Source organism: Larus michahellis, chromosome 2 (assembly GCF_964199755.1).
Source record: "Larus michahellis chromosome 2, bLarMic1.1, whole genome shotgun sequence".
Lineage (NCBI taxonomy): Eukaryota > Metazoa > Chordata > Aves > Charadriiformes > Laridae > Larus > Larus michahellis.
Genome location: NC_133897.1, coordinates 2,501 through 213,069, shown reverse-complemented (window position 1 = coordinate 213,069; position 210,569 = coordinate 2,501). Strand labels below are relative to the sequence as shown.

The window sequence follows — 210,569 nt, the reverse complement described above, 5'->3', positions numbered from 1 at the left end:
GCGCCGCTCAGCACAAGCCCGTGCCCGCGAGGTAGTTCATTCGAAGAGGCACAGGGGTCCCGGTTCACTCCACCGCGGGCACACGCGGGCCACCGGTTCGCCCCCGAGGGCTCCCTGCCGAGGCCTCACGGGGACGAGTCGGGCGCCCGCCGGCGCTGTGGGACCGGTCTCACGGCGGGGCCGCCTCTCACCTGGCAGCGACGTTCCGTTGGCCTCCGGGGGCCGGACCTCCTGCGGCTCCGTCCCGGCATCGCCGTTCTCCTCCGGGGCCCGGCGCGGCCGCTGCCGGGCCTTGGCCGCCTCCTTCTTCTTGGCCGCCTTCTTCTTGGCCAGGTCCGAGGGCATGGCGCGGCTGAGGGGCTGCGGCGGAGGAGCGACAGGCGCCGTTAGGCCGCGCCGATCCCGCCCGCCCCGGGCCGCCCCGCCCCGGCGGCCCCGCGCGCCGCCCGCCCCGGCCCGCAGCACGCGGCGCCGCCGGGCCCGCCCGAGGGCCGCCCGCCCGGCTGCCCGCGCCGTGCTACCCACCCCGGCCCGCCCCGCTCCGCCTCCCTCCCCACTGCCGCCCGTCCCGCACCGTCCCGGCCCGTCCCGCACCGGCGGCTCCGCGCTTTCCTTCTGTCGCAACAGGACAGCTGCTACCGCGTGCGCACGCCCCGCCCCCCGGCAGCCGCGGCCAATCGGGGCGCGTAACGTCACGGGCGCCGGGCGCCCGCGCCATCCTGGGAACTGGAGTCCGCGCTCGCGCCGCTGCCGGCCGGGCCGCCGCGCGCTGCCGCGAGCCAGGCACTGCCCGTCCCGGCGTGCAGCGCGCCGCTCGCGCCAGCGCCGGCCCCGCGCCCCGCCCCCGGCGCGCCCCGCCCCCGGCGCCGGCGCGCGACGTGAGCGCGCGGGGGGTACCATAGAGGCGGCGGCGCCGGCGGGCAGACTGGCCGCCGGGGTATCATAGAGAGGAAGCGGAAGCGCGCGAGGGCGGCGATGCGGTGGCTGAGGTGGCAGCGGCGGGAGCGCAGCCGGGCGGGGGCCGCTGTCTGCCCCCGCGCCCCCGGCCCCGAGCTCTGGGCCGCCGCCGGCCCGCAGGTGAGAGAGTCCCGCGGCCGCTGACCCGCCGGGCCCGCCGCCGCCCCAGTGCCCCGCGCCGGCGATGTCCCGCGGCCGCCGGCCCCCCGAGCGCCTGCACGGCCCCGTGAGCCCGCCCCGGGCCTAGCGGGCCTGCGGCCGCACCCCCCCTCCCCCTTGCACACCGCACGGCGGCGGGAGGCCGCCCCGCCGTCCCCGGCGTCGCCATGCGCCTGGCTGCGCTGCTGGCCGCTCTGCGGCCCGTCCTGCCGCTCGTCCTGGGCCTCTCCCTCGGCTGCAGCCTGAGCCTGCTGCGCGCCTCCTGGAGCCAGGGCGGGGGCGAGGAGCAGTGCCCGGGGGCGGTGGGGCCTCCCGGGGCCCGCGGCGGCGGAGCGCGGCCGGAGGCGGCGGATGGACGGCCGGTCCCGGGCCACGAGGACTTCAAGCCCAGGATTGTTCCGTACTACAGGGACCCTAGCAAGCCTTACAAAAAAGTGCTCAGGTAAAATTCCTTTTTTCGGCCGGGCTTGCCTTCTAGGAAGGTAGTCATATGTGTACGGTGTTTGGGGTTCTGAGTCATCCAGTGAGTTAACGAGTTCTAGGGGGAACGTTCAGTTTGAAATTCTTTATGGGGTAACAGCGTGATGCAGCAAGGTGATGGCTAAGATTCTTACCTTTAGAGGGATGCAAGAGAAGCATATAAGAAGTTAGTTTTTAAAAAAAAAAAAGGTAACAGAAGTGCCGAAGAAGATTGACAGTATTTTTTCTTTTATTGCTTGTGTCTAACAGGACATGTTAAATTATTCTTCAGAACTTTTTTAGCCAGTCTATTGATCAGGAAAACTTTGAGCAATTGATAATAACGTATGTAATGTGCAAGTGGTTAGCTCTGTATTTTTATCTTTTTTTTACACATGCTAGCACAGTTTCCTAGCTCAAATAAATCATGTGAGATTGTAGTTTTCTTGAAGGAAGCAAGTGCTTTTACAAAATGGGGTTTTTACTAGTGAGTCTTCTCTTAAAGTTCTACTTTTAGGCTTAACTGTTTCATTATTGGTAGACTCCAGCAGATAAAGACTTATCCCAAGTTGCGATAATACTTTGATTTTTGTCATCCAGCTGTTTGTCATGTAGGTATGTCCTTCCTTTATAGAACTCGCTACATCCAGACAGAATTGGGATTCCATGAGAGACTGTTTGTGGCTGTGCTGACCTCCAAGGCTACCCTGAATACATTGGCAGTGGCAGTGAACAAGACGGTAGCCCATCACTTTCCACGCCTGCTGTACTTTACAGGGTTGCGCAGTGCCAAGGTGCCTCATGGCATGGTACTGGTGGCCCATGGGGACGAGCGTCCCATTTGGCTCATGTACGAGACCATGCACTATATCCATCAGCATTTTGGCTCTGACTATGACTGGTTCTACATCATGCAGGATGACACCTATGCACAGGCTGAACAGGTCAAGGCCCTGGTGACACACCTGAGTATTAACCAAGATGTCTACCTAGGACGAGCAGAGGAGTTTATTGGGGGAGATGAGCAGGCCCGCTATTGTCATGGCGGCTTTGGCTATCTGATATCCCGCAGCCTGCTGCTTAAGCTCCATCCGCACCTGGACAGCTGTCGCAATGAGATCCTCAGTGTGCGGCCCGATGAGTGGCTGGGACGTTGCATCATTGATTTCCTTGGCATCGCTTGTGTTTCCCAGCTCCAGGTACTACCTCCCTTCTCCAGGTTTTGTGTTAGCTAAGCCTGACAGAACCCATGCTCTTACTAGTTCTGTGTGGCATAGCAAAGGGGGTTTTTTGTGAGCCTCTGCTGTGAGTTACAGAGGAGGGGAAGGGCTGTGTGGTGTGGCAGGCAGCACTGGGGAGAAGCCCATAGTCAAAGCTGAGACATTGGGGGAGAGAGAGGACATAGAGTATTTAATTTTCAGCCTACTCGCAGATGCTGATGCAGAGGTTTTGGAGGTCAGATAAAGGGCACGTTGGTACCAAGAAGCAAGTGGGCAAGTAGTGTCCCTCAGGGGTCCGTATCGGGACAAGCACTGCTTAATATTTTCATTAATAACATAGACATGGGATCGAGGGCACCCTCATCAGGTTTGCAGATGACACCAAGCTGAGTGGTGCAGTGACATGCCTGAGGGACGGGATGCCGTCCAGAGGGACCTGGACCAGAGAGGCTCTCAGCAACCTGATGTAGTTGAAGACATCCCTGCTCATGGCAATGGGTTGGACTAGATGGCCTTTAAAGATCCCTTCCCACCCAAACTATTCTATGATTCTATGTAGTATGAGGGGTAGCGTGTGTGGGGACTATTTTCATCTGTGGGTACCGCAGTCAGCGTGGACGGAGGGGCAAATGGATGTCTGGGGTGAGGGAAGGCTTCTCTGTGAACTTGAGTTCTGTGCTAGACTTTCTGGCTCTTATCCACTTCAGGGCCAGCATTATCACACCTATGAATTGGCCAAAAATACTGAGCCAGAGAAGGAGGAAGAAGAGGAGTTCCAAGCAGCTCTTGCTGTGCACCCCGTTTCCGACATGACCATGATGTACCGGCTGCACAAGCACTTCAGCAGGATCCAGCTTGACAGAGCCTACCAGGAGATCCAGGACCTCCAGGTATGTGGTGAGGGATGTCTTTAAAAACTCCTTGACCAAGCAGGTTTCTTTTTCTTTCAAGACAGTGGAGGAATATTATTGCTTCTGCTTGTAGATGACCATCAGCTAGAAATAGCACTTCTGACACCACGTTATCCAAAAACGCTGGTGTGATACTACCAAGATACAGTTCTGGGTGGTGAGGGAGGGCTGGGTGGGAGATGGACTGGACCTCTTGGAGGAAGTGGTGGGGATCAGTATCCATTCTCTCTTTGCCCAGATGCAGATCAGGAACCTGACGTCATTGACCCCTGCAGGTGAGGGAGGCTTGACGTGGCCTGTGGGCATTAACGCCCCGTTTCTTCCAAAGTCACGTTTTGAGGTAATCAGCTGGGACTACTTCACTGAGCAGCACCTCTTCTCCTGTCCTGATGGCTCCCCCAAGTGTGAGCTCTCTGGAGCCAGCAAAGCAGATGTCAGTGAAATCATTGAGTCAGCACTTGAGCAGCTTAACAGTCGCTACCAGCCTCTGCTCCGCTTCAGCAAGCGGCAGTTGCTGAACGGCTACCGGCGTTTTGACCCCACGCGGGGCATGGAGTATACACTGGACCTATTGCTGGAGGCAGTCACCCAAAAGGGCCACAGTCATGTTCTGGCCAAACGAGTGAGCCTGGTGCGGCCCTTAAGCAAGGTGGAAATTATTCCCATGCCGTATGTGACAGAGGCCACACGGGTGCAACTGGTGCTTCCTTTGACGGTGCAGGACCTGGATTTTGTGGCGAACTTCCTGGATATGTTTGCTATGAACACACTGGACACACATGATAATGCCTTGCTGACTTTGCTGTTCATCTACCATCCCTATGATGCCCAGCGAGTCAGTCAGGTGGATGTTTTTGCTGGAGTCAAAGCCATGGTAGGAGAGCTGGAGAAACGCTATGCAGAAGTTAAAATTCCCTGGATTAGTGTTAAAACTGAGGTGCCATCGCAAGTGAAACTCATGGATATAGTCTCAAAGAAGCACCCTGTGGATACACTATTTTTCTTGGCCAGTGTCTGGACAGAAATCAACATGGAGTTCCTGAACCGCTGCCGCATGAATACTATCAGTAATTGGCAGGTCTTTTTCCCGGTGCATTTCCAAGAGTTCAACCCCGCATTGGTGTACCGTGGTGAGCAGACTGCTTCCTCCAGTACCGACTTCCTGAGGGATGGGCACTTTGACAGGCATTCCTTTGCTGAGGCCTGCTTTTATAACTCTGACTATATGACAGCACGTACCAAGCTAGCAGCTGATATCCTAGACCGAGATGAGGTGCTGGAGAGCATGGAGGTATTTGATGTCTTCCTCCACTATTCCGGTCTGCACCTATTTAGGGCTGTGGAGCCAGGGTTAGTGCAGAAATATGCACTTAGGAGCTGCAACCCCCGGCTTAGTGAGGAGTTATACCACCGCTGTGTGCTTAGCAACTTGGAAGGACTTGCATCACGCTCTCATTTAGCCATGGCCCTTTTTGAGCAGGAACAGGCCAACAGCACTTGAGAGACTAGAAACATCAAGAGCTTCTCAGCACCTTAACACTTGGCACTTTCCATCCCCTTCCCAGCCTTGCCATGGGTGAAGGGCGTGTGAGGTCAAGGGAGGAGGAAGACTTTCCTAGCCCTGCTCTGCGGCACAGGCATGGGCTATGGAGAGAGGCTGTTTCTGTGGGGTTTTTGTGGGGGTTTTTTGTTTGTTTTTTAAATAATTAAAAGTTTCTTTCCAGGCAGACTTGTGCTTATTTGTAAACTTTATATGCTCTGGGATGAGGGACGTAAAACAAGCAGTAGAGTTGACCTTACTTTAAGCCACACGATTCTGCTGAGCAGGGCAGAGAGAGTGAGTGAGAGCTATGTACTGGAACAAAATTACCTTGACTATGCTACTCTCAGTGCTGCTCTTGCAGCCTCCTGTATGTTTGTGTCTTCATGCATTCAAGGAGACATAAACACAGCTTGTCTAGTTTGCTGCTGGACAAAGCTATTCAGTGCACTTTCACTTTGCTGTTTGGCTCCTCCACAGCTGCAGAACATCATTTTGTTGTGTAATATGGTAATGCAAAGGAATTCAAAATTCCCTTTGACATCCACCATGGTTGCTTCGTAGAATCAAAGACTGGTTAGAGTTGGAAGGGACCTTAAAGACTGCAGGGACACCTCCCACCAGCCCAGGTTGCTCCAAGCCCCGTCCAACCTGGCCTTGAACCCCTCCAGGGATGGGGCAGCCACAGCTTCCCTGGGCAACCTGGGCCAGGGGCTCACCCCCCTCACAGCCAACAATTTCTGCCTCACATCTCATCTCAATCTCCCCTCTGTCAGTGGAAAACCCTTCCCCCTCGTCCCATGGCTCCCCTCCCTGATTCTGGAGCCCATTGAGGTGCTGGAAGGTCTCCCCGGAGCCTTCTCTTCTCCTGGCTGAACCCCCCCAGCTCTCCCAGCCTGTCCCCACAGCAGAGGGTCTCCAGCCCTCCCAGCATCTCCGGGGCCTCCTCTGGCCCCACTCCAACAGCTCTGTGTCCTTTTGATGTTGGCTCTGGAGATGGAGGCAGTACTCCAGGTGGGCTGAGCACTGTGGTATGACACAGGGTTGCTGTAGGCCCTAGAGAGGAACCAGGAACTGTCTGAAGGTCCCCAACAGCTGCCTTTCAGTTCTGCGGGTTGAGTATTATCCCTGAAAATAACAGATATGTCACTTCCCATCACAGCAGGGCAGGTGGCACAGCTTGCTGATTAAACAGTTCAGCTTCAATTTGGTTACCTGGTAAGTCCTACACCTATTAAAGCGGTGAGCCCGTGCAATTGTTCTAAGGGACAGAAAATTCCTCAGTTACACTGTATTTTTTGATTGTGCTCCTGCCGCTACACAACTTCAATACTCACAGTTTTGGGACCTCGTTTCCATCAGGAATATCAGCCTGGTGCCACATGCATCTCAGTGTAAGCAGGTGACAGCTCCCAAGGGCTGTTATTTGCAACTGAAAAGTACATGTTTTCATTAACGTAAAAGGATGAAAAGGTGTCTTTTAAGGACTAGGTATGGGTTTTCAGTGTGCTTCTATGGGAACAGGCTTTTGGATAAATGTCACTCATTGTATTTGATTATTTGAGGAAAAAAAAAAAAGTTTGCAGATAACAAAGGTTAACCAGATGGGAGAAAACAAGGACAGGTCTGTTTTACAGAATGATTCAGATATAAGATGTACTTACACATACAAGAGGTAACTGCAAAATCATTTATCTAGAAATTAAGTAAACAGGTTTTGGTTTAGATTTCCCTGTTGTGTATGACAGAGAAGGAACCTCTGGAGTTCATCTCGTTCAACCCACCCCTGCACAGTGGGTCAGCGAGAGCAGGTTGCTCAGGACTGTCCAGTTGCATTTTAAAAATCTCCAGGGGTGGAGACTCCACAGTCTCTCCTGGCAATCTGTTCCAGTGTGTAATAACTTACAGTTAAAAAGTTCTTTCTCGTGTTTGAATGGAATTACTTGCATTTCAGTTTGTGCCCATTGCCTCTTGTCACGTCACTGGGCACCACTGGGGAGTGTCTGTTTCTGTCTTCCTTACACTCTCCCAGCAATTACTTAGATGCGCGGATAACACGCTGAGGCTGTTCTTCTCCAGGATAAACAATTCCAGCTCTCACAGCCTCACCTGCAATGACAGACAGACACTCCCAATTACTTACCCATCTTCATAGCCCCTCGCTGGACTCGCTCCAGTATGTCCCTGTGTTTCTTGTACTGGGGAGCCCAGAACTGGACCCAGCGCTCCAGGCGTGTCCCACCACTGCTGAGCAGAGGAGATGGGTCACTGCCTCTAACCTGCTGGCAACGATCCTAACACAGCCCAGGATGCTGTTGGCCGCTTTTGCTCCAAGGGAACACCGCTGGCTTATGTTTATTTTGTTATCCATCAAGAACCCACCAATCTTTTTACTGCAAAGCTTTCAGCTTTCCAGCATCTTCTTTCTAGCCAGAAATCAAAGGCCAGAGCCCTGGTGTGAACTTGTGAGTTTCAGTGCGATGAACCAGTGAGTGTGACTAACCCCACTCATGGCTGCATCAGCATCGTTTGAAGAAAAAGCCTGTATTTGCTACACTCTTCAGGAGTATGAGGTGGAGGTCTGGTGTCAGCATCAAAAGAGCTGCAGAAAGATTAGAAAAGCTTCAGAGGAAGTATTCAAAATCTGTAACGTTGCTTCAAATTGGATAGAAATCTCAGATTTGTTTATTTAAAAAGCAAGAGGTGTCATGATTATATTTACATGGGAAGAAGTCAGATCTCTACTGAACGTCTTACTGGGATGCACGTTTGTTGCTAAGCAAACCTTCAAAGAGTGAGAACGAGAGAAGTTAACTGGGAAACTTTTTCTTGTTACGAGTGGTTGTTTTGCGTCAGGAGGTGCTGATCCACGATGGTCCCAGTACGAAAGGCGCTCCGACTGTGTAAGGTATCATTTAAAATATGACGTATTAGAGCTAACGCTATATAGAAAGAATAGTATAGATAATCTTACATCCTTTAGATGCGGGGAGCCCCCACTGGTGCAGCACTGACGGGGCCGCTGATGCCCACACAGTGCGCCATGCGGACCCTGCCTGCAGAGCAGATTCTCCCATTTTGGCCATTAGAGCTATTATAGGATTACAAGGAAACAACTCTGTTCATCCTTTCTACTGTCAGACAGAAAGTGTGTTTGCATTAGAATCTCTTGCCTCACACTTGGACAAAGGCAAGGCCGCAGAGGTGGAAAATGGCCGGTGTGGACTGAGAGCTGCCTGTGGGCTCGTCCGCTGCCATCAGCATCCCGCGGGCAGGGGTTTTGTGCAGCAGACACAGGGCTGAACGTGGCACCGCGCAAGCAGCACTGTGTGGGACAGCGCACGCTCGGGTTAACTGTCATGTGGGACGTCGGCGCCTCCACGTGCCGTGACTCTCCCAGCCGGGATGGCGACAGCGAAGACGGGCCCTGTAAGAACCCCTGGCGCTGCATGTGCAGTCGTGGCAAGTTTGTCTTTGTGGGAAAGTAACAGAAGATCAGCAGGGAGGATTGTAAACGTGCTCAAGTGACTTGCACCTGGGGTGCTGGGAAACATATCACCCTAATTGTTGTTCAGTCTTGTGCGCTTGCAAGTAGAACATCTGCGCTTCGATAACGTAAGTCTGCAATGGACTCAGGGACACTTGCTCTATCCGCCTGAGAATCCTGCCCTGTTGTTGAAGATCAAAGCACAGTGTGAAAACTATGCCTGCTTGAACTCTTGGAATACTGGCCAGAACAGGGAGTCTGCGCGCTCTCGCTTGTTCCCTCTTTTGCTAACAAGGACTCTCTCTCGCTCCACGGTGCCCGCGTCCCCTGCTTGTGTGTCCCTGCCTGGGTGCTGCTTCAGAGACTCCCCGGTCTGCGACGCATCGAGACTAAACTTGTTCTTTGCTTTTCATCCATGGTTTTGTAGCTGTTCCTGTGTCCTGCCTGCATTGGCTCACACAGTCTTTCTGAATCATAGAATCATAGAATCAATCATAGGGTTGGAAGGGCCCTCTGGAGATCACCCAGTCCAACCCCCTGCCAGAGCAGGGTCACCCACAGCAGGTGGCACAGGAACGCGTCCAGGCGGGGTTGGGATGTCCCCAGAGACGGAGACTCCCCCACCTCTCTGGGCAGCCTGTGCCAGGGCTCTGCCACCCTCAGGGGAAAGAAGTTCCTCCTCGTGTTGAGATGCAACTTCCCATGGTCAAGTTTGTGCCCGTTACCTCTTGTCCTGTCGCTGGGCACCACTGAGAAGAGCCTGCCCCTCCCCCCCTTTCAGTATTTGTAAGTGTTGATAAGGTCCCCCCTCAGTCGTCTTTTTTCCAGCCTGAAGAGACCCAAATCCCTCAGTCTTTCTTCATAAGAGAGGTGTTCTAGTCCCCTAATCATCTCGGTAGCCCTTTGCTGTCCCCTCTCCAGCAGTTCCCTGTCCCTCTTGAACCGGGGAGCCCAGAATTGGACCCAGTGCTCCAGGTGCGGCCTCACCAAGGCAGAGTAGAGGCGGAGGATGACCTCCCTCCACCTGCTGGCCACACTCTTCTTGATGCCCCCCAGGATGCCATTGGCCTTTTTGGCCACAGGGGCCCATTGCTGGCTCATGGGCATCCTGTTGTCCCCCAGGACTCCCAGGTCTCTTTCCACCGAGCTGCTCTCCAGCAGGTCAGCCCCCAACCTGTACTGGTGCAGGGGGTTATTCCTCCCCATGTGCAGCACCCTACGCTTGCCCTGGTTGAATGTCATAAGGTTCCTCTTTGCCCAAATCTCATACAGTCTCTCTGTATGGTGGCACGGCCTTCCGGTGCATCAGCCACCCCCCACCAGCTTTGTGTCATCGGCGAACTTGCTGAGGGTGCGCTCTATCCCCTCATCCAGGTCATTGATGAATATATTGAAGAGGACTGGACCCTGTACTGACCCCTGGGGAACACCACTTGTCACTGACCTCCAACTAGACTCTGTGCCCCTAATCACGACCCTCTGAGCTCTGTCTTTCAACCAGTTATCTATCCACTGTACTATCCATTCATCTAACCCACTCTTCATAAGCTTCCCTATGAGGATGCTGTGGGAGATCGTGTCGAACGCCTTGCTGAAGTCAAGGTAGACCACATCTACCGCCCTCCTCTCATCTATCCGTCCAGTCATGCCATCATAGAAGGCTATCAGATTAGTCAGACATGATTTCCCCTTGGTGAATCCATGTTGAGTACTTCTGATAGCTTTCTTTTCCTCCACATGCCTTGAGATGACGCCCAGAATGAGCTGCTCCATCATCTTTCCAGGGATGGAGGTGAGGCTGACTGGCCTGTAGTTCCCCAGATCCTCCTTCTTCCCTTTTTTGAAGACTGGAGTGATGTTGGCTTTCCTCCAGTCCTCAGTCACCTTGCCTGTTCTCCAGGACCTTTCAAAGATGATGGAGAGTGGCCCAGCAATGACTTCCGCCAGCTCCCTCAGCACTCTCGGGTGCATCCCATTGGGGCCCCTGGACTTGTGAATATCTAAATGATCTAATTGATCCCTCACTCGATCCTCCTCAACCCAAGGGAAGTCTTCTTCTTTCCCTGTTACTTTCCGCAAGGTCTGGGACTCCTGAGGGCTCGGCCGAGCAGTAAAGACCGAAGCAAAAGAAGGCATTCAGTAACTCTGCCTTCTCCGCATCCTCTGTCACCATGGCTCCTGTCTCATTCAACAGTGGGCCCACAACTTCTCCGGTCTTCCTTTTGTTTCCAATATACTTGTAGAAGCCCTTCCTGTTGAGCTTGACATCCCTAGCCAGGTTTAATTCCAAGGCGGCCTTGTCTTTCCTTGTTTCATCCCTGCACGGTCTGCAGACAAAAGAGATTCTGACACGTGAAATACAACCTCATGATGCTGGAGAAGATACATAGCTTGTAAATGCAAGTTTCTCTATGGTGTAATATCCAAGGAGAATTCCCCGAACCATTGCTCTAGGTCACACGTCTGGGAGGACTGGTGATCGGCACTGGATGCTGTAGAAAACTATGTCAGCAAAGCCAGGAGTCTGATATGACATGTGAGGGTGAAACAGGTGTCATGCAACCAAGTTGAAAGAATAAACATTGAAAAAGATGCAGTAATTCAACTGTCGGGAAATCTCTGTGGTAAAGAAACTGAAAGCTGCAGGGGATGTAGCAGTTGGGGATATCTGTGATTAAAACAAGCTGCTACAGAGAAGGTTTTAAAACAACATAGGGCAAGCTAGAATTATTAGTGAGTCCTCATTAGAGAAGAAAGAGAATCATGGGAAACGGGATACTGAGATTTGACGGACTGTCATTTAAACAAAACAAGGATGTAAACCAAAAAGTCAGAATGGATGATTGTTTGGTAAGTCACCACCCATGTCAGTGCATATCAGACAATGATGCGATTCTACATAGAACTTTAAACTCTTAAGAACATCTAGTATCTTGGGAGAAAACTGAGGAAAGCGGAAAGCTGATTTTTTTTAATTTATTTTTTAATCCGGCTCTGCAGGAAAGGCAAGGCAGACAATACTGCCAGCAAACTGATGAGTCCTAAACTGAAGATTCTGTTTTACTGAGCAAAACTCTGTATTCCAAGGTGAATTAGGGTATATGAAAGGAACAACTTGCATCTTACAGGCAGACAGGTTAACTCTCAGTTATGTTCCAGCTGGAATAGCCTGGGAATTTCTAGTAAACTAAAAATGCAATAAGACAAGTGCTGTAAAGAGGAAAGTAAAAAATTAAATTAAATTTTGAACTAATTGATTCAGGGTTACAGCAAACAAGAAAAATGTTATTTTTTCTTTATAGATGCCTAACACTAGACTATAAGCAATTGAAACCAGAAGTGCTATCTGGTAGGAATTTGGTGGAGCTGGCATTACTGTGTAACTAATACTAGTCAAGGTTATTGTACAGCAGGTAAGACTTGGCGAAAAGCTTGACTGAAGTCTTTGAAGTTACATGTGAGTTAAAGACAATCAGACAGCCACTACAGAGCTGAGAATCCATTTGATTTAACGCAATGCCTTAACTATTAAACAGAAGGTTACACAGCAAACAAATCACGCGAGTTAAAAACTGGTTGGCATATAAAATAAGAGCCAATTGTTGGATTTGGGCACTTCCACTTGGGTCCTGGGGGGACAGTTCTCCAGCCAGCGTTGTTTGACACTAACTTTAAGATTTGGCAGCTAATGTAAGATCTCTACTGATAAAGTCTGCAGATGATGTAAAAAAATCTGCAAAAGACAGTCATAAAGGTAGGATAACAATGGAGAAGAGTGTGTAGCAGAGTAAGGCTATTCACACAGGTTTTGTCTTAATGCAGTCGAGTGCAAACTTATGTGCTTGGGGAAAAGAAAGGCAAGTCACACCTCCAGAGATGACTGTATTGAAAAAAAACCCAAAACAACAAGTTAAGTCAGGAAAGAAATTGACTGTATTAATGTGCAAGCAGCTTAATTTGACCAGGACCCACTATTTTACACAATAAAATACAGAGCTATCCCAGCCCTGTATAGTTTACATTTTAAGACTAAGACATGATGCAACAGATCTATACAGGTAGAGAGACAATCTGGGGGAAACTGATTCTGTTGATGTGAAAGGCAGCAATAAGGCCCCTGGTGGCATAGCCCTTTCTTTTTGAAGGCTTGAAATTAATAGAGAGAAAAAAAAAGAATGTAGAAGTGGTTCACAAATTTCATCTGAAGATTGGAAGAAATATTTTACAATGAGAGATGCGGAACTCCTGTAGCGATAACACTAGATAATAAGATAATGGCTTTAAAGTGTTTTTAATGGTTTCAAACTAAAGGAGGGTAGATTCAGATTACATATAAGGAAGACATTTTTTACTCTGGGGGTGGTGAGCCCCTGGCCCGGGTTGCCCAGAGAAGCTGTGGCTGCCCCATCCCTGGAGGGGTTCAAGGCCAGGTTGGACGGGGCTTGGAGCAGCCTGGGCTGGTGGGAGGTGTCCCTGCCCAGGGCAGAGGTGGCACTGGGTGGGCTTTAAGGTCCCTTCCAGACCAAACCAGTCTGTGATTCTATGATTCTATGAACTCTAATTACTTAGAAGGTTGTGAGGTGATCTAATTAGGCTGTATCTTTTACTGAGTAAAAATACTGAATACTAAAGAGATTTTGAATTGTCTAGGGGTAAGGCACAAGAGCAACACCAAAGCTGACAGCTTTAAACTGCAACAGATAATTCCAGCTGAAAATTGTCATATGCTTCTAGTGATGGAAGTGATTAGCTAGTGAAATTACAGAGTGGTAGCTTTTCCAGTATGTTACAATTGACTTGGTTTGTGTAACAGAGATCACTGGAGCCCATGTGAAACTTCTTGTCATATGTAAGCGGGCAGAATTAACGGTTCTTCATGGCCTTAAATTTCATGACTGTGAATATATAGTCGGTGAAAGTTGCAAAAGAGAAATCCATCAAAGGCTATTAAAAACAAAGCCAACACCTCTGTCACGGCAGGTCTCCAAGTCACAAATCACTCTGAGCTGGGAGAGCGTTTGGGGAGGCATCACTCTGTCTGCCCTATTTTTATGGTCTTTTCTAGGCATTCAGTGTTGGCCACTATCAGGAACAGGGTAAATCAGTCAGGTGAACTTATGATTTGACCCTGTACCCCCATTTTTGTGTCATTATCTGCAAAAAAAGGACTAGATATTTTTTAAGGACACACTTTAGTTCAGTCAGAAATGATAAACTCTGTGAGGATCATGATACAGAATTCAGGGACTACAGTGGGATCATGGAGTGGCCAGGAAGACAAATTACCATCACTGTCATCTTTGACCTTGTAAAACTGAGAAAATATGTACCCTCAATCGGTGCCTGTTGTGCCTCCAGCTGTGCCTACCCTGCCATTCTCCAGGTGCGTGTACTTTTGTGTGTACTTCACTTTGTTTGGCTCTATGTCCTTGGATAGTTTTCTTCCTTGTCTTCAGTTGTTGTATGGGTAACTTGCTCTGTCAGATGTCCTAGACAGGCTTGCTTACCCTGTTGGAACAGTCTTTGCCCATCCCAGAGAAAAATGTACAGTATATATTACAAACACAGGAAGCTTGTGTCCCAGCTGCATTTTTAACTTCAAGAAATGGGTGAAAATAGACTCACCGTCCTCTCACTTATGAAAGAGATGCTGCTCTATCCCTAACTAAAAGGTATACTTTAAAAAAAAAATACAGGTGTTGTGAACTCAGATATTGTATCTGATTATGGTGTCCATCAATCTTCTCCAAGACTGGAATATAAATGGTGTGACTCTTCCATGCAAGGGGGACGTGCAGCCCATCTCACCTGGGCAACCTGCTCAGGGTGGCGTCGTGCCTGCGCAGTCCCTGGGACGGCCACACTCACCCTGGTCACAGCTGACAGAACGCTCAATTTTCTCACTACAAAGTGGTTCACAGCTAATGGCACTCTGGAGAGTGCGAGTCAATCACTTACAGATGGTCTAGGCTGCTCCACAGAGAAGTTTTTGGGGTTGCTGTTGGTCAGATCAGATGACCAGATACAGAGGATGATATAATCTCATCAAAAGGTGCGTGTTTCCCCAGCAAAAGAAAGGTATTCTTGCTCAGGAGACTCCTCCATTCTTAACTCCAGCAAGAAGAATTCTTTTCTGAGGAACTTGCTCTCTTCTATTTGGCCTTAAGCACTACCTTGTCACACATCCATCGTGAAACACACTTTACAGAGCTGCAAAACATGTGCAGGCTGCCTGCCTCGTCTCCTGACAGGGGTCCGGGCCCGAGCCGTGCGCAACGTGCTGTCTTACAACGGTATCTCAGGGCTTCCCCCTCCTGAGTCGTGTACCTTAGACAAGACAGCCACACTCTCTTGCATTCCTCCTTCAGATTGTCCTTCCTGGATGTGCCTGGCACTTACACGATCTTCTCCACACAGACGCTAAACTGTTTCTTCCAGGATGGTCAAAGGTGGCAGTTTCCAGATTACAGTTAACACAAAAACTCATTTTCCATTTCCAAGTGTTTTTCTAGTGCAAATAGCTGTGGCAAAAAGCTTGAAAATGTGACACACATGAAAAAATGCAGACTGAAAAAGCTGAAGGCACACAAATATATAGCCCCATTCAAAAATACTGCGAGAGACATAAATCCACCTAATAATCTTTACAAGATTTTATTTAATCTTTTAGACTTACACACTTTTTGAGCGCTCAGAGTTGGCAGAATTTCTTGGCTTCTGCTCACCTAATACTCCTTTTAAACTGAGTTGTTTCCTTTCACCCCTTTCTCAGATCCTCGGAGCATCACGCAAAGTTACTCACTTTCAGCACTCAGCCCGTACGAACTCCCTTCCTCATCCCTCTTGGCTTGCTGTGCTTCTTCCACTTCACTCAAACTCTCTTCAGTACTTCTTCAAATCAATCTTTGAAAGTGTACGCCATAAATATCTTCCACTGGATATTCACAAAATATTTTTCCTTTTCTTTTCCCGTGACGATTGTCACAGTACAGCAGACTCGTGGTCCACCAAACCCAGCGTCCACGTCCCCCCAGGAGTTACTTGGCTCCTTCAGAGAGCACACAGATATGCAAATACAGGATAACAGCGCTTGGTACAGGCCAGTTTGGAGTTTGAAATATCACACACGCTGCAAAGCTCCCCCCAGGCCCGCTCCCGACACCCGCTAGTGCTGTTCATGTCACCGCACAGATCCCAGGCCCGGGCAGCGCCCGCCGCCCCGCCCGGCACCGCCCGGCGACGCTCCCGCACCCGGCCCCGGGCTCTGCCGCGGCCGGGCGGCCCCGGGGGCGGCCGCACCCTCCCACCGGCACCGGCACCGGCCCCGCCGCCAGGTGGGTCCGCGGGGCGGAGCGGGCGGCCGCCGCCACCGCTGCCAGATGGGCCGGGGCTTTGTGGCGGAGCCCGACCCGCCTGACGGCCGGGGCCGGACAGAGCGGGGCCGGGGCCGCTCCTGCCGCTGCCGGGCGGGCGGGCGGAGGCGCTGTGGCGGCGGGTTAGGGCGCTGCGATAGTAACGGGGGCTGTGGCGGCGGGTGAGGGGCGCGGTGGCGGCAGGGGGCGGTGGCGAGTGAGGGGCGCTACGGCAGCGGGAGGGCGACGCGCTGGGTGAGGGCCGCTGTGGCGGCGGGGGCTGCGGCGGGTGAGGGGCGCTCTGGAGGCGGGTTGGGGAGCTATGACGGGGGGCTCTGGCGGCGGGTGAGGGGCGCCGGGTGGCGCGGGGGGCTCTGTCGGCGAGTTGGAGCGCTGTGGCAGTGAGGGGGCTGTGGCGGGCGAGGGGAGCCGTGGCGGTGAGGGGGGCTGTGAAGGGGCTGTGGCGGAGAGGGGAACTGTGAGGGGGGACTATGGCGCCGGGGCTTGGTGGTGGCAGGGGGCTGGGGCACGCTGTGGCGGCGGACCCGCATCCCGTCCGACTCTCTCCCGAGCCCGCCCCGGACGCCGCCGGCGGGCGGGAGCGAGCTTTCCAGAGGCGGCAGGGTCGGGAAAGGTGCGGACACTGCCCCCGCCCGGCCGCGGGAGGAGCTCCACGCCGCGCCGCCCCCGCAGGGCTGGGAAGCGGGCGCAGTGGCCGTGGCTACGCCGTGCTCTCGTCGCCGAAGCGGCGTTAAAACGGGGTCGGTGGGAGCGCGGCGGAGACGGAGGAGCGATCGTTCTCGCACCGAGACGCTCTGCCCCGGCGCTGCGGGCAGCCCGTCCCGGCACCGCGCTGCCGCTCCTGCGCGGGCGGCGAGCGACGCGCTCTTTGCAGACGGTCCCTGCGCCGCTCTCTGCAGCGCCGCGCAGGCGCCCGGCACTGGGTCGGCGGCCCCGGCGCGAGCGGGAGAGCGGCGCGGCGGGGAGGAGCATGGACGGGACGGTGAGCCTTGCCCCGAGTCCCGCCGCCCCGGGCTGCCGCCCGCTCGGCCCCGCGGCGGCACTTGCCGTGGCCTTGCTGCGGGCAACCTGCGGGAGCTCTGGCTGCGGGACACCTGCGCCCGGGCACTGCACCCCGCCAGCGGCACCTCCGGGCTGGGCGCGGACCCCGGGCACTGGCGCTGCCGCCGCCCCGGACCCCGGGAAACGGGCAGAGTCCGGGAAGCGGGCCCAGCGCCCCCGCTGTGCCGCCCGGCCGTGCCCCCTCCCGTGTCCCCTTCCGCGGCGCTCCGCTGCCGCCGCTCGGCTCCCCACGGAGCCGGGGGCTGGAACCCCCCGACGGCTGGCGCGCCGCTCTCCCCCTTCTTCCCGTCGGACTCGGCCCCCGCCGGTTGTCCCAGCGTGTGCTCCCGAATCGGCCCAGCAGTGGTGGCTTTGCTGCCGTGCAGGGACTCAGCTGGCCCGGAGAGGCAGGCAGAGAGGGGAAGCCCAGTACTCATTTACCACTCCAAAAAGTGGACTGCAGGCCCTCTCGGGCTGAATTTCCTGGGGGAGACACCAGCCCTCGTCTGGAGTGGCCCAGCCTACCCTGGCATGGTCCTCTGGAGAGGAGGGTCCTCTTCTTAACGCCCTGTCCCTGGAGACACTCCACGCCCCACTACTGTCCTGCGACTAACTGACAGCAGTCTCCAGTGCTCCAGGAAAAAAATAACCTTCATGCAGGCAATAGCACCTTTTGAGAGAGAGTATTTGTCTTGCTCCCTCTAAGCTGCCCCTCATCTTTGTTTTCAGAGGGAGATGCATAGTCCCAGATACTCTCTCAGGACACACTGATCCGTATCTGTAGGAGACTAATGCTCTGCATCGCCTTCCAGAAGATCTTGACTTCGCATACAGGCAGACCATCTCAATTGGGCACCACAAGCTTGTTGCTGGAGATTGCTGCTTCCTCCCTCCTGGTACCTGAGGCCTGAACTCTTCCGTTTCCTCTATCAGCATGGCCTGTGGAGAGACCCTGTCTGCAAGTTGCTGCTGGGAAAGACTGAGGTAGAAATTGAACGGAGGACTGAGGAGAAAGCAGGATTACTCAGCAGTTAGCATGATCTGGGGGTGTATTTGTGCGCTACCCTGGTCTAGTGGTGTCAGTACTACCCTTCTTGGAGGGACTGACTTCGTACTACTGCCCATCCAGGGGAGTCTTGCAGCTTCTGAAAAGAACCAGTTCCTTGGCGCTGCATCAGGCGCAATCAACAGCCTACTGTTTACCATGGGGACACCACCATGAGAAACCAGCCCTTCTTCCCTGGCAGAATCCCCTGCCCTCTCTGTGAGGAAGAAACTCCCAGCCTGGCCTTGCCCCTGAGGCAGGGTGAGGGTGAGATTCATTGTCAGCCTGCGGTTGCCTCCTTTTCCACAGTGCTGTAGTGATGTTTCTTTCTGTACCTCATGCACTCTCCTGGCCCAGCCCTTCTCACTTGCACTGCCTCCGTTGCTGTGTTTTGCCTCAGCCACTGCTTTCCCGGAGTCTGTCCTTCCTTGACTTTAGCTCTATTTTAGCATAATTCACCATGATCTTCTTTCTGCCCTTTGTTCTTCCCTTGTTTTGACCCTGCGAGACTTCAAGCCTTGTTACTGTCCCCAATGGAGTTGTCCGCTCTTGTGCGGACCAGAACTGCCTAGACTGGTGCGGTCATGCTCATATTTCCCTGTCTTGCCTGTCCATTCTTTGAGCAGTTGCTTCTAACTGCGTGACTAGGTATGAACTTACACCTGTGAGTGCTGGTGTTCACATCTGTTCTTTACTTCATCAGCTACAGTAGAGAGCTGTTCAGAAGCAGCAGTGCTTTGTATACACAGGTGCAGCTGGCTTAGCTCTTCCCAAGGAGCAGCTCCCTTTCCCTTCTTACCCCGGCTCATCTCTGGGACCTGCCGTGCATATGCAGACACTGAAGCTGCTTGATGATACTGTAAATCTGTGGGATCATTAGTTCTCCCAGTCTGCAACACTCTCGCCATCCTACCAGGACAGCTAACAATTCCTGATGAAATGCTAGAGTATTCTGATAGCCTTTAAGGATTTGATTTTTTTAAGAATGAAAGCAAGCTCACTTGGTTAAAGTGTCTGAACTGGCCTTCTTTCCCAAGGGTTACCAGAGACATCTGATGGTAGAAGCATCTATGCAAGAACATCTGTGTAAGAAGATACTATTGCTTCTTGGTTAGGCCAGGCAAATTCCAGGGATCCCTTCCAATCTTAACCACCCTATGCCTCAATGTGTTGACAGGTTATAGGCAAGTGGTGTACTTTCTTCATTTTTTTTCTCCAGTCTCCCCACATACAAGCTGGCTCCCTTCTGTAAGTTGAATAGCCTGTAAGGATGGCCTAGTGCCTGGGCAAAAGTACTGTCTTGGCAACATGGACATACATCTGTGTGCAGTTGTCTGTAGAGAAGTCCCTAATCACTATGTCAGTTGCATCTTTTCTTTCTTGCTTTTTGCCTCTTTTTTTGTTTATTTTGGGTTTTTTTTTAAGTTGTGCTGCTTATGAAGTGCCACATGGGTTGGTGCTGTTTTAGGAAATTTTAATTTATATTGTATATTACTTCCGTTTCACTCACTACATACTTATTCTTTTCAGAGCTGGATCCAAATGCATCCTCAGCCTGCTGTCTTTGACCTGAAGCAGGAACAGCTCTATGAGAATATCTGCTACTAATTCATCATGACGTAATACCTGGTCTCCTGCCCCATCCTGTTTCTTCTTGGTCTATACACATGAGACTCTGCGTGTTCATCAGCCACCTAGTCTGGTACAGGTAGGTTTTATCCCTTCGAAAAATGACCTGTTCTAGGTGGGAAGAATGTGTCTGTGACTTGTATTGGGACTGGAAAACGTTTGCCTTTGGTCATATGGGAAATGTTATTTTGTGAAATAAGCCCTGAACTGGCTGCTTGCTATTGCGTGCCTAAGCTCATCCTTTTACTAGCCAACTACTTCTGTGATCGTTTCTGCTAGTGCTGGCAGGCGGGTGCTGATTAGGCAGAGTAGACTGGCTCAGAGCAATTAATGTTAGAGAATGCAGTTGCGAAGGGCAGGCCTAATAGAGGAAAGAATGAAGAGGAGTAGTAGTAGCAGGTATTCTTTGTGGTAATTCATTGCTCCATTAGCTACAAGTAAATGTGATTAGTTCTTGTCAGATGGTTATTGATTTGTAGGGTTACCATGCTTCTCACAGCAGGTTTAAATTAGCATGGTAAACTTCCCAGCTGGTAGACTTCTCCAGTACCTGCTGCTGTTGGATATGCATTGGTCATCTTCACGATAAGGGACTAAAATCTGCCACTCAGGTCTTTATTTTCTACCATTAGTTCTGTTCTTCTTGTTGCTTCTACTGGTGAATATCCACCTGTTTCCATCTGTCTTTTTTCCCAGTCAGTACACACTATGCCTGTAAGGGACTTTGTTTTTCCCACAACTGGATCAGTGCCTTTTCACCTCTTACAGCCTGCACAGGTCACTTCACTGGTAGCGCAAATTGTCTGGTAGAAGAATACATTCCATTTTGCGTTGGAAATAAATAGCCTAGGTTATAACTTTTGTAATATTTTAAAACAAATTAGGCTTGTTACTGTCATCTGATTTTAACAACTGTATTGCCTAGCCTGGTGCAGCGCAGTTATGTACTTTGCCCAGTGCCTGCTACGAAAAGCCAGTGCTGGCATTTTGCTTGCGGCTGAGCTAGGGAAGGTCTGTTACAGAGACATACCAGTACTTGTCTACCAATCATAACTTACATGAATTTAAGAACTGTGTTGCACTGAGTCAGACCAAAGTATCCTGTCTCTGACTAGTAATGGATATGTGGAAAAGGAATAGGAAAATGAGGCAAATGCTGAGTCTTTTTTTTTTTCCTTCCACATACCTTTTAAGTTTTTGCAGCCATGTAATTATGGAGTCAGCAGTTTGGAGTAAACAGCGTTTGAAAATCCCCCAGATTCTTAGATCTGCCGTTTCAATGTTGGAAGGAGTTGTTCCAGTTTTCTGTGATTGGCTTTTCCGTGATTATGTTTTCTGTCACTCTTCTGTCCTTTTCTGTTTGGTTAAATTTTCTCTTGGACTTTGACTACAGGGAGGACTATAGGACCATTCACTTTGGCATATTCCTAAAGGTAGTGGGTACCTGTATCCAGCTCGCAGCTGTTGCTGAGTAAGGGTCTGTCTTTTAGAAAGGCAGTTTGGTAGTTCTCCTCATTCAGGTTCCACATGACAGAAGACATAGAGGTATTTGGCAGAGGGAGAGATCAGACAAAAAGGGGGTGACTGCAGATGCTTGGCAAAAGAAATTGGAAGTAAGGACAACGAGAATAATAACCTGCTAAGCAGGATGCTTTTGTGATTTTTTTTTTTTTTTTTTTTTTTACTTGTTTTTGCACTTGTGGATGATGTTGGGTTCAAGATGACCACGGGATGCCAGGAAGCAAATGTGGCAAAAGGCTTTTTCTAGTTGACATCTAAGAAAGTTTCTTTCTTCTTCAGTTCTGACACCCCATTCCATTTCCTTCCGTTCATGTGACTATCACATGCCATGTTCTGTATGCTAACTTGTTAAGAACCCGTTGATGTTAACGTGGAATATGTTTGCTAACGTATGTTACTAACCCTTGCTAGAATCAGAAGAGTGTATGTATTAAAACTGCTTTAACTTTTTGATGAAAGGTAAGGTGTTGACTTTAACCTTCAGTACTCTTAATCACTTGGAGCTCACTCTTCTTTCAGTGCAATATTGTCACAGTGGTTTCCAAACAGAACGCTTGGGCTAAAACCTGGAGTTTGCTGGTCTCTCCTTAAATTGAATAGCATTCCAGAATGCTTCTCTGTAAAGGTGTAGTTTGAGGAATTGAATGGTTCTAAATTTAAAACGTAAAGGATTAAGAGTTCTGGTATGATACCACAGGAGTTATGCAATTTTTTCATTTATACAGAAGTGTCCTAAGGGCATAGAAACAAGCAAACAACTACAACTTGCATGCTTTTTCTTCTGCCCCACGGAGTTATTGCTGTGTTCTCCATACTGCTTTCATAATGTAGACAATGGCTAGTAGGTCTTGTTGAGGAAATGTTACTCGGAGGTCATCAAGTGAGGTATGTCTGATTTTCATGAATTGAAAGCCTGAGATGCCCTGTCCAATGTTTCTGATAATCACTGAGTAAACATGAAAGTAACGGTGATATGGTCATTCTTGTACCTGGATATATTGATAGCACTAGCACTACAATGCTGGAAAGGGTCCCATGAATTTTATGGAAAGCTGTTTTGATCTTCTTTCCATTTTTTTAAAAATCTCTTTATTCATTGGTTCCAGTGTTGGAGAGACAAACTCCCCATCTTTTCCTCTATGGCCTCTGATAGTCCAATAGCCTTTACTATTTTGTACTCTTGTCGTAATGATGATGTCTGTATTTGTCTATGGTAGTTTTCCAAAGCTAGGGGTAGAAACCGTTCTCTTTGAACATAACCACCACCATGGCTTAAATGAAGCCCTTAGCTAGACTGAAGAGTTTGCCTGGTCCAAGAATGTCAGTTTCAGAGTCTAATCAACATTGTGTATCTTACTTTTTACCCTGAAATTTGGCACACTTATTCTCTGCCTGTGAATGAATTTTAAAAGGATTTGTTTAAAGGCAGTTCAGCTCCTTTCAAGATCCTAAACTGCAGAGAAGAAAATACAATTTACCAATCATATTTTTTTTAATTTTATAGCCACAGCTATTGCACTGAAGTGGGAAATCGTATAAACTTAACTTTTGATAAGCATGTGGCCTTTGATTTGCAAACGTGTTTTTGATGATGTGAAAGAAATTAGACTTCATTTGGTGAAATTGCAAGGCCTAACAAGGTCTGACATTCAAAATTTATAAATCCATGATTTTTAAAATTTTAAACCAGTCATTTTTCCCTGGCAGAATATGTCTGAATCATGGCAACTGCAGAATTTACAGTTAAAAGGTGATGTCTGTATGGAGAGCAAGAGCTGCGTTTGCAGCTGTTAGGTCAGTGAGGAATGATTTTTAAATGTAACTTGTAGATAATTTTTTAAAGCTTTCCATTTCCATGGTAGAGAAGGGACTTACTGTAAGGTTACTTAAGGTTTTTTTAATTCTTTTTTTTTTTCTTCTTTGAGATCATAAGGATAACCACACAGTAACTGAGCTGGCTGGTATGCTGATCAGGCTCTATGTGGACAGTGGCCGGTACGAGTAGATGCAGGAAAAGGTGCAAAGCTCAGTCAGTGTGTGGTTCATAGAACGATAGAATGGTTTGAGTGGGACCTTCAAAGATTATAGGGTCTCACCACCCTCATCATAAAAAAAACATGTTCCTTATGTCCAGTCTAAACCTACCCTCTTTCAGTGTAAAACTGTTGCCCCTCGACCTATCCCTGCAGGCCTTGATAAAAAGTCTCTCTCCATCTTTCTTATAAGCCCCCTTTAAGTACTGAAAGGCTGCAATAAAATTTCCTCAGAGTGTGAAGAACCCCAACTCTCTCAGCCTTTCTTCGTAGCAGAGGTGTTACAGCCCTTTGATAATTTTCATGGCCCTCCTCTGGACCTGCTTCAGCAGGTCCATGTCTGTCTTGTACGGTGGACTGCAGAGCTGGATACAGGTGGTGTCTCACCAGAGCAGAGTAGGGAAGAATCGTCTCGCTTGACCTGCTTGCCATGCTTCTTCTGATGCGATTGGCTTTCTGGGCTGCTAGCACACACTGCTGGCTTATGTGTAATTTTTCATCTACCAATATCCCCAAGTTCTTCTCTGCAGAGCTGCTCTCAATCAATTAATCCCCCAGCCTGTACTGGTTGGTAATGGTGATCACCCTGACCCAGGTGCAGGACCTTGCACTTGGCCTTGTTGAACTTTATGAGGTTCACATAGGTCCCTTCTCTCTAGCCTATCAACTGCACCACTCAGCATGGTGTCACCTGCAAACATGCTAAGGGTGCCCTCAATACCACTGTCTATTTATTTATCTATCTACTCTGAGGGTGGCTAGACACTGGAACAAGTTGCTGAGAGAAGCTGTGGATGCCTCATCCCTGGAGGTGTTCAAGGCCAGGTTGGATGGGGCTTGGAGCAACCTGGGCTGGTGGGAGGTGTCCCTGCCCAGGGCAGGGGGTGGCACTGGGTGGGCTTTAAGGTCCCTTCCAACCCAAACCATTCTGTGATTCTATGATTCTGTGTCATTAATAAAGATATTGAACAGTACCGGTCTTGATATGGACCCCTGGGGGACACCATTTGATACTCATCTCCATTTGGACATGGAGGTAGCAGCTGTTTAAAGACGTTTTTCTTAGAGCACAAGAACTATTAATTCCCATGTGCAAGAAATCATGTGAGGAAGGTGGGAAACCAGCACGGCTAAGCAATGACCTCCTGGTCAAACCGAAACTCAAGAGGGAAATGCATAGGCAGTGGAAGCAGGAACACGCATCCTGGGAATAATATAGGGATACTGCCCAGGAATGTGGCAATGGGATCAGGAAGGCTAAGGCACAACTGAAGTTAAATTTGGCAAGGGATGTGAAGAATAGTAATAAGGGTTTCTACAGGTACACTAGTCAGACAAGGAAGACAAAATAAATTGTACCCTCCAATAAATGTGGTGAGGAATCTGGTGACAACAGACGTGGGGAAGGCTGAAGTACTCAACAACTTCCCCCCCCTCAGTTTTCACTAGCAATCGCTCTTCCCAAATCTCTTGAGTCCCTGAATCTCAAGGCAGGGACTGGGGGGAATGAAGTCCCACCCATCGTAGGAGAAGATCAGGTTCTAGGCCATCTGAGGAACAGAAGTCCATGGGACCTGATTAAATGCATGCCAGGGTCCTGAGGGAACTGGCCGATGGTGAATCCTATCTCTCCCCAGTAATCTGTATTCATCAAGAACATCCTGCGATTGTAGAAGCCAAAGTCCTGGTGTCAGCAGCAGCCATGAAGCCAGATGTTGATCTGTGTGATCATAGTTGTTTACAGATTAATGGATCTTATGGCTAAAAGAGACTTGTGGATCACCTGACACCTGTATTTTACTGAGCACTAACGGACTTCCATCTGTCCTTACTGTGGGCTGTATACCTTCCAGAAAGACAAACCGCAGTTTGGTTAGCTATTGTAAATTAAAAATGGAATACAGTGCCTGTAGAGCCTCTATCAGTGGAGGGTTAAGAACTTAGACAAATATCTGTTAAGAAGGGTTTTGGGTGGTCAATACTGACTTGGGGCAAGGAAGGATTTGAAGATCTTCTAATGGCCATGCTAGCCCCTCTACTTTGATTCTGTAAATATCTTGTTTGTGACAGCTAGACTATCCTGAGGGCAGGGGGTGGAGGTTTTAGCAGCGTGAGCTGTGCCTATGTAGGAGAGTCACTGTAACTGCCTGTTAGGAGTGGGATTCCCCCCACCCCTCCCCGCTCCATGCTCCTAACTGACATGTGCTGTGTGGTGACGATTTGTGGCGTAGTTTGTCTCATGACGGCTTTTCTCCACTGGCTCTTGTTCTGTCTTTTTTCTATTTAATTTAAAAGCTTTTATCAATTGGGATTTTGTGAATGTTTGTACTTACATTGAATGTACTTAAATGTCATCATCACGTTTATCTCTCAACTTTGTTTAGTTCATTAAACATGTTGTATTATTTAAATCTTTCACGGACAACATTTTTCAAACTTCTGAATTGTTTTTGGCGCTACTTTATTCAGTGTTCTGACATGGACTTCTCTAGTGATTGAAGTACATAGAGAAAATCATCCTACTATCCTTGCTTCCCCCTTCATAAATCCAAGGGTTCCTTTGGCTCTCTTTGCCACAGTGTGGCACAGGTAGTTCAGTTTGAGTTGTTTACCCATTGTGGTCCCTACCTCCTTTTCAGATTTTCCACTCTCCAACCAAGACATTGCTTTAGGGGGATGTTTTCCATTCTTCATTCTTAGATCGGTCCTTGCCTTTAAACACACACTTTGAATGAATCCATCTTAATAAGATGTCTTGATCCAACAGTTCAGTCCTGCACTCCAGTTCATTAGAGGTGACTTTTTATTAATTTCCATGTGCTGAATGACACTGTTGAATGTTGTCTGACGAGTTACTAACCCTCCCTGTAAAGGTACCTTCACTTTTGATTACATTTACTGTTTAATTTGTGCCAGCAAATTGGGGACATTATTGATATTTCATAGCGCTTATTTGTAATCAGAAAAAAAAAATCTAATAATACCCAGTCATCTCTCTAGAATGGTCTTTCAAATCCCTCATGATTAATGCTAGGCAATAAGCTGCCCCTCACAGAAGGATCCTGTTAGTTTCCAGTAGTGCCTGGCTTTTGTTCTGTGGGCTTTGTTCGTTATAAACTTTCTCATTGTTCTCTTAATATTTAACATTACAGCTCTGGATATTCTTGTATGAATGAAAGAATCTAGTCCTGGGGTCTCTGTATATAGTTTATAAGTAATTCTGGTGCCATTTTTGTGCTTGGTAGTCCAGATCTAGCTTTGGAAGGAAGCAAACCAGTGGGCACTGCCAAGAATGCTATCACTAGGTCTCCCTGGGATCCACTGGTATGCATAGACCAGCTAGGGCCCAAGGCAGTGTGGTGGAACATGTGAGACATCTGCTGTCATAACTTTTCTGTGGCCTATCTGGTACTTCTTCGCTCTGCCATCCTCTGAAGCATACAGTGGTATGTGGCCATTTGACATGTAAAGATTTTGCTGTGTGGCTTACAAGGTCAAGAAAAACTTAAGGTCTTCTTTCTTAAGGATGCTCCTTACCTAGTTGACCCCTTTCTACATCTTCAGTGTCTCTCGGCAAGTCCTATGCCAGTTAGTGCCCCAGGCTGACTATTCTGCATGAAAAAGCTTTTGTTGATTTTGAGTTTGTTGCCCTCTGGTCCTCTAGCTCTTCTGTTACAAGATAACGTGCTCCTGGTTTTGTCTCAGTGCTAATCTTAATTCTGTACGTTTTCCTACCCCCCTGCAATTCTGCACATTTTTCTACCCCCCACCAAGCACTCTTTTTTTGCGGTTCCTCTTCATAAGAGAATTCTTTTGTACCTAGTCTTTCCATGTGTGTGTCTTTATTAATTCTGCTGTATACTTTTTGGAGATGTGACCAGCACTGGCTGCAATATGATAAAAGCAGGAGAGAACTGATGACTGATACCATGTTCTGTAATATCTTCTGTCAGGCTCTTCATAACTCCTTCAAATTTTATTTTCAGAGTGAATGCTTCTGGCAAGCACTGCAGCCATCCTCATCTGTTAGTATATTTAACACTGTCAATTGCACGTGAAGTTGTAATTAGTGGAGTCCTGTCTCTTGTTCAAACATTGGCATCTAAGCATGACATTGCAGATAAGGAGTCAGCATTTCTTCTGTAGAGGCAAATGGTACCCCATGGGTCTGTTAGGTTCCTATTCTATTATCTGTTATCTGTTGTGCCCCTTTTTTATTAGGATTAAAATTCTTTGACGGGTCATGTCAGTAAGAGTGGGCCTGTCAGTGTATTGTACTTAAGTGTTTTGAAAATGCTCTCAGGAAGGTTTCTAAAGAATGTAAAAGCATAAAAACACAAAAGGGAAGCATATAGTCAATAAGGAAAATTCCTCATAAGCAGTAAGGGAAAGTAGGAAGGCACAGAATGGTTGGGGTTGGAAGGGACCTGTGGAGGTCATCTTGTCCAACTCCCCTGCTCAGGCAGAGCTGGATGCCCAGGACCATGTTCAGGCAGCCACTGAACATCTCCAAGCTGGGAGACTCCACAACCTGTCTGGGCAACCTATTCTAGTGCTCAGTCACCCTCACTGTAAAATAGTGTTTGCTGATGTGCCAAGGGAACCTCCTGTGTTGCGGCCCACTGCCTCTGGTCCTGTCACTGGGCACCACTGAAAAGAGCCTGGCTGCATCCTCTTTGCGCTCTCCCTTCAGGTATTTATATACATTAATAAGATCCCCTCCAAGCCTTCTCCTCTCAAGGCTAAACAGTCCCAGCATTCTTGGCCCTTCCGCATAGGGGATATGCTCCAGTCCCTTCATCATCTTTGTGGCCCTTTATTGGACTCTCCTCCAGTATGTCCGTGTCTCTCTTGCGCTGGACAAGCGCAGCCCTGGGCACAGTATTCCAGCTGTGGTCTCGCTAGTGCTGAGCAGAGGGGAAGGATCACCTCCTTTGACCTGCTGGCAGTACTTTATCTCATGCAGCCCAGAATACCACGCACCTTCTTTGCAGCAAGGGCATGCTGCTGGCTGGTCTTCAACTTGGTGTCCATGAGGACCCTCATGTCCTTTTCTGACAAGCTGTTCCAGCTGAGTGGCCCCCAGCATATACTGGTGCCTGGGGTTGTTCCTTCCCAAGTGCAGGATTTTGCACTTCCCTTTCTTGAACTTCATGAGGAAATCTTAAGCGTATGCAGAAAGTGAGAGTACACCTCTTCTTCATTAAGTTTATGCCGGCAGGACGTTTTCAGTGCAAAGGGGATAATAAGTAAATGGAGGAAGTGCTAAAGAAAACCACACAGAGACACAAACCTGCTAGTCAAGGGATAATGGATACAAAAACCAAAAGTATACTTTCACTAATTGACGAGCCATTAAGAAACTACAGGCATAACTTTGGAGGCGACTAACCTGAACTAGTGGAATCCCTGGTCCCTGGAGCTGCTGGAGGTGGTGGCTGCAGAAAACAAATAAATGTTCAGTTTCTGTAATGGAAGGAGTGCCTTTTTGGTTCCCCGTTGGTGATCAGTGTATGATGAATGATTTCTAAACAGGTAAATAATGAAGCAACATAATTAGCCGATAATGTGACATTATTCAGTGCAGTAGAACCTAAACCTGTCTCTTAAGATTGGGGAAGAGTGTTTCAAAACTGGATAATAACATGGCAGAATAAATTTAAGGTTGATGAATTCATAGGTAAAGTGGGTAGAGAAAATAAGCCCAGCAATACAGCAACATTGTTGTCAAAATTATCTCTTTTGGCTCAGGAAAGAAATCTTAGCATCTTTATAGATAGTTCTCTGCAAACATGAGCTTAGCAGAAGTGATTCAAATGGAAAATTCGATACTAGATATTACAGGAAAAGAATTAACAAAACTGAAGTTATTGGTATAATAATGTATAAATCCATGGTTCAGCTATGTCCTGAAAAGTGAATGCAGTTCTGTGTCCCTTAAGATAAGTAATACTAGAAGAATTCTAGAAAAAGTGATAAGGATAGTGAGAGGTGGAGAGGTTTCCATCAGAGGAGGTATGTGAGAATTCTTTACAAAAATGATAGATGGAGGTGACCAGTCACCATGGAGGAAAGGCAGGTTGCTATTTATAGAACATACGGACATAGGATGAAATTATCAGACAACAGTCTTAAAACAAACACAAAGGTTTGGTGGTTTTTTTTCAGCTCATACCAAATTAGACTGTAGCATTTATTACTAAAAGATGTTTCAGCTGTCTATGGCGTAGAGGGGTTCAAACACAGGTATTAGAGAAGTCCATTGCTCGCTATTAAATGTGGTAGTTCAGGCTCAGGATGTTAGTAAACCACAGCTGTTAGAAACTGGAAGGCCTTACAAGGGGAATACATATGTCTTGTTTTTTGCAATAATAGTGTTGTGGGTATGGTGCTCTACCCATATCGTAAAAAAGTTTTAATGTACAGGGTATGTTTATTACAATACCTGATATAGTTGTAAAAAAGAAAATCACAAGATTTTATTTTTTTAATTTTATTTCTTATAGTCTTTTTTTGAGCATCTGGTACTAACTGTTGGCTAAGTGGAGCTGATGGTGTGAGAAATGTGAATTTTTCCACAGTTTTGTTTTGCTTTTTTTCCACAGTTTTGTTTTGTTGAGGATAATAAATGATAAAAGCTTCTTTTATTCCAGGTGTCAGTCATTGTTGTTAAAAAACTTTAAAGGAAAAAAAGAAAGAGGTTAAATAGTTCAGCTGAAACTCCTTTCCCCATCTTTGACTTTGCTATTTCTTTCGTGTATTAGCCCTCTGAACTATATAGGCTTCCTGTGCCTGTATGAGTCTTTTGTACTGATTTAAAATTGAATATAAACATACTTTGTTTATATTTATAGAGTATACTTTGGATGGGAAGAAAAGTGAAGATAGAACTTTTTTTGAAAATAGATTTTCACCAAAAGGACGTAAAACTTCAGAAGCCCAATTATGTTTTTCTTAGTAAGTCATGTAGTGGGTGTTCTGCATGGTGTGGGTAGATGGGGTCCTTGGAAGCAGGTGGTAAATTCAGGGTTTTCTTTGAGTTTCCTGCAAGGATGAAGGTGCCTTGGAAAGAAGCAGAACACAGATGTCTCAGATTATACCATCCAGTAGGCCTGGGTGGTATGGGGTGGGAGAGTTCCCGTTCTGGATTCACAGAATTAAGAGAAAAGTTTAATGGGAGAGTTATGCTGCTGTGTTGGGAGTGTTGTGCGTAGCAGAGTCCCCTCACTTTTAATTTGAAAAACAAACCTAGCAAGTACCAACCAAAACCACTACTTAAAAGAGAAAATTGAAATGAAACCCTCTGAAAATCTATCGCTCAATTCAGATGAAAAGAGTGGGAAATTCTCAAGTATTTTAGCAAGGATCTATCAGCACTTAATGCTACTCTGACGACTTACTTGCTGTTTAGATTGCACTGTCATGTGTGACTTCTTGTCTTTTCTTTCCTCTGCTTTCCCTCCTTGGGCTGCTCTGTGGAGGCCTGTTCCACACAGCACACTTGGACTCTCCTGTGCTCCATTTCTACTGCACAGGGTGTTGTTCCTGTGCAGCACTGCTCCTTGCTGGAGCTGAGAGCTAAATATTTCTTTGCATCAGCATAGTAAAGACATTTGAGCGCATGCTGAAGCACTCAGCTTAGGGAAGAGTCAAAAGGCAGAGGAGCAGTGGTGGGCTGGGAAGCGGTGCTGTGAAAATGGTAGGAAAATTAGGAAAAGAATAAATGATCGAGGAAGGATTAGGGAGCTCTGGTGCATGACCAGAGTTCTGGAGGTGGGCTTCAGGGTTGTTTTGAGATGAAATGCAGATTAGGAAATGAAAAACAGCTAGCTGCAGAATATGCAAAAAGTATTGGGGAAAAGAGCTGTACATATGGAGAGCTTTCGTTATCCAGGACAGCTTATCCTCTTTTGCCTGTCTGCCACCCACTCTTGCTCCCACTGGGGGAGGTGGGGGGGGGGGAAGGTAGGAAAAGGAAATGGTGGGAAGTGGTTTCAGTTTCTTTGCGGAGAACATTTTGGCTTCGGGAAGGGAGCTGTATGTGGTGGCTGGTCAGGAGGAACCTGCCTTGACCCTGAGAACTTGGCTTTTGGAGATCCTCACTTTTTTTATTGTCATGGTATCAGAACTTGCAATTGTGGAGAGACATACTGTTATGCAAATTAGAACACACATTAATATTATGCATTGTCTTTTTGAAAGACATTTAATCCCTCAATAAAAGTATTACAAATTACGGTGGGTAATAATCTTACAGTTATGATTATATTATGAAGTACTTGCTTATTTTCTCTGTAAGTACTTCAGGTCACGTCTTATTTACAGACTTGCAGTCTAGTTCCTTCAAGCACCTGTAGGTTATTGCTGAATTTCCCCAGCTCTCCGGGCATGAGTAGAATGGACGGTGGTTCTCCAGCAAAACTGGCAGGAGCCACTTGGTCGTGCTGACATAGCTCGGCCTTGAGCAGCACGCTTGTGAAGGCACCATGCCTCGACTGTACTGCCGTCTCTCACTTCTTTCTCCTGCTCAGCCAAGCGTCCTCAGTGGCTCCTTGTTTGAATGCTGAGCCTGTGTGGACAACACTCATGTGGACATGTCTTCCCTGAGAGGCTGTTGGCACCCCACAGTTTCTCCCTTGCGTTCTGCCATTCAGCAGGGGAATAGCTCCTAGGAACCTCGTACATGGCAGAGGCTGTATGAGACTCTGACCGAATATCCTCTCACCCCATCACATAGCGTTGTTACCATCTAATATAACTTGGCTCGTAACTCTCTGTCCTGCAACTGTTTTTCCTTCTCCTTAATCACTGACAGTGCTGATGTAGATTTTTTTTTTTTTTTGTCTTGCCAGATCTGTGCTCCATCTTAAGTTCTTTCTTGTCCCAATAATTTCTTTGTACATTGTTTATGGGCCTCCTATGTCACTTTCTATTAAATGCTTTCTACGCATCTTTAACTCTTTCCTTGATTGCTTTTCCTTATCCTGGTCTTACTGTGCTTTTCTCCCCATCTTCATGTTTCTGATGACTCTGTTCTTTCTAAAGTTACCCTGACACCTGTGTTTTGGCTTTCTTCTTCATGGCTGTTTCAGGGTACCATCATCAAGTGCCACCTTGCTGCTGCAATAGCATGCATCAGTGGTGCCAGGTTGTCCCTGGCTCATTCACCTGCTTTAGCTCCTGCTTGGTGTGGACAGTCTATGCGCGTTGTTTCTTCCATGTTTCTGAAGACCTTTTTAGGTTTCTTGCTTCCCAAGAGTGTACATCCCATGCAACAAGTGGTCTGCCTGCTCTGCTTTCTAGCTCTCTGAACGCATATTTATTTATATATAATTTTTTGTTCCCAGATCACCAAATAACTTGGATAAAAGCATAGATGACTTGTCCCATCTCCTTGTGACTTATGCAAGCTTAATTAATATTCATTTCCATTTCATACTTTCTCCTGAGTCACTGACAAATATATTACATGATGTTAAGCAGACAGCAGCTCCTATCTGATGATGATTCTTTATTTAGTTGTTATGATTTAGGATTTTATCTCTTTTGACATATATGAAGTATGTGCTGTATTGATTTTTGTGGAGAGTTGAGTATTTTATTCAAAATGTTCCAGGGTACAGCAGATACCCCAACAACGTATACTTCAGTCAGAATCTAGGGTTTCGTTTAACCTGTTGAAATCCCAAGACTGTCCCTTGGGCTTTCTTGATCTTTTTTTTTTTTTTCTACAAAACGCACTCTTCCTAAAGGTCCAGCACTGAGCCAGCATCGTGTAGCAATCTTGCTTTTATTCTTTTTCTGATTATACTGCATTAATCCAAATTAGTTTGTTTCAAATGCCTACAAACACAGGTATTTACAAGTGAATTTTATTGTGAATTTTCTTCAGCTTTCCCGCTTCCTGTTGTAAACATGCTTCCAATTTCTCTGCTTCTTTCTTATCTTTGAAAATATTTAAGTCATGGTTTGACATAAAAGGAATTTATTGATAAAGCTGATTAGGAGGTTCCGACTCTGCCTTGGCTGCTTATTCCTGTTTCTTGTGGTGGTGTTTTTTTTTTTTTTTTTTTTTGCTCCCCTGCATTGTTTTGCTGTAGCAACTTGTGAGACCTGTAAATGAGGCTCACGTTGGTTCTTAACCTGAACAGTATTCTTCACGGAATCACAGAAATTCAGAGCTGGAAGGGACCTCTAGAGATCATCTAGTCCAACTCCCCTGCTAAAGCAGGATTGTGCAGAGCACATCACTCAGGACTGTGTCCAGGCGGGGCTTGAAAGTCTCCAGAGAAGGGGACTCCACAACCTCCCTGGGCAGCCTGTTCCAGTGCTCTGTCACCCTCACTGTAAAGAAGTTTCTTTTCTCATATTTGATCGGAACTTCCTATGTTCCAGCTTGTGCCCATTACCCCTTGTCCTGTCACTGGGAACCACCGAAAAGAGTCTGGCACCATCCTCCTTCAACCCACCCTTTAGATACTTGTCAACGTTAATAAGGTCTCCCCTCAGCCTTCTCTTCTCCAGGCTGAAGAGTCCCAGCTCTCTCAGCCTTCCCTCATCAGGGAGGTGCTCCAATCCCTCCATCATCTTTGTTGCCCTCCGCTGGACTCTCTCCAGTAGTTCCCTGTCTCTCTTGAACTGGGGAGCCCAGAACTGGACACAGTATTCCAGTTGTGGCCTCACCAGTGCAGAGTAGAGGGGCAGAATGACCTCCCTTGACCTGCTGCCCACACTCTTCCCTGTGCAGCCCAGAATTCCGTTGGCTGCCTTGGCGACAAGGGCACATTGCTCGCTCATGGGTAATTTACTGTCTACCAAGACCCCCAGATCCTTTTCTTCAGAGCCGCTTTCCAGCAGGTCCGCCCCTAACCTATACTGGTGCCTGACATTCTTCCTCCCCAGGTGCAGGACCCTGTGCTTGTCCCTGTTGAACTTCCTGAGGTTCTTCTCTGCCCAGCTTTCCAGCCTGTCCAGGTCACGCTGGATGGCAGCACGGCCCTCTGGGGTGTCAGCCACCCCACCCAGTTTGGTATCATCAGCGAACTTGCTGAGCGTACACTCTGTCCCCTCGTCCAGGTCGTTGATGAATACGTTAAACAATACTGGTCCAAGTATTGACCCCTGGGGGACACCACTGGTTACAGGCCTCCAACTCGACCCTGCTCCATTAATCACAACCCTCTGAGTCCTGTCACACAGCCAGCTCTCAACCCACCTCACTGTCCCCTCATCTAGTCCACACTTCCTCAGTTTCCGAAGGAGGATGTTATGAGAGACAGTGTTGAAAGCCTTGCTGAGGTCAAGGTAGATGACATCTGCTACTCTGCCCTCATCCAGCCAACCTGTTATAACATCATAGAAGGCTATGAGATTGGTCAAGCATGATTTACCCTTGGTAAATCCATGTTGACCACTTCCAATAACTTCCTGCTCTTGAATGTGATTGGATATGACATCCAGAACGAGTCGCTCCATTACCTTCCCAGGGATGGAGGTGAGACTAACCGGTTTGTAGTTCCCTGGGCCCTCCTTCCTGCCCTTTTTGAAGACTGGAGTGATATTGGCCTTCCTCCAGTCCTCAGGCACCTCTCCTGTTCCCCATGACCTTTCGAAGATGATGGAGAGTGGCCAAGCAATAACATCTGCCAGCTCTCTCAGCACTTGCAGGTGCATCTTGTCAGGGCCCATGGGCTTATGGATGTCCAGTTTGGCCAAGTGGTCTCTAACCTTCCTCTACTGGGGAAAACTCTTCCTCTCTCTAGACCTTCCCCCTTGCCTCCAGGGTCTGGGATTCATGAGGGACAGCAGCTCTGTCCCAGTATTGCTCTGTCACTTCTAACTTGTCCAGAAATTCTTGAAATGTGAGTAAAACAAGGACTGTGGCCCAGCCAAATACAATGAGACAGTGTTCTTCAGCTGATGCTGCTCTGGGCATAATTGTTGTTCCTGGAGTTTGCTCCGCAGTTTTTTATCACAGCAACTAATTGAAGAGCAGCAGTTTACAAACACCGGTCACTTTGCAACTGTCCATCTCAGTACTTGTTAAATAGTTATGTTATTCAAAATGCTTTTGTGATGTTATGAAGTGATTTCTTGGTTTAAGTTCTGGCACCCTGCATTACAAGTGCATGAAGATGATGTGGTTTATTTGATTAACTGTAGGTGTCTACAGCTGAACTAGTTGTCATAGGTACCTTTTACAGTGAGTAGAGGGTTTGACTCAGCACACTGTAACATAAAGACCTAAACAGATCATACTGTAATCTCCTGAAACATCCCTAAAAGTGCCTCTTTCTCTCCATTGACTGTCAAGGGTGGTCATCTCATAAATATTGCACGCTCCGGCACTGCGTTGAGGTGAAGTCTGCCAATGTCTGTTGTTACCATCTGGCCAGGTTAGAGCCTCGGATCTAACCTCAGTTAAACAAACATACTCACATGGTCAATGGTTTATGGAAGGTTGTATGAACAAACTGGCAAGTTTTTATAAACAGCCTTATGAAAATATTCATATGAAAATATATCAGCTTAGTTTGGCAAGCTATGTTTTTCCATACAATCATTTTGATTAGTGTTAACTATAAAACATTCTTTAGTAGTAGTAATATTTCCTGAGTACTATGGCAGCAGTACTGTTAGACTGTCAGACTTACTGGCTTATAATCAGTTATGTCATTCAGTTCAGTATTCTTAATTATCTGATAGAGCATTAACTTTCTTCCATTCTCTTTTAGTGTTTCAAGATTTCTTAAGTCAATGATAATGGTCTAAGAAATGCACAAATGTTGAATGACAGTATCCAGCTAATAATTTTAACATCTAACTTTAGCACCCTTGTGTAGGAATGGTTGTAGTAATAAGGATTTTGTTACTTTGTCAGCAACATCAACGGTGAGCATCTCCACTCACTTCTTTCTAAATACTTAACAGAATGCTTATTGTCAACCGTTTTGTAAATTCTCTTGATAGTGCATCAATCATTAATTATTTCTAGGAGGACATTTTTGTTATTGAAATACTATTTAAAAATCTTTTTGTATCATCATGGATTTTGGGTCAATTACATTAAGTTCTCTAATTGAATGTTATAGCAGAGACTGCAATGTAAAAGTTGTCAGTATCACTTTTACTATTTATTTTATTGCCTCTTTTCTTATTCTATTGTTACTCTCCCGTATAAAGGAGAATCTTTTTAATTACATTGTTGTTATTTGGGAATATTGTTTTTTTGAGTTTTCAATAAAGTGCTCTTAAATGAAGAGCTCCCCAGTATTGCTCCTTTTTTCTTAAAACATAAGTAACTGAAATTCAGAGGTTTTTTTAATACTTACTATTCAGTATTTTCTGTTTGGAGCAATTTGCTCTTTAAGAAAGTACATGTATTTTCGTGATGACTGTACATATTTTTAAGATATATGAGTGCATGAAAGGCATGTTACTTCATGTCAGTGACAGTGTACGCACAGGTACCACAGTCTATATTCATTCTGTGGATAAGAAGAGTGCTCGTTCCCTTTTGGCTAGCCCCTATTTCTTCAGAAAAGCAGTGTTGCTTAGCAGAAAGCCCGTGGATCAGGCTCATTCTTGTTCCTGCCACCATGCAATGCAAGGGTTCGTCTGGCTTTTGGGTGCAGTCTTTTCATTAAGAAATCATTAAGAAACCCTGCCATCATCTTCTGATATCTGCTGCCCCAGAAAAAGTTCCTTCACTTTGAACTTCATAGGAAGGACAGATAAATAATAAGACATCTGTGCACAATGTACGTCACATCACACAGACTTAGTGTGAGTGAAGACACAAACAGGGCTTTGGGTTCATTTTGATAATTTTTGCCCCTCTACTCCGCTCTGGTGAGACCCCACCTGGAGTCCTGCGTCCAGCTCTGGAGTCCTTAGCACAAGAAGGACATGGACCTGTTGTAACCAGTCCAGCAGAGGGACATGAAGATGAATAGAGGGCTGGAGCCCCTCTGCTGTGAGGACAGGCTGAGAGCGTTGGGGGCGTTCAGCCTGGAGAAGAGAAGGCTCCAGAGAAACCTTATAGCCCCTTCCAGTCCCTAAAGGGGGCTTGCAGGAAGTATGGGGAGGGACTCTGGACCAGGGAGTGTAATGATAGGATGAGGGGTAATGGTTTCAAACTGAAGGAGGGTAGATTTAGGTTGGATATTAGGAAGAAACTCTTTACTGTGAGGGTGGTTAGGCAGTGGAACAGCTTGCCCAGGGAAGTTGTCGATGCCCCATCCCTGGAGGTGTTCAAGGCCAGGCTGGATGAGGCGTTGAGCAGCCTGATCTGGTGTGAGGTGCCTCTGCCTATGGCAGGGGGCTTGGAACTAGATGATCTCAGCAAGTTCACTGATGACACAAAGCTGTCGGGGGGTGGCTGACACACCGGAAGGCCGTGCCACCATACAGAGAGACTTGGACAAGTTGGAGATTTGGGCAAAGAGGAACCTTATGAAATTCAATAAGGGCAAGCATAGGGTGCTGCACATGGGGAGGAATAACCCCATGCACCAGTACAGGTTGGGTGCTGACCTGCTGGAGAGCAGCTCGGTGGAAAGAGACCTGGGAGTCCTGGGGGACAACAGGATGCCCATGAGCCAGCAATGGGCCCCTGTGGCCAAAAAGGCCAATGGCATCCTGGGGGGCATCAAGAAGAGTGTGGCCAGCAGGTGGAGGGAGGTCATCCTCCCCCTCTGCTCTGCCTTGGTGAGGCCGCACCTGGAGCACTGGGTCCAGTTCTGGGCTCCCCGGTTCAAGAGGGACAGGGAACTGCTGGAGAGGGGACAGCAAAGGGCTACCGAGATGATTAGGGGACTAGAACACCTCTCTTATGAAGAAAGACTGAGGGATTTGGGTCTCTTCAGGCTGGAAAAAAGACGACTGAGGGGGGACCTTATCAACACTTACAAATACTGAAAGGGGGGGAGGGGCCAGGCTCTTCTCAGTGGTGCCCAGCAACAGGACAAGAGGTAACGGGCACAAACTTGACCATGGGAAGTTGCATCTCAACACGAGGAGGAACTTCTTTCCCCTGAGGGTGGCAGAGCCCTGGCACAGGCTGCCCAGAGAGGTGGGGGAGTCTCCAACTCTGGAGACATCCCAAACTCGCCTGGACGCGTTCCTGTGCCACCTGCTCTGGGTGACCCTGCTCTGGCAGGGGGTTGGACTGGGTGATCTCCAGAGGGCCCTTCCAACCCTACGATTCTATGATCTTTAAGGTCCCTTCCAACCTGAAACATTCTATGATAAGCGCAGTTCCATTGGCCCGGCGCAGACATCTATCCCCTCACCTTTGCTTTTCCTCTTTGCAGTGAAGGTAAATAATATTGTCTTCACTTTGAGAGTAGAGACATTCAGGCGCCCAGGAATGGAGTAATAGTTAATGATATTATGTTCCATGATTTTTGACTGTAGAAGCATTATTCAGACGCAATGCATGTCTAGCATTAGCTTTTGTCTTCCTAGTAATTTCTTTTTTTTTTCAGATACAAATCAGAGGAAGTAGAGATAGTTAAGCCGAACGTTTCGTTACAGTGTTACATATAAGTTAAAGATGTACATATAGTTAAAAGATGTCCCTCCTTATTGCAGGGGGGACCTTTAAAGGTCCCTTCCAACCCAACATATTCTATGATTCCATGATAAGTACCACCTAGCGACAGCACCGTTCACAGATTTGCACTTTGTGGTAGCTTTCACTTATTTTCCTACCCACTTCTGTATTATTTATCTCTCTGTATAAAACCAGTGGGAATGGTAAGATTTCTTTGATATCATAGATTCATGTACTACTTCTTCTGGGGCTCAAAGCTCTCTCTGAGGAAAGCTGCTGTTTGTGTACAGTCACCAAAGACCTCAAGAGGTCACGTAATGCAGAGGTGGCCAGTATGTATTTCTTGACCAGTTCAGGCTCCTGAGACAGGCTACATCACTTGGTCAGCAGTAGAGCTGTGCTGTCACTGAGGCTACAGAGTAATCTGAATCCTTGGATGCAGGAGGAAATACATGGAAGGAGATATCAGATGACAGAATCAGTGCAGTGATGAATAATGGGGAAGGTTATATATACCAGCCAATTTGGACTATTTATGTAGTTGATTTATATGTTAGGTTTCTTTTATACCCCCAGTTTTTTGGTGGAGTAATACACGAGGATCATATATTGAGAAACAAACACAGGTGAATTTGTACAGAAAGAGTAGTTGTAAATGGGCTTTGGGATTGTGGTGGTAAAGGAATAAAAACAGGGTCCTAGAACGACGCCATTCTACGGAGACTACTGCATATTACTGTAATACAGGTTCCATTTCAAGTATCTGTACTTCAAGAAGGCTGATGGAATATGAAAAAGTGTTCAGAAAAGATGTATGAAGAAATTAAAGATGTAGTTAATAGAATTTGTAGTGAGCAACCACAAGGACTCACTGTATTTCATTGACTCAGGAGAGGTTGACAGAGGGATTTTGTTCTGATCTTAAGGAATCTAAATGGGGAAGATAGTTTGCAAGGCCATTTTATAGGAAGACATGGATTTCTAGTCTGATATGCGTGACACAGGTAAGCATTGTCTCTTGCTTTATGTGACTTTAGGAATTATTGCTGCTGCTGCCATTAGTTGAAGTATGTGGCCACACACAGCCCAGGAAGTCTTGGTAAGGTGAAAAAGTCCTGTCTGGGAGCTATATACTACACTATGTAGTACAGTAGTGAAATTCAAACAGGAAGTAAGGCATAGTTTTACAAGGACAATTAAACAGTGGAAGAAAAGATGTCAGGACACAGTAGATCCTAGATCGTTGTGATTCCTTAAATCAGGATTGCATGACTTTCCAGCATCTTTATACCTTTTAAGTTACAGTAAATTCTGTGAAGAATCTGTTGAGTGAGGGATTGTTGGTTGGTGCTCTGGGGGCAGCTGTCCCGGATCACATCATGGGTATCACACAATATTTTGATAGTGGCTGAGAGTAACTTTAAGGAGGAGTATGAAAACAGGGGAGGAATATGATGGTACTCAGCCCTAGATACTCTCCTGGGGTGAGCCAGAGGTATAGCATAGAAATGGTGCCACTGTATATAAGATAACTGTTGTAAGAGGCCTTCTCCCCTGAGAGTCTGTGTGAGCATTTCCTTCAGATAATTAGTATCTCTGGGAGTTTCTGAAGTACAAAAATTTAAATGTATGCTTGGAATAATTTATTGGACTTCATGTTTCGCAGGCTGAGTGTTTGTGTGCAGGCACTTAAAGTGGGTCCCTTTTGATCTGTTTTATCCTTCCCAAGGGCGCTCTGCACCACGTACTTCCCCCCGCAGTCTCCATTCCCTCGCTTACTTGCAAGCTGTTACCACCTCTTGTAACATACGGGGCTGTTATCCTTCCCCACCAGGTTGGCAAGCCTGTGGCCAAAGATGCTCCTGCACCATGTTGTCAAATGAATCCTGTCTCGTGCTAGCAGTTCTCATTCCTCAAAGAGAACCATGGTCACACAAACCAAAGCTCTGTCTGTGACATAGTCACACAGCTAGTTGTTAACTTGCAGGATAAATCTGCTCCTGCTCGAGCCTTCCCCTGCACCTGTAAGGTCAGGAAGATTACCTGGGGTGCCATGTCCTTCACCTTTCCCCCAGGTCTCTGTTGTCCCTCTTGATTTGCTCCTGGACTCCCTAGGCAGTGTTGTCATTCACATGTGGATAAGCAGCAAGGGGTGATGGTTCAAGGCCTGGACAAGCCTCGTTAGTCTCCCTACAACAACCTGGATCAGGGTCCCTAGTTAAGAACAAACCTTCTGTGACAACATGTCTGGCTGGCAGATGATTGCCTCCATCCCCTGCAGAAGAGAAGCCACTTGCCATTTTCTGTGGTTGTTAATGCATGGTTTAGCCCAGGTGGCTCTAAAGCCTCCCTTAGGCTTACAGCTCTTACACCCGTACTGGAGGGCAGTAGTGAACACAGCTGTGGGAGGTGCACACAGGTAGAGGAACTCCTCTGCCTGGTTGCAGAGCTCTGAGAGGGGGTGAGTAGGTTGAGGAGTATCAGGGAATCTGAGAGAGCCAGACTGCTGGAATTGTACCCTACCTTAGAATCATAGCATAGTTTGGGTTGGAAGGGACCTCTAAAGTCCAACCACCCTGCTATAAGCAAGGACATCTTCAACTAGATCAGGTTGCTCAGAGCCCCATCCCTCCTGACCTTGAATGTTTCCAGTGACGGGGCATCTACCACCTCCCTGGGCAACCTGGGCCAGGGTTTCACCACCCTCTTTTAGATTAAAACCATTAGCCCTTGTTTTACTGCAACAGACCCTTCTAAAAAGTTTGTGCTCATCTTTCTTATAAGCCCCATTTAAGTACTGAAAGGCCCCAATAAAGTCTCCCCAGAGCCTTCTCTTCTCCAGGCTGAACACCCCCAACTCTCTCTGCCTGTCCTCACAGCAGAGGGGCTCCAGCCCTCAGATCATTTTTGTGGCCCTCCTCTGGACGTAATCCAACAGGTCTGTGTCTCTCCTGCGCTAAGGGCTCCAGAGCTGGATGCAGTAACTGGACTGCCTTCCTTGGGACAGGCTTGCCAGGCAGACAGTTTAGTTCCACCTAAACATGAGGAGGAACTTCTTTGCCCTGAGAGTGACAGAGCCCTGGCACGGGCTGCCCAGAGAGGTGGTGGAGTCTCCGCCTCTGGAGACATCCCAAACCTGCCTGGACGGTTCCTGTGCCACCTGCTGTGGGTGACCCTGCTCTGGCAGGGGGTGGGACTGGATGATCTCCAGAGGGCCCTTCCAACTCTATGATACGGAGGATTGCCTGTCCTCTCTCTACCTGGCTAAACTTAAGGGATCACCTGGCAGTGACTTCAGGGATAGGGGCAACGGTGACAAGTTCCTGCCTGGCACAGCAGGCATGTCTCCTCAGTGACTACCCCACCTTCCCAGGTCCCCTTGCATGGTAGGTACAAGGCTCTGCAGGTGGAACGGAGGAATGGTGAGCATGATGGTTCATCTGGGTTGGAGGTGTCACTGAGGTTAAGTCGGTCTCTGCCCTGCATCAAAACTGCTTCTATAGAAAAAAAAAGACGGTCTGTTGTCATATCTCCTCCACGGCAGCCTGAGGAAGGTTTCTCTAGGCCTGTGGGGCTGCTGCGGCATGGCGGCGGTGCCGACCCGGCGAGATCCCGCTCCGCGGAGCTCCCCAGCGGTGAGATCCCGCACTGCGGAGCCCCCGTCAGCGGCCCGGCGCGGCCGCCGCCGAGGGGCGGTAGGGAACCGCCGGGCGCGGCGGCGGCGGTGCCGTGAGGGCCCAGCTCGGAAGCAGGGCGGGAAGCCGCCGCCCTGTGCCTACGCCGCCGTCCCGCGCTGCCGCCCCAGGCCTCGGCTGCGCAGAGCCCTTTCGCTTCACAAACGTGTGTTCTGTTTAGAAATAGTGGGAGAAGACGGAGGAGAGATGGACGCTGGCTTTGGCAGCCAGCTTTTCTCGAAGTACAGATCAATACCACAGGAAACCCATGGAGAGGAAGGAATTTGTTTTACTGCAGCTTAGGTCAGTGAGAGTGAATGGGAAGACTTCCAGGCATACAGAGGTGTTTAGGTTGGTCATTATTGTTGATATCAAACCCAGATATTAGGAATAATCTGACATATCAAAATGCTTAAAACAGGTTCTGAAAAATAGGAATGAGGAGAATGATTGACATTCTTGGGGGGGTGGGTGATTATGCCTATGTAAAGCTCCTTATGATATTAAAGATGCTGAAATGCTTTGGGCACAATGTTCACCAGCCTCAAAAAGCAGTGACTGTCTCCTCGGCAACAGGAAAGGCATATGTCTGTTCCCATGGAGATGTACTGTGAATGCTTCACAGGGAAGATTCTGTTCAGAGCTCAACAGCGCAGGCTCCAAGCTCTTTGTTGCTCGTACCTGAAGCGGAGGCTGTCGGCATGTTCAGGTGCTCTGATCCCACAGCTGACGAGGGGTGAGCTGCGAATAGTGTGGTGCTGTTCTGGCTCCCTGTATAAAACAGATTAACTGTGCGCTATTGTTCCCATTTTAGGAGTTCCTTCCTCAGTCACTAATTGCCAGCATTGAAGACTTCTTTGCAGCTCTTCGTTAGGAAAGCAGTATTCTTGCTAGCCAGAGAGGCATCAGAGAGTTTTTGATACTAATTCTTTCACAGGAGTGGACAGAGAAATCTGAAAAACAGAAATCTCAGCAGTCCTTTTTGATGTCTAAAAGGAGAACTGTATAGAAGCACTGACAGGTCTACCTGCACTAGATCCACCAAATAAGAAACCGCTAATACAGTAAACAAATTATATATAATAGGCACCACTTCTTTTAAACCCATTGCGATGCTATTCTAAGAAAGCAAACGTCTATTTATCAGGGACCAGAAGTAGGATCCGAGCATGGTTTGATCTTTTTCTTTTAAAATATGAGGTGTGGGATGCAGAAGCGCTAGTGGAACAGTAATCATTTCAAAGTGATGGACTGGAAAAATTATTTTAGAACCAGCATTTTGTATGCATTCTGTGATTTCTTATGTATCTATTGTGTATAGGTATTACTAAGCAGTGTGTTTGTTCTTTTGTTCTGAAGTTTTTTCATCAACAGCCTCCTTTTCATTACAGTAGCTTCTTCATAGACCTGCATTAAGGGACAGTAAAAAGAAGTGCACTATTTACCTTCATTATCATACTGGTTTGCGCCCAATACCTGCCTTCTAAGGTTAAAAAAAAAAAAAAGGCATTTTCAGTCACTACTCCCAAACTGGCCTCTCTGATCCTTGATTCTTCTCCCTGTCTCTGCACCCTATAATTTTGCTCTGCTTGCAAAGAAAGAGCAGCTAGGTCTGCATGTATGTTTCCAGGTAAGGGCATTCCAGGTGTTTTATCATTGCCTTTCTGCTGTCAGTCTCCATTCCATGGTTCCTCATGTGAATCTACTGCATGTTAATTGGGCCTGTATTTCAGTTACTTACAATGCTTAAATCTTTCCTGAATAGAATCATAAAATCTTAGAATGGTTGAGGTTGAGAGGAACCTTTGGCAGTCGTGTGGTCCAGCCTCCCTCCTGGAAGTCGGGTCAGCTACAGCAACTTGCTGAGTACCAAGGTCCGTGAAGTTTTGAATATCTTTAGGGATGGAGTTAAGTTGCTCTCTGGGCAACCTGTTCTAAGTAAAAAAACTGTTCACCTGTTCACAGTAAAAAAACTTTTCTTGTGTGTAAATGACATTTCCTGTATTTCATTTTGTGCTAATTGCCTCTAGTCATGTCAGTAGGTGCCATTGAGAATAGTCTGGCTCTGTCTTATCTATACCCTGCCATCAGGTATTTACACACATTGACAAGATACCCCCTGAGCCTTCTCATCTCCATGCTAAAAAAATCCCATCTCTCTCAGCCTTGCCTTATTATGATAGATGCTTCCGTCCCTTAACCATCCTTGTGAGCACTCGCTCCAGTACTTCCATCCATCTTGTACTGGAGAGCCCAGAACTGGACACAGCACTCCAGATGCGGTATCACCAGTGGCAAGTAGAGGAGAAGGATCACCTCCCTTGACCTGCTGGTAATGTTCTTCCTAGTGCAGCTCAGGATGTTGCTGGCCTCCTTTGCTGCAAGGGAACGTTGCTGGATGATCTTCAATTTACTGCTCACCAGGACCCCCTGTTCTTTTTCTGCAAAGCTGACTTCCAGCCAGTCATCCCTTGGCCTGTCCTGGTGCACGAGTACAATTTCTCCTTTGCAAATTCATGCTGAATACTCTCAGTCATCTTGTGCTTCATGTGTTGGAAATGGTTTCCAGGAGGATGTGCTTCATTCCCCTCCCTAGAATTGAGGTGAGGCTGAACGACCTGTTTTTTTCCCAGTTCCTTCTTCTTCCTCTTCTTGAAGATAGAAGTGACCTTTGCTTTCTTCTGGTCCTCAGGAACTCTCCCAGTCTCCGTGAGTGTTCAAAGCTAATTGAGAGGTGTCTCACAATAACATTGGCTAACTCCTGTAGCACTTGTGGGTACATTCTGCCAGGTCCTATGGACTACTCTGTGTCCAGTTCGTTTAATTTTTCCCTAACCATGTCTTCCTCCGCTGAGGGCAAGTCTTCCTTGCTCCAGACTTTCTTACTGCCCTCAGGAGCCTGGGATTCCTGATGGTTGATCTTGCCAGTAAAGGAGGAGGCAAAAAAGGCATTCAGTACTTCAAAATTATCTATGTTCTTTCTCAGCAAGTCCCCTTCCCCATTGAGCAGTAAGCCCACATTTTCCCATGTCTTTCTTTTGCTGCTGAGGTACTTGTAAAAGCCTTTCTATCTGCCCTTCCTGTTCCTCGTCAGATTAAACACCAGGTGGGCTTTTGTTATCCTAACCACATCCCTGCATGCTTGGACAGTGTCTGCATTCCTTCTGGGTCACCTGTCCCTGCTTCCATCTCTTGTATGCTTTCTTGTAATGCTTGAGCTCAGTCAGGAGCTCCTAGTTCATACATGCAGGCCTCCTGCTGCTTTTGCTTGATATCCTGCCTGTTGGCATGAACCAGTCTTGAATTTGGAGTAGGTGAACTTTGAAAATCAACCAGCTGTCCTGGAACCCTCTTCTTTCCAAGGCCGTAACTCATAGGATTCTTCCAAACAGATCCTTGAACAGGCCAAAGTCTGCTCTTCTGAAATCTTGGGCTGTGATCCTGTTTTCTGCAGTGCTCCATCCTTTCATGTTCCTGAACTCCTCCATGTCATGGTCCAGTCAAGGCTGCCCTGACCTTCACGTTCCTGACCAATTCTTCCTCGTTTATAAGAATCAGGTCCAGCAGAGCACCTCTCCATGTCTGCTCCTCGGTCGCCTGTGTTAGGAATGAATCTTCAATGTGCCCCAGAAGCTTCCTGGATTGCTTGTGCCCTGTTCTGTTATCCCTTCAGCAGATTGGGATCGTTAAAGTCTTCCATGAGGACCAGAGCCTGTGAACGTGAAGGTTATTCCTGCTGTCTGAGGTCTCTACATCTCCTAAGCAGGTGGTGGGGAGGAGACACCAACCATGACGCTACCCGTGTTGGTCTGCCTGCTAGTTTTGACCCATAAGCTCTCAGCGGATTCCCTGTTCATCCCAAGGTGGAGCTCCCCACACTCCAGCTGCACTCTCAGCTAAAGGGCAGCTCCCCCTCCTAAAGAGCTTGTGTCCATCCATCACAGCGCTCCAGTCGTGCAAGTTGTCAGCTACCTTAGAATTCAGTGCATGTTTAGGATGGGAAAGGAAACAGAGTGGCACTAACAGTGTGTAGATGATGGTGCAGCTTTCTGTGAGGGGAGGGCGGTGGCCTATCAGTCTAGGAGCAGGTACTGCACCGTTGCTATAGGAATCAAGAGAATACGTCACATCTTCGTTAGTCTTAAGAGAGTGTCTCCTGTCCTCTAGGCAAGAGCAAAGGACTGAAAGAGCATTTGACTGATTCCTGCTCTCTTGCATGCTTTGCTGCAGGAAGGATCCTAACCATTTTTATTTTGTGAGACTGCAACAGGATCAGAAGCTGAAAGACTATTGTGTTAGTTATATGTGGTCTGTTCTTCACCAACTGCCAGACAGAATGGTCATTTTCTGAAGGTATTCTTCAGGGCTTTGTCTGGTTGGAAATGCCAGAGAGCTGTGTGCCATAAGCATGCAAGAGGGTTCACAGAACTGGTCCTTTGGTACAGAAATGGAGTTAACGTACAAAGGGGGAAATAGGCAAGAGCAATGGTAAGGTTTAAAATTAGGCCATAACAAGGAGAGGGGCGTAGGCCTGCACCTGATTCTTGATTAAATTATTTGTCATGAGGAATTGTGATTGTTGACTTCTTGCAGCGCTGTGGAAGAGGCGAGGCATCCTGGAGCACAGTGGCATGACAAATGTGTGGCAAAGCTGTCATAGGGTGGGGTAAAATCAGCAAATGGGTAAGACCAGTGGGATGCAGAAGTGGCACTTTCTTACTTCTGTGTTTGGCATTGCAGACAGTTTCAGCGCAAATTTTTGCCATCAGCATTCTGGATTTAATCAGAATTAAAGTATTTGCCAAGTTCAGAAAAGACAGAATTGCGGTGTTGAGACATGCAATGGCAGGAGTTCGGGGAAAGGAAGGATTGACTCAAATAGCAGGAGGAGGAGGAGAAACTGGAAAAAAAAAAGGTAACTGTTAAGACAAAATCAGCTAGGTGGGAGAGTTGTTATAGATCAGATGGAGTAGGAAAATAATCAGTTACAGACAAAAGAAGCTTTTCTCAAGAGCAGAAATAGGACAAGCTTTTTTTTTTTGTGTTGGAATTTTTTTTCCCCTGAGTATTCTGCTCCCTGTATTTCTTATGGTCGGAATATTAGGGGTTGAGCTTCCATTACATAAACTTTTCACTAATGTTTTGTTTTGTGCTTATTGAGACTAGGTGAAGATCCTACTCCAGATGAATATCCAAGATCTTAACTAAAGGAATTTAAGGAAGTAATGTCTAATTTTCTTGGTATCTCAGACTTATAACTAACAATTTAGAAAGCCTTTTTCTCTATAACCATAGCAGAGATTTTTGTCTTATTATTTGGCATCATATTTATAATTAACATTCAGTGTTGCGGTATCATATGTACATGTACTAGCTTGGTTGTAGCATCTGAGCGCTAGGGAATGTCTTTGAAGCATACTTACTTCCCAAGGGAGAACAGGGTAGTCAAAATCCTCCTCCAGTACGTTGTTTCTATGGTTTCAAGTTGCAGGCTGGGTATAAATTGATCCGAAAACAGGTGCCAGGGATGGGGTGCAGAGAGTAGGAATTTGGTGGCTATTCAAAACACGCGTAGCTAGACAGCTGGTGTGCCAGGTCCACTGCCTGTCAGGATGGCTCGCGCGCTCCATTCCACTGCGCTCTTTCCATTTCCATCTGTTAACTTCATTTGTAAACTGCAAAGGCCAGAGACTACATTGTTTTTATCTGCACCTCCGAGTACTCTCAGGCCCTAGGAACAACTGAGTACCAAGAACGGCAAGAACTGTGACTGTGACAGATAATACGGCAGAGGGTACAACACGTAACTCCTCTCTCTCACAGTTAGCAGCCACACACAAACAGACCCCCCTGCTATTTCAGTTTTACCACTGTAAATTCTGTTTATTTTGCAAGGCGCTGAATGCCATAATGATCCAGCTTATATTTCTTCTGCCTGTGTTTCTTCTACATATGTTTTGAAGACCATTTAACAACTTGTGCCACCATTGACATGCCTTGTCGTTTAGACATGTTTTTTTTCTGGGAGCATACGCAGTGTGTTACTGTGCACACTTTACGACTTCATGACCCCATTGCCAAGTGCAGCTTGTTGCTCTAAGCTGTAGTCTGCCAGCCTGGTGTGCCTGTGCTCTGGTGAGACAGGCAAGGAGACAAGCCACTGTATTGTGCTGGAGCCAGGCATTTTCCACTTTTGCAACACTCAGTTGCTCAAAAAGAGCCTCAGTTGAAAGCCCATTGTCCAGCTGAACCCCGAGTACCGTAATCGCATCTCTGTGTCATGAGCTGGAGTGCCTGGCATTTCCTTATTTCTGTGATTTCATAAATGTATTTAGGTACTAGGTGAACGTAACGCTGAAAAGATAAGAAAACCATCTTACCTGCTGCTGCAGACACAGCACAGTTCTTTCACTACAGGATTTATCTTCTACCACCTGCTGGAGTTTTTCCAGCCTAAATCTTCTGTCTAACATTTTAGGCCTGTTTGATTGCTTTTTAATTATTTTTTTGTTTTTATCCTCTGTTCTGACTGGCTGTGAAGCTTTTCCAAAATCTTCTCATTTGAGGATTTAATCTACATGTCTTTTACTTCCATCTTTTAGATCTTTGAAGATGGTAAAACAATCTGGATATTGCAGCCATCCTTGGAGTCCTTAGTTGTCACTTCCCTTCCACTTGCTTTTATCATTTGTTTATAACCTTTCAGTAATTTTTATTTTTCCCGGCAATTCCGTACAAATTATGTTCACGTTAAGAATTTCAGGCATATGATCATGTTTTACTACATTGCATTTAAGTTACATTTGCCATTTCCCACTGACTGCCATTTTCCAAAGTCATTGATGTTTGCTGTAATGATGTACCATTTGAGATTAACTTTGACTTTTTGGGGGGGTAATCTGTTTGTAATTGTTGTAATTATTCTGCCAAATAAAATAATTTAAAAAGACACTTGGGCTTGTCTGGCAATGCAGTTTTCTTATGATCCCCAATATTATTTGTTGCTCTCAGTTCTTCCATTGCGCTCTAAGGCTGATGTGGTTGTAGTCACCTATTAATTGTTCTGCTAGTTTAGTTGAAATGGGAGGTGGATTTATTAGGCAGTCTGTGCCAAGATTGCTTTGTTTTCCTTCTTTGGTTATGTGCTTTCTGCAGTCTCCTAGTGCTTCCTAAGGCTGTTTCTCAGTTCTTATGTAGCTTTGCATATTAATACATCCTTTAATCAGTATTTACTTATTGATTTGCTTAAACTATAAAGACTTTTCAAATGATTTTCAGTGAGAACAGGATATAATTCCTAGCATTATTAATATTGATCAAAATGGACTTTAAAAAATATTTTTTTCCTGATAAAGAGAGAGGAAATCCTGTTGGTTTTCCTATAATACAGAAGGGCAAGAATACTCTAGGCAGTTGCATTAGTCTGAACCCAAGTCCATGCAAGGCTCAAGAATGGTTTTTGAAAGAGAAAATAACTGAGCATGAGGAGGGAGTAGATGGGATAAAAAAAGCAGTGTAAGTTTACTAACCTACTCTTTCTCAGATAGCTAATTTTCTACACAAAGGAAACAGTGTACATCTTATTTATCTAGACTTTAGTGAAGCCTTTGATATGGTGCTATCTGAAAATTTAGTTGGGACTGAGGAGACAGACAATAGAAGAACTGCAGGGTAGGTAAGGAGTTCAGTAGAGAAGACACAGAAGACACTGCATTTTCTTCAGGATTTGCCTTGGGATTGATGTCATTTAGTATTTTCAGTAATGCCCATGGCGCAAAAATAGGAACGGGAGTAATTAAATTTGTTGATGATACAAAATAGACAGGTATCGTTGAAGCAGAAGATAATAAGTTATATGGAAAGAACTGGATGATTCTGAAGACTATGCCAATAGAAATCAGATGATACCTGATGACAGTACAGTACATAGTCACGCATTTAAAGACTTGTAACAGGAATCAGCGCTCGGTTCTGTTTGCCCTCATTCTAGACTGGTTCACTGTGACTGACATGGAAAGGGCTGATAGAATGATGGGATGTAGGCACTCGGTTTTAAGAGACCAAATAACAGCTTCATTTGTTTAGTCTCACAAAAAAGGAGTGAGTGTGGGTAGGACTGCTATGTATAAATGCTTCAAAGCATAAACATTAGACACAGGTTCTTCTTTAACCGTTAAGGGCAATGATGGTAAGAGAATACACGGGAATAGCCAGATATACTAAAAGAACATCCTTAGCCATTCAAAGAGCTCAGTTTTTTAGCAGCCGTCCCAAAGGAATACCAAGGTTTAAAGTGCTATGCAATAAATTTATGTCTGAAAGGGTTACATATGACATGGTTGCTATTGATGATACAACAGTGGACTTGCTGACCCAGTGGTTCCCCAATCTGTGTTGTCAATTAGTGATAGCAGGTGAATCCTTTATGATGCTCTCACGAAACACACCCCAAAGCCATTGTTCTAATCACCAAATATCATGAAGATACTTATGCTTTTTGGACTACGGGGCAGTAGGGTTGGGGGTAGTTGTTGGTAGGTCGCCTTCTCTATTCCCCCAGGATTCCCCACCAAGAATTCCTCTATTTCCTTCATTTTTTAAAAAAACAGAAATCCATACTCCCAACACAATCTGGCATCTTCTTTATTCTCCTTCCAGGACCAAAGTCTTCCTACAAACTTCTCATACTTTGCAGCTCTGCTTTGGCCCGTGGCTAGAAAATGAGTGTTGTGGACTGCTGCCTGCACTGCTTCGTTGCTAAGACGATGTGAGAAGCCACACACAGGTGTCACGGCCCAAGCTGCGGGAAGTGGGTTTGGTGAGGATGGAAAAGTGGAGGCAGAGGCAGAGGCAGAGTAGGGCTAGACAGGGACAGGGTGTGTGATTATGTCACGCAGAATTGTGCAGAGCTGGGTAAAATATAGGTATGGTTGATATGGATGACTCATTGTTTTGTATCCTATAGTGTTACATGTATTTTTCTCCATCTTTTGACATCACTGCTGTTGCCTTTGATTGCTTTTAAAATAATCAGGAGGTAAGTTTGTCATTATCTCTCTACCTCTGCAGAATAACGTTTGGAACCTCTGCAGAGACAACACTTTTCTTTGCCTTCATTTCCTCTTTTTTGCCTTTATTTCAAGTCGTCTTTCTTTCTTTATGCGTGCTACAAATTGCTTATGGTATTTCTTCATTGCAGATAGATTTTAAAAACAGCTAGTGGAAAGGCCAAATGCAAAAACGTACGTCTATGAGACAGTGATGCAAGATGGTAGTTGAAGATAGGTGAGTCAAGGAGAGAGCAAAAAGCCACAGTTTAAAAGCTGTATGATACTTAGGAAGTCTTAAAGGATACCTGACAGCAATCTGCGTATGCAGAGTACTTATTCTTACACTGTTGTAGCAATCAGACCTGTATTTTTTCCAAAATAAAAAAAAATAAGGGACCCTTTTTGATCGGCTTAAACTTGTTTGCATCATATCGGTGGAATCCATCAGGGGAAACCTTTGTCTTAGGAAATTCCATACAGTTTCCATAGGGAAATAAGGCAAAAGGAACCTCTGGGAATCAGCTAGTTCCTTGTCCTGACCAAGTCAGAATCTACACCACCTACGTCACTCTGACAGATGCTTCTCTAACCTGTTCTTGGAAGGCAATGGAGATTCCCACCCAGCTGGACAAACTATCCCAGAACATCTCTACTTCTGCTGCTCTGCTCTTCTTTAATAGCTAATGTAAATCTTCCTGTGAGAAATTTCAGTCCATTATTTCTTACATTGTATGGGGAGCAGCTCTTCCCAGTATTTGCAGCAGCCTTTTGGATATCTGAACACTGTTATTTTTCTCTTTTTGGGCTTTACAGTTCTCGTCACGCTTACTGTTCTCCCTTGAACCATCTTGAATTCTCCCACACATATTTTCTCTGATGCACAGAGCCCCAAACTGCAAAGGACAGTCTGGTTGAGACATTAACGATTCATACCACAACAGAAGGATTACTTTGGAAGGGTTCCACAGCAATACGGGCAAAATTTAATTTTGCAGCCTCAAGGAAATGGTGAGCTGGGACTGCTTGTGCCCTGGAGAGGACAAGGGAAGGGGAAGAAGCAGAGACAAAATGCAGAGGAGAAAAAGAAGAATCTAGAGTGTTGTCGTCACTGCTTATGCTGCCACCAAGGGGATGAGAGAAGTGGGGCACCATTCAGTTACTGCTCTTCTGGGGGGGTTGTCTGCTTATTTTGTGTCAGTGTAGTACTGTTAACTCACATTCAGTTCATGATCTACTATATCCCCAAATATTTTTTCCAGAAAAAAACCCTACCTCTTCAGCCAGTTGATCTCCATCTTTTGATTATATAGTTGTTGATTTCTATCTTGATGTGGAACCTTGCACTATTTCCGATTAAATCATGTCCTGTTTTTTTCAAACCGTATCTCCAGCTTCAGGCGATTTTAATTTTAATCATGTCTCCTAGCCTACCTGTAACCCCTCCAAACCATATGTTGCTAGGAAATTTAATAAGCATGTTCTCTAGTTCATTATCCATATTGTTAATGAGAATATTGAGTAATTCTGAACTCAGGAACAAGTGGTCATTTCTTTAGATTAAGCAGAGCCTCAATCTTGGGATATTTGCTGCCTGTTTTTCAGTACCTTTTCTATGCCATATCGCATCAATTTCCAAAGCTGTTGAGAATATTTTACGTTTCGGTGAACAGAGTGCTGCTGACAAATGAAAATTGGCTGAGAGAAACCATGCCTCTTTAAGGCAACCAGTACCTTCATGTACTTCTCTAATTACCTGCAGATCAAAAAATCGAAAGCAGCTGCAAACATCTCCCCAAAACAACATCTTGATTCATATCTTTTCTAATGTGACCATCTTAGTTTAACAATCTTAAAAGCTTCAATAATAGCACAGAAGTAAAAACGAAACACATGAACTTTTGGGAGAAAAGGTGGCCTCTCAGAGCCCCAAGAGGAAGAATGTCAGCCTTTCCTGGAAATAAAGTGGGCTCGGAATATTGCGTAAAGTGAGAGGGAAGGGGAGCAGTGGAGGCATGAAGCCTTCAAGACCTGGTAGAGGAACAAAAGCGTTATGGAGCAAGTCCCGCACCACCAGCGTCTCCTGGACCGGCAATGGCCGGGAGATGCCAGGACACTGGGAGCAGCTGGGGAAGGCTTGCCTTGAGCCAGGCGCTTTTGAAAAGAACACAGGTGCTTATTTTCTACACTTTCATGAAAAAACATGTAGGGAAAATAGAAAAAAAGAAACATTTTCAAATAAAATTATATGATTTTTCTCTTAATTACATTCTGGCACTGTAACCTCCGCCCGTTTGTGCTCAGGCATCACACAGTCGCTTTGTGGCGAGCGGGAGAATCGCAGGAAGCGGGTTTCATTGTCAGCCAGGTGATGCTGGGCAAGGCACTTCCATCCAATTGTGCCTTAGTTTCCATTTGCAAAACGAAGAGCTACTTCTGCTGATTTATTTTCTAAAGTTCTTGGAGAACTACAGTCATACTAAGAGCTGAGTTTTATTATTACATGATTCTTTTTTTTTACTTTCACTCATTCAGTCTGTGGCTACAGTGAGTCTGCCGTTCCTTAGTTTTCAAGTGGCTGACCTTGTAATTTGATGTTCTTTTGAGGAAATCTCTTTATATAATGCCTATTAAGAACATCCAGATAGAATACAATACATATTGTAAGGTATTAAATTGAAATTCAGTAACACTTTGTAATACATCCTCCTGCTCCAGAAGGCAATAAAGCAGCCAGCTATTGATGGAGATGGGACCAACTGTAGCTCATTACTTTACCTATAACTCATTAGAAAAATAAAGAAGCGCCTTCCTGGCTGCCCGGCACCGACGGGGTCACCGGGGGCGAGGCGTGTCCCGCCGCCCTAGGCGAGTGCGGGCCCGGCGCCGCTTGCCGCGTCCCCTGGCTGCCGCCGGCAACTGAACGTGCTGCCGCGGGAGTCGCGGCACCTCTGCGCGGGGCCCGATTCTGCCTTGTCCTCCGCCTCCGACCCAGGGAGCCCAGCGGCCGCGGCCACCAGTCCCGCGGCCCGCCCGGCGGCACTGCGCTCCGTCCCCGGCGGGGGCGCGGGCAGCTGGAACGCCCACCGCCTGCCCCGTCCGCGGCCCCGGCTCGCCGCGCGGCCCCGCACCTCTCCCTGCCATCGGCCTCCCCAGGGCGGCGGCCCGGCCCCGGCGGCGGCGCGGAAGGGGTTAAGGCCGCTCCCTCAGGCGCGTCCGGCCATCTCCGCCCGCGCGTCCCCGCTAGGCCACGGCTGACCTTCACGGGAGCCGCGCCGGGCATGCGCCGCCGAGCCCGGGGCCGCGGGGACCAGTGGTCCGCTGCGGTTCGGCCCGGCCCAGCCCGGCCCGGCCCGGCCCGGCCCGGGGCCCGCGGCACCGCCCGGCCGCCGCCCGCCTGCGGCGCGGCCGGGACCGCGGCTGGCGCACGCCCTGCCCGTGCCGGGCGCGCCGTTGCCATTCGGTGCTGATGGTGCTGGCGGAGGAGCGCGGGGGGACACGAGGGGGGACTGCGCGCCGCGCCGCCGCCTGCAGCCGCGCCCCGCCGCCACGGGCCTGCCCGCGCCGCCGCGCCTCGGCGGGGCAGGGCCGGCGGGAGCATCCCGGCGCCGGGGCCGAGCCGGGGCTCGGAGGCCGCAGGGCGGCTCTGCCCGGAGCCCCGAGGGCTTGTCCGGTGCGGTGCGGGCGTCCGCACGCTCCTTGCGGGCAGTGGGAGCAGCGGCGCCTGCCCAGCCCCTTGTCGGTTGCCCCGCTGCGGGCAGAGCTGGCCCGGCCCCGGCAGCCGCAGGAGACCGCGGTCAGTGCAGTCCCAAAAGAAAACGCGTGTTGTCCTGCCGGGAGCAGGGGAAAGGGCTCGCAAGATGGGAGCCAACATTTCTGTGTGCTTCTGGCATCGAAAAAAAATAATTGCAGATGCAGGCCCAGTGCCACTTTGCCAGACATGCTGACACGTTGAGTCATGGAATCGTTTAGGTTGGAAAAGACCCTTAACGTCAAGTCCAACGGCTAGCCTAAGCCTACCAAGCCCACGTAGTAGTTTCATTCCAGATTACACGTGCTTTTAGAGCAAGTCAGCTAGAACCTCAGGAATAGCTCAGGCACTGAATAAGGCCACACTTGTATGGCATATTCCTTCTGAGGGACTGAGAGGGAGAGGGGGGACTGATAACAATGCCCACCCTCCCAAAATTTCTGTGATTCCCGTGGCTACTGCCACACAGCAGAGCTTGGATTGAGGTCACCCTAAATACTGGTGGAGGTTGTTGCCTTCATCCCCATGTGCAAAAGGCATTATCATCTTTGTGGCTTGCTCTTTGCTGCTGGCTAATGCAGTATCTCTTCTGTGCTTGTTTTTATTACTGGTTGAGGGCAGAAATGTATTTATTTGTTTCGGATCTGATTCTCTTCTGTTTGCAGTCTTGCCAGAAAATTCATAGCCCCTAGACAAGAATTTCAAGCAGAGGAATAGAATAAGTCCCTCTCGTAACCTGGCAACATCTCGTCTATTGCTGCGTCAGGCAGACGGGGAAGCATCATCCCCTTGCAGGCAGCAGACAGGCGCGGAGCTGTGGGTGAGCAGGTCGGTGCCCCAGGCCGGCGCTGCCTGCGCTGCCATCATGGAGGAGGCAGCGTTGCTGCTCGCAGAATGGCCACCGTGCTGCCAGCACTGGGTGTTGTGCTGGCCAGTGGCCACCTAGAGCTGCTGCAGCAGCTGGCGGTGGCGGAGGAGAGCAGAGGTCTCCACTCTCTGCCCCCTTCCCGGGGTGGCAGGTGGGCCCCGAGTGCCCCGCAGTGTCCTGGGGTGACACACGTTGTCACAGGGCTTTGTGTGGCGACCAGCGAGCTGTGGATGTGCCGCGGCAGCTGTGGTGTTAATAATTTGTCTGCGCCTGTCAGTCACCAGGGGTCTCTAATGGATCCGCTGCGGTGGTACCAGAGCGTCCTGCAGGCGGTCACCCCGAGGGGCGGAGGGCGGCCTGGAGCGTGGAAGCCATCGGGTGCTGTGCTGCCGCCATGCTGCCCCCCGCCCCCTTCCTCCCACTGCTCTCACACTCTTTCTTTCCCCTTGCTCTCACGCGCCGTCCCTCCCTGTTCCCAGCTCCCTGCCTCCCGCTGTTCCTCTCCCGTGTCCAGAGGGGTTCGTTCTCCGTCTCGCACGCTGGAAATGCTGCCAGCGAATGTTTCTGTGTGCTGCCTGCCAGCTCCCTGGGGAAAAGGCCTGGAAACGCAGCGCGGGAGGAGCAGTGGGAGCGAGGGAAAACCATTGTTTCTCACTGCTTGCCTGCTGCATTTCCTAATGGGAAAACACTCTCTGTGAGTTTCATGTCGCTGCTGAAGTTGCCCCCTCCCCCTTCCCCTTGCCCCAGAATTCACCATCCCCGCTGCAGAGGAGGAGAGGCTGCAGCGCTGCCACCAAAGAGCTGAGGCGTGTTTTCAATTTGCCTCCCGCTTATCTCTGCTGTTTGGACAGAGAGGTTTAAAAAGCTGGATTTTCTGTCCCTGCAGAGTAAACACACAGAACCCGGCAGCACAAACTATTTCTGGCTTATCAGTGTAGGAATGCAGCAGCTGAGGCTGGGCGCGAGTGGGCCGTCAGCAAGGCCCTGAAGGGGCCCCCTCCCCACTCCGCGCTATTAGAAGTGTGAGAGCCCAGCAGGACTCAGAGGGGAGAGTTGGAGAAAAAGGCAGAAAAGGGAAAGAAAGAGGAAGAGAGAGAGTGAGAGAGGCTGAGCAGACCCTGATGGCTACAGACGAAGTTACAGGAGGGGCTCGCAAAGCTACGAAAAGCAAACTTTTTGAGTTTCTGGTCCATGGGGTGGTGAGTCGGGAAAGTTAGTGAGCTGGCTGGCTCTGAATAGAGGGATGAGTGGAAACTGGAGGCTCTGTGCTGGGCTGGATCGGCTCCTGCAGCGTGCTGCTGGGGCGCTGGTGACTGCCTTGCCAGGAGAGCACCGGGGTCTGCAAAGCCCCCAGAATATGCACTGATTCATTGATAATAACAGGCTTGTGTCTGGGGGGATGTGTGCTGTGATTTTTTTGCTTTGATTCTCCATGAATGGTGAATAGCGTGCTTTTGAGCCTGATCATGGTGCAGAATCTGCGCTGGATCTGACCCAAATGGGCTTGTAGGACACTTTGTTCTGTAATCAAACTTGTGTTTTGAAAAACAATTCTGATGAAAGCTTGATGAAGCCTTGTGGTACTGCCTCTGGTTCTTGTCTCCAGTCTTGGCTCTTGTGTATCCTCTGGCTACTTAACAGGTGACTTTCAGGGGCTTGAGGAGATTAGCTCTGCAGATCTGTAACAGTCTATGGGAACTCACCCACGAGAGAATTTCAGGGTGTCATGCTTAATTGAAGCGATCCTTCAGGTCTTTAAAAATTTTCCAGCTTTTGTTTGAGAATTGGGTCTTCGATCTCCATTTAAGGGGAAATGCTAACCCTGTTTTGCTGCCATTGGAAACGATGTTCTTTAAACGAATCTCTAGTGATTGAGAGCAGTCACCATTTATGACATTTGGATTTCCTGTATTGATACACATTTAACAAAAATAAGACTTAAAGAGCTCTTAAGGAATGCAGATGTTGTTTGGATACTGATAGTCCTGAGGGTTTTCTCTCTCGAGGATTCTGGCACCTCCTGTGGCACCTTTTTGAAGACATCAGGTGGGGACTCTGGTGCAAAGATCACAGAAATCCGTGGCGCTCGCAGCAGGCTCCTAAGTTGTCTCCGTTATTGAGGCTTACTGCAGATGAGTAGGATCTAGCGTGTGTCCTGCAGATCCTGGATGTGGTGGGACTTGCAGGGCAATGGACTTTGAGGTGTCATTCTGTGCTTGTGCGACAGTGAGCAGGCGACGCGGTGGCAGCATACAGGAGTCTGTGGCGAGGATGGCGGACGTGCAGGGACGGCTCAGGAGCGGGCATGCGGGTCTGTGGCGGTGGCTCTGTTGTGGACAGTGGGCTCATTGGGGTGGTCTGGCTCAGGAGGGCTGGAGCTGGGCAGAGCCATAGGCGAGTTGGGTGGGGTGAGCATGTGGGATGCTTTTGCCTTTTCCCAGGTTTCTGTTGGCATTTGCACAGCAGTGGTCTTCCTTTAGTATCAAGAAGAATGGCAAAAATAGTAATGTGAATTTGCTTCTTCCACACCTAGATGGACTTCATGTGAAAGGAGCACGCTAGCCCCTTAAGCATGGGAATTTTTAATTTATACCAGAATGAATATAGCAGTACTCATTTCCATTACTTATTTGGATGCTAGGAAAGTCTGCCTTTTCTGCCCCGGGAGTTCTGCCACTGGTGGCATCTCACTTGAATATTTGTGTTTGCCTGGAATATCTGCATTTCTTCCTGCTACTTGTTAGTGAGGCTGAGGCTTCTTGTCTGTTATTCTGTTGCCTGAACACCTCATGTATGACCCTCTCCTTTCCCCCACGTTGATCTCCTTTAGTTCTGCTTTTGTTTGTTCTTTCCTTTAGTTTTTTCCTTATCTCAGGTTCATTTTGATCAAAACACAGGTTGGGGTAGTCAGTCTTCCATTACTTAAAAAGGATTTTAAAAGTTATAACTTCATTTTATCTCTTCAGGTCCTGTATCCTACCAAATAAGAGCATATTGACATATTGATATATTATCTTAAGTTTACGAATTGCTGGCTATTGAATTTTATTACCATCCACGATGTGTCAGCATCAGAATTAATTCATTGAAAAATCAAGTTACATAGCAAACTTTACTGGGATTTCTTGGAGTCACGTTCTGCTCTAATTTCAGGGGAAAACCTCCTCTTCAGATTACTTTTTTTTTTTATTTTATTACAGGCTCCCCGCCCCCCCCCCCCCCCCCCAAAATGGGGAGAGGTAAATAGGGGTAGAATGTTGTGAGAAAATTTTTTGCTATGTGAACACTTAAGTGAACGGGATAATTTTGCAGTATTTCCTAAGGGCAGTTAGCTTTTGGATTCACTTGAGCTTTCTGGAAACATATGTTCCTTTGCTAAGGTCACTTCGCCCTTTGCTCTTGTGCACTTGATCTTGCCTTTGTTCTTTTCCATATTGCCAGCTTAGAAGATGTCCCTTGTTTGTCCCAGTCAAATAGGATACCTCTGAAAGGGGAAATTTCTTAATGGTTAAAAATCTCAAGTGCAATACTTCATTCTCATCCTGCTTGAGTTCTTGATAGTTTGTTACACCTCTGGTAAGCAGTTCTTCTTTTAAAAAGGTTAGATTTCTTTCAGCTATTTATTTTTACAGTTCTTTTACTCCTGTTCCGTTTCATCAGGGTCTTGCACATTGTTTTTGTGGGAAAAGAGTTGGTTTTTTTCCCAAAGGCTTCATCCTTTACTTTGTCCTTTTCTTTCGTTCCTCTCTGCTCTATTTCTAGTGCTTTTATGGATAAATATGGCTTTAATCACCACATTTATGTTGATTTATCTCTTTATCGATGCATTTTCTACTGTCCAGTTGTACATTTCAGGCTGTTTTTATGACATCCCCCTCTGTGTGTCCAGCTGTTGCCTTAAATTCTGTTGACCCAAACCAAGTTATTAATCTTGCTGCAGTTTCTTCTATCCTCCAGACCCTATCATAGGCTTCCCTGATGGCTGGGTCATTTCAATGGATGTTACCGTTGTCTCCCTTTTTTTTTCTTTTTTTTTTCTTTCCCTTTTTCTTACTCAAACAGGTGTCTTCCCATATAGCCTTGAGAAGGTCTATGGTGCAGATCTTGTCAAAGCTCTTGTCCAGACATCTGTCCTCTTGTGACTCGATTGCAGCAATCCTCTCTTTGGTGCCTTGCACCGCCGACCTTGCCTGTGTCATCTTCACACAAGAAGCTGCTGAGAGGTTCGTTTTCTTGTCCTGTTGTTCTGACCTTTTTAATCTGCTTCTCTGTCCTTTTTCTGTTCCCACTTTATCTTCCTTCCAAAACCAATCTTCTTGCCTTTTATACACAAGATACACCTATAAAGGTCTATGTCCCTTTCTTAACTACCAAGTCATATGTGTATTTGCAATACACTTGCTGTCAGTTCAAATCACCTTCTTTTTCCCATGGTGATCTTGTTCTTTGTCCTCTTTGCTGCGCTTAGGAAGCTCTTCCTTTTAATATAAGTCCTTATCCATATTTATTTTCTGCTAGTAGGTGTTTTTTCATAGTTCCTGCTAATCTCTACAGTTTAATATTAGTTACATATCAAGACCGCTAATTATACAAACCCGTGTATCACTTATGTGACTCCTTTGCTTATCCTCAGTCTTCTTTTTGTCTGGTTGTCTATGTCTCAAATACAGTCATGGCATCTTATAGTAAGTACAGAAACAGTGTTATATGAAACGGCATTTAGTACGGTGAAAGAAGGGTCTCAAAGCGTGCCATCATGTAAAAAAATATTTAATGCAGTGATAAATAACTCACTGACAATGTTAAAACAGACAAAAAGGCAGGTCTGGTCCCCCAAAGATGTGTATGGTGTCTAATAGATTTATCAGTGATTTGGAAAAGGGGTGAGCAATGAATTTCATAAGCCAGTTTTGCATCTCCTCATACATTGCTGGGTTTTCAATGAAGTGTAACCGTTTGGGAGGAAGGGTTGGGTGTCACTGTGAGCTGCCTAGTGTGTAGGAGCAGCCACTGCTACCGAGAAAGCAAGTAAACTGTTAGCCTGATTAAGAAATGGGGCAGAGAATAATACAGAAGCAATTGTAAATCTGTGGCATATACTTACAAGAATATTTTTTTATTTTATTTTGGTCATCTGCATGACTAACAAGCAAAAAAAGGGGTAGTTCAGAGGGCAGTAGTAGTGGGAGGCCTGTGAAGACTTCATCAGTAGGAGAATGGTTTGGTTTATTTTTTTTATTTATAGTATCTAAGGATGCAGACTGATTAGGAAAGTTGTAAAATCTCTGTCACTGGAGGATCTTAGCCACTGGTTAAATCAGTAAACATCTATCAACGATGATTTAGATATGGGTGATAGTTCTTTGAGACAAGGAAGGACTGGATGACCTCAGGGTCTTAATATTTCAGTATATTATAAAAATAGTATTTGTTTTATTAGAATGGGAAGAACTAAGGATATTCTCCCCAAATTGAATGGTGATCTGTTCTAAGTGGATAAAAGTGATTGTTTCTTCCATTCAGTCATGAGTTTGTAGACATCATTACTAGAATTAGTGAGGTGAAGAGAATATTAGGTTTGAAAAAAGTAATATCCCACTAATTTATATGTTATCATGGATATAAATACTGTCTTGTCAGACCATAAGTCAACTAACTCTAGAAAGGCTAGAAAAGAGCCTCACGATCTGTCATTTTTGGGCAGTTTGTTCCACTAAGACAGGGCTGGCTGCGCAGTTCTCTGCCAGGACGTGGTCAGAGAACAGGTCCTGGGATGGAGTCACTGATTTGCTGCGTATGTATTCCCTGTCTTCTTAAACAAGGAGGTGTTTGGGATATGTGGAGGGCAGCCCGGGGAAATCAAGGGATCTCACTGCAGTGAAGAAATTTGATTGGGAAGGTACTTGGAGAAAACTGGTAGAGTGAAAACATCGAACAGCATTCAACCTTGCAAGCAAGCTGCCAGTAGAAGATCATGGTTTGTCCTTTCCTAGCCCTGGACTAATTGCAGGCGAATGAATACAGAAAAGTTTACACATAATTGAGAAAAGAAAATCGTATTAATTCTAGCTTGGGCTTTAATAGAGATCAACGTGATTTTATGCAGTATAGGCTTGTTAAAAAAAAATTTAGTTGCTCATTGAGAAAACTTTGATTTATGAAGAAAGGCTGAGGGATTTGGGGCTCTTCAGTCTGGAAAGAAGACGGCTGAGGGGGATCTTGTCAACACTTATAAATACTGAAAGGTGGGGTGTCAGGAGGATGGGGCCAGGCTCTTTTCAATGGTGCCCGGCAACAGGACAAGGGGTAATGGGCACAAACTTGACCATGGGAAGTTCCACCTCAACACGAGGAGGAACTTCTTTCCCCTGAAGGTGGCAGAGCCCTGGCACAGGCTGCCCAGAGAGGTGGTGGAGTCTCCATCTCTGGAGACATCCCAACCCCGCCTGGACGCGTTCCTGTGCCACCTGCTGTGGGTGACCCTGCTCTGGCCGGGGGTGGGACGGGATGGGCTCCAGAGGGCCCTCCAACCCTACCATTCTGCGATTCTGTGATTTGCTGATGAATATAGGTGCACAGATGTAATTGGTCTGTGAGATGTTTGAATTGCTCTTCTGTTTTTTAAAAAAGAAAGACCGTAGGAATATGGAAACAGTCGCACTGGATCATTTAGCCCAGCGTCCCTGGTGGCAGGGAGCAGCAGAAGACTGCGGGGAAATACGGGAACAAGGCAAAAACCTGGTGATGCTTCATCCAAACACTCAGTGCTTCGTAGCTCTGGAGTTTTCTGACCCAAATCTGCCCACTATGCATAGTACCTCTATATGGATTTTATTTATGTAGGTTAGTCTGCTGATGTCTTCCTGAACGCATATAAACGCTTAGCATTCACAGTGTTTTGTGTCAGGAATTTTTGCAGCTTATCTTACATAAAGAAGTACGTGGTCCTGCTGACTGCTCGCTGTTGACTAATTCTTGTAAGGGAAGAGACAGTGAGCTCCTGATCAGCCTCCTCCCGTGCTAGTCATGGCGTTGCAGAGCTCTCTTACCTCTCCCCTCCCAAAACTATCCTTTTTACAGAGTCAAGAGCTTCATTCTGGTAGTTCTTCACACAAAATCCATTCCATACATTATATCACAGCAGTGGATGTGATCACATCTATTAAAACGAGCAAGCTAATGGAACTCAAAGATGGTATATTGGGTTTGTTAGTTTCAATGCCAAAGACGTTTGGGGTTTCGGTTTTGGTGTTTTGGTTTTTTTTTTTCCGTGGTTGCATCCAAGTGCTTTGTTTCAGGTTTGGTGTCTGGTTATTCTGAGCTGTGAATAGACACGCATGAAATAGAAGAATGGTCCCTGAACTTTGTCTCAAGTTACAATTCACAGTCATGTGAATGTGATGTTTTCTGAGTTAAAGATTTTTGGATTGTTGTGAACGTTATTTAAAAACGGGTGGAACCTGCAACACTTGATTCTAGGATGTGAGAGTTTTTGGGAAACAGAGGAAGCAAAAATTGCAATACTGATGTTTCTGCTTACTAAATATCTAAAAGGTTCATAGCCATTAAAAAAAAGAATCTCATGTGAGGTAACATCTATAGTTATATGAGAGGAGAGAAGCTGTCTGCAACTTTTTTTCTTGTGCTTCTAAGAGTCCATTTTGAAGTGCAGATTCAGTTGGGAAACATATGTGCAGTCCGAAGCCTGTTGCCATCAGACATATCAATCTAGTATAAATTTCTTAGCTGTTCCAGATACTCGTAGTGACCCATTCTCACCTCCAGACAGCATCTGGCATCTCCTCCTGCTAATGTTTGTGCCTCATAGAAGTCAGTAGCTGCTGTAATGCCTTGACACAATATGTTGTCTAGCCAAGGTAGCTTCTATTTTTAGTTAAAAAAATACACTGTTTGTATACTTGGTAATTGTTGTTCTCAAAATCTGTGGGTTTTTCAGTTAACAAGAAGCCCGTGGCTGTCACTGCATGCTGTCGGAGTCCTGTAGGTGCCTTGGTGGATGGAGCCTGTGTCTTTCAGAGCAGGGAATTGCCATGGGTGCAGCTCAGTGCTATACTGTGTTGCAGTGACTCCCTGCTCTCTCTTCAGTCCTTTTCTAAGGCTCTTGCAGGTGTTTTTGCTTTTGATTTCTTGACACTTTCTTTTCCTTTTACCTATTGGTTCTCCAGGTTATTTTCTTCTATCCAGTATGTCCAGACAGGAACCCTCCCTTTCTCTGCTTCAGCATTTTGGCTGCTATGATGTTGATGTCCCTTGAGAAAAGACTCTGCAGTAGAAATGTCTAGAAAAGGACCGCTCCAGTGTTGTCTCAGGCAGGAGAATCATAGAATCATAGAAGCATAGAATCGCTAAGGTTGGAAGGGACCTTTAAGATCATCGAGTCCAACCTTTAACCTACCCTGACAAAAGCCACTTCTAAACCATGTCCCTAAGTGCCCCATCTACCCTTTTTTTAAACACCTCCAGGGATGGTGAATCCACCACCTCCCTGGGCAGCCTATTCCAATGTTTAATAACCCTTTCAGTGAACAAATGTTTCCTAACATCCAATCTAAACCTCCCCTGACATAACTTGAACCCGTTTCCTCTCATCCTATCACTTGTCACCAGGGAGAAGAGGTCAGCCCCCATCTCTCTGCAACCTCCTTTCAGGTAGTTGTAGAGGGTGATAAGGTCTCCCCTCAGCCTCCTCTTCTCCAAGCTAAACAACCCCAGCTCCCTCAATCGTTCTTCATAAGGTTTGTCCTCCAGACCCCTCACCAGCTTTGTAGCCCTTCTCTGGACATGCTCCAACACCTCAATGTCCTGCTGTAGCGAGGGGCCCAAAACTGAACGCAGTACTCACGGTGGGGCCTCACCAGTGCCGAGTACAGGGGGATGATCACTTCCCTAGTCCGGCTCACCACACTATTGCTGATACAGGCTAGGATGCTGTTGGCCTTCTTGGCCACCTGAGAAGTTCACTTCGAGAAGTTCACTTTAAGAAGTTCAAGACAGAGGGGAAGAGGCAGGCATCAGATGTGACAGGAGGGAAGAAAGTAGAAAAGCCAACTGCGTAGCTTGGGAAAGCGGGCAGCGGAAGGCAGCGACAGGGGACGGCAACAGTCGCTGGGGGCTGGTCTGCTTACTGCACTGATGGTGTGCTCAGCTTTGGAAGGGTGTAGCCAGGGCAGGGATGGACCACAGGAACGCAGGCCATCAGCAGAGTTCTTGGGGACCAGTACGCATGTGTGAAATATTGGCGGTGTGCCTTTCTCCGCGTGCCGCACTGTGTGGCCATGCCTAGCTGCTCTGCTCTGCTCCGCTCCATCTCCTCAGAGCTGTGAGAGTGGTCCCTTCCGCTGGGGACGTGCTGTGGTCTTCCTTATTCCCTACAGCCCACGGTGGTTTCGCCCTCTGTCCAGTGAAGTGTTTGAAGCAGTGCAGAGTAGTACATGTAGGTGGATCAATGGAGGAAGAAAGGGGGTGGGTCTGTGGGTAAGAGCAGGGTTGGGTCGGGTAGAGGGGTGTAGGGTAGGTGATTTCCCAGGAAGGAGGATGTGTCGGTGCTGTTTGCCCTGCAGCCTTCACCGTGGATGGTGTTGTTCAGGACAGGTTCCATCCCTCTGAGGACGAGGGGAGAGACAGATCCTAACCCACAGGAAGGTGCACCTCCAAGATCTATTTCAAAAGACATAACAGCATTGTACCACATCAAAAGAAGTTATATGTCTTTAGTATCAAGACTTTTTTTTTAATGTCAGTATTGTGAAAAATTCAACATATTTCACTGTCTTGTCTTACACGTGTTTGAGAGCAAAATAAGCTTTTAGATAAGGTGAGGTCCTGCTTGTGTGTTCTCCTTTTATAAAAGTTTAGATTGAGCATTTCTGTATCTTGGGAGTCTTGTGGGCTCACAGCAGGGAGACGGCAGTTGCGTAGTGAATAATATTTTATCTACGGGTGATACTGGAGATAGGAACATGAGAAGGGAGGGGAAGGAATGAGGCAGGGCAAGGGGTGAGACTGAATATGCCTTTGCTAGAGCTGCCCCCTTTTTGTCAGTTTTGCCCTTTCTCTAGTTTTCTCTATTTTGATGCTTAACAAAGGGAACTGAAGGAAGTTCAAAGATGTCAGATTGAGATCGAGAGTAGATTTGGCTCGCTGACCTTTTTCTCCAGGCCTTAAGTTGTCCACTGTAGAAGCAGAGAAGTGGGCCTGCATCCTGACCCCCGCGGCCAGGCAGCCTCCGGGAGGGACAAGTGCGGGATGGCCATGCCGGGACCTCGTCTCCTCCGAGTCACTGTCAAATGTCCCCGGCTGACTGACAGGCGACAGCAGGCCCAACGGTCTGCTCTTTGCTGGAGGAGGGCCACGGTGTGGACTGACAGACAACAGAGAGATCTGAAATACAAGCTCGGGAGAGAAGCATTTCCTGGGCCGTTTTTGTCTGCTGGCTCCGGCTGGGCTGGAGGGTGGGGGTGAGTACGTGGGAAGGGAGGGAGCCGCTCCGCTACGGCAGTTTCCGTAGCACGCTGTTTATGGGAGAAGATGTTTCCAGCTCTGCACAGAGCCTCAGTTTTGCCTCTTTGCTGCCTCCTGCTGCTTCTCTGCTCGGTGGCCATCCCCACCATCGGTTTCCGACACGAACACTTGCTGGATTCACCTCCTTGGCTCCCTGTGCTGGTCTCTTTCCTACCTCAGCCTTCCTTCCCTGTCTGTACCAATTAGAGACACTGGTTCTTTGCTGATCGTTCATTCACCTTCTTCCTTTCTCCAGTTTCCTTCATGCATACAAGTGCAAGGAATATCTAAGACTTGTGGTGATCAGGGAGAGCACTGAGCTGCGACTTTGGGGACTACAGTGGATTTGGAGATACAGGTCCAAATTAGATTTAGAATTATATATTAAAATTAGATTTAGAATTATATATTATTATGATACATATTATAATTATATATTTAGAAATTATAAAAGCATGAAATAAGGATTAAATAAACGATTTTTAAAATTTTTCTTTTATTTATTAATGGTACAAAAAAAGTTTTCTTCCCACCCCACAATGGGCTGTCCTGCATACCCTCTTGGTGCACGCCTCTCCCGTTGGAGACCACTGGTGTGCTTCTCCCTAGTACTTTCTCAGTCTTTAGCTGTTGGTAACTCAGAGAAGTTTCTGAACCAAATATGTTTTCCATGTCATTTGGAAAGGGGTGACTACCCACTGTGTGGCAAACTACCCTCTTTTGGTTGCGTTTGAGCCTGACTCCTCCTGGCCTCCTCTGAGGGCCGTAGTTTATTATACTGGAGGGGGCAGTGAACAGTCAATCCCCAACTGCCCTCTCTAGGCCACTCGTGATTTTGCAGAGCTGTAGCAAATGCCTGCTTAGATTACCTTGGATCACCTCTTTCCAGATGGAAAACCATAGTATATTTACTTTTACTTGGGTGAGTGCAGTTCTGTATCTTAATCATACCTTAATCTTAATCCCTGGAAGTGTTCAAGGCCAGGCTGGACGGGGCTTTGAGCAGCCTGGTCTAGTGGATGATCTTTATGGTCCCTTCTAACCCGAACCATTCTATGATTCCATTATTCTGTTTCCGTGCCATTCTTTTTCCAGATCAGGAACCAGAACTGCACACAGCATTCGACATGTGGGCAAACCACGGACAGTGGCACAGTGATGTTCGCTGTTCTCTTCCTTGTCATTTCTTTTGTTTAATGGCTTTCTTTTGACTTCTAGCAAACAGTGAATTGATTTTTTTATTTTATTTTGGAAGTGTCTGTTTAAACTCCAAGATCTTGCTTCTGTTGGGCAACAGTCAGCTCAGAGCCCATTGTTTTGTATGTGATGATTGTATCGGTTTTCCCCATGTAATTCACTTAAATATGGACTGAAATCCATTTTCATCTTCCTTTTAAGTGTTCATTCTGTCTCATAAAGTCCTTCTGCAGTTCTTTGAAGCTGGCCTTCATCTTTGCCAGCTTGAATAACTTGGCATTACCAACAAACTTGGTCACTTCCTTGCTCTTTCTCTGTTTTTTTCGTTCTTTTTTCAGGTTGCTTATGAATATGCTGAAAAGCATGAGTCTCAGAAAAAATCTGCCTGTGCCTTCGTTTTATTTTCAGAACCAGTTACTTTGACCTCATTTCTATCCTTTAAACAATTATTTATCTATAATGGATACCACTGGCTCTTGATTTCCTTGAAAGACACTGTAGAGGGACTTGACCTTTAAAAAAATTTTGTGTATGATTATTCTTATTCACATACTGGTTCAAATGCCTATAGAGTGTGTGTGTATTTGTCTGTATTTTCACATATACGTAGACATATAATAAACATCTTGATAATTCTTAGAATGAAGCTAAGCTCTTCTCTGTTTTAAATTGCATTTTACAGTGGTAATTATTTTACTGGTGGTTTTCCTTGATGACTATAAACTTTTAGGATTCAGCACTGAGTTTACTGTGTGTCTTCTACAGCATTAAGTTTGTGATTTGGCCCAAAGTGTCTCTCCAGAGCACACTGAAATCAACATAAATGTCAGGACTTTAGCCTACACAGGCTGCTGACAAACTACCACATTCCTTTTATTTTCTGTTTAATTTTAGAGGCTTGATCAGAGACGTGACCTTTTCTTTAAGGGTTATTGTCACTTTCTGAACTTACGCTGCTCTCCAGTGTAGGTGAAGGAGAGGGCTCTTAATGGAGGATGTTTTATCACAGTGTTTTCATGGTTCACCTTTGCTCGTTACAGTCTCCCTACTGGTGAAAGCCGCCTGCTAGTCAGTGATAATCTGAAGCACTGTAGATGTGAGCTTGCTTGCAGCTTTGATTAGCGTGTGAACTGCACCAATTTGGACTGCGTGTAGCTGCCATGGAGTTTTCCCTTGGGTCTGAAGGTAGAGCTTTTGGCTGTAAGCTGGCCTGGATATGTTTTGACCACTGAGCGTTTCCCAAGCCTAGTATTTTTCATCCCTGTTTCCTGACTACTTTATCACTGGATTCCTCTTTACGATGTCTGGGAAATACCAGCCCAGAGCTCATGTGCTCTGTGTTTCTGCTTAGTGCTTATTGGGGTGGTCAAAATGGGGAGCTTGCTGGAGCCAGTGTCTGATTATGTACAAATATATTTGCAGCTGAAGAAACAGGGGCCAAACTGGCTCTTCTTTCTGTTTCGCTTCTTCTCTAGCGACCTGGGATGCCATCAGGAGCTCGAATGCCCCATCAGGGGGCTCCCATGGGTCCCCCAGGCCCCCCGTACGTTGGAAGCCCCTCAGTGCGACCTGGGATGCCCCAGACTGTGATGGAAACAACAAGGAAACGCACTGCACCACAGCAGGTCCAGCAGCAGCAGGTCCAGCAGCAAGTGCAGCAGCAGCAGCAAGCCACGCAGAACCGAACTAGGAGGTGAGTGTTCCAGAAAGAAAACGTGGGAGGATAATTTGAAGAAGAAAAAAATGCATCTTTTTAGCAATAGGTAAGACCTTTAAGATCGAATGAGACAGACTAGAAGATTTATGTATTATCAGTTTCTTAAAGGAGGAAAAACATTGGTAAATTTTACTCTTTACTTTGTGCATGGTCTTGAACAAACTGACCTTTACTAATGTCTGGTTTTGCAGTTATAATGCTTTTTCCTCGCAGGTTTATCAGGCTATAAATCTGGCTGTTATATTTAGCCTTTAAAGTTAATGAACAGTTCTCCTTCTAATATAGTACAATTATTGTATTATTTGTTGTCTGTTCTGCATAGTTTCTCTGATTTCCGACTGGCTAACAAAATGGTTTGTAAATGAGACAAGTGGAAAAAATTTTTGGTTGGTCCTGTGAATGCTTGTACTATGGTCACTCATGAGAGTGGTCATGAAACTTGCAATTGTCACAGGCATTCCTATGTATAAAATAGAGAGATATGCATAGGAAATAATTTCATAGAATTAGAGGGATTATTTTAAATGAGCTTTCCTTTTTAAATATGCCTGCTTTGTACAGTGCTGAATGCATTCTCTCTTAAATAACAGTTTGCTAATTTCTTTTTGCAACTTGTTAGATCTCAGCAGCCTTGAGGTCCAAGTGTGAGCCAGTTCCTGATAAATCCATAGGGTGCAGGCATCTGTGTGGTCTGCCTTTTGCAAAATCATTATAGGTGTATATATAGATTCGGACAGAGTTCTGGCGGTGTCATCATATCTAGTTGTAGGTAAAAGGTGACTCTCTGAGATCAGTGCTTCAGGAGCCCTGCTCTGTCCAGGTTATATGCCTTTGATCAGCAAGCCAGACTTGTGAATGCTTATATCTGGGATGCATCTGGAAAGGACACCAATCCTGAGAGTATTAATGCATTACGATTGAATACAGAAGGAATGCGTGTGAGTGCAGCATGTGAGCGCAAGAGATGCATGTGCGTCATGGAGGCCTTGCCCAGCACTAGCCAAAATGCGTATTTCACAGCACCTCCCAGGAGGAACTCCACGAAACTGCACAAAATAATGCCCAGTCTTCAAATACACAGGGTAGATACAGCCTGAAAAAAATTGCCACTACTGGATAATTAAGGTAAACTTTAGTCACTACCTAGTTTCCAGGTCATTAAAAAAGAATATTTTCTAAAAGTTGATGGCCTAATTCACAGAAGGAGGCAGTTCCCTCTCCCTAGTTCTTAATTTCAATGCTTCTAGTTTGGAACCCAGCAGGAGTCGCTACTGCAGGGAGTCCAGCTCACACCGGTGCCTCCTAGGTACTCGGGAAAGTTCCTCTGTTTCTTCTGCCATGCCTTCCCTCCAGATAATGTGTTGAATGTTTTCCCCTTGTTCATTTCCACCTCCCTGTCGTTTCCCGCTGAAATTTTTCTGTGTTTTCAGGCAAACTTTCTGGCATCTTGGGTCCACTTCTGGGAGTAATTCAGTCCTATGTTTTATGGCACAAACAGGCCAAGAAGGTGTAGTTATCCTTTCTTGGCAGGTTTGGTGGAGACAGAAATCTCATTTCTATAACAGACTCTTGGAGAACTGGTTGAGGCAGAAGCTGTTGGGGGTTTTTGGGTTGTTTGTTAATTGCTTTTTAATTGCAAGCCTTTGGGGTTGTTGCAGGTGCATGCATATCCCGTTTCCCTTTGGGAGGATGGAGCTTGCTCAGGCATTACTTCCAGATTTGGTGAAGTGTTTCCATGCAGATTTGATTTTGTGAGCTGTGGAAGGTGTTGGAGGTTCGCACCGCGTAACATTCCAGTCCCATTGTTCCTATGCTTTTAAAAAGGGATGTTGTTCACCCACAGAGTTGGTTGTAACTGTGTGGGTGAACTTTCTGCCCCCAAGGAAGGATGTAGTTTGCACCTCCGTGCACAAAGAGTTCCTCAGGCTTGGTTTATACGGAGATGGGGAAGAATCTAAGACTGTGGTATTTCAGGCCAGGCTTATTATTAGCATATGTAGGAAGGGAGTGTGCCACATTGTTGTGTGTGGAAACAGCTTTTACATGGACGTGGCTGATGACAGACTTCCTGTATGAAAACAGTAAGGAGGGGCATCCTTGACATGGCAGACGGTAGCAGGCGGTTCAGTTTCTCCCATTTGTCGGTCGCAGATGGAGTGATTCATCTCCTGCTTAAGATAAAGGCCTCACAAATCGTAGAGGTGAAGAATGAGGCCTGAATTCCCTCTTGTCCTGTTAGAGAAAGCTAGGTGACAGGTTTGGTGGGCACAAACAGTTCTTAGAATCTGAAGAACTCGAAAGACAATGTGTTTGGCAATCTTCCTGACAGTAGCATTTCTTAGGCACACATACATTTGTGTGTATGTACACAAACACACGTATTTTTTCAAAAGCATACCTATACAATTGGGCTTATGTATGGGTACGGACACATTATGTATATGTACTGCAGGGACACATATGTCTTCCCACATGTGCGTTCATAAAGATGATCAAACATGGACATGTAAGCCCGCTGACCTTTGTATATCACTGAGGCAAAGGTATTGTTACAATAAAACAAGCGTATATATGTAGGGAAGGGCGTGTGTATATGTGTGTTTTCATACATCATATGAAATGCACGTACATATGTGTGTTTTCATCAGCACTCAGTTTTGGGCATGAATGAATGAATGCATGTCATCTGTTCGAACAAGTTCACATTCTGTTTACAGGCGCTCAGCCACTTCCATGTGCATATGCATAGCTGCATCTATGCCCGCTGCCACACCTGCACGCTGTCCTCCGACGTGCTTTTTCTGTATCTGTAGAGAGCATGTGCACATGCACTTGCATACATTGCCGCCCTGCACCATAGAAGATGCTGTGATCAAAGAACTTGCACACTTCTTTCCAAGATGCATAACAGACAGCCCTGATTTGTTCTTAGCTAACTGCCTCCCCAGGCTGCTGAGAGAAGGGGTCCTAGGTCCTGGGCATGGGTGAGACCCTTTTGCTGATGCATGCACAGCTGTGCACCAGCATGTGGAGATGTCAGGATAATTTAGCAGGTGGCCTCGTTACTCCTAGATCTGTCACCATGGTAACGTGTTTTTTTCTTTAAAAAATGTACAGTGCCAAGAGGAGGAAGATGGCTGACAAAATTCTCCCTCAGAGGGTGAGTCGCTTTCATTTCCTATTCCCTTCACAATCAGTTCAGCATCTTATTGTAATTAGAGGGATTTTAGAAAATACTTTCACTTTTTGTTTAAAAATCTAATTAAAAAGTAAGTAGGCAGTGGGTGAAAGTCTAGAGAGCCAGGCTGGGGCTGGGGCTGGGGGCTGGGAGTGTGGAGCAGCCTGGCCCGTGTCCTCCTCCAGCGCTGGGTTCGCCGAGCCAGCACTGCCACTTGCTGGATGGACAGTGGTGCTGGGCTGCGAAGTACTCCACTTGACGCTGGGGCCCTCTGGGTCTTAAGGATGTTTTTGATCAATTTTTGAGGCTGGCCAAAAGCTGGTTCAGGGCACAGCTGTGCCTGTAGGAGACGGGCTCGTTCTCAGGTCTCTCTGGCCCAGTAGAGCTGCCAGGTTCTAATTTTCCTGGTTGTGTCCTCGTAGGGCTGAAGCGAACCCATGTAAACAACAGAGTTCAAGGGGCCTGCATTGTCCAGAGAGTTATTTGTTCTCTTGTGCCTGGGGATATGTCTAGCGTTTAGTGTCTGCCTATGCCTAATCCTCAATGCTTAAATCTTCTACTTCCTTTTTAAACACTGGAATTTCTCTCTGCTCCCCTTCTCCATTATTCCCAAACTTTTCCTTTCCTGTGCCCTCTTCAGTACAGTTCCCCCAAAACCTACTTGGTCCCAAAAGGCAAGCTTCCTTAGTCTTCAGATCACACACCCTCGTCACATCCTAGTCCCAGTTTCTTTGGCTTCTGGTGCTTTTTCTGGGCTCAGAATCCCTTTGACAGGTGTGTAGATCTCCACGTCCTTTTCAAGTCTACCTCTCCACTGCTAGTGTGAACTCAAACTTGTTGGCAGCCCCCGGATTCTCTTCTGTGACATTCCACAAGTACCTAGTGCCAGTCACCTGAGGAGGTGAGCCCAATTTGGTACTCCTGATGCCATATTATCACTTCTTTTCATGTAATTCCTGCCACCCTCTGAAAGCACAACTTCTCATAGGTTAGCCACTCGTTCTCTCGTGCTGCTGGCTTGAAAGGACTAAGCTACCATTAAATCCAGACCTTTGAACTACTTGCAGCCTCCATCGTGTTTGTGTTAAAACTTCATTCCTGCTCTGCTTGGAGCCTGTGCTTTCCTAGAATGAAAGCTACGTTTCTTGTGCTGTCAGTTATGTCTGTCCCACACAAATTGTTTTCACAGACAATTATACATCCTGTATGGTGAGGCTATCGCTTTAAATATATGTCCGTTTCAAGGCTTGTTGTTGTTGTTTGTTTGTTTTTTTCCTGGTGCCTTTATAAGATAAAAAGGTCTCAGAACAGAGCTAACCAAACTTTTTTGGCAACAGAAGGCTTGTGCCTCTGTTTATCAAATCCATGATAATCCTTTAATAGGTAGAGCCTTATTCAAGTATGTCAAAAAGCTATACAGATGTAGCACCTTTGAGAACCATGCCTGGTTCCGAAAAGTCACCAAGTCTTCTTGCCTTTCAGTATCTTTGTTGCTGTCAGCAATAATTTTAATTGCTTGAGTGATAAGGCATCACAAATTGCTAGAGTTCTATGTGCAATGGAGTTTTTATCAGTGCAGCTGGAGTGCTGGTATCGATGATTGGACATTGTGTCTGGATTAAGATATTCCATTAGGCTGCAGTCAGTGTATCGGAACCTCCTTAAGCTCCCCATTCATGGGATGGGAAAATGCTGTGTGCATCGGTGTCCTGTCAACTGGAAGATTTGCACAGGTGGCTGTGGAACGCACGCAAAACTCAGGGTAAAACTTCCAACTTCCTGGAGCTGCTTCTGGAGTATTTTCCAGCCAATCAGCTTGTGCTTCCCACAGACTTTTTGCAGACTCTTGCTTGTCTTTTCTCTTTTCTGGGAACTGTGAAGGGGAGAGGGAAAGATATTAAATACATTCTACTCTTGAAAACCATCTTATGTAATAGTGGAAAAGCAAGTGGGTTCTTAGTGTTACCTGCTGTGATAGTAAGTCAGACAGTTGACACAGATAACCTGCTGTTGGACTTCCAGGCTCTCTGACCAAGCCTGTGCTGTAGTTCTGGAGCATATTGCTAGTTGGGTAGGGTCGCTCAACTGCTACATTTCAGCTATTTGAGAAGGATTTCATTTTGCATTAATATAACCATATGAGAAAGTTCAACATAGCAAACTATTACATGTAGGAAGATAGGATTATGCAAGGCATTTGACAGTGTCCCACACGACATCCTTGGCTCTAAATTGGAGAGACATGGATTTGACGGAGGGACCCCTGGGTGAATAAGGAATTTGCTGGATGGCCCCACTTAAAGAGTTGCGGCCAATGGCTCGATGTCCAAGTGGCAAGCAGTGACGAGTGGTGTTCCCCAAGTGTCAGTACTGGGACTGGTGCTGTTTAACATCTTTGTTGGCGACATGGACAGCAGGATTGAGTGCACCCTCAGCAAGTTTGCGGACGACACCAAGCTGTGTGGAGCGGTCGACATGCTGAAGGGAAGGGATGCCATCCAGAGGGACCTGGACCAGCTTGAGAGGTGGGCCTGTGCGAACCTCATGAACTACAGCAAGGCCAAATGCAAGGACCTGCACGTGCATTGGGGTAATCTGAAGCACAAATACAGGCTGGGCAGAGAACGGATGGAGAGCAGCCCTGAGGAGAAGGACTTGGGGATGTTGGTGAATGGGAAGCTCAACATGAGCCAGCAATGTGCCCTGGCAGCCCAGAAGGCCAACCACATCCTGGGCTGCATCAAAACAACCATGACCAGCAGGCGAGCGAGGTGGTTCTGACCCTCTGCTCTGCTCTGGTGAGACCCCACCTGGAGTACTGTGTCCAGCTGTGGGACCACCAACATAAGAAGGATGTGGACCTATTGGAGCAAGTCCAGAGTAGGGCCATGAAGATGATCCAAGGGCTGGAGCACCTAAGCTATGAGGACAGTCTGAGAGAGTTGGAGTTGTTCATCCTGGAGAAGAGAAGGCTCCAGGGAGACCTTGGAGCCCCTTCCAGTCCCTCAAGGGGCTCCAGGAAAGCTGGGGAGGGACTCTGGATCAGGGAGGGGAGCCATTGGACAAGGGGGAAGGGTTTTCCACTGACAGAGGGGAGATTTAGATGAGATATTGTGAAGAAATTCTTTCTTGTGAGGGGGGTGAGCCCCTGGCCCAGGTTGCCCAGAGAAGCTGTGGCTGCCCCATCCCTGGAGGGGTTCAAGGCCAGGTTGGCCGGGGCTTGGAGCAACCTGGGCTGGTGGGAGGTGTCCCTGTCCAGGGCAGGGGTTTGGAACTAGATGATCTTTAAGGTCCCTTCCAACTTTAACCAGTCTATGAGTCTATGATTATGGAACTGCGCGGGACCTCTTGGCACATCCAGTCTGCTTCCCTCTGTCACGGAAGCCATGACAATGGGTGCCTCAAGACTAGTTAGGTTCCTTACTTCTGAGATACTTTAGATTCGGCAGCTTTTTTTTTTTTTCTTCTTCTTGCTAGCCTCAGCAAATCAAGTGCTTTTAGTTTGACAAGTAAAAGGGGTTCCCCACAATTCTAATCCTCACAATCTTTCATTATATCTATTCAGGTTAAATTTACCTCTTTTGAACCTCTTTAAACCTACCTCTCAGGAGACCGGAACTATAGAGAGTATTACAGATTACCAGTATCACCAGCGCTTGGATGTCACTAATGCATTTTTATCTCTACTGGAAACAGGTAGTGATACAGATTGGGATCACATTTTATTTTTTGTGGCCTTACCACATTGGTACAGCATATGGTCATTCTGTGATTGACTAATATAAGTATTTCAACTTTCTGTTGTTTGCAACTGATGAATTCCCATATTAGAACAGGAATTACGGGTATAGACTCTGAGGAACATGATTCTGTGCTTTGTAATGCTATATTTCATCCCATTTCTGTTATACAGTTCTCATCTTCCTTCCGTTCTCTGTACTATCCTCTGCCTTGTATTGAAGATGCCACCCAAATTTGTCATTATCAGGTTTTGTTAGCGTACTTCTCCTTTTTGTGCTGGAGCTGTTAATGAAAATAAATAAAATCAGTTTCAAAAATCTTCCATTGGGTACTTCCTGCTTAATACTTTTTTTTCTATGCCAGTTATTTACCACATTTTGGTTTTGTTCTAATCCCCATTTTTCAGTCTTCAGCAGTGGTTCCCTTTATGACTGTATGTCAAATGCTTTATTTAAATGCAAGTTGATTTGATCTACTCATATGTTTTGTCTAAAATGCAATTTTAAGGAAAATAAAAACTTGATTAAGCCCAGGCTGACATACTGTAACATAGCAAGGCTTGGCATTTTTTATAGTGTATTCAACATTAACTCCAGTTCTGTGCAGCAGGCCATACTCCACCCCATTTTCCTTACGCCTGGATCCTTCCCTTGTTCTGAAACCCTCATCCAATTGTGGAGAAGTTCATAGGCATCTTCATTCATAGCTGGGGACCTAGATCTCTGGAGCTGCTGTGGTCTTTGTGAACCAAGTCTAGCAGTCGTGCCACAAACTGTGGAGGAACATGACTGCACATTAGACTGCGCTTCTTCTTTCTCCAGGACTTGTCTCCTCATTACTTCTGGTCAGTGTCTTATTTTCTCTTAGTTCTGAGTCATTACATTTTTTCCCAGACACCGTGAGTGTGATTCACCATTCTGTTTCTTCAGATTGCTTGCCTATCCATGCTAATGCAGGAATCTCAGCTGAAAATTGTTCTGACTCCATAGCTCTATGTGTCTCTGCTTTTCCCCATTTAACTTGCAGAGTGGAGTGCAACTTTGAAACAGCAAACTGCTTCTCCTTCAATGGCATGCTTGTCTCTTAGTATTGTCTACTGTTCTCACGGGGCCCCAGATTCCTGTGAGAACTTGTCTAGCTGTGCTGATAGGTTTTTGTCCAGCTGTCATCTCCTTTTTGTCCTCTCTACTTCATTCTCCTTTACACAAATATTCAGTCAACTCCTGCTGTTGTTCACTGGCCACCAAATGGGATTCTCTGCACAGATCCCATACCATAATAGCTGTCCTGTTGTTTGGTCACTGCATGGCTGTTGTCCACCTCTTTCTCCATCTGAGCCGACCAGAGGTGAGGAACACCTGGATCTGCTATTCACTCGTAAGAAAGAAATTATTAGGGATGTGATAATGCAAAGTTCTTTCTTGGGAATGTGGGGGGCAGTGAGCTCTTGCTGGGGAGCAGCACTGTTGGAAAGGCCCTGGAGGCCCTGGTGGACAGTGAGCTGAGTGGGAGCGAGAAGTGTGCCCTAGCAGCAAAGATAACTGTATGAACAGCCAAGAGCTTGAGGGACTAGATTAGCCCTCTGCTCAGTACTCCTTAGCTCACAGCTAGAGCACTGTGTCCAGTTTTGGGACCTCCCAATTCAAGAAAGACATTAGCACACTGGAATGATTTCAGCAGAGGGTCGTCAGGTTGGTCAGAGGGCTGGATCAGCACATGAGGAAAGACTGAGAGAACTGGACTTGTTCAGCCTGGAGAAAGGATGGCTCTGAGGGGACCTAATAGCAGCTTTCCGGTTCCTAAGAGAGGATGGTTAAGAAGATGGAGCCAGGCTTTCCAGTGGAGCATGGCAGGAGAATGAGAGCCAGTGAGCATAAGTTGAAACAGGAGAGGAGCTGGCTATATGTAAGGAGAAACTTTTTCTCAACAGGACAGTCAAGTGTTGGAACCCAGAGGGGTTGTGGGATCTCCACCCTTGGGAGTTTTCAAACCCCAGCGTAGAATCATAGAATGGTTTGGGTTGGAAGGGACCTTAAAGATAATCTACTTCTAACCCCCCTGCCGTGGGCAGGGACACCTCCCACTAGACTAGGTTACTCAAAGCCCCATCTGACCTGGCCTTGAACACCTCCAGCATCCACAGCTTTTCTGGGCACCGTGCAGTGCCTCACCACCCTCACAGTAAAGAGTTCTTTCCTAATATCTCATCTAAATCTACCTTGTTGTTGACCCTGCTTTGAGCAGGAAGGTGGAGGAGGCCAATGGTATGAGGTTCAACAAGGCCAAGTGCTGGGTCCTGCTCTTGGGTCACAACACCACCATGCAGCGCTACAGGCTTGAGGGAGAGGGACTGGAAAGCTGCCTGTAGGAAAAGGACCTGGGTGTGTTGATCGACAGCCAGCTGAATATGAGCCAGCAGTGTGACCAGGTGGCCAAGAAGACCAACAGCATCCTGGCTTTTATCAGGAATTGTGTGGCCAGCAGGACTGGGGCAGTGATCCTCCCCCTGTATTCGGCACTGATGAGACCCCACCTTGAATACTGTGTTCAGTTTTGGGCCCCTCATGACAAGAAAGACATTGAGGTGCTGGAGTGTATCCAGAGAAGGGTAATTGAGCTGGTGAGGGGTCTGGAGCACAAGTCCTGTGAGGAGCAGCTGAGGGAGCTGGGGGTGTTCAGCCTGAAGAAAAGGAGGCTGAGGGGAGACCTCGCTCTCTACAACTCCCTGAAAGGAGGGTGTAGCAAGGGGTTGTCGGTCTCTTCTCCCAAGTAACAGGCGATAGGACAAGAGGGAACGGCCTCAAGTTGTGCCAGGGGAGGTTTAGGATGGATATTAGGAAAAATTTCTTCACTGAAAGGTTTATCAAGCGTTGGAACAGGCTGCCCAGGGAAGTGGTGGAATCAACCATCCCTGGAGGCATTTAAAAGACAGGTAGACATGGTGCTGAGGGACATGGTTTAGTGGTGGTCTTGGCAGTGTTAGGTTAATGGTTGGACTCAAATATCTGACAGGTCCCTTCCAACCCAGAGGATTCTATGATTCCTCTTGGAGGTGCACAACAACAGGATGAGAGGCAACAGAAACTCACTGCAACACAGGCAATTGACTCAATATAAGGAACTTTTTCTTTAAAAAAACCCACCCAAACCATGACGCTACCAAAACTTTAGAACAGGCTGCCAGAAGATGCTATGGGATGTCCATCCTTGTTTGGAGGTATTCAGAACCTGACTGCACAAGGTCCTGAGCAACTTGATGTAATTTGAACCTGGTTTGTGCAACAGTTGGTCTGCGTGACTTCAGAAGGTCCTTCTGATCCACATGATTCTGTGATTACTGAGGCTTAAACACTTGTCTATACAAATCATGGTTTACCCAGATATTCAGTGAATCCTTTGCGTGTTTGATGACTGTTCATCAGCATAACCCCAGAAGTTCAAACATCGCTTCAGTGATGTGGGTGACTTTGGTGGTTGTCTTCTGTTGGAAGCAACTGCAGTAGGTGCTTCCAATACGCCTTGACTAGCAAAGAAGTGCTGACTGCCTCAACACTGAAAGCTTGTGGAGATCAAGGAAGGCTGGATATAGACTTTTTTGTAGCCAGCACTAGCCTATCAGGGCTCCACTTGAAGAAACGCAAATTCTTTCAGAATTCAACATCCTGCAATGTTAAGTTTATGGCAGAATGGGTTATACTGTGTCAGCAGGAGAGATTTTATACATACAGTCACTCCGGAGGTCGATGAGGCTGACAGAGATATATGTCTTAGGTTTTCTGGTCTCCACACTTTGCCTAAGGATGCTAATGAAGACCCAAACAACCCCCTTTAGAAAACCGTCTATGCCAAAAATGCACTTCCCAGATACTGTTTTCTGATGGCAGAAGTAGCAGAAATGATTACTATAAGTTTTTTTCAAAAGAGAGGAATCAAGAGCTAACCTGTTTGCAATAGGAGGATATTGGAGACCTATGTTTTGTAGTCTATTTGCGTAGAGCTAAGCATGTGTGAGATGGCTTTGTTCTTTGCAGAAATGGGAAATTCTTCTGATGTCTCTGATCTTGAATGTGTCAGTGCCAGAGTGCAACTCAAGAAAACCTGTGTCTCCAGCTTAAGCTCAGGTTTTCCGTGACTGACACTGACTTTTTGCTGTCATTTCCTCTCAGTATTCTGTCTGCATGCCTGTATATCGACTCCTAATAGTTGTATTGAGAGGTCTGTTTAATTTTACTAGAGAGTGGCAAGCCTTCTTATGGAAGACTTTGAAAAGAAGGAGCACATATTTGATCTTCTGGAAGAAGAAAAAAAAGTACTAATTTAATTTTAGTGTCATACAACTAGACAATCTGAAGTCTGACCCTATCACGAGAAGTTAGTGGTACTTTGTTTTGGTTTTGTTTAACTTCTTTAAGACAGAGCTGAGGATTTACTTGTAAGTGAGAGCATAGGTATTTAAAATATGATGAAATATTCCCTGCAGTCATTGTCGAATTTTTTCAGTGTTTGGCTACACTCACTCCTAAGAATTTTCACTTTATTTCTAATCTGAACTTAAACAATTTCAAGTTAATTGTATTGTCACTTCGATAAGCAGAGGAACTTCTTTTTCTGTTTGTGTAGATTGATACATACTCATAAGCGAACCTAAATTAATTGGCTTCATGGAACCTTGTATTATAGAGGATGTTTTCCTGTCTGCTAATGATCTCAATAGCTTTTTGCAGAATTTCTTGAGTTTGTCGGTAGATTTCTTCATTTCTGACTCTGGTGTTCTTTTAGTGATTATGCTGTTGCCAAGCATGGCAGTAATTGTAAAATCCTTAATCTTGCTCCATGTCTTCCCGCTCATGTATTTAAGAACTGCAGTGGCCTGTTCAGCACCAGTGGTGTTCTGGGATATTGTTTCCTCCCCTACCATTTCCTAAATCCTTTTAAGATTTTCCTGGGAAGCATTGAGAGGCCTCATGTTGTAGCTGTGTCCTACATTCTTTGCTTCTAGGTGTTTTGGTTGTACGAATACCTTTAATAATTTGTATTATTTTCTTTCTCCCAGTTCACCATGGTATGGATCCCTATCTCTGTCCTCTTCTTTATTTCTGCTTTCTCCATCCTGTGTCACTTGTAGATTCTGTTCTTAATGTTCAGGTTAAATTCTAAAAGCTCCAGAACCGTTCCTCTTCTTTATACCTTGCATCTTTTCTGTTTGTTGCTGCTCATGCAGATGACTTCATTAACTGATCCACAGTGAGTTTCGGTCGCTTTTGTCAGTAGCCAGGGTCTCAGTAGTACCCACCAGTACAGGTAAATTTCTTGCTTTATTGTGTGTTCCATTGTGTTTGTTCAGTATCTGCCGCCGTGCAGCTCAGTCAGCAAACTCCGAAAAAGCCTTTTCTGAAGTGTCTTACAGTCTTTTCAGGTCATGATTAACTAAAAATGTTACAGCTTTGAATGCATCTATGGCTCTTTTGTCCTCTGCTGGATCATTTTAATAAAAAAGCCAAGTCAAAGTTGTTGAAAGATGTAAGGTTTCCTATATCGCTCGGCCATGATGAAAACCGAATCTTTGTCTTGCTGCTTTTTTTCAGCTTTCTTGGGCAACATGTGGCCAGTATTTGCTTCTTATCTAAGTGTCACTGTGAATTCCTCAAAAAGTTCTTGTGAAGTATTGTATCCCTAAGGACCACTTGAAAGTCTAAAATATCCGTTTTCCTTTATTTTTTCCATTATTTGTGACATCCTAATGAGTGGATGGGACATAATTTTCTTGCAGAAGTGATACAGCTAGGTCTCTTGATATTTAGAAGAATTAATTTGGAATTCACGGGATGCTTCCTAGTACTCTTCCAGCACAGCAGTAATTAGCTTGGAATGGACACATTAGATCAGTTTTGACATAATGTGTATCTTTCTCTGTAGCCTTAGAAACCAAAGCAGAGTTGTTTCTTTGGTGTTCTTCTCTGGAGACATCCCAAACCCGCCTGGACGCGTTCCTGTGCCACCTGCTCTGGGTGACCCTGCTCTGGCAGGGGGTTGGACTGGATGATCTCCAGAGGTCCCTTCCAACCCTACCATTCTGCGATTCTGTGATTCTGTGTACTTGAGAGAGTTTAGTCTGGATTTAAATGTCCGTGACTCTGTATTTCATAACTGAGAAATATTTATGACATTCTGCTTAAAACATTGTAGGGAAATCAGAGTAAATCTCTCTAAATCTTGCTTGTGTCTTTTAGCTGCACGTAACAGGCTTATCTGTCCCAGTTCCACATTTCTTCTCTGCTTTAAATCAAAATATGACGTAACTCTTTGTTTTCTTCCCGTAACTCTGTGACTATAAACAGATAAATATTTTCTCTCATGAAAATCTTTTTCCTCTGCTAGTATTTATTTGATAATGAGATAGCCAGAATAAAGATAGCATTCCAACTAAATTTACAAATGCACCATTCCCCAGCACAATGGCATTGCTAGGATGATGATGGTTATGATGGAGTTGGGGTAAGTGAGGGACAGGACTCGGAGTTAGTGCAATGTCAAAGTAAAAATAGAGGGAAAAGTTTTTGAATTAGAACACGATTTTTTGAGGGTTAGGAAGTGAAGACTAGGATTCTGCCTCTGTGCTAAGGATTGCTGGATTAGATTGCTCTCTGCTGCAGGTGCAGAGAAGGAGGGGAGAATGCACTTCTGCTGTTTAAACAGTATTTTTCTTATGTTCTCTCTGCTTGACAGCTGCCAAGTCCAGTCAGGGTTCACTCAGAGCCCTTCCTTTTCTTGGTGACAGGCAGACAGCAAGACACAAATTCAGAGTTGGGGAATCTCTCTTCCCCTCTGGATGGTTTTCCTGCTCTCTAGATGAGGAACGATCTTTTTGGTCTGTGCTTCTCTTGATTTCTCTGTTAAGTTTTACATTATTTGAGGAGATCTTTGTGCCTCTGCCTGAAGGAAGACATCTGAGCACTTCGGTGCTTCATAGAGCTACGTGCAGCTTTTTGGGGAAACTAGATCTTGTTCAACAGGTCTGTCTTTTTCTGAGGAGATCCCGGGATTCTTTGATAACAGAAATTGTGTTGATGCTATTGGATTTCTTCAAGCCATTTGACGTGTTATCAATAACATCTCAATGAGAAGTCTTACAGTATAAGTAAGCTTCTTGGTTACCTTAAATTAAAAAGTCCCTCACTGTCAATTTGAAGACATATCAGCAAGTGGGTCGTTTCTAGTGGGACCAAAAAGGTCAGTTCTTGGCCCAGTGCAATGTAGCTTTTTTTTTTCCCCCAGTGTCATGCATAATATGTGAAATTTGATGTTAAAATTTATGGGTAAGATTAACGGAACAGTAAATAAACACAGGGAGAAGGACAGTTATTGCTACAAAGTATTATCTGAATTGCTCAATAAAGTGGTCATAATACAGCAAAATTAGTTTTTCTGTAAATAAGTGCAGTACGTCTCTAACCCAGGAACCTGGCAGTACAAGAGTCTGTCTTGGAAAGCTGTGATTCAGACATGCTTGCAGCAGATGAAGTTGACAGACCACAAGCAGCAGTTTGTTCTTAGTTCTGCCTCTCTCATACTCTTATATACAAGTTGTTAAGACCAGGAGGAGCTGGTTCATGTCCTGTATAGTGCGTGCCAGACAGCCTCAACCTATTACTTTGGTACGTAATTCAGCAGAGGCACAGGCATTATGGAACTCCTGTTTCCATCTCCTATTAGCAGTGTGCCTCAAGGTTTCCGTTTCACCAGAACAACAAACAGTCACCTCTTTCCTTACTAATATTACTTCTGCTTCATAGGTAGTGACCATAGTTTCCTGTATGTATGTGTTCTGAAGATTGACACTTGTGTTTCACACCAGTGTTTAATGATAAGTTAAATGTTGCTTTCAGCTGCAAATACAGAACCAAAAATGTAATGGGCATATATCAGAGCTAGCATTATCTCCCTGTGACAATTCAAATATATTATTAAGTTTTACTAGTTTCACTTTGTACCACCAGACCTTACAAGTGGCTTACAGTCAGCATACTTTCTACACCAGGTACTCTAGCCATTTTGACAGAAACCTGCAGCTGATCTTGGTAAATGTTTTGAGTGGAATCTGCTACTCTCAGGTCTGAAATGGTAGCCTGAAATGTGAAGGAAGGACGTCTATTGGAAAGTTGTTCTTCTCCAGCCGTGCTATTGTCCAAGCAAAAGATTTCCCTGTCTCTCAACCTTATGTCTCCTGTAGCCTTAGATATCTGTTAGAATACTACTGTTAACTACTGTTAACCATTGTCCCATAGGATCCTTCTGGGCAGATCCCCAAACAAGCCCAAACCTGCTCTCCTGAAGTCAAGGTCTTGCTCGCTTCTCTCAGGATCGCAAACTCTGCCATCGCGTGGTTGCTGCAGCCAGGGCTGCCTTTAACCTTCACATCCCCAACCACTTCTTCCTTCTTTGTGGGTCACAGGTCCAGCAGAGCACCTCCCCTTGTTGGCTGGTTGATCACCTGTGTCAAGAAATTGTCATCAGTCCAGTCCAGGAATTTTCTGTAGTGCTTGTGCCCATTGCTCCTGCCGTCAAAGTGGATGTCAGGGTTGTTAAAGTTCCCCTGTGAGTATGAGGGGTTCCTCCAGATGTCTACGAAAGGCTTTGTCTCCTTCTTGATCAGGTGGTTTGTCGGTGATGCCCCTCACGGTATCATATTCCAGAGATTGTAGTGTCTCAGGTGTTCACTGGTGTCTGATTCTGCCTCTTTCGCAAGCTTTGCACGTTTGTTTACGGGGACGAGTCTTGGGGCCCCCACATTGTGCTGCTTTTACAAGAACGTTGTGAGAGCCTCCCCCATCATGCTGTTCCCTGCCACTGTCCTCACTGCCCCCACTCTTATAATTTTTTCCTTCTTTTGTCACCATCAATAAGACATACATGGAAAACAAGGATAAAAGTGCATAATTTAATAATACTCTGTTATTGTTACTTTTTTAAAATTTTGAAACAGTTGAGTTTTCACAATAAAAAAAAAGAATACTAGCTTCTAGAAAGATACTGTCTTACTAATGTTAATAATAATCTATTCCATTTATCCATATAATTCTAAGTTAAGATTTATCACGCATGCTTCAAAACCTCGGATGATGAGATGCTGCTGCTAGGTGCTTTTTGTAGTTTCCTGAAATAGATAAAGGCCAGAATGGAGAACTCAGGTCTTGAAATACTCTTTGCACATTCATAGTTAGAACTTTTGTAGCAGAAGAGAGGACACTTGCATGGTCCAGTTAGGGCAAACCATGCAAGAAGGAATTAGGCAGGCTGCACAGATCCTTATCGCATAACCACCAAGTTAACCAGGGTTCAGTTACCTGTGAAGAAAATGGAAAAATTAATTACATACTACTGGAGTGTAAGAGTACCTTTATCTTTTTGAGCCAGAAACAAAGAAAATTCTGCATTGTTATGTGATGCTGCTGAGGCTCCCTCTTAATTTTCCTCTCACTCTTGAGGGCAAATTGAGAAAGAGTACGAAATTCGAACATTATCGTGCCACCAAAAGATTATTCCAATTGTAGGGCAAGAAAGCAAAAGACTGCAAGAGCAGACAAAAATGTTCTGAGTGGACCTTTGATGTATCCCAGTATCCCATCTTCGCTGTGACCATAACATGTGCCTAGAGAAGAGTACAAACACAGTCAAGTACAATTCTTCTCCCAAATAGTCTCCAAACCTGCAGCCATTTGCATTTAGAGGAATTATATGCAGTATTATCTTTGTGGCTGATTTTAAAGTGTTTACGCTTTCTTAACATCTTCTAATGTTTAACAGTTTGGTTATAGGAGTGGAATAGGAAATACCTTTTCACTTTCATGGGGTAAGAGATGTAAAAGTGTGGAATAGAAATATTTATTGAAGATTAATGCTGTTTCTACAATCTTCTTAGAAATTCCATTAGATCCTGGGTCTGGTACCCTGCGAACCAGTTAGAAGGGTTGTGTCGCAGCTGTAGTAAATGCTTTATCTTGAGGGCTGTGTGGGCCAGCTCCCTGCTTCATCCTGTGCCTGGGAGTTGAACTGACTGTGCTGGAACTTGGAGTTAAAAGATTGAAACTATGTTCTGGGTCCAGAATTTTTAATTGACTGCAGTACAGCATCATTAGTTTCCTCTGTGTGGAAGGGACCGAGGAATCTTTTCTTCTGTGTGGGACAGGATAGAAGCATTGGGGTATTTTATTGGGTCCAAAGATTTGTATTCGCTGTGGGGAGGAAGTATTGCCTGTGTCCTGCGAGCTGTCTGGCAACTCCTTGATGTTTCCAGGGCAATGTTCGCTCCTTGTGCTTCACTCTTAAAAATGTTCATGTTCTTTTATTATTCTGCTGATACTAAGACTTTGTGAAAGAATATAAGCAGTTAAAAAGATAGTAGTTCAGCTAAAGCTGAAGAGAGTTTTTGGCTCCATGGTTTCTGCTTCTCCAGAGCATCGGTCCTGCTGTAAAAACAGGAGGTGTTCTGTCATCTCAAAACAAACAAACAAATAAATAAGGTTCAAAGAGACATCTACTTGACAGTCTTGATCAGTCTAAATACAGAAGGGAGGAATTGTTCCTCTTCAGGCTGGAAAAGAAAGATATTAAGAAAGGGATGACAAAAACTGTAAAACATCTGAGCAGTGTGGAAAGGTGCGTAGGGAATGCCTGCCAACCCCTGCTCCAGCTGGTCAAGGAGATGGCGCCAAACGAAGCTAAGAGATGGCAGGTTCAAAATGAGCAGGAGGAGGTACTTCACTCACTGCCTGCTGAGGTTCTGGAACGCCATGCCTCAGGCGGTTGTCGGTACTAAAGGGCAACAACTTTCAAATGCTGTCAGAGACGCAACCCTAGGACGGGCAGACTGTCGGGATGACCTGGTGCAACGGTTCTTACATCCTTGCAGAACATAGTGAACGGCTGTGCGCCTGGTGTCTCTCACATAGGTGTTTGTGTCTCACACCAAATAAAAGCTGTAAACTTCTGATTCTAAAACAAAACAGGAATACCAACTAGCTTTCCATTCCTATAGAACGGAAGTATTCTAACACTTAAATATTTCAGTTACATAGGTTAAAGCTAGAGTGAATACTGTAGAAATAGAGAAGGTAGTCTAGTAGATTTATTATAATTACTTACAGTTCCTTTCTTTTATGGCTTGCCTGCATGAATTATTCTCAGTTAAGAACCAACTTTTTCATGTAAGAAGAGTATACTTGCCCATCTCTAGGCTCAGATCATTAGGTCTTCCTCATAACCTACTTCAACAACCCCCCCCGCTAAATTCTCTGGAAAAGGGAAAATTAAAAGGAGTTTGTTAATAGAACTGATATAGTTTAGCTAAGGTACTAAAACACCAATAAAAGTTGGCAAGATCATAAGTTGACATCTCGTAACTGGTCATGTTGAAACTTTGATGTGAAGGTCAATTTCACCTTGGCCAAGAAGATGTGCTGACAAAGGTTGACTTCCTAAATGGCAATTTTTACTTATGATGGGAAACACTTGTTTTTAAAAAATCAACATGAACACGCACCCTTTATTTTTAGTCTAGAGAGACCCAGCACTTTTTTAGTTTGAACAGGACGAATTTACTGTGCTTTGCATTGCCAAGAGCAGTGACTCCCAGGCTGCTTGTAGCTAAGCCCCACTTGAAAAAAAGCAGCTGTGATTCAGGCCTTGTGGATCCAGCTGGCATCTTCCAGAGTTCATCAGCTTTAGTTCTGTGCTCCAGCTTTTCAGTCGTATGCTCGTACCCTGCCACTGAAACCTGCCCCACTAATTAGGAACTACTGTCTTGGGGAGAACTCCTTCTGAGCACATCTAAGAGCTGGGAAGGTGTCGGTATTACTGCTCTGGAACATACAGATTCTTTCTTCCAGTGCTTGGATGTTCCTTGCTTCCTTCTCAGATCCGGGAGCTGGTTCCTGAGTCCCAGGCCTACATGGATCTGTTGGCCTTTGAACGCAAACTAGACCAGACCATTATGCGGAAGCGTGTGGATATTCAGGAAGCACTGAAGAGGCCGATGAAGGTACGTAATGAAAAATTTGTAGGTTGAGTTGGGGGAGGGGGGAAATGGTGGAATGATCTTTCCATTAAAAGTCCCGTTAACAGAGATATTTTGTAACAGGTCAAACAAAGCTCCTAACAATAAGCAGCTGGGGACTAGCAGGCATGGAAAAGTGGTGGAGAAAATTCTGTGGAAATTACCAGCTCTGACTTCTGAAAGCCTTTAATAAGGGGAATAATAGCTTCTGCATAAATAAACAGTGGTTTTGGAACTTTGTATTAGAATGATTAAAAAGAAGAAAATAAGAGATTAGAGGGGTGTGCTGAAGACATATATTAAATTTCCTATTAGAATTCGGTCAAAAGCTAAACTTGTGGAATAACAGAGCATATAATGTGAAGAATTACTTACAGAAAAAGTGTTAAAGATGCAGCAAAAATGTACACATTTACATAGCTTCTAAGAGGGTGATTCGTGTAAGAAAAGAATGGATGACATTTTCTGCAATTTCTATTAGATCAAGTCCAGCACTTCACTGTTCATAATATCCTACTGAAATGGTCTTTTCCTAAGTTTTCTGAGTCTATTCAACTGAGTCATTGAAAAGTTTAGGTAGGAAGTCATCTAGTTCAACCTCCTGCTCAAAACAGGGTTGTCAAGGCCTTGTTGAGTTTTGGAAATTTCTAAGGATGGAGGTTTCACAGCCTCTTCAGGCAATCTGTTCCAGTGTTTGGCTGCTCTCATTGTGCAGAATTTCTTTTCATGTCTTATTTAAGTTCTTGTGACTGTATTGAATGCTCTTACACATTCATATAGTGAATCCTGTAGTATGAAGAGTTCTGTATCAGTATGTCTACTGTGAAGTAAACCTGTCGTTCTTGTCTGTACCACAGTTATGGGTATCAGCCCAACTAAGATCAAGATTCCATTTTGTTTGTCACTGTACAGGTGTCTGATAAGATGTGGAAGGCTTTTACCTCTGAAGTTTTTCCAATTCATATATATGCAGCAGAAAAAAAAATGGAAAAAATAAAGTTCCATGAACATATTATCTATTTTATACACAGGAAATGGAAGTAGGGATGATTTAAATCACGAGTTTGTAGTAAAAAAGTGTTGTATATAGTAGATTGGACTTTCAGAAGGAATAATTTGATTTACCTTCTTAATGTGGGTAGAACACCATCATTTTAAACCAGGTAAGAACTTGGACATGTTTAAAAGTAATTGAAGACTTGGACTGACATTCATAAATCTGCAGGAAGATGTTTATTCAGTGGCAAGCTCTAGGCAATTGACCAGTACGTTAGTTTCCATCTCTAAGCTGTACAATGGGCCTGTAGTGGGGAAGAGTATAGGAGGCACAACACTACAGAAACTGTAGTCAGAAAATTTCTGGTTTTGGACTCAGCAGACACATTTTAAATATCAGTTACTCAGCTAGTTAACATCTAAAGAATGATCAAACAGATGTTTTTCAAATTCATGTCTAGACTTAGCATGCAGCAGCTGTGAAACTCAAGACCTGTCAAAATAGAGCTAAGCCTAGATAAATTTGGGTTGTTCTGATGTTAAGTATTTTCATTTTGTTGAGCATTGGTAGCATTGGTAACAGCAATAAAAATTATCTCTGCAGTTAAATCTCTTATCAAAGCTCTTGTAATTTTGAAATATTTGCCTTAAGGCAGTGGTTCCCAAACTGGGATTGTAATCCTGGGAAAAATTTAAATTTGTCCAAGGTATGTGATAGTGTGTAGGGAATATGTGGGACTGCTCAGCATTACCAGTTGTAATGGCAGTTATCATACTGGTCACAGTGACTGAGTTGTAGCTGGAAGCAGCCTTTGGGAGCCACAGGTTGATGGTCTAGTGTTGCTCAGGCTGGTCTTTTCCCTTTTGGGGGGAAATGTTTCAAACACCTTGGATTGAGGACAGTGCATAACGTATGCTGGACCTATTGATCTTACTTGGATCTTCTGTGAAGAGCTGCACTGTTGAGACAGATGACAGTTGTGGGATTGCTCAGAAAGCGAGGTGACCTTGGGATTGAAGGGGGGGGGAAATGGCCTTCACCACCCACCAGCTCACTGTGCCACTGTCACCAACCCCTCTGCGTTGATGGCTTTTCCAGTCTAGATCCTGCCGTGTTTTTTTTCTGCCTGTTGGGTACTTGTGTGTCCTCTCCTCTTCTTCTGTTGGTCCAGCATTCTTAGGCTACGTCAGTCACAAGAGTCTCAGAATTCCTCGTCTGCAGAGCAGCGTTCGCTGCATGCCGCTCGTCACAAGAGCCCTTGCACTGACTTTATGGAGAACCCGCCCGCTGACATGCTCAGAATTCCAGAAAGGACTTTTTTAGGAGGGAGTCAGGCAGACAGGGCTGTTTGACTGCAGTGTGGCCAGAGGTACAGATATAGCAGACTCCATGGCCTGAAGGAACTGGAAACTGTGTGGCTCAACTCCAGACAAGTAGATGTCATTAAAGAAGAATGCATTACTGAAAATCTGGACAGCTAGGGCCATGGTGGACTTTGGGACCGGGATTTATTTGGCTAAGTATAGACGTGTACGTTGAGTTTATTTATACATAAGCTCTTTGCCTCGGGGTCCCTTTATAGTCAAGAGATTTAGTCAGTGTAGGCAATGGAGTTCAGGGCACAGTTCTTCTCATACAGAAGTAGACATTGGAAAGAATATAGATAAATCATGCCCTAAAAAGTGCCTATTTCTCTCCATTGTCTAAGCCTGAGATAACTAGTCAGTTGTGGACGTAAACATAATTTTAAGACTGAGACGATTTTCATCCCAAGACCTGAATCAGGGGTCACCTGGCTGAAAGAAGGGCATCTAGTGACCCGTCCCACAAGCCAGGCTAGACAGGCTCCTACCCCAAGCCCTGGCACCACAGACAATAGTTGGTCTCACCCAAACCAGAGGCTGCTATCCAGGGACTGTCACTCTTTCATGGTGAACTGGTGTGGGACACTGAGTTTACCAGACCACTGTGTAGTTGCAGTTCTGTAAACTAAACAATCTACTCCCAGGTTATCAATTTTTAGGTTAAAATAGAGTAGTAGTATCTGAATACAGTCATAACATCTCTCTCCCTGGTTTTGTAAACTGAGATTCTTCCCCCGTTTTCAGGTTTTAAGATGACTGAGGAACTGCTATTGGATTGTTGGCAGAAGGAAATTTGTATTTTTTCTGAAACACTTAAGGTTTCTGCTTGGTCCTCTGCCCTCTCGGGCCAGACTGGGTTTTTTTCTCAGTATGCCTTGCGTCCACAGCACCTGGGCTCTGCAGTTCTGTCATTCTGAAAGACTCTCATCTTTTCTGTGTACTGAGTTCTAAACCTCGAGCATCCAAGGGATAGTCTTAGGGGCATAATAGCAAATAATTTGTGGAGATTTTTGTGTCAGACTCTGAACCCTACTGTCATTGAGCTCCTGGTATCAAACCTGCAGTCATTTCAATCAACAAATGCAGTAGGTGTCATTTACCCCAACGTAAGCAAAGCATTTTATTCATTCTTCATGGGATGTTATGGAGAAAGAGGTGGGGATTACTAAAGAAGGTAGCCGGGAGCAGTGGCAGCTCTATCCCTTTTTAGCTGTTGTAGGTTCCCCCGCTGCACTTTGAGGTCTGCAGCACATGGGCCGTGTACTTCCTTTTCTGGGTTGTCAGGTTGGTCTTGGTGCTGGCTGTGATTAATTGGAGGAATTTCTTCTATAAAATAGTTGCCAATTGCTTTGAAACATCATTAACATCATGGGGAAAAGGTGACTGAATATATGTTAAGCTTGAAATTAGAAAGACGTTTTAATTGTAAGAAAAACAAAATTCCTCCAAATCAAGGAGGGGAAACAAACATTTCATTTTTGAAATTGTACCTTCATGGGTTCTTGGGTTCTGAAAAGCATTATGTGATAGAGACCCATTACCTGGAATAACTGTTGCTTCCAGCTCAGTGACCCTAGGGCCCATTGGTGTACTTCATCAAGCACTACAGTGGTTTTGATAAGATATTTTAAAGCTCTTTGGGGTAAATGTCTGCACAAGCTATTTAAAGTAGAAATATGTTGAAGGCAAAACAGAATTTATGTCAGTTTCAATTTAAACAAAACAATTTATTGAGGGAATTTTATTAGGAATTTTCTCATCTTTAATCATCAACCATAAAATTTACAAAATAAAAAAAAGCCAAATAGCTTACAGTTTCCCTAGTGTGCGGAGATCAGTACGGCAACAGATACATCCTCTGATTAGGATGCGGTTCACATTGGGAGAGTTGGGTCATGATTTGTGGTTGTCTTACCATCCTTAGCATCAACATGTATATTGATCTGCAGTCACCCAATCCTTGAGGGTTACCTCAGTGTGCTTTTGGTGAGTCCACCTCCTTTTGGACATCCCTGAGCTTGGCCCTAGGAGTTCCCAGGTTGCCTTCTGTATGCTGCTCTGGGGGTTCTTAAACTGGTTATTATTGAGAGGACTGAGTTGCCAATGGGACCCCATCAACATGGGTTTCTGCATTGCTGGTTGGCTTGTTGCCAGGATAGTTACTCACTGTCAGAGACTGTGTCCCCAGTCGTACCGTACTACACTGCTTTTAACTAGTTAGCATTGAATCAAGCCACTGGGCAAAAGGTTCCTCAGCCTCAACACAAACAGGCAAAGTATGTGTGCATTTGTAACCTATCACAAACTAGCCAAAGTATTTTATGATAACATAATTAAATCTTGCATAATCGCTCTCCCTCTCCCACTTGTAGTGGCAACAGGAATTAGAGGCTGGTGTGGATCAGTGCCCTTACTAATAGTGACCAGTAACAGGACCACAGATTGGTTGAGGTTGGAAGGGACCTCTGGAGGTCATCTTGTCCAAACCACCTGCTCAAGCAGGGCCACCCAGAGCTGGTTGCCCAGGATGACATCCAGATGGCTTTTGAACACCTCCAAGGTGGGAGACTCCACAACCTCTCTGGATAATGCGTTCCATTGCTAAATACTTAATGGGAAGTGTCAGAAACCCTTCCAACTGTAGGTAACAATTCCTCCTAAATTCCAGTAATCCGAGATCAATTTATATTAAGACCCAAAAAGGTCTGACATCTTTTAAAATTCTCATATATTGATATGACTGGATATTCCTGAGATCTGTACATAATATAGCCGCTCCAGCTCCTTCCCTGTTGTTTTTTGTTGTTGGGTTGTGGTTTTTTTTTGTAAAGAGCTTTTGGCTTTGGTCCAACTGCTGGTAGTTCAAAAATAGATCACTTGAAACTGATTAATGTGCATATTTCTGACCACTAGAGCAAGATATCAGAGGTGTAATAGATTTTTCACTATGTCAAGTCTTTAAGTCAACACTGGATGTCCTTTAAAAAGAGCTGCCCTGTTTGCTGAATGATCAGAGACAGTGTTGTGCAGGAAATTTAACTAGACAATGAAGTCTCTTCTGGCATAAAAACCTGCAAGTTTTACATCTGTGTTCTGTGAGAATGAGTTCTATGGGTTAACGATGGTTCATTATGCTTTGTGTAGCATATGTGACATACTTCCATTGATCAGGTTTTGAATTTATGGTCTTGTGGCATAATTTTACGCGTTCTGCTTTTTGCATTGTGAGATAAGGAAAACACAGACACCTAATCTCCTTCTTTAGATCAGCCCATATTTTAAATAGCTCTTTCAGGTTCTTTATTATTCTTTTTGGTAAAAAATTCAGTCCTCCCAATCACTGTAGAGAGAGAATTTTTCAGTGCACCTAGCCATTCTTATCACCTGTCAGTATACGCCTTCTGATTGTCTTCCTGAGAGAGTATAGTATACAACTGCCAAATAAGCTGCAATAACTGATTCTATAGACTATTGTGTATACTATTATCCATTCTATTCCCCTATAACGTTTGTTTGACTTTTTTTGGAGGGTGGTTTGTGGTTTTTTTTTTTGTTGGAAGTTTTTAGAAAACTGCCTACAGGTCTTTTTCACGTGTTGGTGCAATTTTAAACTCAGTAAATATTGGGCAGTTCATTTTAGTATTCATGATACTTGCATATTCTACCAAGTCACTGATTTTCATGCTTTGGGTTGGCCATTTTTAAGTTCTCATCCATCTTTTGTTGTTATGACTTACCTAACTAATTTTGTTCTAAAAATTTTGACGTACTGGTTTGCTGCTACTCTGGGTGAGCATTACTTCTATATTCCAGTTCTGATATGGACACTCCCTGTTTAATTTGATTATTTTATAATGGTAACACATGAACACTTGTTATTAGTGGTCATTGTTCTTTTTGTCTCATGATTTCTAGTCTCCGTGCTACTTTATCTTCCGCTGGTTTTTTTGCAGCCTAACAAGTTTTTGTTAGAGCATGAAACAGTTACTCTATATGCAAAGACAGAAACACAGGTTTTAATCTTTCCTGTGCTTTATGCGTGAGGTTTTTATGCTGTGTTGAGGTACATAGAAATACATCCTTAAAATGTGCGTAGAGAGCTCTTAACAGTATTATTCATAGGATCAGCAGCCAGATTTCCTTGATACAATCAGCAATACGTTATCTGCTGATAACTTAGTTAATTTGTTTGAAATCCCAAGCACAACTTCCCTGGAAGTGTCCCGGAGGTATTGTGTCCTGCCTGGGAGTTCACTGAAGGAAACTTTAACTTCAGCAGTCGATGCAGATTTGTCTTGGGGATATCACACAGATCAGGGTATCTTCAGATGCTTAGTTTCTGATTTGACTTTTTAGGGATTTAATGCTAATGGAAGCTGAAAAAAAATGTGGCACGATAAACCAGAGGTAGTTTTCTGAAGGATTTGATGGATTTACAGCATTTCACCCATTTACTTCATCTGAAAGCTGTATTGATTTGTGTGAAGATGACATTGATGAACTTAGAGAGAGAAAAAGCTGTAGTTCTGCTGCTCCAGCATTCCTGTCAGCCTCCTCTTTAGATCTGTTTCATTCCACATGAGCTCTCCTGCCATTTGTGCTCCGTTGTAGCTGAGACCTTTGTGGTAGTTCATTGCTGACATGACCAGTCTTCTGTCACATATGCTTCCTTTTTCTTTTTCTCAAGGAGAAATTGTAAGTGAAATGTAGCGCTTTTTGGCTCTTCTTTTTAATATGACTGCTGTTTCAAGTTCATTTTGCTGAAGACAAGTCAAAGACGCATGTTAAAGATGTGTATCTTACAGTTAAAGAATAAACAGATTAAGCATTTATTGATTCTTGGACAAGAGGTTATTTTATTCACAACGTTGACCGAGTCTCCATGAAGTTCCCCCCTGCTGAGCTTTGTCTTTGTGGATAGTAAAGTTTCAGTGTGTCCGAAGAGATGAAATGTGATGCTTTCTTCTTGCCCTAGAGCTGTAAGTTTTCTCTTTAGTTTTTGCTCCAAGCTACCAAGAATCCTACCAGTAAAAAACAAGGCCACAGGTTTTGGTTGGTTGCTTTTCTGTTCTCTGAGAAGTCACCATACAGAGAGAATAGGTTTTAGATCTGTGCTATAATGTGCATTGCTAAGAAATCTGCAGAATTTGTTGAAGGGCAGTGGCTTCTTGCCCAAGTTTATTGCACTGCTGTATTTAATCTGCAAAGTAACCGAGTTGCACATAACTGATGTTGTATCATTTCCTGCCTGGATGAGATGGAGTTGCTCGACTGGAGATGGAAGAACACCTCACTCTCAGAGCCCTCTGGGTATAAACTTGACATTATTGTGGAACCCAGGAGTTCTGATAAGTGAACTGAGTGCGGTGATTGTGCATGTGTGTCTTCAGCCGAGGAGACTTCGTGGTCTATATAGCCGCTATAAAACCCCAGCCAGCGCCATTTTGGTGTTCTTCTTGCTTGAGCTCAGTTTTGACTATCTATATCATCTCTGAGCTGACATCTTCCAAGGCTGGACATCCTTACGGTAGCAGTATAGCTGTGAGTGCTGAAGCTGCTAATCGCTGGGTAGAGCCCTCAGAAGGGATTTGGACTATACTCTGGATCTCTGCCAGGATCTTGCTTCATCAGGTGGGGTGGTAATGTCTCACAGCTGACAGGAGAAAAGTCATGGCAGAGGAGGAGCCTGCTGGTCCAAAGAAAATGCTCATCTGTAGAACTCTGGTTCTGATGTTTTGCTAGAGATTTCTAAATGTATTTTCTTCAAATGCCACTGCTGAAAGTATGTGTGACCACTGTTGATGATAAGTGTGTGTAGGGTAAGTTCAAGTGCCATTGCCTGGTTCCTGGAACCGCAAGAGAAGGTAGTCAGCCTCCCAGAATGTCTTGTGCAGAGCTGCTCCCAGGAAGCTTTGATGAGGAGCCAGCGGTGCTGGCAGCACTAGACGTGTAAGGAAGAGGTGCTGGTGGGAAGTCTGGGAAGGGCAGAAAGAAGGCAAAAATGGAGCAGCACCTCATAAGGGAACAAACAGGAGGTGGATGTGTTGGCAGCAGCTTCAGGAAGGTAGTTGTGGAGGCTTGAATGTGTCTGGGTCAGTACAGTGCTGTACAGAGGAGGACATGTTTGGCTGTTCAAGCAGTGTTCATGGCCAAATTAAGACTTTTTTTTTTTTATTCCATTTTACCTGGCAAATGTGAATTTTCCTTCTTTATGTTGCCTTATTCTGCTTTGTGTTCTAATAAAGATTTTTATTAGATTTAAAGCCTATTTGGTGTTGGGGTCTTCTTGCAGCAGTGCCGTTGCCCTATTTGACTGATATTTGTTATCAGTCAGAAGCAAGGATCTTTCTGTGGTTGCATTTGGGAGATAATCACTGTCTTAATAGTGCTGCAAGTTTGCAGTACCTTTTGGGCCAAAATCTGAAGACAGCCCCCAGGGTGCAAGTTACACATTTTGCGTGTTGGACAGAATGTCTTTGCTTAGCAGAGGCTAAAGGCTCGGTATTCGACAGTACTTAGAGGTTGTCAGTAGTGTCTGTAACATGTTGGAGTAAAAGGCTAAATGGTTTCCGATCTAAAATCAAGATACCTGCTCTAGGTGAACCTGCTTGGGCAGGGGGTTGGACTAGATGATGTCCAGAGGTCCCTTCCAACCCCCACCATTCTGTGATTCTGTGATACATAGAAAGGAAGACAAAAGATAACTATAGAGATAGCCATTCCTTAGGATTTCTATTCAGATTTATTCTAAGTTGCTTTCTGATGACAACGTGGAAGAAGTGGGCTGACTTACAGGGATTACAGCGAGGAAAGAATTACATTTGAGAAAGAGAATTTGTTGTGTAGAAGAAAACACTGTAAATTGAAGAGAGAGATGCGGGAGAAATAAACAAATGCTATGCAGTCTCTGACTTTGGCAGAGCCGGGAAAGTGTAGGGAACCCAGCAGGAGACCAGTTCTGTGATGTAAGCTGCATCTGGCTTGTGCATGACTTGAAAGAAAAATTGTAAGCTGTTAGCAAAGGGAAACAGTGGAAAGTATCAAGGAGAGGTATTTTGTATTTCACAGTGCAGTTAGACGACGTTACTAACTTGGTTTTAGATGGACTGTAGAAGGAAGCTAGAGCCTGAAAGCTAGGAGGAAGGAAGACATCTAAAATATTCAGATTTGAATAAGGATGTTATTGCAGAGGATGACATTAGTGGTGAAATGACAGACTTCGTAGGGAACAGACACAGTTCCTATCTGGATGTGGGGAGATGTGTGAAGAGGAGGAGTTTCCAGGGTAAAGGGGAGAATGGAGATAATGTATTTGGAAATAAAAAGAAGAGGAAATGAAATCAGTGATCTAAACCTGAAATAGCAGTAGAGAATCCAGGAAGAACTATCAAGAAAAAAGCTGCTTACTTATATAGTTAGTTTTGCAAATAATCCAGGTGGGGATAAAATTTAGGAACAGTGCATAAAATGTGCAGGTTAATTTGAAGAGTTATGTGAAGTCCTTCACAGGTCCTCCATACCAAATAAAGATTCTGGGGCATTAAAAAAACCCTCACATTTTGTATAATGAAAGGGCACCTTAGCAACAGAAATCCTGTAGGAAAGGATGGAGAAAGAAATGGATTTCCAGGAAAATTTTTCTGCCTATCTATCTGCCTGTTTCTAGCTGTGCCAACCTGTCATTTTCTGGACTCTTGGCACTGTTGAAAATCCTTTTCCCTCTCAGTGCATACTATTGACACTCCATTTCCATCAAACCTTTCTGTCACTGTTTTCTCCAGATTTGGCAAAATGTAGTCATTTTCTTGTTCCTCTTCAGCCCTACGTCTCTGCTTCCCATGTTCCTCTATGCCATATTAGATTTTTAGTTTCCTGACCTGATTTCTGTAACTTCTTTCTCTCCTATATGTGTGTGTGTGTGAGCGCGAGAGCTGCACAAGGCTGCTCCTTTCTTATGTTGTACAAAGGTTGTTCTGGCTGCATTAACTTGACAACTGTAGCCTTTTTGTCATTATATTATAATCAGATATTTGAGATTAGAGTCACAAAGAAATTTTTGGCAATATCTTTTCTGGAATCCATGCATAGAGTTAATGACCAGGTTTTCCACATGGTGCATGGGAGAGAAGGGCACTGAGAAATAACACAGCCGTAAGCCAGTACAGTGATTAGGAAACCTTAGATAGCCTGTGAAAATGCCAGCAGGTAGGGGTGGTCGTATCTCTCACAGACTTGAGCACCTGCGTTCGGGATGAAGCACAGTGCCTTCCTCCACTCGGGTCTCACAGCAAGTTGGAGCTGCAACACAATTGATTAGGGTGAAAGGCAATTAAAGAGGAAGGTTAGGCAACAGGGTTGGGGGCATATGTGTGTGTTTGGGTGTGTGCCTGTAGGAAGACTATTACCGGGCTCTGCATGATGGCAGAATGAAGATGGGAAGAGATGTGCCCATGTAATTTGCAGCATTAGCTGTATTTGTGACTGCCATTTACAAATCTGAACTGATGCCAACTATGAAAGACATTCGTGTAGCAAGAGGTTTCCAGCTGAGTCGTAGCAATCTAGCTAGGATCTAGACAGGAAGGGCATCATATCATGCTTTTCTTACAATGATTTCTCAAATATCTTTCCCAGAAGTACAGGATGTATAGCCTCATGGGCTTGGCCCTGCAACCTCCCATCTTTCTCCACTTACAGTGGATCTTAGCATGTTTGTACAGCCAATAGTTTTTGAAAGGAAGTCTCAGATTCAGCTCTTCAGTGTATTTTCTTAAGCATAACCAAATCTTAAATTCTGGTCAAATCTGGTGCAACTGTACTAAACATGCAGGTTCTCTACTAAACGTGTAACTATCCCCTTTCCTGTGACTTCCTCAGGTCTTGGACTTAGACTGGATGTGTACTTTTCTTTTCTCTGTTTGTGTAACAGCAAAAGCGGAAACTGAGACTTTACATCTCCAACACATTTAATCCTGCAAAATCTGATGCCGATGACTCTGATGGCAGCATTGCTTCGTGGGAGCTGCGAGTGGAGGGGAAGCTCCTGGATGACGTATGATTTACCTGTGCTTCACTGGGGCTGGTGGGGCTCCAGAGAGTGTCCTGTGGGGTGGTTGACTTTACTGGGGACATCAACTCAGCCAAGGCATCTCTGAATCGTAGTGTTGGCTTGTGGCTGCCAGGAAGGTGCCATGTCCAGCCTCAGAGAGGGATAAGGCCATAATGGGGATGCTGGGGAGGGGCAGGGAGGACAGTGGGAAATGGAGCAGACTTAAGGGCAGGACAGGTGGGAGGAGGTGGAGAGAACAGGGTTGAGATGATTCCCTTAAAAGATACGTCAGGGTTCAGGTCACAAGAGGTGGGATGTCAGGCCTACAGCAGGCATTGCATCCTGTGAAGAGTACGATAACAAGGAAAAGCAAGTAGTTCATATTCTGAGGGAGGACAGGAAGATGTATGGATGGTCAGAGAAAGGACGGAAGAAAAATTTTATCATTCTGAAGTCCTCAGAAACCTCAGTGATAGATTTCGCTTTCCTTGGGGAAAGCTGGACTTCCCTAATAAAGGTGTGACCTATTTGAATAGACTTCACAAGCTAAGTATTTAGTAGGATAAACAGGTGGAGAACATGCGTGTGTGGTGTATGGAGAAGGCAAGGCTTTTGAGGCATGTCATTGTGTCGGGAGATAACTGTACATGAATCAGAATCATCATCTTGCTGGAGGATGAAGGGGTAACGAAGTGCAACATCTGGAAATTGAAGTTAGACAAATTCAGTTTAGAAATTAGAGCGTATATTCTAATAAAGAAAGATTCTTTACTGGAACGAAATAGCTTCTCAATTACTGGCAAATTTTAAATCAAAGGAGGATGTATTTCTAAAAGATTTTCTGCATTAAATAAGAAGAAAATAATGGAAATTCTGTGGACTGTATTCTATGGAAAGTCAGATTATGTGATTATAGACCTCCCAGTTTTTAATTTAGACAGTATGAGCTGCGTAGTAAACAGTTAATACTGATAATTAAATGAAAAGGCAAAATGTAAAAGGAAATAATTGCACTTACTGTGTGATTATTCTGTAAAATTCACTGTCATCTGATAAATCAGATGAAGAAATTAGCATTCATCAAAAAACCCAAACTGTTAAAAGGTATACAGTGGCCTTAGAATCACAGACTGGTTTGGGTGGGAAGGGACCTTAAAGCCCACCCAGTGCCACCCCCTGCCCTGGGCAGGGACACCTCCCACCAGCCCAGGTTGCTCCAAGCCCCGTCCAACCTGGCCTTGAACCCCTCCAGGGATGGGGCAGCCACAGCTTCTCTGGGCAACCTGGGCCAGGGGCTCACCACCCCCAGAGTAAAAAAATATCTTATGTCCAATCTAAACCTACCCGCTTCCAGTTTAAAAGCATTGCCCCTTAACCTGTCACTACAGGCCTTGGTAAAAAGTCTGTCCCCATCTTTCTTATAAGCCCCCTTTAAGTACTAAAAGGCCACTATAAAGTCTCCCTGGAGTCTTCTCTTCTCCAGGCTGAACCCCCCAAACTCTCTCAGCCTGTCCTCACAGCAGAGGGGCTCCAGCCCTCAGAGCATCCTTGTGGCCCGCTCTCATAGGTGCCGTGTTCATGTTACAAGCCAGTCCTTTTCAATAACATTAAGAGAGTCAGGGAGTTCTTCCCTTAAGTGTGCGCTGTTCCACCACTGTTGAGATTTTTGCATTTTACCTTGCATTTGTCAGAGGGAAAACTCAATTAGATTGATCACACTTGTGGTCTATATGGAAATTAATGTTCAAGAGAAAGAGAAAGCCTGAGAAGGAAGCATAGAACACAAGCTAATATACGCAGCCTTGAACATTTCTGTTTCTTCTGATTGTACAGCTCAGCAAACAGAAACGGAAGTTTTCGTCTTTTTTTAAGAGTTTGGTTATTGAACTGGACAAAGATCTTTATGGACCTGACAACCATCTTGTGGAGGTAAGAAGGTTGTGTACCCTTTGCATACAAACCCAATGCATACAAACCCAATCCAAACACAGATAAACAGCTATGTGCCTGTTGTCCACCTTGTTTAAGTTAGCTTGCCTTCATTATCTCATTTAAGGTATTTTTCAAAGTCTTCAAAATTCCATTCTTTTTAAGGATGTTTACTAACAGAATCGATATAGTCTAAAAACATAGATGTAGTAGTGATGTAGTGCACATCTTAGAACAGAATGTATGAAATGATGAAAAAATTGTGTGCATTTTTCATGTTAGCATGTAAAGCATGCTAACGGCAGAGCAGTTTGTGATGATTTGGGGGGTTTTGTCGTGGTGTGTTTTGTTTTGTTTTTTTTTAATTGCAAGATCTTCAGAAGGCTTGTACTTGTCTTATTCTTGCATGGTGTACTGTGCAAGATACACCTCATTGGACATCACTGAAAAAATGACTGACTGTCATACTTGTTTTTTTCCTTTGGCAGTGGCACAGAACTCCCACAACCCAGGAAACGGATGGTTTCCAGGTGAAGAGACCTGGTGATGTCAGCGTGCGGTGCACGTTACTCCTCATGCTGGACTACCAGGTCAGTGCACTGCTTTTGGCTTGGAAAATACCAGCATTGGGACATTGTGCAACAGAGCAAATTCATCCTGTCGCGTATATCAAAAAACAGTATACTTGGACTCAGAACTGACCAAACTGACAGATTATTTAAAATGTAACGGGGACACATCAAGTTTCTATTACATTCTATTATATTCTAGCAAAATATTTTTCTTGGCACTATGATAATTAGTATTTTTATTGCCCACCTGCAGAAAGAATAAGCATTGGCTTATTCTCGGGCTTCTTGGACAACAGTCAGATAATTAGCATACGAGTTATGTGTGTGGTCCTGTGCAGAAAGTCAAAGGAGTGGCTTTTGCTAGTGGTACCTGAATAGCTGTCGCAACCTTTTTTTTGAGAGCAGGCTACACAGCTTTCCTGTCTTGTTAAGTTTTGGTTACATTCTCACCCAAATCTGTCATAAGACAACGTTGCCCTGCAAGGGTGAGACTTGCCATTACTCTTAGGCCTTGTTAGGCATTCCTGCTTCCCCCTTTTGTCAGTATTAGTTCTATTGTATTAGTGGTATTTGTGGGCTGAACACAAACAAGTCATGGAACTGATCCATTTGAAAGCTAACAAAACTTACTTCCAAATCAGTTCCCTGATCCCAGTCATAGGAAACAAACGAACGAAAAACCCAACAGGCAAAATTAGGTTATTCTACTTTGGGATAGAATATATAAAGGAGGTTCCTGGGCACAGTTTCAAACTGTTTTAAGCTGTTGTAAGGCTGAGCTGCTCCAAAAAACCACTTTCATTTCAGTTGTGAGTGTGCACTGCGACAGTCTCCGTTCTCTTGGCACAAACAATGGAGATTTGCAGCTATGGAGCTCACTAATATGACTGAAACCATCCCTGAAAGAAATGTTGCTCTCTTAAGGAAATGGATAGAAATGCACTGCTGAGAGGAGGTGGGATCTCCCTTTTCAATGGCAGTTATCTCAGACATATTTTGGTTGTATAACTTTAAGAACTCATTCTGTGCCTTTCTCTTTCCCCTCCATGCAAATAGCATCTCTCCAGGATAAGTACGCTCCATTTTATGTTAACAGAGAGAAAAATTTACTAATTTTAGGGAGCGTATGAGCTAACTGAAATGCTGATATAGCCAGTGAGAATCTTTATTGTTAAGACAATAGAATGATGTTTGTTATGCTCAACGTTATTATAAATTTATGCTTCAAAATAGATGCTCTCTTATCGTTAAGTTTCAATTTGTTATAAAGCTAGTTTTGGGTGACCTAGCACCCAACAGAGTAATCCTTGCATAATAACGTGGCAAATATTAACCTTCCGTACGTGTAGACACTTGATGACGCACCGAATTCCAAGGTATCCAAGGAACATATATTGCTAGAGATGCAGAACGGGGTAGTTGAAGAGTTCTATCACAGAGGTCGGGAGAAGAAATACATTCCATTGACTAGTTCGGTAGATTTTCTGGTATGCAGCAGAATGGTGCGAACATGCGTGAAAAACAGGAGTTCCAGCACACTTTGTTCATGTGAGACAGCGAGCAGTTATTAGCAACAGTAGAAGCATCATCCTGACTTCATTCTCTCTATCTGTGGTTAACCTTCCAGTTCAGAGGAAGGACCATTCTTTTTCTTCTCCCACTCCCTAAGGTCAAATTATGCATCAATGTTGAAAAGGAAAATTCTTTCCTGAGTCTGCATGTGAGTTATTATCTAAAGCATGTGATACAGGTAGACCATGTGCATAGCACATAGAGTGTCCCTCTTTCTTTTCAAACCCTAGACATAGTTCTTCCAGGACACTGACATTGGTACATATCTGAGCAACTCGTATTTTTGCAGTCTCTGCTATTGAATGGGGTGCTTCTCCTGAGGAACAGAGTCCCCCGAGAATTAAAGCTGAAACTTCATGCTTGTGTATCTATCTGCTTTTCTCTCTATTGCCATCTCCATCTCCTTCTCTTTCTGTCACAGCCTCCGCAGTTTAAGCTGGACCCGCGATTAGCCCGTTTGCTGGGGATACACACACAGACCCGATCCGCCATCATCCAGGCTCTCTGGCAGTACATCAAAACAAATAAGCTGCAAGACTCCCATGATAAGGAATACATTAACTGTGATAAGTACTTCCAGCAGGTAACTCCTTTTTGGACACAGTAGCTCTTTAGAGGCAAGCTATAATATCCATCTGCAAATTTTGGATGGATGAAAATTACTGATTTTCGTCTTCTCTTAATGATTTACGGTATCTTTAGTATCTTTAGTACGTAGGCTTTCAACAGTCACTACAACTAATATAATAAGCACCCTCCTTATGTGCTAGGGTTGTCAAAAAAACACATCTGGTGTTTGACACATTCAGCACTCCCAGATAAGTTGTTTACAGAAGAAGGACTTTCTCTAATTGTTTCACTGTATTGATTTACTGTTTTTTCCCCCTGATGCATCATTTTGTGCTAAGAAACGTGAAACAATCTGCTGATTCTGATTGCCAATTCATATGTAGACCTGTTTTCTTCCCTCCTCTTTCCCTGTTTATATGAAGGGCAAAAGACATGGAAGATATACTTAGAAAAGCTATTTTGTCCTAACTCTACTTCAGATTATAAAATTCCCTCAATGATCTGCACGATGTTTTGAAAGTAGCACATTAAGACTTTTTGCCTTTCACGGTGACCTCTAGAATTAACCAAGAAGGCCACTTCAAGGCATCTTCACCTTTTCTGTAAATAAGATTGTATTTATTTTGTAAAGGTAATGTTCTCTGAGCAATCACTATCTTAATTGGATTTGTTTTTCTGTAGCTTCAGGCTTACCTAATTTATGTCGAAAGTACCTGAGGGTAAGGTTTGTGACATACTCCTGTTTAGGGAAAGCACTGGCAGTTTTAATAAATGAGTAATGTTTTAGTGGGCATCCACGTTAGGAGTTTGACATGAGTGTTGAGCCAGTGGTGACAGTACATTGGATGGAGCTTTGTATGCAAAGATTTTGAGTAGGAATTCCACAGTCATCTCTATCAAGTGTCAGAATTCAGAACTGAAATAAACAGCGAGTTGCAGACTCAGTAGATTTGGTTACTTCCTTGCTCTTTAGAAACTAGCTGGCTGAGTTCCTGGGTGCAGGTAAGTCCAGCAAATTAGACAGATTTTAGAGTTGATGCAGAAGGATCCTTTTCTGTTTCGAAATACTGTTTACATCAACTGGGAGATTTGAAATCCACTGTGTTACAAGCAAAAGCAAGAAAAAAGGTCCAAAGGTATTTTAAAAGCCAGAGCTGGCTTCTGGGTATTTTTTCTACCAGATTCCCTCACTCCAGAAAATTATGGATTTTAGAAGATACTCTGTCAGTTTAAAGGGAATGTCTTTAGAGAACAGCCTATTCCCCTGTTCAGAGTATTAAAAGTCCCAGTGCGAAAAAGAACGGCTGTAGTAATTGCATTTCTGAAAACTCCAGGTGTAAGGAGTGGTTCTAGAATCATGGCAACATATTGCAATTACTCACAGAAAATTCCCAAAAACTACAGATTTTGGTCCTTTTCAAATTGTTTTTTTTTTCTGAATTCAATACATATTTAACTCCTGGAGCATAGTAAAGAAAAGGTAACCATGAGATGTTGATTGGAAAGGAGTGAATCCCTTCCAAGAGGCTGTTTAGGTTTTGGTTAAAAATAAATAAAACCATATTGATTTTTTTTCCCCTTAATCTTAAAAAAAAAAATTACAAATGGTTTTAAAATACAAAAATGTTTTCTCGTATGTTTGTTTAGCATAAAATATTGCAGGAAGCATGCCTTGGGAAAAAAAAGCAAACTGTTTTTATATTTCCTCTGGTAAAAAAATAAATAAATAGTGCTTTCTTTACAATATGCTGCTGCAAACCCTTAGTGAGAGAGGAAGCGTTCGCTTCTCTCTCATCATCGATACAGTTGATCTTGATGTCACATTAAAGTGGCCTCTGTCCTTCAGCAACTAAGCCAAAAGTGGGACCCCTAAAATTGTTGTCATCAGATGCCTCTGCCAGCCAGCCCAGACTATAAGTACAGCAGCAATTCACAGGGACAGAAGTGACCAAAAATTCATTCTGTGCAAGGAGCCAGAATTATAGCTTTCAAAATCACCGTACTTTTGAACTATTTATTTCTTACTTTCTCATTTAATTGCAAGTTAGGTTTTGGACAAGGATAACTTTCTTTATTTTATTCCAGATCTTTGACTGTCCACGGCTAAAGTTTTCTGAAATTCCTCAGAGACTCACTAACCTGCTGCTGCCACCAGACCCTATAGTGATAAACCATATCATCAGGTAAGCTGGTCAGTCAGTTCAGCACTGTCGTGTGCAAAACTCTCACTATATGAAATACAGAAACAGCTACAGTAGCAGGGACCAGATTCCAGTCACTCACTTCCAGGTGAGTACCTTGGACTTTGCCGTTGTGTTCATTCTCCGTGTCATTCTGGTCTATAATAATTCTGAATTATTTTCAATAGATTGGCACCAATTCTCTAGGAGTATGCAGAACTCCTTATCATTTTTATCCCTACTAGAATACCATTGAGAGAGTTGGTCAGGTTTCTTTCCTAAGGGGAGAGGAATGAGAGTTTGAGTCCACTTTATAGCGGAAAAAAGGAATTGAAGTAAGATATCATACATCATGGGCAATGATTGTAATCACTGAGTTATTATGTAAAATGTACAACAGTATTACAGTTTCCACAGATGCATGCTTTGTTGGGATTGGGTCAGCTGTTTGGGTGTTAGCCTTATTCCAAGAACGACAGCTGGTCAGAGATGTCAAGAGATTTACAGTAAAGAATGCCTCGATTCAGAGAAGGCCATTGTGACCAAGACTGAGCTTCTGGCATCCTTGTCAAAACAGATGTATTTCTGGCATAGTAGACAAAATACAACTTCTGACTACCTAGAGCACTTCCAGCACATTCCATGTTTAAGTGACAGCTTGGGCGGGGTGGGGGGGGCGGATAAAGAGACTTTGGGGATTGCGACCTTGCTGTTAAGATATTTCAGTCTTTCCCGAGTTCCTGTGTGGTCTTGGTCAAAACTCTGATTCTGGGTGTTTAAAGATTATTTTTAATTGAGCATAGTGATTTGATTTTCTACAGAATATTGACAACAAATATTTCTGAATATGCTTAAAATTGGGTTCTTTATTTTAATTTTGTAATGTATGTAATAAGAAATTTAAATATTACATAGGCTATCAAAATAAAATTTGCTTTTCAATTCATTTGAATATATAAAATGGAGTGATCAAAAAGCAGGTTGACTACCTGCTTGATAGATTGATAGCTGTGTATATACTGTCATCGAAGACAACTCAGTGACCTGTTTGATGGACCAAAAAAAGCTGAGGTCCTCAGATATACATAATCATTGTCTTGGAGAAAAATGACAAGGAACTGATGGTTATGTTTCCAGGGGCAGAGAGATGGCAAAGAGGTTCTGGAGGCAGTATGTTTTCTGTGAGATAAAAGCTAAAGAGCAGGACGTTGTGTATAGTAGCATTCTCTGATACGCTGTGGGAATCACACAGCACCTGACAGCATTACACTGCACTGACATAATGCTGTGGAAAGGGGAAGTATTAATTTCCTGACAATAGGGAATACTTTTGCAATAGAATCTTTACAGTCTCAAGCTAAGCTAAAATAAATCTGGAAGTTTGGCACTAAATTTAAAGGAAGTCATTTTTAGACTCATAAAATAGCAGAATAATGTACGGTAGGAGGGATTGCTGCTGGGCATCTCGAGCTCCCCCCTCCCAACTCAGAGCAGGTTCAAATTATATCAGGATGCCTTGGGGACTAGTCCAGTTGAACTTTGAGCGGACTCTGACAGACCTTCTGCTCTGGCCCCCTGCATTCAGTTTTTAACAGTGAATGTAGTCAGTCGCTGAAACAATTTGCCAATTGCTTGTGGTGGTTTAACCCCAGCGGGCAGCTAAACACAGCACCCAGCTGCTTGCCCGCTCCCCCCTGCGGCATGGGGAAGAGAATCAGAGCGGTAAAAGTGAGAAAACTCACGGGCTGAGATAAAAACAGTTTAATGGTTGAAATAAAATATAATAATAAAAAAAACCCACAAAGATAAAAATAAGAAAAAAACAAAGAGAAAGAAATAAAACCCAAGAAAGAAAAGTAATGCAAATCAAAACAATTGCTCAGTATCAACCAACTGATGCCCAGCAAGTCCCTGAGCAGTGTCCCCCCTGCCCCAGCACTAGTTTATTGCTGAGCGTGATGTCATATGGTATGGAATATCCCTGGGGTCAGCTGTCCTGGCCGTGTCCCCTCCCAACGGCTTGTGCCCCCCAGCCCGTTGCTGGCGGGGCGGCGTGAGGAGCAGAAAAGGCCTTGGCTCTGTGTTAGCGCTAGTGCCAAGTACAGGGAGGCGATCACTGCCCCGGTCCTGCTGGCCCCACTATTGCTGATACAGGCCCGGATGCTACTGGCCTTCTTGGTCACCTGGGCACAAAGATATTAGAAAGAACTGGCCCCAATACTGAGCCCTGGGGAACAACCACTCATGATCGGCCCCAAGTGGATTTAACTCCATTCACTACCACTCTTTGGGCCTGACCAGCCAGATGGTTTTTCACCCAGCGAAACGTATGCCCATCCGAGCCGTGAGCGTTCTCCAGGAGAATGCTGTGGGAAACAGTGTCAAAGACTTTACTAAAGTCCAGGTAAATAACATCTACACTCTTTCTCATCTGCTAAGCAAGTCACCTTGCCATTGAAGATCAGGTTAGTCAAACAGGACCTGACTTTAATGAGCCCATGCTGACTGGGCTTGATGCCCTGTTTGTCCTGTACATGTTGTCTGGTGGCACTCAAGATGATTTGCTCCATAACCTTCCCCGGCACCAAGGTTGGACTGACAGGCCTGAAGTTCCACGATCCTCCTTCCAGCCCTTCTTGTAGATGGGCATCATGTTTGCTAACCTCTAGTCAACTGTGATCTCCCCGGTTAGCCAGGACTGCTGATAAATGATGGAAAATGGTTTGGTGAGCACTTCCGCCAGTTCCCTCAGCACCCTTGGGTGGATCCCAATCGGCCCCATAGTCCTGTGTGTGTCTAAGTGGTGTAGCAGTTCACTGAGCATTCTCCCTGGATTATGGGGGCTTCATTCTGCTCCCCATCCCTGTCTTCCCGTTCAGGGGGTTGGGTACCTGGAGAACAACTGTCTTACTATTAAAGACTGAGGCAAAGAAGGCATCAAGTACCTCAGCCTTTTCCTCATCCTTTCTTTGTCACTATGTTTCCCTCCCCATCCAATAAAGGATGGAGATTCTCCTTAGCCCTCCTTTTGTTGCTAATGTATTTATAGAAACATTTTTTTATTATCTTTTACAGAGTAGCCAGACTAAGTTCTAGTTGGGCTTTGGCCCTTCTAGTTTTCTCCCTACGTAGCCTTACCACCTCCTTGTAGTCCTCCTGAGTTGCCTGCCCCTTTTTCCAAAGGTCATAGACGCTCTTTTTTCCCTTGAGTTCCAGAAAAAGCTCTCAGTTCAGCCAGGCTGGTCGTCTTCCCTGCTGGCTCATTTTTTTGGCACATGGGGACAGCCTGCTCCTGAACCTTTAAGATTTCCTTCTGAAGAATGTCCAGCCTTCCTGGGCTCCTTTGCCCTTCAGGACTGCCTCCCAAGGGGCTCTGACAGCCAGGCTCCTAAACAGGCCAAAGTCCGCCTTGCATAAGTCCAAGGTGACAGTTCTGCTGACCCCCTCCTTACTTCTCCAAGAATCGAAAACTCTGTCGCTTCATGATTGCTGTGCCTGAGACAGCCTCCAGCCGTCACATCCCCCACAAGTCCTTCTCTGTTCACAAGCAACAGGTCCAGCGGGGCACCTTCCCTAGTCGGCTCCCTCACCAGCTGTGTCAGCAAGTTATCCCCAACACACTCCAGGAACCTGCTAGACTGTTTCCTATCTGCTGTATTGTATTTCAGCAGGTATCTGGTAAGTTGAAGTCCCCCGCAAGAACAAGGGCTATTGACTGTGAGACTTCTCCCACCTGCTTATAGAATATTTTGTCTGCCTCTTCATCCTGGTTGGGTGGTCTATAACAGAATCCCACCATGATAGGTGCCTAGTATTTACCGACTACTGGGTTGAAAAACTGTTTTCTTGATAAAAAACTTTAATCTAAAGATAAAGAGAAAGCAGATGTTAAGTATAAACCTCAACAAATTAAATACAAATTTAGGATAGGACAAGCCAAAGAAAAATACCGATATTTAGCTTGTTAAAGATGAAAAAGAAAATAATAAGATTGGTTGAAATATATTGGAAGTAGGAAGCCTGCTATTGAAACTGAGAAATTAATAAGATTTAAAAAAATGGTCTTGGAAGACAATAAGCTGCCTAAAGTGAGATCAGAAAATCAAAATTCATTCTTTTATTCAGTGTTAGCTTTAGAGATTAGGGAAGGTCCCATACCTGTGTAGTATGGGTTTTGGAGGGCAGGTGGAAGAAAAAGTGTATTTGAAAAACTTTATCATACCAAGATATCAAATAGAAATAAATTTAACGCACGCTAAATGAGGAGTGGTATATGTTTTTTTCATGCAGGAGTCTCATGAAATTGCTTAACTACCAACTACTGTCCCTTTGTACTCAGCACTGGTGAGGCTGCACCTCAAATACTGTCGTCAGTTTTGGGTCCCTTATGACAAGAAAGACATTGAGGGGCTGCAGCGGGTCCAGAGGAGGGCAACAAAGCTGGTGAGGGGTCTGGAGCACAAGCGGCTGAGGGAGCTGGGAGTGTTCAGCCTGGAGAAAAGGAGACTGAAGGGAGACCTTCTCGCTCTCTATAACTGTCTGAAAGGAGGGTGTAGCGGGGCAGGTGTTGGTCCTTTTTACCAAGTAACAAATGACAGGATGAGAGGAAACAGCAGTCAGTTTGCACCAGGGCAGGATTAGATTGGATATTAGGAAAAATGCCTTTACCAAAAGGTTTATCAAGCACTGGAATAGGCTGCACAGGGAAGTGGCTGAGTCACCACCATCCCTGGAGGTATTTAAAAGGCAGGTAGGTGTGGCACTTAGAGACATGGTTTAGTGGTGCACTTGGCAGTGTTAGGTTTATGTTTGACTCGGTGATCTTAAAGGTCTTTTCCAACCTAGATGATTCTATGATTCTATACAATGTGCTACCTATTACCGAAATATCCTTCAGTACCAGAGGGGTAGTAACTAGCTAATGTGATGCCAAAACCATAAATCCTGGATATTGGTAGCCAGTTGGTACTAAGTGTAGTAGAGAATGTAGTTAATAGACATGTGATATATTGGGGAAGAGTCAATATAGCTTCTGTAACACGAAGGCATGACTGGCTGTATTCTTTGAAGAATTAAGGAGGCAACTTTACAAACTGGTGGTCCCCAAATTCACTGCTATCTCTTAAGAAGTAGCTGGGAATCATTACAATGCTGCATAGCTGCCAAAACAATTACAGTGCTAGGAATTATTAGAGAAGGAACTGAGAACCAAATAAAATGTCATTGTGTGCTCACATCCAGAATGGTAGTGTACAGTTCTACTTACCCTATCTCAAAAAAGATGCAGTCGAGCAGAGACCTTACCAGTGTGGTATTTACCACTGGGAACTGTTTTGTAGGCCAAGAGTTACAACAGATCTCAGGAAGATGCTAGACAATTTAATGAAGACTAGGTCCATTAGTACCTATTAAAGTTGATGATCTGGACAAAATGTCCAGCTTAAAAGTCTCTGAATTCAGACTGATGAAAGATGAGAGGATATACTAGGATATCCAAATACATAAAGATACCCTGTTCTTAAACTCTTCCCACAGCATCTGCAACAGGCTTTATCAAAGAGCGTATTCTGGGATGGAGGGGTATTTATTCTGATTCATTATGGCAGTTCTCATGATCTTCTGTTACACTCTCCATAGTGTTGACCCCAACGATCAGAAGAAGACGGCTTGTTATGACATAGACGTAGAAGTTGAAGACCCATTAAAGGGACAGATGAGTAGTTTTCTTCTCTCAACAGCTAACCAACAGGAGATTACAGCATTGGACAACAAGGTACTATCCCAGGAGTAAAGTATCACTTGGCATATATACTCATTGTGTTCCTTCATGTGGGTTTGGTGGCACACGTCAAAGACAGTAACATTGTGAGACAAGGACTTCTCTGTTGGATGTGCTTTCAAGGGATGAATCAGCCACATGCAATGGGAGTACAGAGGGGAGAGTGGCATTCCCGCTTAGGATGTGATCCAGGGCCTGACACTGTTGTCGAGGTGATAGAAGCAGAGTTTCACAGGTAGTATAATGAGTCCCCTGGCATTCAAGAATCATCTGAACTGTTTGACTGTAACGTATTATTGAGAGGTCATGGTATCTTGCTAAATTGCTACAAGGCAAAGCTAAGAGAATCTCATACTCCAGATGTGTTTTGTGCATGCACAGTTGCAGAACAGCTCTCTGCAGTAGGTGAAAATATGGAAAATGCACGGCAGAAAAATCACTTGGAGCAGTTTGGCAGACTTGTTTTTGGTGTTACTGAAAGAGAATCGTGCACTTCAAATAATAGTATCTGTCTTACGGCAGTGCTGAGCTCTGCAGGCTGTATTAGGGGTTCATGTCATGGGGACTGTTAGCCAGTGTTTGGCACATGTGTAAATGGCCGGTTTGACTTGGTAAGGGATAAGCAAAAGCAGCTTCTCAGAGCAAGGGAAGACGAAGAGGTGTGACATCGTGCTCCAGAGATGATTTATGTGACATACAGTTAGGCCCAGTTTCTGTTTGTTTACCTCTGATACAAAAAATATGTTAAACTCTGGTCTTTATGCGATTTTAAAGGGGGTTTGGACACTGGAAATGCTATGGATTCTGGTAACTGTTGCAGCATCTTTTGTTTTATGACTCTTGAGAAAGGTCCTTTTCGGCAGGGCAGCTGCCCGGCCAGTTGGTTCCCAGCCTACATAGGCTTGCATGCAGCATCCATAGGATTATTCTGTTTCCAGTCCAGCTCACTTTTCCCCGTGTCTGTATCGCCTCTTTTTTGAGCATTTGCTACAGCAGGGGGTAAGCTGTGATTAGTGAGGTTACTGAAGGCACTTCTGGGTAGACAGGCATTGACTGCTGCATTGTTACCATGTGTACCGTCTATTGCTGTGCGGCCACAGAGTCCTCTAGCGGAAACTCGGTGCATGCCAACAGATTTCTCACCAGCGTGGATACATAATTTTCCCAAATAAGGAATGATTTTTAAGTTGACAGCAGCTCTCTTCTGCTAATATACCATACAGCCGTGCCTACACTAGTGGCCTTGATGGCATAGCCAGATCAGGGGAAGATTATTTTTTCCCATGTGCCTGGCCACATTAGCTGTTTGGCAAAATAGATGTATAAACAAAATTAAACACGGTAAGTTTACAGTCTCAAACTGGAATTTTAGAGGAACAGGGTAGCAGAAGTTTGCTTTTCTGTGTGTGTATGTGCAAATGATTCATGAACTGTCCTCCCATTGATCATACTTGATTTTGTTATCCAGGATGATTATAGGACCTTGACTTCTCTTTGGAGTCTTCATTCTTCCCTGCTGGTTAATGTTAATTTCTTTCATAATATTTCTGAAGATATGACTCATTTTCTATAAACCTTTCATACTCCTGATTTTTCATTATTCACACTCCTTTTTGCAGCCGTTGTGACTTTAATAGGGTTTCTCATAAGAAAAAGTCTACAAGTCATGGCTGTTATGTGAGTTTGTTTAACATGGACTTGATCAGGCAGTTACTAGAAATTTTAAGGATCACAGCAGGGTATCGAAGATATGATGATGATTAACCAGGGGAATAACTGCTTTCTTGCATTGGGCACTGTTTAAAGACATATTTATACAGCACCTTTCCTGAAAAATCCCAGACTTGGCAGAAAGACTGATTATACACCAGAAATTACTACATTATGCAGTGACATGACTTAGCTTTTCAGTATTGTATGTAGCATACCATCCAGTAGTTCAACACAGGAAGCGAAGAAGAATCCTGTACATACTTGTATTACAGAAGTACAGGTGAAACCAAAATGTAATTGCAGGATTGTGGTTAACTCCCTCTTTGAAGGGAAAAACCCATGGGAACCTGCACCAGTCTGCGGTGTAGAATTGTCACCTTTGTACATTACAAGAAGGACAAAGATGCTAATGGGGCTGAACTTAGGGTCACTGGAGCATGGGAGGAATTAAGTAACATCTGCTTTGTTTTTTTTTCTGTCAGATTCATGAGACAATCGAATCCATAAATCAGTTAAAAATACAACGTGATTTCATGCTGAGTTTCTCCAAAGATCCCAAAGGGTACATCCAAGACCTTCTTCGGTCCCAAAGTAGGGATCTTAAGGTGAGCTGAGGTTTGAAGAAGAATGAATAGTGGAAGCAGAATGTAAGAATTTTATCTAAATGTATACAGAGTATAAAGCTAAAACATCCAGGATGGAAAATTTGTGGAAGACAGACAATGAGTGGAGTACTGCAATCCCAGAGCAGAAAGTATGCAGGAAAGACAGTTTATGCTGTATTCCACTTTCAGTGGAACAGTGGTGCTTAATGGGGGTGGTAGGTGAACTTGTGATCAGACAGTAAGATCGAAGCGCAGGGCTGTGTTGGTGTACTTAATGAAATCAAAGCTATATAAAATTCATCAGGAGCATCCTGTAGTACAGTAACACAATTTGGGTGTTTTCTTAGTTCATAATTTAATCTTATGTAAGAAACAGGCAGATTAAGTATCATCTGCCTTTGAGTTTAGCTTTGAGATACCCAAGAATTGGAATGTAAAGAAGTTCAGTTTTTTGACTGCAAAAATGAATGATTTGTTCCTCATAAGGTTTCACACTTTGTGTTTTTAACTCGGGTGCCTCAAACCAATTGTATTAATGAATCCATTAAATTGTTTTAATAAAATTGTTGTGTCTTTCAAACATATATGTCTAGTTTGTAGTCAATAGTCTTCCAAAAATCTACTGCTAAGATTATGATTATGATGATTTATATTGTATTCAAAATGGGGACAGACATCTGAAAGAATGTTTAAATAAAACAGCCTTTAGCTTGAAGAGCTTGCAAACTAAGGTGTTGTGGAGCTTCTCTAGCTGCATACATAGAACAGTTGTTCAGTGTTCTCTGTGACTGACAACCAGTTCCAGAAGGGTCTTTTCTATAATGTTCTGCCCTGCTGGCATCAGAATTGTGACTGCATAATATTACTCTGCAAAAGATACCAATAATTTTATATTTACAATTGATTTCTGTGATGCTGGAGACTTACTCATCAGAATGTTGGGGGTTTTTTTATAGAATCAATAGAATGGTTTGGGTTAGAAGGGACCTTCAAAGATCATCTAGTCCAACTCCCCTGCCATGGGCAGGGACATCTTCCACTACATTGGGTTCCTCAAAGCCCCATCCAACCTGACCTTGAACACTTCCAGGGATGAGGCATCCACAACTATTCTGGACAGCTTGTTCCAGTGTCTTACCACTGTCTTACCACCCTCATTGTAAAAACAGTTTTCCTTGTATCTAGAATCATAGAATCATAGGGTTGGAAGGGACCTCTGGAGATCATCTAGTCCAACCCCCCTGCCAGAGCAGGGTCACCTAGAGCAGGTTGCACAGGAATGCGTCCAGGCGGGTTTGGGATGTCTCCAGAGATGGAGACTCCACCACCTCTCTGGGCAGCCTGTGCCAGGGCTCTGCCACCCTCAGGGGAAAGAAGTTCCTCCTCATGTTTAGGTGGAACTTCCTGTACTCAAGTTTGTGCCCGTTACCTCTTGTCCTGTCCCTGGGCACCACCGAAAAGAGCCTGGCCCCATCCTCCTGACATCTAACCTTTAAGTATTTATAAGTGTTGATAAGATCCCCCCTCAGCCGTCTTTTTTCCAGACTGAAGAGACCCAGTTCCCTCAGTCTTTCTTCGTAAGAGAGGTGTTCCAGTCACCTAATCATCTTGGTAGCTCTCTGCTGCACCCTCTCATCTAAATCTAAACCTACCTCTTTCAGTTTAAAACTATTGCCCCTTGACCTGTCACCACATGCCTTGGTAAAAAGTCTCTCTCCATCTTTCTTATAAGCCCCCTTTAAGTTCTGAAAGGCCGCAATAAGGTCTCCCCGCAGCCTTCTCTTCACCAGGCTGAACATCCCCAACTCTCTCATCTTTTCTTCATAGGAGAGGTGTTCCAGCCCTCCGACCATTTTCATGGCTTCCTCTGAACCCTCTCCAACAGGTCCATGTCTTTCTTGTACTGTGGACCCCAGAGCTGGAGGCAGCACTGCAGGTTAGGTAGCAGAGTAGAGGGGCACAATCCCCTCCCTCGACCTGCTGGCCACATTTCTTTTGAGGAAGCCCAGGGTATGATTGGCTTTCTGGGCTGCATGGGCACATTGTTGGCTCATGTCCAGCTTTTCCCCCAGGCATGGACCTGTTGGAACAGATCCAGAGGAGGGCCACAAGAAAGATCAGAAGGATGGAGCACCTCTCCTGTGAAGACAGACTGAGATTTGGGGTTGTTCAGCCTGGTGAAGAGAAGGCTCCGGAGACACCTTATTACGGCCTTTCAGTACTTAAAGGGGGCCTACAGGAAGAAGGGGGCGGACTTTTTAGCAGGGCCCGTTGCGATAGGACAAGGGGTAATGATTTTAAACTAAAAGAGGGGAGATTTAGGCTAGATATAAGGAAGAAATTTTTTACAGTAAGGGTGGTGAAACACTGGCCTAGGTTGCCCAGAGGGGTGGTAGATGCCCCATCCCTGGAAACATTCCAGGCCAGGTTGGACGGGGCTTTGAGCAAGCTGGTCTCGTTGAAGATGTCCCTGCTCATTGCAGGGCATTGGACTAGATGACCGTTAAAGGTCCCTTCCAACCCAAACTATTCTACAATTCTATGTGGAAAGAGAGATTACCATTGAAAACGGAGGCAAAAAAAAATTATTGATTAACTTAGCCTTTTCCATATTGGTTGTCATCAGTTCTCCTGTCTTATTTACCAGGGAAGGGGGCGGGGGAAGGGTGTGTGTGTGCATTTTCTTTAATATTCTTTTTCTGGCCCAATGTACCTGTAAAAGCCCATATTATTCTTTGCATCCCTTGCCAAATTCATCTCCAGCTGTGTCTTAGCTCTACTGAGCCCATCCCTACACATCTGGGCAGCATCTCTATATTCTTCACAAGATACGTGTCCCTACTTTCACTTCCTGTGCATTTTCTTCTTACACTTTAGTTTAACCAGGACGTCCTTACTGAGCCATGCCGGTCTCCTGCTTTCCTTGCCCAGTTTCTTAAGCATGGGAATTTAGAGCACTCTGACAAAAATGTCCTTAAAAAGCTGCCAGCTCTGTTTGACTCCTTTGTCCCTAAGGGCAGTTTTTCAGGTAGTCCAATCCACTAATTCCCTAAACAACTTGTTGGTTTTTCAAATCTTGCTCTCCTGGCAGTTGCGTAGACTGAAAAATCAGCTCAGGCCTTTGGCCATTTTGGAACTACTAGGGTTTTCTGTTCCTCGCATTTCAATAGAGTTATTTTTCCTCAGTGCTTTCCCCATCAGAACTTTCCTTGAAATCAAGGTAAGATATGCTTTCAGATAAGGTCAACACTGGTATAGAGTTGTGCTTCAGTCTGATGTGAATACCTTAACATTTTCAAGTTGTTACTCTGTGTATGGGTAACTACTGAGGTTCTTTGGATACATAGGCTAGTAGAATAAACAGTGCTGGGGAACTTCTCCTGGGCACTGGAACTAAACTGTCCATGAAGTTCAATTGTTAGAGATTGTGGCACTTAACCTGGGCAACTACCGGTGTCCAGAATTATTCCTTGGCACAGCTGAGGACCAGAGGTTAGGAGCTGTTCACGGTTTGTATGCGACCATCTTGTTTTGGTGGTAAACACACATGCCATTTGTTGTCCATTTGCCTTGGGCTTAGAGAACAGTCCTGAACATTTCTAATGTAGTAATCTAGACAAATTTTGATTCTAGGTAAATCTGAATGTTTCTCTACATGGTAGAAGAGCTATAGTGAAAAAAAATTTTTTTTGTCACAGGTGATGACTGATGTAGTTGGAAACCCAGAGGAAGAACGCAGAGCGGAATTTTATCACGAGCCATGGTCTCAAGAGGCTGTGAGCAGATATTTCTACTGCAAGGTATGAAGGAATGATCCTCACTGGTGGCTTATAAATGAATCTTCCTGCCACTGAACAATTGAATCTGCTGAACTGTACAGTTTCTCTTTTTCTTTCAGATCCAGCAGCGCCGGCAGGAACTGGAACAATCTCTGGGAGTGCGCAACACATAAGTACTGTTCACAAGATCCCATTGGCATCACGACCACCAAACCAGTGGACTTCTCAGTGTTACTTAGCTCACTGTTACACATGGACCTGCTTCCTGACTGGATGAGAATGTACCACCAACACACCAGTCAGAACACCAGCTTTACAGTGACCCTTGAAAATCTTGCCCATGGGGGGTGTCTCAAACCATTCCAGGCCAGAGAAAGCACCGCACAAGTGTCAGTGTTACAGAAGATTAAAGGTTCATTCATCAACGCACATCATTAAATTTTAGTGGAAAGTTCAGACACTACACAGCAAATCCTAATGGGCTATGCATAGAATCATGGGTGATATTGATGGGGGAGGTTGAGATGAGTGTTATAGGAGACTACAGATTTAGAGAAATAAATGCAGTTCTCATCCTATGTTAACTAAGAGTCTCAAATAGTAAATTTTCTGGAATTAGACAAGATAGTCGTTTTTATAGCTGTGGAATGCTTTATATTCCTGAATAGAGTTTTTATTCCAGCTGGAGCAGTGCAAGAAGCCATCTCACCATGTGAAAGAACAAGCTAGGAGGATTTTCATTCCTGGAATGAACAGCCACTCTGGGAGAAAGAAGCATAGTCGGGACATTTCCCCTGCAAACCCTAATACTTCCTCTTTCCTTGCCCCTGCAGAGAAAGGTAGACTCAATTACGTATCACTAGGTGGGTATGAATCAATGTGCTGTACTGAGAAGGGAATTATCCCCGGGATAAGAGCTTCTTAGGCATCCTTAATATCAGTGGTGTTAGCAAAGATGAAGTTGAAGCAAGAAATGAGGCATTCTGAGAAAATGAAAATGACTTAATGGTGCTTTGCCGATACCTGCCTTGAAAACAGCAGATACTAACAATAAGCGCGTATGTAAAATACAAGATTTCTTAAATGTTCTCTGTGTGCCAGTAGGGATCAGCACTGAGAATGTCCCTAATTGTTAAGTTGGTGCGGAATCCAAGAAGCTTAACTTCATATAAAGTGGCAGTTTTCTCTTTACTTAAAGATGTTAACTGAGTCCCTGGATTGGTCTCACATTTTGATCATAGGTGAACTGCCTCTTACTCTGAATTACTTCGTTCACCCGTACATGATACGTACTAGTTATATAGGATGCTATTGAGTTATAAAGCACTATCAGCCTTAAATAGCACAGAGAACGTATCCCTTGGAAACCATCTTCTTTGTAAGTGTATGACAAATTCAGACTATGGGAATTTACACCATATTTACTTGGAAGCAGGGATATCTTCATTAAATTCCCCCCCCTCGTTTTTTGTAGTGCATAGACTAGTTTGTAATTCATGGCCCAACATGATTTCTAGTCCAAAAAGCAGCTGCCAAAGTATAACTCTTGATCCAGATGATGTGGCACTCAAAATCCTCTTCTAGGTTACTCCTTTTCATCGCCTTTCTTTCACTTTCATGGAAAGAGAGTCAAATTCACATATGGTATGGAAGGGAGGCAGCTCTTCTGAATAACACATTTTGCTGTGGTATTGTCCTTTTCTGTTATCTTTGCCAATTTCTTAGTCGAACTTTTCTGTCCAGTCACAGAAGAGGTAGTCTTCTCTTACACTCCTTTATTTAATACCGCTGGTTTCACTAATATTACCATAGCTTTTACTCTGTCCATTGTGTTCAGAGATGTCTTGAAAAATTTACATTTGATTGCAGTCATGTGATGGCAGTACTGTCATGCAAAACCATTGGTGTAAGAAAAATCATAGCTGTATCTTTTGCTTGAGACCTTTTACCAGGAATGGCTTGGTTTGGAACTTTTTTTGTGTTAAAACCTTTTTTTTTACAGTAAAACGTGAAATCTTGCAGTCTTAAGCTGAGTATAGTGAGGGGCTGTGAGGCTGCCAGACAGTGAATTACTTGAAATCTTATTTACTTTAGGACTCCACTAATTGGACTACAAGCAAGCATTAGAAGGGAAAACAGTGGGGGTCATCTGCTACTGTGCTTCCATATTTATTATGCTGCTGTGTCTGTTGTGTGCATGCTGTCCGGTGTATAAAACTCTTTTCTATATGTGGTAAACAGAGCAGCTACATTCAGGGGATGCATTCAGTCTCCAGGAATAAGAAATGCAGAGAATGAGATGCAAGGATGTGAGAAGGGCATGGGACTGGGGTAGATGCCTGCAGGAGTTCTGCCAGGGAACTCAGTTTTTTGAGAACATCCCCATTGAAGAGGCAGATATTTGTACTGAGACATTTCAGTCATGTGCCACAGCTGGCAACATAACGGAGTCCAGTCTGCTTTTAGAATGTCTCTGTAGAATTAATTAACAAAACTAATGTGGTGTTGCTGCTCAGCGTTCACAACCATCACTGGAAAGCACTATGTTAAGCACCCACACTAGACTGAAGTGTGCGTGTGTGCGTAGATGGCACTGAGGATGGTAATCCAAAAATCTGAATTCTTATTGGGTTATAAGAATTCATATATTGTTAATGTTCATATTCCTACTGTACATATAAAGACTGGTCACTGACAGCGAGTCTTAGGCATAGCTGTCAGGTGTCTTTCCTTTGGTTAAACTGTGATTTGAGATTTTAACTTTTTTTCCCTGCGTTCAGAAGCAGTTCAGGCCTTTTACTGAAGAGACACAGAGAGAAGTCTTGTCCTCTGTTCTGGGAGTGCAGCCAGAAGCTTGTGTGTTTGCAAAAGAGAGAAATTGTATTTGAAGAGAAATAATGGAGCAATACCGGGAGGAACTGGACCAAATGCTGCTTGGGCGTACGAAAATGAAAGGCAGTGGTACTGAACAGGCATGTAATTGTGGCAGATGGTGAATGATAAATCCATTTTAAGTTCAGGATGGTTGTCTTTTTGTGTGCATAAAAGATGACAAGAAGATGTTTTGGGGTCTTCAGTTGCTGCCACAGTACAATACAAATCTGTGCATACTGCAGAAAAAACATTCTGTGCATAGAAAAGTAGTTAATGTATAGATGATAATATAGATTGTTAGAAAATATAGCATCAAACTTGGAAAGGGTTAAAACAGAATTCTGGAGTACCATTAGAAGGGAAATATATCTTGGAGCTGAAGTGTTGACAGGTTTGAAACACACTTTTAGTCGTTTGTGCTTCAGACCGCGTGTTTCTTAGAAATTAAAGGGAAAACAAATGTTTGATTATGGAATAGAGAGAAGAATACAGCAGTGGAAAACAAAACAAAAAGATGGAGCAGAGTGCCACAGAAGTGCCAGTAAGACATAGCACAGGATAATGTGCAGAGTACTGTTGGAAATAGCACAGTCCACGTGAGTCCATGTATTTTGTGTACATGTGTGTATGTATACGTGTAGAGAGATGTGGGAGAGAGACGGTCTCGACTTGTATGTAGCCTGGGAAATGGGCGTGCAGGACAGAACCAAGTGTTCTGCAAATAACTTTGAGACACACTGTCAAAACATTTTCCACTGCTATCAACAGGGATTCGGCTGTTCGACTTAACAGGGTTGGTAGTTGTAGTGCAGACACTGTTGTAGCTGGCAGTTCTCTTACACCACATTGTTTAGAATTTATCCTGTGGAAGCTGAGTGAAAACATTAGTGCATATATCAATATTGCTGCATATCTTAGGGCTCCTAATTTTGCCAAAATGCTAGTCAGGTATTGGGGTTTTTTTGGCCTGTTTTTGTGTTGAGAACCCTTTTATGGCAGTGCAAATAGATGACGGGGGAAAAGAAAGCTCTTTTTTCCTGAAGAGAGGTCTCCTTTCTGTAACTGCTCTGTTGTTCAATAGGATGTGTCTGTTCTGCCAGATCCTGTATGATAAACACCTTTTCCAATCTCATTGAAGAAAGGAACTCCATTAAAAAAAATGCAACTGTGGGTTTGTGAGAGTGAGCAAATACATGTATAAAGGGCAGGAGGGGGGAGAGAGAGAGACACAGACTCCCTCTGCTCTGTAGCCACCATATCTTCATTGTATGATGCCAAGTGATTCGTAGAAAAGCTTTTAACAATAAATACTTTGTTTCTTTGTATCTCTTGCACTAACCTTACGTGCCTTAACAGACAGGTACAGCTGGTTTCTTTCTGCTCCTGATAATGTTCTCGAGTTTTTGGATTTCTGTTTACTTGTATGTGCCTGCACACGCACACAGGGGCATTAATATACAGGTTTTAATGGGACCTGACAAAGGTCAGAACTTTAGATCTTTCTTACATGATTTTTTTTTTCTTCACTGGATTCCATCTTCAGCCATTTCCATACTAAGTGAGAAATCCTTACCACTGGAGAGGTCTGGCTCCTCTCCAGATTAGGTGTTTGGTCATTTGCAGTACATTTATCATTATCACTGTTATCAGTTATAGTCAACAAAAAAGTTGCTGCTGGGGCTGGAGCTTGAATACCGAGAGGTGCTGTAGGAATTATACTGCTGTCCAGACAACGGTAGGAATTATGTGGATGCCACCTCAATGGGTCTCGTCCTTGGGTTCTGCCTTAATACAAGAATCAAGTTCCTTCTTCTACTATGTTTAATATGCCAGAGTAGGTACAGCGCGAGCTGGGTGCCTCTGAAGAGGGACCCTGCCTGTCGATTGTTACTGGATTTTATAGTCTCTATAGGTCACTTGATTTCCTGATGGCACTTATGCTCCTGCAATCCTGTTCACAGAGTCTGCGGTCTTGTCATCTTCTGATTTGCTCCGGCAGCCTCCAGGCAACCCTTTTGTCTGTGTCTTGAGACATTTCCTTATGTTTTGTTACAGCATATCCTGTAGTTAAAGTTTTACTTATACTTCCTTATCTACCAGTTACATTTCCATAGATAAAAATGAAGGTTGAAGTACAATTCACATACCCTAAGGCTTCATTTAGTTTAGTCACTGCTGCTAAGCTCTGGCACAAATTGATCTCTCACTACAGAGAAGACTGGATTAAGCTGTGCTAACTGCTAGCAGCCTTCCAAGAGGTGTTAATAATAATACCAGAAACACCTTTGTTGGGATGAGCAAGTTGCAATTCACCAGCTCAGTGAAGGGGGTTTTCTTTCTGGGTTAAGGTTTCTTAGCCCAACAGACTGTCAAGAGAGAATGGTGTAAAGAAGTGGGGTGTGATGAGTAGAAAGAGAGAAGGGTGAAAGAGGAAAGGAAGACCTAGAATTACTTCAGCAACTCAATGAAAGGGAAAGCAGAAATAGCAACCTTTAATCTGAGAAGAAAGCAAACAGACTTGAAAAATAATTCCTAAATGTCTATACAGACATTCCATCTAGCATGGAGAAAGTTCTATTTGGAAGGTTGACTAGGAAATCTCAGCAGCTGAGATTAACAAGAGTTAATTTTGCCTTTGAAAAAGAAGAGTCTCTGCACACTTCCTAATGAAGAAGGAAAAGCAAGTAGCAATAACAGCAGTCACCTTGTTGTAACAACAGTCCCATACATTTTATCCCTTTCCTTTTGGAGCAGCAATAGGCAGGCTTTTTTTTCCAGGATTCTGAGAGGAGGAATGTAGATTATTTTTTTTTCAGTTCCTGTTGCTTCTTGTTTCTGTCTTGTTATGTCTGTTCCCCATCTCTAGCCTGTTCCCCATCACTATTTTGCTCTCTTGTTTTTTTCTTTTTAAAAAGTTCATTGTGCCTTTTGTTTCACTCCTTCATTCCTGTCCTGCTGTTTTTTCTTTATAGCACTCTGTCCTGCTCCCCATCGCTCTTTCTCCATCCACCTCTGCTGCTCCCTGCCCCTGTGTTTCTCCCCATCATTATCTCTCTGTCCGTGTCCTTCTGTCCTTCTTGCATTTCTACCACTCTGCGCTGCTCATTTCGCCCCTTTTTTTGTCAGTTTGTCCTAGTGTCCTGCCCTCTGACCCTCTTTCCCTCTGTTGCTCTGTCCTTCCCCCCCCCGCTCCAGTTTCTCTCCTGCTCCCTCTTCCTTTATTCCGTTGCTGTCCTGCTGCCTGCCCCCGTGCTTTTTAAATCTGTCACGCAGCCCATATGAGCTATTTTTCATCTCCATCCTGCTCCCACTCCCTCTTTCTGCCTCTCTTCCTCTGTCCCTGCTGCTTCTTTTCTCTATCTCCCTCCTGCTTTTTTTTTTTCCCCTCTCCCTGTGCCTGTCATTTTTTCCTATTCCCATCTTTCTTTTGCTCGCTATGCCGTTCCCTTCCTCCTCTTCTCTGCTACATCCCGGCTGTCACTTCTCTTCTAGAGTCCTGTCCTCATTTCTGGGGGCCTCCCCCTCTGCCCATCAGCCCATCTCTCCAGGCGGCCACTGACCCACCAGACCGGCGAATACGGCTCCGGGAACGACTGCTGAGGTGCGCCGGGGGCCCCGAGCCGACTCGCTCCTGGGACTTGCCAAGTGCGTGACTGAGTAAACACTCACGACCTCCTCCGCCCTCCCGGCCGTGTTTGCCCGGCCTCTGCAGCGGGGAGGGGGGGACGGTGGGGGCGGGCGGTGCCCCCGTTCCCGTTGGGCTCCAGCTGCGGGCCGGGGCTGGGGAGCCCCAGCTGCGGCCAGTGAGGCCGATGGTGACGGCCCCACCCTGTGGAGGGGTGGCTGCCGGTGGAGGGACCGGTGCTGCCCTGCCCCAGTGGCCATGGAAGGGCCGGCGTGAGCCGGAGCGGTGGCCGACAGAGGGAGGCGGTGGGGGCTGTCCGAAGGAGTGGCGGGCAGCGCCGGCGGGGGGGTGAACGAGGCCCCGCAGGGTCCAAAAGGACCGAGAGCCGCAGCGCCGGGGCACAAGGCTTTCAGCCGGCCATGCAGGCTCCCGCGGCATGCCGGGAGCTGTAGTTTTCGCGGACACTGCCGGACAGACGCATTGCTCTCCAGTGCGCGCGGCGCGGCACGAGGTGTAGATCTGTTGCCAGTTTCGCATGGTTTCTGGGGGACTTCCCGCCCGTCCCTTGCCCGGAGACCGGAGCGGCCGTGCCTCACGAGCGCAGGACCCGTCCCCAGCCAGTGCCGCCCGGCGGCCCAAGGGCGGCACTTCGGGCTCGGAGCCGCGCATGCGTGCTGGTGCGCGGCGCCGCGCTGGCTGCTGCCGCCTTGCGGACAAGGGCGGAACCGCAGCTCGGATCCGGCGCATGCGCAGCTGAGCCTCAGCCCGTGCCCTCTGCTGCCCGCGGGCCGAACAAAAGTGAGCATTGTGACACGAGTGTCGCGCATGCGCAGTGACGCCGCACACGTGGATGAAGTGCGCCGCCCAGCAAATGAAGTGTGGTACTGCGGCTCAGACACCGCACATGTGCAGTGGTATCCCCGTGCTTGCCGCTGCCGTGCGCCGGTACTGGCGATGAAGTACCCCGGGGCGGTGTCGCCGCGCTCGTTGGTGCCTCCCAGTCAGGAACCGCCGCCGCCCACGTGCGCGGGGCAGCGAACTGCAGCACCGGCCCCGCACAGCCGGGCTCGGCCGTGGCTAGAGAGTTACCAAACCTGTGGATTTTTGGCTGTGTATCAGGGATTTGCGGGGGTGGACTTTACCGCTGCGTTTTGAATCTCAAGCGTGTTCTATAGGGCGCCTCTGAGTCCTTCACAGGCCTGTGTTATTGAAACACAGGTGGTCCACTCTTCAAGTGCACAAGACTAAACAAAAATTAGTGTGATATAGGTGTTTCTCAACACCTTAGCTGCACCTTTCGACACCTTAAGCATGTTCACAATCCACCCCATGATCGTCCCTTATTTCCCCCCATCTCTCTACCCCCCTGTCGCGCTCACCCTCCACCCCCTCTCTATTTTCTTGCTCCATCTCTCCGTGGGGCTCCTGGTCCCTGTTTTTCCTGATTTCTCTACCTCTCTGACCTTTTCTTTCAACCTTTCTTTCTCTCTCTGTTCCTCATTCTTCTCCCTCGCCTTATTTTTCTCGTTCTACCCCTCTGTCCTGCTCCCCACCGTGGTGTTAATTACAGCGGGGCAGGGCTGGGCCGCCCGCGGTGCCCAGCAGAGCTGCGGCGGGGCCAGTGGCAGAGTCTCATTCTGCTGTGGCCGTGGGAGCTGTGCCAGGGCACGTTATGGTATCCCCCCGCTGGAGCCTCCATGGGCGGGTCTGGGCTCTGCCCTGCCGGGGCTGGCGGGGGGGCGGCAGTGGCCCTGGGTTGAGCGCTGTCCCGGGGCTGCTGGGTGTGGTTTCAGGGCCCAGCCCATGCCCAGCCAGGGGGAGCAGGGGCGGACCTGGCTGGCCCAGCTGCTCCTTGCTGGGGCCGGGCAGCTTCTGCTGCTCCCAGCGTGGGTCAGGCAGAGGCGGCCCCGGGGGGCTCTGGTGGCAGCGGGCGGGTCCCAGTGCCCGCAGGGGCGGGGAAGGGCCCCAGCTGCTGCCGCCAGAGCCGGGGGCTCTTGGGGTGGGGGGGACACCGTGAGGCTTGGGGGGGTGGCTGGGCCCGGCTCCCCACCGGGTCCCTTTGGCCTGCGGGGTTTGGGGTGCGGTGCCGGCGATGCTGGAGAAATAAAGCCCGTAACGGTGGTAAGAAAGCGGTGCCCAGGCCGTGCTGGTGCCGTCCCACAGGGACGCGGTTTCCCAGTGCATCCACAGTTCCCCAGCGCTCCCTGAAAGTGCCCGTGCGGTCCTGGGAGTGCCGGGCTGTGGGGCGGCTGCGCTCCCTCAGCGTCGCCCAGGGGGGCTGCAGAGGGGGTGCACAGGCAGAGAGCGGGAGCCGGTTTGGGGCCTGACACGGAGAGCGAGTCTCCTGCTTCCGGGGCTGGCAGCCAGGCTCATGTGGCTGGTTTTGGGGCTGAGAAAGAGAGGGAGTTGTGTGGCTTTGGGATCAGGAATGGGCTGGAGATGAAATCCGCGCCAGGCCCCATCTCTCTGTGCGCAGGGTCTGTCCCGGCCCCGCTCCCGAGAGCAGCAGTGGGTTGCAAGTCCCCCGGCTCGTCCCTGTTGGCTGTGTGTGACAAACAGGCTCATTTCTCTGCCCTATTTTCCCAGGGTCACCTTCTGTGCCACGGGAAGAAAATCCTGCATGGCTGATTCCACTTGCTGCTCAGGTAATGGCACGTGTGGGGCTGGGGGAGTGGGGAGACACATTTGTGAGTTCAGGGATGCTACAGATAGTCCACATCAAAGCCGCAGAAAAGGCAAATTTGCTGCCAGTGCAGAAAAGCTGACGAGGAGTTGCAGTGAGCAGAGCATGCCTCCTGCCTGAGCAGGTCCCTTGGTAGTTAGGAATGGTTTCCTTTGGGGTCAAAGCCTGAACTTTCATCTAGGATAAATTAAGAACTGCCTGTTACCTTCATTAGGGTCAAGCGTTTCTCTTCTGTTTGTTCCTACTGGTTCCAGGGGCAAGTGGGAAATAGCCTTTTATTTTCCAATGCGTAACTCAATTTTGAATAGCCTGTGGTGTCGGTCTAGTTAACATTTGAGCCCCTAGATGCCAGTAGAAATTTAATGAATGACACATGATAGAAACTGATGTGTCGCTTGATTTTTATTCTTTTTTATTATTATTGTTTGACTCTGGATGGTATGTTTTTCTGTGATTCAATCCACATTGTTCCATGGAGCCTTCAGTCTAGGACTTTGAAGCAAAAAAAGTTTGTTGTTCCAGAAAAGGACTGGTCCTTCCTAGGACTGAGGTGTAGACTCGGAGTGTCTCTTAAGTACACAATCAGAATTAAAGCCAAATTTCACTGGATGTTGCTGCTGTTGGTCTTCACTTCCGTTAGTGTCCCTGCAGCTCCCTCATGGGTGGGAGCTCTGAATCATAATTTTTTTTTTCAGTCTCTAACACACTTTTTTCCCCCCAGGCAGAGACTATGTTTAAAAGTTAATTAGTTTCCTCCCAAATGTGCCAGTGAATAAAATTGAGTTATGATTATTAAAACCAGAAAAATTACACCACTCTTAGAGACCCGGGCGGTTTCTGAACACATATTCATCATGTGCAAATGTCCTCAAGATACAGATCGTGTCTTTGTGCTCTGACGAGACGATAGGCTGAGACAGGGATGAGCTCCGGCAGACAAAAAAAGATGCAAGGTCCTGGGGTTTTTGTCTGTTTGTTTGTTTTCTTTTGTGGAGGTGGGGGGTGTGTGTGCGCTTTCAAAAACAGAGTGCACTGTTGACTGCAGGTGGCAGCCTGCAGAGCTCTTTTGCTGCCTGACCTCTCCTTTTCTTTGTCACTCCTCTTTCGTGGCTACAACTTTCATTTGTATCATTTTAGAAGAGCAATTAAGTGACTGGCCTGTGTAAAAGTGCTGGCTATATCGAGAAGGCAAATGCTTGAACCGGTAGTGACTGACTTGGCTACAAGTAGAATTTCTGAAGGAAGAACAACAGCAGCCGGAAGCAAAAGGCAAGTTCCCCAAAAACTGTGTGTGTCTGACACATCCAAGTTTAATTGCCGAATGTTGTTTGGCAGTGTAATAAACAGCCAGATCCCTTAAACAGAAATGGCACTTATTTTATTATAGGGACAAAGTCAATAAAGCAAAAGCACAGCGCTGGGTGCATGACTCAAGTCAGAGGCACACCAGCTAATACTTCACCCATGTCTTATATACATTCAATATTGCATACGTATTCAATATTTTAGGCAGAGTAATTGTTTATGATTGATTATCATTAGTCCCTTTTATCATCTATTTGTGCGTTTCCTTCTGACAATTGTTTCTGAGGATCAGTGATCTTCAGTTCCCTTTTCCCATGCATCTCTTTCCTTCTGGTAGGATCAATTATCATCAACTCCCTTCTCCTATGCATCTGTTTCCTTCTGTTAATAATTTGTGGGGTCTTTTGGAGAAGGTCTCTTTTGTTTCTCTCGGATGTTTTTCTTCATAGCTGCTGTTAGTTGTTATCTTTGAGGTTTCTCATGTTTCCTAATTTACTAAAGGTTAGTTATCCTTATAAGTCAGATATTTATAGCCTTGTTATTATGGCGAGAGCCAACAATACCTTCACTATTTTTCACAGCAGTATGTTCCACATGGCTGGTTTTGGTAAACACAAGCTTTCAGGAAATTCAGTATTGTGTGTGGCAAAAGAAGTGCCTCTGTCTGTGTCTCCTGCTCTGTAAATGTCCAGCGGCAGGGCTGTTGTTCCCTGCTCTCAGTATGGCCACGGTAGTGCTGCGATATTTAGGCCTAACAGATGGGTTTAGGAAGGGAAGGAGAATGCCCGTTTTGTGTAAGGGCTAACAACGCTGACTCTTTTCTCTGTCTGCCGCTTTCCTGTGTGCCAGATGAAGCTGTTTTATTTTTCTCCCTTGTGCCCAGTCTCTGAAGCTGCTGCCAATGCAGGTTTGCAATTTGTGTCGCTAGGTTTTTGTGGAGATCTTGTTGCGGACCACTTCTGCTGTGGCCAAGTGTCAAGATGCGGTTTTGTGACAGGACTCGGAGGGTTGTGATTAATGGAGCAGGGTCGCGTTGGAGGCCTGTAACCAGTGGTGTCCCCCAGGGGTCAATACTTGGACCAGTATTGTTTAACGTATTCATCAACGACCTGGACGAGGGGACAGAGTGTACGCTCAGCAAGTTCGCTGATGATACCAAACTGGGTGGGGTGGCTGACACCCCAGAGGGCCGTGCTGCCATCCAGCGTGACCTGGACAGGCTGGAAAGCTGGGCAGAGAAGAACCTCAGGAAGTTCAACACGGACAAGCATAGGGTCCTGCACCTGGGGAGGAAGAATGTCAGGCACCAGTATAGGTTAGGGGCGGACCTGCTGGAAAGCGGCTCTGAAGAAAAGGATCTGGGGGTCTTGGTAGACAGTAAATTACCCATGAGCGAGCAAGCAACATGCCCTTGTCGCCAAGGCAGCCAACGGAATTCTGGGCTGCACAGGGAAGAGTGTGGGCAGCAGGTCAAGGGAGGTCATTCTGCCCCTCTACTCTGCACTGGTGAGGCCACAACTGGAATACTGTGTCCAGTTCTGGGCTCCCCAGTTCAAGAGAGACAGGGAACTACTGGAGAGAGTCCAGCGGAGGGCAACAAAGATGATGGAGGGATTGGAGCACCTCCCTGATGAGGGAAGGCTGAGAGAGCTGGGACTCTTCAGCCTGGAGAAGAGAAGGCTGAGGGGAGACCTTATTAACGTTGACAAGTATCTAAAGGGTGGGTTGAAGGAGGATGGTGCCAGACTCTTTTCGGTGGTTCCCAGTGACAGGACAAGGGGTAATGGGCACAAGCTGGAACATAGGAAGTTCCGATCAAATATGAGAAAAGAAACTTCTTTACAGTGAGGGTGACAGAGCACTGGGACAGGCTGCCCAGGGAGGTTGTGGAGTCCCCTTCTCTGGAGACTTTCAAGCCCCGCCTGGACACAGTCCTAAGTGATGTGCTCTGGGCAGTCCTGCTTTAGCAGGGGAGTTGGACTAGATGATCTCTAGAGGTCTCTTCCAACTCTGAAAAATTCCATGATTCAGTTCACAGCTTCAGAAACCACATGCCCTGAAATGGGTGCGGGTGAAGCTGACCTTGGGCGTGCAGCCTGTGCTCGTGGGGACGCTCGGGAGCTCCTCATCAAAGCAGCCGGGCACCCACGGGGTTGCACTCTGGTCTGAGACCGTGCCGTACTTTTGCTGTTGGAAGGTGGAAGAGAGCATGTGCCTGGTAAATGCAAGGGCAGTTAAAAGCCGGGAGGGCCCCTGAGCAGGTTTGGTGGCATTTTGACAAGATTCTGGGCCGTTGGGAGAAACATCCTGGAAAAGCCACTGCTTTGTTGCAAGGAGGCAGTTTAGAAGGACAGGTGGGTTGCCGTACCCTTTAACAAAAATATTCAACTAGGGATGCGTAGGGTGAGGAAACCCTGGCTCTACGGAGGCTCTAGAAAACGAACGTAGGCATCTGTGTTTGTCGCAGCACGTATCTTTGTGTATCTGTGAAAGTGGCTCTAGTGCAACTGAAGCTGCCAGCGAGTCAAAAAAAGGCAGGTTTGTCTGAAAAACGCAAAGGCTGTAGAGGCCCACATCAACAGCTGTGCCAGAGATGATGACAAATGTTTTTTCCTCCACTTGTCTGTAGTTTTTGCAAACCTCCACGAAAGAAGGAGGCCTTAGATTCCTACCCAGCTTTGTGCTAAAGGTTTTTTTCCTCTCTCGGCAGAATGTCAACTGCCAGCATTTCACCGTGGTCGTCCTTCTGTTGTGCGCTGACAGTGCAGGAGAGCTGGAAAGGATCCGGAGTGCTCTGCGAGTACGAGGTACATCTGCGATGCGCGTCTGTGTTTTTCCTAAGGTCCTTGTAGTGTGGACTTTGAAGTTAACATGAAGGCTTTGTCAGCTCTCCTCCTATAGTTTTTGTATGAAATATTTTAACAAAACACTAAAAATAATATAAGGTCTGTTCTGGAGCATGTTACACAGCCAAAAGCATTCACTGATCTGCCAGTCCTTTTTGGTAGCCTCATGGATTGCAGCACCGGGGATTTGATTTCCCCCCTGACCCTCAAAAGTAAAACCATTTGGGGGATCTCTTATCTGGCTGATTTTTCTATGCAAAATTAAACTTAAAAAAAGAAAAGTTAGCATTGTATAATTTACTCACTGACTTGCATGGTTTAAAGTGCAACAGCCAAATAGCTGTAGCATACAATTTATGAGGCGTATTTAAGCAGTTAGGTGTTTGTTCTAAATGTTTAAAAAGAGAGGCGACTGAATGGTACCGGGTTTTCCCCACTATTATGACAGAGTGCTCTGACGTACTTTATTTCTGTCTGGCTTTCAGTGGCACGTTTCCCTGGCAGCCCAGTAGCATCTCTCTCGGGCAGCCCCGCTGGCCAGATGTCCTTCCTCCTTATGTAGCACACACAGAACCCCGTAGTCAAATTATAACTGTGTGTTTTGGAGAGAGGTAGTGTCATGGTATCGTTTCACAGCTGTGCAAGCTAAGTTAGTGCTGGAGGTAAGTCAAATACTTTTATAGCGTTAGTATTTTTATTGAATGCAAATAAATGTAGGCACACCTTTTCAGCATAAAGTGAATGGCCGAGCTTTGTTCTTTATTGTTGCTTTTGCTCTTTACCCTTCCCTCTCAGCTGCATCGACCCAGTGAGCGAGGTGGGCAGTGGCAGCAGCAGCAGCGCGAGGGCTGTAGCTGTGGCGGTGGATCTGTCAGCATCGATTCTGGTGTTACGGCCCAGCCCGGTCCTGCCGCCCTGCACGCAGGGTGATGGATCTCCATGTCTGTGCTGGGAGGAAGGGGCCAGGCATTTCCCAGTGCCAGAGGGTTCGCTGTTAGCCTTAATCCTGACTTTAAGAGTTGAGCTGGCACTGGCTTTTGAAGGCTGTGCTGTGTTTGGAGCTGAGCTATTTCCCTAGAATCCTCCTGTAGCTCAGCTACTCTCCTGTCCCTCGGTCTGATGGAATTCCTCTACTCTCTTCTCTTCTGTGCTACTTTTTTAGCACGCTGAACTCTGGGGATTTTTGTTTTCCGGGTGCCTTGTTGTAGGCGTCTCGTGCTGCTTGAGAGATGCCCCAGTCCAGGTTTGCAGCCGGTGGTGGAGCCCCTGTGAGGGGAAGGGGCCAGCCCTGGGTCTGGGCATTTTGGGCCTTTTTTGGGGGGGAATGGAAGGGTGTGGGTGTGGGTGTGTGTGTGTCTTGGGGGGTTTGGGACACCGCAATGTCACCGCAGCAGCGATGGTGCGGCAGAGGAGCAGGTGAGTGGGGGATGTGGGGGTTACATGGAGTTCCCCCAAAAAGAGGCGGGTCACAGCCCCAAAATGTCTGAAAGTTTGGTGGGGGGGTGGGGTGGGGTTAAAACCTGTAACTCCGGGGACGAGGCACTGAAATAGAGAACAAGCTCTCCTTTTTATAGCTATTGAAAAATAATCATTTCTGTATCTAAAAGGAGCTCAAAACAACAAAAAAAACCTCTCTAAGGATGCTATGCCCGCCCCGTTGTGCGGCACGGCCGTACTGCACATGCGCCCCGTGTGCCATACGAGTGTAGTGCGCGTGCGCGCTGCCTTTCTGCTGTACGGCCGTGCTGCGTATGCGCGCCCCCCCCTTTGCGGTAGGGTTGTACTACGCATGCGCGCCCCCTTCCGGTGCCGTACTGGAGCACTGCGCATGCGTTGCCTCTCTGCCTGCAGTACCGCATTGTGTCCGCAAAGTGCCAGCAGTGAGTGCTGTGCCGTATTGCTGTACTGGGGATGACCGCTCCGTTTATGCTGTGCGGCTGTACTGCGCATGCGCGCCACTTCCGCCGTATGGCTATACTGCGCATGCGCGGCCCTCTTCCACCGTACGACTGTACTGCGCATGTGCACCCCTCTGTGCTGTACTGCGCATGCGGGCACTGTCATGCCTCACGACTGTACTGCGCATGCGCGGCGTCCTGCCTGCCGTACGGCTGTATTGAGGCATTGCAACCGCTGCCGGGCGGATGGACGGGCGGGAGGGCCAATCAGAGCTCCTATAGGTTGGATCGCACCTCCGCGCTCCCATTGGTCGTGTCCCTCGCAGGGGGTGTGGCGCGGTGGGAATTGACGGCCCCGACGGGCCAATGGAGCGGCGCTGTTCCAAATAAGGTGGGGGGCGGGCGGTGGGGCGGGGCGGCTGCCAATGGGCGCGCGTTGTGGGTGGGGCAATCTGATAGCTGAGGGGGCCGGAGGAAAATGGCGGCCGGCTCGAAATCGGAGGTGCGTGGTCCGGACGGGCAGCGGGGCCCGGCGGGCGGGCGTTCGGTCGGGTCGGGCCCGCGTCGTGAGGCAGCTGGACCGCGTGAAGGTGAGGGGGGGGTGGCGGGGAACGGCGGGGGCCCCGAGGGGTGATTGGGGGGGCTGGGGGGATCCCGAAGGGGATTGGGGAGGCTGAGGATGAGACTTGAGGGAGGCTGGGGGGAGCGGGGGGACTGTGGTGGCCCCGAGGGGTGATGGAGGGAGCTGAAGCGGGGGGATACAGGGGTTCTGAGGAGGAACGGGGAGGCTGAGTTGTCCCTGGGGAGTGGCTGAGGGGGAGGATGGGGGTCCTGAGGGTAATGGTGAGGCCTTGAGAGGGGCTGGGGGGTGCTGAGGGGTCCCCGAGGGGGACTGAGGGATGATGGGGGGAGCTGAAGGGACTCTCGGGGGAGAAACTTTAGGGGGGAACAAGAGGGCTGAGGGGGATCTGGGGGGCCGAGGGGCCCCCAAGGGGTGAGGGGGGGCCTTGAGGGGGGCTGGGGGAACGGGGGAGGCTGAGAGTGCCCGGACGGTGGGGAGGGGGGTCCTGAGAGTGTGATGGGGGTAAACGGGGGGATCTGAGAGGGTGGAACTGAAGGAGGCTGGGTAGAGGATGTGGGGGGCTGAAGGGAGCCCTGTGGGGGCTGTGGTGGTGGTGGGGGGGCATGAGGGGAGCCCTGAGGTGGGGGGTGGGTGCTGCAGGAGCCCTGAGTTTGGGGAGGGAGACTGTGGCCTAAAGTGGGTCCTGAGTTGGAGTGGGGCTGTGAGGGGGAGATGGGGACGGGCTGAGGGGTGATGGGGGGGTGCAGGGGGCTGGGGGTGGGAGGGGAGAGTCAAGGCATCCCCTGGCATTTGGGGGGTCCCTGTGACCCTCTCCCCACTGTGCCCCCTCCCGCAGGACGAGGAGCCCTACAGCGAGCTGTACCCAAGGGTCTGTGAGAGGCTCAGCGACTCCTCCAGGGTCACTGTCTTTGGCTTCAAGGATATATCCTCTGTCACTGCCATGTTTCCCCCCAGCGCAGGCTGCCTCCTCCACACCAGTTTTTCCTTGGGGGCCTGTGCCATCGCTGTCCACATCACAGGTATGGGGATACTGGGACCCCCCCCAGAGCTCTCTGAGACAGTCTGGGACCCCCACATTACCCTGGGACCCCCCAGAGCCCTCTGATACCCCCTGGGATCCTCCAAACCCCCCAGGACCGCCCTGAGACTCCCTAGAATCTCCTGGGACCCCCTGCCCCCCCGAGAGCTCTGCAGGATGTACTGCGACCCTTCGTGTTCTCCCAGGACCCCTCTGGCACTATCTGGGACCCTCTAGGACCTCTCATGTTCCCCCCAGGGCTCCCTGGAGCCTTCTGTGACCACCCACATTCCCCCCAGGACCCCTCTAGGACCCTCCCACACCCCTTCCGGGACCCCACAGATCTCCCCTGGAGCCCTCTGGGACACCCTGGAGCTCCTCCCCAGTACCCCCAACATCCCCCGGGACTGTCCTGGAACCATCGTCTTACCCCCTGAAAGCCTTCCAGAGGCCTCCAGAACCCCTGGGATCCTCCCCCACACCCTTCAGGACCTCCCTGAGTCCCCCTGGACCCCCCAGAGCCTTCTGGAAGCTCCCGCCAGTAACCCCCACATCTCTCTGGGACCTTTGTGGGAACCCCCCACACCCCTGAGAGCCCCCTAGTATCTCCTGGGCTGCCTCGTGTTCCCCCCAGGGCTTCCTGGAGACTTCTGGGATCCCTCCAAGCCCTCCAGGATCCCCTGGAGCTCTCTGGGTTGCTCTGACACCTGCCCTAGGATCCCCTAGAGCCCCCCAGAGCCCTCTGGGACCCACTGGAGCCTGCCCCTGGTATCCCCCACATTCCTCTGGGACCCTTCTGTGACCTCCCCCCAGTCCCATGAGAGCTCCTCAGAGTCCTCCAGGACCCCCTGGGACCCTTTGCCTTCCCCCAGGACTCTCCGAGACCCTCATGGGACCCCCCACATTCCCCCAGGACTCCTTGTAGCCGCCTGGGACCCTCTCCCACCCTCTCCAGCACCCCACAGATCCCCCCCAAAGCCCGCCAGAGACCTCTGGGACCCCCTGGAGCGTGCCCCACTACCCCCCACATCCTGTTGGGACCCCTCACACCTCCTGAGAGCGCCCCTGGGGCCTTCTAGGATCCCCTGGAGCCCCCTGGGACCCTCCTACACGCCCCCCCCTTGAGCCCTCCAGGACCCCATGGACCCCTCATATTTCCCCAGAACTCTCTGAGCCCTTCTGGGACCCCCCACATTCACCCCCGGGACTCCCTGGAGCACCCTAAGACCCTCCCACCTTTCCCCTGGGACCCATCCGCACACCCCCAGGACACCCCAGAGCCCCCTAGGACCCTCCTGGGACCCCCCCACTCCCCACTGGGACCCCCTGGACGCCTCCATGGTATGCCCCACATCCCCCTGGGAGCCCCCACACCCCCGGAGAGCCCCTTAGAGCTGTCTAGGATGCCCTGGGACCCTTCCACATCCCCCCAGGATCTTCCAGAGTCCTCTGGAGCCCCCCAGGACACCCCAGAGCCCTCTGGCACCCCCTGGAGCCCCTGCCGGTACCTGCCACATTTCCCTGGGACATCCCCCCCACCCCCTGAGAGCCCACCCAGGGCCCTCCAGGATCCCCCCGGGACCTGTCATGTTCCCCCAGGACTCCTTGGAGCCTTCTGGGACCCCCCACATTCCCCCGGGACCCTCCCCCACACACCCCCCAGGACACCCCAGAGTCCCCTGGGTCCCCCCAGGACAGCCCAGAGCCCTCTGGGACCCCCTGGAGTCCCCCATGGTACCCCCCACATCCCACTGGCACCTCCATTACACCTGCTTCCTCCTCCCAGGGGACACCAGCTCCTGCCAAATGCTCTGGGAGCGCCAGAGCCCAACAGAGCATCTCGGCAAAGGAGAGATGAGTGAGTGAGAGTGGAACCGAGCGGGGAGCCCTGGATGCAGAGAGGAGGATAAAAGGGGCTGCAGAGCAGAGAACGATGGGGGCTCTGATAGGATGAGGGAAAGGGAGATGAAGTGCCACAAGGTGCCTTGGAGATGGAGGAAGGTATTTGCTCTAAACCTTTAAAAAGAGGCAACTGAATGTAACTTCCCCCCCACCCCCCAATATGTAGACAGCGTGCTCTGAAGTACTTTATTTCTGTCTGGCTTTCAGTGGCGTGTTTCCCCAGCAGCCCAGTGGCATCTCTCTCGGGCAGTGCCACTGGCCAGATGTCCCTCCTCCTTGTGTAGCACACAGAAAACCTTGTAGTACAATTATAACTATGTATTTTGGAGAGAGAGTGTGTTATGGTGTCAATTCACAGCTGTGCAAGCTAAATTAGTGCCAGAGGAAAGTCAAATATTTTTATAGTGTAAGTATTTTTATTTGGTGTATACAAACATAACACACGCCTTTTCACTGAAAGGGAAGGGACAAGGCATTTCCCAACACCAGTGAGGTTTACTGTTATGCTAAGAACATGTTCAAAATTGTAGCAATTAGACTTAATCCTGACTTTAAGAGTTGAGCTGGCGCTGGCTTTTGAAGGCTGTGCTGTATTTGGAGCTGAGCTGTTGCCCTAGAATCCTCTTGTAGCTCAGCTCCTGTCCTGTCCCTCTGACGGAATTCCTCTACTCTCTTTCGGGCTATTTTTTAAGATGCTGAGCTATAATTGGGGATTTTTGTTTTCCAGGTGCCTCGTTGTAGGCGTCTCATGCTGCTCGAGAGATGCCCCAGCCCAGGTTTGCAGCCAGTGGTGGAGCCCCTGTGAGGGGAAGGGGCCAGCCCTGGGTCTGGGCATTTTGGGCCTTTTTTTGCAGTGAATAGAAGGATGTCTGTGTGGCTCAGGGTTGTGATGATGTCATTTGGGGTACCTCGATGTAATTGGGGCAGCGATGATGCAGCGTAGGAGCAGGTGAGTGGGGGACATGGGGTTACATGAGAGTCTCCCAAAAGAGGTGGTTCACAGCCCCAAAACATCTGAAAATTCCTGGGATGCATTAAAAATTGTGACAACCTGTAACTGTGGGCGTGAGGCATTGAAATAGAGATCAGTCTCTCATTTATATATGATAAATATATATATTGAGAAATAATATTATGTATGTAAAATAAGTTCAAAATAAAAACCTCTATGTTTAAGGATTCTATGATTCTGTGCTTCTGTGTTATACAAAAGATCCTAGAATATAAAAATATTTTTAAAAATGTATTTATAAAAAGATATTAGTGTCAAAATAGATGTGTAAGCAGACAGTCTAAATAGATATTCTGTATCATAAATGTTAATGTATAAGTCTCAGCATATTTTCTATATAGGGGCAAACAGGTAATACAAATTCCCTAAATAGATAATGTGTAAATAACTAAGGGGGTGCTGCCGCCCGGCGGCTGAAGGCCGGTCCTGCAGGTGTGCGCTCCTCCGTGCGCTGTGGCCCCGCCTCCGGCCCGCCTTGGCCCCGCCCCCGGCGGCGCTGTGCGTTGGTTCCGCAGCTCGTGCGCATGCGCGGCTTCGCGGAGGCCGGTCTCGAGAGTGCGGCGGCCGGAGGGCGAACCAGGACCGCCGAGATTCCGTCGAGCTCCCCGCCGCCTCGAGCGCGATCGGTGCAGCCCGCCCGGCCTCGAGAGCGGCCGTCGGCGCTCCAGTATCGGCTCCTACGCAATACCGTGCCCCCGCCAGTGCCCGGCAGTTTTCCGGGTGTCCATTTCCAGGGCCCCTCAGTCCGCCGACGCGCGTCTCAATGGCACTTTAGTCCTCCAGGGCGCCGCGCAGTCAGCCGACGCGCCTCTCTATGGCACTTTGGTCCTCCAGGGCGCCGCGCAGTCAGCCGACGCGCCTCTCTATGGCACTTTGGTCCTCCAGGGCGCCGCGCAGTCAGCCGACGCGCCTCTCTATGGCACTTTGGTCCTCCAGGGCGCCGCGCAGTCAGCCGACGCGCCTCTCTATGGCACTTTGGTCCTCCAGGGCGCCGCGCAGTCAGCCGACGCGCCTCTCTATGGCACTTTGGTCCTCCAGGGCGCCGCGCAGTCAGCCGACGCGCCTCTCTATGGCACTTTGGTCCTCCAGGGCGCCGCGCAGTCAGCCGACGCGCCTCTCTATGGCACTTTGGTCCTCCAGGGCGCCGCGCAGTCAGCCGACGCGCCTCTCTATGGCACTTTGGTCCTCCAGGGCGCCGCGCAGTCAGCCGACGCGCCTCTCTATGGCACTTTGGTCCTCCAGGGCGCCGCGCAGTCAGCCGGCGCGCCTCTCTATGGCAGTTTGGTCCTCCAGGAGCCCGGAAGTGCCCGCTCAGTCCTCCCACTCGTGTCTCTATAGCACTTTAGTCCTCCAGGAACCCTCTCAGTCCTCCCACGCGCCTCTCTATGGCACTTTAGTCCTCCAGGACGCCCCTCAGTCAGCCGACATGCCTCTCCATGGCACTTTAGTCCTCTAGTACGCCCCTCAGTCCACCGACGCGCCTCTCTATGGCACTTTAGTCCTCCAGGGAGCCGCTCAGTCAGCCGACCCGCCTCTCTATGGCACTTTAGTCCTCCAGGATCCAGGAAGTGCTCATCAGTCTTCTGGAAATCACCTGCTTCCAGCACTCTTCTAAAACCATAAAACACGATTACCAATTAACCACGAAAATATCTGAAGATTGCAAAAATAAAGTGATGCCTGCAGTACTCTCTTCTTTACAGCAACAAGTAGACAGAACTCAAACAAAAGCGGTAAGAGAATCACCAGAGGCAAGTACCCAATGGAAATAAAAATGACTGTTTCTTTGCCTGCTGGGAACTTAAGGCATAAGAAAAAGAGCTCCTGCTCCTGTGGCCACCTTTTTGTCTTCTGGGGGGTTGTCCCCGCCCCTTTCTCCAGGGGATTGTGGGAAGGGCGGTGGGCGGAGCCCGATGGCAGTGGGCGGGGCCCGGGGTATATGAGCCACAGGCCCGGCTCAGGAGCTTGTTCTGCTGCTGGGCTCCTCTGAGGTTGGTGCTCTGCTGGTCCTTCACTTGGCTGCAGCTTTGGGGCAGGCATGTTTTGGTATTTAGGGAGGCAGAGGTAAGAAGGCTGAGCTAAGACCTTCAGGACCAGTACACATCCTGCTACCTGTATAGTAGAAAGTTGACTGGTATGCACCTTTTTTGTTTCCTTTTTTTTCAGGTCAGTAACTTTGTGATGAGTGTTTAGGGGATGCCCGGATGGTTTAATAGTGTGCTTTTCTTTATTCTAGGAGTGCTGCATTTTCCTAGAATTCCTGACTTTATTGAAGATGGGCCTGTGTTTTTTTCCACCAGTTTTGCAGTATGCCGTGTGAGTTGCTGATCTTGTTTCTCTTAATTAGGTTGCTGATGAGATTATGTTGTAGGGGTTAGGGTGAGCATTTTGTATGCATCTGCATATTGTACTTCAGCACTTCTCAAGAAAGCAGCAGGGATGTAAGGCATAGTGTCATTCAGGGTATGGCATGGCTCATCACCTTTCCCCATTGCCCAAATAGTGCCGTGGTGTCCCTAGAGTTTTTGCAGCTTGCAGCAGGCCCCTCATAGATCGTGTCAGGGCATTACTTATTTTGTGGGTCTATAGCAGAGCCCAGAGTCTGTGGGAAGACAGAAGATAGGAGGTGCCTGCTGAACACAGGGCATGGCTCAGAAGAGCAGCTCCTGAGGAGTGGCTGACACAGGGGTTTCAGGGTTGCAAATATAGAATGGGAGCTGTCAAGAAGAAGTGGGAGTCCTTCCCTGACAGTTGAGGAGAAGAGGTTTCTAAAAGTTTTGGTGCTGGGGGTTGGCTAGGAAATGGAGGCAGGTTCATCAGTCTTTGTCATATCGGTTTTGCGTTTGGATTTGGGTGTCAAGAGGGTCTGGTCTGTTCTAGTCCCTTGCATTTGAGGTGAGCTGGATAGTATTGAGGAGGAGCATGGGACTGGTGATTTCACAGAAATGCAATGGTAATTTTGTGTTTGTTGGTATCTTAGGTGTCATAAATAATTGTTGCTGCAGCCTCTGACTCTGGAATCAGCGTGAAACAGGTGAGCGGATTGCCATGGCACCTCTGAGGATGAGGGTGCTGTAGAAGAGGTTGGCCTCTACTATCAGGGTGGTCACTGCTGGAGCCATGGTTTCTTTTTGTTTTACAGATGAAGAGGAACCTGGTGACTGCAGGAACACATCAGTTAGCTGTTTGTTGTGGGTTTTTTGTCAAAGATGAATTCAGGCCCCTGGCTGTCTGAAAGCTAAGTAGAGGCACAGGCGCTGGAGGGGGGCCAAGGTTGACAGTTTCAGGGAGGAGTTTTCAAGTCAGGGTAGAGCAGAGGGCTATCCAGGAGGAGTCTCCTCTGAGTAGGTAAAGGGAGTGGGTTACTCTTCAGCACAAAGCTAGTGTGTGCTGGGCAGGGCAGTTCTGGCCTGTGTCTGTTGTTGTGTAGTTTGTGTGCTCTGTCTTCTGTGTCTTGGACTTTCCTTAGGTTTTGATATCCTCGTTTCCCTTTGCACTCAAGGGGCACAGCATGTGCCTTGGGCAGCCCCTGTAGAGTCTCGAATGCCTGTGCTAATTGGCAGAGCGCCCAATGGGCACTTCTTGCATAACAATTTTAAAGTGCAGATCGGACTTGCCTCTTGGAAGTTTCTGGATGGTCCTCTTCTGCAGCATCGTTCGTGGCTGCATGAGCAGCTCTGTTCTCTGAGCTATAGCAGCTCTAGCCATCTGCTTTTATGAACTGGGATTTCTTCCCTGCATCCTTACATTCTCAGGTCTTGAAGCCAGGCTTCCTGCACATATGTCATCTCCATTTTGACAGGAACTTCTTGGAATGGGCTGTTACATTTGACTCTTTTATGATTTTTACGACTTTGCCACAGAGCCTCCTCACGTCTGTGCTGTGGCCATCGGTCTTCTTGCCCAACAGCGTCTCTTGTCTGAAAGTCATTCTTCTTGTGGAGAGTTTTCTCTCATCTTGGAGTCACGTTGTTGTCTATAGTGCTGTGTGGTGTTGGGCTGCACGCGGGTGTGTTTGGCGTGGAGCTGCCCTGCCTGGGGGTGTAGAGTCAGGGGTAGGTGGAACAGCAATAACAGTCTATGGGTAATATGTTGATCTGCCAAGACTGTTTAGCCAAAGGTTGTACAGTCATCTGGGATCAAGCAGCCATTGGCAGGGACAGTCATTTCCATAGTGTTTTATGGGGATGATTGGAGGCCTCCTGGGAGGGACTGTTTGGCAGTAGTGAAGCAGATTGAAGGTGTTAAGGCTTGTATGTGTGGGGATTAACGCTGGGTCCAATTTTTTTTAATGGCAGGCTCTAGTTGGAGCCTAGATGATATTCCTAAATGGAAACAAGACCCCTGGAATCGTTCAGCTACTGATCATCATCTGGGTGACCTGTTTACTGATTTTTTTTCAGATGCAGAGGGACAAGATGTGCACCAAAGAGTCATGGAGAAGGCAAGTGGGACCCTGTAAGAAGGTGGGTCAGTTCACGGTGCTGGAGGGAAGATGTGACTGGTGGCTATGTCATTATATTATGGCTTGGTGGTGGGGTGTGGGTGTTTTTTTTCATTTTGAAGGTATGAAGTGATGAGTAAAGCAGGATATTGGCACCGGATGTGACTCTTGGGCAAGATGGTCAATGAATAGTGGGCTGAAGTAGCAATTCTTCTCAGATGTTATATTGTGGGTGAAGTTTTTAGTGTCCTTTGTGTCTGTTTTACAGGTAGTCTGTAAGCCTCAAAGCAGCAGCCCAAAACCATGGAGGGCAGGTGGGCAAGAGGCCAGGGTAAAGGAGCAGGAGACAGGAATGGCTGTAGGCAGGCTGAGGTGTCGGGCAGTATGTCAGCATATGTCTTTTGGTTGGCTTTTTTTTTTTTTTCAGGTGCAGGACGCAGGCTCAGAGGGACTAAGCTGCATGCTGATGAGCATGCTGAGAAGGTGAGGCGGTTGTGGGCCACATTGGTGTCTTAATAGTGAAGTATTCTACGGCAACCTGGTTAATTATTTATCTTCTGGTTTTGCAGGTGCCCTGTGAGCCATCTTTGGACGTGGATGAGCATTAGAGGTGAGCCGAGGCAGCAGTGAGGAGGAGCTTGTGGCTGGTGATTTCTCACATGTGCAACAGTAATTTTGTTTCTTGGTATCTCAAGCAATGATGGCCACAGCATTTGACTCTGGAAGCAGCAGGGAGCAGGTGAGTGGAATCCCATTGTGCTTTTGAGGAAGGGGAAATTGTGGAAGAGGTTGGTGGTGGCCTCTCTGAAACTTCTTGCTGTCACTGTTTGGTTTTCTTTAATTGTAGATGATGATGATGAACCTGGTGACTATAGGAATGTCCCAGATAGTCGATGTGCTGTGTGGGTTTGTTTTTTTTTTTTTTCTGTCGACATCGGATTTAAGACCTCCAGCCCTCTGAAAGCTAAGTTGAGTGGCCAGGGCTGGGGAGGGGCTGGAAGGGGAAAAGTTTGTGATTTGCAGGGAGGCATCTTAAAGTTAGAGCAGGGCAGAGGGCTGTCCTGGAGCCATCCCCTTTGGGCAGGTAAAGGGAGCAGATTAGTCTTCAGCGCAATGCTAGCATGAGCCGGGCAGGGCGGTTCCAGCCTGCATCTGTTGTGTTGTTTGTGTGGTCTGTCTTCTGTGTCCTAAACCTTCCTTGGGTCTCGATGTTCTCTTTACACTTGAGGAGCACAGCCTGTACTTCAGACACTATCCCAAGAGTCTTGAATGCCAGTACTCATTGGCACTGCCCCAGTCAGGCCCCACTTTTCTTGCATTATAAGCTTAAACAGTGGATCAGCCTTGCATCTGGGAAGTTTCTGGGTGGTCCTCAACTGCAGCATTGTTCCTGGCTGCGTGAGCAGCTCTGTTCTCTAGCCATCCATTTTCAGTGACTGGGACTTCTTCCCTGCATCCTTAAGTTCTTAGGTCTTGAAGCCAGGCTTCCTGCACGTACATCTCAGTTTGAGTCACTTGTTTTCCTGGACCATTACATTGTACTCATTTATTGGGGTTTCCCTAGAGCCTCCTCGTGTCACCATTGTGGTCTTGCAGGTCTTCTTGCCTGACAGTCGCTTATGTTGGTGTCATCCTTCTTGCTGAGAGTTTTCCCTCATTTGTGAGGTGCATTGTTTGTAGTGTTCTGTGTAATGTCAGTCTGTGCTTGTGTGTGTTTGGCTCGGAGCTGCTCTGCCCGGTCATGTAAACTCTGGGGTAGGTGGAACATCAATAGGAGTCTATGGTTAGTTTGTTGATCTACCAAGACTGTTGAGGCAAGGGTGGTACAGTCAACTCCCATCAAGTAGCCATCAGCAGGTTGTGTGGGCAGCTCTTTAATTAATGGGGTTGTTTTGGGATGAGCAGAGCTATGTGGGAGGGGCTGTTCAGCCGTAGTGAAGCAGACTGCATCACGAAGATGCTAAGGCTGCTTTGTGTGGGGTGTAATATTTGTATGTTGTGTGGTTTTTTTTTAAATGTCAGACTGTAATTGTACTCCAGATGGTATTTCTAAGGCAAAACGAGACCTTTTTGAGGGTGTGCGCGTGTCCATGGGGTTCCCCCTAAAAGATGCAGTTCACAGCCCAAAAAATGCCTGAAAATTCATGTGGGGAATGTGTGTTTAAAAAAATAAAATAAAACCTGTATATATGGGTATGAGGCATTGAAATAAAGAACAATTTCTCATTTTTATACATATTGAAAAATATGAGTGTATGTATATAAAAAGGAGTTAAAAACAAAAACCTGTATCTACTGTATTATATAAAGGATGTTATCGTATTAAAAAGATCTGTCCCATAGCCAATTTTTGCCTTGATAGTTCTCTTTCTGTCTCGCTCCCTGTTGCTTCCTCCTGTCTGATCCATAGCCCATAGCTGTTTTCTTTCCCCTGTGGCTCCCTTTCCCTGTTTTTTCACCCCCCCCCACCCCTTCTCTGCCCTGTAGTAGATTGCTGTTGCATTGGGTTTAAGTGACAAGGTTTTGTTGGCTGAGTTGTGGGGGGCAGGGGCTGCAGGGGTGGGTTCTGTGAGAAGACACCAGAAGCTCCCCCCATGATGGGCACAGCCAGCTCAGAGGGGGACCTGCCGCTGGTCAAAGCTGAGCCCATCAGCAACACTGGCCAGGAGTGGAGCAGAGAGTCCCTGCAACACGTGTCGGCCCTGCTGTTGGAGTGGAAAAAGAGTGTGAGGAGGAAGCAGCAGCAGAGACAATGCGAGATGAACTGACCACAATCCCGACTCCCTGACACCTCCATTGTCCGGGGGTACGATGTAGAGAAGTCGTGAGTGAAGATGATCCCAGAAAAAGAGAGGTGGTGGGAAGGTGTTTTTTTTTTTAAATTCGTTCTTATTTCTTGTTATTTGATTGACAATAAGTGAATTTCCCCAAGTTGAGTCTGTTGTTCTTGTGACTATGAGTGATCTCTTTGTCCTTGTCTCAACCTACAAGCTTTTTCATTTTAACTTCTCCCCGTGTCTCGTTGAGGAAGGGCAATGATGGAGAGGCTGGGTGGGTACCCAGGGGCCAGCCAAGGTCAATCCACCACAGATTACTTCTATTAAGCTTTGTGTCCTTGTGTTTTAATGCTTGACTATGTTTCTTTTACCCAATCTCTTTTGAAACTTTATTTCTCTCTTTCCATCCCTTTCTTTTAAATTCTTGGTTAGGTTTGTTGAACCCAGTTCGTTTTAAAATTTTCTTGCTACTTTTCCCTCTCTCTGTCTCCCCAAATTAATTTTAATTTCTTTCCCATGTTCTTGTAGCCTGTCGCTTTTCATAATTCTCTTCCTCGATCTTTTTCTATGCACTTCTGCATACCTAACTTTTAAGTCTCCGTTAGGATTCTCATATCCTATGCCTTTCAAAATTTAGTGTCTATATCTCCTCCTAGACATCTCCCTGCCTATAATTCCCAATTCTCCCCTCTATTTTCAGCACACTGTAACTGTTTTCATTTTTTTCTGCATCTGCCTGTCATTTTTTTGCTTATGTTTCTTGTACCCTGTCGCTTCTCAAAATTTTCTTTCAATGTGTACTTCTGCCAGGGTCCCTGTTTCTATTTTGTATTTCTTGATCATATTTCTTTTCCCCTGCTCCTGTGTGTTGTCTCGTCTTATCCTGCTGGTTACTTCCACCTCTCTCCCCTGGTCCCCGTCTGTCTCCTTTATTTCTCTATCTCTTGTGGTTTTTTTTCTTTTTTCTTCCCTTTTGTCCCTCTGTCCTGCCGCCTTTGGGCACTGAGCCTTGTAGCCAACTCACTGCCGGATTTCTTTCTAGTTTATTCCGTTAAGGAATAAACACTTCCTGCCTCCTCTGCACCCCTGGAGGCACTTGCTGCCCCCAGGGTGCAGAGCTCATTGCTGGGGATAGGCTCAGGGGAGGGGGTGATGTGCTGTGGGGCTTTGGCAATGGCCCCTCTTCCCAGTGGGCTCCAGCTGGGGCTGTGGCAGCCCAGGTGAGACCCATGAGGGGAGGATGGGCTGGGCTGGGCCAGGCTCAGGTTCAGCCAGTGAGGCTGAGGTCGCAGCTGGCTCTGCTGTGCCCAGGGGCCTGCCTGGGCACGGCTGCCTGCTGGAGCTGGCTGAAGAGTGACACAAAGGGCGTTCCACAGGCATGTGCCTCCAGCGAGGCACAGACGGTTCCCACGGCAAGGAAGGATCCCTCCATCCCAGCCATCCCCGACAGAGCGCACCACCAGCACAGAGCGCCAGGAGCTCGCTGCCTCTGTCGTCTGCACGTGTGAGCCACCGTGCCTCTGGGAAGCATAGTGGTGGAGGAGTTTAATGGTACGCTTTCTTTTTTTTTTTTTTTTTTTTTTAATTCCGGGTACACTGCATTTTGAGGAATTCACAACTTTACGGAAGAGGGCGCTGTTTTTTTTCAACGGCTTTGCTGTATGCTCTGTAAGTTGCTGATACCGTTTTTCTTTATACGGGTGATGGTGAGATTATTTAGCAGGGGGTAGGGTGAGCATCTCGAGTCCTCCCTTTCCCCCTTACTTTCCCACCATCCCCCACTTCCTCATTTCGAACCCCTCTGCTCGCTCTCACCTCTTTCCCCATTTCCCCTTTTCTTCTCCCCTTTCCTCCCCCGTCCTCTGTCCGCCTTTCCACTCTTTCCCCATTCTCCCCCTTGTTTCGTGTCACCCCTTTTCTCTCTCTTTGCTCCTCCACGTCCCACCTTTCCACTTCCTTCACCTTTCATTTCCCCTGTCCCAAGTCTCCCCTTTCCCCTTTTCCTCTTTCAGCCTTCTTTGTTCCCTCTCCCCCCTTTCCCTGTTTCACTCACCCCCTCCCCCTTTCCTATTCTCTGTCTCCCTTTCTGTAGGAATGTGTCTGAGAGAAAATGGTCACATGAGCCAGCCTCCCTACTATGAGAGATTAGATTAAGGGCAAAACAGGTGGTAGAAGATGGAATTAGTACATGGGAAAAATGAGAACTGAGAATGTAGAAAACATGTTGTGCTAATGACTAAGCAATTTACTATGTGAATTCTTGTAACCAATCTGCTCCGTGAATGAACTGCATGGACAGCGCGTGGACAGCGTAACTAGCTAATCAGAAATAAGCAAGTGGCATGTACGGCTACAACACAGGGTATAAAAGATGATGATCTGTGCTTAATAAATGGCTTCTGTTGATTCACATTGGATTGTCTGGAGTCCAGTTATTTCTCCTCAGATGGTGACCCCGATGTGATACCGATCGGCGCTTGGCTTGAGCAGCGGAACGCGAGGGGCGGAAGACCCAGAAGGAGATCCACCGTCTGGAGGACGGCTCAGCTGGACTGAGACCGGGCGGATTGGGCGGCAATCCAGAATAGAGGAAACAGACAACGTGGCCATGGACACCCAGAGAGAGGTGAGCAGCCGGGGCAGGAGATGGGGCAGCAAGTAACAAAAGAAAAAGGGGTTATGTTAAAACTTCTCCTGCATATCCTCTCTAAGAGAGGGGTGAAATATGATGAGCGTATGCTGAGAAGGCTGTTAACCTGGTGCAGAGAGAACGGATTTGCACCAGAGCCCCAGACAGCTTTTAGACCAGAAATATGGGAGGCTGTTGGGGGAAAAACTGTGGGAAGTGATAAGCAACGGAGATAAAGAGGCATCACCGTTAGCAACAACGTGGCAGTGGGTGTATTCGACCTTACAAGATATAGAAGCAGAGCGAGCTGTGACGGCCGGGGCTTTTGCAGCATTACAACCCACGGGGGGAGGATCGAACAGACCAGGTCCGAAGGTTTGGGAAGATCCCCTGCCGATCCCCTCTGCTCCACCTGAGGAAGTTCCAGAGAAAGAAGAACCGATGGAGGAGGACATTCCCTGGCCACTACCACCACCCTTGGAAGTGAGACCAACGGCACCTCCACCAGAATGGTACAATCCTAGAACTGGGCTTTACAAAGGTCCACCTAAGTCTCCACGGCAGCGTGTTGATGTGCGCCCCAGACAACCTTTTGATCCATCATTGTACTCGCCGCTTCCACCGTCACCTCCCTCTCCTGCTGAACAAGAACCGCTGCAAGGCGCATGCGTGGAGGCAAAAACGCTGCAACAGAAATTGGAACAGCTAGAGAGAGAACGGCAGAATCGATGGAAACTAGAGGAGGAGCAAGCGATACGAAATATGGAGAGGTGACTGAGGGGTGAAAGCAGGGGGGCTTGGGGTGGCGGTAATGGGAGCGTGGGAGGAGAGTTGGGGGGTGCAACTGCGGGCTCGGGGGAGCTGCCGAATACACGAGGGCATTGGGGTGCCGGTAATGGGAACGCGGGAGGCGAGTTGGGGGGTGTGACCACGGGCTCAGGGGAGCTGCCAGATCCGCGATTACATTGGAAAGGAATTATTCAAAATGCCTTGATAGAGGGTGTAATGTTACCAACAGCATTTCCGGTGATACTGGGGGGAACTACGGGAGGTCGAAAGAATCCCAATAGGTGGGAGGGTCTTCCTTGGCCGATCGTAAAGGAAGCGAGAAAATCGGTGCACGACTTTGGTCTTAATTCTCCCTACACTCAGTCGTTTCTTAACAATATTTTCACTACTAATATTATGACTCCTTTTGATAGCCGGACACTGATGTCCCTTATCCTCACACCAATGCAAGAACTAATGTGGAGATCAAGGTGGGAGGATGGTGTACAACGTGTGGTTGTAGCAAATTTGAGTAGAGCAGAGGGGGATCCGTGACGCTTGGCGACTATGGAGATGTTATCAGGAACAGGTCCTTTCACTGATGTTCAGCTACAAGCGCGGCTAGATGTCACTATCTTACAACAGTCTGCAGAGTTGGCGCGCGAAGCACTGAGGACCTTGCCAGAGGATGGCAAGGTCACTCCCCCATATACGATGATAAAACAGGGCCCCAGCGAGGGATATATGCAGTTTCTTGATAGACTAAGGAATGCGTTAGACCGGGGAGAACTGCCAGTGGCAGCCAAAGAGGCGGTTTTCATTCATTGGCCGTAGAGAACGCTAATTCAGCCTGTAAGCGTATTTTGCAAGCTTTGCCTCGACACGCCACCATTACTGACATGATAGAGGCATGCTCTAGGGTAGGAACACCTGAAGAACAGGCAGGATTTTTGGCCTCCGCTTTTGCTGCAGCTGTCAAGCCCTTGATTAATAATCGTAATTTGGGACCGAAATGCTTTAAGTGTGGGAAGGTTGGTCATCTGAAGATACAGTGTAGAGCAGGAAAGCAGAGGGGAGAGACAGATATGATGCCTGTTAGGAGCGGAGGAACGGGAGGATTTACAGGCACATGTAATCGGTGTCAGAAATTTGGACATAGAGCATCTGAATGCCGCTCAAAATTTCGTAAGAATGGCATACCATTGGGAAATGGGCTGATAAGCACAGGGGACCCAAGCGCGATGACACAAAACAGGTCTCAGGGTCAGGGTGCTTGGGTAGTGCAGCCTCCGCAACCACAGGAAGCGCCGGAGTGGACGTGGCAACAATAAAGGAGGTTACCCTTACAGACTCCCAAGTGCAGTGCATTCCTATTAATATGAAAGGGCCGCTGGGGTATGGACTGAGTGCACTATTATTAGGACGATCTTCCATTACCAGATGGGGTTTGTTTGTGTTACCTGGGGTAATGGATGCTGATTATACAGGTCCAATTAAAATGATGGTATGGACACCCACTCCACCGGTGCATATCCCAGCGGGTACTCGCATTGGACAACTAGTGCCATTTAAGGCTGCCGTTCCGACGGCTGGAAATCAGATAAGGGGGAATAAAGGTTTTGGCTCAACAGGTAATGCAGATATATATTTAGCCCTTGAAATCAGTAAAACAAAGCCCTTGCAGCGAGTTGCCCTAAGAGCACCAGGGGGTCAAAAATGTGTGCTTGATATGCTTGTAGACACCGGTGCTGATGTGACTGTTATCAGTCAAGAGTGTTGGCCACCCTCTTGGCCCCTAGAACACCCAGCTATATCCATAATGGGGGTCGGAGGAACTCAGACGACAAAAATAAGCAAAGAGGTCATTCAGTGCCAAATGCCTGATGGTGGAGTTTGCTCAATTTGACCGTATGTGACAGTAGCACTGGTATGCCTGCTCGGCTGGGATGCTTTAAGTCAACTGGACCCTCATTTAACGACTGGGGGGATGGATTTTCCAGGGCGGCCACTGGGGAAGGGCGACCTATTTTGAAATTGAAGTGGAAAACGAATGACCCGGTGTGGGTGGACCAATGGCCGCTCAATTCGGAAAAAATCGCCCACATTAACCAGTTAGTACAGGAACAGTTAGAGAAGGGGCATATAGAACCAACAACCAGCCCCTGGAATACACCTATTTTTACCATCCCAAAAAAGAGTGGCAAAGGGCGGTTACGGCACGATTTATGAAAAATCAATGAGGCTATGGAGAACATGGGTGCTTTACAGCCAGGTTTGCCATCCCCTATCATGATCCCTAAAGGGTGGGAGATTCTGATAATAGATCTGAAGGACTGCTTTTTTACAATATCCTTGCACCCCGATGACTATCCGAAATTTGCTTTTTCTGTGCCAACAACAAATAAGAACGGGCCTATGTGCAGATATCATTGGGTAGTGTTGCCACAGGGAATGAAAAATTCACCCGCCTTGTGCCAGATGTACGTAGCATGGGCTTTGGCACCAGTGTGAAAAAAACACCCTGAGTGGATAATTTATCATTATATGGATGACATCTTGATTGCTGGACAACAATTAGAGTGTGACAAGGCTATTGAGGAGCTGCAGCAGGTACTAGGGAAAGCAGGGTTACAAATTGCACCAGAAAAAGTTCAAAAAGAACCACCCTGGAAATATTTAGGATGGGAAATATCTAAAACTACAGTTAGGCCACAGAAGTTAGAGATTAGAACACACATTTCGACGCTGAATGATGTTCAAAAACTCTTAGGAGATCTAAACTGGGTTCGTACATTGTGTGGCCTTACGAACGAAGACTTAGCACCTCTTATGCGCTTGTTGCGAGGAGGCGGTGGCGTTGATGCCCCTAGACAGTTATCTTTGGACGCGCAGAAGGCGATGCAGATGGTCAGTGATAAGGTCATCAACGCCTACGTGCATCAATGGGACCCTGATTATTCGATAGGTTTATTAATTATAAATCATGACGAACATCCTTTCGCTTTAGTAATGCAATGGGTACAGGAAAGGGACCCGCTATGAATTCTGGAGTGGATTTTTTTGTCTCTCCAACCAAAACGTACGCTTATCCCGAGGATAGAGGCAATGGCGCAACTTGTGATTAAAGGGTGTCAGAGGATCGTTGAGATATCTGGTCAGGAACCTGAATGTGTGGTAATTCCTTTAGTAGCTGAATACTTGCAGTGGGCCTTACGACACTCTATGGCGTTACAGATTGCACTTTTGAACTATGCTGGGACAGTTAAGGTACACTTGCCTCCACACAAGTTTTTTAGTGTGTTACAAGTAGGACACATTGAGGAAATTCCCGCTTTGTCTCAACGACCTGTCCGAGGGCTGACAATCTTTACAGATGCCGGGGGGAAGACACAGAAAGCAGCAATAACATGGTACATGGACAATAAATGGTATGATATTGTGATCACGGACTGTAAAGGGTCCACACAAAAGCTAGAATTACGTGCTGTACTAGAAGTGTTTCACAGGTGGACAAAAGGAGGTATTAATATCGTATGTGACTCCTTATATGTGGTTGGAATCGTTCAACGAATGGAGCGTGCTTTGCTGAAGGAGGTCAGAGATGAGCAGCTGTTCACCCTGCTCCATGAATTGTTGCTACTACCTAATGAACGGCACGATCCTTATTTCATCACCCATATTTGCAGCCATTCGGGGCTCCCAGACGGTTTAGCTGAGGGCAATAGACGAGCTGATGAACTTGTGGCTCCTGCATGGGCCACACCACCTCCAGATAAGTTTGCACAGGCACAGGCATCTCATGCATTTTTCCATCAATCTGCACGAATGCTGCGCAGACAATTCGGGATCTCGGAGTCTGATGCTCGAGGTATAGTGCAAACGTGTGCTGATTGTCAACCATTTATACCTAACTTCAACCCAGGCGTCAGTCCCCGAGGGCATGGACCTTTGGAGTTCTGGCAGACTGATGTAACCCATATGTCAGAATTTGGAAAACTGAAATTTATACACCTGAGTGTAGACTGTTATTCAACTGCAATTTGGGCAACTGCGCAGACTGGTGAATCTCGCAAACATGTACAAAAGCATTTGTGATCCGCATTTGCGGCCTTAGGTGTACCACGTGTGATAAAGACTGATAATGGCCCAGGGTATGTAGCCTGTTCAACACAGGTATTTCTACAGCTGTGGGGCATTACACATGTGACTGGCACACCACATTCTCCGACGGCTCAAGCCATAGTGGAACGCATGAACCAGTCTTTAAAAAATTTGCTTCAAAAACAAAAAGGGGGAGAGCAAGGGCTGAGTCCTGTAGATCGACCGAACAAGGCCGTTTACGTCCTGAACTTCCTACTGCCTTGTACCTCCAATCATGCGGCATGGCGCACGCCTGCAGAGAGACCTGGGAGATTTTAGGCAGGAAAATGGCATGGTAGCAGTTAAAAACAGTGTGACGGGGAAGTGGGAAGGACCGTGTAGACTATTAACCTGGGGTCGAGGATATACCTGTATTGTTACAGAGGCCGTAACCAGATGGGTACCAGCCAAGCGGATAAAGCCCTGGTTTGAGCAGACGGATTCGAATGAGTTACCCCACAATACCAACGACGATGATGAGGGCTGAAAAAGTGCAGTGTCCTAGGTGTGGAACTGTGACTCATAGATCCTTGTGCCTTGTGAGGATTGTTGAGGCCGGTGGTGGTTTGAAAGACCATGTGCTGCGGCCCGGTGTGCTGTGTGTTTTTATAAGGAATTAGGTAAAGTGATAGGGTATGCTGTGTGTTTTTAATCCGGTGTGCTGTGTATTTTAATTTTAGTGTGCTGTGTGTTTTTATAAGGAATTAGGTAAAGTGATAGGGTATGCTGTATGTTTTTAATCCGGTGTGCTGTGTATTTTAATTCTGGTGTGCTGTGTGTTTTAATAAGGAGTTAAGTAAGGTGACAGGGTGTGCTGTGTATTTTAATTCCGGTGTGCTGCGTGTTTTAATTCCGGTATGCTGTGTGTTTTAAATCCGGTGTTCTATTTTAATTCTAGTATTTTAATTCCGGTGTGCTGTGTGTTTTAATAAGGAATTAAGTAAGGTGACGGGTTTAATTCATTTAGCTATTGCAATAGAGTACATAAAGTCAGATTCACCTCAACACAAGCTGGTTAAGCAACAGGAGATTAGGGAAGTCTACCATTCACAAGGATTGGTCAAGGTGTGGCATACAGTGCTGTTACACAGTGCTACTGCCAGAGGTTTGGTCGGTTCTGGAGGACTAGTGGGAACAGGTAGTACGTCACTGCAGCAACGGGTTCGGTCATCTACAGCACAGAAAGAAGGGCAAGGGTACCGATATTTGAAGATGCCACTGGGAATTAGTGTCGGGCTTATCCTTGTGATTGGAAGTTGCAGCTGAGCACAAAATTGAGAACCCTTGGTATTTCGGCTTCTTTTAATACATCAGGATTCAATTCAGTCTACCCAACATTTAACACGACCCTAGTGAACTTTTGTGGAGACACCACAGGGGTGATGATTGATTTTTGCTGTTGGCTCAGGGTCATGGATGTGAAGATTTTGAAGGTATGTGTTGTACGAACCTTTCTGACCACTTATCATCCATTCATAAGCAGTTACGGGAGCTGAAGGATAACATGTCCAAATTAAAAGCGGTTAAAAACGGTTTCGATGATTGGTTAAGCTCATGGGATATAACGGGATGGTTATCAGATTTACTAAAGCAAGGGTTCATGCTATTGTTGGTTATCTTATTAGTGATTATGGTAGCCTCGTGTTCTCTGCAAAGTGACTGACATGATAAAAAATGCCATGCATAAGGTCTGGCTGGCTCAAGAAGAAAAAGGGGGTATTGTAGGAATGTGTCTGAGAGAAAATGGTCACATGAGCCAGCCTCCCTACTATGAGAGATTAGATTAAGGGCAAAACAGGTGGTAGAAGATGGAATTAGTACATGGGAAAAATGAGAACTGAGAATGTAGAAAACATGTTGTGCTAATGACTAAGCAATTTACTATGTGAATTCTTGTAACCAATCTGATCCGTGAATGAACTGCATGGACAGCGCGTGGACAGCGTAACTAGCTAATCAGAAATAAGCAAGTGGCATGTACGGCTACAACACAGGGTATAAAAGATGATGATCTGTGCTTAATAAACGGCTTCTGTTGATTCACATTGGATCGTCTGGAGTCCAGTTATTTCTCCTCACCTTTTCCTTCTTTTCCCCATTCTACCCCCAAGTGCCCTGTCAGCCCTTCCCCCTGTCTTTGTTCCTCCTTCTCTCGTGTCCCCCCCTTTCTACTTCCTTTACCCTTTCTTTCCTCTATGTCTCCCTTTCCCCGCCTTTTCTCTCGCAGCCTCCCCTGTCCCCCTTTCCCGTTTCTTTTCACATCACCCCTATCCCCTCATTTCCCCCATCTTCCCCCCCACTTCCCCCATTCCCCTTTTCTTCCCCCTGTTCCCTTTCCCTTTCTCCCCCGCCCCCAACCTGGTCCCCCATTTCCCTTTTCTTTCTCCCCTGTCCCTCTTTCCACTTTCTTTCCCTTTGGCCTCTCCCCTGTCCCCCTTTTCTCCCTTGCCCTTTTCTTCTCCTCCCATGTCCCCGCTCTGCCCTTTGTTCCCCGCTTGTCCCACCTTTCCCCTTTCTCCCCCAGGTCCCCATTCCATCTTTTCTGCCTCTTTCCCACCCCACATTCTCTCTTGCCCCCTCCCTTGTCCCCGCTTTCCCCGTTGTCCCCCACGGCCCCTATCCATCCTTTCTCTTTCTTTCCCCGCGTGTCCCATCCCCCCTTTCCCCTTTTCTCCCCCCGCCTTACCCCTTTCCCCCATGCTTCCTGTCCCCAGCTTTCTGTCTTTTTTCCCTGTCCCCTTTCCCATTTCTTACCCCTGCCCCCTGTCTTTCTCCTCTTTTGTCCCCCCTTTTGTCCTCCCTGACTTTTCCCTTCAGACTCCTCCCGTCCTTTCTTCCCACCCGGTCCCCTGTTCCTCCTTTCCCCATTCTTTCCACCTGTCGTCTCTTTTTTCTTTCCTCCTTTCTGCATTCTTCCACCATGTCCCTCGCTCCCTCCTTCCCCCCGTGTCATCCTACAGTTCCCCTTTTTGCCCCCCTCGTCCTCTGTCTTCTCACCCTGTGTTCCTGTCCTTCTTTCCTCTCCCTCCGCTGTTCCTCCTTTTCTTTCTTAGCCCATTTATCTCTCCTCTTCCTTTGGCCCTCTTTCTTTCTTTCTTCCCAATTATTTTCCTCTGGTGCCCTGTTCCTCCTTTCCTTCTTTCCTCATTCTTCCCCCGTCCCCTATTCCTCCTTTCTTCTTCTTTCCCAATTTTCCCCCTTGCCCCCTGTTTCTCCCTTTCTTCTTTTCCCATTCTTTCTTCCCTGACGTCCCCTCTTCCTTTTTTTATTCTTTCCCCGTTTTTCCCCGTCCTCTGTTCCCCATTTCCTTCTCTCCCCACTATTTCCCCATCCTCTGTTTCTTTTTTCCCTTCTTTCCTCATGTTTTCCCTTGTCCATCTATCCCTTCTTAACCCATTTACCCATCCCGTCCCCTCTTTGTCCTTTCCTTTTTTCTCCATTCTTTTCTTCCCAACACATGTTCCTTGTTTCCTTCTTTCTCCATTCCTTCTGCCTGTTGCCCGTTCCTTCTTTCCCCATTTATTCCCCCCATCCCCTCTTCCTGCTTTCCTTTTTTCCTCATTCTTTCCCTGTTCCCTGTTCTTCCTTTCCTTCTTTGCCCGTTCGTAAACTCCGTCCCGTTTTTTCATTTCCTTCTTGCCCCATTCTTTCTGCTTGTTGCCTGTTCCTCCTTCTTTCTGCACTCTTTCTCCCTTCCCTGTTCATCCGTTCTTTTTTCCCCCCCATTTTTCCCCCGTCTCACGTTTCCCATTTTTTTCCTGTAGCCATCTCTCCATCTATAATTCCCCAGTTCTTCCCTCTCTGTCCTGCACCATGTCCCCTTTTACACTTTCTTCTTACCTCTCCTTGTCCCTATTTGTTAGTTCTCGCCTATGTTTCTTGGACCTTGTCGCTTTTCAAAATTCTTTTTCGACATCTACCTCTGTCCTGCATCCTGTTTCTATTTTCTATTTCTTGCCTTTGCTTCTTTTTCACGGTCGCAGTAGAATTTTTCCCCGCCCCTTGTCTCGTCTCTGTCTTCTTGTCCTGCTGGTCCCTCCCACCTCTCTCTCCTGCTCCCTGTCTCTCTCGTGTATTCTTCCATCTCTCTGTCGCTGTTTTTTTGCACAGTCTCTCCTCTCCCTACGTCGCAGTCCTGCTCCCCACTCCTCTCTCGTTTGCGGCATCCCATTTCCTGCCTTCCTGTCCCACACCTCTTCTCCATGTCCCTCTGTCCTTTCTCCTGCTTTTTTTCTTCCCTTTTGTCCCTCTGTCCTGCCGCCTTTGGGCACTGAGCCTTGTAGCCAACTCACTGCCGGGATTTCTTGGGCACGTTAAGGAATAAACACTTCCTGCCTCCTCTGCACCCCTGGAGGCACTTGCTGCCCCCAGGGTGCAGAGCTCATTGCTGGGGACAGGCTCAGGGGAGGGGGTGATGTGCTGTGGGGCTTTGGCAATGGCCCCTCTTCCCAGTGGGCTCCAGCTGGGGCTGTGGCAGCCCAGGTGAGACCCATGAGGGGAGGATGGGCTGGGCTGGGCCAGGCTCAAGTTCAGCCAGTGAGGCTGAGGTCACAGCTGGCTCTGCTGTGCCGAGGGGCCTGCCTGGGCACGGCTGCCTGCTGGAGCTGGCTGAAGAGTGACACAAAGGGCGTTCCACAGGCATGTGCCTCCAGCGAGGCACAGACGGTTCCCACGGCAAGGAAGGATCCCTCCATCCCAGCCACCCCCGACAGAGCGCACCACCAGCACAGAGCACCAGGAGCTCGCTGCCTCTGTCGTCTGCACGTGTGAGCCACCGTGCCTCTGGGATGCCTCATGGGAGAAGAGCTTCAAGGCACCCACCACCCGCTCTTAGGCAGGCAAGGGTCAGGCTGCCAGCACCACCGAGGAGCAAGGGGCAGAGAGAGAATCCTCTGGGCCATGAAGGTCTCCCACCTGCGCCAGGAGCTGTGGTGAGTCACACGCCCTCTCATGTGTGTTCAGGCCCTTCCCTGCCATGCTTCTCGTTATCTCTGCCCGTGTCCTTGCCTGTCCTAGACTCTGGCTCCCCAAAAGTTTTTGCTCTTCTGCCAATGGCACCCTGTACTCCGTCCCCTTCTCCGTTTCCTTTCTGTGCCTCTGCTTTCCCAGCTCCCCATCTGCTATTATTTCATTCTTCCCACACTGCCTTCTTCACTACTGCTTGTGAAAATTGCATTTGTAGGTCTCCCTCTACCCAGTGACCCATCTCTATTTCCAGTGACTCCCTCTGCTCCACCCCCCATCCCTCTTCCATTGTCTGTCTGTGGCTGTTGGTCCAACTCTATCTCCTGCTATTTAACTTTCTAACTACCTGTATGGCCAGTGCCCCGTTGCTTTCCAAGTTTTCTTTCTGTGTCTCCACTTACCCAGGTCCCCGTCTGTGTTTTTTAATTCTTCTTGCCTGTCCTCTACTTTGTTACTTTTAAAATTTTGTTTCATTGTCTTTACTTATTCAGGTTGCTGAACCTATTTTTTTCTCCCTCTTTTCTTCATCTGTTTGCTTTTTAAGTTTTCTTACTATGTCAACTTTTATCCAGTTTTCCATCCTCACCTTTTAATTTTTCCTGTCTTTCTCTTACCACCTCACTTTAAAAATTCTGTCTACTTTTACAAATCTGCCAATACCGATTTTTCTTTGTTCTGCATTGGTTTTGTACTTCGTTGCCTGTAAACATTTTTATTTAGTTTGCTGTCCCTATGTTTTTATCTTTTTTTCCCTTCTTTCCATAACCACTCTTGCTTTTAAAAGGTTCTTTCTGTCCACTTTTATCTCATTCACTGGGTATATTTTTAATTCTTTTATTTCATTAATGCAGAGCCTTTTTAGAATTTTCTTTCTACATCTCCATTACACTTTGCACTCCATATTTCCTAGTTATTTCCTTTTGTTTCCCCAATCCCCATCACTTCTTAAATTCCTTACTTTTATCCTGTTTGTTATCTTTATTGCTTATCTTTTCTTTTAATTATTTCTTGTCTTTTCTTACTGCCGTCGCATTTAAAAATTTCTTTCTACATCTGTTTTTGTTCGCCATCCCTATTTTGTAATATTTCTCTTTATTTACCCTACCAGCTAGCACGTTTTAACTGTTCTTGCTACGCCTACTTTTGTTCCCTTTGCTGTCATTTTAAAATTATTTATTGTCTTTCCTTAGTGCTGTTGCTTTTTAATTTTTCCTTCTACATCTCCAATTTAGTTTGCCATTGTTATTTTGTAATTTGTTTCCTTGCTGCTTTAATCATGGATGCTCTTAAGATTTTCTGTCTACATTCATCTCCTTTGCCATCTTTAGTTTTAATTTTTTCTTGTCTTTCCTTAGCACCTTCTGGTTTTTTATTTTCTTTCTACACGTTTTGAGTTCACTGTTTCTATTTTTTAATTTTTTCCTTATTTTCTTAATCCCTGTTACTTATAAAATTATGTTTGAGCTCTTTCCCTCAGAAACCCATCCCCTCAGGTTTGTTTGCGCCTCAGAGCCCTCCTACCATCCTCTGCGCCATCTAGGATGCTTCCATTTGGTTCCCGGCCTCCTGAGGACGTCTGTACTCCGTTGCAATCCCCACCCGGACTTCCTCCTCATGTCCCTGTACTTTGTTTGGTCTCTCTGGCCCATTCAGGACCCCTCTCATGGTGTCACAACCGCTATAGATGCCTTCAGGGTTGCCCTCAGTACGTCTTCATCTTTGTGATGGACCTCGCACACCCCTCTCTTTCCCTCAGAAGGCTTCCCGACTCCGTATCTGTGAGCCGGTGTCCAACACTGAAGTTTTGCTTAGCATAAGCACCTAGACTGGCGAAGCCTTACCTGCAAGATGTAACCCAGCGACACAGCAAACTTTGGCTGAACTCCTTCTTAGTCCTAGAAGGATGGATAGTAGTTTTGTTTTACTTTGATACATTGTAACTTAACTAACACAATGAAATTGTATAAGTAACATTAAGGAAGATTATATGCTTAACATTATGAACTACAGTGACCGTTATGATCAAAGGAAAGGGAACTCTAATTCTTGGAAATGAAGAAAGGGACCATTCTATCCCGAGTCGGCAGAAGGAGGATAAAATACAGGTGCAGATGTGACAAAGAGGTCACAAAACCAGGTCAGAAGGTAAAAGCATTTGCACCAAAACTCCAGTCATCAAAGAGGACACGTAACAGCTGAACAATTTTATCAGAGATGAGACACACGCTTGTAATGTGAACAGGGGCACAAACTGCTTACATCATAGATTTTGAGGCTTTACAAAGCACAGGAAAAGTATTGAGGGGGTCCCTCTTCCAAGGTACCCAGCTCAAGCTGTATTAAACCGACTCTGTGACAGAACCCGGGTCCGAATTGTCCTTTACAGTTGGAGGCTAAGACTGGATCCAGCCGCACCCAGACTCCTCTCCGAGAAAGAGTTTAGAAAGCAAAGGAGTCCAGTCTGAACCTCGCTGCTCATCAGGAGGGTCTTCCCGGGCTTTTCTTCAACACCCAGCCCCATTCTTCTGTCGTCTTCTCCTTCTAGCCCTGCCTCTATTAGTTCCCTGGCCTCCAAGGCAACATTTACTCAGTTCAGATTCCCCCTGGATTTAATCATCACGCTTCCCATCATTTTTCTGTCTCTCTGGCTCCATCAGGACTTTTCTTCTCCTGGTCACGATGCCCCCTAGGAGTTTCCTGGCCCTCCACATCCACCTCACAGCATTTTAGGTGGGTCCATCTTTGAGTCGTAGAGCTCTCATTTGTTCCTCTATGCTACCTAGGATTCCTGTGTTTAGTCCCCCGGCCACATGGGAACATCCATACTCCCCTCAGATGATCATCCAAGTTCCTCCTTGTCCTCCCCAGCCTTCTTTTGTCTACCCGCCCCGCTCGACGCCTCTCCGCCCTCATGAAGCTTCCCAAGATCTTCCTCAAACTCCACAGCCTCTCCTAGCATTTCACCTCCCTATGCCTTTTGTTCCATCAGAGCCTCTCGTCTTTCTTTGCTACATGGTGCCCCGTCATGTTTCTCTCTGCCATCGAGGGCATCTCCGTTCAGTTCCTCTCTCATTCATTCATGTAGTTTGCCCAGACCCCCTCGCTGCGTCTCTGAGCTTTCTTTTCCTACCCTGCCCCCTCATAATGCCCCTGCTTTCTAAAGCTGGGTCCGCTGAGTCCTTTCTCATACCCCACAGCACTGTCAGCACTTCAGCTCCCTTTTGATTTTGTTTTTTTCACGCTCTTCAGAGTGCCCTTAACTTCCCCTTTGCTGTTTAGGATGCCTTCATTCTGTCCCCGGCCCCCTAACATCATCTGTACTTTGTCAAAATCCCCTTCAGAGTTCTGCCTTGTTATCTCTGAGGCTTACTGGTACTCTCCCACTCTCATGAGACCTCCCCTATGCCCCAGAGCCCCGTTTTAGTCCCAGAGGGCACTTTGAACCCCTCTTTTCCCCTCAGAACCTTTCCAGAGCCCGCAACCATTAACCCCATCAGTCTTTTGTTCCTCTCATCTTTTTGGTGCACTTGCAGTCTGTCCCCTGAGGACAACCGTATCTTTGCTCGATTCCCTTTTGAGATCATCATATCCTAAGACATCTTTGGTTTCTCTGGCAAGGCCTCTCATTTTGCCAGAGCCTTTTCCAAAATCATCTCTGTGCTCTAGAGCAGTCTGTTTGGTTTCTGCATTATATTATGTTTCTATTTTGTATCTGGTACCCTAACAATGTCTATTGTAGGCTCGGACCTTTTCTTAGCCTTTACCTACTTTTATCAATATATCTGCCATGATTATTTTTGTTGCCTTTTACAACTTATTTTTGTTCTAGCTACTTAGATGTTAATTAATGTACTTTATGCAGTTTCAGGTACGTTACTTATATTTCCATGCTTTTTTGTTGCTTTCTGTCTTTTGTGACTGAAGTAGCACTGTTGAGTAAATAAGTCAAAAAGAGATCACCAATATGACTCAAAATTGCTGCTAGTTTACAATAAATAACTTATTTTGCAGAGGAAGATATTGTTGAGAATGTTTTCTCATGGAATCTGATTCTGTTTTGTCATTCAGTCCCATCCAGAATATGGGCAGAAGCTCAGTAACGCACATGGTCTTACTAGAAACAAAGAATAAGCCCATAGTAGTACATTGAGATTTTTTTTTTTAAAATGATACTCCAGTACATAAATTGTGGTGGTTTTTTTTCTATCTATGTTCCACAAAAAAACCCAATCTAATTGCCTACCTGGTCATGTTGTTGATGCAATAGATAGAGTTGTAGTAAAACAGTAGGTATCTCTTCTTCTACTAAAGGTCACTCTCCTTCTTCGCCATCTCACACACTGTAAACTTAAGGCAAATAACAAAACACGCTTCCCCTCTGGGCACTTTTATGCTTCTGGGGGGGTTGGCCCCGCCCTTTACCCAGAGGACTGTGGGAAGGGCAGTGGGCGGGGCCCGGGGTATATGAGCCACAGCCTGGGCTCAGGAGCTCATTGTGCTGCTGGGCTTTTCCAGGGTGAGAGCTCTGTGGTTTGTTGAGTAAAGTGCAGCTTTGGAGCTTTTTCAGCTGTTTGGGTAGCTCTCTTCATATTAAGACTAGTATAGGTAAGAAATTAGAGGTAAGACTTTTCAACTAATGTAAGGCTTAATGCCATATATAGTAGAAAATGGACTTGTATGTTACTTTTCTTGTGTGTTTTTTTTTTCAGAACAGTGGTTTTGTAATGAGTGTTTAGTGTGGCTAGGTGGTTTAATAGCATGTCTCTGTTCTTTTGTTATTCCAGGTGCTGTGTGTCTTACTGTAATTCCTCACTTTGTTGAAGATAGAATTCTGTGGTTTTTCTAGTTTTGTACAACACTCTTTTAGTAGTTGTTTTTATTAGCCTTAACTGGGCCAGTTATGAGATTGTTGAGTAGGAGTTAAGATGAATGTCTTGTATGTGTATATACATTGGATTTTAGCGCTTTGAGGAAGCAGCAGGGATGTAAGGCATGTTGCCTTTCAGGGTATGGGACAGTGCATTTTCTTCCCTGGTGGTATGCAGAGTATCATGGTGGCCCTAGAGCTGTTGTGGCTTGCGGCAGGCCCCTCATAGGTCATATCAGGGTTTCACTGATTTCATGGATTTGTAGCAGAGCCTGGAGTCTGTAGTAATACACAAGATAGGAGGTGACTGCTGAACACGGGGTAGGGCTTGGAAGATCAGCTCCCAAGGAGTGACTGATGCAGGGGCTCAATCCAGCCAAAGGGGGGCAGGAGCTGTCAGGAAGAAGTGGGATTATTTCTTTGATGGCTCAGGAGAAGAGAAGGGGTTTCTAAAGCTTTGGTGCTGGGGGATGGCTGGGAAAGGGAGGCGGGTTCATGATTCTGTCTTAGACAGGTTTTGCAGTTGGGTTTGGGTGTTGATGGGGTCTGGTCTGTTCTAGCCTCTCACATTTGAGGTGAGCCCGATAGTAGCGAGGATGAGCACAGAACTGGTGATTTCACATAAGCACACTGGTAACGTTGTGTTTCTTGGTATACTAGTTGCCATAAATAATTTTGTCACTGCAGGTTTGGCCTCCAGAATCAGTGTGGAGCAGGCGAGCGGAACGCCATGGCGTTTGGGAGGATGCGGGTGTTGTGGAAGAGGTTGGCATCTCCTCTCAAGATGCTTATTGCTGATGCTGTAGTTGTTTTTAAGATTTTTTTTTCCTTTTGCAGAGGAAGAGGAGGAAGCTGGTGACTGCAGGAAGATATCGGATGGCTGTTTTTTGTGGATTGCGTCAAGGATGGTTTCCGACCCCTGGCCATCCAAAAGCTAAGATGAGAGACTGGTGCCCGTGAGGAGCCAAGGGGATGAGGTTGATAGTTGTAAACAGGGGTCTTTGAAGTTAGCGTAGTGGTGAGGGCTGTCCCGGGGCACAGTCCCCTTTGGGCAGGTAAAGGATGTGGCTTACTGTTCAGTGTGACACTAGCGCATCCCGGGCAGGGCAGTTCCAGCCTGTGTCTGTTGTCATGTCACTTGTGTGGTCAGTGTTCTGTGTCTTAGACCTTTCTCGGGTCTCGAGGTCATCTTTAAGCTCCAGGAGCACAGCTTGGTGCCTCGGGCACCCTCCCTAGGGTCTCGAACGCTTGCACCCCTGCACATAGCACCAATCGGCTGCTGGTCGTCTTGCATTAGAATCTTAAAGCATGCTTTGGTCTTGCATCTCGGAAGCTTCTGGACAGCCCACTTCTGTGACTGGGGCTTCTTCCCTATGTCATTACGTTCTTAGGTCTTGAAGCCAGTCTTCCCGCGCATACATCTTAGCAGTCTTGACAGTCCCTCCTTATCACAGATGATGACGTTGTAAATTTTGTTTCAGGGGCTTCCATAGAGCCTCTTCACATCACCACCATGGTCTCCAGGTCTTCTTGCCCGATGGTGACTTCGATCCGGGTGTCATCCTTCTTGCTGGGAGTTTTCTCTCATCCGTGAGGCGTGTTGTTTTTAGCGTTCTGCGTAGTCTTGGTCTGTGATTGTGTGTGTCTGTGTCTGGCTCGGAACCCCCCTGCCCAGGTGTGCAGAGCTCAAGGCAGGCAGAATAGTGACAAGAGTCTATAGTTAATATGTAGATCTGTTGAGACTGAGGCAAAGGTTGCGTAGTCATCTGGAATTGATTAGCTCTCAGTAGGTTGGATGCATGGGTGTTTCGTTAGTGGGTGTTGGCATAAGAGGAGCCAAGTCGGAGAGGCTGTTTATGGATAGCGAAGGAAATACTATCTCAAAGATGTTCAGGCTGCTTTGTGTGGGGTGTAATGTTTGTGGGCTGTTTTTTTGATGGCAGGCTGCAGTTGGCCCTAGTTGAATAGTGTTCTGAAGTAGAAACAAGACCTTTGGAATTAAGCTACTGCTCTGCATCAGGGCAATGTTTGATATTGTTTGCTTTTTTTTTTTTTTAGATGCAGAAGGATGAGATGGGCAGAGTGACTCAGGGGAACCGAGAGGAGCGCTGTACGAAGGTGGCTTGGCACGAGGTATTAAAGGGAAGATCTAACCGGTGGCTCCATGAATACAATTGGGCACTTCTTTTTTTTTTCACGTGAAAGTGAGGTTGTGTAGCCATGTGCTAACGTGCTGGTCTGAGGTACAACAGAACCAGTTTTTCTTTCAGTAATTCTACTTTTCAGGTAAGTCACTTTCAACTAACTGAACTCTATGAAGATAATGACGTCTTTTTCAGGTAGTATCCACTTCCAGAGTGCTAAGAGCATATATTTACATTTAATGCCAAGGGATGCTATGCGGAGAGGCTTTTGCTTATACTTATTGTATAAGTGCAGTTCAGCGAACTTTTATATATGCCCTGTTGGAGGGTCGGAAGCGGAAAAGCATAGAGGGGTCGCACCCACAGTGAAGAGTAGATGGGAGCAGTGACCCGAATCTGACTGATGGGGTATCGCATCCCATCGTCTTCACGCTCAGTATAAAAGCAGATGGATCAAAGGGGTCGGTACCTTTCCTTCAGCAGCTGGCGTCCGAGGACTCCTCTGTCTCTTTGACATCCTTCAATCCCGATCTGTGCATTCATGCAACCAGATCCAGAATCCGGTTCCAACCCATTGGTGAGTCCATTCTTGAACTTTGCCTGTGCCTGCCAGTGAAGCGATGGGCATCCTGGGAGCTCGATATTGGGTTGTGTATATATTTCATCTATTTTATTTTTTCCTGTTGTCTCTCCTCGGTATTACTTTTCGGTTTACATTTCATTATGAAAGAGTTCAGTTTCTTTTCCAGCTCCTAAGTCTCCCTCACGTTCTTTCTTTCCTTCCTCAGGAGAGAAGTTAAAAGAGAGCATCTGTCACCTGGTTTAATGCCCAGCCTGAGCTGCAACAGCAATGACAGATAGGGCACCGGAAGAGGCTTGGCCAAGGAGAGCGGCGACCTAGAGCATCAGTTCACTCTCAGCCGCTGTATTACAGGCGGCACACAAGCCTCTGCTTGCACTCTGTCCGTCAGTCCTATCCAGAACGTGGTTCTGGCAGAAGTCAGGTAATATGCGGGGTCTCGCTAGAAGTGACATGTGACCCCCCAAGCATTGTGGGATTTCATTTACAAGGAGACTAAAGGACACTGTCTTGATAAAAAAACCATGGTTATTGGGCTTAATGATCTACTTGCCTACATAGGTTGGGATGATGTCTTCCTGTCTATGCCCTGCAAAAGTTTAATTAAGTTTACATACCTACTGGGCCCTGTTGCTGACACCACTGATGTAGTTGTAATAAAAGAGCATGTATTGTCATTTCCCATAAGTGTCGCTTTCTCTGTTTTGGTGTTTTGCATGCTGTACTTCTCAGGCCTGTGAGGAAAGGAGCAGCTGCTCCTCTGGCAGGCTCTATGCCTTGTTGCCCCAGCCCCTTTACCAGGTGCTGGTGGGAAGGGCAGTGCGTGGGGCCTGGGGTATATAACCCACAGCCTCTGCTGTGGAAGCTCATTCTGCTGCCATGCGTCTCCAGGGTCACAGCTCTGCTGGTCCTTCTGTTGCTTGCAGCTTTAGAGGTGGCTCAGCTACTGGGACGGAGGTGTTATCCCATTTAGAGAATCGGAGGTAGGAAGCTGGAGGTGGCAAGACCTTCAGGACCAGGCGAGATTTGGCAGCATGTACAATAGAGAGCGGCCTCGTGTGCTGGTTCTCTTCCTTGTGATTTTTCAGGTCAGTCATGTTTAATGAGCATTCAGGGGTGGCGAGATGGTTTAAGGGTATGGCTTTCTCTTTTGCAGGCGTGGTGCGTTTTCCTGGAATCCCTGGTTGTATTGAAGATGGAACTTTCTTGGTGGGTTTTTTTTCCCCACTAGCTTTGCCGTATCCCAGGTAAGATGCCAATAGAATTTGTCTCAATCGGGCAGATGATGAGATTACATTGCAGGGACTGGGTGAGCATCTTGTCTGCAGCCGTAGATGGAGTTTTCACACTTCACAGGAAAGCAGCAGGGACGTAAGGTATAATGTGTTTCAGGGTGTGGGGCGCCTCATCGCCTTCCCCCACGGTGCGCAGGGTACTGCCGTGTCCCTGGAGCCTTTGCGGCTTGCGGCAGGCCCCTGGTGTAGGTCGGGTCAGGGCTTCGCTGACTCTGTGGTTCTGTAGCAGAGCCCGGAGTCTGTGGGTAGGCAGAAGATAGGAGTTGTTGGCGGAATGCAGGGAGAGGCTTGATAGAGTTGCTCCTGAGGAGTGTCCAATGCTGGGTGTTCGTGCCGGCAAATAAAGGGTGGGAGCTGTGGGGAAGAGCTGGGGCTCCTTCCCTGATGGCTCAGGGAAAAGAGAAGGGGTTTCTAAAGTTTTGGCACTGGGGGAGGCCTAGGAAAGGGAGCCGGGTTCATGAGTCTTTCTCGGACAGGTTTTGCAGTTGGGTTTGGGTGTCATCGGAGCCTGGTGTGTTCTAGGCTCTCGCGTTTGAGGTGAGGCAGATAGTATTGAGGAGGAGCACGGGACTGGTGGTTTGGCAGTAGTGCCATGGTAATCTTGTGTTTCTTGGTATCTTAGGTGCCATGAATCACTGTTGCCGCAGCGTCAGACTCTGGAATTGGCGCTGAGCAGAATGCCTTGGCGTTCATGAGGCTGAGGGTGTTGTGGAAGAAGTTGGCTTCTCCTCTCAGGATGATTATTGCTGGTGTGGTGGCTGCTTTTGGGATAGATTTTTTTCTTTTCCTTTTGCAGAGGAAGAGGAGGAAGCTGGTGACCACAGGAACGTGTTGGATGGCTGTTTTTTGTGGACAGCCTCAAGGATGGATTTGGACCCCTGGCCCTCCACAAGCTAAGTTGAGAGGCTTGCACCCGAGAGGTGACAAGGTTGAGAATAGCAAAAAGGTGTCTTTGAAGGTGGCATAGGGGAGAGGTTTGTCCTGGAGCGTAGTCTCCTTTAGGCACGTAGGGGATGTGGCTTACTGTTTGGCATTGTAGCGTGTCCTGGGCAGGGCGGTTCCAGCATGTGCCTGTTGTCGTGTCATTTGTGTGGTCCGTGTTCTGTCTTAGACCTTTCTCGGGTCTCGAGGTCGTCTTTAAGCTCCAGGAGCATGGCATGGTGCCTCAGGCGCCATCCCTAGGGTCTTGAACGCCTGCACCCGTGGGCAGAGCACCATTCTGCTGCTGGTCTTCTTGCATTAGAATCTTAAAGCTTGCATCGTTCTCGCGTCTTTGAAGTTTCCGGATGGCCCACTTATGCGACTGGGGGAAATTCCCTACGTCATTATGTTCTTAGGTCTTGAAGCCAGTCTTCCCGCGCATACGTCTTAGCAGTCTTGACAGTCCCTCCTTATCACAGATGATGACGTTGTAAATTTTGTTTCAGGGGCTTCCATAGAGCCTCTTCACATCACCACCACGGTCTCCAGGTCTTCTCGCCTGATGGTGATTTCCATCCGGGTGTCATCCTTCTTGCTGGGAGTTTTCTCTCATCCGTGAGGCGTGTTGTTTTTAGCGTTCTGCGTAGTCTTGGTCTGTGATTGTGTGTGTGTCTGGCTTGGAGCCACCCTGCCTGGGTGTGTAGAGTGCAGGGCAGGCAGAACAGTGACAAGAGTCTATAGTTAATATGTAGATCTGTTGAGACTGAGGCAAAGGTTGCGTAGTCATCTGGAATTGATTAGCTCTCAGTAGGTTGGATGCATGGGTGTTTCGTTAGTGGGTGTTGGCATAAGCAGAGCCAAGTCGGAGAGGCTGTTCATGATTAGTGAAGGAAATACTATCTCAAAGATGTTCAGGCTGCTTTGTGTGGGGTGTAATGTTTGTGGGCTTTTTTTTTTTTGTTTGGTGGCAGGCTGTAGTTGGATGTAATTGAACAGTGTTCCAAAGTAGAAACAAGACCTTTGGAATTAAGCTATTGCTCTGCATCAGGGTAATGTTTGATATTTTTTTCTCTTTTTAGATGCGGAGAGACGAGATGCGCAGGGTGACACAGCGGAGCCGAGAGGAGCGCTGTACGGAGGTGGCTCGGCATGTGGTATTAGAGGGAAGATGTGACTGGCACCTCTATGAATACAATTGGGTGGTACTTTTTTTTCATGTGAATGTGAGGTTGTGTAGCCATGTGTGAGTGTGCTGGTCTGAGGTACAACAGAAAAAGTTTTCCTCTCAGTAATTTTACTTTTCAGGTAAGTCTCTTCGAACTAACTGAACTCTCTGAAGATAATGATGTATTTTTCAGGTACCATCAGCTTCCAAAGTGCTAAGACCTTATATTTACACTTAATGCCAAGGGATGCTATGCGGAGAGGCTCTTGCTTATACTTGTCGCTGTAACAACCTGTGTCAGGTAACTGTGCACACCATGTTGGAGGGTCGGAAGCGGAAGACCGTAGAGGGGTGGCACCCACGGTGAAGAGCAGACAGGACCGGTGACGCGAATCTGACTGACGGTGTATTCCATCCCATCCTCATCGCGCTTAGTATAAAAGCTTGAGGAATCGAAGGGGTCAGTACCTCTTCTTCAACGTCTGGCGTCTGAGGACTCCTCTGTCCATTTGTCATCCTTTCATCCCGATTCATGTGTTTGTGCCACCAGATCCGAACTCCAGTTCCCATCCATCGCTGACTCCAGTCTTGGACTTTCCCCATGCCTGCCAGTGAAGTGATGGTCATCCTGGGAGTTTGATACCACGTTGTGTATATATTTCCTTGTATTCTTGTTACTGTTATCTTTTGTTGGTATTATTTTTCTGTTACTATTTCATTGTGGTTCAGTTTCTTTTTCAATCCATACATCCCTCTCATTCTTTTCTCCCTTGGGAGAGAAGTTGAAAGGGAGCATCTGTTGCTTGTTTTTAATGCCCAGCCTAAACTGCGACAGCAATGACAGGTAGGGCACCCAAGCGGACTCGGGCGAGGTGACCGGCAGCCCAAAGCGTCAGTTCTTTCTCAGCCGCTGTATTACAGGCAGCGTACAAGCCTCTGCTTGTGCTCTGACTGTCGGTCCTATCCAGAATACGGTTCTGGCAGAAGTTGGGTAATATGTGTGGTCTCGCTAGACATGCTGTGTGACCCATTGTGGGGTTTCTTTTACAAGGAAGCTAAAGCACATTGAGTCTTGATAAAAATATTGTTGTTGCGCTTAATGATCTACTTTCCTATGTAGGTTAGCATGACATGTATCTCTATCTACGCCCTGCAAAAGTTTAATTAAGTTTACTTCGCTACACGGTCCCGTTGCTGACGCAACTGATGTAGTTGTAGTAAAAGAGCACGTATTGTCACTTCCCATAAGGGCTGCTTTCTCCGTTTTGGTGTTTTGCACGCTGTAATCTTCAAGCACGTGAGAAAAGGAGCAGCCACTCCTCTGGCAGAATTTATGCCTTGTAGAGGTTGGCCAGGCCCCTTTCATCGGTGATGGTGGGAAGTGGGGTGGGCGGGGGCTGGGGTACATGAACCACGGCCTCTGCTGGGGAAGCTCATTCTGCCACTGGGCTTCTCCAGGGTCAGAGTTCTGCTGGTCCTTCCGTCAATTGCAGCTTTGGAGGCATCTCAGCTACTGGGGCAGAGATGTTATCCCATTTAGAGAATCAGAGGTACGAAGTTGGAGGTGGTAAGACTTTCAGGACCAGGTGAGGTTTGGCAGCGTGTGTAGTAGAGAGCGGTCTTGTATGCTGTTTCTCTTCCTTGTGGTTTTCCAGGTCAGTCATGTTGTAATGAGCGTTCAGAGGCAGTTAGATGGTTTAACAGTATGACTTCTTTATTCTAGGTGCAGTGTGTTTTCCTGGAATCCCTGACTGTATTGAAGATGGAACTTTGTTTTTTTTTTTTTTCACTATCTTTGCTGTATCCCAGGTAAGATGCCAATAGAATTTGTCTCAATCAGGCAGATGATGAGATTACTTTGCAGGGACTGGGTGAGCATCTTGTCTGCAGCCTTGGATGGAGTTTTGGATTTCTCAGGAAAGGAAGAGGGATGTAAGGTATAATGTCTTTCAGGGTATGGGATGGCTTGTTGCCTTCCCCCACAGCGTGCAGGGTACGGCATTCAGGAGGGTGACGGTGTTGTGAAGGAGGCATCTCCTCTCAGGATGCTTACTGCTCGTGCTGTGGATGCTTTTGGGATTATTTCTTTTTTTTTTCCCGTTTGCAGAGGAAGAGGGGGAAGCTGGTGACCACAGGAATGTATCGGATGGCTGGTTTTTGTGGACTGCATCAAGGATGGATTTGGATGCCACCTGGGCCTCCAAAAGTTAAGTTGATAGTCAGGCATCGGAGAGGGGCCAAGGTGGACAATTGCAAAATGGGGTCTTTGATGTTAGCGTAGTGGTGAGGGCTGTCCCGGGGCACAGTCATATTTGGGAAGGTAAAGCATGTGGCTTACTGGTCAGTGTGACGCTGGTGCATCCCGGGCAGGGCAGTTCCAGCCTGTGTGTGGTGTCGTGTCGTTTGTGTGGTCTGTGTTCTGCATCTTAGCCCTTTCTTGGGTCTCAAGGTCATCTTTAAGCTCAACGAGCATGGCGTGAGGACTCGGGCATCATCCTTAGGGTCTCGAATGCTTGGATCCGTGGGCATAGCGCCATTCGGCTGCTGCTGCTCTTGCGTTAGAGGCTTTAGGCGTGCATCAGCCTTGTGTCTTGGCCGTCAGGAAACTTCCCACTTCTGCAACTGGGACTTGTTCCCTGCCTGTAACGTTCTTAGGTCTTGAAGCCAGGCTTCCTGCGCATACATCTTGTCGGGCTCGACAATCCCTTCTTATCAGGGACTGTGAAGTTCTACGCTTTGCTTCAGGGGGTTCCGTAGAGCCTCTTCACGTCATCACCACCGCAGTCCCTCAGGTCTTCTTGCCCGATGGTGACTTTGGTCCCGGTGTCTGTCTTCTTGCTGAGAGTTTTCTCTCGTCACTTCAGGCGTGTCTTTCATGGTGTTCTTCACAGTGTTGGTCTACGACTGTGTGTGTTTGGCTTGGGGCTGCCCTGCCCAGGTGCTTAGTGTTTAGGGTAGGCAGAATCAGGATGAGACTCTGTAGTGAATAAGAGGATCTGCCTAGACCCAGGCAAAGGTTGTGTAGTCGTCTCAAATTGATTAGCTCTCAGGAGGCTGTGTGGCTGGGTGTTTCATTAGTGGGCACTGGCATAAGCGGAGCTAATTTGGAGAGGGTGTTCACAGTTAGTGAAGGAGACAATATCTCAAAGACGGTAAGGCTGCTTTCTGTGGGGTTTAATTTTTGTAGGCTTACTTTTTTTTTTGGATGGCAGTTGGACTTAGGTGTACTTAGTTGGACTTAGGTGAACAGGGTTCTTAAGTAGAAACAAGACCTTTTGGAATTAAGCTACTGCTCCGTGTTAGGGTAATGTGTGATATTATTGGTGTTTTTTTTTTTCAGATGCAGAGAGATGAGATGGACAGGGCGATGCAGGGAAGCCAACAGGAGTGCGGCACAAAGGTGGCTAGGCATGAGGTAATAGAGGGAAGATGTGACCGGCGGCTCCATAAATACATTTGGCCACTTCTCTTTTTCATGTGAATGTGAGGTTACGTAGCCATGTGCGGGTCTGAGGTACAACAGAACCAGTGTTTTCTTCAGTAATTTTACTTTGCAGGTAAGTCTCTTCCAATGAACCGATCTCTCTGAAGATAATGATGGTTTTTTTCAGGTAGTATCCGCCTTCAGAGCGCCAAGACCTTGTATTTACAGTTAATGTGAAGGGATGCTGTGCAGAGAGGCTCTTTCTTATACTTATTGCTGTAACAGTGCAGCTCAGCTAACTTTTATATATGCCCTGTTGGAGGGTCGGAAGCAGAAAAGCGTAGAGGGGTCGCACCCAAGGTGAAGAGTAGATGGGACCGGTGACCCGAACCTGATTGATGGGATATCGCATTCCATCGTCATCACGCTCAGTATAAAAGCGGAGGGATCGAAGGGGTCGGTACCTTTCCTTCAGCAGCTGGCGTCCGAGGACTCCTCTGTCCAACAGGGTTTGATCCCGATCCGTGCATTTATGCAACCAGATCCAGAATCTGGTTCCAATCCATTGCCAAGTCCGGTCTCGGACTTTGCCTGTGTCTGCTAGTGAAGCGATGGTCATCCTGGGAGCCTGATACTGGCTTGTGTATATATTTTATCTATTTCATTTTTTTCCTGTTATTGTCGTCTCTCCTCAGTATTGCTTTTCTGTTTATATTTCATTATGAAAGAGTTCAGTTTCTCTTTCAGTTCCTAAGTCTTCCTCACATTCTTTCCTTCCTCATGAGAGAAATTAAAAGAGAGCACCTGTCACTTGTTTTAATGCCCAGCCTAAACTGCGACAGCAACGATGGTTAGGGCACCGGAGCGGACTTGGCCAAGGAGAGCAGCGGCCCCAAGCCTCGGTTCTTTCTCAGCCACTGCATTACAGGCAGCGTACAAGCTTCTGCTTGTGCTCTGTCTTTTGGTCCTGTCCAGAACGTAGTTCTGGCAGAAGTCGGCTAATACGCGGTGTCTCGCTAGAAGCGATGTATGACCCCACTAACATTGTGGGTTTTCTTTTACAAGGAAACTGAAGACATGGTGTTTTCTTTAAAAACATGGTTATCGGGCTTAATGATCTACTTGCCTATGGAGGTTAGGATGATGTCTTTCTATGTCCTGAAAAAGTTTAATTAAGTTTACATACCTACCGGGCCCCATTGCTGACACAATCAACGTCGTGGTAATAAAAGAGCACGTATTGTCACTTCCTTTAAGGGTCGCTTTCTCTGTTTTGGTGTTTTGCATGCCGTAACTTTCAGGCCTGTGAGAAAAGGCCGCTCCTCTGGCAGGCCCTATGCCTTGTGGAGGTCAGCCGGGCCCCTCTCCCAGGTGATAGTGGGAAAGGCAGTGGGCGGGGCCCGGGCTATATAACCCACAGCCTCTGCTGGGGAAGCTCATTCTGCTGTCGGGCTTCTCCAGGGTCAGAGCTCTGCCCGTCTTTCTGTCGCTCGCAGCTTTGGAGGCGGCTCAGCTACTTGGGCGGAGATGTTATCCCATTTAGAGAATAACAGGTAAGAAGTTGGAGGTGGTATACCTTAAGGACCAGGTGAGGTTTTGTAGCAGGTATAGTAGAGAGGGGTGTTGTATGCTGCTTCTCTTCCTTGTGGTTTTTCAGGTCAGTCATGTTGTAACGAGTGTTTTGGGGCCAGCGAGATGGTTTAAGGGTATAGTTTTCTCTTTTCCAGGCATGGCGTATTTTCCTGGAATCTCTGGCTGTATTGAAGATGGACCTTTCTTGGGGAGGTTGTTTTTTTTTTTTTTTTCCCCACTGGCTTTGCCGTATCCTGGGTAAGACGCCGATAGAATTTTTTCCTCAGTTGGGCAGATGAGATTACTACGCAGGGACCGGGTGAGCATCTTGTCTGCAGCCGTAGATGGAGTTTTCACATTTCTCAGGAAAGCAGCAGGGATGTAAGGTATAACATCTTTCAGGATGTAGGGCGCCGTTCACTTTCCCCCACAGTGCGCAGGGTACCGCCGTGTCCCTGGAGCCTTTGCGGCTCGCGGCAGGCCCCTGGTGTAGGCCGGGTCAGGGCTTCGCTGATTCTGTGGGTCTGCAGCAGATCCCAGAGTGCGTGGGAAGACAGAAGATAGGAGCTGATGGTGTGGCGGTTTGGCAGAAGCGCAATGGTAATGTTGTGTTTCTTGGTCTCTTAGCTGCTGTGAATAACTATCACCGCAGCCTTGGACTCCGGAATCGGCACAGAGCGGGCGAGCAGAATGCCATGGCGTTCGGGAGGCTGAGGGTGTCGTGGAAGAGGTTGGCATCTCCTCTCAGGATGCTTATTGCTGGTGCTGTGGCTGCCTCTGGGATTATTTTTTCTTTTCCTTTTGCAGAGGAAGAGGAAGAACCTGGTGACTGTGGAAATGTATCGGATGGCTGGCTTTTGCAGACTGCATCGAAGAAGGATTCAGATGCCTGGCCCTCCGAAAGCTAAGTTGAGAGTCAGGTGCCGGAGAGGGGCCATGGTGGACAACTGCAAAATGGGGTATTTGACGTTAGCGTAGTGGCGAGGGCTGTCTCGGGGCACAGTCATATTTGGGAAGGTAAAGGATGTTGCTTATTGTTCAGTGTGATGCTAGCGCATCCCGGGCAGGGCAGTTTCGGCCTGTGCATGTTGTCATGTCATTCATGTGGTCTGTGTTGTGTATCTTAACCCTTTCTTGGGTCTCGAGATCATCTTTGAGCTCCAGGAGCACCACGTGGGGCTCTAGGCTTCATCCCTAGGGTCCCGAACGCTCGGGCCCGTGGGCGTAGCACCATTCGGCTGCCGCTCTTCTTGCGTTAGCATCTTAAAGCGTGCATCGGTCTTGCATCTCGGAAGTTTCCGGACGGCCCACTTCCGCAACTGGGATTTCTTCCCTGCCTTGTTACGTTCTTAGGTCTTGAAGCCAGGCTTCCTGCATGTCCATCTTATTGGGCTCGACAGTCCATTCCTATTACGTACCATCATGTTCTATAGTTTGTTTCTGGGTGTTCCATAGAGCGTCTTCACATCGACATCATCACAATCCACCAGATTTTCTGGCACGACGGTGACTCTGGTCCCCGTGTCATCTTTCTTGCTGAGAGTTTTTTCTCTCACCTTTGAGGCGTGTTGTTCGTAGCGTTCTGTGTAGTGTCTGTCTGTAACTGTGAGTGTTTGGCTCGGGGCTGCCCTGCCCGGGTGCGTAGCGTCCAGGGTGAGCGGAATTGTGCGGGGAGTCTATATGTAGTATGTGAATTTATGTAGATCGGGGCAAAAGTGTTAGAGTTATCTCAGGGTAACCATCGGGAGGCTGTGTAGACACCTCTTCTGTTTTGTTTGGAAAGAGCAGAGGCACATTGGAAAGGCAATACAGCAGCAGTGAAGAAGAGTTCATGTGGAAGAGGGTATGGCTGCTTTTTGTGCGGATTTTTTTGTAATTTTCTTTGCGTACGGTTGTATTTGGACCTTAGATGGTATTTGTAAAAAGGTGCAAGACTTCTTGTTGTTATGACTCTTGCTCTACCTCAGGGTGATTTCTCTGATGTTGTTCTTGCAGATGCAACAGGACAAGCTTGGCAGGGCAGGGTAGAAGAGGAGAGCAATGTAAGACGGTGAGTCAGCACATGGTATTAGAGAGAAGATGTGGCTTTGAGTACTATATGAATTGGTTCCTTTTCAATTTGAAGTTTTGAAGCAATGAACGACACGGGATGTGGGGATGGGGATGAGTCAGTCAAGGTCAGCAGCGGCGGGTGGGCTGAAGTATCACATCTTCCTCAGAGGGAGCAACTTTCAAGTTTTAAGCAACCCATGTCGGTTGGGTTTTACAGGCGGTTTGCAAGCCTTCAGGTTGCATGCCTCGGGAGGATGGTCAGGCAAGGTGAGGGAGCGGGAAACAGGAATAGGTGCGTACGTGTTAAGGTTTTGGGCGGTATGTCAGCATGCATTTCTTTGGTTGGTGTGACACGCAGGGTCAGAGGGGCGATGCTGCGTGCCCACTGAATAGTCCCAGCAAGTGAGGCAGTTGTGGACACGTCGGTGTCTAATAGCCCAGTACTACCTTGCAGCTCAGTGCAGTGTTTGTCTTTGGTTTTGCAGGTGCTGCACACCTCTGGAGCTGGATGAGTGTTGGAGGTGAGCTGGGTAGTAGAGAGGTGGCGCATGGGGGTGGTGGTTTCCCATAAGCTCAACAGTAATATTGTGTGTCTTAGGTGTTTTAGGTGCCAGAACCAGAGAGTGCCGCAAAGTCCGAATCCGGAATCCATGCGGAGCAGGTGAGCAGAAGGGTACGGCACATCCGATGCGGGGGATATTGCAGTACAACTTAGTGTTGACGGACACAACGGTGGCTGATGGCACCATTTTGTGCAAATTGGGGTTCCATTGTTTGTTTTTGCAGATGATGAAGAAGAAACCCAGCAACTCCAGGATGAATCAATTTGATGTATGGTAACTTTTTTTTTCTTGTCGAGCAGGGCTCCAGAGTCCTGGCCCCCAGCGAAGTTGAGGTACCAGCAGCGGAGCTTCCTCAGGGAGGGGAGGGGACAGGGTTGGAAATAGCAGCGAGGCATTTAAAAGGTAGCGTAGTGCCCCAGGCTTCCCAGGAGCGGTGCCCTTTGGGCACGTGAGCGGAGCTGTAATTGTCCTGACCGTATGTGACGCTATCTTGCATTGCACTGCCTTGTATTGTGTTTAGCCTGGAATTGTATTGCTCTGTAGTGTTCTCGTCTGCAGTCTCAGACAGTCTAGCATGGTAACACCTGTATTCCGTTACGTCTTGTGCTGTATTGCTCGGTCATTGTTTTGACAGCCATCTGCGACTGTCATGTTATACCGTTTGCCACGTTGTTACTTTGATGGATTGTTCTGCATCTGACTGTATTGTGTTGCCGGGCTCTGTGTTGGTTTTGAGTTGCGTTGCTTTGTAACTGTCTTGACTGCTGTCTGAGACTGTCTTGCATTGTATGCTTATGTATTTTTTGTTTTGTGTTGTATTGTGTATTTGAAATAGTATTGCATTGCCTGGCTCTGTATCGGTCTTGCATTGTAGCACCCCGTAATTGTCTTGACCGGCACGTCGGACTGCGTTGCATCATATAGTTCTGTATTTTGCGTGGCTTTCCATCAGTCTGTACTTTAAATTGTATCACTTTGGCTGCCTGTATCTCTGTTCCGTGTCGTATTGCTTAGTCACTGTCTTGACAGCCATCTGAGAGGATCAGGCATGGCAGCCTTCCATATTTTGTTTTGAATCGCACGGTTGTGTATTTGAACCTCTATTGCGTCGCCTGGCCGTGTTTTGGTTTTGCAGCATATGGCTTTGTCATTGTCTTGACAGCTGTCCGATATATCCTGTTGTCATTCTGCATGGTACTAAGTTTTTTTTTTTTTATTCGGTTGTTCTTCCTTTGACCACGTATTGCGTTGTTCTGCCCTGTATCACAGTACGTCTCAAATCGTTTCGGTCTGTCACTGTTTTGACTGTCACGTGAGACACTCTGGCATTGTATCCTTAAGTATTTTGTTGTGTATTTGAAGGCTGTGTATTTGAAATTGTATTACGTTGTTTGGTGCTATTTCAGTTTTGCATCACATCACTCTGTATTTTCTGTAATCGCCATCTGAAACCATCTCGCACGGTATTGTTCCGTATGTTGTTTCTTTAACAGATTGTTTTGTACATGACCATATATTGCGTTGTCGGGCAGGGCATTGTTTTTGCATTATATCGCTCTGTAATTTCCCCGATGGCCGTCTGGGATGGTTTTGCAGGGTACCGCCCCGTATCACGTTTCGTCTTGTGTTGTATTGCCCTGTAATCGTCTCGACTGCCATCTCGGGCCGTCTGCCATTGTAATCGCTGTATTGCAGGTTTTTTGATTCATTGTTCTTAAGTTACCCTATGTATTTTATCGTATTGCCCTGTATTGTGTTAGGTCTTGCACGGTATTGCTCTGCATATATCTTGACTGCCATCTGAGACCGTGGAGTTGTACTGTTCGATATGTTGTTTCTGGAATGGATTGTTTTGTATCTGACCACATATTGCAGTGCCGGGCGGCGTGTTGTTTTTGCATTACGTTGCTCAGTAATTTCCTTGACTGCCATTTGAGATGGTCTTGCGTCGTACGCTTAAGAATTCGGTTCCGTATTATATTCTTGTATATTTGAAATAGTATTGCTCCGCCTGGCTCAGTATCGGTTTTGCATCGTCTTGCCCCGTCACACTCTTGACTGCTATGCGATCTATTCTGGCATTGTACCGCACCGCATTGCGGTGTTTTTTTAATCGGTTGTTCTTTGACTGTGTAGTGCCTTGTACTGCCCTCTATTGTGTTAAGTCTTGCATTATATTGCCCCGTCATAGCCTTGACTGCCTTCTGATCTGTTTGGGCCTCGTACCACATTGTATTGCGTGTTTTTTAATCGGTTGTCCTTCATTTGGCTTTCTAACGCCTCGTACCGCCCTGTGTTGTGTAACATCTCGCATTATATTGCCCCATTTTAGTCTCGACTGCATTCTGATCTACTCTGGCATCGCACCACACTGTATTGTGTGTTTTTTAATCGGTTCTTCTTTATTTGACTGTGTAATGCCTTGTACTGCCCTGTATTGTGTTACTTCTCGCATTATAGTGTGCTGTCATTGTCTTGACTGCCTTCTGATCTTTTCTGGTATTACAGTTGAAGGTATGCTGGGTTTTTTAATCGGTTGTTCTTCATTTGGCTGCACGGTGCCTTGTTACCACCTGGTATGGTGCTGTATCTTGCATCGTATCGCCCTGTCATTGTCTCGATGGTCATTTTACACGTTCCGTCCTAGGACCGCGCTGTATTGTGAATTCTTTCATGGGTTGTTGTTTCTTTGACTGTATCGCCTGGTAGGGCCCCATATCGCGTTACGTCTTGCCTTGTATTGCTCTGTCATTGTGGCGACTGACATCTGATATATTCTACCATTGTATGGCACTGTACCGTCAATTCTTTCATTGTCTGTTCTGCATTTGATTGTATGTCGCCTTGTACTGCCCTGTGTAAGGTTCGATCTTGCATTGTATTGCCCCGTCATTGTCTTGACAGTTATTTTAAGACTGTCTGGCACTGTATTGTGCAATTTTTAACCGGTTGTTCTGTATTTGACTGCTGTTGCAATGTCATCCCCTTTTTTCGCCCAGGCTGCTGCTTAAGCTAAAACAACCAGCAGGAGTCGCTACGAGTGGCATTTGAACTTTTGGGGATGGCTGGCAACAGAGTCAAAACACTGTAAGTCAGTTAGCTTACTGTATAACTAGCGGATAGACCAAGAGCCCTTTGAGCTTTCTTGCAAGGCGGCAGCCTGTTTGCCATCATTTCCCGGGGACACCTCGAGGTTCTGCTCTTCGAGGCTGAGAGATGCCTTGCCACAACAGATTCTGGGTAAGTGACTAGCATGCCAGACTTAGCAATCTTAGCTGAGCGATATGAAGGGTTTGATCACGCAGATATGATCCTTTAAGAGGTAAACTGTCGCCCAAGTCCGGGGCAAAGATCGGATCCAGCCGCACCTAGACTCCTTTCTGAGAAGGAGTTTAGAAAGCAAGGGGGTCTTTTCCGAGCCTTGTGACTCAACAGGGAGGGTCTCCCTGACGGCTCGTCTGACCCTGGCCCCTAGGCAGGAAATAATCTGGGGTATGTGGCGATGGAATCTGGCAAAGTGCCATCACATGCGCTGCTACCTTTGTTGAATCGCTGCTGTTACGTTTGTAAATGTTTCTCTACCTCTCTCTCAGGAGTGAATTTTATCACTGCGCCCGCCACAACTGCATATTGCCGGTGTTACGTCTTGCATTGTATTGCCCTATCATCTTGACGGTCACGTTAGAGAATCTGTCCTAGGACTGGACTGTATTGCGATGTCTTTCATGAATTCTTATGTGGCTGTGTATTGCCTCGTACTGCCCCGTGTGGTGTTACGTCTTCCATTGTATCGCTCTGTTGTTGTCTTGATTGTCATCTGATGTATTCTGCCGTTGTACGCCACCATATTGTCACTTCCTTCATCAGCTGTTTTTTATTTGACTGTGTATTGCATTGTACTGCCATGTACGCCGTTACGTCTCGCATTGTATTGTCCTGTCACTGTCGTGTTTGATTTTAGACGTTACTTTAAAAATTTCAGTCCACTGCAGTCCTACAAGTGGCTGTTTTTTATTTGACTGTGTATTCGTTAAAAAGTTCACAACCCCATGCGGTCCTATAACTGTTTGCTGCTTATTTGACCAGGTATTGGGTTGTACTGACGCATACAATGTTATGTCTTGCCTTGTATCGCCCTGTCATTGTTTCGTTTGTGATTTTAGACGTTGCGTTAAAAAATTCACAATACAGTGCCGTGCTATAATTTGCTGGTCTTTGACTGCATATTGCCTGGTTTTGCCCACTATACTGTTATGTCTTGCATTCTATTGACATGTTGTAGTCTGGATTGTCATTTTACAGATTGTGTTAAAAGATTCACAATGCCGTGCGGTCCTATAATTGGTTGTTGTTTATATGGCCGCGTATTGGATTGTACTGTCTGGTGTGGTGCTACGTCTCGCATTGTATAGCCCTGTCACTGTATTTATTGTCAGTTTAGAGATTGTGTTAAAAAAATTCTCAGTACCGTGCAGTCCTCTATAATCAGTTGCTTTTATTTCACTGTGTATCAGATTGTACCGCCCGGTATATTGTTAGGTCTTGCATTGTATTGCTCTGGAACCGTCTTGACTGATATCTGAAATATTCTGTCATCCTAATGAACTGTACTGTCAGTTTCATAATCGGTTGTTCTCTGTGTGATTGCCTATTGCATTATACTGCCCCCTATAATGTTAAGTCTTGGATTCTATCGCTCAGTTTTATCAGCCGCCATCTGCGAGCGGGATTGCAGCGCACTCGGCCGTGGGTTTTCGATCGGCGGTTCATTGTTTGACTACATCTTGTGTCGTCCTGCCCGGTATCGTGTGTTGTCTTGAATTGTATTGCCCTGTAATCGCCCTGACTGTCTGATCCGTTCTGGTATGTACTGCTCCATATTCCGTGGTTTTTTTAAAAGTTTGTTCCTGATTTGGCTGCGTATTGCTCTGTAGCGCCCTGTATCATGCTGCATCTTGCATTGCATTGCCCCGTCGTTCTCTTCACTGTCATTGTAGACGCTCTTGGACAGTAGCCATCTGTATCGTGGGGGTTTTACCGGGTGTTCTATCTTTGACCATGTATTGCCGTGTTACCGCCTTTGTGTTGGGTCTCGAATGGTGTTGCCGCGTCATTGTTTTGACTGCCATCTGATGCATCTTAGCATTATACTGTCCTCTATTGTCTTACGTTGTGCATTGTATTGCTCTGTCGTTATCTTGCCTGCTGTCTCATATCCTTTGGCGTTGTAATGCACAGTATTGTGGGTCCCTTCGTCGGTTGTATATTTGACTGACTATTGCACTGTACTGCGCTGTCTAACGTTACGTCTCGGATTCTGTTGTCCTGTAACTGTCTCGACCGCCACCTGATGCTCCGTGGGATAGTACTGCCCTGTATGTTGGGGTTTTGACAGGTTGTTCTTTCTTTAATTCTGTTTTGCATTGTACTGCCCCGTGTTGTGTTACGTTTGGCATTGTATTGCCATATAATAGTCCTGAGTGATATATTCTGGCATGGTACTGCACTGTGTTGTGGGTTTTTTTTAAGGGGTGGTTGTTTACATGCCTGTGTCTTTTCCTCGTACTGCCCCATATCGTGTTTCGTCTTGCATTGTATTGCCCTGTCATTGCTTCAACAGTCATTTTATATGTTCTGTCACAGGACTGCACTGTACTGTGACTTCTTTAATAGGTGGTTGTTCCTTTGACCGTGCAGTGTCTTGTAGTGCCTTGTATCATGTTATGCCTTGCGCTGTATTGCTCTGTTGTTGTCTCAACTGACATCTGATAGGTAGTCTGACATTGTATGGCACCGTACCGTGAATTTTTTCATTGTTGGTTCTTTATTTGTGTATGGCGCTGTACTGCCCTGGATAACTCTGTCTTGCATTGTATTGCCCTGACGATGTTGTCTTGCTTTTTATTTTAGATTGTCTGGGATTGTACTGCACTGTATTGTGAGTTTGTGAATTAGTTCTTTGGTTGTGTGTTCTATCGTACTGTCCTGTACTGCGTTGTGCATTGCATTGCCCTATCGTTGTTTTGACGGTCACTTTAAACATTCTGTCGTAGGACTGCACTGTATTGTGGGTGTTTTGATCGGTTGTTCTTAATTTGGCTGTGTATTGCCTTGCGCTGCCGTGTGTTGTGTTATGTCTTGCATTTTATTGGTCTGTCATTGTTTCGACTGTTGTTTGAGACTGTCTGGGATTGTACTGCACTGTGTTGTGAACTATTGAATTGGTTGTTCTTTGTTTGACCGTTGTAGCGGTGTGGTCCCCTCCCCCCCTCCCCCCTTTCTCCCCTTCCCACAGGCGACAGAGTCAACGTGCCATCTGGAGTGGGGACCTAGATATTTTTTTCCCAGGCTGATACGACTAAAAGTCAATTAGCTGCCTCTACAAATAGTCAACAGGACAAGAGCCCTTGGAGCTCTCTTGCAAGGCAGCGGCCCGTTCACCAGCACCTCCCATTGAGCGGGGATGCTCATGTAAGTTTCTGTTCCTGAAGGCTGAGAGATGCCTTGCCGCAACAGATTCTCGGTAAGTGACTAATAACATGCCAAACTTCGCAGTCTTAGCCGAGTGGTATGATGGGTTGATGGTGCAGATGTAATCCTTTAGAGGTAAACCGTTGACCAAGTCCAAGGCAAGGATCGGATCCAGCTGCACCTAGACTCCTCTCCGACAAGGAGTTTAGAAAGCAAGGGGGTCCTTTCCGAGCCTCGTGACTCAACGGGAGGGCCTCCCTGTCAGCTTGTCTGACCCTGGCCCCTATGCAGTAAATAATCCGGGGTACGTGGCCATGGAATCTGGTAAAACGCCGTCACGTGCACCGCTACCTTTGGAGAATCACTGTGTGTGTGTTTCTAAATGTTTCTCGACTTCTCTCTCAGGAGTGAAGTTAATCGCTCTGCCCGCAACAACCGCATATTGCCTTGTCTGTCCCCATATGGTGTCGCGTCTTGCCTTGTATTGCCCCGTCATCATCTTGATTGCCATCTGATCCATTGTGTCATAGTAGTGCACTGCATTGTGAATTTTTTTAACTGTCTGTTCTTTATTTGGCTACATATTGCCTTGCGCTGGACTGTATTGTGTCACATCTTGCACTGTATTGCCCTGTAATTGTCTTGACTGCCATCTGAGACTTTTTGAGATTGTACGGCAGCGTAGTGTGGGTTTTCTGACTGGCTGTTCTTTATTTGACTGGGTATTGCCTTGGACTGCCCTGCGTGGTGTTCCGTTTTCCATTGACATTGTCTTGACTGACACGTGGGATTTGCCATTGTACTGCAGTGTGTCTTGGGTATTGTAATTTACTGGTCTTTATTTGACTGTGTATTGCCTTGTACTGACCCGCGTAATGTTATGTCTTGCACTGTATTGCCCTGTCATCGTCTTGACCGACATCTGAGACTGTCTCGCATTGTAGTGTGCTGTATTGTGGGTCTTGTAATTGGCTCTCGCTTACTTGTCTGCGTATTGGGTTGTACTGCCCTGTATACCATAATGTGTGGCATTGTATCGCCCTGTCATTGTCGTAACGGTCGCTTTGGAGATTGTCATAAGACTGCACTCTGTTGTGAATTTTTTCATCAGTTGTTCTTTGTTTAGCTGCATATTGCCTTGTACTGCCCAGTATTGTGCTAGCCTTCTGTTGTGTCGCTCTGTCACTGTCTTGAATGACATCTGATGTTTTCTAACATTTGATGGCAATGTATTTTCAATTTTTCCATTGGCTGTTCTTTATTTGAGTGTGTAGTGCCGTGCACCTCTCTGTATAATGTTATTTCTTTGCACTGTATTGCCCTGTCGTTGTCCTGATTTACTTTAGAGTGTCTGGGATTGTATTGTACTGAATTGTGAGTTTCTTAATTTTTGTTTCTAAATTGGAGCGCTGTGGTGGTGTGATCCCTCCTTTTTTTTTCTCTCCCCAGCCCCCTTTTTTTTTCCTCTTCTTCCCTGCCGCTGCGCCCTTTTTTTTTTCCCCCTCTCTTCCCTGCCGCTGCCCTCCGTGTTTTTCTCCTCTGCCCTTCTGCCCCCCTCTTATTTTCCATTTTCTTCCCACAGCTGCCCCCTTTTTTCTCTTCTGCCCTTCTACCCCCGCCGGCCGCCCCCCTTTTATTTTCCTCCTCTGCCCTTCTACCCCCGCCGGCCACCCCCCTTTTATTTTCCTCCTCTGCCCTTCTGCCCCCGCCGGCCGCCCCCCTTTTATTTTCCCCCTCTGCCCTTCTGCCCCCGCCGGCCGCCCCCCTTTTATTTTCCCCCTCTGCCCTTCTGCCCCCGCCGGCCGCCCCCCTTTTATTTTCCCCCTCTGCCCCCGCCGGCCGCCCCCCTTTTATTTTCCCCCTCTGCCCCCGCCGGCCGCCCCCCTTTTATTTTCCCCCTCTGCCCCCGCCGGCCGCCCCCCTTTTATTTTCCCCCTCTGCCCCCGCCGGCCGCCCCCCTTTTATTTTCCCCCTCTGCCCCCGCCGGCCGCCCCCCTTTTATTTTCCCCCTCTGCCCCCGCCGGCCGCCCCCCTTTTTTTCCTCTTCCTTCCAAGTCCCCCTTTTTTCCTTCTCTCCCCACAGCCGCCCCTTTCACCCCCTTTTTTTTCTTTTTTTGCCCCTCTGCCCCCCCTTTTTTCTTCTCTCCCCACAGCCGCCCCCCTCTTTTCCTCTTCCGCTCCTCTACCCCTTTCTTCTCTTCCCACCGCCCCCATTTTCTCCTTCTTTTGGCCGCCCTGCTCCCCTTTTTTCCTCTCCTCTTCTGCACAGCCGCCCCCTTTTCCTCTCTTACCCCCTCTACCCCACACTATTTTCCTCTTCCACCTTTCTGTCCCCCATTTGTTTCTTCTTCCTTCCCACAGCCCCCCCTCTTTTCTACTATTCCTACAGCTACCTGTCACTTTTTTCCTCCTCTTCCTCCCCAGCCCCCTTTTTTCTACTCTTCCCACTGCTGCCCCCTTCTTTTCCCATTCCGCCCCTTTTCCCCTCCCTTTTTTCCGTCTTCCGCCCCTTCCCCCGTTCTTTCCTCTTCCACCCCTTTTTCCACCCTTTTTTCTTCTTTTTCCACAGCCACTCCCTTTTTTTCTCTTCCGCCCCCTGTCCCCTTTTTTTTTTCCTCTTCCGCCCCCCTGACCCGTTTTTTCCCTTTCCACCCCCATGCCCCTCTTTTTCTTTCTTTTCTCACAGCCGCCCCCTTTTTTTTCCTCTCTCCCCACAGCGGCCCCCTTTTTTCCTCTTCCGCCTCTTCCCCCCCCTTTTTTCCTCATCCGCCCCTCTGTCACCCATTTGTTTCTTCTACTCTTCCCACAGCCCCCCCCTTTTTCTACTCTTCTCACAGCTGCCCATTGTTTTTTTCTTCCTCTTCCTCCTCAGCCCCCTTTTTTCTACTCTTCCGCCCCCTTTGCCGCCCCTTTTTTTCTACTCTTCTCACAGCTGCCCATCGTTTTTTTCTTCCTCTTCCTCCTCAGCCCCCTTTTTTCCTCTTCCGCCCCTTTTCCCCCGCTTTTCTTCCTCCTCTTCCGCCCCTTTTCCCCCGCTTTTCTTCCTCCTCTTCCGCCCCTTTTCCCCCGCTTTTCTTCCTCCTCTTCCGCCCCTTTTCCCCCGCTTTTCTTCCTCCTCTTCCGCCCCTTTTCCCCCGCTTTTCTTCCTCCTCTTCCGCCCCTTTTCCCCCGCTTTTCTTCCTCCTCTTTCCGCCCCTTTTCCCCCGCTTTTCTTCCTCCTCTTTCCGCCCCTTTTCCCCCGCTTTTCTTTTTCCTCTTTCCGCCCCTTTTCCCCCGCTTTTCTTTTTCCTCTTTCCGCCCCTTTTCCCCCGCTTTTCTTCCGTCCTTCTGTCCCCCTGTTGTTTCTTCTTCCTTCCCTCAGCCGCCCCCTTTTTTCCCTCCCCTTCCCTCAGCCGCCCCCTTTTTTCCCTCTTCCACGCCCCGTTCCCCTACTTTTTTCTTCCTGTCCCCACAGCCGCCCCCTTTGTTTTCTTCTTGTCCAGTTCTCTTTTCTTCTTCTCTTCCGAACGGCCGCCCCTATTTTTCCCTCTTCCTTCCCAGCCACGTTTTTTTCTCTTCCTACTGCTGCCCCCCTTTTTTTCTCTTATGCCCTCTACCCCCCTTTTTGTTTCTTCCTCATTCCCACAGCCCCCCCATTTTTTCTCTCCCCTTCCTACAGCCGCCCCCCTCTTTTCTACCCTTCCTACAGCCGCCCCCCTCTTTTCTACCCTTCCTACAGCCGCCCCCCTCTTTTCTACCCTTCCTACAGCCGCCCCCTGTTTTGTACCCTTCCCACCGCCGCCCGTCATTTTTTTTCCTTCTCTTCCTCCTCAGCCCCCTTTTTTCCTCCTCTTCTGCCCCGTTTCCCCCCCTTTTTTCTTCCCTCCCCAAGGCTGCCCCCTTTCTTAACTCTTCCACCCCTCTGCCCGCCTTTTTTTTTTCTTCTCTCCCCACAGCTGCCCCCTTTTTTCCTCTTCTGCCCCTTCCCCCTTTTTTTCCTACTCTTCCCACGGCCGCCCCGTTTTTTTTCTACTCTTCCTCCCTAGTCCCCTTTTTTCCCTCTACCGGCCCTTTCCCCCCCTTTTTCTTCTCACTCTAAGGCCGCCCCTTTTTTTCTTCCTTGCCGCCCCCCTGCCCGCTTTTATCTTCCTTTCCCCACATCCGCCCCCTTTTTTTTCTTCCCTTCCCCACAGCTGCCCCCTTTTTTTCCTCTTCTGCCCCTTCCCCCCTTCTTTGTTCTCTCCACCCTCTGTCCCCCTTTTTTTTCTCTTCCCTTCCCCACGGCCGCACCCCTGCTCCCCTTTTTTTTCCCACATTCGCCCCTATTTTTTTCCTCTCTTCCGAACACCCCCCCTATTTTTTTCCCCTTCTTTCCCAGCCCCCTTTTTTCTTCTCTTCTCTTTGCTGCCCCCCTTTTTTCTTACTCCCTCTACCCCACTTTATTTTCCTCTTCCGCTTCTCTGTCCCCCTTTTTTTTCTTCTTCCTTCCCAGCCACCCCCTTTTTTCTCTTCTTCCTCACGGCTGCGCCCCTTTTTTACTCTTAACCCCTCTAGCCTACTTTTTTCCTCTTCTGCCCTTCTGCCCCCCTTTTTTCTCTTCCCTTCCCCAAAGCTGCCCCCCTTTTTTCTCTTCCCTTCCCCAAAGCTGCCCCCCTTTTTTTCCCCTTCCCCAAAGCTGCCCCCCTTTTTTTTTCCTCTTTCCCCGGCAACCCCCTTTTTTCCTTATTTTCACCCCCGTGCCCCCTTTTTTATTCTTCCCGTCCAGCTTCTGTTTTTTTCTTTTCTTCCCGTCCAGCCCCTCTTTTTTCTTCTCTTCCTCACAGCCGCCCCCTTTTTTCTTCCCTTCCCCACAGCTGACCCCTTTTTCCCCCCTTTTATCCCTCTTCCGCCCCGTTTCCCCTCCCTTTTATCCCTCTTCCGCCCCGTTTCCCCTCCCTTTTATCCCTCTTCCGCCCCGTTTCCCCTCCCTTTTATCCCTCTTCCGCCCCGTTTCCCCTCCCTTTTATCCCTCTTCCGCCCCGTTTCCCCTCCCTTTTATCCCTCTTCCGCCCCGTTTCCCCTCCCTTTTTTCTTATGTCCCCAAGGCTGCCCCCTTTTTTACCTCTTCCGCCCCCCTGGCCCCCTCTTTCTTCCTATCCCCACAGCCGCCCCCTTTTTTTTTTTCCTTCTCTCCCCACAGCCGCCCCCTTTTTTTTTTTCCTTCTCTCCCCACAGCCGCCCCCTTTTTTTTTTCCTTCTCTCCCCACAGCCGCCCCCTTTTTTTTTTTCCTTCTCTCCCCACAGCCGCCCCCTTTTTTTTTTTCCTTCTCTCCCCACAGCCGCCCCCTTTTTTTTTTTCCTTCTCTCCCCACAGCCGCCCCCTTTTTTTTTTCCTCCTCTTCGGCCCCTTTCTCCCCCTTTTTCCCCTCTTCGGCCCCTTTCTCCCCCTTTTTCCCCTCTTCGGCCCCTTTCTCCCCCTTTTTCCCCTCTTCGGCCCCTTTCTCCCCCTTTTTCCCCTCTTCGGCCCCTTTCTCCCCCTTTTTCCCCTCTTCGGCCCCTTTCTCCCCCTTTTTCCCCTCTTCGGCCCCTTTCTCCCCCTTTTTCCCCTCTTCGGCCCCTTTCTCCCCCTTTTTCCCCTCTTCGGCCCCTTTCTCCCCCTTTTTCCCCTCTTCGGCCCCTTTCTCCCCCTTTTTCCCCTCTTCGGCCCCTTTCTCCCCCTTTTTCCCCTCTTCGGCCCCTTTCTCCCCCTTTTTCCCCTCTTCGGCCCCTTTTTTTCCTCTTCCACCCCCCTGCCCCTTTTTTTCTTCCTTTCTGCCCCCCTTTTTCTTCCTTTCCCCACATCCGCCCCCTTTTTTTCCTTCTCTCCCCACAGCCGCCCCCTTTTTTTCCTTCTCTCCCCACAGCCGCCCCCTTTTTTTCCTTCTCTCCCCACAGCCGCCCCCTTTTTTCCTCTTCTGCCCCTTTTCCCCCCTTTTTTTGTCCTCTCTGTCCTCCCTTTTTTCCTCTCCGCCCCTCTCCCCCCCTTTTTTCTCTTCCCCTGCCGCCCCCCTTTTTTCCTTCTTTTTGCCCCCCTGCTCCCCTTCTTCTTTTCTTCCCATCCAGCCCCCTTTTTTTTCTTTTCTTACCCTGCCGCCCCCTTTTCTTCTTCTCTTCCGAACGGCCGCCCCTATTTTTTTCCCCTTCCTTCTCAGCCCCCTTTTTTCTTCTCTTGTCATTACTGCCCCCCTTTTTTTCTCTTACCTCCTCTACCCCACTTTATTTTCCTCTTCCGCCCCTCTGTCCCCCTTTTTCTTTCTTTTTCCTTCCCAGCCGCCCCCTTTTTTCTTTTCTCTTCCTCAAGGCCGTGCCCCTTTTTTTCCTCTTACCCCCTCTAGCCCACTTTTTTCCTCTTCTGCCCTTCTGTCTTCCTTTTTTTTTCTCTTCCCTGCCCCAAAGCTGCCCCCCTTTTTTTCTCTTCCCTGCCCCAAAGCCGCCCCCCTTTTTTTCTCTTCCCCCGCTGCCCCCTCTTTTCCTTGTTTTTGCCTCCCTGCTCCCCTCTTTTTCTTTTCTTCCTGTCCAGCCCCCTCTTTTTTCTTTTCTTCCCTTCCCCACAGCCGACCCCCTTTTACTTTTCTTCCCTTCCCCACAGCCGACCCCCTTTTACTTTTCTTCCCATCCAGCCCCCTTTTTTCTTCCCTTCCTCACAGCTGCCCCTATATTTTTCCTCTTCCTTCGCAGCCCCTTTTCTTCTCTTCCCACTGCCCCCCTTTCTTCCTCTTCTGCCCTTCTGTCCCCCTTTTGTTTTTTCCTCTTTCCCACAGCCCCCCCGTTTTTCCTCCTCCCTCCCCACAGCCGCCCCCTTTTTTCTACTATTCCTACAGCTGCCTGTCATTTTTTCGTCCTCTCCCGCCCCTTCCCCCCTTTTTTTCGTCCTCTCCCGCCCCTTCCCCCCTTTTTTTCGTCCTCTCCCGCCCCTTCCCCCCTTTTTTTCGTCCTCTCCCGCCCCTTTTCCCCCCCTTTTTTTCGTCCTCTCCCGCCCCTTTCCCCCCCTTTTTTTCGTCCTCTCCCGCCCCTTTCCCCCCCTTTTTTTCGTGCTCTCCCGCCCCTTTTCCCCCCCTTTTTTTCGTCCTCTCCCGCCCCTTTTCCCCCCTTTTTTTTGTCCTCTCCCGCCCCTTCCCCCCCCTTTTTTTCGTCCTCTCCCGCCCCTTTTCCCCCCCCCTTTTGTTTCTCTCCCCTTCCCCTCAGCCGCCCCCTTATTTTCTTCTTTTGCCCCTCTGCCCCCCTTTTTTTCCTACTCTTCCTTCCCAGCCTTCTTTCCCTCTTCCGCCCCTTCCCCCCGCCTTTTTCTTCTCTCCCCAAGGTCGCCCCCTTTTTTTCCCTCTTCCGCCCCCCTGCACCTTTCTTCTTCCTTTCCGTCCCGCTGCCCCCCTGTTTCTTCCTGTCCCCACAGCCGCCCCCTTTTTTTTTCTTCTCTCCCCACAGCCCGCACCTTTTTTCTATTCTTCCCATAGCAGCCCATCGTATTTTTTCCTCCTCTTCTGCCCCTCTTCGCCCCCTTTTTTCTACTCTTCCCACAGCCACCCGTTGTTTTTTTCCTCCTCTTCCTCCCCAGCCCCCCGTTGTTTTTTTCCGCCCCTTCCCCCCCATTTTCCCTCTTCCGCCCATTCTCCCCCTTTTTTTTCTCTCCCCAAGGCCGCCCCCTTTTTTCCCCTCTTCTGCCCCCTGCCCCCCTTTTTCTTCCTGTCCCCACAGCTGCCCCCTTTTTTTTCTTCTCTGCCCACAGCTGCCCCCTTTTTTTTCTTCTCTGCCCACAGCTGCCCCCTTTTTTTTCTTCTCTGCCCACAGCCGCCCCCTTTTTTTTCTTCTCTGCCCACAGCCGCCCCCTTTTTTCCTCTTCTACCCTTTTCCCCCCGTTTTTGTCCTCTCCACCCTCTGTCCCTCTTTTTTATCCTCTTCCGTCCCTTCCCCCCCTTTTTTCTCCTCTTCCCACAGCTGCCCGTTATTTTTTTCCTCCTCTTCTGCCCCCAGCCCCCTTTTTCCTTCTCTTCTGCCCATTTCCTTCCTGTTTTTCTTCTCTCCCCAGGGCCGACCCCTTTTTCTCCTCTTCCACCCCGCTGCCCCCCTTTTTTTCATCTCTCCCCACAGCCGCCCCCTTTTTCCTCTTCCGCCCCTTTTCCCCTCTTTTTTTCTCTGTCCCTCTGCCCCCCTTTTTTTTCTTTCCACCGCCCCCCTTTTTTCCTTCTTTTTGCCCCCCTGCTCCCCTTTTTTTTCTTTTCTACCCATCCAGCCCCCTTTTTTCTCCTCTTCCTCACGGCCGCCCCCTTCTTTCTCCTCTTTCTTCTCAGCCCCTTTTTTCTTCTCTTCCCACTGCCGCCCCCCTTATTTCTTTTACCCCCTCTACCCCCCTATTTTTTCCTCTTCTGCCCTTCTGTCCCCCTTGTGTTTCTTCTTCCTTCCCAGATGCCCCCTTTTTTTCTTTACTTTTCCTACAGCCGCCCGTCTTTTTGTCTCCTCTTCCCACAGCCGCCCGTCTTTTTGTCTCCTCTTCCCACAGCCGCCCGTCTTTTTGTCTCCTCTTCCCACAGCCGCCCGTCTTTTTGTCTCCTCTTCCCACAGCCGCCCGTCTTTTTGTCTCCTCCTCCCACAGCCGCCCGTCTTTTTGTCTCCTCCTCCCACAGCCGCCCGTCTTTTTGTCTCCTCCTCATCCTCCCCAACCCCCCTTTTTTCCTCTTTCGCCCCTCTGCCCCCCTTTTTTTCTTCTCTCCCCACAGCCGCCCCCTTTTTTCCTATTCCGCCCCTTTGCCCCCCTTTTTTTCCTCTTCTGCCCGTTCCCCCCCTCTTTTCTTCTCTCCCCAAGGCCGCCCCCCCTTTTTTTCCTGGCCGCCCGCCTTTTTTTCCTTGCCGCCCCCCCCGCCCCCCTTTTTTTCCTTGCTGCCCCCTTTTTTTTCTTCCGCCCCTCTGCCCCCCTTTTTTTCTACTCTTCCCACAGCCCACCCCTTTTTTCTACTCTTCCCACAGCTGCCTGTTGTTTTTTTCCTTCTCTTACTCCCCAGCCCCCTCTTTCTTCTCTTCCCACTGCTGCCCCCTTTTTTCCCTCTTCCGCCCCTTTCCCCCCTCTTTTTTCTACTCTTCCTACAGCCCCCCTTTTTTCTACTCTTCCCACAGCTGCCCGTTGTTTTTTTCCTTCTCTTACTCCCCAGCCCCCTTTTTTTTCTCTTCCTACTGCTGCCCCTCCTTTTTCCTCCTCCGCCCCTTCCCCCCCTCCTTTTTCCTCCTCCGCCCCTTCCCCCCCTCCTTTTTCCTCCTCCGCCCCTTCCCCCCCTCCTTTTTCCTCCTCCGCCCCTTCCCCCCCTCCTTTTTCCTCCTCCGCCCCTTCCCCCCCTCCTTTTTCCTCCTCCGCCCCTTCCCCCCCTCCTTTTTCCTCCTCCGCCGCCCCCCTTTTTTTTCCTGTTCTTACCGCGCCGACCCCGTTTTTGCTTCCCTTCCCCACAGCCGACCCCGTTTTTGCTTCCCTTCCCCCTCCTTTCCTTCTTCTCGCCCCCCTGCTCCCCTTTCTCTTTCTTGCTGTCCAGCCCCCCCTTTTTTCTTCCCTTCCCCACGGCTGACCCCGTTATTTCCCCTTCTGCCTCTTTTTTCTCTTCCCCCGCCACCCCTTCTTTCCTTCTTTTTGCCCCCCGCTCCCCTTTTTTTTCTGTTCTTACCGCGCCGACCCCTTTTTTCGCTTCCCTTCCCCACAGCCGACCCCTTTTTTCGCTTCCCTTCCCCACAGCCGACCCCTTTTTTCGCTTCCCTTCCCCCGTTTTTTTTCTCTGCCGCCCCTCTCCCTTCTTTCCTTCTTTTCACCCCCCTGCTCCCCTTTTATTTTTCTTCCCGTCCAGCCCTCTCTTTTTTCTTCCCTTCCCCACAGTCGACCCCTTTTTTTCCTCTTCCGCCCCTTTCTCCCCTCCCTTTTCTTCTCTTCCTTCCCAGCCGCCCCCTTTTTTCTTCTCTTCCTTCCCAGCCGCCCCCTTTTTTCTTCTCTTCCTTCCCAGCCGCCCCCTTTTTTCTTCTCTTCCTTCCCAGCCGCCCCCTTTTTTCTTCTCTTCCTTCCCAGCCGCCCCCTTTTTTCTTCTCTTCCTTCCCAGCCGCCCCCTTTTTTCTTCTCTTCCTTCCCAGCCGCCCCCTTTTTTCTTCTCTTCCTTCCCAGCCGCCCCTTTTTTTCTTCTCTTCCTTCCCAGCCGCCCCCTTTTGTTTCTTCCTCCTTCCCACAGCCCCCCCGTTTTATCTCTTCCCTTCCCACAGCCCCCCCCCTTTTTTCTACTCAGCCTCCCCAGTCCCCTTTTTTCCCTCTTCCGCCCCTTTTCCCCCCGCCTCCCTTTTTATTCTCTCCCCAAGGCCGCCCCCCGCCTCCCTTTTTATTCTCTCCCCAAGGCCGCCCCCCGCCTCCCTTTTTATTCTCTCCCCAAGGCCGCCCCCCGCCTCCCTTTTTATTCTCTCCCCAAGGCCGCCCCCCGCCTCCCTTTTTATTCTCTCCCCAAGGCCGCCCCCCGCCTCCCTTTTTATTCTCTCCCCAAGGCCGCCCCCCGCCTCCCTTTTTATTCTCTCTGCCCTCTGTCCCCCTCTTTTTCTTTCCTTCCCGTCCCCATAGCCGACCCCTTTTCCCTGCTGTTTTTTTCCTCTTCCACCCCTTCCCCACCTTTTTTCTTCCCACCGCTGCCCCCTTTATTCCTTCTTTTTGCCCCCCTGCTCCCCTTTTACTTTTCTTCCCATCCAGCCCCCTTTTCTTCTCTTCCTCACAGCCACCCCTATATTTTTCCTCTTCCTTCACAGCCCCCTTTTCCTTCTATTCCCGCTGCCGCCCCCCTTTTTTCCTCTTCTGCCCTTCTGTGCCCCTTTTGTTTCTTCCTCATTCCCACAGCCCCCCAGTTTTTTCTCTCCCCTCCCCACAGCCGCCCCCCTGTTTTCTCCTCTCCCCACAGCCACCCCCCTGTCTTCTCTTCTGCCTCTTTCCCCTCCTTTTTTCCTCTTCCGCCCCGCCCCTTTTTTCTTCCTTTCCGTCCCCGCCCCCCTTTTTCTTCCTTTCCCCACATCCACCCCCTTTTTTTTCTTCTCTCCCCACAGCCACCCCCTCTTTTCCTCTCCTGCCCCTCTTCTCCCCTTTTTTATTCTCTTCCCACCACCCCCCCTTTTTTTCTCTTCCCCTGCCGCTCCCCTTCTTTGCTTCTTCTTACCACCCTACTCCCCTTTTTCTTTTCTTCCCCCCCCACCCACTTTTCTTCTTCTTGTCCTCACGGCTGCCCCTATTTTTTTCCTCTTTCTTCCTAGCCCCTTTTTACTTGTCTTCCAAACGGCCGCCCCCCTTTTTCTCTTCCGCCCTTTTGTCCCCCGGGGGTTTCTCTCCCCTTCCCACAGCCCCCCCCGGGGGTTTCTCTCCCCTTCCCACAGCCCCCCCCGGGGGTTTCTCTCCCCTTCCCACAGCCCCCCCCGGGGGTTTCTCTCCCCTTCCCACAGCCCCCCCCGGGGGTTTCTCTCCCCTTCCCACAGCCCCCCCCGGGGGTTTCTCTCCCCTTCCCACAGCCCCCCCCGGGGGTTTCTCTCCCCTTCCCACAGCCCCCCCCGGGGGTTTCTCTCCCCTTCCCACAGCCCCCCCCGGGGGTTTCTCTCCCCTTCCCACAGCCCCCCCCGGGGGTTTCTCTCCCCTTCCCACAGCCCCCCCCGGGGGTTTCTCTCCCCTTCCCACAGCCCCCCCCGGGGGTTTCTCTCCCCTTCCCACAGCCCCCCCCGGGGGTTTCTCTCCCCTTCCCACAGCCCCCCCCGGGGGTTTCTCTCCCCTTCCCACAGCCCCCCCCGGGGGTTTCTCTCCCCTTCCCACAGCCCCCCCCGGGGGTTTCTCTCCCCTTCCCACAGCCCCCCCCGGGGGTTTCTCTCCCCTTCCCACAGCCCCCCCCGGGGGTTTCTCTCCCCTTCCCACAGCCCCCCCCGGGGGTTTCTCTCCCCTTCCCACAGCCCCCCCCGGGGGTTTCTCTCCCCTTCCGCCCCTTTCCCCGCCCTTTTTTATTCTTTCCCCAAGGCCGCCCCCTTTTTTCCTCTTCTGCCCCTTTCCCCCATTTTTCCTGTTTCGCCCCTCTGCCCCCTTTTTTTCTACTCCTCCCACAGCCGCATGTTGTTTTTTCCTCCTTCCTCCCCAGCCTTCTTTCCCTCTTCCGCCCTTCCCCCCCCTTTTTCTTCTCTCCCCAAGGCCGCCCCCTTTTTTCCTGTTCTACCCCTCTGCCCCTTTTTTCTTCCTTCCCCCACAGCCACCCCCTTTTTTTCTTCTCTCCCCACAGCCGCCGCCCTTTTTTCCTCTTCAACCCTTTCCCTCCCTTTTTTCCTCTTTCGCCCCTCTGCCCCCCTTTTTTTTCTTCTCTTCCCACAGCCGCCCCCTTTTTTCCTCCTCTTCCGCCCCCTTTCCCCCCCTTTTTTCCCTCTTCCGCCCCCTTTTCCCCCCCTTTTTTCCCTCTTCCGCCCCCTTTTCCCCCCCTTTTTTCCCTCTTCCGCCCCCTTTTCCCCCCCTTTTTTCCCTCTTCCGCCCCCTTTTCCCCCCCTTTTTTCCCTCTTCCGCCCCCTTTTCCCCCCCTTTTTTCCCTCTTCCGCCCCCTTTTCCCCCCCTTTTTTCCCTCTTCCGCCCCCTTTTTTTTCTCCTCTTCCCACAGCCCACCCCTTTTTTCTCCTCTTCCCACAGCTGCCCGTTGTTTTTTTCCTTCTCTTACTCCTCAGCCTCCTTCTCTTCCCACTGCTGCCCCCTTTTTTCCTCTTCCGCCCCTTCCCCCCCTTTTTTTCTACTCTTCCCACAGCTGCCCATTTTTTTTCCTTCTCTTACTCCCCAGCCCCGTTTCTTCTCTTCCCACTGCTGCCTCCCCTCTTTTTCCTCTTCCGCCCCTTTCACCCCGTTTTTTTCTTCTCTCCCCACAGCCGCTTCCTATTTTTTACTCTTCTGCTCCTCTGCCCTCCTTTTTTCTTCTCTTCCCACAGCAGCTCCCTTTTTTGCTTACCCCCGCTGCCCGCCTTCTTTTTCCTCCACTTCCTCCCCAGCCCCCCTTTTTTGTCTTCCCACTGCTGCCCACTTTTTTATCCTCTCCGCCCCTCTGCCCCCCTTTTTCTGTTCCCTTCCCTACAGCCGCCCCCTTTTTCCTTCTCTTACCCCCTCTGCCCCGCTTTTATTTTCCTGTTCATCCTGTCTGCCCCCCTTTTTTCCTCTTTTGCCCTTCTGCCCCCCTTTTTTCTTCTCTTCCCCTGCCAGCCGCCCCCCTTTTTTCTTCTCTTCCCCTGCCAGCCGCCCCCCTTTTTTCTTCTCTTCCCCTGCCAGCCGCCCCCCTTTTTTCCTTCTTTCCCCTGCTCCTTTTTTTTTTCTTTTCGCCGTCCAGCCCCCTTTTTTCTTGTCTTCCCCCCCGCCACCCCCTCTTTTCCTTTTCCTCCCCAGCCCCATTTTTTTCTTTTCTTCCCACACAGTCCACTTTTTCCTCTTCCCCCCTTCTGCCCCCCTTTTTGTTTTCCCTCCTCTCTGCCCCTCTGTTTTTTCCTCCTCTCCCCTATTCCCCTTTTCTTCTTGTCTTCTCCCTGCTGCTTCCTTTTTTTCTCTTCCCCCACTGCTTCCTTTTTTTCTCTTCCCCCACTGCTTCCTTTTTTTCTCTTCCTCCCCAGCCTCCCTTTTTTCTCTTCCTCCCCAGCCTCCCTTTTTCTTCTCTTTCCCGTCCCATCCACTTTTTTCCTCTTCCCCCCTCCTGCCCCCCTTTTTGTCTTCCCTCCTCTCTGCCCCCTTTTTTTTCTCCTCCCCCTCTTCCCCTGTTTTTTCCTTCTCTTACGCCTCTCTGCCCCCCTTTTTTCTTCTCTTCCGCCTCTCTGCCCCCTTTTTTTCTTCTCTTCCCCACAGCCGCCCCCTTTTCTTCCTTCTCTAGCCCTGCCAGCCCCCTCTTTTCCTTCTTTCCCCCCCTTTGCTCCCATTTTTCTTTTCCTCATCCTCCCCGACCCCCTTTTTCTTCTTCTCTTTCCCCGCCAGCCCCTTTTTTTGCTTCTCCCCGCCAGCCCCTTTTTTTGCTTCTCCCCGCCAGCCCCTTTTTTTTGCTTCTCCCCGCCAGCCCCTTTTTTTTGCTTCTCCCCGCCAGCCCCTTTTTTTTGCTTCTCCCCGCCAGCCCCTTTTTTTTGCTTCTCCCCGCCAGCCCCTTTTTTTTGCTTCTCCCCGCCAGCCCCTTTTTTTTGCTTCTCCCCGCCAGCCCCTTTTTTCGCTTCTCCCCGCCAGCCCCTTTTTTCGCTTCTCCCCGCCAGCCCCTTTTTTCGCTTCTCCCCGCCAGCCCCTTTTTTCGCTTCTCCCCGCCAGCCCCTTTTTTCGCTTCTCCCCGCCAGCCCCTTTTTTCGCTTCTCCCCGCCAGCCCCTTTTTTCGCTTCTCCCCGCCAGCCCCTTTTTTCGCTTCTCCCCGCCAGCCCCTTTTTTCGCTTCTCCCCGCCAGCCCCTTTTTTCGCTTCTCCCCGCCAGCCCCTTTTTTCGCTTCTCCCCGCCAGCCCCTTTTTTCGCTTCTCCCCGCCAGCCCCTTTTTTCGCTTCTCCCCGCCAGCCCCTTTTTTCGCTTCTCCCCGCCAGCCCCTTTTTTCGCTTCTCCCCGCCAGCCCCTTTTTTCGCTTCTCCCCGCCCCTCTCCCTCCTTTTCTTTTTCTCTTCTGCCCTCCTGCTCCCCTTTTTTTTTCCCTTCCCCACCGCCGACCCCTTTTTTTCCACTTCTGCCCCTTTTCCCCCCCGTTTTTTTCCCCCACCGCCGCCCCCCTTCTTTCCTTCTTTTTGTCCCCCACTCCCCTTTTATTCTGTTCTTACCGCGCCGACCCCTTTTTTCGCTTCCCTTCCCCACAGCCGACCCCTTTTTTTTCTCTTCCGCCCCTTCCCCCCCCGTCTTTTTCTCTTCCGCCCCTTCCCCCTCCCGTCTTTTTCTCTTCCGCCCCTCTCCCTTCTTTCCTTCTTTTTGCCCCCCTGCTCCCCTTTTTTTTCTTCCCGTCCAGCCCCTCTTTTTTCTTTTCTTCCCCTGCCACTCCCTTTTCTTCTTCCCTTCCCCACAGTCGACCCCTTTTTTCCTCTTCCGCCCCTTTCTCCCCTCCCTTTTCTTCTCTTCCTCACAGCTGCCCCTATATTTTTCCTCTTCCTTCCCAGCCCCCTTTTTCTTCTCTTCCCACTGCCGCCCCCCTTTTTTCTCTTACCCCCTCTACCCCCCTTTTTTTCCTCTTCCGCCCTTCTGTCCCCGTTTTGTTTCTTCCTCCTTCCTACAGCCCCCCCTCTTTTCTACTCTTCCCACAGCCGCCCCGTTTTTCTCTACTCTGCCTCACCAGTCCCCTTTTTTCCCTCTTCCGCCCCTTTTCCCCCCCTGCCTTTTTCTTCCCTCCTCAAGGCCGCCCCCTGCCTCCCTTTTTCTTCCCTCCTCAAGGCCGCCCCCTGCCTCCCTTTTTCTTCCCTTCCCCACGGCCGCCCCCTTTTTTTATTCTCTCCCCACGGCCGCCCCCTTTTTATTCTCTCCCCACGGCCGTCCCCTTTTTTCCTCTTCCGCCTCTTTCCCCCCCTTTTTTCCTCTTCCGCCTCTTTCCCCCCCTTTTTTCCTCTTCCGCCTCTTTCCCCCCCTTTTTTCCTCTTCCGCCTCTTTCCCCCCCTTTTTTCTTCCTTTCTGCCCCCCGCCCCCCTTTTTCTTCTCTCCCCATAGCCACCACCTTTTTTCCTCTCCTGCCCCTTTTCTCCCCTTTTTTTTCCTCTCCGCCCCCTCCCCTTTTTTATTCTCTTCCCACCACCCCCCCTTTTTTTCTCTTCCCCTGCCGCTCCCCTTCTTTGCTTCTTTTTACCACCCTACTCCCCTTTTTCTTTTCTTTCCCTGCCACCCACTTTTCTTCTTCTCGTCCCCACGGCTGCCCCCTCTTCTTCTTCTTGTCCTCACGGCTGCCCCTATTTTTTTCCTCTTTCTTCCCAGCCCCTTTTTACTTGTCTTCCAAACGGCCGCCCCCCTTTATTTTCTCTTCTGCCCTTTTGTCCCTCTTTTGTTTCTTCCTCCTTCCCACAGACCCCCGGTTTTTCTCTCCCCTTCCCACAGCCCCCCCTTTTTTCTACTCTTCCCATAGCTGCCCGTTGGTTTTTTCCTCTTCCTGTCCAGCCCACTTTTTTCTTCTCTTCCCACTGCTGCACCCTTTTTTCCTCTTCCGCCCCTTTCCCCCCGCCCTTTTTTCCTCTTCTGCCCCTTTCCCCCCGCCCTTTTTTCTCCTTCTGCCCCTTTCCCACCTGCCCTTTTTTCTTCTTTCCCCAAGGCCGCCCCCTTTTTTTACCTCTTCTGCCCCTCAGCTGCCCCCTTTTTTCTTCCCTTTCCCCCTCAGCCGCCCCCTTTTTTCTTCCCTTTCCCCCTCAGCCGCCCCCTTTTTTCTTCCCTTCCCTTTCCCCCAGCCGCCCCCTTTTTTCTTCCCTTCCCTTTCCCCCAGCCGCCCCCTTTTTTCTTCCCTTCCCTTTCCCCCAGCCGCCCCCTTTTTTCTTCCCTTCCCTTTCCCCCAGCCGCCCCCTTTTTTCTTCCCTTCCCTTTCCCCCAGCCGCCCCCTCTTTTCCTCTTCTGCCCCTTTCCCCCCTCTTTTCCTCTTCTGCCCCTTTCCCCCCTCTTTTCCTCTTCTGCCCCTTTCCCCCCTCTTTTCCTCTTCTGCCCCTTTCCCCCCTCTTTTCCTCTTCTGCCCCTTTCCCCCTCTTTTCCTTCTCTTCCCACGGCCGCCGCCTTTTTTCTTCTGCCCCTCTGCCCCGCTTTTTTTTCTTCTCTTCCCACGGCCGCCGCCTTTTTTCTTCTGCCCCTCTGCCCCGCTTTTTTTTCTTCTCTTCCCACGGCCGCCGCCTTTTTTTTTCCTCCTCTTCCGCCCCTTTTCAGCCCTTTTCTTCTCTCCCCAAGGCTGCCCCCTTTTTCTTCCTTTCTGCCCCCTTTTTTCTTCCTTTCTGCCCCCTTTTTTCTTCCTTTCTGCCCCCTTTTTTCTTCCTTTCTGCCCCCTTTTTTCTTCCTTTCTGCCCCCTTTTTTCTTCCTTTCTGCCCCCTTTTTTCTTCCTTTCTGCCCCCTTTTTTCTTCCTTTCTGCCCCCTTTTTTCTTCCTTTCTGCCCCCTTTTTTCTTCCTTTCTGCCCCCTTTTTTCTTCCTTTCTGCCCCCTTTTTTTCTTCCTTTCTGCCCCCTTTTTTCTTCCTTTCTGCCCCCTTTTTTCTTCCTTTCTGCCCCCTTTTTCTTCCTTTCTTGTCTTCTCTGCCCTCTGTCCCCCCTTTTTTCCTTCTTTTTGCCCTCCTGCTCCCCTTCTTTTCTTTTCTTACCCTGCCGCCCCCTTTTCTTCTTCTCTTCCGATCGGCCGCCCCTATTTTTTTCCCCTTCCTTCTCAGCCCCCTTTTTTCTTCTCTTGTCATTACTGCCCCCCTTTTTTTCTCTTACCTCCTCTACCCCACTTTATTTTCCTCTTCCGCCCCTCTGTCCCCCTTTTTCTTTCTTCTTCCTTCCCAGCCGCCCCCTTTTTCTCTTCTCTTCTCTTCTCTTCTCTTCTCTTCTCTTCTCTTCTCTCTCTCTTTCTCTTCTCTTCTCTTCTCTTCTCTTCTCTTCTCTTCTCTTCTCTTCTCTTCTCTTCTCTTCTCTTTCTCTTCTCTTCTCTTCTCTTCTCTTCTCTTCTCTTCTCTTCTCTTCTCTTCTCTTCTCTTCTCTTCTCTTCTCTTCCTCTTCTCTTCTCTTCTCTTCTCTTCTCTTCTCTCTTCTCTTCTCTTTCTCTTCTCTTCTCTTCTCTTTCTCTTCTCTTCTCTTCTCTTCTCTTCTCTTCTCTTCTCTTCTCTTCTCTTCTCTTCTCTTCTCTCTTCTCTTCTCTTCTCTTCTCTTCTCTTCTCTTCTCTTCTCTTCTCTTCTCTTCTCTTCTCTTCTTCCTCACGCCTGTCCCCCTATTTTTTCCTCTTATCCCCTTCTGTCCCCCTTGTGTTTCTCTTCCTTCCCAGATGCCCCCTTCTTTTTTTCCTCCTCTTCCTCCCCAACCCACTTTTTTTCTTCCTTTCCCCACAGCCGCCCGTCTTTTTTTCCTCCTCTTCCTCCACAACCCCCTTTTTCTACTCTTCCCACAGCCGCCCGTCTTTTTGTCTCCTCTTCCTCCACAACCCACTCTTTTTCTCTTCCCTTCCCCACAGCCGCCCGTCTTTTTTTTCCTCCTCTTCCTCCACAACCCCCTTTTTTCTTCTGTTCTGCTCCTTTCCCCCTTTTTCCTCTTCCGCCCCTCTGCCCCCCTTTTTCTTCCTTTCCCCACAGCCGCCCCCTTTTTTTTCTTCTCTCCCCACAGCCGCCCCCTTTTTTCCTCTTCTGCCCCTTTCCCCCTTTTTTTCCTCTTCTGCCCCTCTGCCCCCTTTTTTTCTACTCTTCCTACAGCCCCCTTTTTTTCTACTCTTCCTACAGCCCCCTTTTTTTCTACTCTCCCACAGCTGCCCGTTGTTTTTTTCCTTCTCTTACTCCCCAACCCCCTTTTTCTTCTCTTCCTACTGCTGCCCCCTCTTTTTCCTCCTCCGCCCCTTTTCCCCCCACCCTTTTTTCCTCCTCCGCCCCTTTTCCCCCCACCCTTTTTTCCTCCTCCGCCCCTTTTCCCCCCACCCTTTTTTCCTCCTCCGCCCCTTTTCCCCCCACCCTTTTTTCCTCCTCCGCCCCTTTTCCCCCTACCCTTTTTTCCTCTTCCGCCCCTTTCACCCCCTGTTTTTCTTCTCTCCCACAGCTGCTTCCTCTTTTTTTTACTCTTCTGCTCCTCTGCCCTCCTTTTTTCTTCTCTTCCCACAGCAGCCCCTTTTTTCTTACCCCCGCTGCCCGTCTTTTTTTTCCTCCTCTTCCTCCCCAGCCCCCCTTTTTTCATCTTCCCACTGCCGCCCACTTTTTTATCCTCTCCACCCCTCTGCCCCCCTTTTTTCTCTTCCCTTCCCTACAGCTGCCCCCTTTTTTCTTCCCTTCCCTATAGCTGCCCCCTTTTTTCTTCTCTTCCCACTGCCACCCCCTTTTGTCTTCTTAACCCCTCTGCCCCGCTTTTATTTTCCTGTTCAGCCTGTCTGCCCCCCTTTTTTCCTCTTTTGCCCTTCTGCCCCCCTTTTTTCCTTCTCTTCACCCGCCAGCTGCCCCCCTTTTTTCCTCTTTCCCCCTGCTCCTTTTTTCTTGTCTTCCTGCTGTCCAGCCCCCCTTCTTTTTTCTTCTTTTCTTCCCACACAGTCCATTTTGATCCACTTCCCCCTTCTGCCCCCCTTCTTGTCTTCCCTCCTCTCTGCCCCTCTGTTTTTTCCTCCTCCCCCTATTCCCCTTTTTTCTTGTCTTCCCCCCTGCTGCTTCCTTTTTTCTCTTCCTCCCCAGCCTCCCTTTTTTTCTCTTTCCCGTTCCATCCACTTTTTTCCTCTTCCCCCCTCCTGCCCCCCTTTTTATTGTCTTCCCTGCTCTCTGCCCCCTTTTTTCTCCTCCCCCTCTTCCCCTGTTTTTTCCTTCTCTTCCCCCCGCCACCCCTTCTTTTTCTTCTCTTCTGCCTCTCTGCCCCCTTTTTTTCTTCTGTTCCCCACAGCCGCCCCCTTTTCGTTCTTCTCTAGCCCCGCCAGCCCCCTTTTTTCCTGCTTTCCCCCCCTTTGCTCCTGTTTTTCTTCTTTTCCTCGTACTCCCCAACCCCCCTTTTTCTTCTTCTCTTTCCCCGCCAGCCCCCTTTTTTGCTTCTTTCCCTCCCCTGCTCCCCTTTTTCTTCTTTTTGCCCCCCTGCTCCCCTTTTTTCTTTTCTTCCTGCCCAGCCCCTTTTTTCTTCTCTTCTCCCACTGCCCCCTTTTTTTTTTCTTCTCTGCCCACTGCCGCCCCCTTGGTTTTTTTCTCTTATTCCCTCTGCCCCTCTTTTTTTTTCTTATTCGCTCTGCCCCCTTTTTTTTCCTTCCGCCCCTCTGCCCCGTTTTTTTCCTCTTTCACCTCTCTTCCCCCCCCTTTTTTCTCTTCTCCACAGCCGCCCCCTTTTATTTTTTCTTCTCTTCCGCTGTCCCCTTTTTTTTCCTGTCTTCCACGGCCTGCCCCCTTTTTTTCTCTTCTTCCCCCCGTCCCCCTCCTCCCCCTGCCACCCTGTTTCTCTTTTTTCTCTCCCTTTTGCTTTTACTTCTCTTTTTCTTCCCCAGGTTGCTGTTTGAGCTATAACCATCAGTGGAAGCTCTTATGAGTGGTACTTCTACTTTGGGGGATGGCTCGCAATACAGGCCGGAGTCTGTCTCCAGTGGGGACCTACATATTTTCTTCCAATGCTAATGTGACTATAAGTTAATTAGCTTACTCTATCAATAATGGCCAGCTCAAGAGCCCTTTTCTGCTCCCCTGCATGGCAGTGGCCTGTATTGCCGTGTCATTCTCTTCACTGGCATTTTAGACAGTCTGGGATTGTCCTCATATGTATTTGGGGAATTTTATCGGTTGCTCTTCTTGAGCATGCATTGCGTCGTTACCGCCTTGTGCTGCGTTGTCTTGCATTGCATTGCCCTGTTGTCGTTCTGACTGCTATCTGATATATTTTGTCATTGCAGCACCCTGTATTGTGTTACATTTTGTCTTGTACTGCTCTGTCATCCTCCTGGCTGCCGTCCTGCATATATTGGCATTGTCCTGCACTGTATTATGGGTTATTTAATGGGTTGTTTATTTTTGACTGAGTATTGTACTGTACCACCCTGTATTGTGTTATGTCTCACATTGTATTGCCCTGTCATAATCTGGACTGTCATCTCATTTATTTTTGTGTTGTCCCGCCGTTTTTGTATCGGTTGGTATTTATTTGATTGCATACAGCATTATATGGCACTGTGTAATGTCGTGTCTTCAATTCTGCCACCCTGTAACTGTCTCGATTGCCACCCGAGGTTGTTTGGAATCGTACCATTCTTTATTGTGGGGTTTCGATCGGTCGGTCCTTACTTTATTCTGTATTGCATTGTACCTCCCTGTATACTGTCACGTCTTGCATTTTATTACCCTGTCATTGTCTGGACTGTCATTTGAGACTCTCTGGGATTTTACGGCACTGCATTGTGGGTGGAGTTGATCCGTTGCTCTATATTTAACTTTTTATTGCTTTGTCCTGCCCTTTATTTTCTGATATGTTGCATTGTATTTCCCTGTGACTGTCCCGAGAGCCATCCGATACATTCTAGCATTGACAGGCACCATATCGCGAGCTTCTTAATCAGTTGTACTTTGTGTGCCCGCGTACCGGCTTGGACTGGCCTGTATGGTGTTCTGTCTCGAGTGTTATTCCTCTGTAATTGCCTTTCCTGCCACCTGAGACTGTGTTTGATTGTACTGCGCTGTATTGTGGTTTTTCTTTAATTAGTGCTGTATTGCATTGTGTATTCCCTTCTACTGTTCAGTATTGTTACGTATTCCTTTGTATAAGCGTGTCACGTATTTGACTGTCTTTTGTGACATTCTGTCATAGTACTGCACTGTAATGTCAGTTTTTTGTTTGGTCATTCCTTATTTGATTGCGTATTGGCCTTGAACTGCCCTGTATAATGTTATGTCTTGCATTGCGTTGCTCCGTCATTGTCTTAACTGTCACTGTAGACATCGTGTCCTAGGACTGGAATGTATTGTGGGTATTTTACCAGGCTGTTATTTATTTGACTGTGTTATGGTGTTATGCCTGCTATTATGTCTAGCTTTGTATTGCCTGCTCATTGACTGTCCCTTCAGACTGTCTGGGATTATATTGACCTGTATTGTTAATTTTTTCATCGGCTGCTTTGTATGTGACTTGGTATTACCCTGTACTGCCCTGTATACTGTTATGTGTTGCATTGTATTGCCCCGTCAGTGTCTCGATTATCATTTTAGAGATTGTGTCATAGCATTGCACTGTATTGCGGTTATTATAATCGGCCATTCTTGATTTGACTGCATATTGACTTGTCCTGCCTGCTGTACCGTTACATCTTGCACTGTATTGCTATGGTATTGTTTTTACTGTCGTCTTAGACATTGTGTCATAGGACCGCACCGTATTGTGAATTTTTTCATCGGCTGTTTTTTTTTTTTTTAAACGACCGTGTATTGCTGTGTACTGCTCCTGTATAGCCTTACGTCTTGCGTCGTATCGCACTGTCATCGCGTGGACTGTCGATTCGGACCGTCTACGATTAACAAAATTCACAATGCAGTGCAGTACGTTGACTGTTAGTTATTTGACTGCGTATTGCCTTGTAGCGCCCTGTATACCGTGATATCTTGCATTCTGTCATTTTGTCATTGTCTTGACTGACATTTTAGACATGGTGTCATAGCGCTGCATTCTATTGTGGGTATTGGCTGTTACTCATTTGGCCACGTATTGCCTCGTGCTGCCCTGTATTGTGGTACATATAGCATCGTGTTGCTCTGTGATTGTCTTGACTGTCTTTTTAGACAATCCGTCATAGGACTGCACCATATTGTTAGTATTTTATGTGCTTGGTTTTTTGACCGCGTATTGCCTTGTACCAGTGTATAGCGCGATATCTGTATTGCAGTGCCTCATCATTGTATCGATCGTCATTTTAGACATTGTGTCATAGGACTGTGTTGCATTGTTGGTATTTTAATGGGTTGCTTTTCATTAAGCTGCGTATTGCCTTGTACTGCCCTGTGTCGTGTCATGTCTTGTATCATATGGCCCTATCATTGTATCGATTGTCATTTCAGACCATCTGCAACTGTAGTGCCCTATACAGTTAAATTTTGAATCGGCTGTTATTTATTTGACTGTTTATTGCCTTCTGTTGCTCTGTATAATGCGATGTCTTGCATTGTAGTATTGTCCTGTCATTGTATCGATTTGTCATTTTAGATGTTGTGTCATAGGACTCAATTGTATTGTGGGTATTGTAATTGACTGTTATTTATTTACACGTGTCTTGTCTTGTACTTCCCTGTATTGTGTTATGACTTGTCTTTCATTGCTCTGTCCTTGTTTTGACGGTCATTCTTGATGTTTTGTCATAGGACTGCAATGTATTGCGAATTTTTTAGCGGTTTTTTTTTATTTGACCGGGTATTGCCTTGCAGCGCCCCGTATACTGTCACGTCTTGCATTGTAATTCTTTGTCATTGTCTTGGCTTATTTCAGACCGCCTGGGATTGTACTTCAGTCTTGTCAATTTTTGAATCAGCTATTCTTTATTTGACCACGCATTGGCTTGTACCGCCCTGTATGCTGTAATGTCTTCTGTTGTATCGCCCTGTCATTTTCTTGACCGTCATTTCCGAGTTCCCGGGATTGTACCGGAGCGTGTTGTCAATTTTTGAGTCCCATGTTATTTATGTGTCTGCATATCGCTTTGCGCTGCCCGGTATACCGTAATGCCTTGCATTGTATTGTCCTGTCATTGTCTCGATTGTAACTTTAGAGATCGTGTCATAGTGCTGCACTGTATTGTGTGTTTTAATTGTCTGTTCTTTGGCCGCATATTGCCTTGTGCTGCTCAATATACCGTTACATCTTGCATCGTATCGCCTTGTCACTGTCTCGATTTGTTATTTTAGACAATGTATCATAGGACTGCACTGTATTGTTAGTATTTTATTTGGTGGCTGTTTTTTTGACCGTGTATTGCGCTGTACCGCTCCGTACAATGTGACGTCCTGCGTCGTATCACCATGTCATGGTCTCAATCATCCTTTTAGACCTCGTCTCATAGCGCTACAGTGTTGTGTATTTGTTAGCGTGCCATTCTTTATTTGATTGCATGTTGGCTTTTACTGCCCCATGTACTGTTATGTCTCGCATCGTATCGCCCTGTCATTTTCCTGACTGTCACTTCAGAGCGTCTGGGATCGTACAGTAATGTACTGTTAATATTGCAAACAATTGTTCTTTGTTTGCCCCAGTGATGGCTTTTACTACCTTGTATACTGGTAGGCCTTGCATTGTATCACAGTGTCACGGTCTTGACTGTAATTTTAAATATTGTGTCATTGTCCTGCACTGTTTTGTGGGCATTTTAATCGGCTCTAATTTATTTCGCTGCCTATCGCCTCGTACTGCCCTGTATTGTGGTACGTCGTACATTGTATTGCCCCGTGATTGTATCGGTTGTTATTTTAGGCACTCTGTCATAGGACTGCACCGTATCATGGCTATTTTACTTGGTTGTTGTTTATTTGGCCATGTATTGCCTTGTACTGCCCCGTATCATGTTACACCTAGCATTGTATTGCTCTGCCGTTGTCTTGACCGACATCTGATGTCTTCTGCCAGCATACGTCCCGGAGTCGTCAAATCTTTCATCGGCCACTCTTTATTGGACCGTGTGTAGCAGCGTACCGTCATGTACAGTGTTACGTCTTGCGTCGCATTGCTCTGCCTTTGTCTTGCTTGTCAGCGGAACCTGTCTGTGAATGTACTGCACCATATTGGGAATTTGTTAGTCGATTGTTAGTTATCTGACACTGTTGTGATGTGATGTCCCCTTGTCCCTAATACTTCTGACATTGAGGTCGTATGTGGAGTTGAGTCCTGCTTTACCAAAGGCACGCAGAGCCAAATGAAAGAATAAAAAAGCCCCAGCCAGTGGATTCCCCACCCCCACCCCACCCACCCCCCCCCCCGCCCTGGCCCTGGCTGGGGGTTTTTTTCTTCCCCCGGTCCCTCCGTGAGGCGACAGTTGTTGCCAAAGTGTGGGCGGAGGTAGGGCTCCAGGTGGGGTTTTGTCAGGCAGGGACATTTAGGAGCCCCCCGCGAGCAGCGCTCCTGGGGAGCGAAGCCCGCGGGGGGGGACGGCATCTGGCGGTAGGTGGTCAGAGGCAGGCAGGAGCCGAGAGCGGTGGGTGTTTAGTGTGGTCATTGAGAGAGCGGTGTGCGTGGCGCTTGTGTTTTGGTGGTGGTGTTGTCGCCTCTCAGGTCATATGTGGAGTTGAGCCTTGCTTACTGAAGGCACGCAGAGCCAAATGAAAGAATAAAAAAGCCCCAGCTGGGGGATTTTTTTTTTCCCTCCCCCGGCTGGGGTTTTTTTCCCCCGGTCCCGGCCCCTCCGCGAGGCGACAGTTGTTGCCAAAGTTTGGGCGGAGGTAGGGCTCTGGGTGGGGTTTTGTCAGGCAGGGACATTTAGGAGCCCCCCGCGAGCAGCGCTCCTGGGGAGCGAAGCCCGCGGGGGGGGACGGCATCTGGCGGTAGGTGGTCAGAGGCAGGCAGGAGCCGAGAGTGGTGGGTGTTTAGTGTGGTCGTTGAGAGAGCGGTGTGCGTGGCGCTTGTGTTTTGGTGGTGGTGTTGTCGCCTCGCAGGTCATACGTGGAGTTGAGCCTTGCTTACCGAAGGCACGCAGAGCCAAATGAAAGAATAAAAAAGCCCCAGCTGGGGGATTTTTTTTTTTCCCTCCCCCGGCTGGGGTTTTTTTCCCCCGGTCCCGGCCCCTCCGCGAGGCGACAGTTGTCGCCAAAGTTTGGGCGGAGGTAGGGCTCTGGGTGGGGTTTTGTCAGGCAGGGACATTTAGGAGCCCCCCGCGAGCAGCGCTCCTGGGGAGCGAAGCCCGCGGGGGGGGACGGCATCTGGCGGTAGGTGGTCAGAGGCAGGCAGGAGCCGAGAGCGGTGGGTGTTTAGTGTGGTCGTTGAGAGAGCGGTGTGTTTGGAATGTGTGAAGGCTAGGATGCTTCTGGTTTGGTTGCACCAAAATAAGAAAGAAGTAAGGTGTGATATCTTTTGATGAGATGATGGCTTATAGTGATATGTCAGTAGAATTTACAAGGGTAGCAGATAATTTCAGTGTTGATGTGGAAACAGAGCTGATAGTGGCGGGGTGGGGGGAAGGTAGAAGTAGTTGTGTCAAGAACAGTTCTCATTTGGAGCGTACAGGTACTTGTAGTAATTGTTGTAAATGATCAGGTAAGTTCCATCATGGTGTAGGAGGGAGCCTGGACAAGGTGTAGGTAAATGTAGCTGTGGATAGGTTCCAGGAAAGTCAGGGTTTTAGGTGTTAATAAGTAGTCACCCGGTAGATTTGGCTGTGCTGAGGTATTGGTGTTAAACTTACTCAAAGGTAATTACAGAAGCATAGACTGCTAATAGGACCCAATTAGTGTTGAACCTGAACATTGATTGCAATGAGCTAATAGGGGGAAGTGAAATATGTTTAGGCTGTATTCTGAGGGAAATATCACACTAAGCCATAAAGCAGGGGAGCCGCTACATGTGCGGTGAAATTCTTTGTATGGGGGCAAGAGCTAGATCTGGGAGGTAAACTACACCTTAATAGAGTTGCGTTGCGGTTTGTGCAGGGCTTGCTAGCCAAATGAAGGAGAGAAGCTTTCTCTGGCCCTATATCTTCAGGGAGAGGGCAGAGATGTTTTAGAGCTCAGGAGGAAAAGCTACAGTGTTGTAAGGGAAGAAATATGTATATAATGGCAGAATAGCAAGGCAAGTAAGGAGATGTTTGCAATGCATGGCATTCTCTCTCAAGCTCCCAGGACAACAACGGCATGGGCAACAGGCACGGGGGAAGCAGCAGGTAGGAGTCTGTGACTGACAGACTTTGGGACATGTTTCTGGATTCACAAATGCAGTCATCAAGATTCAAGGTCTGCATTTACCAACAGTGAAGTTTACGAACAGTAACTTCCATAAGGTTTAGGTGAGAGCAGGACTAGTTCCACTGTCTATAATAAAGCTACATTTTAATTCTCCATTATAAGTTTTGTGTATTGTTTGTCTGGTGCGTGTTTGAGTCAGACTGCATCGGAGTCTTAGCGTGCTTGTTGCTGAGCGTGGCTGTGTCGGAGTTTGAGGGTGTAATTTTTGCAGCGTGACCGTGTGTGTGTGCATGAGTTGGATCTTGCTGGAGTCTGAGGCCGCATGTCCTGGAGTGTGCCTGTGCGATTGCCTGTGCCGGGTGGTGTCGGAGCCTGTGTTAGACTCGGATGTTGCTGGAGTCTGAGCCTGCACGTTCCGGAGTGTGCCTGTGCGGTTGTCTGTGTTTGACCTGGACTCTGTTGGAGTCTGAGGGTGCAGGTTGTGCAGTGTGACTGTGTGTGTGGCAGAGTTGCACGGTGGCGGAGTCTGTGTTTGACTTGGATACTGTTGGACTCTGAAGGTCCACATTGCAGAGTGTGACTGTGTGGCTCCCTGTGTTGGATGCTGTCGGAGTCTGAGGGTGCACGGTCTGGAGTGCGATCGGATGGCTGCCTGTGTGGGATGGTGGCGGAGCCTGAGTTTGACTCGGATGCTGTTGGAGTCACACAGTGGGGAGTGTGACTGTGTGTGTGGCCGAGTTGGGCTGTGGTGGCGGCAGACTTGGACTGTAACTATGTGTGTGTGACTTTGTGTATGGGTGAGCTGGAATCTGGGTGTGCATGTTCT

General features: G+C 47.3%; 4 protein-coding genes and 1 long non-coding RNA gene across 18 annotated transcripts in view; 4 read left to right on the top strand and 1 right to left on the bottom strand.

Moving 5' to 3' along the window:
* Positions 1-791, bottom strand: part of ABCF2 (ATP binding cassette subfamily F member 2) — a 10,596-nt gene extending 9,805 nt beyond the window's left edge. Inside the window, exons 1-2 of one of the 2 annotated variants that reach the window (XM_074573719.1) lie at positions 595-791; positions 192-360 (exon numbers count right to left, since the gene is read on the bottom strand). In XM_074573719.1, coding sequence (XP_074429820.1) covers positions 192-345 — 154 coding nt within the window. In that variant the 5' untranslated portion in view covers positions 346-360; positions 595-791. Of the gene's footprint in view, positions 1-191; positions 361-574 lie in introns of both variants that reach the window. The other variant, XM_074573720.1, reaches the window with a different exon arrangement.
* Positions 792-907: 116 nt separating this feature from the next.
* CHPF2 (chondroitin polymerizing factor 2) lies at positions 908-5,435 on the top strand. Of its 2 annotated transcripts, XM_074573718.1 has the most exons (5): positions 908-1,090; positions 1,450-1,558; positions 2,210-2,774; positions 3,503-3,685; positions 3,945-5,435. In XM_074573718.1, the coding sequence occupies exons 1-5, from the start codon at positions 976-978 to the stop codon at positions 5,205-5,207; spliced, it is 2,235 nt and encodes a 744-aa protein (XP_074429819.1). In that variant the 5' UTR covers positions 908-975; the 3' UTR covers positions 5,208-5,435. The 2 variants fall into 2 exon arrangements, with proteins under 2 accessions (XP_074429819.1, XP_074429817.1); XM_074573716.1 differs by lacking the exon at positions 908-1,090 and having other exon boundaries at positions 1,146-1,558.
* Positions 5,436-15,966: 10,531 nt separating this feature from the next.
* Positions 15,967-122,985, top strand: SMARCD3 (SWI/SNF related BAF chromatin remodeling complex subunit D3). 11 transcript variants are annotated; one of them, XM_074573710.1, is made up of 15 exons: positions 16,777-17,088; positions 17,877-18,131; positions 19,723-19,900; positions 69,465-69,682; positions 72,824-72,866; positions 88,540-88,662; positions 99,968-100,090; positions 101,921-102,016; positions 102,505-102,606; positions 104,582-104,743; positions 106,816-106,913; positions 112,548-112,683; positions 114,885-115,007; positions 118,706-118,807; positions 118,906-122,985. In XM_074573710.1, exons 4-15 carry the CDS (start codon positions 69,474-69,476, stop codon positions 118,957-118,959), a joined length of 1,371 nt encoding a protein of 456 aa, XP_074429811.1. In that variant the 5' UTR covers positions 16,777-17,088; positions 17,877-18,131; positions 19,723-19,900; positions 69,465-69,473; the 3' UTR covers positions 118,960-122,985. The 11 variants fall into 11 exon arrangements, with proteins under 11 accessions (XP_074429808.1, XP_074429814.1, XP_074429815.1 ...); XM_074573707.1 differs by lacking the exons at positions 16,777-17,088; positions 17,877-18,131 and adding an exon at positions 15,967-16,067; XM_074573713.1 differs by lacking the exons at positions 16,777-17,088; positions 17,877-18,131 and adding an exon at positions 16,078-16,199.
* A 1,407-nt stretch (positions 122,986-124,392) lies between these two features.
* LOC141738486 (uncharacterized) lies at positions 124,393-133,361 on the top strand. 2 transcript variants are annotated; one of them, XR_012585403.1, is made up of 6 exons: positions 124,393-125,305; positions 127,872-127,930; positions 129,106-129,237; positions 131,984-132,080; positions 132,605-132,781; positions 132,915-133,361. It is a non-coding gene; the product is annotated as an uncharacterized LOC141738486 (long non-coding RNA). The 2 variants fall into 2 exon arrangements; XR_012585402.1 differs by having other exon boundaries at positions 132,605-133,361.
* A 137-nt stretch (positions 133,362-133,498) lies between these two features.
* On the top strand, positions 133,499-138,398 carry LOC141738194 (DDB1- and CUL4-associated factor 15-like). Its single transcript, XM_074573386.1, has 5 exons — positions 133,499-133,535; positions 134,477-134,607; positions 135,436-135,619; positions 137,405-137,476; positions 138,248-138,398. The coding sequence occupies exons 1-5, from the start codon at positions 133,499-133,501 to the stop codon at positions 138,259-138,261; spliced, it is 438 nt and encodes a 145-aa protein (XP_074429487.1). The 3' UTR covers positions 138,262-138,398.
* Positions 138,399-210,569: the final 72,171 nt, after the last annotated feature.

Bases quoted from the DNA above. Each gene is read 5' to 3' on its own strand.
- CHPF2 (XM_074573716.1), top strand. From the start codon at position 1,284: ATGCGCCTGGCTGCGCTGCTGGCCGCTCTGCGGCCCGTCCTGCCGCTC. The intron at 1,559-2,209 runs GTAAAATTCCTT...CTTCCTTTATAG, and splicing joins CCTTACAAAAAAGTGCTCAG to AACTCGCTACATCCAGACAG. The intron at 2,775-3,502 runs GTACTACCTCCC...TATCCACTTCAG, and splicing joins CTTGTGTTTCCCAGCTCCAG to GGCCAGCATTATCACACCTA.
- LOC141738194 (XM_074573386.1), top strand. From the start codon at position 133,499: ATGTCACCGCAGCAGCGATGGTGCGGCAGAGGAGCAG. The intron at 133,536-134,476 runs GTGAGTGGGGGA...GCAATCTGATAG, and splicing joins ATGGTGCGGCAGAGGAGCAG to CTGAGGGGGCCGGAGGAAAA. The intron at 135,620-137,404 runs GTATGGGGATAC...TCCTCCTCCCAG, and splicing joins CATCGCTGTCCACATCACAG to GGGACACCAGCTCCTGCCAA.
- SMARCD3 (XM_074573705.1), top strand. From the start codon at position 57,393: ATGGCTACAGACGAAGTTACAGGAGGGGCTCGCAAAGCTACGAAAAGC. The intron at 57,471-69,464 runs GTGAGTCGGGAA...CTTCTTCTCTAG, and splicing joins AGTTTCTGGTCCATGGGGTG to CGACCTGGGATGCCATCAGG. The intron at 88,663-99,967 runs GTACGTAATGAA...TTTGTGTAACAG, and splicing joins CACTGAAGAGGCCGATGAAG to CAAAAGCGGAAACTGAGACT.